Raw genomic sequence first — 288,358 nt, 5'->3', positions numbered from 1 at the left:
CTAATGATAAATAAAATAAATTAATATCAACGACAGATGGTGCTATGGATGAGATATTTGCGAACTAATCTCCAAACAGTTGTAGTGAGGTCAGTAGCACGCTAGTAGGGAATCTGTCAACAAAAACAAAGTGCGAAGCTAATCATGGGCCTGGAACTTGTAGGTGGAGCAAGTGGAGACACAGTTCTCAACCATTAGCTAATATTAAGTAACGGAAAGTGACTATAGATCAAAAGAAGTGTGGGCACAATCACACGGAAGATCAAAGAAACTGATACACCTGCCTAATATCGTGCAGGGCCCAGCGAGCACGCAGAAGCGCCGCAACTCGACGTTGCATGGACTCGAATTAATGTCTGAAGTACTATTGGAGGGAACTGATGCCAAGAATCCTGCGCGGCTGTCCGTAAATCCGTAAGAATACGGGGAGGGGGGGGGGGGGGAAAGGGGGGAGGGGGGGGGGAGATCTGAACAGCTCGTTACAGCTCGTTCATGTCTGGGGAGTTTGGTGGCCAGCGGAAGTGTTAAAACTCAGAAGAGTGTTCCCAGAGCCACTCTGTAGCAATTTTGGACGTGTGTGGGGTGTCGCACTGTGCTGTTGGAATAGCCCAAGTGCGCCGGAGTGCAGAATGGACATGAATGGATGCAAGTGATCAGACAGGGTGCTTATGTACGTGTCACCTGTCAGAGTTGTAGACGTATCAGGGTGTCCCGTATCACGCTAATTGCACATGCACCACACCATTATAGAGCTTCCTCCAGCTTGAACAGTCCCTTGCTGACATGCATGGTCCATGGATTCATGAAGTTGTCTCCATACCCGTACACTCGTTCGACAAGGCAACACGTTGACAGTGATCAACAGTCCAATGTCGTTCTTGAGAGGCCCAGGCGAAGCGTAAAGCTTTGTGTATCAAAGTTACACGAGTGGGCCTTCGGCTCCGAAAGCCCATATCGATGATGTTTCGTTAAATGGTTCGTACGCTGACACTTGTTGATGTCTCAGATTTGTAATCTGCAGCAATTTTCGCAAGGGCTGCACTACTGCTACGTTGAACGATTCTCTTCAGTCGTCGTTTGTCGCGTTCTTGCAGGATCTTTTTCCGGCAGCAACGATGCCGGAGATTTGATGTTTTGCCGGATTCCTAACATTCACGTACACTCGTGAAATGGTCGTACGGGAAAATCCCCACTTCATCGCCACCTCGGAGATGCTGTGTCCCATCGCTCGTGCGCCGGCTGTAACACCACGTTCAAACTCACTTAAATCTTAATAACTTACCACTGTAGCAGCAGTGGCCGATCTAACAATTGTACCAGACACTTGTGGTCTTATATTGGCGTTCCGACCGCAGCGCCGTATTCTGTCTGTTTACATACCTCTGTGTTTGAACACGCATGCCTATACCAGTTTCTTTGGCGGTTAAGAGTATGTTCTAATAGGACTGTACTGGAATATTTGCAGATCACAAGTACGTTTCGCGAGAGAATTGTTCTAGTGGCTTTTATACCAATTGTGTGATGCTGTAAGTTGTGGAACACGTCGCTGGTGTAGAGATGTCAATAGCGTGTCAGCAGGGAACACGGCCCCGCTATCTGCGCGCGAGATGAACCAAGGGGCGAGAATCAGTAACGAGAGTAAATGGAAAAACAGTTCCTAATCAGTAGCTAAAACGAAGACTCAACATTAACGATAGGAGAGAGGAAACGTGGGCATCGTAGCATACTTTTGTTGCAGTGGAAATGTATACAAAGTACTAAATATGCTTCGTGAAGTAAATGTAACTAGTGACATTTACATAACATTTATGAAATAAGGGCAACAGGTTTGACTACCTGACCGTGCATGACTAAAAGTGCTTGATAGCCGTAAACATTACTTTTAACTACTCGGTAAATTATCTGTAACTTAAAGAGTAGATTGTGTATAGGTCATTGTTTACATTGAGGTAACCACTTGTAACAAAATAAATCACCACCTGTAGCTTGTAGATGGTTTAGTACCTGCAATAATAAATGGTTAACTACCTGGGAATTCAAGTGGCTAATCACTTAGAACTGAAAATTCTTCACTACTTAGATCTGTAGATGCCTAACAACCTATAACTATAGATGATCAGCTCACTAAATGTGTGTGTAAAGATGTTACAAAACTAACTATATTTAACAGATGTACCAATAGTAAAAAGTTGACTAATTGTGTCTGGTTGATGGTTATTTCGATATATACTGCTACAGTTGCTGAGGATGGACAAAATACTAAAAGTAAATTACTCAACTATATTAAGCCAGGAGATGCTGGAACTGCCTCCCTTCGTTGTTCAAGCATTTCTGACACCTGCTGACAAAGTGCTGATTACACCCAGCAGTTCCATCTGACAAATGGAAGCGATTTCTTGACGAATGTTAGTTTTAAGTTTGTCCAAAGAGTATATATCTGAATTGTTCACGTTCTCTTTTAATGCCCTCCAGAGATAAAAAACGTAGAGGGTTAAATCGTGGGAACGAGGAGACCATATGTTGTTAATGATAACTCAGTCTTAAAACACGTCACAAATTTCCTGCAATGAGAAGCCGGCTGTATGTGCTGTCGCAGAGTCCTGCTAAAAGCTCGAGAAAGCACATTCTCTCCTAGTTAACTGGCCAAAAAAGTGCCGCAAAACGTTTTCCACAAATCTCTCACGGTTAACTGTTTCCTGGAATAAATTGGGCCTATTATTCTCCCACTACTAATAGCGACCCTACTACTATTTTTTGATCATGTAGGCTTTTCAGAACTCTAGTAACGATTATTTTGTGAATTAATGTGTCCATTTACGTGAAACCATGATTCGTCCAAAAGAAAGTTAGGTGAGGATGAATTTCTCCGTCATGCACCCTATTCAAAAACCATACACAAAACCGCAACCTTTTGGCAGTGTCACAAGGTTTAAGTTCTTGCAGTGCATTTATTTTATACGTCTATGATTTCAGTGCCATAACTTTGTTGATGTTTGAACAGAGCCATAGGAAATTCCCAGTTGCTTCGAAAGAGGTTGAAATGACTCTCTAGGCCACATTTCCGGAGCCTGTCCAATGCTATTCAGAGTATCTCCTGTGGTACGTGGTTGTCTCGGCTAACTGCTAAGAACACTTTCTGTTCCGCGAAATCCACGACAGGCCGTTGCAGTAATGACTGATGACCCTGCAGTATGAAAATGGATTAATATTATATTACATAATGGTTAATATATTTCATGTTTTTATGTGTCAAGGTACTCAAATAACTGTGTTTCATTTCTGGAGTAATGACGTTTTGTTAATGGATTTTGGAGTTCTTAATAATAAATGCACTTTTATATAATGCTTGTTGAAGTTAAAAACGAAACTTTTCGCAAAAATAGGTGAGAAGTAACCATGAAAGTCCTCATACTAATGCACAATATAGCTTAGCCCAAATTTCGTAACTTAGCAAGCGTTTCGATTGTTGTTAAAAGTACATCTTTCTGTTATAAGGAAAATCATATTTACAGAGTTTATCGACTTTGAAGAACACTTTACCGTTCGCCTTCAAAAACTGAAAGTGCTTGAAATTTGATGCTGTAGAAGAATGTTCAAAATTATCGGGACATATGGACTACGAAATGGAAGTCCAGTACCGGGCAGAGCATCGAGGTTGCAGGACAGGTCAGAAACTCGCAGCTGTTCGCATTGTGAGGGTAACGCAGAGGAAAAGTAGAAGAATGACCACACACAAACTCTTGATTTTCGGATGGGACAATGGACAACATCAACCCAGAAAAAATTAAAAACAACAAATGTTTCCGTTATATGTTGTGTAATTGGTAACTCAAAATTGTTAAGGCATTCGTGGCCACTTGTTGACAAACTACCTGTTGGCTTCTGCCTCGGGTTCTTCGGCCCACTTTCATCTGATGATGTTTCTGACGTTTCGCCAGCACGAGTGGCTGGCATTGTCAAAGCAAGTGTTTCAGCTCGGCAAAGGAGAAAAAGGGACCCACTTGCAATGTCGGGGATGTATCGCATTCCACGAACTTGCGGAAAAGTTTATGTTGGAATGACTTGACGATCGATGAACACCAGGATCACAGAACGTAAACGACATTGCAGGTTGGGGCAGGTGGAGAAACACGCTGTGTTTAGACCGACCACGTAGTAAAATTCGCCGACACGGAACTTCTGGCTGCAGAAAAGAACTATCAACCCGCTTGTTCAGAGAATCTTTAAAAATACACAAACACGAGAACAGCTTAACAAGAAAGAGGAAAGCCGCAAGGTAAACGCATCCTGGTTTCCCGTACTGCAGCGAACGACCGTCGCAGGTTGCAAGAGGAGAACCGCTCCGGAATGACCGCGGACGTTGGCGCGCCGGGTACATATAGTCTGCTGCCGCGAACTCGGCTTCAGTCTACCATGAGCAATGGAGAGTGAAATTTTGACAATGCCTGCCACTCGTGCTGGCGAAACGCCAGAGGCAGCCGCGTTGGCCCGGCGGTTCTAGGCGCTTCAGTCCGGAACCGCGCGACTGCTACGGTCGCAGGTTCGAATCCTGCTTCGGGCATGGATGTGTGTGATATCATTAGGTTGGTTAGGTTTAAGTAGTTCTAAGTTCTAGGGGACTGATGACCTCCGATGTTAAGTCCCATCGTGCTCAGAGCCATCTGAACCATTTGAAACGCCAGAAAAATCATCAAACTAACGTCGGCCGAATTATCCAAGACAGAATCCAACAGGCAGTTTGTTAAATTGTAACTGTTTCGAATGTGCAACAGTAATATAGGGGAACTGATTTTATATGGGACTCTTGTGGCCCGGCAAGCAGCGAATCAACCTCGAAATGGCCTACAAAATCCATCTAAGTTACAACACAGGGCTAAAATCGTCCTTGGTTATCAAAAAACGCTCTTGTTCTTGCACTTACAAAATGTAAACCTGACGTTTGTATATCTGTTATGTGAAAATATTGTGAATTTTAACAAAACAAAGTTAGCAAACTAATCGTTTTGTTGCCCTGACCTTCTTACTACGAAACTACTAAGCATGTAAGAGACAAGTGGACATTAAATTGTTAGCGTAATTATTTTTGCATAACGTTTATAAAGGTTTTTTTTTCTATCATTAATCTTAAAGAAAAATATAAATTACTAATGTCAACAATACAGCTAAGCAAGCTGGTGGCGGAAGAGGCCAAGAGAATAAATACTGAAAAATCTCGCGCAGCGCGATTGCGCTGTAACTTTGGTGGCTTTTGTAGCTTAATTTTGGGTTGTTTCGCGACTTGATAGACCAGAAGTGCCTCATATCAAATTGTTCTTCTCGACTTCCCTTGCGCCACGGAACTTTGTTAACATTTATCGTTTACACGCTGTGTATTTCTGTCTCACGATTACACGTATCGTGACGTTATCGGCCGGCCGGTGTGGCCAAGCGGTTAAAGGCGCTACAGTCTGGAACCGCGTGGCCGCTACGGTCGCAGGTTCGAATCCTGCCTCGGGCATGGATGTTTGTGATGTCCTTAGGTTAGTTAGGTTTAAGTAGTTTTAAGTTCTAGGGGACTGATGACCTTAGAAGTTAAGTCCCATAGTGCTCAGAGCCATTTGAACCATTTGACGTTATCGGATTCTACTTCTTAGCAAGACATAATCGGGTAATCTATTCAAAAAGAAAGAAATGCTAGGAAAATAGATCACAGAATCTAACTTCTATACACAACTGCGCCTACTAGAACACGTTAAGTAGTAACTTGTAAAAGTACATGCACAATTGGGCCAGAATTTCTCACAATATAAAACTATCTGCACTCCTGATTGTTGAAACTGAAGACTACAGTTAACTGCGTTATAGTAAAATTTGGTTACTTTTACACTGCAAATATAAGATACAAATATTCACAATATAAAAGTCTCTTTGCAAAGGGCGCCGGCCGTTGAGGCCGAGCGGTTCTAGGCGCTTCAGTCCGGAACCACGCTTTTGCTACGGTCGCAGGCTCGAATCCTGGCTCGGGCATGGATGTGTGATGTCTTTAGGTTAGTTAGGTTTAGGTAGTTCTAAGTCTACGGGACTGATGACCTCAGATGTTAAGTCCCATAGTGCTCAGGGCAATTTGAACCATTTGGAATGGAAAGCAGTAGATGTCATATACAACTACAGACACACAAACGATTACAACTTCAGAAAAGATGGATAATCTATTCAGGACAAACAGCTTCACAAACTGAGAAGTAAATAACGCGTTGGTTCAAAAATGGTTCAAATGGCTCTGAGCACTATGGGACTTAACATATGTGGTCATCAGTCCCCTAGAACTTAGAACTAATTAAACCTAACTAACCTAAGGACATCACACACATCCATGCCCAAGGCAGGATTCGAACCTGCGACCGTAACAGTCGCGCGGTTCCGGACTGAGCGCCTAGAACCGCTCGACCACCGGGGCCGGCGGCGTTGGTTCATCTCTGGCCCTTATGCGAGCACTTATTCGGCTTGGCGTTGATTCACAGAGTTGTTTGATGTCCTCCTGAGGGATATCGTGCCAAATTGTGACCAACTGGAGTGTCAGATGTCAAAATCCGGCGCTGTTTGGAGGGCCATGCCCATAACGCCCCAAACATTGTCAGCTGGGGAGGGATCCGGCGACCTGGAAGGCAAAGCAGGGTTTGTGCAAGCATGAAGACGAACAGTAGAGACTCTCCCACTGCGCGGGCGGGCATTATTTTGCTGAAAGGTTAGCCCAGGACTGCTTGCCATGAAAGGTAACAGAAGGGGGCGTGCAACGTCGTCGACGTACCACAGGGTGCCGCCGATGACACCGAAAGCGGTCCTCCAATGAAAAGGAATGGCACCCCAGACCAGCGCTCCTGGTTGTCGGGCCACATGACGGGCTAGTCGGGGTGGTATCCCACCACTTTCCAGGACGTCTCCAGAAACTTTTTCGGTCTGGAATCTCTTTGACTGGAGAAGAATTGTCTTCAGTGATGAGTCTCACTTCGATCTGATTCCTGACCATAAGCGAAGACGAATCTGCAGACGCCCCGGATACCCGTGGTATACCAACGTGACAGCCGCCTGCCATATGGCCCGGCAAACAGGAGGGCTGGTCTGAGGAACAACTGCTCGCATCAGGGTCAGTGACAGACCAATGTGTTACTGAATTGCTCGATTTGTTAAGCTCTTTCTTTTAAATAAATAATCCAATTTTTCTGAAACAGTTTGCTTGTACGTTTACATCACGTTTACCAATTCCCATCCCAGGTGGACAATTCCTTTTTGTCTTAGAATGTACTTCAAAAAGGCTATGTTAAGGAAATAACTTCGCTAAATTTAACAACTGATGCGGATATTTTTTCTGTTAGGAAGAATTTCAGCTTCTTCAAGTGTATGTAAAATACCTTATGACACATGCAAAATACATAATGACAGGTGGGAAAATGTTGATCTACATAGATCAACATTTTTCCATCTGTCATTATGTATTTTGCATGTGACTTAATGTCCTCATTTCTAAAAGAATGAGAACCGAAATCTGTTTCATTGCTACCTGCGTTAAAATGTTCTTTAAATTGAACATCAAAAGATTTGCCCAATTTACGTAGGTCAAATAGGCATATCTGTTGAACTCCTGCAATATGCAGACGATATCTGTCGTCACTCAACCAGCACATCTTTCCAGATTCCTTGCCACAGACTGGATCATGGTGTGGTGTAAGGGATAAATTAAGATCGAATGGTAGAAGTAACTAGTTTTTACATAATATTTACGAAAGTACTTTTTCTTTCATTACCCTCAAAGGAGAGTTTATAAACAATTTAAAAATAACAGTAAATAATAATAATAATAATAATAATAATAATAATAATAATAATAATAAGTCCTCAGTAGGACTACAAATATTGGAAATATACAAAGTAGATCCCAAATTGATACAGTTCCTAAACATAGTAATGAAAAATTGGAAAACCACACTTAATATCCAAACAAATTCAAATAATATCACATCACAGCCAATACAGATTAAGTGTGGAATATACCAAGGAGATTCATTAAGTCCTTTCTGGTTCTGCCTTGCTCTGAAACCACTATTCAACATGCTAAATAATACAAATTATGGATACAATATTACTGGAACATACCCACACAAAATCACAGATTTTCTATACATGGGTGATCTAAAACTACTGGCAGCAACAAATCAACAACTCAACCAATTGCTAAAGATAACAGAGGTATTCAGCAATGATATAAATATGGCTTTTGGAACATACAAATGTAAGAAAAATAGCATAGTCAAGAGAAAACACACTAAACAAGAAGATTACATATTGGATAACCACAGCGACTGCATAGAAACGATGGAAAAAACTGATGCCTATAAATATCTAGGATACAGACAAAAATAGGAATAGATAATACAAATATTAAAGAAGAATTAAAAGAAAAATATAGACAAAGACTAACAAAAATACTGAAAACAGAATTGACAGCAAGAAACAAGACAAAAGCTATAAATACTTATGCTATACCAATATTGACCTACTCATTTGGAGTAGTGAAATGGAGTAACGCAGACCTAGAAGCGCTCAATACACTTACACGATCACAATGCCACAAATATAGAATACATCACATACATTCAGCAACAGAAAGATTCACATTAAGCAGAAAGGAAGGAGGAAGGGTATTTATCGATATAAAAAACCTACATTATGGACAGGTAGACAATTTAAGAAAATTCTTTCTAGAACGAGCAGAAACTAGCAAAATACACAAATCAATCACTCATATAAATACATCGGCTATACCACTACAATTTCATAACCACCTCTACAACCCTTTAGATCACATAACATCAACAGATACGAAGAAAGTAAATTGGAAAAAGAAAACACTACATGCCAAGCACCCGTATCATCTAACACAGCCACACATCGATCAAGACGCATCCAAGACATGGCTAAGAAAAGGCAATATATACAGTGAGATGGAAGGATTTATGATTGCAATACAGGATCAAACAATAAACACCAGATATTACAGCAAGCATATTATTAAAGATCCCAATACCACAACAGATAAATGCAGACTTTGCAAACAACAAATAGAAACAGTAGATCACATCACAAGCGGATGTACAATACTAGCAAATACAGAATACCCCAGAAGACATGACAATGTAGCAAAAATGATACGTCAGCAACTTGCCATACAACATAAACTAATAAAACAACACGTTCCCACATACAAGTATGCACCACAAATTGTACTGGAGAATGATGAATACAAATTATACTGGAACAGAACCATTATAACAGATAAAACAACGCCACATAACAAACCTGACATCATACTCACCAATAAAAAGAAGAAATTAACACAACTAATCGAAATATCCATACCCAATACAACAAATATACAGAAGAAAACAGGAGAAAAAATTGAAAAATACATCCAACTGGCTGAGGAAGTCAAGGACATGTGGCATCAGGATAAAGTTGACATTATACCAATTATACTATCAACTACAGGAGTCATACCACACAATATCCACCAGTACATAAACGCAATACAGCTACATCCAAACTTATATATACAACTACAGAAATCTGTAATTATTGATACTTGTTCAATTTCCCGAAAGTTCCTAAATGCAATGTAACATATACCGTACAGTTAAAAGGAAGTCACGCTTGATCACGGTCCGCGTCACCTTCCATTTTTGACCAGACATAACGTCTGAGACAGGAAAGAGAAATAATAATAATATGACAATAATATGGTAATTATAATAATAATGTCCGCCCTCCGGTAGCTGAGTGGTCAGCGCGACAGGCTGTCAATCCTGAGGGACTGGGTGTTGTGTTGTCCTAATCATCATTATTTCATCCCCATCGACGCGCAAGTCGCCGAAGTGGCGTCAAATCGAATGATTTGCACCCGGCGAACGGTCTACCCGATGGGAGGCCCTAGTCACACGACATTTACATATTATAATAACAAAAATTATAATAGAAACAATAATTTTAAAATGTTGGGCTTCCAGTATTACTTCGCATATTCCAAGGAGTGGTGATGATTCACTAATGAGAACAGCACTTCGATCCACAGATGAAACTGAGGGACCATACGATAAAAGTAATTTTGACAGCACTTCTCCTCTAAGACTTTCAGCTGACGTGATACGACAACATCACATAGCATCTTCTTGCGATACCCATGGTCTAGAATCTTTGATTACCAATCAAAACGTCATCGGTCCAGCGTTCGAAACCCGGCACCCTTTAAACTTTGATTAACAATCAGCAATGGCGGTCGAGGACTTCCTGCGAAAGAAGTCGCCCTTATTCTGTCAACGGCGTTGTCAAAGAGGGGGGAGGAGAGGACAGTGCTTGAGGGCACACTCTTGTCCTTGGGGTGGGAAACTGCCTCTAAAGGTGGAAGAATCCGCAGTGATCAACAGCATGAGGATGCAGAAGGCAATGGATACCACTGCACTGAAGCTACATAACTTGTATCCACGGGACATGTGGCCTGTAATCGAAAAAGTGTCATGATAATCTCTCCATTGACAAAAGATTCTGGTTTAGTCCCCTATTTGAATCTCCGGAAGGGGACTGCGAAGAGGGAGGTGACCAAGACAAAAAGCATGAATAACCAAAAAAAAAAAAACTTTCTGCGAATCGAGGCGTGGAATGTCAGAAGCTTGAACGTGGTAGGGAAGCTAAAAAATCTGAAGAGGGCATTGCAAGGCTTAGTCTAGATATAGGAGGAGTGAGTGAAGTGAAATGGAAAGAAGACAATGATTTCTGGTCAGATGTATTCCGTCGTAAAGTCAAGCGGCGGCATACCAGGCGGGAACGTTAGAGCAGAGAGGCCGTGGAGAAGACGTCTGCCAATTGCCGCGGTCTGACCCTCTCTAGGACGACAAGGCGATGGCCGCGCCCTCTACACGAAGAGGACACAGCCGCCGCGCCGCCTGGCCCCAGCCCCAGTTGAACACCAGCAGTTCTACGGCTCCGGCAGTGGCACCAAGAGTAGACACTTGTACAGCAGTGACTTAGGAACTGTATTACTTCTCTTGTATTACGAGTTGTGTATACTGAAGAGACGTCTTATTTGTTTGTCGCCATTTGCTTGTGACACATCTTTGTAAATTCTCGAAGTTAAGTGCTGTCATTTAATTTCCTGTAATAAAACTCATTAATCCGATTTGCTTGAATTGTTGTCTAGCGATCCGAGACAGCTGGTTTCCTAGGCACCCCATATTCGACAACATTGGCGACGAGAAGGTCAAATGATCCCTTTGTGGCAACCCAGTGCCTGGGCGGCTCACAGTCTCTGTTTTCTTTTCGTGGGTTTTTGTGTTTTTCTGGCATCTTAATTCTACATTTGCTTCTCTTTGCAGGGGTGTATTTACTTGGTTTAACAGTGTCTCTTACAGTGTTTTTGCTAATCTGAGTTTTCAGGCGGTCGTGGCGGTAATTTTCTTTGATTTTGTCCTCATTTTTTCTTGCCTTGTCTATTTATTGCATTTATCTCTTCCAATATGAGCAAACCACCTTTCCCATCCCTTGCTCAGTTGCCTCTGCAGCAAGAGATAGATGCAATGCAGCTAATACAGATGTTTCAGTTTCAGAGCAAACAAATATCAACCGTCCTAACACGGTGCAGTAGCTACTGGCGAATGCTGCGCTCGACAGAACAACAAACGACACCTACAGTGCCTCCAAGTGCTATACCGCCTTTTCGCCACTTTCATGAACAAGAAGAGGAGTGGCTAGAGTGGTTGAAACAGTTGGAAGCTCATATAATTGCTCACAACGTACGAGATACTGTCAAAGTCCACTATTTTTTGTCCACGGTAGGAAGTGCAATGCTCTGCCTCATTCAAAAACTCTTTCCTGATGCCACTCCGAGTGAACTTTCCTTTGAGCAGATTGTAGACTCGCTAACTGTTATGACCAACAAGTGAATGCTGGTAGGTATCAATTCTTTAAATGCATGAAAGTGTCAGAACAAACTTACCGCGTGTGAGAAACATATTTGCAGGCTATGACGAGGAAATGCAAACTCAAGTGTGCTTGTGCTTTATATTCAGGTGTTATATTGCGTTATGCGATCGTGTACAATGTAACTGATGTCAGACTCAGGGAACAGATTTTGAAACAGTCCGAACCATCATTTCAGTATGTAGTGCAAATACTAGATCAGTACGATTCAGGTGTCGTGTCAGCCGATAAATTTGAGCAGCCACAACTTCGTCGGGTGCAGTCGCCTCTTGCTCGCAACCCGCCCATTAGGCAGAAACAGCAGGTGCGCGCCATCTTGCATAAACAATTCGCCATGCCGTGAAAACAGCTCTCTAAACAGGCGGCTACAGAAAATGTTCAAATGTGTGTGAAATCTTATGGGACTTAACTGCTAAGGTCATCAGTCCCTAAGCTTGCACACTACTTAACCTAAATTATCCTAAGGACAAACACACACACCCATGCCCGAGGGAGGACTCGAACCTCCGCCGGGACCAGCCGCACAGTCCATGACTGCAGCGCCTTAGACCGCTTTTGTTTTTTTTTTTTTTTTTTTTGTAATCTCATTTTGTTCGTTATAGTTCGTTGCAATTGTTCATGGTGGACGTCTCCTGACGCTCGTTAAAGTTCGTTATTAATCGATCAACTCAGTTGTTTTATTACAGAGGGCAGCTAACCCTCCGACCCAACACGCTGAGCTACCGTGCCGGCAAAAACCATCAAGCGTCTGCCAGTGCAGGTTTTTGAGCATCTCAGTGATGCTTCCCCGCTCGCTCGGCTAATCCCGCGCGACCAGGCGGCTACAGTGAGCAGAATTAAGTGATGCCCTCGGTACTATTCCCAGCACAAAAGACCAAGAACACCCGTCCAGACAGGCACAGTGTTACTCTTGTGGCAGGAAAGGACATGTACGATCCGTATGTTTGCAATGGAACAAACATAAGAATCGTGCCCACTTACAAAAATGTATTCACAAGGCCCATGTTATCAATTCCGTGTATTAACGACTGCGATAGGTGTTACGAAAACTAGCAAGTGGACAGTTTCTTCAGTGCTATGTCAGTTCAGCAAGCTTTTTGTTCATGTGCATATTAATGGCAAACGTGTGAAATTTCAGTTGGACACGGGTGCCTCTGTTACATTGCTCAATCGAACAAAAAAATGGCTCTGAGCACTATGGGACTTCACATCTGAGGTCATCAGTCCCCTAGACATAGAACTACTTAAACCTAACTAACCTAAGGACATCACACACATCCATGCCCGAGGCAGGATTCGAACCTGCGACCGCCGCAGTCGCGCGGTTCCGGACTGAACAGCCTAGAACAGCTCGGCCACCGCGGCCGGGCACCTGACGGCTTATAATGGACAAGACTTTTCCCGTTCTCAGAAAATGTACGTTGCCTGGCATGTATCACTCCCATCCACAAACTGTAACTCTCACTGTGTTAAAACCACGCGATGGTGAGAACATGTTTGGCCTTGATTCATTTTATTTGTTTGGCTTTAAAATACAGGACAATATGTTTCTCAGTGTCTGCATTCAATGCTTGCTGAAAGAATTCCCTGAACTTTTTTCTGAAGGTTTAGCCAAGGCTAGCAATTTTGTTGCACATATTACTATGAAATACAAAGTTCAACCGAAATTTTACCTGGCTGGAACTGTTCCCATTGCATTACGGGACAAAGTCGCTGCTCAGTTTAAAGAATAGCAAGATAGTGGAGCTATTGCAGCCATACAAGGTAGTCGATGGGCAAGTCCACTGGTTTTGCTCCCCAAACCTTCATGTCGCATTCGCCTCTGTGTTGACTGTAAGTCTACAGTCAGCCCACAAACAGTAATTGATAAATATCCATTGCCACGCCCAGAGGATCTGATGGACATATTAGGCGCTCATCGTTGTTTTTCAAAAATTGATTTGCGCGATGCATGTCTTCAGATTCCACTAGATGAAGACTCTCAAAAAGTGTGTGTTGTGAATGCTCATTTGGGCTTGTTTAAGTATTTGCGTTTGCATTTTGACAATGCTTCAGCACCCGCCGTTTTCTACGATATTTGGAGCAGTTGATTGCTCAAGTACCAAACTGTTCAAACTAGATGATACTGTCGTACCAGGTCGTACACCTGAAGAGCACACTGCAGATTTGCGCGCTTTGTTTCGTGTGTTATGTCATGCAGGACTAAAGTGTAGACTGTGTGATTTTTTTACACCTGCGTTATAGTACCTTGGTCACGTCTTAAACAGTCAAGGTGTACATCCTCTTTAGTCATATTTGGTAGCCATACGTGACCTGCAAGTTCCTAGTAATGTCACAGAATTGCGGTTAGTCTTAGGGAAAATGAACTATTATATTCGGTTCATACCGAATGCTGCGCAAATCGCAGCTCCATTAAATCGCTTTCTTCGCAAGAATGTCCCCTTTGTTTGGACGGATGAATGCCAAGAAGCTTTTCAAAAACTTAAAAATGAATTGCTCAGTGATAGATGTTTGGCGCACTTTGATCCTGACAAATCAGTTGTGTTGCAAGTTGATGCCTCCTCTTATGGAATCGCTGCAGTGCTTCCGCCCAGAATTGGTGATAAAGACAGGCCAATTGCTATCGCATCATACGTGTTGTCCAAAGCTCAGTGTAACTATGAAGAAATAGAGAAAGAGGCGTAGGCTATTGTGTATGGTGTCACCAAATTCCACCATTATTTGTATAGCAGAAAATTCTACTTAGTAATGGATCACAGGCCATTGCAGTCTTTGTTTCATCCGACGAAGCCAGTTCTTGTATGAACTGCCCAAAAATTGGAAAGATGGGCTTTGTTGCTGTCTCAATATCAGTACAAGATAGTGTATCGTCCGATAACTCAACATGGTAATGCGGACGCAATTTCACGTCTTCCGATTGGCCCTGATACCGACTTTGATGCCTCTGCTGCATCACAATTCTGAATTGCTTCAATACTTTTCTCTGGACTGTAGGAAAATAGCTCTGGCCACGGAAGTTTCAGAATTGAACATTTTGCTAAAATACGTTCGCACATGTTGGTCTCTCTCTTTGCATAGCATAGAGGACTTTGTCGTGAGCCGATACTTTGTACGTCGGCGAAGCCTCGCTGTACAGAAAGGAGTGATTCTTGTTCAAAACGACAGTGGACAGTCACCTGTGTTGATTCTCAAAGCTTTGCAAGAAGAAGTATCGCAGTTACTTCAACAAAGACACTGGGGGACTGTTCGTACGAAACAGTTAGCGCCTCGACCCTGTATTTGGCAGAGTATGGGCACCCAGATAGAACAGATGACGTCACAGTGTCACGCGTGTGCGGAAAATCTGTCACACAAATTCTCTGCTTGGCCTAAGTCGCAATCAGCATGACAACGTGTGCACATAGATTTTGCGGGATCTTTTTGAAACGCTGATTAGTTGATTGTGGTAGACTCTTATAGCAAGTTTCCTTTTGCTGTCCCAGTGAACTCGACATGTCACGTAGCATAATTCAAGTCTTGTCCTTTATTTTTTGCCTCGAAGGTTTACCTGAAGTCATAGTGTCGGACAACGGCCTTCGCACAATCAGCTTAAGAGCTCATGCATCCAGTTTGCTTCAAGGATAATGCACAGATGAATGGAAAAGAAAACTGAAGATGTGCTAGAAGATGATGAGTTTGGCTTTAGTAAAGGTATAGGCTTGAGAGAGGCAATCCTGACGTTGCGGTTGATAATGGAAGCAAGATTAAGGAAAAATTAAGACACTTTCATAGGATTTGTCGACCTGAGAAAAGCGTTCGACAATGTAAAATGGTGCAAGATGTTCGAAATTCTGAGAAAAATAGGGGTAAGCTATAAGGAGAGACGGGTAATATATAATATGTACAAGAACCAAGAGGGAATAATAAGAGTGGACGAGCAAGAATGAAGTGCTCGGATTGAAAAGCGTGTAAGACAGGGAAGTAGTCTTGCGCCCCTACTGTTGAATCTGTATATTGAAGGAGCAATGATGGAATTAAAAGAAAGAGTCAGGAGTGGAATTAAAAGTCAAGGTGAAAAGATGTCAATGATACTATTCACTGATCAAATTGCTATCCCAGTCTGCTGAGTACAGAATATGGATTGAGAGTAAGTCAACGAAAGACAAAAGTAATGAGAAGTAGTAGAAATGAGAACAGCGGGAAACTTAACATCAGGTCTGATGATCACGAAGTAGACGAAGTTAAGGAATTCTACTGTCTAAGCAGCAAAGTAACCAGTGACGGGAAGGACATCAAAAGCAGACTATCAATGGCATAAAGACATTCCTGGCCACGAGAAGTCTACTAGTATCAAACATACACCTTAATATGAGGAAGAAATTTCAGAATGTACGTTTAGAGCATATCGTAGTGAAAAACGTGGCGTATACAACTACTGATGATCCGGTGTTTGAAGAAGCTGAAATGTCTCTCAGACAGTTCTTCGTGGATAAATTTGTTAACGAATATCCAAGCTGGGGATATCCAATAGTTTATAAATTGTCAGACCTTCAGGGACTTCTTCTGAGAAATTATCGGTCCTCTGCAGAAACCAAACGTGGCTTGCTGGATAGCAGATGCTGATTGGCAGGAACACTTCCATCTTATTGACGTCACCAGACGAGCCAGCTCCTCGAAATTCCTTTTTATCATGTATCTCCAAAAAGTGTGCACATGCCGATTCTGGTGCAGTTTTCCCAACGGTATATTGACCTACTTTCACTTTCCAAGTCACGGTCCAGCCTATATCCTGGACTTGATAGGTCACTAGTTTTAAGTTAAAACAGTATTTGCTTTGTCCTCCCCAATTACATAATTATTTGCGCTTGAGATGTGTTAGAGTGCCAAAGTTGGTATTTTTTCATTGTTTGGTATTTCGGAAATTTTCCGCTATTTTAGCACTTATTTGTGTGTCTCTTTACCCTTAACTATTGTACGCAACACGTGCAACCTTCTACATACTAGTCACACACTTTGTTATTTCTTTAATTTCTCAACGTTTGTGACAACAGCAGACAGATTCCCTGCCCCCCCTCTCTCTCCCTCTATCTCTCTCGATCTTTTTCTCTCTCCCCCTCTCTTTCCCTCCTTCCCTCCCTCTCTCCCTCCCGCCCTCCCTCTCTCTCTCCCTCCCTCTCTGTCCCTCCATCCCTCTCCCTCCCTCCTTCCCTCCCTCCCTCCCTCTCTCTCTCTCTCTTTTCTCTCTCTCTCTCTCTCTCTCTCTCACTCACTCCCTCTTCGACGGGCCGTGATGTTATAAGATCGCGTCCTGACGCTGCTATTTTTTAAATTTGCATTGATTTTTGCATTGTTCGGGTTTTCCCACTATTTAGTCATTTTACAAAAGCGTCTCGTTATACTTACCTATCGGAATTGTATCCCTGTGTCAGTCGGTTATTCCACAAATTTTCCTGTGTTCATAACCTCATTGTTTCCACTTAGCGCCACTGTGTGTCAAGTTTGAAATTGTCACTCATGTGCCTACGCCTCAAGGTACTGTGTTCAAGATTGTGATAGGGTTTGTTTCACCATTTCGATACTTACACAAAGCAAACCATCATTACAACGTATCGAAAATGTGTACCATACTGCACGAGACTTAGTTCCATCCGCTTGAGAGAAGGTGCTTTTCAAGTAATCACTATACAAGCAAATTACGAAGAGAGGGAGCTATTGCTGAAACCCAGTGCTTTGAACTAGTTTCAAAATTCCATAGGTAAGCATCAGTAATATCATCTACAGTCCTCAGCAGTTACGTGTGGCATCAACACTAAATTAAAAGGTTAGGTAATCTAAATGAGCATTTAAAAATTTGTAAAGGTGAAGCTAATGGAAGGTTTCATATAAAAGAATATTTTTTTTTATTTTCTGTTTTAATTTAAAACAATAATGATAGAGTAAAACAAAAAGAATAAGAAATCATTTAAATAGTTAAAACTTGATTTAAAACATGGACCCGAAGAAGCAATCCACTGTCTTCAAAACTTCAAGGACCTGCACTAAGAAAGTTCATCTTTTGTTGAAGTGGAAGAAAAGTTGTGCGTTGAGTAGAAGGAGGGAGTATAAGGATGGAGTGATAGGTAATATCAATGGAGAAGGAATGGATCTTGGGAACCAGGATGGGGCGTCCTTAAGACCATAATCTGAAGGAGAAAAAGAGTTTAGGGAAAGAGGGAAAGTGGTAAGGAAAGATGAGAACGGAAAGGGAGCGCTGATGAAGTGCAAATAAGTGGGCTGTATTTATGGTTTGTAGGATGAGTCATGGCGGAGTTCACGGTCTGTGACAGGGAGACAGTTGAAATTTCGTTAGGAGAGGGTGTGCAGAATGTGCAGGTGTAGGTTTGGCGGAATGTGTTGTTAGAGGAATGGCAGCATACTACGACTGGAAAAAAGTGGGGGGGGGGGGGGGGGGAGGTGATAATAGAATTATGGGAGCTGAGTTTGAGGATGTTGTAGGTTGTCCAAAGGAGTCCAGTGTGAGTGGAGAGAGGTGTGGATTTGATGAGATAGTATACAGTTTCTAAACTCAGGCTTTTAATAGATATACACTGCCATACTTAGTCATGACTGTGGCAAAGTGATGATACTTGTTGGTGACTGTTGGTGATTCATTGATTCTGAACGTGGAACCGGCCGAGAGAAGTGGTGCAGCTAGTTGGGTTTGCGGTAGCCAGAAGAACGTTCAGTTGCAAAGTATTTGGCAGATGAAGGAAGAACCCTGCTATTAGAGCCCTCAGTGGCGTCAGACATAACTACTCGCGAGAGGATCAGACTATTCATGAGTCGTGCGGCGCAAACGTAACGCGGTCGGGTCACTGTATGTACGTCATATGTGGATAAGCACAAAGTCTAGAATATAGATATACAACAAATTTATATCTCTTATCTCAAGCCCTGGAGTGAACAAATATATCGGTAAACATCTTATTTATTCTATTAAGTGCCCATATATATGTCTATGAAAAACATATGTGTCTTTCATGACTACAGACACGGGATTAGTACATTGGAAGCTATAATTTATAAATGTAGCATGGAGTGTGTGTTTAACGCTGGGGAGCGCTAAGTGTATTAAATGCCAGCAAACAATATTTCTGATGTACTCCTTGCCAATCACTTCAGTGTAAACTATTGGATATCTTACAGAACAGTGGCTGTGTTGTGTTAAGCGTTCTGCAAGGCGTATACTGGTGCAATAAGGAAACATAAAAGTTGACTGGTGAACAAGGACACCTTACAGACAGCCAAACTGCAAAAAGGTTTCAAACTATGTTCTGACTACCTATAATTTTAATTATCGATCTGTAAACTACACTCCTGGAAATTGAAATAAGAACACCGTGAATTCATTGTCCCAGGAAGGGGAAACTTTATTGATACATTCCTGGGGTCAGATACATCACATGATCACACTGACAGAACCACAGGCACATAGACACAGGCAACAGAGCATGCACAATGTCGGCACTAGTACAGTGTATATCCACTTTTCGCAGCAATGCAGGCTGCTATTCTCCCATGGAGACGGTCGTAGAGATGCTGGATGTAGTCCTGTGGAACGGCTTGCCATGCCATTTCCACCTGGCGCCTCAGTTGGACCAGCGTTCGTGCTGGACGTGCAGACCGCGTGAGACGACGCTTCATCCAGTCCCAAACATGCTCAATGGGGGACAGATCCGGAGATCTTGCTGGCCAGGGTAGTTGACTTACACCTTCTAGAGCACGTTGGGTGGCACGGGATACATGCGGACGTGCATTGTCCTGTTGGAACAGCAAGTTCCCTTGCCGGTCTAGGAATGGTAGAACGATGGGTTCGATGACGGTTTGGATGTACCGTGCACTATTCAGTGTCCCCTCGACGATCACCAGTGGTGTACGGCCAGTGTAGGAGATCGCTCCCCACACCATGATGCCGGGTGTTGGCCCTGTGTGCCTCGGTCGTATGCAGTCCTGATTGTGGCGCTCACCTGCACGGCGCCAAACACGCATACGACCATCATTGGCACCAAGGCAGAAGCGACTCTCATCGCTGAAGACGACACGTCTCCATTCGTCCCTCCATTCACGCCTGTCGCGACACCACTGGAGGCGGGCTGCACGATGTTGGGGCGTGAGCGGAAGACGGCCCAATGGTGTGCGGGACCGTAGCCCAGCTTCATGGAGACGGTTGCGAATGGTCCTCGCCGATACCCCAGGAGCAACAGTGTCCCTAATTTGCTGGGAAGTGGCGGTGCGGTCCCCTACGGCACTGCGTAGGATCCTACGGTCTTGGCGTGCATCCGTGCGTCGCTGTGGTCCGGTCCCAGGTCGACGGGCACGTGCACCTTCCGCCAACCACTGGCGACAACATCGATGTACTGTGGAGACCTCACGCCCCACGTGTTGAGCAATTCGGCGGTACGTCCACCCGGCCTCCCGCATGCCCACTATACGCCCTCGCTCAAAGTCCGTCAACTGCACATACGGTTCACGTCCACGCTGTCGCGGCATGCTACCAGTGTTAAAGACTGCGATGGAGCTCCGTATGCCACGGCAAACTGGCTGACACTGACGGCGGCGGTGCACAAATGCTGCGCAGCTAGCGCCATTCGACGGCCAACACCGCGGTTCCTGGTGTGTCCGCTGTGCCGTGCGTGTGATCATTGCTTGTACAGCCCTGTCGCAGTGTCCGGAGCAAGTATGGTGGGTCTGACACACCGGTGTCAATGTGTTCTTTTTTCCATTTCCAGGAGTGTATATGGAAACTGTTAATATAGATGCCAACAAGACATCATAGTGTTAAATTGAAGCTGGAGAAGCATGTTTTTTCTCTCCAGAACGTTGTTTACCAAAATACTTACAAATATGTATCTTACCAAATTAGGATTGTTCCCCACAAATAATTCTATTCCTCAGGATACAGAAAAAGAAGCAACTTGTCTGAGAGACTTCTGTGGCCCATTATGTGCCTATGAGAAACTTTCACTTTACAAGACTGGAAGCTACACTTTGTAACAGAATGGGTGGTATATTCGACCCCGTGGGCCCACCCGCACGTTACCAAGGTTGTTTCGAATACGCCGCAGAAGTTTCGCTGGGAATCCCTTACACATCCTCCATACACTCGCAGTCTCCCACCAAGCGTTTTCCATGTTTTTTCAGACCCTGAAGAAAGACATCCGTGGCCATCGACTTGCTTCACATGAATAGGTGCACGCTTGGGTACAGTCGCGGTTCTTTAATGTAAGAAACAAATATTGTGGGGATCCTGTGCCAAATATAATTTGTGATACCTTTGTCAGCTTACATAAAACTGCAAACTTCTCCTTTTTTTCGACAGTGTTCATCTTAGTTACAGATATAAAGTACAGAATTCATGTGTATTGGACACATTTTAGTAATTTACTAAAATTCTATAGTTTTTCAAATTATTTCACAAAATATTGAAGCATTATTTGTGTCTTTGAATGTAAAAGTTTTTGGTCATAAAAGTTTGTTACCTATAGATTTCACTTTTCATCAGTTATAACAAATGCCACATCGTTCACATATTTTTCTAAATGTAATTTACGTAATATTTCATGGAAATTTATTGTTCAAGTTTCATCGATTTGACGTCGTTAACTCACTGAAAAATTGTTTACTTGTTGCTGTAATTTTGGCTGTTATGCAGCGGCGTTCGGTGTATAGTAGACGCTGACCCTATTCCTGAACTAAACTGTGCATTTCTCTGTTAATTAGGCTACCATTTGTGTTTCATTTGGTGGGACTTGGGTGAAATCTGCCTGGTCAGTAGAGCAGGCGCAGTGTCCGAAAGCAGAGCCAAGTCGGCGCCCCACCAAACGGCCAGCCGTATGCAGGTGCTCCGGAACCACTTAACCTTTCCGAGCCCACAATGCCTCGCCGAGATAGGGCTGTATAGCAGATCGATGTATTTATTTGTATCTTGATCATTACTCGCCTTCAGCAGCTCTCCTGTCAATTTTTTTATTTCTAGCTATGTAAATTGTTGAAGAGTAAACCAGTAATTTGCCAATTGACTAATTACTAGATTTATTTACTTATATGTTTATATGCAAATGTGGATAGGCCAACTGAATGGTTGTTATTCTTACTCCTTGTATGGACTGTCGGTTTTTGAACTGGATAAACCCTGGGGGATTTAAGATCTCTTATAGTCTGTTTCTTAGAGGTCAGGTCCAATCGACGTGTTTTCCAGTAGATGTTTAATAAATATAACTTAGTATTTTTCTGTTAAAATAAAGAGAAAGTTCACAACACGTATGATGTTCAATCTCCCGTTGACCCTGCCCTTCGTACCGCAGACAGCCTGAAGCGCGTATTGCGTACCACTCCCAATAAAACAATCGCAGAATTCCAGATTGACTACACTTCTATCTACAGGAGGATCACCAAGGAAGTTGTCAGTGTAAAAAAGGAAAGGATTCTTCGAGTCACACCACCACTTATACCAAAGGAAAGTAAAATTCCAGCTCAGCAGAAAACAGGACAAGAGTAACACAATTGTTCTGGACTGACTGCGAGCACCTAGAAATCAACATCAAGAAAATCATAGAATGAATCCGTAGTGTGGATACCACAACCTAACCTGAATTCTCAGAGAAACTGAAGGAAACAAAATTAGGTGATCCTCGGAAAAGAGAGTACATAGACGGTAGAAAACCACATACAATTAATGTGTAGAATATAGGATTAAAACGCGGAGTAATTTCAGTAGTCACAAAACGACAGAAAAGTGGCAACAAGCCGTAGAAGTACGGAAATATGTTTCTAAAATTAGTCGACGAGAAATATGCAACTACAAAAATGACAGAGAGAACGAGATAGAACAGGACTTTACCAAGAAGAACATTCGCATTTTTTACAAGTCCTTTACAAAAAATTTAATTGGCTACCACTCCCCTAGCCTGTGCTTCCGACGTTCTGATTAATCCTTGGAAATAAATACAAAACATAATTGCCAAATTCTAGTCAAATTTTGCTGTGCAGTCCTCAATTGTGAAGCGTCACCTTAACACCTTCGATTTGCGAAAGTCGACACCAAATGTTGATTTGGCTCTGAGCACTATGGGACTCAACTGCTGAGGTCATTAGTCCCCTAGAACTTAGAACTAGTTAAACCTAACTAACCTAAGGTCATCACAAACATCCATGCCCGAGGCAGGATTCGAACCTGCGACCGTAGCGGTCTTGCGGTTCCAGACTGCAGCGCCTTTAACCGCACGGCCACTTCGGCCGGCAAATGTTGATTTGCTTCCACTCTCACACGAAGAAACAGTGACCACAACATCATTAAAAAACAGAGCACCTCGGGAAAATCGAATATTACAGAATTGTGGAAACTGAGCCACAAAAACGTAACGCCAAACGTTCACAGAATAATGTTAGAAGCCTGGTAGAAAGAGAAAATCCGTCAAGAATGGAAGATCGCCTTGATATAGCCACTCCATAAAAAAAGGAGACAAATCAGATCCGAACAATTACAGAGGAATCTCACGTCTTCTAAAAACTTACAAAATTCTCTCTAAAGTACGCTAAACAGAACCGTGTCGCAATCGGGCCTACAGACTGGCGAGAATCAGGAAAGGTAGGTCCTTTGTTGAACAGATCTGGAACCACACAACCGTTCTACATACCGAACGACGTCAGCACACTACAGTCACATTTGCGATTTTTTTTAAAAAAATGCTTATAATTCTGTTGACAAACACTGTTTAACAGCCGAGAAGAATTAAGGGTCGATTGAAAAACCAGGGCCATTAGCTACGAAACTTTTCGGGGATCACTTCTAAAGTTAAATTTATGGAAGAATCCTCAAGCTTATTCGAAATTCACAATGGAGTCCGACAAGAAGGGAGAGAAAGGAGAAAGGATAAAGAGTCACTGAGAATGGCTTTTCAGATGGCCAGCCTATGTTAACGAACAACAGAGATATGAAGTCAAACACTTGATAAACTGCATGAAATCCATGCGCTGTTTCTGAATTAATTAGCACTGAAGTTAGGCTAACAGGCCGTTGTGCGCAAAAATCGAAGCGATCAGCCAGTACGGCAATTAGCGTCAGCTGTTCACATAACGTAGACGACTGCGCTGAAGACTGCTCAGCCCATGACTCGGGTTCGACCAGTACTGCCGTCCCGTGTCCAAACCAAGGACGCGTCTGCCGATATCGCGGGCGCAATGGCCTGGTTGGCTATCTTCAATGCCAATTAAGTCGGAAATGGCGAAGTGTATCGATTTTTTTTTCTTAACAATTGTTAAGACGACCCTGCAACACCCTTACAAGCTTTTCAGCCTGTCTCTAACCATCCTATATACGTATCTCCATTTTTATAATGTGTCTGGATTGCTGAGCACTCTGCATATGTAGGTATGTTCCACATCAGCTCCTAAACCACTGGAGCGATTTCAGCCAAACGTCGTACACATATCACTTACTGCCTGGAAAGTATCGTTGTGGGTATAAGAGCCACTTATCCATCAAAGGGGTGCGCGTGAGAAAGCAGTGTAGCCCACGAGGCGCATATTCCCATACTTTAGTCATACTGTATTTGAGAGTCAGAGCACTTTGTGCCTTGCCTCGAACTTTACACATAATTTCAAAACATTTACGAAAATTTCTGTCTCTGATAACCCCCACAAATCGCTTACCGCATTTTCGCTGCTCATGCTGTAAACTTTTGCATGAGGCATGACGTTTTAATTCATTGCTTCTTTACTACTAGCTCTATTTGTAACACATTTCGCAGACTGTCCAGATATCACGCTGAATTTGCCAAGAAAAATATATCATTGTACGACATATGCTTCAGGAAATGCTACGTCATAGACACTAAGATGCGTGAAAAACTGTATTTTAATTTGTTACTTCTTTACTACTACCTCTATTCACAATACATTCCACATACATTAGCCATATATACCACTGGATGTACCTCACACACTCACTTGTCATAACGGACTCGAGAGTCCATTACCGCCATCTGTCCCTGTCTTGGGCTATTTCCTTCCATTCACCTTCAATACCTAGCCTCCTCAAATCAGCCTTCACATTGTCCTCCCATCTACGCCTCGGTCTCCCCACAGGTCGTTTTCCCTCTAAGTGCCCTACCAGTACTCTGCGCGCTGCCTTGCCCTCATCCATTCAAGCTACGTGACCCGCCCATCGCAGCCTACGTGATTTAAAAATACTGATTATGTCAGGGCTTGAATAGAGTTCGTGAACCTCTTCGTTATGCAGTTTTCGCCACTCTGCGCTAATGTCATCCCTTTTTGCTCCGAAAATTTTCCTCAAAATTTTGTTTTCAAATACTCTAAACGGCTTTTCATTTTGCACAGTGAGAGACCAAGTCTCACACTCATACAGCATAACTGGTAGAATAATAGTTCTGTATATTATAATCTTTAAATTCCTAGACAATATCCGTGATGAAAGTAATCTATTCAGTGAGAAGTAGCACGCATTTCCCGCCCGTAATCTCTTCTTCAGTTCGGATTCAATCTCATTTCTCGAAGTGATGTCCACGCCTAGATACTTAAATGTGTTCACTTTTTCAAACTGCATACCTCCAACTCTTAACATTTCCTGATCTACTGCTGTCGGCATTCTAGTAGTAACCAGGTATTTAGTTTTGTCTTCACTTATCCTTAGACCTACATCTTCACTAGCCTTGATTAACGCATTCGCTGCTGTTACAGATTCTTTCCTATCGCTAATGATGTTTACATCATCTGCGTACCCTAATATCTTAATATTTCCATTTAACTCCACACCATCTGAATTATCTGCTGCCATTCGTACAATATATTCTAGGACTAAATTAAAAAGTAACGGAGACAGGGCGTCTCCCTGCTTAAGTACGTTCTTTATTACAAATTCTTCTGACTCCAATTTCCCCACGTGTACTCTACCTTTTGTGTTTTTCAAACTCGCTTCTATAAGTCTAACATAATTCTTTGGTATTCCAAGTTTCAAAAGAATTCTGTACAATTTTGATTGCAATACTGAATCATACGCTTTTGTAAAATCTATGAAAAGATTATGAACTGGTTTATTGTATTCTCATTTCTTTTCCAAAATTTGACGCAAGGTGAATATTTGGTCTATAGTTGATCTGTTCCTCCGAAAGCCGGCTTCGTAATCCCCCACAATTTCGTCTGCATATGGTGTAAGCCTGCTTAGCAGAATATTCGAGAAAATTTTGGAACATACTGGTAATAGCGATATCCCTCTATAATTTCTACAATCCATTTTGTCGCCCATCTTAAAAATTGGGATCGGAATCGACTCCTGCCACTCTTCAGGTATCATCTCTGAGTTCCATGGTTTAGTTATCACTTTGTGAACTACTTCCACCAATTTCTGTCCCCCATTTTAACTAATTCTGCAGTTATGCAATCTGATCCTGGTGCTTTATGGTTTTTCAATTTGTTGATTGAATCTCTTACTTCCTTTAACGTTGGCTCAGGTACCCGGGATTCTGCTGTATGTATTTCGTACGCCTGCTAATTTCCTGCTTCCTGGTGTACATTTAATAGATGCTCAAAATACTCCCTCCATTTACTTAATATAGCGCTGGGATCTGTCAGTATTCCCCCGGCATCCCCTCGAAGTGCATTTGTCCTAGCCTTGAACCCCTTCCTATACCCATTTATGCCTAGGTAAAGTTCCCTAATGTTTTTTGTTTTACTGTTTCCATTTCTTTAATTTGATTGTTCAAATAATCCCTCTTCTTTGCCCGTAGCCTACGACCAACTTCCTTTCTCATGTTCAACAACTCCTCTCGTTTTCTGTCTCCCATTCTATCCCAATCTAATCGCGCTTTTCCCCTTTCCTCTACCAATTTCTTGCATTCCTCATCAAACCACGGTTTCCTCCTGTTCTTCTTAATTGTACCTATTGTGACTTTCGCTGCCTCTTTGATATTATTCCTCACAGTGCTCCACTGTTTATTTACATCCTCGTCTTGATCTTCGTGTGTCATGAGAGCATCAAATCTATTTGAAATTTCTATCACATACCTTCTTCTAAAATTTTCATCATTTAGCTTGTCAGTGTCGAACCTAACAAGCTCTGCATTGTGACATCTTGATGTTGCTGTAGATAGCCGTTGGTGAACCTTGGCAACTACCAGAAAATGATCAGAAACGCAGTCTGCTCCCCCGAAAGTCCTAACATTTTCTATACCAGTGTGCCATCTCCGATCTACAAGAACATGATCAATTTGGTTTCGGGTGCGTCCATCCGGAGGGACCCAAGTTTCTTTATGAATGTCCTTTCTTTTGAAATATGTGCTCTCAACAATCATGTCTTTTGAAACAGCAAAATTAATCATCCTTGTGCCGTTATCATTCGAAATGTTATGCAAACTTTCTTTCCCAATTGTAGGCCGGAATGCTTCCCTATCTTTGCATTAAAATCACCTATGATTAATTTTGTGTCGTACGAGGAGAACTCATCCCACAGTTGGTCTAGTTCTCCATAAAAGCCGTCTTTAACAACCGCTTCTGTGTCCTCAGTTGGTGCGTGCACATTAATTACTACTAGTCTATTCCACCTGCCGGACAACACCATAACTGATAGTCGGTCACTAATGAACCTTATATCTCTGATTGCGTGAAACACTTTTTTCTGTACTGCGAAACCTGTTCCGAAACTGTGAGCTTCCGCACCTCCATAGAAAAATGTATAGTTACCCCTCTTTATGCTACCCTCCCCCTGCCACCGAGTTTCTTGAATAGCTGTAATGTCTACATCGTATCTATCTAATTCGTCTAATAATGTCTGGAACGATCCTGGCCTGTTCAAACTTTTAACGTTCCATGTTCGCAACCTGAAAGATCCTTTCGGCCTGAATCTCTTCGAAGTAGGTTCCGTCCGAAGATCCGAATGGGAACCTAGTTTACCTCCGAAATATTTTACTTCAAAGGGACCCATGCCCATTAATGTTGCTGATTCTTGATGAATAGATTTGATAGTATGAGAAGAAGAAACAGGGATGGTTCATCATGCCATCGCCTGCTCCCCACAGGCTGTCCGCGACTGCTTATATTTTGTATTCGCAGCTACCCTTCATATCTGAAGGCCGTATCCGCAACATGGGGACGCGCTGTGCGGTGGTGGTAGGGGCCCACGAGACTAGATGTACCTGCAATATTATATCCGTGTATGACACATAGTTCAAGAGATAGAGCGGTATAAACATTGAGCTGCGTGAAAACGAATCTGTAGGGCGAAATTAGCTAGCCATACAGATGAAATATGTGTAGAAATACGTGTGGAATATGTTAAATATACGTGAAATATGTTTTATATGTGCATATTATACATTCTCTTCTAGTTTACTGTCAACTATCCTAAGGAAAATGAATGAACACAGTATCTAATAAACAATAATGATTGAAGTTGCAGAAATGGATTAAAATTTGTGGAACAGCTGGGGTACGAACCTGGGTTTTCTTGCTTGCTGGGTAAATATGCTGACTGTAGCACAATTTTTTTTTTCATTTTTTGTTTAGGGCCTCCCATCTCACCTTATAGCCCTTCTATTCGCTCTCCTTCATGCGCCTTCTTCGGCGAGATTCAATGCCTCACTTTTTTTTAATGTGTTATGAAACTGAATTGCATCTTGAAGACAATGTTAGAAAATTGTAATCCGAATAGATTACCGTGAAAATAACTCTCTCTATTATATTGTTGACTGCACTGACGGAATGCAAAATATTCTTCCATTAGAATTTAAACAAAAGTGAGAGAGAAGCAAAGGTAAAAATTAAGAGAGGAAATTAAACTTCTTCAGTGATGCACGTCTTACGCATTAGAATAGTTTTTTCCTACTATTCTTGTGCTGTGGCATGACTCCTGTTACTTTTTGGGAAAACATGCTTTTTCGGGGTTCTGTTGAGGCCTTCACGGCTGTCGTATCGGCCCCGGGGCACACGGAGTCCCCACCGTACTTCACCCCCAACAGCAATCCCCTACTTTGGATCTTGTTCGGTCGATTTCATATTATTTAGGTATTAACCGATGCATTGTTTCTGAAAAAAAATTTGCATCATATTCCCGAACTTCTTTTTATGGTCTTTGTTCCGGTATATTTTGAAGTATTCATCTTTAATATATTCTCGATATTCTTGTGGATTGTCATTGCCTTTGTTGTTGACAACATAATTGACAAAATTTCCAAATAGCCACAAGATGACATTGTTTTTTTTTTGTGGTGGAAAGGAAACTTCTTCTGGGAAGAGTATATCGTGTAATGTGATCACTCTTCCATCGGTCCGTTTGAGAAAAGCGACTTGCAATACAATGTCATTCCAAATATTCTTGTATCCACTACAGATGAAGCGATGCTTTAAGGAGTCCAAATTGTGACATTTTTGGCACACATTGGTTGCATGTAGTCCTATTGAATACAATTTTTCATTAGTACTAATTATGTTGTTGACAACACTGTACCATGACTCTTGCACTTGCGTAGTCGGTGTTTTGTTATTGATATTAGTCCATATTTTTTCCCAGTTTTTGTTGGGATACTTCAGCTCCATTTTATGTAGGTTTTCGCGTGATTGTAACTTTTCTACTATATGTTTACTTGTCCTCTTATTTTTGTCTGTTAAAATGCATGACAAGTAGCTTAATTCCACATAAAAATCCTTAATATGCTTTAGGTTGTAATTTATGTTGTGAACATCTACTGGCGGCTGCTTGCTTCCGGGTTTGAGAAGGTCAAATAGAGCGGCAGTTATGCTGCTCGGCTGCGTCTCTATAAGTTTTAGCGTTCTTTTAATGAAGAGGGGAGTGTTTTACCTCCGAAGGTCTGTCAGCCCTAGGCCTCCGTTTTTGGGTCTCGATGTAGTCGTTCCTACTGCTACTCTAAAAATATGGCCTTTCCATACGCATCGACAGATTGTGCTCATTATAGATTTCGCAATGTCTGGAGGTGTTGGTAAAATCTGAGCGACATATGCAGCTTTCGAAAGAAATGCACAGTTTATTAGTTTAATTCTTTGCTTGATACTTAAGTCCCTCGTTTTATTCAGTATTAAGCTGCCTCTGATTTTTCTTAACACTTGTTTCCAATTTGCAGCCGTTGTTATTAATGGGCAACTGTAAAAAGTTATGCCCAAAGCAGTGTGACGGTCCACCCTGTTTACTCACGGTAGCTGCGCATTGTCAAGATCCTGTAAATTTAAAAACGAACTTTTCGTTTCATTTATCCTCGCACCACTTGTCCTGCTGTAAAACAATAACTTGTCTGTTAGCTGGGTACAGTCATCATCGCTCCTTACTAGAACTCCCACATCGTCAGCGTATGAATTTGTAACCGTCTTCAGCCCAGATAGTGTTATGCCTTCTAAGGTTGTGTTCAAAACCCGTAAAAGGGGTTGCAGAGAAACCACATAAAACAACATGGACAGGGGACTTCCCTGAGGAAATCCACTAGATATTGAAACACGTATGTATTCATTACCAGCGATGGTGAGGCATGACAGAATCTCTGACCAGAGAGTTATTTATCGTTGCTAGTCTGCGCTTGACCGCGCGAGTCGACAGTTGGATAGTAGTAGCAGTCTGGTGCAGTTGCGTGTAGCGAGTCGGCAGGAACAGCAGTTGCACTCTGTCTGCAGTAGTAGGAGTCAATCGGCAGTAGTTGTAGCGAGTGGACTGTTGTACTGAGCGGGCGTCGGCATGCGTCGACGGCGTGCTGTTCTTCCGAATCTGGTCAGGATTGTGGTGGACGATGCGTATTATTGTAGAAGGTAATGAAGCAGCATTGCGCTCAGCTAATAACGTATGTTAATTGTAATTAATTTGTTCAAAAAATGATGCCCCAATAATAACCTTTTATAAAGTAACTCATTTATAGAAAAAGATTCATTTCAATTTAAAGAATATTTCCTATGCATTTCCTCCAAGAATCAAAATTAAATATGGGCCAGCATTGCACGGAGCTGTGCCGAAAAATTAGAGCAGATATAGACGCAGTTTTACTGAGGTAAGAATTTATCAGGTTTAATTATTTGACAGGTCAGCGCTGCTGCCCTTATAAAATTTATCAGGTCTAATGATTTGTGTTGAGATGTTACATACGGTTCATGGTTCAGTATTTAATTAATATCATTGTGGGTTTATGGGCCATTATTATTCTTTAATTTTGCAAGGAGGTTACGCTTGGCACATTTTTATTATTCACTTTTGTGGGAAGACAACATTTGGCACATTTTTTTATAATCATTGACTTTCAAATTTCTTGTGGGGAGGTTACACTTGGCGACATCCGGACCAGGATCGTATTTCTTTGTGAATCTTCTGAGAAGTAGTCAGATATCTGCTCTTATTTACTTAAATGTAATTAGCACTTGGCGCAACGCATTTACTAATTTTGTCACTTTCTTTCACAGATCATCGGCAATTCGTTGCTCTTTGTTGTATTTGTGTTTGTTGCATTTTGTATTGTCTTTGTTTCATTATTGAATAATTGTGATTTGTGTAAAAATGCCCCGAAAAGCTGTTAATAGTACGTCGCGAGGTGTAATGAGTGAAATAACCGACTTAAACAACTTGACCGATAGTACTTGCGACACGCAGTCTAATGATGACAATCCTCCATTTACGGACAATCAGTGTGTACCGACCACTAATGTTGATTTTGATCCTAGTGATGAACAGACGAACTTAATTGTGTCTTCTGTTAATTTGACGACAATTGATGACGCGGGGCGTTCTGTTGCAATGAGCGCTGCCCAGCTTAACACACCCGGTTTGCAGGATTTACGTGACGAACAGATAAAGTTTTCTTATGAAAATGAACAGAGTAATCAGAGTACGACAGATTTATTTAATTCTGGTGTAGTGACTAACAGTGCTCATCCGATTGGCAAACCTTTTGGTGAATCACAGAGTGACCAAATGGTCACACAAAACGTGACAGTTGCAGGTACGCCATCACACAGCATGGAGAATAGAGCCGATAATTTTGGCTGGGATCAAGTTATGGCATTTTTACGACAAATGGATGTAAAACAGGACAACAAGTCCAAACAACTTAGTGAAGATCTCAAACAACAACTTAGTGAAAATTTCAAACTACAACTTAATGAAAATTCCAAACAACAGAATGAAAGACAAGACTACAATCACAAACAACTTATTCACGAAATTAATGAAAAATTAGACAACAATTCCAGACAGCTTAGTGAACAGATTACAGCCGTTGCCGCGCAGTGTCATGATACTAAAGAACAATTACGCGAGGAAATTGAGGACTGTGCTAGGAAAAGTAGCGAAGAAATTAGATCTGTTGCTCAAGAATTAAGGGATATGCAAACAACTACAACAGAAGTACTTAGAGGCGAAATTAGTGCAGTCGGTAAACAATTCTCTGAAAAAGCAACACAGTTACGGGACGAGTTTAACTTGATGACAGCAGAACTTTCGCGCACACTGGATACAAAAATAGACGCGAAGTTCGACCAACAGAACAGCTAAATTGACGAACGCTTTAATCACCACCTACAAAACAGTGAAACGCGTTTCCGTAAATTCATACAGGAACAAAATAAAGTAAAACGACAAGTCATGGAAACAATTACTGCACAGAGACAGGAAGACAAACGTAAATTGTTTGCGAAAGCAAAAACATACGTAGACAACAATATTGCTACAATATCGGAAAAAATTAATACCATCGAACAGTTGAACACCGAATTACGTGATGAAATTTCCGATCTTAAATCAAAAACATACACACACAGTAGATTTTCAAACAGTCACCGACAGACTCGAACAATTAGAACTAACACAGGATACCGATGTCATCAAAACCGACGTTAAAAAATTGAACGAAACCACACGTAAATTACAAAAACAGATTAATGCTTCTGACACTAAAATCGATGATCAGGTAAAAATACTGACTGAAAAATATGATGAATTGGCCAGTCGTATTGACGTTATTGAAAATAATAATGACAGCAAATCAGACGATACTTCACCAGTTTCGTTTAATCAAACACCTGAATTCCAAAATCTACAGCAGACAATCAGTGAGATAGATTCGTCTAATAATACATTACGTAGAAAATTGTCAAGTTTACAGCAAGAGGTAACAGAGATAAAAAATATTTCGGTTAATAACACGTCACAGCATACGGCGAATTCCGAACATTTCTCACACTCACACAGCCAGTATAATTTAGGTAATCTACAAAGAGTACGTGAGTTGGATTCCGAACAGTCCCAGTCAAATAGATTTTCATTCAATCCTGAACCGGTTCAGGCGTACAGAGACGATAATTTTGATTACAAACATTTTCTATCAGTGAGAAAATTTAAAGTATTTAAAAATGACAGAACACAGATTCACCCCTGGATTGGATACAACAATTTAGCTTTGCTTTTCCACCGACTTGACCCGTAACGCACAAACTTGAATTTATTTGCAGTTTTTTGGAAGGCGAACCGGCAACTCGTATGAGACCGATCGCGAGACAATGTTACTCAGTAGAAGAATTTCAGAATGCTTTTCTGTCAGCATATTGGTTGAAGACGACACAGCGTGGAATTAAGGATCAACTAATTAGTTTACCAAGTTATGAGAACTCAAATTTTCCCAGTGTCATGCAATTTTTTGAACATATGGTCCAACAAAACCAGTACTTAAGTGAACCATATAGTGAATCTGCACTCATTCAATTATGTATTTCTAAGTTGCTATGATCATTAAGAGTACCAATTTTAACGGGTCAGCAAAAAGAAAACATTTCTGCATTCAGAGATCTGTTACAGGTTTTGGAAGTGCAGCAATCAGATTATTCCTTTGTAAACAAAAATTTTTCATATAATAACCAAGGTCAACAAACGTACAGCAATTACGATCAGCCACGTAATTTCAATAGCAAAGGTAACAGACGCTTTAGGAACGACAACCACCAGAACTTTAATAACAGACAAAATTTTAATTATCAGTATAGTCAAAATTATCAGCAACAGGAACCACATTTTGGCAACAATAGACGTTCTTCACCGCAACAGCATGAAAGCCAGCCGCTTAGCATACCTAACCAACAATGCTGTCTACAAGGTCAACCAAACTTTAATGTTTCGCCGCGTGCATGTATAGTCCCAGCCCCAACAAATAGTAACGCACGGCAGCAAGGAAATCAGTACATACAGAAAACACACTATTTCAATTCGTATCGCAATGCACCGTATAGAAATGACTATCGCGACAGACGTAAAAATAATGAGCACAATTTTCAGCGTACGTATAATAACAGTCGGTCTTATCAGCAGCAAGAACATCAGCAACAACATATTATCATGAATGAACCAGACGGTAGGTATCATCCAGAGCGTAATACGTCAGGAAGAAATAACAGAATAGTGGAAATGCCACAGCATCCTCCCGAAAATAATAACACGTCAGATAGAATTTGACTAGACACAGTACAGGTCGCATCTTCCAGCAACGCAAGCACTACCTTCGACACGCAGAATGTTGTTCACGAAAATGTTATTACTTTTGACAACATCCGAGACACTCTTTTGCAGGAAAGACCAATTGTTCGGAAAACCATTTCACACCCTGTCATCGAAATTAAAATTGGTTCATCGAAATTTTCAGCAGTAATCGATTCTGGATCACCTATGTCAGTTATAAATGAAGAAACTTTCAACGAGTGTAACAAAGAGAATACCTATCCTACGTTACCATTAGGCAAAACTAAAGTAAAAGGAGCAGTATCTAGTAAAGGAGTAGATGTTAAATTACAGACGCATTTATCATTTTGTATTGCGGGTCATACTTTTCACTCAAATTTTTGGATTGTTCCTTTATTGACAACAGACGTTATTTTAGGTACGAATTTTCTGGTACAACACGACGCAATTATTGATTTTCAAAATTCCTATTTAATGTTGAAGGATGAAAATGTACAATTGGCTTTAGAATTTCAGCACTCTTTATCTGCGGAAGAACAAACAATTAATTGTACTGAGGTCATTTCCGTATCACGTAGAATAGACTGTAATTCCACATTGTTCACGGATACGTACGTACATAACTATAATACTCCAGACAAAGCGGACTATGACATTATGCAGATGATTTCTGATAAAGTTAAACAGAGCAGTGCAGATACAGACGACGACGCAAGCAACTACACAAAATTCATTTACAGCAAGCTCCAGTTTTCGACAACATTCCTGGTACTATGTCCGGTTTTATGTATGAATTTCAAGTTAAACAGCACGACACATTTAAAGCCAAACATTATCCTATTCCGTATATTCATAGAGAGCAAGTTAAGAAAGAATTGTAAGATATGCTCGAGCAAGGAATTATTGAACCGGCAGTTAGTCCGTACATAAACCCGCTCCATATTCTTAAGAAAAAAGATGGTTCACTTCGCCTTGTACTTGATTCGCGTCACATCAATAACATTATTATTAATGAAACAGATCGACCACAGACACTAGAGGAACTACTACAGAAATTTCACGGTACTGCTATTTATTCTACATTAGATCTAAAATCGGGATTTTGGCAAATTCAGCTCCATCCGAACTGCAGAAAGCACACAGCATTTCTCTGTTTTGGTGACTGTTATCAATTTTGTAAATTACCATTCGGTTTAACTATTTCTTCTGCAGCTTTTATTCGCGGTTTGAACACAATACTTTCGACAGAACTTAAAGACAGAATCACAACGTATATAGACGACATTCTTATTGCAGAAGCTAACTGGTCTGATCACAATCTGATTCTTGAACAACTGTTACAAACTTTTCGTGCACAAGGACTCACAGTTAATCTCAGTAAATCGCATTTTGGCAAAACTTCTATAAAATTTCTTGGACACGTAATTTCAGCAGAAGGCATTGCGCCTGATCCGGAAAAACTTCAAGCTTTACGTGACATTACTGTTCCTACGACGAAAAAGCAACTACGCAGCTTTTTGGGTCTAATTAACTTTTTTCGTAAATTTATTCATTACTCTGCTTTAGACACCCATAGATTATGTCAATTGACAGGTAAAAACACTATTTGGTCTTGGGATAGGCAAGCACATTCTGAATGTGTGAACCCGAAAGAAGCTTTGTTGATTGCACCACTTTTATCGCATCCAGATCTTACCAGAAATTTTTCCATTGCCACCGACAGTTCTAACACCGCTTTAGGCGTACATATTTTCCAGGAAATTGAAGAAGATGGTAATTAAAAACATCGCATTTGCAAGTCGCATTCTGTCACCTGCTGAACGAAATTATTCTGTTACAGAACTGGAAACATTATGTGTTGTTTGGGCTTTTACGAGATTTCGGCATTTTCTTTATGGAAGACATACCACCGTTTACACAGACCACAGAGCGATACAATTTTTACTTTCGGCTAAATTTACACACGACAGATTAAGCAGATGGAAACTTTATTTACAGGAATTTAATTTTACAATTGTTCACATTCCCGGCACACAAAATGTTGTAGCAGACGCACTATCTCGTTCTCTCGGCAACAATCAGCAAGACATCGCAACCAACTTCTGCAAAACAAATTTTAGCGTCATGTACATTCAACAAGTTGCATTTGAAAATTTCATTTCGTCGTCATTACAGGACATAGCACAAGAGCAAAGTAAAGACAACGTGTGGAAAGAGATTAAACACCTCTGGCAAGATAGGAATAATGTTACGATTAGAAACCATTACACTGTACGCAATGATATTCTGTTTCGCCGCTCTCATCCTGACAACAACAATTGGTTATTATGCATTACTGACGAGCTTGTTAACAAATTAATCTGGTATACTCATTTAAGTTACGCACATTACGGAGCTAGAAAATGTTTTCTTATACTGAGACAGAACTGTTATTTTGCCAACATGGAGAAACGTATACGACGAGTTTTAGCGTCATGTAAAATCTGCCAGAAAGCTAAGTCAGACACGACTTCACATATTCCTCCATTATATCCCATTGTACCTGTTAAATTGAGACATATGGCCGCTGTAGACATTTTTGGTCCGATTCCCAGAACTAATAGAGGTTTTTGCTATATCTTTGTCGCTGTTGAACTCACTTCAAAATTTGTTACCTTCACTCCGTTACGCAAAGCTACTGCTAAAACTGTTTCGAAAGCATTTGTAAAACATTTTCTATTTCATGTAGGGCATGTGTTGAAAGTAATTTCTGACAATGGATCACAGTTTCGATCTGCTATATGGACACGTACGTTACGAGCTAGAAACATTTCTCCGATCTATATATCCAGGTACCATGCTTCTTGGAACCCTTGTGAACGATTAATGAAAGAAATTGGTAAACTGTGTAGAATATACTGCCATAAAAGGCATAGTGATTGGAACATACACATACACTCATTCCAGGATGTAATTAATTCCATACCAAATGAATCCACTATGCTATCTCTGTCTGTTATACTGAAAAATGTTGAACCACATAACAAAATTAAAGAATTAGTAAACTTTCCTATCTCTCGTCGACTACGACACCATGAAATAATTGACATTGCGCTGAACAACATCAAACGTGCCGCAGAGCGCCGGAGAAGACAACAAAAACAGGTTTGTATACGCCGTGACTCTCACGTTGGACAGAAGATATTAGTACGTACACACTATTTATCCAACAAAATAAAAGGTAGGTGCAGTAAATTTGAACTTCTATATGCAGGTCCATATCGGATTCGCAGCATTCCTCACCCCAATGTTGTACACGTCGAAACTTTGAGAACCAGAAAATCCAAAGGAAACCACCACATATCGAATATTAAACCTTTTATTGAATGCAGATACTTTATGATTTAACATGCTGTAGTGCCATTTCCTAATTTTTGTGACCACTTATGCAATTGTATTCATGTGAATACTTACTGATGATTGTCGTATTTTTCTTGGCAAGTGCCCGGCAAGGTAAGGTTAGCAGGTCGCTCTTCTTGTCGTTACACATCCGACCGTGCATATTTTTCCAGATAAACTTACGTATCTTATGAATAATTATGCAATTTTGCCTAGTGGCATATTAATTTAATTAAATTCTCTCCCCATTAAAGTCTTTAATTCTCGCCTCTATTAACTACACAACATACAAGCTGAACACAAAGAAGGTCACATTTCCTGTCATCATTTTTTTTATGTATGTATGATTGTTTTCTTGTTTTGTTTGTATGCACTATGAAATAGTTAAGATATAACACACATCAGTTGACTTTGACATTTTTGCCCTATGATATCTCAACATCGTGACTATTTTACATTTTTTGCTGCTGCATTGTGATATTCTGTGTACATTTTTGCATCTGAACACTGTCTATGTTTGTTGACATATTACGTTTTCTGTCATGGTATGCTGTTTGCTCAATTATGTTACTATAAACCAGTTTTTATTTAATGAGTATATGATTTAAATGGAAGACATTAATCTTTGTTCATCATTTTCAGAAAGAAATAACGTGTAAAGGAAATAAATTAAACAGAAATGGGAATTTCACCTTCGGAATGAACGAAAGAAGATGCAAAAAAAAAAAAAAAACCCTTATGAGGAAGAGTAAATGGATCAGGATTAACAAGCATTAACAAGAATATACTATACACATCGTAGAGTAGCAGTCTTAACTAATTTTTTCTTTCAGAATACGAAGCGATTGATGCAGGCTGTCAGGCAGAACTTCACATCTTAGTTTTAGTGATGAAATATGATAGAAATAAGGAATAATTGTATAATGAATAATGAAGTGACTTTTTTGCAGATGATAATGAATGATGATGAATAATGATGAAGAATATGCTACTATGAATAATGAAGTTTTTCTTTACAGGTGATGATAATAATGGAGTTATGATAAAATGGATAATGAAGTGATGGATAATGAAGTTTTTTCTTTACAGATGAGGATGATGTTGAAGTTTATGTATTTATGCTATGTAGTTATTTAAGTATTTGTTGCAGTTCGTTTTGACAGTATGTGTTACATTGCATAGTAGGATGACTGAAGGTTTTGCAAAGGACAGCTAGGGAAGACACATATTTTTTTATACACATTTCACTACCTGTTAATTCGAAGTTAACTACTTTTCAGCATAAAATGCGTTTCTTCTTTCAGTTTAATAAAGCATTTTTGTCTATTTTGCAGGAGAAATTATTTATGAAATTAATGTGCTATAAGCAGTTGTTCATTAAATCCATATCATTTATGAATGTGATTACATATACTCTATTTGTTTCATAATCTTGCTACAGCTGACTAAAGACGAATGATGTTACACATCTTCATTTGCAGCAATAATTTAAAAGCAAATATTTTCATCCCCCAGTAATTACCTAACGCAATGCATTGCTAGCAAAAAAATGAATGGCAATGATTACTTTAATTAGATTAATTATGTGCATTATTCTGTAATACTATGACGACTTCTGATGGTTTGCAATTAGGCAATGAGTGCCAATGTTCTCTGTAAAAACAATTCATGCTGTAATACTATGATGACTTCTGATGGTTTGCAATTAGGCAATGAGTGCCAATGTTCTCTGTAAAAACAATTCATGAATATTATTATGTAAACATTAGTCTGTAATACTATGATGACTTCTGATGGTTTGCAATTAGACAATGAGTGCCAATGTTCTCTGTAAATGACTTCTGATGGTTTGCAATTAGGCAATGAGTGGCAATGTTCTCTGTAAAAACAATTCATGAATATTATTGTGCAAACATTATTCTGTAATACTATAATGACTTCTGATGGTTTGTAATTAGACAATGAGTGCCAATGTTCTCTGCAAATAATTTCTGATGGTTTACAATTAGGCAATGAGTGCTAATGTTCTCTGTAAATGACTTCTGGTGGTTTATAATTAGACAATGAGTGCCAATTTTCTCTGTAGATGACTTCTGATGGTTTGTAATTAGACAATGAGTGCCAATGTTCTCTGTAAATGACTTCTGATGGTTTGGAATTAGGCAATGAGTGCCTATGTTCTCTGTAAAAACAATTCATGAATATTATTATGTAAACATTATTCTGTAATACTATGATGACTTCTGATGGTTTGTAATTAGACAATGAGTGCCAATGTTCTCTGTAAATGACTTCTGATGGTTTGCAATTAGGCAATGAGTGCCAATGTTCTCTGTAAAAACAATTCATGAATATTATTATGTAAACATTATTCTGTAATACTATGATGACTTCTGATGGTTTGTAATTAGACAATGAGTGCCAATGTTCTCTGTAAGTGACTTCTGATGGTTTGCAATTAGGCAATGAGTGCCAATGTTCTCTGTAAAAACAATTCATGAATATTATTATGTAAACATTATTCTGTAATACTATGATGTCTTCTTATGGTTTGTAATTAGACAATGAGTACCTATGTTATCTGTAAAAACAATTCATGAATATTATTATGTAAACATTATTCTGTAATACTATGATGACTTCTGATGGTTTGTAATTAGACAATGAGTGCCAATTTTCTCTGTAGATGACTTCTGATGGTTTTTAATTAGGCAATGAGTGCCAATGTTCTCTGTAAAGTAACTCTTCAACATTATTCTGTAATACTACATACATGGTACAGAAATGATCAATAACTGGGCAATGAGTGCCACCTATTACTAGTGTAATTCTCAATGAAGACTAGTATGTGACTTAATGTCCTTCACCTTCTAACCGAATTACCTGGAATTACTGCAATATCCGTTTGTCCTGTATATCCTCATGATCATGGAGGACTATATTTGGTTTTTGCACTAATTCTACGTTGTTGTAACAGACAAGAACGTGGTGTTGACACGACATGCTTTCCACCACCATGAGCGATGAAGATGCTATTATGGTCCCACTGTTTGGTGTAGCTAATGTACTACCAAAAGGATAACATGGAATATTACTACGGCATTTCAGTGTCTTGGCTACGCTGATTAATACTTCTGGGAAAAGAACTTTAGATTGCCTCATTTGGTGTTGTGCTTCTGTAGAAAGATATGGACTTTCAGTGCAGCTGCGTGCAACCTAAAGTGCTACAACCATGACGCAATCCTTCCCTTTCCTATCCTAATTCTTGTGACATAGTAAAAAAAAAAAATCATTTTGTTATCATGATTTATATTTATGGCCTATACATTTTTGTGATTTGCAAATATTTTCTGAACTACAGTGCATGTGCACTTTTGTCATTTTCTTAACATGATTTCTACTCAGTGCATATACATTTTTTGTGATTTGCTGATATGTTCTGTACTCATTGTATATATATTTTGTCATTACCTGATATGTTCTGTACTCAGTGCATGTGCACTACATTTACTTCATGTTCTACACCTATATATCTGTAAAGTTTAGTTAGTTAAGAAAAAATGTGTTGCTCATGGCGAGTCCAAATGACTCCCTCAGTGGAGGGTTATAAAACGCGTATGTATTCATTACCAGCGATGGCGAGGCATGACAGAATCTCTGACCAGAGAGTTATTTATCGTTTCTTGTCTGCGCTTGACCGCGCGAGTCGACAGTTGGATAGTAGTAGCAGTCTGGTGCAGTTGCGTGTAGCGAGTCGGCAGGAACAGCAGTTACACTCTGTCTGCAGTAGTAGCAGTCAATCGGCAGTAGTTGTAGCGAGTGGACTGTTGTACTGAGCGGGCGTCGGCATGCGTCGACGGCGTGCTGTTCTTCCGAATCTGGTCAGGATTGTGGTGGACGATGTGTATTATTGTAGAAGGTAATGAAGCAGCATTGCGCTCAGCTAATAACGTATGTTAATTGTAATTAATTTGTTCAAAAAATGATGCCCCAATAATAACCTTTTATAAAGTAACTCATTTATAGAAAAAGATTCATTTCAATTTAAAGAATATTTCCTATGCATTTCCTCCAAGAATCAAAATTAAATATGGACCAGCATTGCACGGAGCTGTGCCGAAAAATAAGAGCAGATATAGATGCAGTTTTACCGAGGTAAGAATTTATCAGGTTTAATTATTTGACAGGGCCGAAGGTCAGCGCTGCTGCCCTTATAAAATTTATCAGGTCTGATGATTTGTGTTGAGATGTTACATACGGTTCATGGTTCAGTATTTAATTAATATCATTGTGGGTTTATGGGCCATTATTATTCTTTAATTTTGCAAGGAGGTTACGCTTGGCACATTTTTATTATTCACTTTTGTGGGAAGACGACATTTGGCACATTTTTTTATAATCATTGACTTTCAAATTTCTTGTGGGGAGGTTACAATATCAATACACTAGTATATTGTCCATCGATCGAGATTTTGGTTCGTATGCCTCTGACGATGTTCATTAAAACCGCTAAGTTGCCATCATTGAAACCTATGTGTTTCAAGGTTCTGAACAGATATCCGTAGTTGAATCTGTCAAACACTTTAGCAAAATCAGTGAAGGCAATGCCTCCATTCGCTGACGATTATGAGAAAATAGAAATAATGTCTCGATATTCACATACAGTCTTACAAATGGTACGTCGAGGGAGACACGTCTGGTGGTATCCAATGACTTTTCCTAAAATCGGACCCATTCGTTCTTTAATTACACGTGCAACTACCTTGTAATCTGAGTTCATTAGACTGATCGGCCTCATTTTAGTAATATCTTTCGTTTCCGTACTCCTTCCCTTTGGAAGTAGTACAGTTACACTTTCCTTGAAAGCAGCAGGAAATTTCTCTCCCCTCAAGACGTCATTAACTACTTCCGAGAATTGGGAACCTATTAGGAGCCAAAAGGTCCTATAAAACTCCACATGCAGGCCGTCTGGGCCGGGAGACTTACGTGAAGGTGAAGATTTGAGTATATCAAAAACCTCGTCATTCGTAATTTCTAACGTTAAACCTCTGTTCTCCTCCTCAGTAACAACTGACACTATTCCGGAGTTCTGTAAAAACTCTTGTACTGAGTTGTCGTCAGTAGCATTTCCAGAGTATAATTGCTGAAAAAATCGATGTGCTTCATTTAAGATATCCCTTTGTTCTGTCAGGACTCTGTTATTTTCCGTTCTGAGGCAGGCAATAAAATTTTTTCTTCTGTTTTTCGTGTGTTGTATCAAGTGGTAGATGGAGGTGTTTTCTGCCTCCACTGTCGTTCTACTGTGTGATTTGATTTGTAATCCCTCCAAATGTACCCTCTTGATACTTATCATTTTGGCTTTAACGTTTTTAATATTGATAAAGACGTCTTGAGACATTGGTTGGTCGTAAAGGTCTCTTAAGCAAGAGTAGTAAAACTCCATTGTGTGTCTTGACCACATTGCCCTTTCTTTGGCGCTGCTCTTATCTTTTTCTTAGCGGCCATAGTCCACCATTCAATAGTTGTTCTATATTTAGTACGCATCCTTAAAACAGAGCTAGAGCGTTTTCAGAGAGGGTATTGATATTTAATTTCCATAGTGGGCGACCCCAATATGTCCTTTGCCTGGTTAACTTGATGCTGCACCTCACTCTGAGGTGGTCAGAGAAGGCGGCTGGTATCACCTCGATACTACTGACTTTGGTGTTTAAAGTGGGGGTGACATATATTCTGTCGATTCCACTCTGTGTAGCACTAGTGATATACAGGGCTATTACAAATGATTGAAGCGATTTCATAAATTCACTGTAGCTCCATTCATTGACATATGGTCACGACACACTACAGATACGTAGAAAAACTCATAAAGTTTTGTTCGGATGAAGCCGCACTTCAGGTTTCTACCGCCAGAGCGCTCGAGAGCGCAGTGAGACAAAATGGCGACAGGAGCCGAGAAAGCGTATGTCGTGCTTGAAGTGCACTTACATCAGTCAGTCATAACAGTGCAACGACACTCCAGGACGAAGTTCCACAAAGATCCACCAACTGCTAACTCCATTCGGCGATGGTATGCGCAGTTTAAAGCTTCTGGATGCCTCTGTAAGGGGAAATCAACGGGTCGGCCTGCAGTGAGCGAAGAAACGGTTGAACGCGTGCGGGCAAGTTTCACGCGTAGCCCGCGGGTCGACGAATAAAGCAAGCAGGGAGCTAAACTTACTTACCGTTTACAATTGCTACAAGCCCTGACACCCGACGACAAAGTCAAACGCTTTGAATTTTCGGCGCGGTTTGCAACAGCTCATGGAAGAGGATGGGTTCAGTGCGAAACTTGTTTTCAGTGATGAAGCAACATTTTTTCTTGTGGGGTTATGTGAAAGATTCAGTGTTTAAACCTCCTCTACCAAGAAACGTGCCAGAACTGCGAGCTCGCATCAACGATGCTTTCGAACTCATTGATGGGGACATGCTGCGCTGAGTGTGGGAGGAACTTGATTATCGGCTTGATGTCTGCCGAATCACAAAAGGGGCACATATCGAACATTTGTGAATGCCTAAAAAGACTTTTTGAGTTTTTGTATGTGTGTTCAAAGCATTGTGAAAATATCTCAAATAATAAAGTTATTGTAGAGCTGTGAAATCGCTTCAATCGTTTGTAATAACCGTGTATGTGAAGCGAACCAGCGTCGGATATTTTATTTCTCACGCGTCAGACTACTTCATGTTGGTGACCAATGCCTGCAGTTTTTGGGAGAAGTTAAAATTTGGTCGCTGATCCTTTTTATTTAAAACGCAATTAAAATCTCTACCAATGACAATTTCTGCAGGGTTTTCTTGGAGTAGAAATAAAATGTCACTTTTAAAAAAGGCTGCCCTCTCTCGTTTCGCATTGTTGCCTGATGGTGCGTGTATGTTTACAAAAGTGGGGTTAAAAATTGTGCACTTAATTCCCCTCCCCGACTCTAAAAGGCACACGTTTGTCATCTCGATCCCTTCTTTAGCAAGGATGGCTGTTCCACACGCGTTTTCTGGAGCCACATTCAACACCTCTTTGTACCCTGAAACAGACAATTTTTTGACAGTAACTTCTTGCAGGAAGGCGATATCTGTATCTGACTGATACAGAAAGTCCTTCAGTGCAGCTACCTTTGCTTGACTCTGAATTTTGTTTATGTTTAAGATGGTCACGTTATATGTATGTTCCACTGTGAGACGCTACAAGACAGTAAATAGAGGACACGTTGTTGGAGCCGCGTACAATAACTTCTGTTTAGATATATATATATCGTTATTTTATTTTACTTTTATTCCATTGATGGTTTTACTTCTTTTTTTTTCTTTCTTCTTAGAGTTCAGTGTGACAATTTTTAATGAAAAAATTCTTCCTCAAAAGCCCCTTCCGCGCCCATTGCATTGGTCTGATCCTCGTTTTCGTCCGCCCAGTTAAATCGTGGCGCGGTGATGTCGTGTCCATGTCCTTGTACAAGTTGGGTTTCATTGTCCATATCTGATGTATTGTCATGCAAGAGTTCAAATGTTCCGTGTGGCGTGTCAGCCCGTTCTTGTTCCTTGTTCCGATCCGAAGACTCGCCGACAGCTTCCTTTATTGTATCTTCGTCCTTCTTTACGGTCTCCTGTATCTTGCCGCTCTCTTAAAGGAGGGGCCAAGTTCTCTGCAGCTTGATGTGCTTTTCGTCTCTTTTTATTTCTTGACGATTTCGGTGAAATCGTCAGTGAAACGTTTGGTGAACTTCCTGGCGACTCCACGGAAGGTCGAGGAGAAGTCACCTGTCCTGCCTTCGTGGCGGAAGATTTTTGAGCTCCGTTAATTTCGGAGTCGGCCGTTGCTACTGTTTCTACGACACGTGAGATGGGTGGTGTCATTGGTTCGTCTTCTTCCCCCCCCCCCCTTTTCCTCTGACGTTTCCTGAACCTGTCTGTGGCGTCCTGCCATCTGTGTGGTTGTCAGTTATTTGTTGCATCACTTCCTCTTTATGTCCATCCACTGTAGTTCCCTCTGGGATGTTGGCCCTTTCGTGTGTAACTACCGCTTCGTACTCTACCATGTTTACATCAGGTATTGTCGATGAAGCTTGTCGCTCGTTGGACGAGTTGTCAGACTCAGAGGGCAAGCGCGGTGCGCCCTCAGTGACGTCATTACTGGCCAGATTCTGATTGTCATCGTTAGTCAACTCCGCGGTGCTTCCCGTTTCCGTGCGCGCGTCGGAAGGTCCCGCCTGCTCGGCCGTATTCTGTTGACAGGGGGCCAGGCTAGCTGCCGCGGCAGCCTACGTCACTTGCATGCTAACAACTTGTCCTGGGCAGCCGCCTCGTTAGTCGGTAACTGAGGAACACGCCTTCTACTGCACTCACTTCTGACGTGCCCTGTGGCGTTACATAATGCACAAGTCCGTGGCTGCCCATCATAAATTATGAGAGCGCGATGGCCACAGATATTCAAGTAAGAAGGGATACGTCGTAAGAGCTCAATCTTAATCTGTCTAACTCCATTCAAAACCGGAAACATGTATTGCTCCGACCATTTTTCTGCAATATTAGATATAACCCTACCATAGGGCTGAAGAGCAGCATTGACTGCTCCGGCAGGGACCTCGAACGGCAGTTCGAAAACTCTCGCTGTTCGAATGCCTAGCCCAGCATGGGAAACAAGAACGTCACTAACGGTTCCGTCTGCATGATTAAATTTCATTTTGCCACCACACTTGCCAACTATCGAGGAGCACAAATCAGAGGAAATCAATTTCAAAAGACAGAATTGGAAACAAAAGAAAGATGAACGCCTGCCGGCCGCGGTGGCCGAGCGGTTCTAGGCGCTCAGTCCGGAACCGCGCGACTGCTACGGTCGCAAGTTCGAGTCCTGCCTCGGGCATGGATGTGTGTGATGTCCTTAGGTTAGTTAGGTGTAAGTAGTTCTAAGTTCTAGGGGACTGATGACCACAGCTGTTAAGTCCCATAGCGCTCAGAGCCATTTAAACCATTTTGATGAACGCCAATAATTTCGTCTCCTGTGATCTTAACTGTTTCTGAAAGCCACCTTTTGATTTCAAAAGCTTTTGGTCTTTTACAGGTCCAGTCAAAAGTGGATCTAATCGTATCTCTTCTTTCACAGTTAATTTCGTTCATTTTGTCATTTTAAGTCACTGAAAGATGCAAAGTAAACAAAGCGCTCTACTGACCTTCGTAACAGCCACACATCCGCTGTTTACGCCAGCCCTGCTAGCGCTGCCGCCACACGCCCGTCCGGCTCGGCGGCCGAGCAGCGAATGCACTATCGTCAAGAGAGCTGCATGAAATATCCCAGTCGAAAGCCCTCCACAACTCAAACTTCAATTCATATCTTTATCTTATTTTCTCCATACATTGTTACTATTGCCAGGGCTCTCCGGCATTGGAATAGCACCCCAGCGTTGGACATAATGGGGAAGTCCCGTACCACAGGTGATCTTATAGATCTTGTAATTAAATTTACCACAAGACGTTTAAGTCTTATCTGTATCTGTGGTACTCATGGATACGGAAAACGAGCTGAAGGTATGGTGTAATAGTCAGCCTCTCTGCCTAGAAAGTGTGAAGACCTGGGTTCGAGTCCCAGCCGTGACACAAATTTTTATTCATTTCATCAGCTTCCATCATTATCGTAAATAAAGATTAGACTTCAATGTCTCGGGGAAAATTTAATTATAAGTAGGTAATAAAATTATCCACATTTGTCTGCCAGTAGTTACTAAATCAGTCGGCGAGCTTCACTCAGTGCAATGCGGGCCAGGTATGGGAACTTCTAACTCGTTGCAGAGGCTTAGAATCTTACACAGACCGTGTGCTGCAGACTCTACTGCGGCGTCCAAGCTCCTCACACTGCGTCCTCATGTACCATAGTGTCTAACCGAAGATTAATGCACTGAGGTGACAGGAGCCATGGGATAGCGATTTCCACATACACTGATGGCGGTAGTATCGCTTACTCAAGATATAAAAGGGCAGTGCATCCACGGAGCTGCCACTTGCACTCAGGTTTCCGGCGTTGTTATGGCCGCACGACGGGAATTTAAAGATTTTAAACACGGAATGACAGTCCCATGATGATGCATGGGACATTCCATTTCGGAAGTCGTTAGGGAGTTCAATATTCCAAGATCAACACTGTCAAGACTGTGCCGACCATACCAAATTTCAGGCGTTACCTCTCATAACGGACAACACAGTGGCCGACGGCCCTCACTTAACGGCTTACAGCAACGGCGTTTGCGTTGTCAGTGCTAACAGACAAGCAACACTGTGTCAAATAACCGCAGAAATCAGTGTGGGACAAACGACAAACGTATCCGGAGTGCGGTAACATTTGGCGTTAACGGCAACGGTTTTCCAGTCGTCTAGGGTCTAGCCGATGTGGTCACGAGACCAGGAGAGGCGCTGCTGGCGACGCGGTGCTGTTAGCGATGCCACGTCGAGATGCTGCACTAGGCCGGCCAAAAGGAGGTCCGACACTGCCCTGGTGTCCCACGACTTTCGTCAGCTCAGTGTAAAGTAAAGAGTGGAAGAAGACCGGCCGCCTCACCATTAGTCTCGTGGATTCGGATTTTATCAGTAGCTTCCCGACATTCAAATGCATTATGACATCACTTCACACAAAGAAACTGTAGTTCTTCTCGATAATTCCACGTTCATTGTTCAATTAACGGAATAATCGGATTAGCTAGATAAACTCTTTTCTTTCAAAAATTTTCCAATCCAGATAACATCTTTCTGCGATAACACTTAACTAGCTCTTTATAAATGAGGAAATAAAACCTAGTGCACAGTGCGCATAACACAACTACACCAATTCACATAATGTGTTTGCTCTGTACAGAAGCGTACTTAGAGTGCCGTTTATTGGACGTATTCCGTTCCCATATTGAAGTCCAATATTCCATTAGTTCATAAATGTGATATTACAGTAGGCACGTAAAGTCACTAGTGAAAGCTCATCCTAAACCCCTGGAAAGATTTGAACGAAATTTGGTTCACATATTAGTTAGGATCTGGAAAGAAATACTGTGGGTGTAAGAATCACAAGCGTCGTATTAGGGTGAGCGTGGTAACGTGGAGAGAGAAGGGGGGAGGAGGATATGGACGGAGAGAAAGGAAAGAGGAGAAGATAGACTGAGACAGTAGAAGAGATACGCAGAAATAGGAGGAGATGAAGCGGAGAGGAGGGTGAGAGGAAATGGACAGAGAAAGGGAAGAGAAGGAGATGGACTGAGACAGGAGAAGAGATACGCAGAAATAGGAGGAGGAGGAGATGAACAGAGAGGAGGGAAAGAGGAAATGGACAGAGAAAGGGAAGAGGAGGAGATGGACTGAGACAGGAGAAGAGATACGCAGAAATAGGAGGACGAGGAGATGAACAGAGAGAAAGAGGAAATGGATAGAGTAAGGGAACAGAGGGGTATGGCCTGAGAGAAGGGAGAGGAGGTGGTAGTCAGAGAAAGGAAAGAGGAAGAGGTGAAAAGGGAGAGGGGGACTAGAAAAAGGACAGGAAAGATGGGGAAGAGATGGACAGAAGTGTAGGAGAAGGTGGAACAAGAGAGAGCAGGAGGAGATGGGCAGATATGGAAGGAGCAGATGGTATTGGGGGAAGGAGCACATCGATAGACAGAGGGAGAGGAGATAGATGGACAGAGGGGCAGGCGGAGATGGACAGGAGGAGACGGACTAATAGAAAATTGGAATAAATACATATACGGACAAAGCTGGGTACTCACTCTCCCATAAAACTGGATTCCAAATTTCCTATGGAAAAATTCAATATGTGGACAACAAATCAATAGGAAAGCTCCCACTGAAAACACAGTATGGAAATATCTCAATTGTCACTTGCTTGGTAGAAACTATCCAACACACAGGGTTGAACACAATCTCGAACACAGAAAGATTTCGAATTGCAAAGGCGTATAAAGTGACAAACAATGACTATAAGAAAAGAGCAGTATCTCGTAAAGCAAAACGCAATACAACACGGTTTTTTTACCAGAAGCATTGCATGCAGCAGAAGCCACATTAAATAGAGGGATGACGAAAACGCATAACATAGAGAGACAAGAATGGGCATTGCTTAGAAAAAATGCACGGCGTTGTTCTCCGCGACGGAACTTCGGTCAGAACACCTACAAAGAAATTGCGCGGGAACGCAGAAAAATGACAGATAATCTTAGGAGAAGGGATCCACAGTCGAACGGACATCTATGTAGAATGGATGGAAAGACTCATCAAGAAAATTTTTAACATCCTTAACGCAAGTAAATTGAAGTCAAGTTGGATGAAAGAAACACAAGACGACCTGGAAAGATGGAAAACCTCAGGAGAAGAAATTAAGGACAGAATACAGTTCAAAATGAAACGAGAAACAAGAAAACTAAAACGCCTCAAGAAAAGAAACAGGAAAAAACGAACAGAGGAAAGGAAGAAAAAACACATTGAATTAATGAAGGGGTTTTGGGACTCGTCACAGCGAGGTAGTGGTGTGGGATACCTCTCGTTAAGTGGCGCGGTGTGGAAATTATTTAAGCGAAACAGAGTCGAATGGGGACAATTCGAGCAGCAAATTCGGAAATACATCCACTGTCAAGACAGTGTGTGATAGCCCGGTGCCTGGTATCGAGTATCACCACAACAACAAAGCTGGCGGGGTGCTGCGAGATACTGTCATGAGAATCTGTGGGAAGTGGTTGAAGGGCTGTGAAACGACGGATAGGCGACAAGGTGTTGGACGTCCACATCTCGTCACAGAACTTGGAGATCGGATATTTGTGCGCTGTGTCAAGCTGAATAGATCGCCATCTGTGGCAGATCTGACGACGGAATACAATGGTGGTACACCCACAAGTCGTTCAGAACGCACCGTTCAGCGCAATTTGTTGAACACGGGGCTTCGCAGCAGGCGATCCCAACGTGTGTGGATGTTGACGTAAAGACATCGTCAAATGGCTCTGAGCACTATGGGACTTAACTTCTGAGGTCATCAGTCGCCTAGAACTTAGAACTAATTAAACCTAACTAACCTAAGGACATCACACACATCCATGCTCGAGGTAGGATTCGAACCTGCGACCGTAGAGTTCGCCCGGTTCCAGACTGTAGCGCCTAGAACCGCACGGCCACTCCGGCCGGCAACGACACCGTCAATTACGATGCACTGAGTGTGAGATCATCAAGACTGGACAGTGAATCAATGGAACAGTGTCGCTTTGTCGGGTGAATCACGTTTTTCGTATCAGCAGGTCGATGGCAGTGTCCGGACGCGCTACCACCAAGGCGAACGGCCTTTTGAAACATACACCGCTTCACGGGCGCAGGTCTGTGTGGGCAGTATTATGTTAAGGCGAACATTCACCTGGGCTTCAATAGGACGTGTGGTAGTAATCTAAAGTACCAGAACAGCAGCGGACTATGCGAACATTATTGCGGACCACAAGCAATTCTTCCTGCTTGATGCCTTTCCCGACGACTTCAACATCTTCTAGCCGGACAACTGTCTCTGCCTCCAGGGCAGTATTGTGCTACAGTGGTTCGAGGAGCATGTCGTGATCTCGCGTTGATGTTATAGCCATCAAATTCATCTGATATGAACCAGATGGAACGCATCTGCCACCCGGAGTGGTCGAGTGGTTCTAGGCGCTTCAGTCTGACACCGCGCGACCGCTATGATCGCATGTTCGAATCCTGCCTCGGGCATGGATGTGTGTGATGTCCTTAGGTTAGTTAGGTTTAAGTAGTTTTAAGTTCTAGGAGACTGATGACCTCAGATGCTAAGTCCCATAGTGCTCAGAGCCATTTTTTTTAACGCATCTGCGACGCTATCTGGTGCTAGTTTCGCGTCCACAAACCACAGGTCCGAAAATTTACGTACCATTTGGTAAACCGTTGGTGCCAAATACCCCCACAAACCTATCAAAGTGCTTATCGAATACACGTCCTGCAGAGCCGCTGTTGTATTGGGTTCGAAAGATGAAACAGTACTCTATTGGGCAAGTGGTCATAACGCTTCGGCTTATCAGTGTATGTGACATGGGTCCACAAGCACAGTGGTGGTCTGTGTAAATACAGTGGTCGCCGTCTTCCTCTCTGGATACGCCCGCTGGTGACGAGAGACGGAAGGCCGCTCGCTGAAAGGACACATTAGCAGCTGACAATCTGCGCCGCTGGAGTTCTGTTTGCAGTCGCCACGCATCAATTTTGCAGTGGAACTGGCCTGTCCCCGCGCATGCGCGCTACTCAGCTATGCACTAGTCTCTCCCCTCTGCCCCTCCCTAGTGTTTACCGGATGCGAAAAACAACAGCTGCATGCGAACGTAGCCGCTGAATACGCACATCAGGCGCCGTCTAGCTACCACACTATTGGCACACTGCAGGGTAACTACTGGACTAAGTATATCATTCAGCTCTATTTTTAATCTCTTCTGTGGCACCACATATTGGTAATTAATTAATGTTACAAGGCATATTTGTAGCTGACAGCACTCCTAAATATTATTCTCTGCTAGGGCAGTGCTATTATTCATTTTCGTCTTAGCTAATTTTCTTAGGTATTTTATTTTGGTAAGTAATGGCTCTAAATTGCTCGCAGCCCATTTCTCTAATGACTCATGTTTCTGTTGGCCCCTTCCTTTTCCTTTCCCATTTTCCTTTCCTGTTTCTCTCTTCCCCAGGCCCTGTCTCCTTTTTCCCACTTCTCCAATCCCATTTTCCCTTTCGTTGTTCTCCGTTTTTTCCCTTCCCTCTTCTGTTTCCTTTTTCCCTTCATCCCATTTCGTCACTTCCCTTTCTCCTCTTTCTCACTCTGTCCTTCCCTCTTCCCCTTGCTTTTTTCCCTGGCCCTCATTTTTCCTTTTTTTTGTTTTCCATTTTTCATTTTCATATTTCTTTATTGATTTTTTCTGTTATTTCCCTGTTTCTTTGTGTTTTATGAAGATGGTATAACATCTGTTGAATTACATTAGGTTACTTCCACAGTTCCGTAAACAAGAGCTTAAAATTATACTAACGCTCAGTCTTTCTGTACTCTAATTCTTACTTAGCAGCGCGAACATCATCCTGCTAGTTCACTGTTCTGCATTCATTTCATCGTTTTTCACCATAATTCAAAATCAATAGCGGCCTCGTGCTGTTTTTAATATCATGAGCTATTAGCATCGGTTTAAAGCAGTTAAGTCGTGCAAACCTACATCTACATCATACTTCTGAAGCCACCTAAAGGTGTGCGGCGGAGGATACTTTTGTTATACCACTAACTGATTGTCCCTTCCCTGTTCCATTCCCGAATGACGCGTGGGAGGAATGATTGTCGGTAGTAGCTCTAATTACTCGAATTTTCTCGCGTCCATCTCGCAGGATGTATATATAAGAAGTACATCTACATCTACATTTATACTCCGCAAGCCACCCAACGGTGTGTGGCGGAGGGCACTTTACGTGCCACTGTCATTACCTCCCTTTCCTGTACCAGTCGCGTATGGTTCGCGGGAAGAACGACTGTCTGAAAGCCTCCGTGCGCGCTCTAATCTCTCTAATTTTACATTCGTGATCTCCTCGGGAGGTATAAGTAGGGGGAAGCAATATATTCGATACCTCATCCAGAAACGCACCCTCTCGAAACCTGGCGAGCAAGCTACACCGCAATGCAGAGCACCTCTCTTGCAGAGTCTGCCACTTGAGTTTATTAAACATCTCCGTAACGCTTTCACGGTTACCAAATAACCCTGTGACGAAACGCGCCGCTCTTCTTTGGATCTTCTCTATCTCCTCCGTCAAGTAATGTGTTATCGGACTCTTCCCGGAAAGCGCTCTCTCGAATTTCAATAGGAAACCCCACCTTGATGGACAACGCCTGTCGTGTAGCGCGTGCCACTGGAGTTCGTTGACCACCTCTGTAACACTCTCGCACAGACCGAACGATCCCGTGACGAAACTCGTGCACAGTAGTGACTTTCTTTCCCTATGTACGAGCAGTATATTACATTCATTGACGTTCAAGGTTAACTACCAGAGCCTGCTCCGGTCATCAATCCTGTGTCGGTCATTCCGCAAATCGAAACCGTCACCTGGCATTGAAACTTTCTTACAGACAACCGCATCGTCTGCAGTCTTAAAGAGCTCCTGATGCTTTCTATTAGACCATTTACTTACAATACAAACAGCAACGGTCCTATCACACTTTCTTGGGGTACTCTGGAATCATCTTTACATTTGTCAATTTTGTTCCGTTAACCATGAACCCTGCCGTTGGTGGGGAGGTTTGCGTGTCTCAGCGATGCAGATAGCCGTACCGTAGGTGCAACCGCAACGGAGGGGTGTCAAATGGTTCAAATGGCTCTGAGCACTATGGGACTTAACATCTTAGGTCATCAGTCCCCTAGAACTTAGAACTACTTAAACCTAACTAACCTAAGGAGGCAGGATTCGAACCTGAGACCGTAGCAGTCCCGCGGTTCCGGACTGAGCGCCTAGAACCGCGAGACCACCGCGGCCGGTGAGGGATGTCTGTTGAGAGGCCAGATAAATGTGTGGTTCCTGAAGAGGGGCAGCAGCCTTTTCAGTAGTTGCAGGGGCAACAGTCTGGATGATTGACTGACCTGGCCTTGTAACAATTGAAACGTCCCCTTTGAACAATTATACAGGACTGTGCTTAACCTGACACACAATATTTTTAGCGCAACGCAATCCGACTTTCAAAATTTTCTACTAAAGAATGGCCCTGACAAACATTAAACTATACCTTTCACAAATCACTTACCTCACAAAAATCTTCGCTGCTCAAGCTACTGCAATACAGCGAGCGCCACTACTGCCAGCTAAATAAAAGATTCAAACTACTAAAGGCACTAACTACTGATAGGGATAGTTAGCAAATGAAAGATATTAATAGAGAACAAACAATGTATTTACCTTAATATCATCACATGTCATAATATATATATCAGTTCATGAAAAATTACAAAACTCCGCCATCTCTCTCCCCACATCCACCACTGCTGGCGGCTCACCTCCAACTGCGCAACGCTACGCGCTGTTCACATCCAGCTGCCGCTGCCCAACACTACAATGGCAGACAACAATGCAAACTAGCGACAGACTGCACACAGCACAGCCAGTGATTTTCATATTGAGCGCTACGTAACGTTGCCAATAAGAAAACATAAACAGCCTACTTACATAGAGAAAACATAAACAGCCTACTTACATAGAGAAAACATAAACAGCCTACTTACATAGCCCCCATGCTCCCCACAAAAATTTTTACAAATGGTGTTGGGCACTGGCCAATACAGATTTGACAAAAATTTTTCACAATTACAGTAACAAAGATATAAAATGCACACACTTATTAATATTATGTTGGTCAAAAGATCAAAATTTCTCACAGTCCATAAAGACAGTCCACATTGTTCATCACAGTAAAAATGCAGAGTTTTTCTCAAAGTCCGAGCAGTAAAAGAAAATGCACATAGAAGTAGTGGATTTCCATGCAGTCTTGAAGAAGTAGTGTTGACCTTCCAGCGGAAAGACAGTGCTGACTCTCGACATGCAGACAGGTAATGGGCCACAACAGAGCAAACCCACAGCAGAGTCATTCGAAGTTTGGAAGAATATTGGTAGGTAGTTCATCACAGAGCAGACCCACTGGAGTCCTGGTAGAGATTGTGGTATTGGTGGGCCACCAGAGGTGCAGACCCACTGCAGTCCTTGTAGAAATAATGGCGTTGGTGGGTCATCATAGATGCAGACCCACTGTAGTCCTTGCAGAGATAATGGTATTGGTGGGCCACCAGAGGTGCAGACCCACTGTAGTCCTGGTATAGACGGCCAGCAGCCATCCGTTGCGACTGTGCAGGTGCACAATCACCATCGAAGATTCTTGCAGAGAATATAGCAAGTCCATAAACCACCACTTGTGCACTCAGAAAGTTTTGAAATTGTCCTTAGAACCAGCAATGCTGTTATCCAGTCCCTTGCTGAGTTATTAACACACGTGAAAACACTAACAGTCCCTACTTCTCACATATTGTCCACATACTATGACCAACAGAAACGTGTGCAGTGAAATGTAACTAACAAGTTAATAATGTCATGAACTGGTGACAGTTACAATTTTATAACATAAGAATACAATTACAAAGGTACAAAATACATCATTAAAAACATAATAATACAGATAACATTTGTAGTACAGGCTTTACAAAAGAATAGAAATAAACATATACATCAGTGTTACAAAAATAGTGACATAAGTACATACATAAAATAATGAGAATAGTTTTCGAAACATTAATTTCACACATGAACATTGAAACAGAACAGAATTGTAAACAACTTTACAAAGAAAATAACATATTATTAATGCAACTTATATTTGAGGATAACAGTATTCCTCCTCATAGTGAATGTAGCTTAATATTAAAAGAAGAAAAAATTCTATGAAACTACACAGAGACAGGAAGAAAACAAATACACAAGGGTACACAAACACACAGTGGGATAACACCAATGGGAAAGGACAGGGTTCGTTTTCAGTGTAACATGTGGTACTGCAGTCCAACCCAAAACTTCATTCTATAGATCTTTCGTCTTATTTCAACCTTTGCTTCCACCAAAAAATCTTATCCAAGCATGCTTTCTGTATTCTGTTCATATTTCTTTCAAAATAATTATTTCTGATTGTACAATACTCATTTGGGCCCAAATCCTTTTTATATAACTTCGCAATGCATTCTTTACCTATTCTCCACAGTCAGTTTCTCATATAGTCTACCCCCTCTTAAGCTAACTTAAATCTACTGAGCTCAGATGCTAAACTAAGGGACGAGGCAATGCAGCAGCACAAAATATGTAACACAAACAGCAATGACCAAAAAAAAATGCAGAGTGCAAAGCAAGCAGCAGTAAATCTAATTTACAGATAAAATGCAAAATTACAACTAATATGAGCCAATGTGCAGCAACATGAAAAATCAATGAGTAGTAAAATTGGCTTAGCAGAGTAATGTAATGTGAAATTTAGTAGCACTATGCCTGGCAAACAGCAACAGCAAATGCAGTAACTTATATCTAAACATGACATAGCTCAAGCAGAAAAAATATTACACTAAAATGGCCATGTCTAAAACCTATGTCACATCTTAACACTAGAGTGATGCATCACGAGAACTTACACTAGCAGATAAGTTACCAAATCGTAAAGAAATTATTTATGCAATTCCTGTGAAGGGAAATGCCTATTTATGTGCCCTCTTTTCTTGTAAGTAGATCATAAATTTCTTATTGACTGGATCTGTAGGCATAAAATAACTATATTAGTACATATATTAAATTTTATTTTAACCAATGCTGCAGTGCAGCTAGAAACTTGATATTAAACACAATGTGTAAATAAATACATAAAGCAAGCCATATGGCATTTTTCTTAACTAGCAAGACAATAGCTGTGAAATGTTTCTCATCGTTTCATTAGGCATTTCAGTAAAATATCATAAATTACGAGCTCCACAGTATGCTTTCAACAAGGAGATGTCAGTAGCGCGGACAATGGCCTTCCCTTTCTGTTTTTTTTTTTTACCTGTGCTTCTGACGAGGCACTCACACTAATGGCTTGTTCTCCAGGTGTCTGACACACCTGGGTGCCCACGACGCATTATGTGCAGGTGGTCACCTAACCTTCGTACGGAAATATTTACGACAGCAGTTTCTGCTACCGTCTCACATAGAAATATTTCACAGGTCAAGAATTAGCGTTGCAAATCTGTAGAAACAAAATGCTATAGATATAACAGTGTCCAAAAAATGTTCAGTGGCATTGTGATACATTCACACATGATTCACACATGTCATAACTCTTAAAGTACGATTCTTGGTTTCCAACATCCTTTTTCACAAGTCAAGAGTCCCTACCCACTATTCATTACTCCTTACCTTATTACACATATACGTATCCATCGACACTCGTCAATATTTCGTCATTATAAATATGAAGCATATTCAAATAACTCATATAGCCTCAGCCTATTAATCATAAACATACCTCAGCAGCATAATACACATCGTCGTCGTAAAAATAACATCATAACACCTCAGTCAAATCTCAAAATCGTCGTAGCTTCCTCCAATAATTAAAAAAAAATTCTCTGCTCATGTCAAAAGTGTCATCTGCCTCAAAAGTACTTTAAAAATCATGAATCCATACCAAATACATCATTCAAAGCTCTCATAGTATCACAATGGTTCCGAAAAAATATGAACAGTTTACAATGCACAGACAAAATACAGTTTCATAAGTGTGAAGTTATCCAGCTGTGTAATTACGTAAACATCTGTCACTGACGTAGTAAAAAAAATGTTTATCTCTCAGTTAAATGATCAGATAGCTGTGTAATTTGTGTGTTAGAGAAATATGGTACCGATGTGTAAAGTTGTATAAGCAAATACCATATTAGCTAGGGTTCCTTGTGCTTGCCAAACACATGGTACACAAAGTAAGCATGTACCCCCCTGAGGATTAATGTAATTATACCCTCAGGTGTTACAGATTACAGCAATGAAATGAAATGTATCACTGAAAACTTTCTTTGTAATTCAAAAATCTTTAAAAATAAATGTTTTAAGTACAAAATTAATCACTGAAATGCGTGTCCTGTAGCGCTAAATGTGCATAATCTCTGTGAAAGTGTCGTAGTTATTTTCCTCCAAAAGCTAAGTTCTGCAGAAGCCAATGTACTTACCTCATAATAAACAAAAGTGAAATGCTTTGCGTAGAGATATCTTAGTTATTATGCTTATTGGCGTGATGAAGAAAGTACTGTACAGTAACGTAATGTTGTGCCACGAAAAAGGGTGTCTCATTGTTGCTATACCACAAAAGTTACTACTAAAACATGTTTTTCTTTCCAGAAGAATTCAGAAAACTGTGCAGATATAAAACAGATACACCGCAAAAGCAACATTGTAAATTGTCACTCATTAGTAGCGTCGTGATAAAATCGTGTAGCTGTCATATAAACTAACTATTGTCTCATCTGGTATCTCACAGAAAGTACTTTAAATCCGGAATGTATTTTCAAGTAAACCAAAATGTTGCATTAAAATCTCATTAGCAGTACTGGTAAATGTTCTAAGTATGTGAGCCTTATAGTCGTTACGTAATCGTGCAACAAACAAGCAAGAATGTACACACACAATAACACTGTGACGTCTGTTTACTATAACAATGCATTCGTCATTTCTCAGTTTACTTTGGAGCCTAGTATTACGTTTTTCACACGCCATTACTGTCACAGTATTTCACACAACAACACAGAAAAACACAATTTGAAGAGCAAAATAAAATAACGTAGCAATGGAAATAATGTCTAGTTAATTGCAGCTGCGAAATACTTGGTGCAAATCTACATGCATGCCACAACTGTTTTACCCTACAACAATGAAAACTACAACTACAAAGGAGATTCTCTCTACAATTACGCGCTAGCAATAAACAAAAGCTACACTAAATACACAAACTACAAGAAAAAATCAGAAGATTCCAGTGAGGTATCCTAGGCTAAGGGTCGACATATGAAACGTCCCCTTTGAACAATTATACAGGACTGTGCTTAACCTGACACACAATATTTTTAGCGCAACGCAATCCGACTTTCAAAATTTTCTACTAAAGAATGGCCCTGACAAACATTAAACTATACCTTTCACAAATCACTTACCTCACAAAAATCTTCGCTGCTCAAGCTACTGCAATACAGCGAGCGCCACTACTGCCAGCTAAATAAAAGATTCAAACTACTAAAGGCACTAACTACTGATAGGGATAGTTAGCAAATGAAAGATATTAATAGAGAACAAACAATGTATTTACCTTAATATCATCACATGTCATAATATATATATCAGTTCATGAAAAATTACAAAACTCCGCCATCTCTCTCCCCACATCCACCACTGCTGGCGGCTCACCTCCAACTGCGCAACGCTACGCGCTGTTCACATCCAGCTGCCGCTGCCCAACACTACAATGGCAGACAACAATGCAAACTAGCGACAGACTGCACACAGCACAGCCAGTGATTTTCATATTGAGCGCTACGTAACGTTGCCAATAAGAAAACATAAACAGCCTACTTACATAGAGAAAACATAAACAGCCTACTTACATAGAGAAAACATAAACAGCCTACTTACACAATAACCACAAAAGCCTTGATGTGCCGGTACTGCGGACGGCTCAAGGCAAGGGGAAATTACAACCGTAATTTTTCCCGATGGCATGCAACTTAACTGTATGGTTAACCAGTGTCTGGAGTGAAGACCACAACAACAAGAGCGTCGTGTTCAGTTGCGTCTCGAAGGTAGTCATAAAATGAGACGCACTGTGGCACATCTTACGATACAGATTAAGGGAAGGGCATTCTACCTGGCAGACAGACTCAGGATCAATTAGTGATGCTGAAAAGTTGTATTAAATGTGGTAGTAGAGAAAGGCACGCCTAACACAGCAGGCGTATGTCAGGGAGAAGGGTGTCATCAATACACAGCGATGTAATGATCTGCATTTCTTCTGTTCTAGGAGACAATGGCTGTCTTCAACCGTGTTTCCGCGGAACTCCTCTGTAAAAATGGTCAGTGCCAAAGACGTAAGTACACGTACAACTTCCTACTGACTTTGCTAGTGCCTGTTCGTGCTGTCATTAATCTTAGGTGCCAAGAATTCTTGAAGTGTCACGACCTCACATTTCTCTACATCTGCGTACATACTCTGCGAACCACCAAGTACACGGCGGAGAGAACTTAGCATACTACCAAGTCTTAGGGTTTCTTCCCGTGTGTGAAGCGCGGGGACAACGTCTGCTTAAATGTTCTGTGCGTATTGTAATTAAAATAATCTTCGCGGTCCCTACAGCAAAGGTACGTATAAGGCTGAAGTATACTTCTATAGTCTTAATTTAATAGTGGTTGTTTAAACTTTGTAAACAGGACATCGCGAGATGATTAGCGTCTACCTTCAACTGTCTTCAAATTTAGGTTTTCCATAATCTCCATGAGGCTCTTCCACTAGTGAAACAAACCTCATAATCGTACCGGGAAACCGCAAGACCACTACGGTCGCAGGTTCGAATCCTGCATCGGGCATGGATGTTTGTGATGTCCTTAGGTTAGTTAGGTTTAACTAGTTCTAAGTTCTAGGGGACTAATGACCTCAGCAGTTGAGTCCCATAGTGCTCAGAGCCATTTGAACCATTTTTTTCGTACCGGGAAAACAAAATCGTCCACACCACGTGTTTGCGAATGTTATTGGGAACTGAAGTGGAGAATTCTCGCCTCAGTTTGCATCAAATAATACAGTTAATGGCACCATTTATATGTGCATCGTTCGTAGTTTAGGTGCAAAATCACGCAAGAAACACATTTTCCTGGGAGGATTTTGAAGCGCGCAGATTGAACGAATCGGTTCAAACTTTGCGCGAAAGTAGATACACGGATAAAGTCAAGACGAAACTTCTTCATCCAATAATCTTTATCTGTTGTCGACGTATGGTGGTTTAAAGTCGACCTAAATGTAAAACACATTTTCCGAGGGGGTTTTGAAACGCGCCGCCACTTATATGCTTTAAATACGAATCGGTTCAAACTTTTCGCGAAGGACGAAGTCAAACCGGAATTTTTTTATACAGTAATATTTATTCACTGCCGAGATACGATGGTTTAAATTCGAGCTAAATTTAGCACATAAAATTCGTTCTGACGGGAATTCAATGCGTGGAAACTGTTTATAGTGAACCAAAGAAACGAGACAATAACAAAACGTGTACTGGATCAGACGCCTATATCTGTTGCCAAGCTATGGCGGTCTAATATCAAAATTAAATGGTTCAAATGGCTCTAAGCGCTATGGGAATTAACCTGTGATGTCATCAGTCCCCTAGACTTAGAACTACTTAAACCTAACTAACCTAAGGACATCACACACATCCTTGCCCGAGGCAGGATTCGAACCTGCGACGCGGTCTGAAGCGCGTAGAACCGCTCGGCCACAGGGGCCGGCTAATATCAAAATTATGGTCGAGTAAAACGTGGGGACCATGATGAAAAAGGCTCCTATCATAGCACAAAAAACGCGAATATGTCGTGGGTAGAGTTACGGATATTAAAGAAGGGAACTAGCTTTTCGACTTACATCGTCACTTGAAATACATTTAAGTCAAACTATCTTGACACAGTCGCGCTTTTTTACGAGTTGACCCTACTTCCCCAGGGCAAGGTGTTGCAACACCAGCATCTTGCAATTCAAAGGCTTAAGTTCCCGAACCTGAGCTCAAAATCCAGAACATTCGCCAGTAATAGCAAACAATACATAATATCATATGGCTGAAGAGCATACATATAATAGCTATAAAAGTTTTTCAGAGGGGATAAAATTTCTGGGGGTGAATTTGTTCCTGGGGGATGCTAAAACAATTTTTTAATTTCTGGGTAAAGGAGTTGATTTTTCCCAGAGAGGTCCTTTTCTCCCCCAAAAATAAATTTATGTGTTTCTTGAGAGGGGGAGGCATCTACAACACATAATATCCCAGAGTGTGGATGCGAGCATCCTAAGCTTCAGTGACACGTTGAGTCATATAAATGCCATTCTGGGTGGCATGACGGCATATGGCATTTGTCAGGCTATGGCACTACATCATGTATCATGTTACTTTACTCGACACGATGCACTATATACTAATAGTAACAAGCAAAAAGGTGCGAATTTGTCAAGATGTTTTGATTTAAATGTCTTTGAAGCTGCCAGTGAAGTCTTTTACATCCCTAACTCTGCCCACAACATATTCGCCTTTTTGTGCTATGATAGGAGCATCCTTCATTCTGCTCCTAATTGTGAACATTATGCCGGCCGAGGTGGCCGATCGGTTCTAGACGCTACAGTCTGGAACCGCGCGACCGCTACGGTCGCAGGTTCGAATCCTGCCTCGGGCATGGATGTGTGTGATGTCCTTAGGTTAGTTAGGTTTATGTAGTTCTAAGTTCTAGGGGACTGATGACCTCAGAAGTTAAGTCCCATAGTGCTCAGAGCCATTTGAACCATTTTTTGTAACCTTGTTACTAATATTTGATAATTTGCGAGGACGTTACTATAATTTTTTATCAAATAATCGCGTAGCTGGAGAACTTCTCAGAGTGCAAATAATGCCATCCGCTAATACATAACGTGTACAGTAATGATCCCGGACACATACGAAACTACTTCTGCGTTTCCGAATGACGCAGCATCCGAGATTACAAACTGTGCCCTGTCGATCAAGAAATTCTGCCAACAGCAAATTTATCTCGGTTTATCACGGTTAACCATAAGAATGCATTGCATTTAGCAAGTGCCAGCGCAGCGCTGATCTCGAAAGACTATTGTTAGTGTGTAAACACCGAATCCACCTTGTTATGTCACCCATCGCCGCGGATATCGCGTTTATTTGTTAGGTTGTCATGATCATTGTGCTCACAAAATTTGCTGGTTGCTATTTAGAAGGATATTTCATTACAGATAGTTTATTATGAGAGTCCACTGCTCTGCAAAACTTAAGGACGACATGGATAAAGTAACATAATTACACTACTGGCTATTAAAATTGCTACACCAAGAAGAAATGCAGATGATAAACGGTTATTCATTGGACAAATATATTATACTAGAACTGACATGTGATTACGTATTCATGTAATTTGGGTGCATAGATCCTGAGAAATCAGAACCCAGAACAACAACCTCTGGCCATAATAACGGCCTTGATACGCCTGGGCATTGAGTCAAACAGAGCTTGGATGGCGTGTACAGGTACAGCTGCCCATGCAGCTTCAGCACGATACCACAGTTCTTCAAGAGTAGTGGCTGGCGTATTGTGACGAGCCAGTTGCTCGGCCACCATTGACCAGACGTTTTCAATTGGTGTGAGGCCAGGGCAGCAGTCGAACACTTTCTGTATCCAGAAAGGCCGTACAGGACCTGCAACATGCGGTCGTGCATTATCCTGCTGAAATGTAGGGTTTCGCAAGGATCGAATGAAGGGTAGAGCCACTGGTGGTAACACTTCTGAAATGTAACGTCCACTGTTCAGAGTGCCGTCAATGCGAACAAGAGGTGACCGAGACGTGTAACCAATGGCACCATATACCATCACGCCGGGTGATACGCCAGTATGGCGATGACGAATACACGCTTCCAATGTTTGTTCACTTAGATGTTGCCAAACACTGATGCGACCATCGTAATGGTGTAAACAGAACCTGGATTCATCCGAAAAAATGACGTTTTCCCATTCGAGCACCCATGTTCGTCGTTGAGTACACCATCGCAGGCGCTCATGTCTGTGATGCAGCGTCAAGGGTAGCCGCAGCCATGGTCTCCTAGCTGATAGTCCATGCTGCTGCAAACGTCGTCGAACTGTTAGTGCAGATGGTTGTTGTCTTGCAAACGTCCCCATCTGTTGACTCAGGGATCGAGACGTGGCTGTACAATCCGTTACAGCCATGCGGATAAGATGCCTGTCATCTCGACTGCTAGTGATACGAGGTCGGTGGGATCCAGCACGGCGTTCCGTATTACCCTCCTGAACCCACCGATTCCATATTCTGCTAACAGTCATTGGATCTCGGCCAATGCGAGCAGCAATATCGCAATACGATAAACCGCGATCGCGTTAGGCTACAATCCGACCTTTATCAAAATCGGACACGTGATGGTACGCATTTCTCCTCCTTACACGAGGTATCACAACAACGTTTCACCGGCGCCAACCTTGTGTGAATGCTCTGAAAAGCTAATCATTTGCATATCACAGCATCTTCTTCCTGTCGGTTAAATTTCGCGTCTGTAGCACGTTATCTTCGTGGTGTAGCAATTTTTATGGCCAGTAGCGTTTTTACATCTCGGTGGAAATGACTGTAAGTGCTCGTTCAAGGCACGCAGTGGAATGCACCACAGTGACATGGCGACTGCGTGGGTGTGGCCTGTTTGCCCGCCGACCAGTACGTTGACACCTACACGTCGGCGGCACCTTTTGCCATGGTGCGGAGACAGCAACGACTGAACCAGCGAGGAGAGAGGTCACGGGCGCCTCGTGGTTGAGGGTAGATTCAGGTGGTCCAGGTGCTACGGCGTCGGGAGGTATAATGTTTCATGGGGGTCTTGACCTCCAAATCTTTGATGACGGCATACTCATCTGTCAGCGTTATTGTCACACTGCACTCCTCGCACATGTCGTCTTTTCAGGGATCCATTCGGCCCTTATTTCACTTTTATGGATGACACAGCGCGGCCTCATCCAACAGCACAGGTGAAGGAGCTCTTGGAACGAGAGGTCATTCGGCCAATGGACTGGCTTGCCCATTCCCCCGACTCAAATACCTTCGAGCCTGTGTGGGATTTCTTGCGGAGATGTACTGCAGAACGTCCACATGCACCAAAGACCATCTGGCTGTTGCCAACCGCACTGCTGGAGAAATGGGATACTCGACCACTAGAAGTCCCTACCCATCTTGTGGGCAGCATGGGAGCACGCTGTAGAGCTTGCACTGCCGTATGTGGCGACCAAACACCTTATTAACGACTCAGTTCTACCTTTTCTTAATACGCAGCGGGCCACGATAAATCACTGTGATTTAAGTGTAATTATGGTCTTTGGAAAAAGTGCCATTACTGTTCGTTTCACTGCATATTTCCTTCAATTACCGTCTGTACTATACTGTAGCAGTTCTTTCTACGTATGGTCCAAGTTTCATCTAGCTACTGTACTTGTTAGTAACACATCAGGTGAAAGTTAGTTTGGTCCTTAAGGTCTACACACCAGGGCATTTAAAACCAAAATATGTCCCGCGATGTCCGCCTGTGTCCTCACAAACACGATTGCAGCGTTGCCAACCCGTCACAGCCGTCTCGGCATTCTTTAATTAGACGACAGGAGTCACCTGTACACGCTTCACTGTATTCACAACCTGTGCCGTCAACTGACCACGCTCGTTGCTTTCATCCTAATTGACAGCCGTCGCACGAGTGTCTTTTTTCCCTTTGCATGAATGCAAAATAACGTTAGAGGTGAAGTGGGACTCGGAGAATCAGGAAGCTCGGTCGATACAATGGCGCATCGCGCGACAAACAATGTTTTGCCCTCTCGACAACGTACACAGCACGAGTATGTGAAGTGCGTTTTTGGAAGAGTTACGGTGTATTTTTCGACTGCTTGCTATGTGGTAAGCCCAGGATAATTTTCACTCTTGTCTTTCCTACATTTACACCCATACTACGTAAACAAGAATCCCTCATTAAATACTGGTTATTCAGACAATTTGTAAGTAAGCTTAGGCGATAAAGTGACGTGTATTTTTAACGTTCTGCTAGTTCAGCTATTTCGGCTCTTCCATAATGCTCTTCCGCGAGTGGAATAAACCAAGCTCATGTTTCTACAAAACAGATATAAATAAGGCCCAGTATAGTGAACATTTTCTCCTGTTTACTTAGGTCGGGCGAGTGCAAAGGGTGACCGATACAACGAAAGAGAACTAATTTGTTTTTCAACGTAGTTTACATTACTAATGGTTGTTAGGTACTTAATGCTTTTTTGGAGCATAGAAAACAGAAGAAGTTCGTCAAGACAGAAGAATGTTACGCAAACGACCGAAAGTATGACTGAATGTGAGACGTTAACGTGTGTGGCGGACCAAGATTCGAACCAAATTGCGCTCTCTGAGCGCGACTCACATCAGCCCAGCCTCTCATCTTGCCGCCGGCTTGTTCCCTTTGCTTGTTTCCCTTTGCGGTATGTCTAACCGGGAGTGTACTGGGTGTTTAAAGCTGATTTCCTGACAAACGTTCTGTTACCACTATTAGCGCCAGATTCACAGATATCTAATGATGGGCCACGAGGACAGGGTTCCCATTAGTTTCTGCTCCTTTTACAGTATTGGTCTGCTTCTCTGTGAATGGGAATTTTATTTAAAATCTTCTGTTTTGGGCTTATATTAATATGGAATATAAATTCTGGGATGTAGTGATTTGTTTCGTTATTGATTGACGCGACAACTACGTTTTCGTTACTTTGATGTTTTTGTAGAATTTGTTTTAGTCTAAATAAATAAATTTATAGCTATACTGTATCTAAGTATTACTAATACTATCCAAATGTTAAACACTATGTTTCCTCCATGCCTATGAAGTTAGTACATTTTTGCTAACATTCGTCAGTATTTACCTGTAGTAGTAATAAACACCGTCTAGTGTGCTGACTGTAACAAGTGGTGATGGTAGTGGCATGTACTATGGTTGTACCAAAAGTAAGGTTCCCAATGAGCTACAGCCTCGAGGGAAGGTGCTAGGCTAAATCCGACAACAGTGCCGTCTGGAGTGGTTCCCCACTCTAGAGCCTGTTCGTCCGCGATTCTCTACGTCGCTCAGTGTTGGCTTGGCAGCTGTCAGAGCTCTTGATCCCCGCCCCAGCCAAGTGCGACGTTCGAGCAGTAATCCAGTTTCTCCATGCAAGGAAGTTACTGCCCGTGGAGATTCATCGGCAACTGACTGAGTTTTATGGCGATGAGTGGATGTCCGTTCGGCAAGTCCACAAATGGTGCAGTGCTTTGGATCAGGGTCGCACAAAAGTTAACAATGAAGAATGGAATCGAAGACCGCCGGTTTCGGATGCGATTGTCCAGAAAATCAACAGTGAGCTGCTCAAATATTGGAGGGTCACTGTCCGTACCTGGCGTATTCCACCCAAATTTCCTTCTGGTGCTGTTTTCCTTAGTAAATATAAATGCATTGAATGCATTCTATTACAACTATGTACATTTTCCACAAGCCACAATACGCTGCAAGGAGAGGGTACCTTGTATCCCCCCCCCCCCTCCCCTAAATAGAGTTGGTGGTAAGTTACTATGGGACCAAAGTACTGAGGTCATCGGTCTCGAGACTTACACACTACTTAGTCTAACTTAAACTAATTTACGCTAGGACAACACACACACCCACGCTCCGACGGGGCAGCCGTACGACTGTGACAAGGCGCCCAAAACCGCGCTGCTACCCCACGCGGCGCTGATATAGAGCGAGGGTAAACAACTGATTACATGCCCCTGTTCCATCTCTAATTTCTCTTACCTTATCTTTGTGTCCCTACACGTCGTGTACAATGGCGGCCATAGAATCATTCTGCAGTCAGCTTAAAAAAGCCACTTTTCTAAATTTTCTCAAGATGTATGAGACAGGCGAAATACCCTCAGACTTCAAGAAGAATATAATAATTCCAATACCAAAGAAAGCAGGTGTTGACAGATGTGAAAATTACCGAACTATCAATTTAATAAGTCACAACTGCAAAATACTAACGCGAATTCTTTACAGACGAATGGAAAAACTGGTAGAAGACGACATCGGGGAAGATCAGTTTGGATTCCGTAGAAATGTTGGAACACGTGAGGCAATATTGACCTTACGCCTTATCTTAGAAGAAAGATTAAGGCAAGGCAAACCTACATTTCTAGCATTTGTAGACTTAGAGAAAGCTTTTGACAATGTTGACTGGAATACTCTCTTTCAAATTCTGAAGGTGGTAGGGGTAAAATACAGGGAGCGAAAGGCTATTTACAATTTGTACAGAAACCAGATGGCAGTTATAAGAGTCGAGGGGCATGAAAGGGAAGCAGTGGTTGGGAAGGGAATGAGACAGGATTGTAGCCTATCCCCGATGTTATTCAATCTGTATATTGAACAAGCAGTAAAGGAAACAAAAGAAACATCTGGAGTAGGTATTAAAATCCATGGAGAAGAAATAAAAACTTTGAGGTTCGCTGATGGCATTGTAATTCTGTCAGAGACAGCAAAGGACTTGGAAGAGCAGTTGAACGGAATGGACAGTGTCTTGAAAGGAGGATATAAGATGAACATCAACAAAAACAAAACGAGGATCATGGAATGTAGTCGAATTAAGTCGGGTGATGCTGAGGGAATTGGATTAGGAATTGAGACACTTAAAGTAGTAAATGAGTTTTGCTATTTGGGGAGCAAAATAACTGATGATGGTCGAAGTAGAGAGGATATAAAATGTAGACTGGCAATGACAAGAAAAGCGTTACTGAAGAAGAGGAATTTGTTAACATCGAGTATTGATATAAGTGTCAGGAAGTCGTTTCTGAAAGTATTTGTATGGAGTGTAGCCATGTATGGAAGTGAAACATGGACGGTAAATAGTTTGGACAAGAAGAGAATAGAAGCTTTTGAAATGTGGTGCTACAGAAGAATGCTGAATATTACATGGGTAGATCATATAACTAATGAGGAGGTATTGAATAGAATTGGGAAGAAGAGGAGTTTGTGGCACATCTTGACAAGAAGAAGGGACCGGTTGGTAGGGCATCTTCTGAGGCATCGAGGGATCACAAATTTAGCATTGTAGGGCAGCGTGGAGGGTAAAAATCGTAGAGGGAGACCAAGAGATGAATACGCTAAGCAGATTCAGAAGGATGTAGGTTGCAGTAAGTACTGGGAGATGAAGAAGCTTGCACAGGATGGAGTAGCATGGGGAGCTGCATCAAACCAGTCTCAGGACTGAAGACCACAACAACAACAACAACAGTGTTTCGTGGAAAGAACGTCGTCTTTCCACCAGGAATTGCCAGTTAAGTTCACGAAGCATCGCGTGGTCATCTAACCTTCCGGTAACAAGTCTGTCTGCACACCCCCGGACTGCTTCAATGTCTTCCTTTAATCCGGCCTGGTGAGAATCCTAAACACTCGACCAGTAGTCAAGAATGGGTAGCTCCAGTGTTCTATACGTGGCCTCCTAAAATTCTCCAAATAACCGAAGTCGACCATTCTCCTTCCCTACTGCCGTCCTTACGTGCTGGTTCCACTTTACACCGCCCTGCAGCGCTTGGCCTGCATATTTAATCGACTGTCAAGCAGCACACTGCTAACGCTGTATGCGATCGTTACAGGATTGTTTTTAACTCTCATCTGCATTAACTTACAATTTTCTGCTTTTACAGCAAGCTGCCATTTACCGCACCATCTAGAAGTTCTGCCCAGGTCTTCTTGTATCCTACTACAGTCACTCGAGGGCGCCAACTTCCCGTACACTATATCAGCAAACAGCTGAAAACAGCTGATCCCCCTGCCTGTCACATCATTGATGCATATAGAGAAAAAGACCGGTTCTATTACATTTCCCTGGCACAATTGTCACGATAACCTTTTCTCTGAGGACAACGTACTGGGTTCTATTACTTGAGAGCTCTTCGAGCCATATCTGGGAACATAATCCGTATGCTCGGACCTTTGTTAAAAGTCTGTACTGGGGCACCGTGTCAAACGCTTCCCTGAAATCAAGGAATATTGAAACGGCTTGTTTCAAAATGGTTCATATAGGACCTAACATCTGAGGTCATCAGTCCCCTAGAACTTAGAACTACTTAAACCTAACTCACCTAAGGACATCACACACATCCATGGCCGAGGCAGGATTCGAACCTGCGAGCGTAGCACCCGCGTGGTTCCGGACTGAAGAACCTAGAACCGGCCTGTTTCCCTTTTTTAATTGTTCTCCAGTAAGTTTTTTACGGAACTTTCGTTCTTGTTTATATTGCGATCCATGCGTCCGACCATCCAGATTTAAGTTTTTCGTGACTTCCCCAAATCGTTTAAGGCAAATACTGGGATGGTTCCTTTGAAATAAGGAAAGAGCATTAGCGTTTAAAGTCGCGTCGACATCGAGATCACTAGGGACAGAGCACAAAGTCGGATTGTTTCAAGGATGGGGAAGGAAATCGGCCGTACTATTCAAAGGAACCATCCTGGCATTTGTGTGGAGCAATTTACGCAAATTACGCAAATCCAGTATGCTAACTCTGGCGCCACTTCGTTCTGTTTGACAGAGTAAAAAGGCCGACTTTTCTCCTCCTCCTTGCCGGCCGAAGTGGCCGTGCGGTTAAAGGCGCTGCAGTCTGGAACCGCAAGACCGCTACGGTCGCAGGTTCGAATCCTGCCTCGGGCATGGATGTTTGTGATGTCCTTAGGTTAAGTTAGGTTTAACTAGTTCTAAGTTCTAGGGGACTAATGACCTCAGCAGTTGAGTCCCATAGTGCTTAGAGCCACTGTTCCTCCTCCTTCCCCAATCCAGGCTTCAGCCGTCATCGACGGGACGTTACACACTATTCTTCCTTCCTTTTGCTCGTAGCATAGAGTCCACAGAAACTGTGCCACAGGCAAGACACTTAACGCTCGCTTCGCACTGTTGAATGTGCCATGAAACACAGCTCCTTTTGAAGACAGAAATCGAATGCCGATAGAGCTTTTAACTAAATCACACAGAGCATATATCATAGTAATGCATAGCAGCTAACGGTCATCATAAACCCATTCTAACTGGTTTTTTCCCTGGCAAGAGATTTCCCGGTTTCGTTATCTTCTTAAAATATATATCAGTAGCATTATAACACTGCTAATTAAGAATTTTGGAAATGTTAGTATCCTAGGTGTCTTCTGATTAATCTTTATCTCGTTGTACAGCCCATCTGACATTCTAGGCGTTACATTAGTCTTCCGCCTAAGAATTCAAACAGTTAACCACATGTGTATTCTTTAGGCTATCTCTGGTAGTGATTCGTTAAATAATATTACAGTAGTTGAACGAAACGTTCATAAAGCAACAAGTGTGTAAGGAGTGTAACTCGAAGTACTTACCTTAGCAGTGGGTGCTATTTATGTAGCTACAATGCAGCTAATATCTGAGACACAATAACTTACTATCCTTTTCTCGTCCGACAGATGCGGAAGAATCACACAGTCCCTACGAAGACTGAAGTTTCTATCCATCCTACGTTCTTACAAGTGCTTGAGTACATTTTAGAAACACCATAATTAAATTCAATAATTTCTACCATTGTTCTGATCAGTCACCAAAGTTCACATTTTGTTCCATTTTTACCATAATGTGATGTCTCTGACCATGGTGAAACATCAGTAACTTTTCTCTTACTATAAATAATATCAAAATAAAACTGGGGAAATATACTACAACAAGAACAAAAAAAACTGGCAAAGTGGATGAATACAGCCCGCAACGTCAAACAATTCCGTGTAGTTTTATTCTTTTTACCGAATGTGGCTGCATTGTTTGGTAGTCTGGCTCTGTTGTTCGGTGTTCAGTTTACCTATACTTAAGAAAGGAAGGACGCTGTTAACTACGTCTGTTAAGATTACCTGTCACCTTGCAATACCCCGTAGCAGTTGCCGGATTAATGTGGTAAGGTGCTGGATTCTCCACTCGTTTATCGTTTAATGTTATTTGTGATTGCAGCTAATCCTTGTAATCTATCCATTAGCAGGCCTAAACGTGTTTGAAGTTTTGAAGCGGTTGTGTTTTCACTAACGGTAGTATTAGGACACCAGGTACCCTAATATTGTAATCTGTCCTCCCACATTCCCATTTTTACGGAGTTTTCTATAGTGATATGAAACTGTGCTTGTGTTCCAGTGATAACAAAATGTGTCGTACAGTGATATACACACATCAAAAAAAGTTTTGAATCACCTCGGTTCCGAGAGAAAATTGGAATAGAGGTCAGCATAAACATAATTTTCGCCCTTTTTATTGCTCATGAAAACCACACATTGCACATTCTACCACCATACAGCGAGACCTTCAGAGGTGGTGGTCCACATTGCTGTACACATCGGTACCTCTAATACCCAGTAGCACGTCCTCTTACATTGATGCATGGCTGTATTCGTCGTGGCATACTATGCACAAGTTCACCACGGCATTTTTGGTCCAGATTGTCCGACTCCTCTACGACGATTCGGCGTAGATCCCTCAGAGTGGTTGGTTGGTCACGTCGTCCATAAACAGTCCTTTTCAATCTATCCCAGGCATGTTCGATAGGGTTCATGTTTGGAGAATATGCTGGCCGCTCTGGTCGAGCGATGTCGTTATCCTGAAGGAAGTCATTCACAAGATGTGCACGATGGGGGCGCGAATTGTCGTCCATGAAGACGAATGCTTCGCCAATATGCTGCGGATGTGGCTGTACTATCGATCGGATGATGGCATTCACGTATCGTACAGCCGTTACGACGCCTTCCATGACCACCAGCGGCGTACGTCGGCCCCACATAATGCCACCCCACACCATCAGAGAATTTCCACCTTGATGCACTCTCTGGAGTGTGTGTAAGGCGTTCAGCTGAACGGGTTGCCTTGAAACACGTGTGCGACGATTGTGTGGTTGAAGGCATATGCGACACTCATCGGTGAAGAGAACGAGATGCCAATCCTGAGCGGTTGGGCCCATCTGTACCGCGCTGTATGGTGTCGTGGTTGCAAAGATGGACCTCGTCATGGACGTCGGGATTGAAGTTGCGCATCATGCAGCCTATTGCGTACAGTTTAAGTGGTAACACGACGTCCAGGGGCTGCACGAAAAGCATTATTCAACACGATGGTGTTGCTGTCAGGGTTCCCCCGAGGCATAATTCGTAGGTAGCGGTCATCCATTGTGATGTGTTGGCAGAAGAGCAAACACCGTGTTGCTAGAGGAGGCCGAAATGCACGCGTTTAAGCTCACGCAGACTGGCGTGAGGTCTGGAACAAGGTAACGTAATTATAGTAGCCAAAAATAGTACATAGCTTCTGGAATACTTAACTTTAATCCATAATTGGAGAAACTGGTAATGGCGCCTTGCTAGGTTGTAGCAAATGACGTAGCTGAAGGCTATGCTAACTATCGTCTCGGCAAATGAGAGCGTAATTTGTCAGTGACCCATCGCTAGCAAAGTCGGCTGTACAACTGGGGCGAGTGCTAGGACGTCTGTCTAGACCTGCCGTGTGGCGGCGCTCGGTCTGCAATCACTGACAGTGGCGACACGCGGGTCCGACGTATACTATCGGACCGCGGCCGATTTAAAGGCTACCACCTAGCAAGTGTGGTGTCTGGCGGTGACACCACACACTGCAGTAGTAGCCCTTGGGTGGCCTGAGCGAGGCATGTTATCGACAGTTCCTGTCTCTCTGTATCTCCCATGTCCGAACAACATCGCTTTGGTTCACACCGAGACGCCTGGACACTTCCCTTGTTGAGAGCTTTTCCTGGCACAAAGTAACAATGCGGACGCGATCGAACCGCGATATTGACCGCCTAGGCATGGTTGAACTACAGACAATACGAGCCGTGTACCTCCTTCCTGATGCAATGACTGGAACTGATCGGCTGTCGGCCCCCCCCCCCCCCCCCCGTCTAATAGGCGTTGCTTGTGCCTGGTTGTTTACATCATTGGGCGGGTTTAGTGACATCTGTGAACACTCAAAGGGAATGGTCTGTGATACAATATCTACACTCAACGTCTATTTTCAGGAGTTCTAGGAACCAGGGTGATACAAAACTTTTTTTGGTGTGTGTATTTTTCTACGTACATTCAACGGCATTTGTGGATGCTGTCTTCAAAAAGTTGCGCGAATACAGGTAGCGATAAAGAAATAATAAATTAATACGTCACGCCTCACGCGGCAGTTTTACTGCATGAACAACGAAAATGTAGAAGCAATAAACTTATTTCCTTTCATCATTTTGTGGAGATCGTCAGCGACAAGAACATTCGTAAAGGTTTGAAATGATATGTAACGTTTGTTCCAAACCTCTAAGTGTTCTCATTCTCAAATATTGGATGATTAAATTGTGGGAATTCGTGCGTTGTGGGCTGCACTGTGGTTTCACACTCTTTGACACCTTTCTTTACGGTACCAAGTTCGATTGAAATGGGTGCAGTGGTTTAGGAGAAGATGTGAAGCATACACACATGTACAGGGTGAGTCAGCTGCCCTACCGGTGTCGTTTCATGCAACCCGCAATGTTCTATTTGGCATTCTAAAAACCACACACGGGACTGTCGTATTGTCTTTCTCGCCACGAGCACGTTATTAGTCGTACACAAAAAATGAAGAGGACCTTCTTGTACGAAATTCAATGTAGTTAAATTTTGTGCTGGAAAACGTTTTCGCTAGTTATCGAATTATTCAAGAAAATAGTAAAAAGGGACCTACAAACACACCATTCCTCCCACTCTCAGCCCTCACTGGTCAGGATTACTAGTATGTTGTTCACTCCTGTCACTAGACAAAAGTTTGCGATTGCAGGAATCATTCTTTTTACAACCAACCTCTTCTGGTTTACATTGACTGGCCTTATTATGCAACTGGCTTAGTCAAGCAATTAAAAATTTTAAAATTGACGTTCGCTTAAATTTTTCCCGATAGTATTGTGGATTTTAATAGCACAAAATAAACATTTAAATCGTTGTAATTGTCAGTCTTTCTGATTACGAAACTACTGTGCTTGTAAGTGTTAAGTTTAAATCGAATTGTCAACGTAATTATTTTTAGCGTAACATTTACGAAACTTGTATTTCTCTCATTGCTCTCATGTGGAAGTTTAAATTAATAACGCTAACGAAATAGCTGACTGTGCTGGTGGCGCAGTGGCCCAGTGAACAGAGACCAAAAATGTCGAATGTCTGCGCTGCTTCCCCCGTCGGAGGTTCGAGTCCTCCCTCGGGCATGGGTGTATGTGCTGTACTTAGTGTTAAGTTACACTAAGTAGTGTGTTAGCTTAGGGACCGATTATCTCTGCAGTTTGCTCCAATAAGAACTTACCACAAACTTCCAAATTTTCCTGTCGGTTATCTGGAATAGTTTGTGTTGTTGGAAATGTTTGTACAATGGTAGGAGGGAGTGCCATCAACAAATGCTGGCTAGTGACGGTTGAGTGCGGGGGTGGAGGTGCATTTGAAGGTCATTTTTGTTGGCTTTTCTTGAATAAGTCGAAAACCGTGGCCTCCAGCGAAAACGTAACTTTAACTACACTACTTTTTCCATACAAAGGTCCTATTCAGTAATTCTATATGACTAATAGTTTTCGCGTAGCGAGCGAGAGAATATGAAAATCTCACACATGGATTTTGAAAGCCAAATATAATATTGTTTGTTGCATAAAACGACATCGGTAGGGGCAGCTGAATCACCATTTATACACACATACGTACGTACATACATGTATACGCACTTCTGTTTTTATAATATGTATGGATATGATAGCAGTGAACGGAGATAAGGCGGCTGCAAGAAGGGAACTGGTCAACAGCTAATAATTCCCTGGAAACTTTATTTAAATAAAACTTGTAAGTACTCTTCAGCGACATCTCGTAAAAGAAACTGAAGTTACATCCCTACAGACCATGCCAAAAGAGAATGCTACTACAGCCGCAGCATGTTGTGTTTGTCTCGGCAAAAAGGACAATAAGACTAGCTAAACGTCAAAAATGAAACAGATTTATTTGAAACACTCGTAAAGTGCATTTGTGCGGTAGTTGTATTGGAATAGTGATTTTAATTATTTTGATAGTTCAGGTAGTGTGCATAGGTACAGTATTGCTGGATTAACGCACTGTAAGTGTCACCTGTACACAACTGTTACTTCGATCGACAAGTCCGCAGTTCGTGCCCTAGTGGCACAGTCCCGCCTCGTGTATCAGGCGAGAGGGTTCCGCCTGTTTCCGCCTCTACTGTTGCGTGCGAGAGCTTCCTTGTTTGTCCTCAGTGTCGCGTGGGTAGTTGTGAGCTTCACATCGTTGTTTGTCTCGCGGTGTCTCGTGTTTTTGTGATTCCATACTGGCGCGGAACAGTCTTCCGCACTTATGTCGTCTATGGCTCCCAGGAAAATTCCACGCACAGGTACCGTCCAGTTTAGTTCTGACAAGTCCACAAGTCATGTGCATCCGAGTTCGTTAGAAATTCGTGATTGGCTTGTAGATGCGATCAAGGTCACTTCAGAACATATTCACTTCGATTCTGAATCGTATGTGTTTTACGACAAGTTTATAAACCAGTTTCAGGTTGACAGGCTCCTTTTGCGGCACAGACAATAAGCCCCTTTCACTTATCGCGATGGCTCTAATCGCGTGGTAATTCTGGCGAACGCAGGGGTAGAATATACGAATGTTAGGGTGTTTAAGTTTCCGTCCAAAGTTGATAGCAGTTTCCTCAAGATCGCCCTGCTTTCGTCTGCGGATATACGAAAAATATGGCGGGAACGCTGGTCCGCTCCACATCGTGTACAAGTTTATAGCGGAGTTCGATCAGCGGACATGATGGTCAAACGGAATATTCCCTCTTATTTGCAGGTGTGTGGATACCGGGTACATGTAATTTACACAGGACTAGGGGCATGTTTCATATGTAATGAGGTGGACACCTTCGTACAAATTGCCCGCGTTGTGTCATGGTTTTAAAATCCACGTAAAAGGCTAACTTTAACGGACCTATTTCCCCAAGTGACAGCCATTGTGCCTGACCACGTTTCTGAGGGGCAAGGTTAGCCATTGCGTGATGGTCCTACCGCACTTCCGCCGTTTATCTCGTGTAGGGATTTCGCCACTGTATTTCTGCGCCGCCTAAAGGGACGCAAGATAGGCGTCAGACGATTGGCCACGCGGAGTGGCCGCGCGGTTTGAGGCGTCATGTCACGGACTGCGCGGCCCCTCCCGCCGGAGGTTCGAGTCCTCCCTCGGGCATGATATGTGTGTTGTTCTTAGCATAAGTTAGTTTATGTAGTGTGTAGGACTAGGGACCGGTGACCTCAGCAGTTTGGTCCCTTAGGAATTAACACTCATTTGAACATTCGTCAGACGATTCCTCTTCGCTTGTCCGCCCTACTGAAAAGATTACGGTGGAGGAGGCCTCTCCCCTCCATGAGTTTAAAGCGGATGATAACATGTCGTTGCTGTTCAACATTCGAAAGCGTCCAGCATTCCCTTCGAACTGACTTCCGGACCGAGACCGCCTCTTCGGAATCACATGAGGATAGACCTGTTCCGGAGCTCCGTACTATAACTACGGACTTGCTACATATACCTTTTTCTGCACCCCGGATGAGGAATGCATGCTAGAAGCTGTAGTTGATCAGAACCAGAGTGGCCCAAGCGTGCCAGCGGCACAAGTGGTGACGGTAAAAGACGTACCGTCGGTTTCCGTTGATTCCCAGTAACCGCAACGCACACCTGTGTAAGAGCGGGGTGTATCCTCTGTACCTGAAACTGAATTTCCGCAAGACCACCCTACGTTGCCCCATGCGGCAGTCGCCTTCCTGCACAGCCGCAACCAACAACGTTTATAGCTTGAGAGCGCGTCATTGTGAGAAAAGAAAACTGAAAGAGGCTGCAAGAGAGGGATCCACTTCTGTTGATTCGGATTTGACTCTGCCATGGGCTGTTAACGGACATTTGCAAGAAATCAACTGCATAATTCTGGCTAATCAGTGGATGCAGGCTTATACCTTTCTTACCTTGAATGTGAACAGAATTAGTTCCGAGCTCAGACCTGCAGCACTGCGACAATTTATTTACGATTCAGGCGCAGACATGATATTTTTGCACTAGAAGTGTTATTTGACCACTTCTCTATACCCGGCTTTGCTACTTTCTTTAATGTGGCTCCTGAACTATCTACTGGTACTGCGTTAGTTTACAGAGAGGGCATACCAATGACTGACTTCTTGATAACGGCCTTACTTTAAATCTTCTTTATGCCCCCTCAGGATCCGGTCGTTCCACAGATCGTGCACGTTTTTATGGAGAGGACATAGTTTATTTCCTAAAACTCCACAGAAGCTTCTGTTAGGCGGAGAGTTTAATTGTGTTTTGCGTCCTGTGGATCAGACCCCCAATTTCAATTTCAGTACGAAACTAAACGATTTGGTGAGTTCTTCTGAAATACGAGATGCGTGGACCTGTCGAAATCCCACTCTCGTCAAGCGTACGCATGTTACAGTTACTTCTAACAACCGGCTCTATCGCTTTTATCCGAATTTTATTACTCCGCCTTGATGGTACCAGACAAGCTCCCTTACGGGTTATGGATGTCCGCCACGCTAAGGCGAAACTTGTTCAGTTAAAGAGGCAGCACCTGGAAGCACTGTGGGTGGGTGCGATCAAAGTCCCGCTCCTTCCTACAGGATGAACTGACCTCCTTATATCACCTTACCCGGCTGCGGACGCGTCCCAGACGAGTGTGCATAGCGTCCCTTACTCTCATCAATGGTCACGTACTGACATCCCAACGTGACATTTCCTCTGCGATCTCTAATTACTTTACCGACCTTTATGATGACTCTGCTAGTGATATCCTCGACTGCGTGGTTACTTCCGCATTAAATGATGACTTTCTACAAGATTTTACTTGCGATGATATATGTCCCCTTCTTGTTGTTTCACCATCGAAAAATTCGCCGGGACTCGACTGTATTCCTAAGGATTATGTGTACATTTTTGGCTTCTTACAGGTGATACCATTACGTCACTGGTAAATGAGATGATCCGGGGAGGTTTGATTCCTGACCCCTTCAAAGTCAGAAAATCGTTCTATTTTCGAAGACCAAAGGACGTCCAGACATTGATAAATTCCGACCGATAACACTACTTAACTTCGATTACAAAACGGTTACCCGGGCGGTTAACAGCCGATACTGCTAGAGAAAATTCTTGCTGTCCACCAAAGCCGTGCGCCTGGCCGCACGATTCTGACTTCTTCAATCGAATGCCCTGACGTCGTCCCGGTGGCTACTGCGACTTCTGTCTCTAGACCCTTGCTTTTTATTGATTTTGATAAGGCATTTGACCGGTCCAGTCACAGTTTCTTGAGGCAGCTGCTGGAAAATACCGGTGTCAATCAAACTGCGCGTCAGTGTTTTATCCAGTCTTTTTACTGGTATTCGCGCATCTATCGAAGTGAATGGACAACTTATTCCCCAGATCACCATCCGACGGGGCTTACTGCAGGGGAACCCCCCCCCCCCCTCCAAGTCGCTGTTTCCCTTGCCCTTAGAACCTCTCTATCTCCGTATTGCTAATCGGTTACGTGACTGGAAGACATTAGGAGTAACATTCTCGGTACGTGAGTGCCCGGATGATGTTATGGTAATGCTACATCATTTCGATGATATATCTTTGCTCAAGGTCATATTGGATTCCTTTCGTTCTCTCTCTGGGGCCTGCATTAATGAACGGAAATGTGTCCTATTGCTACTGCAGGGTTTTCAATACATTGTCATTCCATGTGGAACGGTTGTTGCTCGCCACAAATCGTTAGGAAACACCGTGGATCGCTGTCGGATGAAAATAACTGCACTCAGTTGCCGGCAGGTGAGGAATCGAATTTAACGAGCAATTCGTGAACACCGACGCCGTTCTCTTAGCCTTCTTCACAATGGATGGTCTTAGATTCCTACGTTTTCAGCAAAATGTGCTATGTTGCACAAATATTCCCGCTCTCCGCGATGATGGCGCGCACATTGATGCAAATGTCCGGTGGTTTCGTTTGGAAAAGTCATACTTTTCTATTTCGATATGAAGTGATTTCAAGGCCCCGCCCCCTTGAAGGGTTGGGACTTCCCAAAGAAGGCTTCAGTACTGTTTATGCGGCGTAGCGTTTTAACGTGTAGTCGAGCAACTCAGTTTGTTACTTGTCTCTTATTTGCGTGGCTTCGGCCGGCCAGTCTGACTCTGCTTACATCTGTTGGCCGGATCAACTCTAAATTGCGGCACGTAAGTGAATTTTATATTATAATTAGTTTTCTGCGAGCTGACATTTTATCAGTGACACACCTTACCGCCAGATCCTTGCTTTCTCGCTGGGGAGTGCAATCATCCCTCTCCTCAGTTGAAATGGCCGCTCAGTTGGTATCCTGGGCAACAGTATGGTTTCATGTTCGTCTTCCCATCCTGCCGATGGACGTCGCCTCGTCGTGGTATAGGGTCATTCACGCCTCCATCGCATCTGTCTTAGTCCCACTGGCCATTGCAACACACGTCATCAACCTGATAAATTACCACACAGGCTTGTCTCCTGTGCACGAGGACGCTGGCACTGGATCCATTGAAAACTGGCGTTCCTTACCCGATCAGCTGAAGCTGCTTTCGCCGTTGAACTTCTTCTGTGTCCGGACTTTTTCGTTTTCCCACGGACCAAGACTAATTCGATCGAATGACACCCCGGCTACTACGCCCACCATGTAGATGGGTGTGACAACGATCCCGAGCCCCTTGTTTTTCGCCAATGTATGGTGAACGCTCACTGGAAGTGGCAAAGGCGTTCGCGTTATCGTGCTTTATTTGCAAATATGTTGCACCATTGGGTTTAACCATCGAGGAATTGGGTCTTTTTTTCCTCTCACTCTGAAGCCTTCTCTCATTGTGTTCTTCCTAGAGAAAAAAATTGTTTCTTTTTGAATCCCGACATTGGGGAATTTCTGTTTAACAAGTGTTCTTTTCATAAAAAAATACCAACAAAAATAAAGAAAAAATTTAAGGAAATATAAAAAATAAAAAAGCGTGAAATAAAAGAACCCACCATACTACCATGTCCATGTGACGGACTAGCACAGTGACACAGACGGGAGGGGGGGGGGGGGGGGGCAGGCCTCAAGTTTCGACCTCTGCCCCCTTTGTCTTCAGCCTGCCGTAAACTGACTGTGTCCGACCATTCCTGTAAAAAAATATAATAAAATAAAAAAGTGGCTAGCGTTGCTGCCTCTGGATGGCGAGGTCGCGGTTCGATTCCCGACGGGGTCCGGGATTTTCTCCGACCGGGGACTGGATGTTTGTGTTGTCCTCATCATTTCATCACCATTCGGGAAAGTGGTGAGACTGGATTGCGTACAAACTGGGACTTTGTGCGGGCACCGTTAACAAAGCAGTTGAGCGCCGCGCAAACCAAATATCATTATTATCGATCGACTTTTTCACATAATAAACTTTTTGATCGTCAGTCAGCTATGACGGCAGTTAGCGAACACTCAAACTGATTATTAACTATATAAAAGACCAATATGGCATTTTGAACTGCCGAAAACCACCTGTTCCAGTTCGATAAGGACCGTGGGCCAGAAAGAGGAACAGCAATTACAGCTCCTGAGTTGAGAAGATATAAAATAGACGTTGCTGCTCTAAGTGAAACTGGGTGGGCTGACGGAGGCCAACTCAGGGAAAATAGCGGAAAGTAAGACTTTTTCTCGAAAGGAAGCAATAGATATGAACATCGTAAGCGCTGAGTTGGGTTTGCGATCAAAAATGAACTTTTTGACCTCCTTGACGAACTTTCTTCTGGAATAAGTGAAACACTTACGACTTGCCACCTTAAACTCATTAACAATTAGCGAACGAGCGTAGTTAGCGCTATCCTCCACCTCTTACATTCGATGACGATCAAATGGAAGAGTTTTACTTCCAAGTCCCAGCACATTGTTAACGAATAAAACCTAGTCGGATAAAATCATACTTTGAGGAGATTACAACTCCAGAATTGCATCGTACAGTTGGGAAAGAGGAATGCTATTCCTATTCAAATGCTCGGAGAATGACCCCGTCGTTATAAACACCCTTGTCCGCCAAAGAGACAGGTACAAAACATTCTGGAAACAACCCCATGTCGAAACATTGGCACCCAATGGATTAAGCGATTGTTCGTGCCCGTAACCAGCGCTATTAACTCCACACGGTAGCTTTCATTAATGCTGATGATTATTAGAGTATAGGCTCACACGGCCCGTAATGTTTCTGCACATCCGTTCAAAACAGAGTAGTAGACAGAGAAACCAAACAAGGAAAAAACTGAACACTGAACGATTCAAAGATAATCAATAACTAACACAGTTTCCTCTAGTCCACCAAAGGACAGTGAACGACATAGTTCCACGTAAAAATCAATAGTACCATCAGCTTTTAAGCCACAATTAGCCACTCTCGGAGAAGACAATAGGATAAGTTTGATGAAAACGACCACGGAATTCAGTGTCAAAGATCGAAAGAGATAAGCCCGCATTGCCATGTAGAATGGTCCCTATCCCATCCCTCAAGAAGCCACAATTCCTAGCGGCCAAAGAAAAAGTTCAAAGAATAAATGCGATTCTTAAGAATGAATGGTGGAAAACGAACTCACCTAAAATACAGAAACTAGCAAACACAGATAATACTCGGGTATTTCTCAGCACCACAAAAATGTTTCTGGCCTGACCATTCAAGATGTAAATACTTCACGATCCACAGACGGCAACAGATTTCTCAAAGACAGTTGCTCAATCAATTACCACTGGAAGGAACATTTTCCAAAACTTCTAAAAATGGTCACATACGTTGAGAAAAATGTATTCATCATAATTTCTCAAAGGCCCACACACCATCAACTTGGCGATGTTCCTCACCAAGAAGCAGCTGGTATAGACGGGATAGCTGCAGAGTTGTATAAGAAAGGACGCCCTAAGCTTGCTCAATACACGCATCTGCTCATAGTCGAGATATGGAATACTGAAACCACTCCAGGTGACTTACGGTATCGTAACTGTATCTAAAACCAGCTGAAAAACCAGGCGATGCGCGGGTATGCTTTATTTATAGCTGTGCACAAGATTTTGTATGCGTACAATTTATTTCGACTTATAAAGCTTCTTTGTACACAACGTTTTAAGTAGTGTGATTGGCGACGTGAAGGAAGAGCATCTTCGCTTCGCTAACTTGGGAGAGAGCCACGCAGAGTCGGCCAAGCGAACAGCAGCTGACACTAAGGTCCACGCTCGCAATAGGCATCATCAAGCTTTGTTCTTTGTTTGTTGTCAAGGCATCTCCCAAAGAGCGAGTTAAAGGCAGACTTCCTCGAACTGCAGCGACTACCACCTCAATATCTTCACTGGCTCACTGGCTTTAACTCGCTCTTTGGAAGCTTCCTCAAGTTAGGCGTGGCCTAGCTCTGATCGAGAACACTATCTGCACAATACTCAGTCTTTTAGCCATTTTGGCGCATTCAGAAAAACTCGACTGTTTCTCTAGGCTTTTATATTCGTAAACAAAATGAAATCAAAGTGTAATGAGTAGGCACACAAATCACAAAATAAATTTAATAAATTAATTTTCTTCTTTACTATTATTTCAACTCCTTTGCCCGATATGGGCAAAGAATTGACATGACAGGTCGGTGGAATACAGCCTCTGCGGTGGGAATACACAAGGTGGGAAAGAGAGACAGTGAGGAGCAGTGTGGTGTGTGGGTAGGGTAGTGGTTATAAGAGGAAAAGGATGGGGACGGAGAGAGGGAAAAGGAGAGAGGGGCCCTGATGTAGAGTGGGATGGGTAGGAAAGATTTAAAGTTGGTAAGAGGGATAAATACTGGGGCAGATCATTGTCTGGGAGAGGAAGTTGGTTGAAGTTGCATTGTGATAGCATATGGAGAGTGTGTTGGTATAGGGATGGAGGGATGTGTTTGTAAAGCTGCGGCTTCATACTAGGGTTGGTGATCAAAAGGGAGACAGTAACCTAATTGGAATTTAGTTTGAGGATATTTTAGGAGATGTGGGGGTGGTCGATGTGGGCGAGGAGGATTGGGAGTGTCGAGAGATGGTATAGTACCCATATGGGGTAAGGTAAACAGATGCAGAAAGTGATATGGAAAAAAATGGCTCTGAGCACTATGGGACTTAACTTGTGAGGTCATCAGTCCCCTAGAACTTAGAACTACTTAAACCTAGCTACCCTAAGGACATCACACACATCCATGCCCGAGGCAGGATTCGAACCTGCGGCCGTAGCGGTCGCGCGAAAAGTGATATGGAGTACATGGATTTGGAGGCACTGATAGAACATCAGCGAGGCGGAGATCAATGTAACATTTGCACAGCAGACGACGGGATGGATCAGGTTATTTTAGGTGTGGAGAATAGTGGAGGGATGTAATCCCCAAGTTGAAGCTGTTAGTAGTTTTAGTCTGTCATGGTCTTTCTGTTTGGTGGTTAGTAGGTGAGGTTTCCAGGTCATATGACAGCAGAGGGTTAGTCCAAGATATTTTAGTGTGTTAGCTAACTGCATACGACAGTCGTAAATGTTAAGGCAGAAGTCAAGGAGGCACAAGGTGTGGGTGACTCATCCTATAATTATTGCCTGAGTTTTGGAGGCGTTGATCTTGAGGCTCCATTTGTTAGACCAGGAGGTAAACTGATCTATGTGTTTGGGGGAATCATTGGGATTTCTGGAGTGTAGAATAGAGGGCCAGGAAAGTAGTGTTGTCAGAATACTGAAGGAGGTAGATTGGTGGGGCTTGTTTGGGCATATGAGCACAGTAGAGGAGATAAAGGGGAGGAGGATGGACAGAATCTTGGAGCACTCCTATTGTCGTGTGGAAGGTTAGTTCTGACAAAGGAGAGGTGATTAGGCAGGAAGGATTCAATAAATGGACATAGTTAATTGGAAGTGCATATGTCTGGAGTTTCAAAAGGAGGGCAGAATGGTTGTAGGCTTTCTATAAGTTGAGGAGATGTAGCAGACTTAAGGGAGTTTGTGGGATAGGAGGTGGGTGAGGTGCAAGAGCTGGTCATCAGAGAAGAAAGTTGAGTTGGAAGGCATGCTCGTTGATGGGGAGGAGGTGGTATTGGTTCAGGTGTTGACAGATGCATTGGCAAAGGATGGATTCAGAGACCTTGCTGAATACTGAGGTGAGGAGGAGGTATCGGTAAGGGGTTTGTGTGGTTTGAGGAAACATAGGATTTTGGAGGTTTTCCACAGCTCAGGATAATAACCTGTGGAGAGGGTAGTGGTATAAAGAGTGGGCATTATTTAAGATATCGATAGGTGATGCAATCATAACCATAGGATGTGTTACGTTTTCTGTGAAGCACTTATTTTATGTACTGTGATTACTTAATTTAATTCAGTTGTGGTACGTTTTCCACTGGGAGGTGAGAGGCAGGGATGGGACAGCTGTGTTAGTACATTCAGGGACAGCAGGGAACAGGAAGTAATAAAATAAGAGTCATCATGGATTGAGAAAATGTCAGAAAGTAAGAGGCAAAGTGTCAGCCTTGCTCTATTTGTCAGGTATGGGACGGTTGTTGTTGATAAGTGGGTAGTGTGATATGAGGTTATTCCCAGGTTATTCCCAATATTTGAAATAGTTTATGGGGAATGTAGTGATGAGTCTGGTGCATGTCTGATGTGCCTCTGTATTTTCTGGTGGAATGTGAATGTATCCTAGTCAGGAGTTCACAGGAAGCATTGACACATGTTACAGGATTCTCACAGGAGGAGTAGGGCTTGTGGGGAGAGGGTGTGACACTGAGGATATATATTCGTCGTAGGAACGTAGGACTGTGGGTGGATACAGTTTCTGACAAAGTCTGCTGTAGGAAGGATGTGGCATATGGGATATTGTCAGGTTGCTGGAAGGTCAGGGAGTAGCTCCCAATCTGGGTTTCTGTCCTTAGAAGAAGACAGCTTCCAATCCTTCTATGTTAAAAACGATAATCATAAAATGGCTCTGAGCACTATGGGACTTAACATCTATGGTCACCAGTCCCCTAGAACTTCGAACTACTTAAACCTAACTAACCTAAGGACATCACACAACACCCAGTCATCACGAGGCAGAGAAAATCTCTGATCCCGCCGGGAATCGAACCCGGGAACCCGGGCGCGGGAAGCGAGAACGCTAACCGCACGACCACGAGCTGCGGACGATAATCATAACCTCTGTCAAAGAATAAGAGCGATATCTCCTCCATGGATTTTAATACCTACTCCTAATTTTTCTTTTGTTACCTTCACTGCTTGCTCAATATACTGATTGAATAACATCGGGGAGAGACTACAACCCTGTCTCACTCCCCTCCCAACCACTGCTTCCCTTTCATGCCCCTCGACTCTTACAAATGCCACGTGGTTTCTGCACAAATAGTAAATAGCCTTTCGCTCCCTGTATTTAACCCCTGCCACCTTCAGAATTTGAAAGAAAGTATTCGAGTCAACATTGTCAATAGCTTTCTCTAAGTCTACGACTGCTAGAAACGTAGGTTTGCCTTTCCTTAATATATATTCTAAGATAAGTCGTAGGGTCAGTATTGCCTCACGTGTTCCAACGTTTCTACGGAATCGAAACTGATCTTCTCTGAGGTCAGCTGGCCGGCCGCGGTGGTCTAGCGGTTCTAGGCGCTCAGTCCGGAACCCCGCGACTGCTACGGTCGCCGGTTCGAATCCTGCCTCGGGCATGGATGTGTGTGATGTCCTTAGGTTAGTTAGGTTTAAGTAGTTCTAAGTTCTAGGGGACTGATGACCACAGATGTTAAGTCCCATAGTGCTCAGAGCCATTTGAACCATTTTTTTGAGGTCAACTTCTACCAGTTTTTCCATTCGTCCGTAAAGAATTCGAGTTAGTATTTTGCAGCTGTGACTTCTTAAACTCATACTTCGGTGATTTTCACATCTATCAACACCTGCTTTCTATGGGATTGGAATTATTATATTCTTCTTGAAGTCGGAGAGTATTTCACATGTCTCATACATCTTGCTCAACAGATGGTACAGTTTTGTCAGTTTCACCTTCATCTACTTCCATTTCCATAATATTGCCCTCACGTACATTTCCCTTGTATAGGCCCTCTATATACTCCTTCCACCCCTCTCCTCTCCCTTCTTTGCTTAGAACTGGGTTTCCATCTGAGCTCTTGATATTCATACAAGTGGTTCTCTTTTCTCCATAGGTCTCTTTAATTTTCCTGTAGGCAGTATCTATCTTACCCCTAGTGAGATAGATACCTAAGAGGTATGAAAACGGTAATCACAACCTCTGTCATCGGTTTTGACTGAAACTTCCCTGCAGGTTGAAACTGTGTGGTGGACCAACACTAGAACTCGGGACCTTTGCCTTTCGTGGGCAGTTTCTACCGACTGAGCTGTAGAAGCACGACTCGCGACCCCTCCTTACAAAAATGGTTCAAATGGCTCTGAGCACTATGGGACTCAACTGCTGAGGTCATTAGTCCCCTAGAACTTAGAACTAGTTAAACCTAACTAACCTAAGGACATCACAAACATCCATGCCCGAGGGAGGATTCGAACCTGCGACCGTAGCGGTCTTGCGGTTCCAGACTGCAGCGCCTTTAACCGCACGGCCACTTCGGCCGGCCCCTCCTTACATCTATACACACACCAGTACCTCATCTCCTACCTTCCAAACTTCACAAGAGCTCTCCTGCGAAACTTGCAAACTTCTGAAAAAAAGAATACTGCGGAGACATGGCTTTGGAAGGTAGGAGATGAGGTACTGGCTAAAGTAAAGCTGTGAGGAGGGTCGTGAGTCGTGCTTGGGTAACTCAGTCTGCTAGCACAGTAGCTCAGCGCTTTCGCTCAGAGGACTGCCTGCCCTCTGTAATAATAATTACAAAAGAAACTGAATGAAGTTTTCGATGATGAACTTGAAGAGGTGTCATTTGTAGTTCGTCCAGACCAGATACCGCAAACAATGCCGAACAAAATGACAGGAAAAGAATAAATAATCTGTAGAGCCTTGCCCGCGAAAGGGAAAGGTCCCGAGTTAGAGTCTTGATCTAGCACTAAGTTTTAATCTGTCAGGGAGTTTCACGTGAGCGCGCACTCCGCTGAAGAGTGAAAATTCGATTCCGGAATTTCGAATGTCTAAAAGAAGGCCTACATAAGGATCGACCTAGATGTTTACATCAGAAAACCTCAGATTTCACATGAATCTCCGCCTGTTACCAGTTACACAGATCCATCTACAACATTCAGTGGTGATGTCCTGCAGAATGTTGAGCGCTTCCCTTACCTCGACAACCATCTGTCAACTAACAAATATTGAGACTGAAATTCAGTAACCCATTAGACGTTCTAGCGCAGATTCTGCCGTTTGCGGGACAGGGTCTTCGACAACCATGATCTCAGCACTCTGAGTGTGCTCTTTTTCTATCAGACCATTATTATACCAACCTTCACGTGTGGCTGTGAGGCGTGCATCACCTGCAGAAGAGATCTGAAGTTCCTCAGTGCTGTCTCAAGAGAAACGCGAAAGTGGAATGGCAAGACCTGGAGGAAATGAACAATACCAACATAGAAGTTATTATCATCAAATACCAACTTCGATGGGCTGTACCTGAAAGTCCGACAGACGTCTATCAAAATAAACAACATATTTCCAACCCAAACACAGACAACGAAAACCAGGAGGACAAGTGAAACAACAAATAGTTGTCCGAACTTAACATTTTAAAAATGCCAAATCGACAGCGGTAATTGGGAGCCACTGCGTATGATCCTGCTACTTGCCTTCAGATTGTTTACAGTGCTCACGGAGATTAATATCGAACAGGCGGAACTGAAGAAAAGAGTAAGGAAACCTCGTGACAAACAGTCGGCATCAAACCGTAGTTAGCATGGACTAAACATCCCCTCAATGTAGTAAAAAATAATGTTCCAGTATCAGGCTCCCCAGTCACTCAAAAGCTCATATAGGAAAATGATTCCCATGGAAGATTAGCGAGTCAGTGCCCACGAAGACTCAGACGTGACTTACGAGGTAAGCTGCACGTTATTATGGCAGGTCAAGTAAGTTAAACTGAATGCTACACTATACGTCAAAGTGACGCAAATACATGAGTAGTTTTCAGCTTAGGCACCAAGTCTTTGTAAACAACGGTCGGAACGGTCGTTCGATTCATCGGCAACGGACATCCGCTGCTTGGTCAAGGGGACGCTCGAGAACTCCTGTGTGGACGTCCTCATAGTTGGAAAACCTCTTTCCCCGCAGATGTTCTTTCAGTTTACAGAAAAGATGGGAATCGTATGGTTCAATATCTTGACTTCCCGATTAGTATCACCCACGCTCGTGCTAGGGCTGTCGATAATATATAAATATATCGACACATGTACGCCTGACCAGGAAACATAGATATATGTCGCTAGTACTGTTTCATTGGTTTATCGATATCAAAATGGCAATATCGAGTGCCGATTGCCGATAATTAGAATGTATAATAAATTTTTTTCTCAGTCTTTGATAAATATTTGGAGTTGTTATTTTTGAAATAGTAGTAGAACATGATTTTACTTTCTCTGTGTGAAGGGGTATTACTACTTTTTGAACTTTCATCACGTCCTGTCTTTCGCTTTGACTGTGCTAAGCGAGTATAGACAGCACAAAGGAGCAGTCCGATTGCATTGGGAGGGAGGGACGCGGGGGGGGGGGGGGGGGGGGGGGGTGGCGGTGCGAATGGAATAACAAGACAATACAATTTTTAACGCAACTATTGTGCTATTTCTTGACATCGGCACTCTTCAATAACAGTTACAAAACTGATGAACAAAAATCTAAATGACGAGACAAGTCTTTGTTGTGGGAAGACATGTGTGAGAGGAAATACTGACGTAATCGCCGCTTACCACTACAAACAGAAACCGCAACGTTTAATTTCACCACTCATTTTTGATACTATGACTTCTAGATCGCTGGCATTTGCAGAGATCAAACAACAAGTAAGTCGACATGAAGTGTTCCAGACAAATGCGATATGTGACGATACCGAACGACGGATCCATCGGACAGGTTTCATTCTGCCCCTCACCTGCAGTTAGCATTGTTAGCAAAGTGGTTATCGTCAAGCTTGAACGTGCATCGTCACCCTTTCAGTTCTTGCTCTGAGGGGAATAAGCACGCTGTTAGCTTGTTGATGTACAGAGTATCTAATAATAAATTAATACTTAAGTACACAGCTCTAAAACTGGCAGAATATCTACAACGTGTAGCCAATACTTTCTTCCCTTTATCGATAATGTCTCCGTCGATATACCGGTAATGTTTTTCGATATATAGCGGCACATTATGTCATATTTTTAAATATCGATAATTCGGATTCCTGATATTTTGAAAAATAACAACAGTTCTAGTTTGTACGACATTTTTGGTGTCATTTCAATACAATGGACGCCACATTCCATTTGGTCCATATAACATGTGAATCTAGATGCAATTTAGACTTTTTTTTAGCCACAATAATCGTACTTGAAATTTGGAATACGTTACCAGTTGCCGCGTCATTTCACTGCCACACTGTGACGCATCCGTAATCCGTACCGCAGCAGGACTGCGTCCGCAGTAAACCCGGGACACGCACTCTCTTCTGACACTGGTCTTATTGTGGGATGACATGTGTAAGTTACCTTCTGAAATCCCTACGTGTCACTTCCGAGCCTACGATGCTTCTACAGCTTTCAAACAGTTTGCTGTCAGAAAGTGGAAAATATAGTGCAGTAATCAAAAGCTATTCATTTTGGAACCCTAAAGGAAAAAAGTGATGTTAATGATCTTGTGCAGATCGACAATAACCCTATACTCGTACATCATGCCAAGTGCTCTTAAGTCGATAGGAACAGTACGAAAATGGCTTTAATGTAGACATAATGTACTCAAAAGAAGAGTGCATATTGGAAGACCTGGGCGCGCTTTTAATCTTAGTGAACAAAATGTCGAATGTGTAATACCTGAGAACTCATTTGGGAAGATAGAGCTGCCATCAATAGAGAGCAACCTAAAGTATGGAAACTGTGCCCTAGCGCGCACTTCATTCATTGTTTTTCTCATCTATAGGGTCTTTCGTTAAGAGTGTTACTTTTTCAAATTGCCAATTGCCAGTTCCTAATATATTATTTCGTTTGAGCGTGATTTCATTCTAATCGTCCAGAGCCCGCCAAGAATACAACGGAAAGTGCGAAGTGAGGACAATATCGCAGCAGTAGCGGCCAATATTGGGGAATAGCTGAATGTGTCAGTTTCAAGACGATCTCAACGGTTGCGGCTGTATGAAGTATCGCGCTGACAAATCTTGCGAAAAGATTTGGGCCTGTATCCATACGAAGACTGACAAGAGTTAACGCTACTAATGTTGGTCAAAGCGATTAATAATTGGAGCCAAAATGTACGTCAGTGTGTTCAAAGCTGGACATTTGAACGACACTTTGTTCAGAACATAACTGCAATTCTAAGCTTCAAAATAAGGCACAGTTTACTTTGATACGTTGAGTTTGTTCCTTTTTTCTGAAGTTTTAGAAAGTGTCACTCTTAATAAAAAATGCTTTCCAAGGAAATACAAATCCTGAATATTCTTACTCGACGTGTCTGCAGTCGCAGCGTTTTTCTCGCTCCTTACACACAACATCAGTATTAGGTTCCTGTGTTTCTTCAGATTACGAGCGATTGATCAACTAGTCTCAACGTTTCCTATGAGAAACAAGAAGTTCCAAAGCAACAGTTTGAGATTTAGACATAATCTGAGACTTCAGCAATGCAATGAGAAGTTAGGCATATTCCTTGTTTGGGTATCATCAACATTAAACAACCTTATTTCCACAGCACATGAAAAACTAGAAACCTTAAAAATGTCCAGAATACTTTCTTGAACAAAAAGTGAACTTTAACCATCTTCCTCGTTGCGGTATCATCAAAATTAAACGACATCCTTACCACTGTATATGAAGAATTAGAAATCATTAAAATAACTTGAAAATGTGTAGAGTACTTCCTCGAACCATAGGTGAACCTGAATACTGTTTCTCTACACACAGAAGAATAAGAAACATTTGTGTAAGACACATTGGGTTAAAGTGTGGTTAACTGCACTTACTACGACAACAATAGGAAAACGCAATGATCCGCATATAATGAGATAATGGTCGTTACGTTTGCTACGAGTAACGATAACGCACGGAATTTGTGTAGAAGTAGACAATGTTCACATTTATCTTTATTTTATGAAATTATGAAATGAGAGCCAATACAGAGGCTTACCGGCGATCATTCTTCCCACACACTATTTGCGAGTGGAACAGGGTTAGAGGGATCAGATAGTGGTAGCGAAAGTACCCTCCGCCACACACCATTAGGTGGGTTGCGGAGTATGATGTAGATAGATATCGCTACGTAAAAATTGTACCAGACATCACTGGCAAAGATCCGAAGGTAGAGAGATGCGTGAAAAAGAAGAGAACTAAAGACGAACTGACATAGACGAAACACAGGCGCAATATGTTTCGGGTAAGTCCAGTCTTTGTATTAATGAGGGCCTTTGCCCGATTTTCCTCTCATACATTTTCTGGAAAATAATAAAATAAACAACATGAAGTAAAATGCTTTTCTTATGCGTTGCGCATATTTAATAAACAGAACTGATCTACAGTAAATAAATACACAGAACGAGCTAACACACTGGCGTCGTTTTAGGGAGGCTGAAATCACAAACCGGGCATCGAGATTTAGGTTTTCGGTGACTTCTGTAAATCGCTTAAGGCAAAGGCTGGGACGGTTCATTTGAAAAGGGGCACATCCGATATCGTTCGCCACCCTTCCCTAGTCCGGACTTGTGTTGCAGAACGTTAAACATTAAAATTCCTTCCTTCCTTAGTAAATAAATATTTAACCTGAATGATTCTGTTGAACAGCAAATACGGTAGTTCTTCGGTAGGTACTCTTGAAAAACAACTTAACGCTGGTGGAAATAGCTTCGACGTTAAGCAGCTACTCTGTTTACTGCAAGACGGTAAAACATGCGAGCAGCTTTGCAAACACCAAGTCGTTGAGTCGGCAGTATCGAGCGTTACGTATTGGCGATGCCAACCGGCCGCGTCCGAATTCTGGTTTTAAATCCGGTTATGTTCTCGGTTTCAGTAACGTGGCTGTGTGGTAACATGTTGGGCAATTATAAATCAACAGTAAAGCTTCGTTTGGACATTTGGACCCTGTTCGTGTTCTGAAATTAATGTATCTCTTTTCTGTTTTTTCAGAATTACGCATATGATTCAGTCATTCATTTATTCATTCGACCCGACCAGGTGGCATGGTATGTTAACGCACCGCTTCCGGGATTTATTCATTCATTCATCCAAACAACGTGTTCGGATGAATCTCGTGCTGGGGCGCTGAACGAGTCAGGTTCCATAGTTACGTCTGTGAAGCATACAAACAACAGGCCGTCATTAGCATTAATTTACTTAAAATGGTAATCATGGTACTGTCTCTTTCAAAATGAATATCGGAGTTTTAAGGCTTTATAGTATTTATTACATTCAACGTACAATTACAAATAATATACCCAATGAAAGATCGACTCAGATTTGTTTGTTTACCTGTGCCCATGCGCATGCACTGTGTCCTGGGTCTTCCGTTAGAAAGCGCGACTAGCAAAGATGGCGAATGGTAAAGAGGAACCTTTTTGTGTTTACTGTTTGCAAGGACTGAACCTGTTGTTACAGCGCTATTTATGGTCCGTATTATGTTCCAAGTGACAATAACATCCATAGATGATGTCACCAGTTTGAACACAGTGGCTGTCTTTGCGGGGAAGAGTGCAAGACGAACAAGGGTGTAGAACGAGTGAGAGCGTTTTTCGTGTGTAGCCCCAGAAATCGGTTTGGAGGGCTGGTCCTGAATTAACAGTTCTGGTGACGTCTGTGTGGAGACTTTTAAGGAGACACAACTACATCCTTATCGTTTGCAGTTGTTACAAGCTCTAATGTCTACAGACTGTGGTTTACATACCAACTTGGTAAAGCAAATGTTGCTGCATGAAGATTATCTGGGTCGTGTCGTCTACAGTGATGAATCGGCATTTCACATGAGTGGAAATGTGAACACACATAATGTATGCATCTGGAGGTCAGAAAATCCCCATAAGATGGCAGGCTTGGAATAGGACTGCCTAAATTGAAAGTGTTTTGTGCAGAATGACTGCAGAAAGTATATGGACCTTTCTTTTCCAGTGAGAAACTGCGCCTGGCGTTTCTTATCTTGATGCACTATAACTATGACTCTTTCCCCAAATGGACCTCAGAGTTTTATATGGCTTCAGAATGGTGCACCATCTCACTGGTATAACTCAGTAAGTGACTGGTTGGACAATGTTGTACCGTAGCAGTGGACTGTTCTCAGCTGGATGACAGCTTGTTTCACTTGGTCTCCATGTTCAACCGATCTAACACCACGCGATTTGTACCTTTGGCAGATCATAAAGGATCAAGGGAAAGTGTCTCCAGTATCAACGGATCGACACAATTTAAGAAACAGCACTGAAGCAGTTGTTGCCAAAATTGCTCCAGACACACCGATCAAGGTCTGGGATTAACTTGCCTACTGAATTAACTAGCCTACTGACCCGATGTGTGCCATGTGACAAATGATGCTCACACTGAACAGTTTTAAGAAAAAGTGTTTGAGTTGCTCTTTCATTTGATATATATTTTTAATGTTGAATGTAGTAAACATTACAAAGCCTTAGAACCTCGATATTCATTTTTAATGCCCAGCGCATGTGTGTTGTGATAAAAACCTTTCCTCCTACACTCCTCACTTGTTTTTTTCATCTGATACTTTAAGTAAAACATTTACCAATCTTTACACAGACAACTATTAGCTGTCTACATACTGGAAAAGTAAGGATTCGTCGACTGAAAATATTAGACTTACGCGGAATTTACATTTCTGGGTCCAAGTTCTCTGATAAATTGTAGAAGATGTGGTTAATGGGTGTATTCTTTTATTTTGTGATTAAATGTTTGAAGATTTTCAATTTCCTGTCTGATGTTCACTGGCAATGCCTTACAAAAGTTTGCACCAGAAAATGAAAATGTCTTTCCAGGACCATAGAGACGTATGCACAGTCCATATGGAAATTATTTGCACTTCTAGTATTATGGTTTGAATTGCTGAGTTCATCCTAAATTACTCTTGTTGATCACCAACAATTCTACTATGGAATTTCTGCATTGGCGTGTACGTGCAAGAATCCCTCAGCAGCAGAACAGGCCGCAGCATGATGTTAAGTTAATTACTTTACACAATATTCTTATTGCCCACGTCAGTGTAATAAACACTTTTTGACCTTAGCTGCGACGTGCCATCAGACTACGCCATGAAATAGATCTAAGTGAAAGTATGCAAAATATACCAGCAATCCTTTCCGCAAGCCAACTCAGCGAGAGAGATTTCTGAGTGCAAATCCGGAAGAACTGAGCTCTCTCGTTAATTTATCCACATTCTGGTGACACCCCAATTTATTATCCATCTGGATACCCAGAAGCATCACACATGAAGTCTCATCCAGTATTGCCCACTGATGTCTACTTCTGGTAAGCTGCTGACTGAGAACCGGTTGTATGCATGGTCCACTATTCTGTTGACTGTGTTGGTATGGACGTCTTAGGACCCTTCATCAATATACACTCACGTTCAGAAGAAAAAGAACATCTAGAACGACTAGAGAGAGGAAGTTCATATTCACAAGGTATGTACATTAGTATGTCGTGCAGAAATGAAAAGCTTTTGAACCATGTTGGCCAGCGGATTCAAAGTGAACGTGGGTATCAAAGCGCAACGCCAGCTCCTGGTAAAATGTGCCAATGGCCTTCGTTGTCGTTATAAAACGATGGGAATGGATCAGTATGACCTGAGCAGATGTGCAGGATGCCTCGCAGATGTATGCGCGAAACATACCGTCAAATCAATGAGTTTGAAAGAGAGTGTTTTATTGGCACGAGAGATTGTGACGCGTGTGCCCAGGAAACAGCTGCTCGCGTGGGACGATGTGTTTCGGCAGTGCGACGGGTGTGTGCAGAATGGTTCATGGAAGGCCGTAGAGCACGAGGAGAGGATCAGGTCGCACCGACAGACCACCCCTGAGAATATCAGTTCCTCGTCTGAATAGCATTGCAGGATAGATTTGCGTCCTCCTCAGCTCTGGCGCAGCAGTGGAACAGTGTAACACGACGTACACTATCAGGAGCGACAGCCAGTCGCCGTTTGTTACGGCGTGGGCCACTTACGCGTCTTCCACTTCTCTGCCTACCTTTGATGAATGTGCAGAAACATACTAGATGGCAGTGGTGTATGGAACGATGTCACTAGCGACAGGAATGGCATCAGACAGTGTTTTCGGACGAATCCAGGGTCTGTTTGAAAATGATGGCCGAATTTTGGTTCGCCACAGACAAGGGAAGCGGCTTCACAGTAGCTGCATTCGCACAAGACATACAGTGTCAAGTCAAGGCCTTATAGTGTGGGATGCTATTGGGTACAACCATAAAACACTGTGTGTGTCCTATGTGAGTGACTTACTGCGACCGGTAGCCATACCCTTTCTGCACAGCACCCCAGACGACATTTTCCATCTAGACAATGTACGGCCACTGCATGAACACGTGCCTTCTTGGTGTCACAGGATTGTAATATATTGATTATTCCTTGTTACTGCAGTCTTATCTTGGAGCTGTGAGAAAGGAGGACAGGCGTTCCAAGGCGCGGAAGCAGAGACGATGCTGAGGGCAGACCAAACTTGGAGAGATATTGTTACATGAAGTAAATCGCAAGGGGAGAGCCTTGCGAAAATGCAGACGCCCCCAGACGCGGTCCCAGGGCGTTAGTTACTCTTCAAGGAATTAACATGTAACTTGATATGTCGTCTAGTAGGCTGTCATTGTAGAACTTTGTAACCAACAGACACATACTAGCGTATAAAGCCAGCTTGATACCAGCCCTGAGAACAGCAACGTCAGTAGGCTCACAAGGGTTAGAAAGTGAGCGAAAACGCCAAAAACTGTTGACATAGCAGTCCCTACTCCGGGGAGCCCGAGAGGCGGGGCTAAATGACGTGTAACAACAATGTTGCAAGCCTTATTTGGCAGAGTAGTTACGTTTAGCTTTCAGCTGAACAATGTTGATACCAAATACGGACTTAGAGCAACTGCATTAACATCCCCGCCTTAGGAGCAGTAGAGGGGACCTAACTAAACCGTGGTTGGCAGGCACCTGCAAGAGACCTACGGGATTGGCTGGGTGGCTTTAAGTGGGAAAAACAGTGCCCCCACGCGACTCTTTAAAAGATTCCGCGTTTTGGCAGAGTTCTCAGTCAGACGATCTGGGCGTCGAATCCGCGTCCGTCGACTCCAACCTCGGTCCAGCTCCGCGTAAGTCTGCTGTCTCTCTCTCTCTCTCTATCCCTTGGAATGCCTCAGTGAACAGTGTCACATTCATTATGTTTTGTTTTGCAACTAAATTGTTGCCTTAAGACGCTGCCAGTCTTTGCTACTGTGGTTAGTATCCACTCCTGGGACTTCTGCACTGGCTTCTGTTGTAACAGTGTCATTCATGCTTTTTCTAACCCTAGAACTATTAGTTCGTCCTGTCTGGAATAAACAACTATTTCAAAACCCTGTTTGTCGAAGAGTCTCCACAACGAGTTATCTACTGAGTCTCGCCACCTGCATTTCTAGTAAATGCCTGTACCAGTGTTGGCTCAGATAGAAGAAAACAATCAAATGCCTTCACTGCGAATTGTCCTTCTGCCTTCAGCTCTGTACCGCTCGGGAGCGCAGACTGACCAGCAACCCCTTTTTCCCTCTCTCACCTATGTCAGGACACGACAGGATGTCAGCCTTTTGCCCTGGCCCGCCAGAACACCAGACTGCTCGCCAATCGACAATCTGCGGGATATGATGAAACGACGGCTGCAGCGCTGTGCCCAGTGCCAACCACCACAGATGGAAACAGGTGAATGCAGCATGGATGGCCATACGACAGGACGCCATTCTCATGTTATACGCGTCGATGCCATCATGCATGGAGCAAATTGTCAGGGCCCACGTCGGACCATGTGCCTGCCAGATAACAGGACACATGCTGAGCCGAGGTGACTGGAATGCTAATCACTTCTCGAGAACATACTACTGTACATGTCCTATGAATATTAACGTCCTATTTCTAGTCGTTCAAGGTGTTGTTCTTTTTCTGAACATGAATGTACTAGTATCGTCAAATATTATAGCTTTTTAAGAGGCCTCCAGAGTCCTTGGTAATGATGGAATGCGTCTGTCCTTATTTAAGGTTCTTTTTTATTGTTACTCCTCCTACACAAATAACTAAGATTTCTTTGTGCCGGCGGCGAAGTATTCCAGAGAGGATTTCATTCAGTCACGTTGTAACATAAGGTATAATTCACTGAGAAGGTGTTGTTATGGCCCATCCCCTTCTTTCATGCCATTTAAACCTTCCCCAGCTAAAATACTAGGGAAACGCTGGGACACCTTAAACCGCCCACAGCGCAGCTGGTCTCGTTGAATTAATTAACATTATCCATGGATGTCGTGCGTTTCCCGAGCAGTTTAGTTTATCTTTTATTGCAGAACAGATCAAAATAGAACACACTACACCTAATGGTTCCCTTACAGCACAGACTTTCTACTAAGAGGGACTCTCACTAAATTTCTAGACAACTTTTGTCTCCTGTAAAAAGAGGTTTGAGCCTAACAGCAATACTAACGATAATTTTCGATTAGGGTACCGTTCTTTGACTTTGATAAGGAATTGTAAGGACCTCCTACAACTTAAAAAAGCTGGAGAAGATACCGTCTAAGACGTCCAACTTTCAATTTTAGGGCTCCCAGGTATTAATGCCCTCTGAAAACCTGTTGTGGTATCTTATACATCCATGTACATAATGAATTGATTGTAAATAAGCATCGGTAATGAAACTAGTACAAGAAGAGTGGGAGGGAGGCACGCTATTAATACCCGCGAAAAATCTATTGCGGTATCTTATACATCCATGGATATAAGAAAATGGTTGTAAATCAGCATTCATAGTGAAACCTTACGAGAAAAATAATAGCTGTCGTAAGAAATTTTACTTTCTTACAAACGTATAGTGGTCTGTTGTATTCAGTATATGACAAATATCGACGGATATACAAGAAAATATGAGCGTATATTTCGAAAGTAGTATGTTATCTGTACCAGACCTATTGTAAAAGTATATGAAGACCGTTTGAACCTCTTATCTGTCATAGAGTCTCTCATCTTTCGTTTAAGTCATTTCAGGTCAGGTTATGAATGCGCTGACTGCAATTTCTCTTTATGATCCTTACACGACCACTTTGCATCCGCAGTTGCCCCTAAGTTTCTTCAAGGATCCTCCAAGACATCTCACAATCAAAATTAACCACAGGCCACCACTTAGATTTGGAACCAAATTTTTTGCAAAGCAGTAACATCTCTAATGCCTAGTTAAGCTCCCACTTGGTCCAGTACTCTTACTCACCGTCAGCTGGAAAACGTGGATATGAGCCTTGCTGTACCAAACCATTCCTTTGTTGGTTGGTTGGTTGGTTGGTTGACTGGTTGGGCTCTAGGGATTAAACAGCAAGGTCATTAGTCTCTCGTATTCCTTTGTCTTCACAAACAGACTGTTGCTCCGAAATTCTAGGAATGACCAGATCCTAATGCAATGTGTTTAAATTTGATGGCGGACCATTAACGTCAGTTAGTTATGATAAAACTAGGTATTCAGTTTATCTGGAAGTTATTGTGACAGCAAAAGTTGACATTTTAAGGAAACCATTGTCCCTCATAATCCTAAATATTCTGGAACAAATTATTCCTGAAAATGTGGCAATGCTGCAAGCAGGACCAGTGAAAAGATTGGAAGTTGCAAAAAATGATGGTAACAAAATTTTGGTTACTACCTTTTTATGTGGATTGTCTGTGACCTTTTACAGTGGGCCTGCTGTATGTATAGGTTCTCTCACTAGCAATACGATCTTTGTTCACTTGTGTGATTACATGGAAGGCACTTCCATCTATATAAGTTCCAGTTCTTCGTTACGAATGCTGATACAAGAGAATTTGCTCGATGTAGGAATACCGAGCTTAGCGGACGGTGGATGTCACTCATAGTAGGATGGAAGGAGATGAAGGTGGTATAAGAAGAGAAGGCAGGTACCGCCGAGTGAGGCTGTGCTGTTTTAAGCAGAGCAGGAGAGCTCCAGCAAAATTTTAGAAGCTAGAAGAAAGAGACTGGTGGAAACGAAGCTGTGAGATAACGTTTTCAGCAACTGACAGAATTTGAAAGGGGCCACATTGAAGGCCTCCATTTGGTCGGCTGGTCAAATCGCGCAGTATGCAGATTTGTTGGGCATTAGGGTGTGACAGTGGTGCAATGTTGGATTACATGGAGATAAGAGGCAGGCATACTTATTGTCGAGGTTGCCGTCGACCATGTCTGGCCGCTACAAGGAAGGATCGCCGTATTGCGCAACAAGCACGTCGTAACCGCTGCATCTTTCATCCGAGAACAACTAATGGACTCCCTATAGTTCAACATTGTTTGTCATCCCGCACTATTGGCCGACGACTAGTAGCAGCCGGACAAGGGAATTATCATTATCGTTGACACCATAACAGAAATGACAGCGTTTGGAGTGTTGCCGTTACCAGGAAGCGTGGACTGCAGAACAATGGCTTTACATTGTATTCAGAGATGAATCGCGGTTCTGCGCTACGTGTTCGGCGACTATGACTGAGACCTGTGAAGAGGTCCCGTTCCTCTAACGTTCTGGAGGGACACAGGAGCCTTGGTGTACTCCCGTGACCAGCGACGCCCTCATTTCTGTCCCCGATAGAACGTCTGGACCAGCTCAGAAGTCAACTCCATTCCATTGCTAGTATTCAGGGTGTCAAAGACCAGTGGATGAGCTTGGCTCAAGAGAGGATATAACGACTTGATGACACTCTTCCCAAACGAATGAGTACATGCGCCGAAGCTAGGACTGCAACCATTGGTTCTTACTGCGAAGTTCTTTGTAAACTTGACTCGAGCTCGCATCACGTACCCTCTCAACCCGTGAAGCTTCATTTCAGTGCCCCCTCTTCTTCTGACAGCTTTTTGTTTTTTGTTGGACAATGTATTTACTACCATTTAGAGAAATCTGGATGTCTATAATTAAGGCTAGGACAGAGTGAGAGGTACACTTATCTTTTTTAAATCAATATTGATTATTTAGACGAATTTTCTGACTTCCAACCCACAATTGTACTTTATGTTTAATCTCTACTTCCATTAATCTGTTCGCCGCGCGGAGTGACCGCGTAGTTTGAAGCGCCATGTCACGGACTGCGCGGTCTCCTCCCGCCGGACGTTCCAGTCCTCCCTTGGGCATGGGTGTGTGTGTTGTTCTTAGCATAAGTTAGTTGAAGTTAGTTTAGGTAGTGTTTAAGTCTAGGGACCGGTGACCTCTCCAGTTTGGTCTCTTAGGAATTCACACACTTTTGAAAATTAGTTTGTTTGTGATAGCTTGTAATTGAACCAAATCAGTGTACTTGCAGTCCACGGAACAGAGGGTACAGCCGGCACTGCTGGTTTACTGTCACTAACTTGTGGCCTACACGGTAGGCTTGCAGCACTTCCATTCCAAAACGGGTGCGAGAGACCGTAGCTATCATTCACTCTTTAAAAATACGTAGCGTAAATATCAGAATTCCGCCGAGGTTCGCACGGCGATTCGCTTATGCAGATGTAATGGCAGCATCTGGAGGGCCGGAGTGATGTACGCTGAAAGGAAGTTCGACAGCTCGTAGCAGCTCCTGCCCGTCGCAGGACCGAGTGACGTCACAATGACGCGAGGGCCCGGCGCCTCATTTGAAACTGCCGCTCCTGCGTCCCTAGGAGCGTCAAGCCTACCTCTTTGATTGCACTCAATTTTCGAAGTCCCCTCCTATGCCGCCCAAAGTGTGCACCTTTGGTCACCGTTAAAAATGTTGCTGTTTATTCTAATTTCAGCTGCTTTTTGAATAACAGAATACCAGTAAGATGGTGTTTGAGCCGAAACTCTCATCTGTCGAAGTTGTATTTCTAGGCATGTTCAACCACAGCCTACTTCTCGATCTTCCTTTTATTGATATGTCGTGAACGCTCAGCAGCAGTGCGAATAGTTTGACTCATGTAAATGCTACCACATTCACATAAACACCAGGAACTCGAAGACCTATGTTGTCTTTAACGGGGCGTGACATAGCTGCTATGTTTCAGGCGGGCCAGAACACTGGTCTCAGTCCATGTCTCTTCAGCACTCGTCCTATCTTGCTAGTACTTGATCCCCAGTACGGAAGGAATGCAGCCGGTTTAGTCTCTTCCATCGATTCACGAGGCATCTTTCGCCGGTGGCAGTTGAAAGCTTTTGTAATTTCTCCCTTGCTGTAGACATTTTCTCTGAACACGCACTTCATTTGCTGAAATTCATACCCTAGATGGCCATCGTCAGAAATAATCTTTTCCCTGTATTCTAACTTGTTCACGTCCGCTTTCTTGTGTACAGGGTGGTGAAAACTGTTGGCGTTCAAGTCATTCATTTCCGTGTCCGGTCAGCATTTCCGGAAGGTAGCAACTCCGATGACCTTATTGTTTTCCTCGGTCAGGTCCTGAGTTGTGCAGGATTGTTCAAGTTGAGGAAAAATTAGCAGATGGGCCGGGTCTTCTGTTGTTCGTCACTCGCAAGCTGTATATGCATCAGCTGGAAGAATGCCCCATTTTCGCATGTTGGTCTTACAAAGAGGAACGCCCACCCTAAGACGATTGAGCGATCTCCAAACATATTAGGGCAAGTCTTTACAGGGATATCAGGTGGTAGCTTTCTCTTCCACCTGGTGATGTGGTTAGACCCAAGTGTTCCCTCTAGTGGTTGAATCCTGGCGATGAAGCTCTTTCTCGACTTCAGTCGACGGACTACAGCCTGATGATCATGCGGTGGATGTCGCGGATAATAAGTTTGGTTAGCCCTCTCTACATCAGCAGCAACAGTCCTTCTAATAGTGGGGGGAGCTATTCCAACAATCGGGTAATTTTTATCGACTGTAGTTGGCTTCATACATCCCGACAAGATTCGGACGGTCTCATTGATTGCAATATCAACCTGTTTGGTGTGAGTAAATACACTCCACACAGGTGAAGCATACTCTGCAGCGGACACACACAAAACAAGAGCCGAAATTCTCAGGAGAGGAGGACTTGCTCCCCAGGCGGTGGATGTGAGCTTCCTCAAGATGTTATTCCGTGAGCTAACTTTCAGCTTGGTGTTATGACAATGTTTCTTGACGGGCAGAGTTCGGTCAAGGGTAACACCCAGATACACTGGTGCTGAACAACGCTCCAGTCTTTTGCCTTGCCACGTAACGTCCAGTTACCGCCGAGATTCTCTATTCTTCAGGTGAAATGCGCACACCTGAGTCTAGTTGGGATCTGGCTGTAGATGATTGGCTTTGTAGTAGGAGCCAAGCGTATATAGCGCAGAAGTAGACTTTTCCTCTACTTCTTCAAACGTCTTTCCTCGAGCAGCCACTGCAGTATCGTCAGCATAGATGAAAAGCCTGGAATTTTCCGATATGGGCTGGTCATTAGTGTAAACATTAAAGAGCACAGGGGCGAGCACACTACCTTGAGGTAAGCCATTCTTTTTCTTCTTACAATTGAGAGAGACTTGGAATCTTCTGCAGGAGAGTGCCAATAAGGGATGTTAGTTGGTAATCGTTGGTGAGTTGGTAAATTTTCCTCAGCTACTTCCTACATCTACATCTACATCCATACTCCGCTAGCCACCTGACGGTGTGTGGCGGAGGGTACTTTGAGTACCTAAATCGGTTCTCCCTTCTGTTCCAGTCTCGTATTGTTCGTGGAAAGAAAGATTGTCGGTATGCCTATGTGTGGGCTCTGATCTCTCTGATTTTATCCTCATGGTCTCTTCGCGAGATATACGTAGGAGGGAGCAATATACTGTTTGACTCCCCGGTGAAGGTATGTTCTCGAAACTTCAACAAAAGCCCGTACCGAGCTACTGAGCGTCTCTCTTGCACAGTCTTCCACTGGAGTTTATCATCTCCGTAACGCTTTCGCGGTTACTGAATGATCCTGTAACGAAGCGCGCTGCTCTCCGTTGGATCTTCTCTATCTCTTCTATCAACCCTATCTGGTACGGATCCCACACCCGTCAGCAATACTCAAGCAGTGGGCGAACAAGTGTCCTGTAACCTACTTCCTTTGTTTTCGGATTACATTTCCTTATGATTCTTCCATTGATTCTCAGACTGGCATCTACTTTCCCGACGATCAACTTTATATGATCATTCCATTTTAAATCACTCCTAATGCGTACTCCCAGATAATTTATGGAATTAACTGCTTCCAGTTGCTGACCTGCTATATTGTAGCTAAAGGATATGGGATCTTTCTTTCTATGTATTCGCAGCACATTACACTTATCCACATTGAGATTCAGTTGCCATTCCTGCGTCAATTCGCTGCAGTTCCTCCTGCATTTCAGTACAATTTTCCATTTTACAACCTCTCGATATACCACAGCATCATCCGCAAAAAGCCTCAGTGAACTTCCAATGTCATCCACAAGGTCACTTATGTATATTGTGAATAGCAACTGTCCTACGACACTCCCCTGCGGCACAGCTGAAATCACTCTTACTTCGGAAGACTTCTCTCCATTGAGAATGACATGCTGCGTTCTGTTATCTAGGAACTCTTCAATCCAATCACACAATTGGTCTGATAGTCCATATGCTCTTACTTTGTTCATTAAACGACTGTGGGGAACTGTATCAAACGCCTTGCGGAAGTCAAGAAACACGGCATCTACCTGGGAACCCGTGTCTATGGCCCTCTGAGTCTCGTGGACGTATAGCGCGAGCTGGGTTTCACACGATCGTCTTTTTCGAAGCCCATGCTGATTCCTACAGAGTAGATTTCTAGTTTCCAGAAAAGTCATTATACTCGAACATAATACGTGTTCCAAAATTCTACAAGTAATCGACGTTAGACATATAGGTCTATTGTTCTGCACATCTGTTCGACGTCCCTTCTTGAAAACGGGGATGACCTGTGCCCTTTTCCAATCCTTTGGATCGCTACGCTCTTCTAGAGACCTACGGTACACCGCTGCAGGAAGGGGGGCAAGTTTCTTCGCGTACTCTGTGTAAAATCGAACTGGTATCCCATCAGGTCCAGCGGCCTTTCCTCTTTTGAGCGATTTTAATTGTTTTTCTATCCCTTTGTCATCTATTTCGAAATCTGCCATTTTTTCATCTGTGCGACAATCTAGAGAAGGACTTGCAGTGCAGTCTTCCTCTGAGAAACAGCTTTTGAAAAAGACATTAAGCATTTCGGCCATTAGTCTGTCATCCTCTGTTTCAGTACCATTTTGGTCACAGAGTGTCTGGACATTTTGTTTTGATGCACCTATCGCTTTGACAGAAGACCAAAATTTCTTAGGATTTTCTGCCAAGTCAGTACACAGGACTTTACTTTCGAATTCATTGAACGCCTCTCGCGTAGCCCTCTCACACTATATTTCGCTTCGTGTAATTTTTGTTTGTCTGCAAGGCTTTGGTTATGTTTATGTTTGCTGTTAAGTTCCCTTTGCGTCCGTAGCAGTTTTCTAACTCGGTTGTTGAACCATGGTGGCTCTTTTCCATCCTGTGGTTGATAGTGTCGCATGCAGCTGTTAGGTCGACCAAGGTAACTCCTGTTTTCTTACCCTGTTCGAAACCATTTTCGATGTGTTGAGTGAGGTTCAGTATCTGACTGCAGGAGGACTTTCCAGGCCGAAAGCCAGCTTGTTGAGAGATGAACTTTTCTTCGAGGATGCCTCTAATCCGGTTAAGGATAAGACGCTCGAAGACCTGCAAACAATGGCATAACAGTGATACTGGGCGAAAGTTTTTAGGGTCGTTTGGTTCCTTACCAGGATTAAGTAATGCAACCACACGAGCTTTCCTCCAGAGCTTGGGAATATATAACCTTGATACACATTCATTAAACATTCTAAGCAGGCATTGCAGAGTGGTACGGCCGAACTTGTTGATCTGTTCTGCTTTGATGTCATCAATGCCAGCAACTTTGTTCAATTTCAAGGTAGAGATGGCAGAGTCTAGTTCATCCAAGGTAAATGGTTCTCGGAAGTTATGGTTCTCGCATCCTGGGGTTCGTTCCAGTCGCTCCCATGTGCTCCGATCCTTAGTCTTCCCGTTCATTAGTAACTGTTTTGCAGTCTGGTCTGCTGTCATTGCGGTGACGTTTTTCGATTTCGTTGGGTCACCGCTCAGGTTTTTCAGGAAATTCTAAGCCCGCCTACTATTTAATTTCATGTCAAGGTTCTCAACGAGGTCCACTTAGCTTTGCGATTTGCTGAGATAGTTTGCAGAAATTCCTTACCAACCTCGATAGTGTCATCAGCAAATGGGTGTACCTCGAAAATGCCTTTGTAGCGGTTCATTGGCTGTTTGCTGTCATCAGACAGTCCTGGTATGTAACTTGTTTTACAGCCTCTTGGAATAGTCCTTCTTGAAACTATCAGGACGCCCTTGAGAAATGCATCGTACATCTCAGGTTGCGGTGGAATCTTGGCAATTTCTGTGTCGAGCTCGTTGGTGAATCTTTCCCAGTCGGCCTTCTGAAAATTAAATCTTCGCATGAAAGGCACCTCCTCTAGCATTACCATGGCATTCACTTTGGAGATTACAGGTCTATTTTGCGTGGACGGGATGGGCTTACGTCTTGACACAGTTTCCATCAACTTTTGATGACACGAATATATTATCGGGTTTGTAGCCTCTCCTCCACCGACCACTGCTGAAGGATGCCGGCAGCTTTGGATAATAAATTAGCTGAAGATCATAACTCTCTGCCCAGGTCTGTAGTTTTTCACCATTGGTATCTGAATTTGGGTATCCCGATGATGTACTTCGGCAGTTGTAATCGCCAAGGATGAAGTTTACGTCCTGGTTGTTAGATGCTTGAAACCTTAAGTCGACACTGGGAGGCTTGTATGTAGAAGTAGCGCAGAAGTGTGGCGTACTTACTGAAAGAATCTCGATGTCATCCCTCTCGGTCAGCGAAGTTGATGTGATATTTAGATTTGGTCTTCTGAAAATGGCACTACCGTGTTTATCATGGGACCGTTCCAGAACAAGTTCGTTGCCTGCAATTTTGGGCCGATGGCTATTGTAGCCTCGGTGAGTCTCTTGCACTAAAAGGATGTCACATTTATATTCCGCACATAAATCAGCCAGCAAGGTCTCTTTGGCACCCAAGAACGGAAGCTTTCCATCCTTCTCAAACTCGACAGTAAATTTAATGTTGGGATGGACACAGTTCATGTGGTCAACATACTGCTGCAGTGCATTTTTACCGTGAGGCCATATCACGAACGTATCGTCAATGTACCGTAGCAAAGAAGGTGGACACAACCCCAGAGAGTTCAAGAGGCTTCGCCTCAAAATGCTCCAAGTCCGCGATCGTAAGAGACAACAAGAGACAATGGAGTCCCACGGCTGCGCTAACCGTAATCTCATAACATTCGTTGCGGTACAGAAAGTACGTTGCGTTAAGTGGTGGCGGAATAGCTTGACGATCCAGCGCATCTTGTACCGGCACCCTGTAAAAAGTGACGCAACGTCTAGACTAGCCATGGCGCCATTTTAGCCTCTCTTTATTTTCCTGAGGGTCTCAACGAGTGACTGCGATTTAACAATGTGATGTTCTCAGTGTCCCAGTTTGGAAGTTAATAACACTGCCAGATGTTTTGCCAGTCTGTAGGTGGCAGAACTGTTTGCACTAACTATAGGCCTCATAACGAACCCGTCGATTGCGAGGTCGCAAAAGGTCAATGATATTTACGGCATTCGACGCTCCACATATCGTCTACCACGCAACCACAATACTGGACGCTAATGACTGGAGGTATCCAAAGGCGAACACAGCATGAGGCTACGGAGCGTAGTTGAACTGTTCAATCGAGGGTAACTTAAAACATTGCTACAGTGTAGTGGCGTTGATACAAAGCAGAGCAGTGGCAACGATATATAAAGCAAACATTGCATTATATCCACGACAACAGCTGCCGAAGTTGATATTATGTCAGGAAGGAACACAAAAAATTTCGCAAAGAGTGAGAAAGACGAGGCAGATGAAATATGAGCGTTTTCGCAAGATGAGGCACTGGAAAATGTGGTGTCTTATTCGCTCGACTGTGCGGACAACGTACATGAGGAGTGCAACGATGCCGATACGAGCTTAACAAGTGAGAGTTACACTGGAACAGGTGTCGAGCCGTGCAGTTCATTATCCTCATCGGACGGGGAGCCACAGGTCCTGTCTCCAGTGGAAGCTAGTAACGGAGAATCGTGTCCAAGGAGCGGGTACTAAACGTAATTTCGTACATGGAAGTTCATTCGCAGCATAGTAAAAAAACAAACAAACTATGAACAGATTTAATTCCGCAACAATATGGTCATGTAGTGCATAAGAACAATTACGGATATTCAAAGGATGACTAGGCGCACCACTTGTTACAAAAACTGATGTTTGAGCGCTTTAAGGATGCTCGATACAATTGACAGTGACCTACTACTGTAAGCAAATTTCAGACATGGCTTCAACTTGACGATCCACAGCAGACTGCGGAATCGGCCAGAAAATTTGTAAATGAGATAAACAAAATTATCTGTTCGTGCAGTAAGGAATTTGTTTTCAACTCAGACCAATCGGTATTTGAAGAGAAAACGCATATGAAAGGAACCCTGAAAATTAGAGGTACCAAGCGAGTTATATCAAGATCAAATAATATCAATGCCTTAACGCATTCGTACACAATTATGCCGACTGTTAATCTGAATAGTAAACTGGCTGGATAGTTATTTATTCTGTTGCAAGAAGTTGGAGCTGCTCTGGCCCGTACGATTCTTACTCGTGTGCGTGATCTAGGCGGGCCAGTAGGGTATACTTACGTCACAGCAAGCAAGAGTTGGAAAATGGGCGTAAGAGAACTACAACCATGGTATGAGCACTGTTTTTGGTCATTAGCTGGTCAAAATAAATCGCTTTCGCTTGATTCCTGGTCTGCGTATAAAAAATTATACTCCTTTAGAGCAAACTATCCCCCCAGAAAAGTATGTGACATTGCAGTTCACACCAGTTGGAATCACTGAACAAATTCAGCCTCTGGATGTTAGTTACTTCGTGCCTATAAAACATATTGTCGAACTAAATGTAGCTACGCCTTAAAGGACAGCCAGTTTCACGATAAGCTCCACAACAGACTGTTCCACATTCGGTTGCATGCCATTACATGTCATCAGTTCTCATCATCCCGATACTCGAATATGATTCTGTATGCATTCTTTAAGAATGGCCTCTTAGCTGAACGCTCTGCACGGTTTGCGACTCCCGAGGAGTCCGCCTTCGATCCTGACGGTCCGAACCTTTGTGATCACTGTGGTGCACCATTTCTCATTCGGTGTTCATGGTGCAATTCAATTGTTAATTTTCAATATTTCTTGAATGTAGACGATCTCCATTTTGTGATGTGTGATTCATACATCCTATAGAAGGTTGATCTCCGCACTTCCCGGATACTCATTTTCTGTCGCCCTCCTGATGCACATGGTGAGTCATTAGCGGCTAATATTTTTCCTGTCGTAATTGTTAACGCAACACCTTCAAACTTCCTGGAAAATTAAAACTGTGTGCCGGACCGAGACTCGAACTCGGGATCTTTGCCTTTCGCGGCGAAGTGCTCTACCATCCGAGCCATCCAAGTACGACTCACGCTCCGTCCTCACACCTTTACTTCTGCCAGTACCTCGTCCACTTTCAAATGAGCCTTGCTAAAGACTGAACTTGCGACTTCCCACTCATGGAGTTCCTTGTCAGAGGAACATTTTGCTTGTGTGTTTTCGCCAGTCACTAAAGCCGGCGAGGTCTTGCGGTACATGACACCAATTTCTTTATCTCTTCTTCAAGCATACCGGAGTCCCTTATTAATTTCCTTGTCTTTCTGACGATGGTCTGTGCTGGATCGCAACTAAGCTTCCCAGCTTCCCTTATGTAACGCCTTTTAGTAAATGCAGCACCTTCAGATGGTAGTCTTTGGTGTTCAGGACCGGAGAGGCATTTCCTTTATGGCTGGAAAGACAACCAATGACAGTTTATAAGTTGTACATCTGTATGGCTCTCATATGACTGAAATGTATGGTTGATCCATTGATGATAACAATCGAAACCGGTAGAGCATAAACAGAATTTTACAGCTGGTGGCACAAATATGCTCACTCCAAAATATTTAACAGCTGTAGACACTCATCTGCGAAATCTCGTAGAAGGCACAGGAGTATCTTATGTTTCCAGGCTTCGTTTCTGTCTTACGTCTGAGGTTCCGGATATGCCGATTTTTAGAGTTACAACAGGAAAGATACAACTGGTTGCTAGTGTATTGTATCGCTGGAAGAGGAGTGGGAAAGCTAATCAACCCTAATGAAGTATGGCACGTAACGCTTGCCGTAAGGCTGTTTTCTGTAGCACTTGCAGCTTCTGTGTCTTATCTGTAGTGCAGACTCACTTGGGACACGCATACTCTCCGATGGGGAGATATCACTTAAAACAGTCATTCGCAGTTACTACACAACGTAACTGAAGAGCATAGTGTTAGGTGCTTTCAACGAAGTTTTCACAGCCGTAAAAGTACATTTGATCAACTTTACAGATTTCAATGTGATGACGGATTTGTTTTCCGAACTACTAATTTAAATCCAACTTGGTTCACATGATGGTAGCTGAATATTACAAGATAAACACTAAAATTTGTTTTCATATGCTCAAATAAACTTTCAAGGAATGCAAACATTTCAGCTGCACCAACCTGTCGAATGGCACTGTAGACCTGGCGGTACCCAAAACGCTAGTTGCTGTACCCCTTAGACCGGCTCCTGTGGCCGAGCGGTTCTAGGCGCTTCAGTCCGGAATAGCGCTGTTGTTACGGTCGCAGGTTCGAATCCTGCCTCGGGCATGGATGTGTGTGTTCTCCTTAGATTAGTTAGGTTTAAGTAGTTCTAACTCTAGGGGACTGATGACCTCAGATGTGAAGTCCCATAGAGCTCAGAGCCATTTGAACCATTTGTACCCCTTATCTGTTAACGTAACTCAGGCAAACGGTACTGGGTGAGATGTTATTTGGTTTGAAATAAAAATGTGTAATAATGGCAGAACAGGGTTTTCTTTGCGGTTTATGCTACTGGAAAATGTAAGTCAGAGAATGCGAGTCATAACCTGTTAAGTGACGGCACATGTGAAACAGAAATGAAAACACTGTTGTACCTCGTTAGAGCCGATTCCCTGAACATCGCTGCAGATAAGGAGCACAGCGGCAAACCTTTTTGGTAATGACGCCTATGATTTGTTTCAGAATAGTTGGCCGATGACTACCGAGTTATCTTCGTTACATTTTGACACAGATCGATATACGTGTGTCAACTGCGTTCTTTTCTCGACTGCTGTCAACGTCAACGATCTAACAGTTGTAGCTTTTTACTAACGTGACGAAGTCTCGTTATGCTATGTGTTAAATGTGAAATAAATACGGTAAAGTCTTGAGTGTGTTTTAATGTGAAATAAATACGGTTAAGTCTTGAGTGTGTTTTAACACGACTGTTACTACAACGTGTTTTCATGAGTCCTTTCGCGTGTAATTTACACCAGAGCTACAGATCGATACGAAACGCACGCACGCCTGCGGTATCAGCACTGTAAGACAAACAAGAAAATGATATGTTACTGCAGTGCCTGTGTTATTATTCCAAATTACTGTGTAATGATCCTTCGACCATGCGTAGGTGTGCGAAGGAACAGGCACTGTGGCGACTACATCGTTATGAAATGCATGAAATGTGTTCGCAGTTGCGAATATGAAACAACAGTGAGTTGTATGTTGGAATGACGACAAATGAAAATTTGTGCCGGACCGGACGCATGGGCATTTTCGAAGGAATGCTATTTTCACTGCCGGAAAGGTGTATTTGACGAACTTTACAGAGTTGAATGCGATGACAAATTTTACGAATTGCTAATGTAAATCCAACTTTACTCACATGGTGGTCACTGAATATTACAAAATAAACATTAAAATTTGTTGTCATAAGTTCAAATAAACTTTCAAGGAATGCAAACATTTCAGCTGCACCGACCTGTCGAAGGGCACTGTAGACCTGGCGTTACCAAAACGCTGCTTGCTGTACCCCTTGCCTGTTGCGTAACTCTGGCAAACGGTACTGGGTTGAGATGTTATCTGGTTTGAAATAAAAATGTATAACTATCGTAAAACATTGTTTTCTTTGCGTTGTACATCACTGGAAAGGGTAAATCAGAAAATGCAAGTCATAACCTGTTAAGTGATGACACATGTAAAACAGAAATGAAAACACTGTTTTACGTCGTTCTTACTCTTTTCTTTAAAACAAAAACACATCGCAACCTAGAACCGATTTCCTGAAGTTCTCTGCAGATAAGGGGTACATCGACAAACTTCTTTGGTAATGGCACCTACGGTTTGTTTCAGATTAGTTCGCCGATTGCTACCAAGTTCTCTTCGTTATATTTCGGCACAAATCGATGTACCGCGTGGTTATGATTAAACTTTCCCTATTTACCACGTTATAACACGGAAACTAATTACCGTACGAGTACAAAACTTGGCAGCACTAATGTCAAGGACATGGGGTGGAGAAATAATGCAGAATCAATTGAAACCCTTTTAATGTGCTGCTACCGTACATCATACCATTACATACCGCTACCATTAGTGCTGCAAAAAGGGGCCAATATGGCGCCCATCAGTGTCTAGTGGAGTCTGAAAGCGCAGGATTGCATTCTGCGCAGAAGAACGAAGCATGTCTGTAGCTATTCTGGCTACCTCTCTTGATATGCAGCGTTTCAGATCAGCACGTGTGTGAGTGTTCCCCTGGTAAACGCCGTCCTTTAGGCAGCCCCACAACCAGAAATCACAGGGAGAGAGATCAGGTGATCGTGCCGGCCAAACATTTGGAAATGATCGGCTGTGATTCGATCGTTTTCAAATGTGTTTCGAAGAAGCGGGTGAACTTCACGAGCGACGTGCGGTGGGGAAAGCGTCGAGATCAATGCGTCCCTCTCCTGTAGAGCGGGTGTGACATGCTGGCGAAGCATATCGCAGTAAAACTGGCCAGTCACACAGCACATCTTTGGTCCTTTGGGCAAAAAAGAGTGGGCCAATGATGAACGTAGCCGTGATTCCACACCATAGGGTGATACGGTCAGCACGCAGAGGAACTTCATGCACAATGACTGGAGGTGAAGATCGCCACACTCGGCAGTTCTGTGTGTTCACCTCACCCGTCAGAGAAAAGAGAGCTTCGCCTGTCCGTGGGATGGTCCAGAGCTAGTCCTCGTCAACTTCAGTTCTTCCGAGAAAATGGAGAGCGAAGTCAACATGTCGTTGTGCGTTCTGTGGTGCCACCTGCTGTCCGATATGGATGTTGCGAATGTTCCGATACACCTAACGTACAGTGGACCACAGGATGTTCAACTGCCGTGGCGATCGGGAATTGCGCGCAGCGTTGTCTGCCATAGCAACAGCGATTTCATCAACCACCTCTCTTGCTACCGTTCGTCGGCCTCTTACAAGAGCGACCCTCAGTTCTCCAGTTGATTCGAACTTCTTCTTCATGCTCCGCACAGCAGGTGGAGAAAGAGGGCCCTTCCGTAATCCTTTCAGCCGGCGACATTCTCGAAGTGCGACTGCAGCATTACTGGTTTTTCTTTTTTATAATAATGCCCTGCTCATTTTGTCCAAGCTCATGTTGACATGTCGTTCACTGCGACTGGTCAGGTGTGTGAGACTGTGAATCATGGTGACAGATCACGGCACCTGGCGGCCATAGTTGGAAATGGACGTTGGCGTTGTGACGCAAGGAAATCAAGCACTCTTGACATTGATGCCACCAAGTTTGGTACTCGCATGGTAATTAAATTCTGTGCTATAACGTGTTAGACAGGGAAAGTTTAATTATAACCACCCGGTAGTTGTGTCAGTTGCGTTCTTTTCTCGACTGCTGTCAACGTCTGCGATGTAACAGTTGTGGCGTTTTAGTAGCGTGACGAAGTCTCGTTATGTAATGTGTTAAATGAGAAATAAATAACTTAATGTCACGAGCGTGTTTTAGAACGACTGTTTCTACAACGTGCTGTCATGATACCTTGTGACTTCCGCTTGTAATTTATACCAAAGCTACTGATCAATACGAAACGCACGCACGCTTGCCTCATCAGCACTGTAAACAAACAAGGAAACGGGACGATATTGCAGTGCCTCTGTTATAATTCGAATTACTACGTTATGTTCCTTCAGACATGCGGCGACTACAGCCATTATGAAGTACGTTAAACGTATTCGCAGTTGCGAACATGAAAAATCGTAAGTTATGTAATGGAATGACGACAACGAAAATTTGAGCCGGACTGGATGCATGCATGTCCTAAGGTACACTCCATCGTAATTCGGAATAACACAGGTACTGCAGTATCGTATTTATCAGGCGACGCCAGACAATCGACTTCAACTAAAATGTCTACTCTGTATGTAATGACACATGTAAAACACAAATGAAAACACTCTTTTAGATGGTTCGTACTCTCTTCTTTGTTGTATTACTCGTGGTAATCAAAATGACTTTCAAAACTGCGGTTCTCAACTGTGTTTTGTCACTTGTCCACACTTCACTATTACAGAATAAACGCTGTCGAGAGCTGAGATACTTACAGGCAAACACATAATTGACAACGTTTGGGAATTTGAGTCTGGCCAGGAATGGTGCTCGGATAGCCAAATGCTGAGGCGACAGCTCGCGATGAACGGGAAATACGGGTTCCAGTCGCAGTCCAGCACAAATTTCCATTGTCATAATTCCATTATATGGCTGATGGTTGCCCATATTCGAAATTACGAATAAATTTCTTGCATTCTTACTGAAGTTTCCTGCAATTCGTAATCACTTCAACCGTTTCCATAATGGTTAAAACCTTCTCCACAAATGCAAAGGAAATTATAAGTGGGCAGTAGAGGCCTAAGCAGAAAGCATAAAACGTAGAACCTTTCACGTGTAACAATATCAAACGTAAGTTATTTGCTACTACAGAAGTAGGCCTAGTGTTAGAAATTTTTGCAATACGGAGCAGTTTTGATCTGCACACTATTTACAATTAAGGGAACTTATCCGTTTCTGTTACCCGCTATATCAGCCTCACTATTTAATTATATACTGAACGTTAGCTTGTTGCTTTTTTGACAATTTATGTACTTTTACGCTTTAATGAAATCCTTACAATTTTATAACGCAAGTTGTTCAAAATGGTTCAAATGGCTCTGAGCACTATGGGACTCAACTGCTGTGGTCATAAGTCCCCTAGAACTACTTAAACCTAACTAACCTAAGGACAGCACACAACACCCAGCCATCACGAGGCAGAGAAAGTCCCTGACCCCGCCGGGAATCGAACCCGGGAACCCGGGCGTGGGAAGCGAGAACGCTACCGCACGACCACGAGATGCGGGCAAACCCAAGTTGTAACTTAGAACTCTGATCATCAGCGTACCAGGGAACGCCTTTAAATCATCAGCTCTCGTTATGAAATAAATGAAATTTATTCTCAGTTGCGAATATAAACAACCATAAGTTGTATAATGGGATGACGACAATGAAAATTTGTGCCGGACGGGACTATGCATGTCCGAAGGAACATTGCAACTTGTAACATCATCCTACGTCATCAAAGTAACGCATTACACTGTATGAACTGTAATACTTTACCACATATGAGTCATTATCTAGTTTTGGCTGATGTCCTGAGAGACCCCAATGGCAACCTGATTGCATTGTTTCGTGTCGCTGTACACTCCGCCTTAACAAGTTGAACAATAGCTCAGCAACCTCGTATTACTGACTGGATTCTCTGGGACACTTACACTTGAATTGTGCAGTTCTATCATCAGGTAACACTAACGTGACGATTTTTTTTTTGTTGGAGCGGGGCGCTTGCAGAATTTAGGAGATACAACTTATTTTACTATTTACAATTTATTCAAAATGCATTCCTTCCAGGCAAACATAAAACGCATTCAAAAATTATGTGAAAATTTGTACAGTTTACATTGTTGTCACGGAAATGAACAACTCCACACAACGGTCTTCAGTAGCAACAGTTAGCGTGCCAGCTTGATATCTTTTCATCTGTGACGTTGTTGGAAATGAGCGAAAACTCACCGAATACATCCATATCTTGATCTCTGCTAAGAAACCCTTGTGTAATCAGCAGATCCGGCATATTCTATATGTCTTCCCACGTGGGGACTTTTGTCAAAGTTGCCCAATCAAACACATCTAAGTCTGCATTGAACTGACTCCATTGATCCAACTATTCTTTGCTAGTCTTATAAAATTCAGAACGGCTTTTACTACACGCTAACAATAGCGTCAGTTTCTTGTAATGTAGATATTAAATTACGGACGGTGTGGGGAAGAAAAAGCGAACTTTCTTTACGTGTCGAATTATGTCGGAGACGCTTAATTTTCATTGTAGATTCTACAAATGTTCAACTGTGTGTGAATTTGTAAGGGACCAAACTGCTTAGGTCACCGGTCTCTAGATATACACACTACTGAAACTAACTTAAACTAACCTATGCTAACAAGAACAACACACACACACCCATGCTCGAGGGAGGACTCGAACCTCCGGCTGGGGGGGCCGCGCAGTCCGTGTCATGGCGCCTTCAACCGCGTGGCCACTCCGCACGGCGTAGATTCTACAGCGGACACGCATTGTGCTTCATTTTTTAACACCGTTTGATGGAAAATCTCTGCCTGCGCATGCAAAAAGTATCCCCTTAATTCAAAAGTGGCATATTCGAAAAACTTTTAAAAACATTTGGGCATTTATCGATGCTCAGGAAAGAGCTTTTTAAGGGCTAAAATAATTTAAAAATTCTTTCGAACGCCACTGCTGACTCGAGCCACCTGATTTTGCTGTAGCCCAGCAGTTTCTGATATTCTTTGCATTAGCATCAGGGAACTCCTTGAGAGCTTCCACTCGAACGATGAGTAAATTTTCACAATGATACATTCGAAGTCCACAGGGAGACAATCTGAAGCTGTTTGGTTCGCGTTGTGAACTATATGGACTCCACATCCAATAACAATCAGTTGCCTTCCGAGTGATAGGTTCAATCTTGTGTGGAGATCCAAGTGGGGTGGGCATACTATAGGATGGGGCAGATGAGGGACTTATAGGTATGTAGGATAGTGGAAGGGTCTAATCCCCATGTTCGACCAGAGAGGAGTTTGAGGAGATGGAGACAGTTATGTGCCTTGGCTTGGACTGTGAGGAGATGGGGGGGGGGGGGGTCCAGGAAAAGCGTCGGTCGAGGGTGACGTCAAGGTACTTGAGGGTGGGAGTGAGGGTAATGGGGCGGCCATAGATGGTACGGTAGAAATCTAGGAGGCGGAAGGAGGGGGTGGTGCGGCCTATGACGATTGCCTGGGTTTTGGAGGGATTGATCTTAAGGAGCCAATGGTTGCACCACATGGTGAACAGGTCAAGGCGGGACTGGAGGAGGTGCTGGGAACGTTGGAGGGAGGGGGCAAGAGCACGGAAGGCGGTGTCATTGGCATATTGTAGGAGATGGACAGGTGGTGGGACCTGCAGCATGTCTGCAGTGTATAAGAGGTAGAGGAGAGGGGAAAGGAGGGAGCCTTGGGGCACGCCTGCAGAGGGGTAGGAGGTGTAAGAGTTGGAGTGGTAACATAGGAGGGGCAGTGAGAGAGGAAGGAGGCTATCAGGCGAACATAGTTGATGGGAAGGGCATAAGACTGGAGTCTGAAGAGGAGGCCGGGATGCCATACACGGTCATAGATATGTTCAAGATCAAGGCACAAAAAGATGGCAGAACGATCTACATCTACATCGACATCTACATCCATACTCCGCAAGCCACCTGACGGTGTGTGGCGGAGGGTACCCTGAGTACCTCTATTGGTTCTCCCTTCTATTCCAGTCTCGTATTGCACATGGAAAGAAGGATTGTCGGTATGCTTCTGTGTGGGCTCTAATCTCTCTTATTTTATCCTCATGGTCTCTTTCGCGATTACTGAATGATCCTGTAACGAAGTGCGCTGCTCTCTGTTGGATCTTCTCTATCTGTTCTATCTCGCAATGGGGGTGTTGAGATCAGACAGTGGTGTGGCCCCCAAGTACTGGAAGCTAGGAGCAAGTGGGGGGAGAGGAGTCAGTGTGGTCCTGGATGTTAGGGAATTGAGGTGAGTGGAAAGGAGATGTGCCAGATGGAGGAGGCTATCATCAACAGAGAAGGAAGGTCAGAAGCCACATTGGGTCAAGGGAAGGAGGCGGTGCTGGTGGAGGTGGTGGTGAATGCAGTGGGTAAGGATGGACTCCAGGACCTTGCTGAAGACCGACAAGAGACTGATAGGAGGAAGGGGGTTTGGCAAGTTTGGGAGACATAAGGATCTGGGAAGTCTTCCACAGGTTGGGGTAGAAGCTGATGGAAACATTATAGAGGGTGGCTAGGACTGTAAGGAAGGAGAGGGGGCTTCTCTGAGGTGGTGGTACACAATACAATCGTGATCAGGTGCCATGTTGTGCGACAATGGGGGTGTTGAGATCGGACAGTGGTGTGGCCCCCAAGTACTGGAAGCTAGGAGCAAGTGGGGGGAGAGGAGTCAGTGTGATCCTGGATGTCAGGGAAGACAGAGTAATCAAATCGAGGATTGTCAGGAATGGAAAGGACGACAGACAAGTGGGAGGCAAAATGATTGGCCTTACTGATATCATCTGGGAAAGGGTGGTCATCATGTAGGATTTCCCCAAGAAATCTATTGTGCCAGTAAGGCGGTGGAAGGCTGACCTGTACTTGGAGGAGTTAATAGGCAGTGAAGCATTAAGACGGGTGCATGTCTGTCGCCAGGCCTGGGGTTTTTTGGCTGTGACCAAGTTTCTAATATGGCGTTGGAGTTGCTGGAGGCGGAGGAGTTTGTCCCAGTCCCAGGTACAGGGGAAGGAGCGGTAAACACGACTGGATTCGTGGAGGAGGAGTATGGCCTGTGGTGGTAAGATGGGATGGTGAGGGTGGATGGCTTTGGTGGAGGAAGGAAGTGGCATGGGAGATGTCATCAGGGTGCTGGTAGGTGAGGGGGTGGCATCCAACCTGAGTATCTATGGTATCCCAGTAGGCATCCTAGTTGGCATGGGAGTAATCATGGATGAGTCTCGGGGGTGGGTCTGGGTAGTGTGCAAGGTGAGGGCGAGGTTTGACTGATATGGTGAGCAGGATGGGAAGGTGATCATTATCTATAGGGTCAAGGACATCTGCAGTAATGCGCCCAAGGAGGTTTGGGGAGGCAAGGACTATGTCATAAGTGGTATTGGATTCTGGGTGGGTATGTTGAGGGAGAGGGAGAAGGTCACCTTGGAGGGTGGCAATAAACTGATGCCACCACCGTAACTGGGTGAGTGTTGAGGTCAGCAGCAGTCATGCAGAAGGAGAAGGTGTGGTCTATGTGGGCGAGGAAATCATATGGGATCGGGGTATCAGGGCAGATATAACTGGTGGCACAGGTGACAGAAAGGCTGGGGAAGAAGATACTGAGGATCAGGTGTTCAGCAGGATAACTGAAGAGAGGTTGAGGTCAAACAGAGAAATGGCGGAGGTGGCCAATGGCAACTCCACCACGCTCAACAGAAAGGGGATTGTCGATGCGGTGAAGGGTATATGGAGAGGTGCTAATCGTGTGAGTAGACCAGAGAAAGGTTTATTGAGGATGAAAGCATCCACATGGTGGTGGGAGAGGGTGTGGAGCAGGAGATGTTTGTTGGTGGGAAGGGAGCAGATGTTGTTGAAAAGAATACAGTGGCTACTGTCACACCATAGTAGGGAGACTAGACTAGGGTGTCTAGACAGGAGAAGGTAAAGTGGGTGAGGTTGTGGGAGTAGGTGGCGTAGGTGTTGAGGTGAAAGATGCATCTGGCAGCAAGGGAGATCTGGTACAAGGTATGGGGGTGGTGGAAGGGATGGTTGTTTTGAAGGACGGTGGTTACAAAGTGAATAACAGTCTTGTTCGTGGGGAGTGGGCGAAGGGTGACGGTGTGTGGCGGAGGGTACCTTGAGTACCTCTATCGGTTCTCCTATTCCAGTCTCGTATTGTTCATGGAAAGAAGGGTCATCAACAAGGCAGATGGGAATAGTAAACTCAGGAGAGACAGGGGGAGGTTTGGACTTGCATTTCTGCGAGTATTTGGGATGGGGCAGGTTGCAGGTGTTACGGGAAGGGGGGGAGTGTAGGTTGGGGCACTGGAGGAGGAAGTGGGACCCTTTGCAGTGGGGGCAGGTGGGAGGATCACAGCAGTCGAGGGTGAGGTGGACATTGTATTTTACACAACGCTGACACCGGTAGGTAGATGAGGATTCCTTCTTCGAGGAGGTGGTCGATGGAGGGGGCGGATTCACTGAAGACCCCCATCAAGAAGGTAGGGCCAGCAGCATTGTTAATACGGCATGCTGAGCGGATCTCCAGATCAGGATGGGAGCTGAGCTCCGCAAACACCTCAGCCACTGTGATCACCAGGCTGATCTTGGTGATCATGGCAGTGAGGGTTAGTGGGTGGTGAGGAGGTTGGGGCTGGCAGGAGGAGGGAGCGGGCCAGGCAGGAGTGAGGGTGGCCTTGGGACCGAAGTGGGTAATTGGGATACAGGCAAGGATATCAGTGTGGAGGGTAGGGCTAGTGGATTTGATGAGGACAGAGGCACAGTGTGGGACAAGGAGGGAGATGAGGGCAGTAGATTAGTATTTATGGAGTAGCAGAGTGAGGTTGTGGGTTTCCAGGAGGTGGGTGTCGGGGTGGGAGAGGACGTACATATGGGTAGGTGGAGAAGATGTGGTGTCACCGCCAGACACTACACTTGCTAGGTGGTAGCCTTTAAATCGGCCGCGGTCCGCTAGTATACGTCGTACCTGCGTGTCGCCACTGTCAGTGATTGCAGACCGAGCGCCGCCACACGGCAGGTCTAGGGAGACTTGCTAGCACTCGCCCCAGTTGTACAGCCGACTTTGCTAGCGATGGGTCACTGACAAATTACGCGCTCATTTGCCGAGACGATAGTTAGCATAGCCTTCAGCTACGTCATTTGCTACGACCTAGCAAGGCGCCATTATCAACTGCTATTTATCTTGTGATGCATGTACCGTCAGACCGATGTTCACCAATTGTGGATTACAGTTAAGTATTCCAGCAGCTACGTACGTTATTGGCTATATTAATTACCTTGTCCTGTTCCAGACCTCACGCCAGCCTGCGTGAGCTTAAAAGCGTGCCTTTCGGCTACCCGTCATTGTGGATTGACTGTCTTGCCAGTCCACAACAGAAGAAGTGCTAGAAGAAGCTGGAGGGGTGAGATCCATTAGATGTTCAGGCGGTGGTGAGGGTGGGGGGGGGGGGGGGGAGAGTTTTCTTGGAGCTGGTGGATTGGGCGGGGGTGATGTTGGGGCGTTTCTTGGGAGCAGTGTGGGAGGCGGTTTAGAGGTCAGGAGTTGCAGGCAGGTGATGGAAGGTGGAAGGCCTCGTTGCTGTAGCTGGTGGTTGTGGTAGCGACGGTGTCACTGTCGGAGAAGCTACAGCATGTACTGTGGTCTGTGCTGGGGTTACGGACGCAGGAATGGCAGGGGAAGGAGGAAGGGAGAGAAGGGATCAGTCTGTGTAGAGGGAGTCGATATGGCTGTAGGGCTGGAGGAATGAGTGAACGGAGTAGGGTAGGGATGGACACGGGAGGTTTAGCCTGTGCACACCACGTAATGGTGGTAGCTGAAGCAGAGGGAGAAGTGTAGACCACAGAGGTGGTGGGGTTGATCATGGTAGAAGAGACTGAAACGACGAAAGACACGAAGACTAAGACTAACACGAAGACCCAGACGATGACAGTGTCCAAGAGGAGCCCACGGAGGAAGACTGCTTCTGGGCTGCGTCCTGCTGCTGCGTCGGCGGAGGACGGGCTTCGGCTGCGAGCTGGTGGAGGCGGCGACGAACGGTGAAGACTGCCCCAGCCAGCGACGAGGGCGGCTAGCAAGGTAGAGGAGCGGATGCTGGAAGGGCTCTACCAGCAACAGGCGTCGGGCTGCGAGGACGGCGACAGCTGCTGCTGCTGGACGGGTACCGGCGCTACAGGAAAACAGAGGGAGCTGACGATGCTGCTGCTGCTGCTGCTGGAACTGCCAGAACTGCTGGAGCTGGAGCTGCAGCGGCTGCGGCTGTGACTGCTGCCGCAATGCAATCTATTGTAGCAAATGTGAAATGATAGCCGCGGTACTGCAGCAGTAATTTCACTTTTTTGTTAGTAAATTTATACTTTTTTAGTTTCTTAAGAATATGTTTATATAAAGAGAATCAGTCAAGTGTATTCCATTCTCAAAATCTAACAGAAACTTATGGGAAGTATATTTTTTTGCTTACTTTGTAGTTACTCTTTGTATCAGCTTAGCATTTTCGAGAAAAATAAGATGTCTCAAACGTGTTTATGAAGCGATCGTACAGACATAAACTCAGAAAATCATTAATTTACATTTAAATTGTTATCTATAGTTTCTAATGCTTTTATATGTTGGTTTATTCATAGAACTAAGCTTTTTTAGTAAAAATGTTTTCATACAGCCTATCACCAACGTAGGTATGACTGATTTGCTTTTTAAGATGGAAACTATAAACAGTAATTGCCTAAGTACTTTATCAACGGAAGGAAATAAAATCTATCGTGTCTACAGGTCTAGAGCAATAGTAGAGGCAACAAGAATGCTTCAACAAAATCATATTTGCAATTACAAGCCTGCAAAAGAGTTCTTTAAAAGGTTCGTGACAGAAAATCAATATGCCAATAGGCCTATCGGCCTGAAGAAATTATGTAGCCCATTCGTTTTAGAGCCAGAATTAGAACAAATTATTGAAGTACGTAATTACAGTGCATGAGATTGGATTTGGATTTACTGCCAAACAAGTATGGTTGGTTGCATATGAACTGGCAGCTGCAACTTGTGATGAGATTTTTTTTTTGTTTATAGTGAAAAGAAAACTGCAAGGAAGAAATGGTGGGTCAGTTACAAACGTCGATATGGTGCGGCTTTAAGAGTGCTGGAAAATTTGTCCGTGTACCGGACTTCCACGTCTAATTCTACTGTGATAGACGATTATTTTGACAAGGTTTCAGATGTCACTAAGAAACTAGGTAGTACGTATGCAGATGTACCTACGCAGAATGGGGAGAAACTATGAATTTGGTGGGCTGTATTTGTGCTAACGGCAGCTGGATACCCTCATTCATAATTTTCAGTTCTCAGTGGAATGAAGATTACGTGAGGGACTGTCTACCGAACACACAGGTTCTTCTATCTGAAAAGGGGTAGGGTACTAAAGAACTGGTTTCAGAATGATTTCAGTTTTTTCTTGTATGTAACAGAATAAGAAATGTGCTTTTGCTGATGGATTCACATGGAGCACATATTTCTCCACAATTGCTTGAGCCTGCTAATCAAAATGAATCTATTTACTTACATTCTCTTCTCACACTACAGACGTACTCCAATCTCTGGACGTCGCCATTTATGTGGCACTTAAAGAGTGCTTGGAGAGATGACCTGCAAGATTATGTGGCAAAAACTCAGCAGAGAAACCAAATAAAAGAAACTCCCACCATCTTCTAGATGCCTTTTGAAAGAGAAGCTTGTTCCACCCAACCCCACTGACAAGGGAACCTCCCCATCGCACCCCCCTCAGATTTAGTATAAGTTGGCACAGTGGATAGGCCTTGATAAACTGAACACAGATCAATTGAGAAAACAGGAAGAAGTTGTGTGGAACTGTGAAAAAATAAGCAAAATATACAAACTGAGTAGTCAATGGGCCACATAAGCAACATAATGGACTATGTGAAATTAGGAGCGCCGTGGTCCCGTGGTAGTGTGAGCAGCTGGAGAACGAGAGGTCCTTGGTTCAAGTCTTCCCTCGAATGAAAATTTTACTTTCTTCATTTTTGCATGGTTATTATCTGTCCGTTCGTTGATTGACGTCTCTGTTCACTGTAATAAGTTTAGTGTCTGTGTTTTGCGACTGCATCGCAAAACCGTGCGATTAGTAGACGAAAGGACGTGCCTCTCCAATGGGAACAGAAAACATTTGTCGCAAGGTCATAGGTCAACCGATTCCTCCACAGGAAAACACATCTGATATATTCTATACGACACTGGTGACGGCATGTGCGTCACGTGACAGGAATATGTTGTCGACCCACCTAACTTGTACACTTAGCGAATGGGTAAAAAGATTCTTCTACCTTGCCCGATTTAGGTTTTCTTGTGGATGTGATAATCACTCCCAAAAAAGTGATGAAAACATAAGAGTTTGTCACATCAACTGAAAATAAAAAATTAAACTTTTCACTCGATGGAAGATTTGAACCTAGGACCTCTCGTTCCGCAACTGCTCACGTAACCACGAGACCACGGCGCTCCTGCGTTCCTATCCCCCTTAATGTTGCCTATCTTCCCTTGAACTACTCAGTTTGTATATTTTGCTTATTTTTTCACAGTTCCACACAACTTCTTCCTGTTTTCTCAATTGATCTGTGTTCAGTTTTTCAAGGCCTATCCACTGTGCCAACTTATAACTAAATCTGAGGGGGGTGCGATGGGGAGGTTCCCTTGTGAGAATCCCGATCCGCAGGTAGGCCTAGCAGTTCCTGATGCAGACAGATCATCAAATGGGAGTTAGCAGGCAGATGCTATTGACATGTCACAAACTCCAGCAACCTCATTATCTCCAGTTGACAGTATCCTAAGAACACCAGTGGGAAATGTACGAAGGAAGATCACAAGAGCAAGGACCATTGACCCAAAGGCTAGAATCTAAGTGGATATGAACCAAGAGCTCTGGCATTGAGGAGTCCGTGAACTAGCAAAGGAAAAGGAAGCACTGTTTCGGATTCACCTGGACCTTTTGGGAAGAGGTAAAAAAATTAAAAAAATATTCCGGTTATTGACGACTGGACTTTGGCACATGTGGAGGGCCAACACTCAACAGGCGAAAGAGAGAAAATGGATAGAAATAGGTGCAATTCTCATTCTGCCTCACTCTCTACCCTGAACTCGGCCAGAACGAATCTGCAATGGGACATATTTACATGTGTGATCTCTGCAGTTTTATCGATGAGTGAGGTGGTATTGTTTAGATAGGAATAAGTACTCTTTCAGTATGTGCTGTTGAATTAATGGCACTCAGTTCTTTTTATTTAATTAATGTTAACTTTGAACTTGAACAATTTACTCGGTATTGGAACTGAAATTATTTTTATAAAGGTAATTTTTAGTATAAATATGCAATTTTTGGTAACTTTTTGATTCAGTATGTCCCCTTTGACTGTGTAATAACAATGTTCAAAGATACACTCTTTTCACCTTATTTGTAACTTATGTTAATGTATCACTAAAATTAGAATTCATATCACAAAATTACCTACACTTATCACCAAATTTGGTACAATTGTAGTGTTTTCATTTCAATATCCTCAGTTCCATGAAACGAAACCTATGCTATGAAATTGCTATTATTATAAAATGGTTCAAATGGCTCTGAGCACTATGGGACTTAACATCTGTGGTCATCAGTCCCCTAGAACTTAGAACTACTTAAACCTAACTAGCCTAAGGACATCACACACATCCACGCCCGAGGCAGGATTCGAACCTGCGACCGTAGCGGTCACGCGGTTCCAGATCGAAGCGCCTAGAACCGCACGGCAACACCGGCCGGCGCTATTATTATATCGTATACATATAAACCTAATTCGCATAGTAGTTGTCTGCAGGAATATATGGTTAATTAGCTAATTTTTTAAATAGATTTACTGACTTTATCACTAAATAGGTTATTTATTCTATATGACAACGTCATTGTTGCTTCTTGATAGTGGTGTTGTGCATTAAAATCTGTCTTATTTGTTCGTTCCTCCTTGATTGCATGCGCTTTCAGAGAGATTTGATTTCCTGCATCGGTAACTTAACGTCTCTCGTTGAACTTATAACAACCCTTTCATTGTGTACGACTTCGTACACAGTGGTGGGCTTCAAAGTGTTGCGACAACTATCGTCGTAGGAAAACTGGATAGGAGCAGAAATGATTAGTGAACGAATAACAGGGCAAACAGGATATATACTTAACTTTTAGGAGAAGGAAGACTCAGTACAAATAATGCAACAAGAAACAGAGTCCAGGTCAAACAACAGCAACAACGATTATGTTGGATCCGTGACTAAGCAGCGCCTGCGTGACGTTCCGTAGAGAAGTGGCTCCAACTGCGAGCCGGGAGCAGCGAGGGCTGCTGCGTCCTGGCAGGCACGGAGTCTGAAGGCACAAAACCTGCAACAAGGTCACGCAGTTCACAAGAACAGATTTCATTCTGGTGGCGTCTCAGCAATCCTCTCTGTCCATGATGGAGAAACATAGAACGTCGAGCAAGTCGTACAACGGGGCCCCGCTCCTAGCGCCTCTATCCGCCGTACGATCTGTAAACGACCGAATCGTTAGTTTGACGGTTTGCCTGTCTCGGCGGAGTGGGCGCCGGCCGCTGCGACGGGTGGTGCTACTGAACAAAGTGCGGTGGCGCCGTCCGCTGGCGAAGGTCTGTCGCCTGTTTTGGAGTGGTGGGAAGACAAGAAGGGCAACGGTGCTTGATCCCCTGTGCAGGAGGCACCAAGTTTGCCCATATGCTGCTTAATGTTCGCGTAAAACGTTCAGTTTCTCTGTTGCATTGCAGGTGTTGCGGTGCACACTGGTGATTTGGTTGATGCTGAAGGTGGTGTAAAACTGTTCGAACTCGGCGGCAAGAAACTGAGGTCCGTTGTGACTCACACTCACTTCAGGCAATTCTTCAGGGGAGAAGATCGACGACAAGGCCTGGATTGTGGAATGAGTTTCAGTAGAGTGCATAGGAACCACGAAGGGAAATTCCTGAAAGCATCAACGATGATGAGGCAACGTGTATTCCAGCAAGGACCCACGAAATCGAAGTGCTAACCGTGCCGAGGTGGTAGCTGTTTGGAGCATGCGAAGACCTGCTGAGGCGAGGCAGACTGATGCTGAGCACAGGCTTAGTACTGACAAGTCTGCTATTCAGTTTGTGCATCCAGACCGTGCCAAGTGCAGTGACGTCGCACCAATTGTTTGGTGTGAACGGTGCCCCATTGACTGGAGTAGCAGACGAACCACGTCAGGCTGGAGAGCCTGGGGAATCACAACTCGTGGCTGATCATTATTGATGTGAACCAAAATGACACCTTGGTGAACTGCAAGGGCGTGCTGACACACAAAATATGGGCAAATCACAGAGCTACGAATCTGTCTGGCTGAATACGGCTAGCCATTGGAGATGTAGTGCAACAGATTGCAGATCAGAATCCACTGCTGTGGCCTTGGGAATTTTCAGGCGATTAAATGAAAAGCGATGCAAAAGACACTACTGACCACTAAAATTGCTACACCAAGAAGAAATACAGATGATTAACCGGTATTCATTGGACAAATATATTACACTAGAACTGACATGTGATTACATTTTCACGCAATTTGGGTGCATAGATCCTGAGAGATCAGTACCCAGAACAACCACCTCTGGCCGTAATAACGGCCTTGATACGCCTGGGCATTGAGTCAAACACTGCTTCCATGGCGTGTACAGGTACAGCTGCCCAAGCAGCTTCAACACGATACCACAGTTCATCAAGAGTAGTGACTGGCGTATCGTGACGAGCCAGTTGCTCGGCCACCATTGACCAGACGTTTTCAATTGGTGATAGATCTGGAGAATGTGCTGATCAGGCCAGCAGCCGAACATTTTCTGTATCCAGAAAGCCCTGCAACATGCGGTCGTGCATTATCCTGCTGAAATGTAGGGTTTCGCAGGGATTGAATGAAGGATAGAGTCACGGGTCGTAACACATCTGAAATGTAAGGTCTGCTGTTCAAAGTGCCGTCAGTGCGAACAAGAGATGACCGAGACGTGTAACCAATGGCACACCATACCATCACGCCGGGTGATATGCCAGTATGACGATGACGAATACACGCTTCCAATGTGCGTTCACCGCGATGTCGCCAAACACGGATGCGATCATCATGACGTTGTAAACAGAACCTGGATTCATCCGAGAAAATGACGTTTTGCCATTCGTGCACCCAGTTCGCCGTTGAGTACACCATCGCAGGCGCTCCTGTCTGTGATGCAGCGCCGGCCGGGGTGGCCGAGCGGTTCTAGGCGCTACAGTCTGGAACCGTGCGACCGCTACGGTCGCAGGTTCGAATCCTGCCTCGGGGATGGATGTGTGTGATGTCCTTAGGTTAGTTAGGTTTAAGTAGTTCTAAGTTCTAGGGGACTGATGACCTTAGAAGTTGAGTCTCATAGTGCTCAGAGCCATTTGAATCATTTCTTGTGATGCAGCGTCAGGGGTAACCGCAGCCATGGTCTCCGAGCCGATAGTCCATGCTGCTGTAAACGTCGTCGAACTGTTCGTGCAGATGGTTGTTGTCTTGCAAACGTCCCCATCTGCTGACTCAGCGATCGAGACGCGGCTGCACGATCCGTTACAGCCATGCGGCTAAGATGCCTGTCATCTCGACTGCTAGTGATACGAGGCTGTTGGGATACAGCACGGCGTTCCGTATTACCCTCCTGAATCCACCGATTCCATATTCTGCTAACATTCATTAGATCTCGACCAATGCGAGCAGCAATGTCGCGATACGATAAACCGCAATCGCGATTAGGCTTAAATCCGACCTTTATCAAAGTCGGAAACGTGATGGTACGCATTTCTCCTCCTTACACGAGGCATCAAAACAACGTTGCACCAGGCGACGCCGGTGAACTTCTGTTTCTGTATGAGAAATCGGTTGGAAACTTTCCTCATGTCAGCATGTTGTAGGTGTCGCCACCGGCGCCAGCCTTGTGTGAATGCTCTGAAAAGCTAATCGTTTGCATATCACAGCATCTTCTTCCTGTCGGTTAAATTTCGCGTCTGTAGCACGTCATCTTCGTGGTGTAGCAATTTTAATGGCCAGTGGTGTATATGTGTCTTGTGAATCAATGTAGCAACAAGGAGCAGAGGACTCATCAAATGCCGAATCTGACCAGAAGACGGTCATGCAGTGACAGAAATCGATTTACTGTAACAAATGATTTCAAACGTCTCACGGCGCATTCTGCCAATTTTCTCGTTTACAAGTTTAAAATACAGTAAGACATAAAGGTAATCCATGTTAGTGAGTTGACTGATAGCAGAAAGAAATGTAGTGTATTGAGAGTAAACAGAAGGTAAGATCCAATATTGTTTGATCATACAACTGCCGATTAGTCGCAGTCGAAAAGTATCTAAAAGTGTTTGTGCGGAGCGTTTTAGTATGGAAGGGGTAGATAAATATAGCCTAGGGAAAAGCATATGCCAGGTTGATCTCATGTAAGAGAACCACCCACGAAGAAGGTCTATATCTACATCTACACGGATACTCTGCATATCATATTTAAGTGCATGGCAGAGGGTTCATCGAACCACCTTCTGGCCGGCTGGTGTGGCCGTGCGGTTCTAGGCACTTCAGTCTGGATCCGCGTGACCGCTACGGTCGCAGGTTAGAATTCTGCCTCGAGCATGGATGTGTGTGATGCCCTTAGGTTAGTTACGTTTAAGTAGTTCTAAGTTCTAGGGGACTGATGACCACAGATATTAAGTCCCATAGTGCTCAGAGCCATTTGAACCATTTTTGAACCACCTTCGCTCTCTCACAAAACTCTTCTCCAACATTGTTCGTCGATTTGGGGCCCGAGACAAGTTGGATGGGTGGGATATTTATAGAACAGCTGCACGTTTTCTCCCTTGCTTGCAGTCAGCTCGGTAGCGTCACGGAAATTCTGAAGAAACTCCAACGGGAAACGCTACAAGAAAGACACTGTACTTCAGGGAAGAGCCTGAATCGCGAAATTCAGAGTGTCTACGTTCCAATTCGGATCAAGAAACATATTATTTCCTCTATTTTACTCCTCGCATAATGATCACGAGGGAGAATTAAAGTAGTTCCAGTGAAGGCGTACAGGCGGCCTGTCTTCAAGTGTACTCGTACTCACTCGTCAACGAAAGCTATTCACGGGCGCTAATAGCTTAGAACAGTGTTTTTCAACCTGGAGGTCGCGACTGCTGGCGGCTCTCAAAGCCTTGTTTAGGGGGTCCCGGTCGCAGGAGAAAGCAGTTGCAGCATGGCTGGTAACGTATGTTTCAAGACGATCATCTACTGTGGTATAAATATCACACGGAAGTGACAAGTTTTTGTGAAAGCACCTTCTAAATTCGCTCGCGTTCAGATCTGATACTTATTTATAACAATGAATACGAATTTAATTTAAGCCTGCTGAAGAGCTCAAATACGCAAACACTTGCAGCAGTGAGAAGCAACACAATGTCTATCGATCTCTTCTCACTTCTGCGGAGTCGAACTAGGACGGCGACAGTCACTATGTCTTGTACAGACAATATTTACCTCAGAGAGTTTTGCAGGGAGAGAGAAAGGACCACATCAACTTCCGGGCTGGAACGGCGGTGCAGTGGCGGCGTCTTGTGTATTACTGACAACTTAGTTTACGTGCCGATCATCTGCTGTGATAAAAATATCATACGGAACGAGGACAATTGATGAAGGCGCATTTAAAAGATGCTCACGTTCAAATGTGACACAAAAAGGCTGCAACAACACGCACGCAGCTCACGTGCAAGATTTGGCACCACGGTTAGTAGAATGCATTTCAGTAACAAACTTCAAACCATACCACAAGGCACGAAGTACAGTGCTCTTCCGAGCGGATCTAGGATGCCTGAGCTCAACTCATACTTTAATTCACCCACTGCAATTTGACGTTGTTTCTATTTTCCTAGTTTTGTGGCTTCACCGGGATTCCGAGAAAATCGTCGTTGCTTGTCACCTGGTTACTTTCTCATTTCTTTCGCGTTGTTAATTGTGGTGGTTGCCCTGAAGTAAATAATTGTTTTTTTGATACTGCTTTATAAAAGAGTTGAAAAATATCTTACAAAAACTAGGATCACATTGGTACAAATATAAACTACATATTCTCGTAATTAATTAAAAAGAAAAATTGTCTTCTTTTGAAACTGAATGAAAGTGAATGAAATAACCATCCTGCTACATGTCTCAAAACTAGGGGTTCTGTAATACAAAACATAGGCCTATGGAAAATGGTATTTATTTTTTATTAAAATTACGTAATTCCTTGTTTAACATTAATTCTGAAACTCGTCCATTTTATGCTCGCTCAGAGCGAAGCCCGAAGACAATAACCACATCTCGATCAGTATAGTATCAATAGAAAGAAAATTAAATACGTTGCCTTTGAAATCGCTGACATACTTTTATTATGCTTCTGGGGATCGCCAGAATATTTTTACTTGGAAGGGGGTCGTGTATTCAAAAAGGTTGAAAAACACTGTCCGCGCGGGATTAGCCGAGCGGTCCCGGCGCTGCAGTCGTGGACAGTGCGGCTGGTCCCGGCGGACGTTCGAGTCCTCCCTCGGGCATGGGTGTGTGTATTTGTCCTTAGGATAATTTAGGTTAAGTAGTGTGTAAGCTTAGGGACTGATGACCTCAGCAGTTAAGTCCCATAAGACTTCACACCTGTGGTTTAGAGGTAGCGTCTTTGATTCATAATCAAAACGTCTTCGGTCCTGGGTTCGATCCCCGCCACTGTCTAAATTTTGATAAATAATCAGCATTGGCGGCCGAAGACTTCCGGCATAAGAAGTCAGCCTCATTCTGCCAACGGCCTTGTCAAAGAGGGCGGAGGAGCGGATAGAGGTTCAGGGCACTCTCTTGTCCTAGGGGTGGGAAATTGCCCCTAAAGGCGGAAGAATCAGCAATGATCAACGACATGAGGATGCAGAAGGCAATGGAAACCACTGCATTAAAGACACGTAACGTGTATCCACAGGACATGTGGCCTGTAATTGAAGAAGTGTCATGATGATCTCTCCATTGGCAAAAGACTCCGGAATAGTCCCCCATTCGGATCTCCGGGAGGGGACTGCCAAGGGGGAGGTTACCATGAGAAAAAGATTGAATAATCAACGAAAGGATAACGTTCTACGAGTCGGGGCGTGGAATGTCAGAAGCTTGAACATGGTAGGAAAACTAGAAAATCTGGAAAGGGAAATGCAAAGGCTCAATCTAGATATAGTAGGGGTCAGTGAAGTGAAGTGGAAGGAAGACAAGGATTTCTGGTCAGATGAGTATCGGGTAACGTCAACAGCAGCAGAAAATGGTATGACAGGTGTAGGATTCGTTATGAATAGGAAGGTAGGGCAGAGGGTGTGTTACTGTGAACAGCTCAGTGACCGGGTTGTTCTGATCAGAATCGACAGCAGACCAACACCGACAACGATAGTTCAGGTATACATGCCGACGTCGCAAGCTGAAGATGAACAGATAGAGAAAGTGTATGAGGATATTGAAAGGGTAATGCAGTATGTAAAGGGGAACGAAAATCTAATAGTCATGGACGACTGGAATGCAGTTGTAGGGGAAGGAGTAGAAGAAAAGGTTACAGGAGAATATGGGCGGACAAGGAATGAAAGAGGAGAAAGACTAATTGAGTTCTGTAACAAGTTTCAGCTAGTAATAGCGAATACCCTGTTCAAGAATCACAAGAGGAGGAGGTATACTTGGAAAAGGCCGGGAGATACGGGAAGATTTCAATTAGATGGTCAAACAGAGATTCAGAAATCAGATACTGGACTGTAAGGCGTACCCAGGAGCAGATATAGACTCAGATCACAATATAGTAGTGGTGAAGAGCAGGCTGAAGTTCAAGACATTAGTCAGGAAGAATCAATACGCAAAGAAGTGGGATACGGAAGTTCTAAGGAATGACGAGATACGTTTGAAGTTCTCTAACGCTGTAGATACAGCAATAAGGAATAGCGCAGTAGGCAGTACAGTTGAAGAAGAATGGACATCTCTAAAAAGGGCCATCACAGAAGTTGGGAAGGAAAACATAGGTACAAAGAAGGTAGCTGCGAAGAAACCACGGGTAACAGAAGAAATACTTCAGTTGATTGACGAAAGGAGGAAGTACAAACAGGTTCCGGGAAAATCAGGAATACAGAAATACAGGTCGCTGAGGAATGAAATAAATAGGAAGTGCAGGGAAGCTAAGACGAAATGGCTGCAGGAAAAATGTGAAGACATTGAAAAAGATAGGATTGTCGGAAGGACAGACTCAGCATACAGGAAAGTCAAAACAACCTTTGGTGACATTAAAAGCAACGGTGGTAACATTAAGAGTGCAACGGGAATTCCACTGTTAAATGCAGAGGAGAGAGCAGATAGGTGGAAAGAATACATTGAAAGCCTCTATGAGGGTGAGGATTTGTCTGATGTGATAGAAGAAGAAACAGGATTCGATTTAGAAGAGATAGGGGATCCAGTATTAGAATCGGAATTTAAAAGAGCTTTGGAGGACTTACGGTCAAATAAGGCAGAAGGGATAGATAACATTCCATCACAATTTCTAAAATCATTGGGGGAAGTGGCAACAAAACGACTATTCACGTTGGTGTGTAGAATATATGAGTCTGGCGACATACCATCTGACTTTCGGAAAAGCGTCATCCACACAATTCCGAAAACGGCAAGAGCTGACAAGTGCGAGAGTTATCGCACAATCAGCTTAACAGCTCATGCATCGAAGCTGCTTACAAGAATAATATACAGAGGAATGGAAAAGAAAATTGAAAATGCGCTAAGTAACGATCAGTGTGGCTTTAGGAAAAGTAAAGGGACGAGAGAGGCAATTCTGACGTTACGGCTAGTAATGGAAGCAAGGCTAAAGAAAAATCAAGATACTTTCATAGGATTTGTCGACCTGGAAAAAGCGTTCGACAATATAAAATGGTGCAAGCTGTTCGAGATTCTGAAAAAAGTAGGGGTAAGCTATAGGGAGAGACGGGTCATAAACAATATGTACAACAACCAAGAGGGAATAATAAGAGTGGACGATCAAGAACGAAGTGCTCGTATTAAGAAGGGTGTAAGACCAGGGTGTAGCCTTTCGCCCCCACTCTTCAATCTGTACATCGAGGAAGCAATGACGGAAATATAAGAAAGGTTCAGGAGTGAAATTAAAATACAAGGTGAAAGGATATCAATGATACGATTCGCTGATGACATTGCTATCCTGAGTGAAATTGAAGAAGAGTTAAATGATCTGCTGAACGGAATGAACAGTCTAATGAGTACACAGTAGGGTTTGAAAGTACTTCGGTGAAAGACGAAGGTAATGAGAAGTAGTAGAAATGAGAACAGCGAGAAACTTAACATCAGGATTGATGGTCACGAAGTCAATGAAGTTAAGGAATTCTGCTACCTAGGCAGTAAAATAACCAATGACGGACGGAGCAAGGAGGACATCAAAGGCAGACTCGCTATGGCAAAAAAGGCATTTCTGGCCAAGAGAAGTCTACTAGTATCAAATACCGGCCTTAATTTGAGTAAGAAATATCTGAGGATGTACGTCTGGAGTACAGCATTGTATGGAAGTGAAACGTGGACTGTGGGAAAACCGGAACAGAAGAGAATCGAAGCATTTGAGATGTGGTGCTATAGACGAATGTTGAAAATTAGGTGGACTGATAAGGTAAGGAATGAGGAGGTTCTATGCATAATCGGAGAGGAAAGGAATATGTGGAAAACACTGACAAGGAGAAGGGACAGGATGATAGGACATCTGCTAAGACATGAGGGAATGACTTCCATGGTACTAGAGGGAGCTGTAGAGGGCAAAAACTGTAGAGGAAGACAGAGATTGGAATACGTCAAGCAAATAATTGAGGACGTAGGTTGCAAGTGCTACTCTGAGATGAAGAGGTTAGCACAGGAAAGGAATTCGTGGCGGGCCGCATCAAACCAGTCAGTAGACTGATGACCGAAAAAAAAAGGAACACATTAGAAGAACACTGGATTAGACAATGAGCGTCCCAGGCGCAAACGACATGCTCAGTTTCACAGTCCGCGAGTAGATCAGGAAGAAGGGGGTGGCGGATGGTTGTGATACATCACGTACCCCCGACCCCCAGCCATACGGTTGTAAGAGGTTCATGAATAACGAATTTATTGCTAGCGCACTCGAGCAGTTGTAATTTCGATGGATTGCTTGCGCGCTGCCTGCGATATGTAAGCTATAAGAGAATGGCAGACCAGAGAGCAGTGCTGGCAGCAGTAGTAGTTTTAACTCCGGCAATAGGAGTAAGTAGTAGCTAGCAGTCGGGTGAATGGAGCTGGCAGGACCGGTAGTGGGGAGCGACACTTGTAACCTCGCAACAGTTAAAATATATGTATATCATTCACATCCAGTGTAACCTCCCAATAGTTTGTTATTCCGTAACTTCGCAGTAATAACGTGACTAACCTCTCAATAAAATTGGTGACTCATATATAACATTTCAATAATTAACTGACAGTGAGTCTAAACTGGTAAATTTGGACGTCAGCAGTGCTGCGCCATGGCCCTGAAAGATCGTTCTGAATAAATTGAAAATTCTTACCTCAATGAAGTCGCCGGATAACGCGTATATGTCTGCTACTATAAGAATTTTTTCAGGCGCAGCCCAGTGCAATGCTGGTCGCTAGCTTTGTCATGTATGAAAGGAAACGACTGAGTTTTCTTTATGATAATCGGGATGACCATGGATTGCAGAAATTAATAAATTCTTTAAATTCAGACGAATGATTGTCAAAAAGTTAATTTTATAAAAAGGAATATTATTAAAAGATGTTTTGAAACATTTACATGGGACTTGATATAACAGTAGTACAAATTTTCCTGTAACAAACTACATATGCCGGCAGCTGCTCTTTACCTTATACTACATCGCTCAGGCTCCGCCATCGCTCCCCACGACCGGTCCCGCCAACTCCACACACCCGACTGCTAGCTACTACTTACTCCTACTGCCGGAGCTACAGCTACTACTGCTCTTTGGTCTGAGATACCTTACATATCGCAGGCAGCGCGCGAGCTATCCATCGAAATTACATCTGCTCGAGTGGGCTAGCATTAAATTCATCATTCATGGACCTCTTACACGGTGGCTTGCGGATTACAGACGTAATAGGTCGTGAGGTCGTGACAGTAGAGCTTAACACCGCTGTCCGACGAACGAATCGCTGCCAACAGTATCACAAATATGATTTGTCAACTGCTCTCAACTTAGTTCACGACGAAATACTTCACGCTTGAACAGCTGGAGGTCAGTGTGGAAGAGGCACAATGTTCCGCTAAAAGACCATGCTGTGATCATCAGGTGTGCTTATGAACGGATAGTATTGGAGCTGGTGTAGGGTTTTGTATTTTCTCCTCCGCACTCCCCCCCCCCCCCCCCCAACCCTCTGACGTCCAGCATCTCGTGCCCCCTCCTCCCACCGACACGTCTCTCTGTCCGAGGTTCGCGCCCAGGGATGCGTGCTGGCGACGTCTCTGCTATTGCTCCGACCGACCCCGGAGTCAATTCATTGTGGGACGTCTCCTCTCCCTTCTTAATCAGACTCAATTCGGGTTCCCAGGCGTTAGATAGAACTATCCACTGTCATGATCGATCGGTGGTTCCTTTCTTTGAAACTCGATATGCTGTTTAATGACACAGTCCCAAAAGTTAGACGTCTGTGTCAGGAAGTCACTATGGTCGTATTACATTCTGTGTAGTTCCGATAGGCAGTGTTCTACGATTGCCATGGAATCTGATAGACCCCTGGTCAGACCCTGTGTTCCCATCAGCGTCGTTGCCAAGAACACCAAAAACACAAGACTGCAGCAGCCTAACGAGACGGAACACAGGGCGACAGATCAGGGTGGGGATGAGAGAAGATGCAAGCCCTGTGCCTGATCATGGGAACGCGATCGTTCGTGGAAGTATTGTGTCCATTGGACACTGACATCTGGACGTTCGCCCGAGAACTATTTCATCATTATCACAAGTACTTACCCTGTTAGACTTATTGAAGAAGTCTGATTTTAATCTCAGGATACCGATGCGTAGTATAGGTAGTAGGAAATGTATGCCTCAATCAGCCGCCTTTTTGCAGAATAAATTGTGCTGATGAAAAGTCTTCCATCACTTTGATCTGAACCTATTGCCTCTGGTAAGAGCAATAGCATACAAGTACGGTATTGATCATGGCTGTAAAACCGAGTGGATATTACTCTTAAACAAGGTCAGTATACGTTAATGTACGGGTAGATGGCGAAACCATATGTTAAAGAAACATCACGGAAAACATTTTCAAGTATGTTTGCGGATTGATGTGTATTGTCGATTATTATCAGCCTTATATACATGGTTTCATAGCAAAAAAATGGATAAAAGAGAAATCTGAAGTAGAGACTTGCTTGTACGCGATATTCAAGTACAGTGCAGACAAAGACTGGTGAGTGGGAGTGATTCTGGCTTTTCACAATGTTTCAAAAATTGACATAACGACACAAAACATGCGCGTCATTGTCCGTCCAAAAAGTTCAGAGACTAATTTTGTAATCGACGTCAGCACAGTAACTGGCGTGGCAACTTGAAGTAACTATTGCAAACAATCAGGTGTGCATTCGACCACTCAGTTGCGAGCAGGTAATGTTAAACAGTGGACTTGTGACTCTAGTACATCTAAGATCTTATGCCACAAATCGCAATGGAGCAACATCTCTAAATAAGGTGTTCAAGACAGTGTCTAGAACGATTTGAGGAAGCGATAATTGTGTACAAAGTTTGTAATGCAGATCTTGACTATGGGACGAAAACAATGACGTATTGAGCACCTGCCGCGATTTGATTGAAATGCAAAACGCAAACAGTTATTTTCTGGGAAAATACACTACTGGCCATTAAAATTGTTACACCAAAAAGAAATGCAGATGATAAACGGGTATTCATTGGACAAATACATTATACTAGAACTGACATGTGATTACATTTTTACGCAATTTGGATGCATAGATCCTGAGAAATCAGTACCCAGAACAACCACTTCTGGCCGTAATAACGGCCTTGATACACCTGGGCATTGAGTCGAACAGAGCTTGGATGGCGTGTACAGGTACAGCTGCCCATGCAGCTTCAGCACGACACTACAGTTCATCAAGAGTAGTGACTGGCATATTGTGACGAGTCAGTTGCTCGGCCACCATTGACCAGACGTTTTCAGTTGGTGAGAGATCTGAAGAATGTGCTGGCCAGGGCAGCAGTCGAAAATTTTCTGTATCCAGAAAGGCCCGTGCAGGACCTACAACATGCGGTTGTGCATTATCCTGCTGAAATGTAGGGTTTCGCTGGGATCGAATGAAGGGTAGAGCCACGGATCGTATCTGAAATGTAACGTCCACTGTTCAAAGTGCCGTCAATGCAAACAAAAGGTGACCGAGACGTGTAACCAATGGCACCCAATACCATCACGACGGGTGATACGCCACTATGGCGATGACGAATACACGCTTCCAATGTGCGTTTACCGCGATGTCGCCAAACACGGATGCGACCATCATGATACTGTAAACAGGACCTGGGTTCATCCGAAAAAATGACGTTTTGCCATTCATGTACCCAGGTTCGTCGTTGAGTACACCATCGCAGGCGCTCCTGTCTGTGATGCAGCGTCAAGGGTAACCACAGCCATGGTCTCCGAGCTGATAGTCCATGCTGCTGCAAACGTCGTCGGACTGTTCGTGCAGATGGTTGTTGTCTTGCAGACATCCGCATCTGTTGACTCAGGGATCGAGACGTGGCTGCACGATCCGTTACAGCCATGCGGATAAGATGCCTGTCATCTCGACTACTAGTGATACGAGGCCGTTGGGATCCAGCACGGCGTTCCGTATTACCCTCCTGAACCCACCGATTCCATATTCTGCTAACAGTCATTGGATCTCGACCAATGCGAGCAGCAATGTCGCGATACGATAAACCGCAATCGCGATAGGCTAAAATCCGACCTTTATCAAAATCGGAAACGTGATGGTACGCATTTCTCCTCCTTACACGAGGCATCACAACAACATTTCACCAGGCAACGCCGGTCAACTGCTGTTTGTGTATGAGAAATCGGTTGGAAACTTTCCTCATATCATCACGTTGTAGGTGTCACCACCGGTACCAACCTTGTGTGAATGCTCTGAGAAGCTAATCATTTGCATATCGCAGCATCTTCTTCCTGTCGGTTAAATTTCGCGTCTTTACCACGTCATCTTCGTGGCGTAGCAATTTTAATGGCCATTAGTGTAGATTAGGAGTGACGAGACTTTACGTTACGAATACGAACACATGACATGACGTTGACATGAAGGGTGAACACTTTGTCGACCAACCGGTGTTCAAGCCAGTGTAACACACCAGTTGAACAACATCCCAGAGAAGAACATTTCCATCAGTTTCACACGGTTGAATGAACGTTCTGTGCGTTGTACTCAAATGGAGCCTGTGTAGAACACCAGAAGCATTAAAACCACCATCTTAACTGTTCTCTATTTTGTATTACTCCAGCCTCGAAACATTCTGGACTGATGGGGTGTATTTCACTGTATTGTTTAGTGTGTACTTAACCAGTTTCAGAGGCGGTGAGCAGTGCTTGTTGTCTGCCACCAGGCCACAAGACGTGGACCACGCCCATCAAGTCTGCCGGCGCGAGCGAGGCGGACTCATTCCACCGGGCGGTCAGCTGGGTGCTGGCCATGGCGCAGTGCTTCGCCATCATGCCCGTGCGCGGCGTGCGGGCTGCCTCCCCCCACTCACTGAGGTAACGCGCCAGCTGAGCACCCTAGTGCGTTTCGTTTTTCCAACTCTATGTTCACTGAAACTACTGACAGTGGCATCCTTGCTTCGTGAATGATTGCGCGGTACATGTTACTCATCCAGACTGCCTCACACGGTTGTAACTATAGCGCATATTTTCGACTCTTTACTTTCTTATCAGAGTACACAGCCACTTAAAAAGCCACATGTCCGAAAGAACAGATACCAATTTGATCTAGCAGTCACTGTGAATTAAGACAAAAAGGAATTACAGACACTGGATGCGAATGAGCGTTGATTGAGATCAATGGGAAAACTCGAAAATTTGTGCCGGACCGGTATCCGAATCCAGGTCTCCTGTTTATTTGGCAGATGCTCTCACCACTACGCCATCTGGCTAAAGTGGTCGTTACAACTGCACGGAACACATCATTGGTCGCATCGCGTGTCTGTTCTTTCGGACGTATCTCTTCATTGCAGATGCACACCTGGATCGAAGTCTTACGGGAACTGGCGAAATGTTGCGAGTAATGAGGGTAATGGGCAACGGGCACTACGTTAGTAGTGTATGGATAAGATGAGAATTTGGGCTGACGGGAGACGTGCTGGGGTAGTCTGTGCAGATGCACTCAACACTGTGTCCGGATGGCTCAGTGCTCAGGGCATCTGCCTCGTAAGCGGGAGACACGGGATCGAATCCCCGTCTGGCAAAAGTTTTCAACTTTCTCCATTGATTTCAAGTAATGCCAACTCGCAGCTAATGTCTGTAATTCCTTTGTGTCTTAAGGTGAAAATTTGTTGACCTCTTATGGAGACGACGTTGGTACCAATAGAGTTTTGTATTTAAGATGTTGGTACTCGTACAAATAGGGCAACAACGTAAGTCAAAGGCTAACCTTTTTTGCGAAATACGTTTGTTTGTATAGTTTTTTTTGCCTAAGTAGTAATGTTGTGTTCGTCTCGTTGAAACAGATGGACTAGCAAGTATGGGGCGTGTACAAGCACGCAGAAGGCCAAATTCTGGGGGACTACATGACTCATATTCTAAGCTCTCTGGAAAGAAGCGTAAAAGTTAGTCAATACTTCTCGCAGTACAGCGATCAACGATGAAATAGCGAAATAGCCGGAATCTTTGGTTTTTGACTAAACCAGGTATCAGTGTACATAGTATGTGTGACAGGTCTCTCATTTATAACATCGTGTTAAATTTTAGTGCTGTGTCTAACGGAAAAGCGGACTCTTCCCGACGTGTAACTGGTTTCGGTAGCGCTTCAAACGGCCATCCCATACCCTTTCCCACACTGGTCTTCCACTGTCATAGGTGTTGAAAAAGGTTCAAATGGCTCTGAACATTATGGGACTTAACTTCTGAGGTCATCAGTCCCCTAGAACTTAGAACTACTTAAACCTAACTAATCTAAGGACATTACACACATTCATGCCCGAGGCAGGATTCGAACCTGCGACCGTAGCGGTCGCGCGGTTCCGGACTGTAGCGCCTAGAACCGCTCGGCCACTTCGGCCGGCTCACAGGTGTTGAAATCCGTTTAAAAACCGACAGCCAACAATGAAGAACAGAAAGCAGTGCTGTGCCTATCAGTAACGAATTTCACTTGATACAAGTCTGTGTAGTGTGTTCGTGATGTTTACAGACCTATACATCGTATATCATACTGAGATGATTAAAATATGATTACTTTTGACAACTACATGGAAAAGCAACACCCTTACACGACATGAAGCAGTACTTCACCCTCATCGACGTAATCGCACCCATGATGATTGACAAACTAAAACGTATTTGTCAGATGGTGGGTCCTGGACTCTCACCACTTCATCTATTGTTTGTGGTCTACTCATCACAGCCGCTAAAGATTAAATCACGCCGTACAACTTGTAGCAAAATTATACATATAGATCGTGACGTACTGTGTGTTATGCAGAAACTCAACGTCAGCTCATAACTAGCAAGCCAACAATAAACGGTAAAAATTCATGAACTTAGTGTGCATCCTCTTAAACCCATGACCTTACAATACACGCACAAACTATCCGATTGACGGTGGTTCCATTCTGTGGTTGACTAATAAGTTCCGTCAAGTGATGGACGATAGAGATGCTGTTGGCAAACATCTCAAGACCATTCCGACGCCTCAATGCTACGAAGATTATAGCAAGTTGTCCAATGGAGATTAAGCAATGCGTACGCAATGCCCATATGAGTCACCCTCGTTTCATCGTGTGCAGCGATATGAGCCCAACGATTCTGTGGAGGAAACTGCATAGTACTGTATATCTTCAGAAGGAAAAAAAAAAGCATTAGAAACTGTTCTTCATATGTTAGCTGACGACCTCAGAAACGTTCTTCGGCGAGATTGAGCCCCTACGCTGCAATCACCATGTATAGTCCACAGAATGGACTCTTAATACATATTTCCAACATAAAACGTGTTGCTACAGTCTCGACAAGGAAGGCAGTAAGGGAATCCCTGCTGAAGTACAAGTACTCGTGCTCCCGCTAAACCCATGTTCAAGAACGTTACGGAGAACATTATACGTCTTGACAGATATATTTGATTTCTCTTTCTTGAAGAGGATGGGAACGAATGGTAGTAAATATCACGACGTGCGCGTAACAAGCAACACCTTCAATCACGTACATTATGTTATCAAAAGTATCCGGACACCCCCAAAAACATACGTTTTTCATACTAGGTGCATTCTGCTGCCACCTACTGCCAGGTACTCCATATCAGCGACCTCAGTAATCATTAGACATCGTGAGAGAGCAACCTGGGGCGCACCGTGGAACTGAAGGACTTCGAACGTGGTCAGGTGATTGGGTGTGACTTGTATCACACGTCTTTACACGAGATTTCCACACTGCTAGACATCCCTAGGTCCACTGTTTCCGATGTGATAGTGAAGTGGAAACGTGAAGGGAAACGTAAAACACAAAAGCGTACAGGTGGATCTCGTCTGTTGACTGACAGAGACTGCCGACAGTTGAAGAGGGTCGTAATGTGTAATAGGCAGACATCTATCCAGACCATCACACAGGAATTCCAGACTGCATCAGGATCCAGTGCAGTTACTATGACAGTTAGGCGGGAGGTGAGAAAACTTGGATTTCATGGTCGAGCGGCTGTTCATAAGCCACACATCACTCTGGTAAGTGCCGAACGACGCCTCGCTTGGTGTAAGGAGCGTAAACATTGGACGATAGAACAGTGGAAAAACGATATGTGGAGTGACGAATCATGGTACACAATGTGGCGATCCGATGGCAGGGTGTGGGTACAGGGAATGCCCGGTGAACGTAATCTGCCAGCGTGTGTAGTGCCAATAGTAAAACTCGGTGGTGTTGTGGTGTGGTCGTGTTTTTCATGGAGGGGGCTTGCATACCTTATTGTTTGGCGTGGCACTACCACAGCACAGGCCTACGTTGATGTTTTAAGCACCTTCTTGCTTCCCACTGTTGAAGAGTAATTCGGGGATGGCGATTGCATCTTTCAACACGATCGAGCACATTTTCATAATGCATGGCCTGTGGCGGAGTGGTTACACGGCAATGTTGTGCCCTTCAGTCCTGAGACTGGTTTGATGCAGCTCTCCATACTACTCTATCCTGTGCAAGCTTCTTCATCTCCAAGTAACTACACAACCTACATCCCTCTGAATCTGCTTAGCGTATTCATCTCTTGGTCTCCCTCTACGATTTTTACCCTCCACGCTGCCCTCCATTATTAAATTGGTGATCCCTTGATGCCTCAAAACATGTCCTACCAACCGGTCCCTTCTTCTAGTCAAGTTGTGCCACAAACTTCTCCCCAATTCCATTCACTACCTCCACATCAGTTATGTGATCTACCTTCCTAGTCTTCAGCATACTTCTGTAGCACCACATTTCGAAAGCTTCCCTTCTTGTCAAAAATATTTATCGTCCATATCTCACATCCATACAGGGCTACACTCCATACAAATACTTTCAGAAACGACTTCCTGACACTTAAATCTATACTCGATGTTAACAAATTTCTATTCTTCAGAAACGCTTTCCTTGCCATTACCAGTCTACATTTTATATCCTCTCTACTTCGACCATCATCAGTTATTTTGCTCCCCAAATAGCAAAACTCCTTTACTACTTTAAGTACCTCATTTCCTAATCTAATTCCCTCGGCATCACCCGACTTAATTCGACTAAATTCCATCATCCTCGTTTTGCTTTTGTTGATGTTCATCTTATACCCTCCTTTCGAGACACTGTTCATTCCGTTCATCTGCTCTTCCAAGTCCTTTGCTGTCTCTGACAGAGTTACAATGTCATCGGCGAACCTCAGAGTTTTTATTTCTTCTCCATGGATTTTAATACCTACTCCGAATTATTCTTTTGTTTCCTTTACTGCTTGCTCAATATACAGCTTGAATAACATCGGGGAAAGGCTACAACCTTGACTTACTCCTTTCCCAACCACTGCTTCCCTTTCATGCATCTCGACTCTTATAACTGCCACCTGGCTTCTGTACAAATTGTAAATAGCCTTTCGCTCCCTGTATTTTACCCCCGCCACCTTCAGAATTTGAAAGAGAGTATTCCAGCCAACATTGTCAAAAGCTAGAAATGTAGGTTTGCCTTTCCTTAATCTATTTTCTAAGGTAACTTGTAGGGCCAGTATTGCCTCATGTGTTCCAATATTTCTACGAAATCCAAACTGATCTTCCCCGAGGTCGGCTGCTACCAGTTCTTCCTTTCGTCTGTAAAGAACTGGTGATAGTTCGGTAATTTTCACATCTCCCAACACCTGCTTTCTTTAGGATTGGAATTATTATATTCTTCTTGAAGTCTGAGGGTATTTCGCCTGTCTCATACATCTTGCTCACCAGATGGTAGAGTTTTGTGAGGGTTGGCTCTTCCAAGGCTATCAGTAGTTCGGGGCTTTGTTTCGACTTAGGTCTTTCAGTACTCTGTCAAACTCTTCGCGCAGTATCATATCTCCCATTTCATCTTCATCTACATCCTCATCCGTTTCCATAATATTGACTTCAAGAATATTGCCCTTGTATAGACTATATACTCCTTCCACCTTTCTGCCTTCCCTTCTTTGCTTAGAACTGGGTTTCCATCTGAGCTCTTGATAGTCATGCAAGTGGTTCTCTTTTCTCCAAAGGTCGGTTTACTTTTCCTGTAGGCAGTATCTATATTACCGCTAGTGAGATAAGCCTCTACATCCTTACATATGTCCTCTAGCCATCCCTGCTTAGCCGTTTTGCACTTCCTGTCGATCTCATTATTGAGACGTTTGTATTCCTTTTTGCCTGCTTCATTTACTGCATTTTTATATATTCTCCTTTAATCAATTAAATCCAATATCTCTTCTGTTACCCAAGGATTTCTATTAGCCCTCATCTTTGTACCTACTTGATCCTCTGCTGCCTTCACTTCTTCATCCCTGAAATCTACCCATTCTTGTTCTACCGTATTCCTTTCCCCCGTTCCTGTCAATTGTTCCTTTATGCTCTCCCTGAAACTGTGTAAAACCTATGGTGTAGTCAGTTTATCCAGGTCCCATCTCCTTAAATTCCCAACTTTTTTCAGTTTCTTCAGTTTTAATCTGCAGTTCATAACCAATAGATTGTGGTCAGAATCCATATCTGCCCCTGAAAATGTCTTACAATTTAAAACCTGGTTCCTAAGTCTCTGTCTTACCATTATATAATCTATCTGATACCTTCTAGTATCTCCAGGCTTCTTCCATGTATGCAACCTTCCCTGTAATGGACTGGCCTGCACAGAGTCCTGACCTGAATCCTATGGAACACCTTTGGGATGTTTTGGAACGCCGACTTCGTGCCAGGCCTCACCGATCGACATCGGTACCTGAATGGTCTGCCATTCCCCAAGAAACCTTTCAGCATCTGACTGAACGTATGCCTGCGAGAGTGGAAGCTGTCATCAAGGCTAAGGGTGGGCGGACGCCATATTGAATTCCAACATTACCGATGGAGGGTGCCACGAACTTGTAAGTCATTTTGAGGCAGGTGTCCGGATGCTTTTGATCACATAGTGTATGTATATAGAAGGTGATCCATTGATGTTACTAACTTTCAAGAAGGTGAAGGATAAATGTATCAATTTGAGGTAACTGTCTGTGTACCAGAAACGAAGGAGTCGAAAATTATGAGCGAAAACATTCTGATACCTGTGACAGTGGAACACATATACCGGTACCGTTGTTGCTGATAATGTAGGGTAGGCAACTTTCAGAGGTGGTAGTATGGACCAAAGCAAGAAAAAAGTCCATTAAACATGGGCTCTAAAATGCATACCTGAGAAGGTACGAGCACTTGCTCATCTTCGCTAGCCTGAAACACATCTCCTGTATAGAACCAGAGCTCATAGCTCTTAAGGTATGCGTTTTAGAGCACGTTTAGCAGTCGTTTTTTCTTGTTTTGGTCCACACTACCACCTCTAAAAGTTGCGTATACTACATTCTTAGCCTTAACAGTAACGGTACATATGTTCCACTGTCAGAAGTACCCAAATGACTTTCACTTGTAGCTTTCGACTCGTTCCTTTCCAAACCAGGGACCCTTGTGACGTTTTTGATCCAACCACCGTGATTGATGGCGAGATCTTCGGAAAGGCAGCTGAGGTCTGGTTGTCCTCCAAGTGACAGAGTGTTTAAAGGTGCCGAGTGTCCTCCGCGTTTGCGCACGCCGTAAGAAATCCAGCAAAACGCTCTCATAATCCGTTTCCTGATTTCCAGAATGATTTTCTTGCTGTTGGATAAGTTCTTTCTAAAATGAAATGCGATAATGGCGTCTGCATTTTGCTCGAAATTTCTTTCCGTCTTCTACCATGCCTTGTGCTTTAGCTTCCGGAAAAAACATAAATTCTTGTTTCACTTCTAACACATTACTTCAAATTCTAATTATTAGAAGGAAAGAAGCAAGGAAGGAGAAAGACTGAAGTTTAACGTCCCGTCCACAACGAGATCATCAGAGACGGAGCACAACCTCGGGTTACGAAGGGTGGGCAAGGAAATCAGCCTATTTCAAAGGAACCGTCCTCATATTTGCCTGAAACGATTTAGGGAAATCACGGAAATCTTAAACTTGGACCGCCGGACAGGGATCCAAACCGTCGTCCACTCGCATGCGAGTGCAGTGTGCTGACCGCTGCGGAGGAGGAGGGGGAGGAGATTAGTGTTTAACGTCCCGTCGACAGCGAGGTCATTAGAGACGGAGCGCAAGCTCGGGCGAGGGAAGGATGGGGAAGGAAATCGGCCGTGCCCTTTCAAAGTAACCATCCCGGCATTTGCCTGAAGCGATTTAGGGAAATCACGGAAAACCTAAATCAGGATGGCCGGAGACGGGATTGAACCGTCGTCCTCCCGAATGCGAGTCCAGTGTGCTAACCACTTGACCGCTGCGCCAACTCGCCCGGTGTCGCCGTTGGAGATTCATTTTCTTCTTCAGTACTGCGTATGCTTACCGTCACTTTCGACTCTTTTGTTTATTCTTAAACTATAATTGTTCCACAAAGTTCTTTTCATCGTACTGAGGAGTTTCTCTAAATACTCTTCCGTCTCCATGAGCAAAGTAATACAATCTGCACATCGCAGTGTGTCTGTCTTCTGTCCAAAACGTACGGCGGTATTTATCAATATGGCAGTAGTGCACGAGAACATGTTTGAAGTTTTATCAAAAATCATTTTTGTTTTGTTTCATGAGATCACCAGAACGAGAAAAACGTTAAAGAGTAAATAGAAACCCATAAGAAATTATTGCATTCTTATTGCAGAGATCGCCTCATATCCTATCCCGTCATGTTCAGCCTATCTCAGTCCTCTGCTGGATATAGGCCTCTTCCATATGTTTCCACTGTCTTCCGTTTTGAGCCACCTGGTACCATCGTGATCCAGCTTCACGTCATTATTGGGATCTTCCAAGGCCCCTCGTGTGGACCCATAATAATCTGCAGTGAACAATTGTTGCAGTTTACCTGATCTCGTCGAGCTGCGTGTCCGACCCAGTGCCACGTCAGTCTTGCAGTTTTCTCCATGATTTCTGTTACCTTTCCTCTCCTTCTAATGTCTGACTGACTCCTAGTATCTGGCGCTCCAAGGCTCGTTGTGTGCGCTGTAGCTTACGACTACTTTAGAGTCATAATTTCCAGCTTCTGGAGTGCTGTCCAACTCAGTCATATTCTGCGAGCAATTCTTACATTTTGAGTATTTCTCCCCAGTTTAATTTTGTGGCTAAGGTAGATGTATTCGTCAACAGCTTCTGCTGTAAGTGGTTGGTTGACTGTGATTAGCATTTTTGTTCTATTACTGTTTATTTCCAAGTCAGTCTTCACAGAGACAACTTCTAGTTCTTAGATCATACTCTTTTGTTATTTCAAATCTTCACATATGAGCATAACACCATCGGCAAGGAGTATATAATTCAGACGTGACTCACTGACTTTTATTCTTCTGTTACTCCAGTCAAGTAATTTGAATACATCCTCCAATGCAAGTGTGAAGAGTTTCAGAGAAATGGTGTGATTTTGGCGAACTCCTTTGCCTGCTGGAATCGTACTGGTGATAAGGTTTTCATCCATTCTTTCATAGTCGCCCGTTCACAGGCGTATTTCAGGAGCTTTATATACTCTCAATTTATCCTAGCGTTTTCAAGGACCTTCATGATATTACAAACTTCCACGGAGTCGAAAGGTTTTCGTTATTCTTTAAAGGCCAGATGAATCCGGCTGTTATACTCAGTTATTTTCTCGAGAAGAAGGTGAGCCTCGATGTGATCCATAGGCGAAACAGCTTCCCGAATTCCAACGTTGCGCAACAGGTTGATATACATCCAGTTCTGTTGTGACGTGGTTTGTTACAATTTTAAACAGGAGTTTGTAACGTTGTGGTAACAAACTGACCGGACAATAGTCCTAGAAGTTTTCCTTATCACCCTTTTTTGTGGAGTAGTACCACTTCAACATTTTTTCCATTTTTCTGTTATTCTTGCGGAGTTGATGCATTTGTTGATAAGTATCCCCACAGCTCCCAACGAGTTACTTGATCCTAGTTTCAGATTTAATTTGTTATCATATCCTCCCCAGGGGATTTTGTTTTAGTTGTTTAAGCGAATTTTCAACTGCAGCAGTGATTACTTCTAGTGTTTCTTCCTGTGCATCATTCAGAGCTGCTTGTTCTTGCTCTGACGGTCTGTCTGTGGTTACAGTATACAACTCATGGTAGAAATCCCTAAAAAAATTCAGTAATATTATGTCTATCTGTGACTATCACTCTTTTCTTATTCTTGAGTTTCGTAATATTAGTTCTCCTTGTAGACATACTGTATTTAAAATTTTCATGTTTCGGCTGTTTTCAATCGTCTGCATGTCAGATTATTGTTAAATTCCCTCATATCTTTTCTTATATCTTTCCGGACAGTCTTATTAAGAGTGTATACTCTGCTGTAACCCCGATCATTGCCTTCCTTTCTTTGATGATCTGAGTGGTATTAACTGATAGTTGTGAGTTCTTGCTAGATTTCTGGAGTGCTGCAATTTTGATGTCTGTGGTCATTTTCTCAGCAAGTTCGTTGACTTCTAAAGACTTCATATCTTCTGTTGGACCACGTATCTCAGATAAAGTTCGCTGAAATGATGCTTTGTATTTTCCTAAGTCATTTTCTCTTGGAAAAGTATACTTCCGTATCATTTTTATCGTTCCATTATGAGATCAATGTGAAGGTCGATGTCGAATTTATCGAGTACAGACGTATCTTTGCAGTTCTATTTTTTGTTTTGTGCGCAAAGTCTACTTCTTTCTTGGTCTGACCATCAGGGCTGATAGATGTCCATTTACGCTGGACGGGCTTCTCAGCGAAAGCATTCATAAAAGAGAGATTTTCAGCTCTAAGATATTCTGGCATTCGTTCACCTCTTCCATTTCTGCAGCCTAACGCATAGATACCAAAGTTCCACGGGTTTTCATCTTTCTTTTGTCCTCCTTTTGCAGTGAAATTTCTCATGATGATACCCAGTTGTGTTTCTCAGAATCTTTGATTTTAGTGACACCTCTGTATAGTTATTCAACATCCCTTCATCAGAACTGCTGCTTGGAACATACACCTGAATGATTTGTATGTAAAATTTGCTGCTCAATTTGAGGACAATGTATGTCACTCTAGAAGAAACGCAGACCATTTTGTAAACGAATTCTTTGCTATTATCGTTGACTAGAATACCAACTCCATACACATTAGAATCCTCATTATTTTGTAAGAAGATGTGACCTCGTGGGGGAGTTCTCCTTGGAGAGGTGACTCACAGGTACACGTGGCATCCCATTTAATGTCTGGCAGTTCTTGTCCCTGTCTCTCAACGTCTTCGGCTAGTCTCATAGTTCTTATGTTGTATGTGGCTACTTTTATTTCTTTTTGTCTTTCTTCTGCCAGTTCTGCAATACCGATAGTCTTCGTCTACGTCTTCACTGCTGTTGAGGTCTCCTCCACATCTGGGCCAGGCCAGGTCAGCCAAAATTTTTGAAAGTGTTATTCCTTCCCCTCCACCTTATTCAATCGGGCTTGGGATCAGCTATGGCCCAATTACAAGGGTTGGAACTTAAGTAGTGTGCAACTATTTATTCACAACCGATACAAAAGAGTTACATGTTTGCACCTGCTACTGTCCCTCAAAGTAGTCACCAGCGTTATGTAGAACCAGTTATCAGCGATGTGGAAGGCGTAGTATACCGATAGCAGAGCCTGTTCTGTTGATGGTGCGAATGGAGTGGTCTAAAGTTATGGTGATGGTGTTATCCTAACGACTGTGATGGTGTTATCTTAACGCATTACGTTCCTCCACGGCAGACTGTCAGTGCACAGTATTACTGTTCGTGTTTGGAGCATCACCTGCGACCACCTTTGCGAAAGAAGCGGAGGCACTTTCTGCGCAACCCAACCATTATTTTGCACGACAATGCACGGGTGCATACAGCGCAAGCTGTGGCTGCTCTGTTCGGTCGATGGGACTGGGAAGTACTGTACCATCCACCATACACCCCGGACTTAGTCGTTGTGACTTTGATTTGATTCCGAGGATGAAGGAACCACTTCGTGGAATTCGCTTGAGAACTGTTCCAGACATTCAATAGGCAGCAGACCGCTCCATTCGTACCATCAACAGAACAGGCTCTGCTAACGGTATACTACGCCTTCCACATCGCTGGCAACGGGTTCTACACAACGTTGGTGACCATTTGAAGAACAGTAAAAGATGCAAACATGTAACTCTTTTGTATCGGTTGTGAGTAAATACACTCCTGGAAATGGAAAAAAGAACACATTGACACCGGTGTGTCAGACCCACCATACTTGCTCCGGACACTGCGAGAGGGCTGTACAAGCAATGATCACACGCACGGCACAGCGGACACACCAGGAACCGCGGTGTTGGCCGTCGAATGGCGCTAGCTGCGCAGCATTTGTGCACCGCCGCCGTCAGTGTCAGCCAGTTTGCCGTGGCATACGGAGCTCCATCGCAGTCTTTAACACTGGTAGCATGCCGCGACAGCGTGGACGTGAACCGTATGTGCAGTTGACGGACTTTGAGCGAGGGCGTATAGTGGGCATGCGGGAGGCCGGGTGGACGTACCGCCGAATTGCTCAACACGTGGGGCGTGAGGTCTCCACAGTACATCGATGTTGTCGCCAGTGGTCGGCGGAAGGTGCACGTGCCCGTCGACCTGGGACCGGACCGCAGCGACGCACGGATGCACGCCAAGACCGTAGGATCCTACGCAGTGCCGTAGGGGACCGCACCGCCACTTCCCAGCAAATTAGGGACACTGTTGCTCCTGGGGTATCGGCGAGGACCATTCGCAACCGTCTCCATGAAGCTGGGCTACGGTCCCGCACACCGTTAGGCCGTCTTCTGCTCACGCCCCAACATCGTGCAGCCCGCCTCCAGTGGTGTCGCGACAGGCGTGAATGGAGGGACGAATGGAGACGTGTCGTCTTTAGCGATGAGAGTCGCTTCTGCCTTGGTGCCAATGATGGTCGCATGTGTGTTTGGCGCCGTGCAGGTGAGCGCCACAATCAGGACTGCATACGACCGAGGCACACAGGGCCAACACCCGGCATCATGGTGTGGGGAGCGATCTCCTACACTGGCCGTACACCACTGGTGATCGTCGAGGGGACACTGAATAGTGCACGGTACATCCAAACCGTCATCGAACCCATCGTTCTACCATTCCTAGACCGGCAAGGGAACTTGCTGTTCCAACAGGACAATGCACGTCCGCATGTATCCCGTGCCACCCAACGTGCTCTAGAAGGTGTAAGTCAACTACCCTGGCCAGCAAGATCTCCGGATCTGTCCCCCATTGAGCATGTTTGGGACTGGATGAAGCGTCGTCTCACGCGGTCTGCATGTCCAGCACGAACGCTGGTCCAACTGAGGCGCCAGGTGGAAATGGCATGGCAAGTCGTTCCACAGGACTACATCCAGCATCTCTACGATCGTCTCCATGGGAGAATAGCAGCCTGCATTGCTGCGAAAGGTGGATATACACTGTACTAGTGCCGACATTGTGCATGCTCTGTTGCCTGTGTCTATGTGCCTGTGGTTCTGTCAGTGTGATCATGTGATGTATCTGACCCCAGGAATGTGTCAATAAAGTTTCCCCTTCCTGGGACAATGAATTCACGGTGTTCTTATTTCAATTTCCAGGAGTGTAGTTGCCACTTTTTAAATTCCAACTCTCGTATAATGATATTAATTTTTGATAATTACGTTTATTTAGAAAAATTTTCCGTTTCTGTGCCAGTGTGCGTTTATATCATTCTTGGTTCGTACATATTATGCATTACGACATCTTAGATAAGAAAAAGCTTTCACTACTTCTACGTAATTCGTAGAAATTGCAATAATTTTCGGCTCTATATCCTCCTCCTTTAATTATCACTCAACTATTTTTGTTAATATTTAATCCGTATTATGTCCAGAGTAGCATATCAGTTCCATGTCATATTTGGTCTAAGTTGTCTTACTTTCACACAGAAGTTCAACGATACTGGTGGAGCCACTAATCTTTCCTTTTACAGATTTTTCTTTCACATGATTATCTTGTTCTGCAGCTAACAAACTGAACGACAATTGTAGCAAACTACATTATCGAAACGCACGTATCCTGACTCAGGTTCGCTATTTTTGTCATAGGAAAAAACTTAAGAATGCACTTGCATTTTTCAACAGGGTCCGTGATCTGATGAACTCCGTTTTTATTCTTGAATAGTGATCTAGTAAAACATTTGTTAACGAATTTCAATACTGGTTATTGTGTAATGACCTGCTAGGAGAAAAAAATGTCATTACAATACAGCTGTCAATAAAAAAGTGATTATATCGTCACATTTTATAGAAATATGTTTACTTACATCAAAATGTGAAAGAAATTTAAGGAAGCGCCAGAGTGTGTCCTGAAACCCGTACGATGTTGCAGATTCCAGTGGACAAGTCTGCGAGTGATCTACGCCATGTTTAGCCTGGTGGGATCGACGGTCTTCGCTGTTCTCAGCTGCCTGCACATGTCTTCGCAAGGTCTCACCTTCAGCCGCACATGTAAGTAGCCCAGAGTCCGTACAAGTTGCCCCATGCCGAGGAGTGTTGCAAATTGGCCGGCTCAAAACTGCATAAGTTAGGAGGACCTAGCAGTCGGATTAGTGACAGCTGCTCACTGAGGAGATGTGCTCCTGCTCAGTCAATCAGGTCCTGGTAGGGGGTGATAGTCACGGCGTCAAAGCTTATACTGCCGTTTAGTGGTAATGACGCGCCGGCCGCGGTGGTCTAGCGGTTCTGGCGCTGCAGTCCGGAACCGCGGGACTGCTACGCTCGCAGGTTCGAATCCTGCCTCGGGCATGGGTGTGTGTGATGTCCTTAGGATGGTTAGGTTTACGTAGTTCTAAGTTCTAGGGGACTTATGATCTAAGATGTTGAGTCCCATAGTGCTCAGAGCCATTTGACCCATTTTTGGTAATGACGCAGAGGAAGGCAACACAAAAGACATTAACTCATCCTACCCAGGCCAGATCGCAAGGGAGGGTCGCGCACCTGACACACTACGTCTCCACTCCACCATTACATTAGCACTAGGCTGGAGGGACAACGAGGGATTCAGAATTTCGAATTATTACTCCCTGTTACAACAACAATTGAAGTTACGTTTTACGCTAACAGATCGAAAACGCCCCATTGTGGCTCCATGCACTGTCATTTCTCACTAGTGCTCTAGCAGTACTACATGTATTTCGTCTTAGCAGCTAGAAATCAAGGTCATTTGACATGAAAGAATTGTTAACAATATTTCAATTGTATCCGAATACACGGTTATCGCTTGACAAGAAAGAAGTAAGTTAACGTTACTAAGGATTGCCTGAAGCACCCAGAAGAGAGAGTACATCAGCGATCTACAGCTACATCTACATGGAAAATCTGTAGATCACACTTAGGTGCCTGGCAGAGTGTTCATCGAACCGTCTTCACAATAATTCTCTATTATGACACTCTCGAACAGCGCGCGGAAAAACCGAACACCTGTATCTTTTTGTTCGTCTTTAGTGTTGTTAACAGACGTGGTAGGGTATACAATGGGCGTGAACAACATTAGATTTTAAGTGATCTCTGTGAAGGACAAAGAGATGCTGCGTTCTCGTGTGAGACAGCATTATCAGGACCTGACAGAATTTGAGAGGGGCATCATTGTGGGCCTCCATGATTCCTGCAAGTGGAATCATGCAGTATCCAGATATATACAGGGTATCATGGTTTCGGTTTACCACGTCTGCCCAGTACGAGGAAGGATGAGTGAATTATGCACCAAGCACATCGTAACACCTCCACACCTTCTCTGTCATCAGAGTACAGGCAGTGGAGTCCCTGTAACATTATGTGTTGTCCCGCACCATTGGTCGGAGTCAAGCAACGGGTGGACTAGGGAATTACCGTCCCACGTGTGGGCCGCCGTTAACACACCACAACACAAACGGCTCCGTTTGTAGTGGTGCAGTGATTGGTAAGTACCGACGGCTGATGAATGGCCTGACATTGTTTTTTGTTTTTAGCGATGAGTCCCGGTTCTGCACTACGTCATCAGGGAGTATGGTGGCGGCGCGGGATGTATGGGGGTGGGGGGTGGGGGACCGGGGGGGGGGGGGGGGGCACAGCACTGTATGGTATGAGTTGGGGAGCTATTGGGTATGACTTCAGGTCACCGCTGCTAGCGACTGAGCGACTGTGAAAGTACAACGTGTTGCCTCTCATCCGACAGCATCGAGGTGCCATTTTTCATCTGGATGATCGTCCACACATGGTGCGTCTCTATGAAGTGCCAGCACGATGTTGAGATACTCCTGTTGCCAGCATGATCCCCCGATGGAATATGAGTCTCACCGGCTCGCACGTCAATTTACCCTAGTCACAATATTCAGCATATCAAGGAGCAATTACAATAGTTGTGGGCTTGCTTGCCTCAGGAAGGACATAACTTCTTCATGACGCCCTTCGCAATCGAATTAGAGCATGTATCCAGGCCACAGGGGGTCCAACGTCAAAATAGTAAGTAGGCTGATACTGCCAAGTTCTACGTAAATTTGATTCGATTTTGTAATCATGTACCGTTTCGACCCATTAAGTTTCATTTCATTTCCTCCTCTCCTTTCATTTGCTTCATTTCTTTGCCAGGCAGTGTATTTTTTAAAAAATTGTCTCTTGCTCGACTATGCTGGTATTTCGAAACATTCCCCTCATACGTGCCTCTGAGCTTCTGCGACGTCACGCAGTGCACCAGCCGAGCCGCCTCTGCTACCAATATACTACACACTCACTATGCGATGTGGAGCGCGAGAGACAAATTACTCGACGTACTGTACCGCAGCTTTTCTCATATACATTTATTAGTAGACCTGGGCTGCCTCTTTACACTATAGCGTCTGTGACATCACCCTAAATAAGGGTTGCCAGCCTAGCTTTGACCTGCGAGACATGGTTAAAACTTCTGATTAGCCCGAAGTCAATAATTAAAATGCCTGTAGAGCAGTCCAAACACTTTAGGAAATATTCCGAGATCCAACCAATGGACTCGATAAAGGACACCGCTAACAGTTCAGTACATCTGCTCCATCCGGTTCCTTGCGACTTCCGCTCATAATATCCACAACAACAGGGAAAGAGTGGCACAAAAGCATCACACTAAAGTTCCACGGAAATGAATAAAACTTACTGGCTCCAACGCAAACTTTGTCAAGTTCGTCACGTTCGCTAAACACCACCGTCCAGCCAGCTATTGGGCTCCACAACCTAATAGAGGCAGGCCACTGTCTACTGAGCGTCTTCCATACTGTCCTAGAAAAACCGGAATGACTCAAAATTCACGCCCGCGCACGGAAACGCACTTTCTGAGTCTGTCAAGTTTCCTTACTCGAAAAAACAGCTCGGTTGATCTCAAAGACTGCTCTTCTCCCGACATCACTACGAAAACACCACTTCCTCCCCGGACTTCTACATCCCCCGAGGGCTGCCAACGGAATCCACGATTTCGCTACCTCCTAAACAGTACACGAAATTATTTAACACCGAGGTCTTCCAGCCAACCAGAACCGAGAGCAGAATGTAAACATTTCCACTGGGCGTTTCCTACTCTTGGTTTTATCGCTTTGGCCTTTAGAAGTTTCTCTGGGACGGGTGTTGGAGAACGCCGGCCCTTAGTAGGAAATCACTGTACCGCCAGCGGGTCTCTCATGCTCAGACCACTAGCCATTTAGGAGGATTAGGGATAAAGTGTCCCGTCATCTCCGGGCAGAAGAGAGCTCCCTTCTTCCGTAAATCGAACCTGTCGTAGACAACAGTCACATTGAGGGCAAACTGGCGTGGGCAGACAATGATTTGTTACAATTTTTCACGAAAGAAGGACACACCTCAAAGTGTAAAAACAGTCACACACTAATACGGCATGATAGGTCCGTGACAATGCGAGTAATCTTGTAAACTGTACATTTGGTAACAAGTGGCACATTAGTTTTTCTTAAAACCAGCACATACCGAGATATGAAGCTAGAAGTTTTTTTGAGTTATTGTCTTTCACCTCTTATAAAAAAAAAAAAAATAAGGTGTTGAAGCATTCATGAAAATGGCAAAGACAGATGCCGCCCACAGAAAAATCAAAGAAACCTTAGGAGATAAAGATGCATGTCTGAATATGAAGAGTTTAGATGCAAGCCAGTACTAAGAAAATATGGGGAGACAAAGTGGAAGGAAAAAGTAGGACAGTACAAAGGAAAGCAACATGAATATTATGGAAAGGGATGATAATAGACATGAAATTGAGATTGGAGATAAAATGCTGGGAGAAGAATTGTAAAGTGAAAACAGAAAACTTTCTTAAGTGCCATTTTTTCAAAAGCCAGTTACCTGCTTTGGCGATTAGAACGTTCTTAATAAGGTATTTATTTTCTAATTTGTCTCATTACTTTTTTTGCAGTAATGCTGTAAGAAGCATTATTCTATGGTATCAGAATATCGTCTCAATTAGTTATGTACAAAGAGATACACATGTCTTTTTCATTCTCCTGACAAACGTAACATTTGGAAGTTAGAACGTGTTCCATTTCCACTCTTCAATTGGAGAGAGGACTGAAAGACTTAAGTGGAAGGAAGGAAGCTGAAGTGGTCAACATTCCCTCATAATTATGGAGATATTTCGGGGAAAATACCGTAACAGAAATATTCCACACGAAATGCAAGGTATTTGAGACCTAAGACATACTCTTGGACTTCAAGAAGACTGTAATAATTCCAGTTCCAGAGAAGGAAAGTGCAGACAGTTGTGAATATTACTGATGCAACAATTTAATAAACCATGGGAGGAAGGTAGTTGATCCGCCGTCTGTCGCACAGCATTGCAGGAGGGATGGGGCGGTGGTGTGCAAACGTGCAATGGACGGGGGACTCCCCGGACGTTGGACATGCCTGCGAGCACGGTGTAAAAAATCCTACGAAACATCCTGCATTGCTATCCATACAAAATGACCTATGTCCAGGAGTTGCTTCCTGCTATTATGCCAGCAAGACAAACGTTCGCTCTGGAATTTCTTGTCCCTTGAAAGTGGACAGTGAATGGCCATGTAACATTATGTGGATAGATGAAGCTCATGTCCATCACCCAGGACATTTCAGTGAGCAAAATTACAGAATATGGGAACACAAAATCCACATCCACGTCAACCGGTACCACTTGATTCCGCGTAAGTGACTGTGATGTGCAGGTTGACGGCATCGTCTATCGTAGCACCGAATTTTTCCGAAATGAGTCCTGCGGTTTCTGTTACCTGTCCCGTGACTGGTAAACGGTATGAGAGTCTTTTGCGCGCGAAAGTGATTCCAACCTTTCAACAATGTGGATGTGAGTGGTGTATCATTTTTATGCAAGATGGTACTCCTACGCATATATTGCACAACCAGTGAAGCCACTACTGCAGAGACATTTCGGAAATGCTAGAATTATCAGCCGCCATTTACCTATAGCCTAGCCCTGGCCGTCCAGACCACCTCATCTTAATCCGTGTGACTTCTAGCTGTGGGGTTAGTTGCAACATGTTGTGCCCAGTGCTCGACATACTACCGGAGCTCACTGAGGGCACCCACTGCACAATGAATTCTGAACGTGGCCCCCGAGACGCTCCGGTCTGTTGTGGAATATGGTGTTTCTCGAACTTGGGGCAGAAAACGGTGGACAGCATATTGAACATGTCCTGGCGCCAGTCTCAGACAGTATGAAAGCGAGGAAATTTTGCTTTTTGTGGTTGTTGGCCTCAGGACAATTAAAAACTGCGTCATTTTTCTTCGTGTATTGTTTATGGCCACAGGACAAAAACCGATGTCACTTTGCTTTTTATGCGGCTTTCGGTCTGAGGGCAACTAAAAACCCATTTTTCAAGCAATGGAAAATCCAGGATGGAATGCAACAATATTATGAGAAGGAAAGTTGCTACTCACCATATAGCGGAGATGCTGAGTCGAGATAGGCAATAGACACAAGAAGTCATTTGAAAAATTCTGTGAAAGAAAAAGTGAGGCAGGGAAATGCAGAGCTTGCTGTAATTCTGGGAGGACTTACATCACAAGTGCAACTACTTGATGTGTCGATGTTACAGTGAAACACCGAAATCTGGAGAGTGTCGACTTTCACCAGTGAATGTCAACATTCACATAGTCGCATAGTGTATGTCCGAAATATTTGCTAAATACCCTTATTTGTGACTTACACCGGTAAATGTTGACATTCACCATGCACTAATGATCAATGTTGAACATGCTGGAGATTTATATTTTCTTATCCGTTATTCAGTCGCTATAAAACGTCACAAGGGTGACGTAACTTTTTCGCCTCTCTTTCTGAAAGGAATGACCAAGCATTTAAAATACACAATACATTCTACATGAGAAAAGAAAATAATAGTTATAAAGAAATTACTTATGTGATTCAAATCTTATTTATTGCAACAACTTAAACTATTATGACACTTTGAATTGCACAAGAGTCCCTTGCTTTTACAACTGCATTTATTTGTGGAACACTTCCTTTTGCAATGACAGCGTGTGTAGCTTTGTCTCCCGCTTCTCGAATTACCTGCAGCTGCTTCTCTCAGCGACATTTCGTGAAAAGAAATCTCATCTATGGACAGTAACTTTTCTTTACAAATTACTAACTGATTACGTGTATAAAGCTGCTTGAGGGTACCATTTTTATTTGCCAGTTTATAGAAGTCGGAGTCTTCTCTTCCAACAACAACCGCTAACACATTGCGGCTATCTGTACGACCATGGTCGACATCAGGAACTTGTATTCTTACATTGTCACCAATTTGAGCAGGAGGTTCGTAACATCTTTGTTGCTTGCAGTAGAAGATTTTCTTTCGCGGCCACTCTTTTTGTAGAAATCAACTCGTGTTTTTCAGACAGAATTTGATGTGAAGACGTTGTAGGTTGTAGGTCCTCTTCAATATTTTTCTTTGAAATATGGTTTTCGGTATGACCACCGCTCAATTCTTTTTATAAGCATTAACAATTTCTTCAAGTTGTTCTTCGGTTTCAGAAGTATTGGCAATTTCTTCAAATTGTTCTTCAGTTTCAATATTTGCGATTTGTTCGCCAGGAAAAAAGGCGATGCTATGCTTCTTTTTGCTTTAACGCCAAGCATGGCTTCATAAGGACTTTGGCATCGTTCATCCATGCAGTTAGCATATTCTGTGTATCCTGATTGGCCCTTTCAACTGAGCCTTGTGTTTGACTGTGACGAGGCTGTCCATGAACTACTTTAACACATTTTCACATAGCGCATATTTCGGATATGACTTGATTACTAAATTATCTACCATTATCTGAGTGCAATATTGCTGTTGCACCAAGTGTTAAAAATATTGAAAGAATGTGATGCGCTACTTCTTCAGCTCTTTTAGTTTTCAAAGGTCGTAGCTGGACAAACATAGTTAAATGATCTTGATACACCATTATGAACTTATATTCGCCATCTATGTTTAACTGCAGATCTGTCACATCAACTTGACATCTTGAGTTTAATTCAGAACTAACCATTGGCTTCACAACAATAGCTTTCTTAGGTGCACTGTGTTTCATTTGACACTGTTTGCATAAATTTAAATACAACATTACAACTTCATATGTAATATTGTTGTATTTAACTTTCAACTCTTTAACCATACGTGTTTTTCCTCCGTGGCCTATTCTGTTGTGAGTTTCATATAGTATACTGTACAATTCTTCATTGGTAACATAATGCTGTACGTTCGTTTCCCCTGGTTTTAATGGTACAGTTAACTTCTCTTCATCATTAACTTTTAAAACATCAAAACTTTTTAATGGTCTGTAATCCAAAGGTGTGTTGCATTTAATTTTAGCAGAAACCACTTCAGAAAGTATTTTAGAATACTTTTCTTAAAAAAAATGAAAACAGTTGTCTTCTGGTTTACCCGCAATTAATGCATTTTAACTTTTCATGAAAAAGATCACGATTTACTGCAGTATCCATTTAGTATAAATTAGGGTATCGGAAAAAAATTAAGAAAACGTTGCTCGCGTTATCAAAGCTTGCATAAGACTGACAAAGCTGAATGACTCCGAGGACAAAGGATTTGGCGGGAGAGAGCCAGTCGCTTGTTTTTTGACTTTTCTGTTTTGGACCTCCACCGGAGCATATCTGTGATTGTCGATCGACACACAGCGGAGAGGGTCCGAATGTACAACAATGTAATGAAATATTCGATCTTTCACCGTCGTATTTGGTATCTGTTGACATTCACCGGTGAAAGTCGACATTCTTCAATTTCGGTCATTCACGGTAACGTCTATATATAAACCCCTTAAAGTGTTTGAGAGAGAGGAATGGAACAAATGGATGAAACCGAACACGAATTCACGCGGAAACGGAGCTTTAAAACGACCTACAATCAAAGGAGTCTGTCAGTGGATAATACAGTCGTGGTGTAGAGTGAGAGAAGACATTATTGTTAAATCTTTTAACAAGTGCGGCATAAGTAACGCTTCCGATGGCAGTGAAGACCATCGCATGTACGAAGAGGACAACGATAACGACGAAGAGGAAGAAGAAGAAAGTTCACATGACGATTTTCAGGGATTTTAAAGGTCAGTTCGATTTTATGAACTAAGAATTCTTTTTTTAGTCTGGCTTTGATATGTAATAATAAAAATGTTTTTTTTTTAATTGCTTAAAAATTAAGGTGGTAGCGTCTTATAGCCCGTAAAATGCAGTATGTAGCTTGTGATAGATATTTAGTCCAAGATACACCATTGTTGAGCGGTAATGGTTGGAGAGGGAGCCTTGGACTAAAGTGGTCCGCATTCTATCTCCGCTGCAGCAGACGTGCAGTAGTTATTTAGTCTAAACAGCAGGTGCGACAGTGCCGGTCTGCACGTAGCGCCTGTGGCTTGTACGGTGCCCGTTACGACGCGGCTCTCGCGCAGCTCTCTCCCTGTGCCCGGCAGCGCCCACGGTGTTCTTCGCGTGCAGCGCGCTGGCTTCGCTGCTGTTCGTGCAGCTGGCGCGCGACTGGCCGGCGCTGGCCGCCGCCTGGGACGCCGTCGAGAGGCGCCTGGCGCCGCGCTACGGCTACCCCAGGGGCGTCGCGCGCCGCTGCAGACTCGTCACCGCCACCGTGCTGCTCAGCGCCCTAGGTACCGCGCGCTGCCTGCCGCTCTACATTAGATTAGATTAGATTTATTTTCATTCCAGTTGATCCGTAGTGAGGAGGTCCTCCAGGATGTAGAACATGTCAGAAAAACAACAATAAGTGACAAATATTTACAACTAAAACAAATAAGCTAGTGTAGCATTCCACAGGTCCCAAGTGGGATGACTGTAATTTTTTTAATGAACACTATATGAAAGAGTCATTTTACAAATACTGACGCACTGAATTTAAAAAAAAAAGTTTATTTATTTATTTGTAAGGTAATAAACGTGTAATACAACTACTATAATACTTACTTACAGTGAACACATTACTGCACTGAAAGGGTGCAGAAGTTAGATTGTACTTACACACACAAACACACACACACACACACACACACACACACACACATACACACACACACACACACACACACACATATATATATATATATATATATATATATATATATATATATATATATATATATATATATATAACGGAAAATACTTAGGAAAACATTTGGCGCAACTAACAACAATGGAATATGGATCAAGAAACCTACAGAGGAACTATACAAACATACGGAGACAATCACAGAAAAGATTAGAAAACGCAAACTACAATTCTATGGACACCTATACAGAATGCCATCACACAGACTGACCAAACAGATCTTTGACTTGGTAACCACTAGAAACAACAAATGGGTCGCAGAGGTAAAAAACGACCTGAACCAACTCAACGTAACAGCAGACACAATAAACGACAGAATAAAATTCAGAAACATCATTAAGAAAAGTAAACTACATGAGATACAATGTGACAAACGAACAGGCGTAAAATGGACCGAAGAACGCAAGCAGGATCACAGCCGGAAGATGAAAGAAATATGGGCAACCAAAAAGGCAATCAAGATGAGGCCGAAGACACAAAGCCGACAAGAAGCATGGACAGAGGACCGGAAACAGAAACACAGCGAGCGAATGAGGGAAGTTTGGGCAGCAAGGAAGGCAGCCAAAGGAACTGGCCATGTAGTTTAGTCCAACTACGCTCTTTAAGGGCAAAACACCAATAATATATATATATATATATATATATATATATTGGTCAGAAGTTATATTGTACACACACACAAATCAGTTGGTTTTACTGAGAAATTCATCAATGGTGAAGAAGGAGTTGGCCACCAATAAATCCTTTAGGCTTCTCTTAAACTGAATTTCATTGGTTGTTAAGCTTTTTATGGCTGCTGGCAAGTTATTGAATATGTGTGTTTCTGAATAATGCACACCTTTTTGTACAAGACTAAGTGACTTTAAATGCCTGTGAAGATTATTCTTGTTTCTAGTATTGATTACATGAATTGAGCTGTTATTTTGAACAAGTGATATATTTTTAACGACAAATTTCATTAAGGAATAAATATTTTGGGAAGCAGTAGTTAGTATCCCTAGTTCCCTAAACAGGCTTCTGCAGGATGTTCTTGAGTTCACCACACATATAACTCTTACTGCACCTTTTTTGTGCCCGGAAAACTTTAGCCTGGCTTGGTGAATTACCCCAAAAAATAATCCCATATGACATTATTGAATGTAAGCATAGTATGCCAGCTTTTTCATTTTGCTATGTCTGACACAATTTGGATTGCAAATAGAGATTTGTTAAGACGCTTCAGCAGTTCTGTGGTGTGCTCCTCCCAGATGAATTTATTACCAAGCTGTAATCCCAAGAATTTAACACCACTTCTTCTATCTGCTTGTCATCGTATGTTAGGCGTATACTTGTGGGACATTCCTTACAAGTTCAGAACTGCATGTAGTGTGTTTTTTCAAAGTTTAGTGACAAAGAATTGGCTAGGAACCAGTGATTGATGTCCACAAATATTTTATTACCTGATCTTTCTAAGACTACACTTGATTTGCTATTTATTGCAATGTTTGTATGATTGGCAAACAAAACGAACTTGTCATCTGGTAATGTTACTGATTAAAGGTCATTGGTATACACAAGAAAAAGTAAGGGCCCCAAAATGGAACCTTGTGGGACCCCACATGTAATTAGATCCCAATTGGATGATGCCTGATAGCATGATACATGTCTCTTTCCTAATAACGCCCTTTGTTTCCCGCCAGAGATATAAGATTTGATCCATTTTTCAGCATTTCCTGTTACACTATAATATTCTAATTTATTTAAAAGGATATTGTGATTTACACAGTCAAATGCCTTTGACAGATCACAAAATATACCAGCTGCCTGCAATTTCTTGTCTAATGAATTAAGCACATTTTCACTGTAAGTGTAGATAGCCTTCTCCATATCAGAACCCTTTAGAAATCCAAACTGTGACTTTGAGTGTGTGTTATTTGAGATAAGATGGTTATAAAGGCGATTGTACATTACTTTTTCTAAAATTTTTGAGAATGCTGGCAACACTGAAATTGGACAGAAATTTGAAGCTATTTCTGTAGCTCCCTTCTTAAACAGTGGCTTAACTTCAGCATATTTCAACTGCTTAACTTCAGCATATTTCAACCACGTAGTCACCACCAGCACCACCACCTGCTATCTGTGTGTGTGTGCCTCTGTCCTGGCTTGTACAAGGTGTATCGCAATTAATGGGGAGTACTGGAGCACGTGACGGTGAACGATATTAGAAGTTAAACAGATGCAAATGTATGGTTACGAGTCACCTCCGTCTTCAGTACGAAGTATTGTCCCAGTTAATACAAATTTATCTGAAGTGTAAACCTTTTCAATGAAGTTTCCATCTTCCACGATTGCTCGAGGATGGTTTTTCGTGTTTTCTTTCGAAAATGTTTGACTGTGTCAATCCTAAAAGTTTTATTGTATTCGCGGCTTTACAAAAACAACAAGTTTCAATCATACTTAACAAACATAATGCAAAAAGTTGTGCCGATAATTCAAACGAAGTTGATGGGAGAGAAAAGTTTAGTGACTGGTGAGAAATTACGGAGAGCGTGTCACAGGGCTCAGTTTTGTGTCTATTTCTACTCCTTGTATACGGAGTCCGTCGAAGAAGTTGCGAGACTCATTCTATTCCTGGCATATAAGCAAAGTAGGTACAGTATTTGAGGACCATTTTTTCACAGCTCACTTTCTGCAACAAAGGCCAAAATGAAGTTTTTACAGCATATACTGTTTCAGATAGCTTCCTTTTGTATTCAGAAAACAGTTTTTTTTTTTCAAAATCCTCGCAATGTATCATGAAACTGATATAGCAAAACTCCTTTTCTGCAGCTAACTTTTTATAGGTGAATAATCTTCTGATTTTAATAATCCCATTTTCAACGTTAGTTTTGGTGTAAGAGCCAATACGGTCTCATGATATTTGAATTGTGCACATTTGCATCATTGTCAGATGATTGTGGGTTTCCTAACTACGTGTCTGGGATCACAAAGATGTTGTATGTATCCTTAGCCTGTGTTTGAAAGTTAATTTCTAAATAAAATGGCAGAAGACTACTCTTAAACTGTAACAGACGTTGAAAGGGAAGGGACGAGAGGAAGAACCGCTTTATCAAGATTGCTGGAAAAGTATAGAGTTTTCATGGGTGTTGGCCATTACTTTCCAATACGGGGACATCGCTATATGCCTCCTGATCGGATGCTCAGTAATGTGGAAAAGAAAAAACCAAGGTGACGTCAGAATATTTCAAGATGACTGGAATTTGTATAATTTCAAGCAGAAGTCTAGCAGTATTTAAACTTTGAATTGCTTTTCAGCATTACCAACGCGAGAGTCATTCAGTACAAAAAGAATTGCGGCTTCAAGCTTCAGATTTCTGTTACATATACATATTTTTGGGAGACAACTGTAGTTGAGACCCTCAGGAAAGGATATATATCCTTCAGAGCCATGGACATAGCCAAAAAGTTGAAAACGATGAAGCATCTCAGAAAAGAGTTGAGATATAACAACGTTCATGAAGTACATTGAAATATCCGATGATGCCAGGGGGTTCCATGAATATATATTGAAGAAGAATAGTTCTGCGGATAGCGCAAATATAAGTGATATGATGGGAAAGGTAGATGTTAAGGAAACAGGGTAAGACACCAGACTATAAGCACATTAATTGGATTAATTTAAAATATGTAAGTTTTTGTCTTAATGTAATGCATTCTGATCCGTAATACTGAAAAATTTTTGTGTAATTTATTTGTTTATTGTGTTTTCTTGGCAAATGGACTATAAGAAATAAAGTAGTGCAGCAATATGTTATGCAGAAAGCAAATTTGAAAATAATTTGGTATTTTCATGGTCTTTTTAAAATATATGCATGCAGACTGTTCATTTGATTTATAGATTTATCAACTAGAGTTTACAAATCAATAGATTACATGTGAAGTTTGCAAAATTTTCTTCCTTATACAAATCCCAAAACAGTCTTTAGCGTTTCCTCATTTACGTGGCAGTTTGAACTATGAACTGTACAAAAATTTGTGTATTAGACCGCTCAGTTGCGGGTATGCAGTGTTCGGCAGTGGGCGTGCGACAGCAGTGTGTCACAAATCGCAGTGGAGCGACATCTCTGAATAAAATATTCAAGACATTCTTCAGAATTTTTTAAAGAAGACAAGAGTGTTTGAAAAGTTTGTCTCACACACTGTGACTGCTGAACAAAAACGATGCGTGCACGCCTGCCGCGATTTGACTGAAATATAAAATGCGAACAGTTGTTTTTTGGGAAAAATCACCCCGCGTGACGAGACTTTGTGTTACCAGTACGAACCTCCCACAAAACGAAAAAACTGCCGAAACTCACATGAAGGGTCAATGCTCTGACAACATAACCGATATTCAAAACAATGCGACACGCGAGTTGATCAACATCCCAAAGAAACAATTTTTGACAATTCCGCCTGGTTGTATCAACGTTCTGTGCATTGTACTCATGTGGTGAGGGAGACTGGGTAGAACACCTGAAGCATTAAAATCACCACCTTGACGTTTCTCTACTTCTTACTAACAGAAACTCGAAATTTTTTAGACTGATGGGATATAGGAATGACCTTCCACTTAACATTCGTTGAGCAGAATTCGTACTTTTCGCAGACGACATTAGCTTCATAAAATATCGCATTAGAGAAAGAAACTGTAGAAATATTTAATGTTTCTTGAAGAATTATTAACAGGTTTGCTGGAAATGGACTCTCCCCACATTTCCCGACATCGCACTATATTAAGTTCTCTAGAACATCCTAATGTATTTTCCGTATTTTCAATCAATAATGTCTTATGGAATAATTTTCTTGGGGTAGCTCATCATTAGAATGAAAGGACTGATTTCACATAACCGAGCAGTGTGGTGTTCAGCCGCAGTGACCTTGTATGTACCTCTCGAAGAAGTTAGGGATTTCAGTTGTATCTTCACAACATACTAGTGCACATTCGCTAGTCATATCCATCACAAATAATACACTACTGGCCATTAAAATTGCTACACCACGAAGATGACGTGCTACAGACGCGGAATTTAACCTACTGGATAAGACGCTGTGATATGCAAATGATTAGCTTTTCAGAGCATTCACACAAGGTTGGCGCCGGTGGCGACACCTACAACGTGCTGACATGAGGAAAGTTTCCAACCGATTTCTCAAACACAAACAGCAGTTGACCGCCGTTGCTTGGTGAAACGTCGTTGTGATGCCTCGTGTAAGGAGGAGAAATGCATACCGTCACGTTTCCGACTTTGATAAAGGTCGGATTGTAGCCTATCGCGATTGCGGTTTATCGTATCGCGACATTGCTGCTCGCGTTGATCGAGATCCAATGACTTGTTAGCAGAATATGGAATCGGTGGGTTTCAGGAGAATAATATGGAACGCCGTGCTGGATCGCAATGGCCTCGTATCGCTAGCAGTCGAAATGACAGGCATCTTATCCCCATGGCTGCAACGGATCGTGCAGCCACGTCTCGATCCCTGAGTCAACAGATGGGGACGTTTTCTAGACAACAACCATCTGCACGAACAGTTCGACGACGTTTGCAGCAGCATGGACTATCAGCTCGGAGACCACGGCTGCGGTTGCCCTTGACGCTGCATCACAGACAGGAGTGCCTGCGATGGTGTACTCAAACCTGGGTGCACGAATGGCAAAACATCATTTTTCCGGATGAATCCAGGTTCTGTTTACAGCATCATGATGGTCGCATCCATGTTTGGCGACATCTCGGTGAACGCACATTGGAAGCGTGTATTTGCCATCGCCATAGTGGCGCATCACCCGGCGTGATGGTATGGGGTGCCATTGGTTTCACGTAAAATGTTCGACCGCTGCCCTGGCCAGCACATTCTCCAGATCTCTCACCAACTGAAAACGTCTGGTCAATGGCGGCCGAGCAAGTGGCTCGTCACAATATGCCAGTCACTACTCTTGATCAACTGTGGTATCGTGTTGAAGCTGCATGGGCAGCTGCTGTACCTGTACCCGCCATCCAAGCTCTGTTTGACTCAATGCCCGGGCGTATCAAGGCCGTTGTTGCGACCAGAGGTTGTTGTTCTGGGTACTGATTTCTGAGGGTCTATGCACCCAAATTGCGTGAAAGTGTAATCACATGTCAGTTCTAGTATAATATATTTGTCCGATGAATACCCGTTTATCATCTGTATTTCTTCTTGGTGTAGCAATTTTAATGGCCAGTGTGTATATCACAGTTTGAAAAGAATAGTGATGTCCGTGTCATTAACAATAAAACAGAAAGTGACCATTATTGCCAATCATTAAAGCTGTCGGTGGCTCATAAAGGAGTAGAATAAGTATTAACAAAAAATTTTGATCATTTGCTGAAAAACATAAAATGTCTGACAGGTAGCGAAGCAAGCTTTAAATCTAATCTACATCATTTCTTGTGGACAACGTCTTCTATTTCGTTAGCAGGACTGTAAAATGGTGTGTTGATTAATGTTAAAACTCATCAAGAATACATATTCTGTAAACTTACCCAATCCACATTATTTCGACAGTAAAATCGTTGAAATAATTTATGGAACTTGTAACAAACTCGCCTTGTGGAACGTTGGGGAATGTGGTACATTCTTTATAGGACACACTTTCCTTGCTGATGCAACACAGCTGACGCGCCAAGTTGGTTCAAAATGGGTAGGTCGAGCGGAGCCCCTACCTGTGTCTCCAACGTCTTTTGACCTCAGCCCTCTGGAATTTTGCTGCCTTGCTGTTATCTCAACAGCGCAGTGTAGAGCACCCCCATTGATAGGGTTGAAGAACTGGGGCAGCGAATTGCATATTCTTGTCAAGATTTTACAGATTATCCACGAGTGTTTGAAAGAATTCCTAACTCACTGCAGAGACCGCTGCGGTATCGCATCCAAGTGCGAGGACGACACGTGGAACACCTCTTGTAACAGGACCGAGTGTATAGCAATTTGTAACACGTAACGTGCAGAAGTAGTGTTGTATTCTTTGCGAAGGTTGGCTATAGGTGAAATTTGAAACGAATTACACCACACACATAATCGAAAAGGTTACATTTGAAGTTCATTTGTACTAACTAGGACAATATATGATACCGAAGTCAGTGGCGGGTCGTAACCATACATTCACAACTAAACTGCGCAACAGATGAAAAGGATCACTTTTCCGAAACCAAGTAATTGTCTCCCATTGCGAATCAGAAGTTTAAAATTTGCCTCAAAGGTGCGTAAAGCCTTTGCCTGTACTGGTGCAAAAGTGTGGCGCTCTGCGAAGTGGCCGTCGAGGTCTCCGACGCTTGAGAGAGCAATAAATCGACACGTACGAAGAAAAGGATACGGCTCAGACGTTCACGAGTCCTCTAAGGCGGGTTAGTTAAGTCACATTGGCACCAAATTTCACTACAATTCTACCCGATGCTACCGTGGAAGTGTCGCGTGATGGGAAGGTCGTCACACACCCTTATCCACATTCCACCCCTTCCTTTGACGCCTCTGCGATGGAGGTCAGAAATACACGTGCAGCGTTGAAACCACTTGGTTTTCTTATAAGTGACGGAGGAAACCGCTCAGAAAATGCACAAAAAGGCCTTAGGGGGCTGCACAAAAAGCGCCAGTAATACCAACCTCCCCTTAGGCCGATGATTCCTACACATTTCGCCGATGAAAACGGGAGTTTGCGTTGTGATGACTATCAGGCTGACGTTCTGGATAGCCTTTGATGCTGCTGACACCCACGAACATTTCGACCCTTCTCTAACAACACTGTGGGGCTGCATCTGCACCGGAGATGCTCGCAGTGCGGCCACAGTTTTTGCTCTGCTGTACAGGGTGTAACCAGTAGGGACTATTCAAATCATTCGTCGAAATTTTATTTTGATACGAAGCAGAAAACAGTGTTTCTGATTTTGCAGCCTCCTGTTTCGCGCCCTCCTGTAGCTCGAAGGTATGTGTCATTGACACATGCATGAATAAAACGGTGAAGAACCCTGTAAGACCCACCATTTCGGCAACAACTTCGGCGCCGCTCACCTGCCTTTGTTAAGCACTTTGAAAGTCTACCTGTACTGAGACGACCTGCGAAGTAGTCGTAGGTGCCTACAGGCAGCGCACCCTTTGACACTACCCCAATTCCAGATGTCTGCTGGCAGGGATCTGGGACTACACTACAGGTTGTCTCATACAGGTATATTTTTCAAATCCTCAATAAATGTGGTTAGGTGCAACGGAGGGTGTTGCCGAACTGGGTGAGAGGGGGAGGGAGGTGTTTGGAAGACTCTTTGCAGTTTTATGCATCAGTATCGCGCATTCCCACGATCATATGGCAAGAGGATGTGGTGAAACAGAAGGGCTACAAATGTATAAGCACACTTTCTGCTTCGCATTATGTAGAATTTTGTCGAATGATTTCGAACAGTCCCAAGTACTTCCAACCTGTAAACGAAAACAAAATTTCGGTCGCACTCCAAAGGGATGCAATCACGTTCAGTGGGGTACAGCCCCACAAAGTCTTTGTAGAAGGGTTGAATCGTTCGTGGGTGTTAGCAGTGCCAAGGGTTGTCAAGAATGTCATTCTGTTGCTCATCACATTGCGAACTGTCGTTTTCGACCGCGAATGTGTGGAGAGGCTATGTCTCTGAAACGTTTTGCTCGGCCACCCATAAGAAAACCGCGTGATTTCAGCGCTGAGTGTTGGGGTTCCGACGTCGATGGCAGAAGTGTCAAAAGAGTGGGTGGAATGCGAACGGCCTTCCCATCACGCGACACTTGAACGGTAGCGTTGGGCAGAATTGTGGTGCAATTTGGTGCCGATGCGACAACGTTAGCACACCTTACACGACACGTGACCTTCTGAGCTGTGCGCTCCTTTTCCGCTCTTGTCGACACCTCGCTGTATGAAGCGCCGCCGTGGATCCGAGGGTGATGCCGCGCGGCCCCACGCTTTTGCACCGCTACAGAGGAACGTTATAGGTACATTCGAGCCAAATTTCAAACTTCTACGTCGCAACAGGAGACAGTTACGTGGTTTCGAAAAAGTGGTCCTTTAGTTCTGTTGGGCAGTGTATCTCGCGAGCGGCTCGACTGCAGGTACATGTTTACCGGAACTTTTGTGGTTCTACTATTTTATATTTATACCCATCTCACTTTTCGTTATTAATTATGGTACCCCTGTACAATTGTCTGTGCACTGTCACAAGTACCTATTACGAGGTGAACTGTGATCCTGGCCAGAAAAACTGCGACGGAAAGATACAAGCCAAGTTCACTCTTGGGCAATTACGTGTGGGATGCTGCTACCAAGCTGGCCCAAGAATAATGAGCAGTACTTATTGTGACTGCAAGGGTTTTCTTGGTGCACGTGTTTTGCTAGCACTTACTTTGCTTTTCCCTTTTCATCTGACCCTGTTGTGAGTCACGATTTTCGTCACATCAGATCGTCCATTTGTCTTCTGTCCGTACCGACGTAGAAGGTAATGTGTAATATCAAATTACTGTATTTCCGTTTCATAAACCATCAATGTTAGGAGTCTTCGAGGAACTACGATAAGCACTTTAGTAACACGCCTAATTACTCAATCTGATAAAGGATGTCTGCATGAGCAGTCGAAACATCGGTAGTTATACCACGGTTGACGTTGTCTCACATCCGCAAATTTTTATTATTAAGATGCGCTCCCGTCGCTGGAGACTACGCTCCTATTTGGATTACTGCTTTTATCCATCCGTTCAAAAATGGTTCAAATGGCTCTGAGCACAATGGGACTTTCCCAACTTCTAAGGTCATCAGTTCCCTAGAACTTAGAACTACTTAAACCTAACTAACCTAAGGACGTCACACACATCCCTGCCCGAGGCAGGATTCGAACCTGCGACCGCAGCGGTCGCGTGGTTCCAGACTGTAGCGCCTAGAACCGCTCGGCCACCCCGGCCGGCTATATCCATCCGTCTAAAGTATCACTAGATATATTGCCATTAGACGTTTATCTGTGCAATAAAACAAAATTAGTGACTTCTTTTTGTTGCTTCTGGTAACAAGCTACGAGTGAATAACCTTGGTAAACAGATATTACGCGAATGAACTGATTCGAAGTGAGCTGGAAAAGTGAATGTATTGCACGTATCACGAATAATTAAATGCTGGTCTCCAGGCGTCGCACACTTTCTCACAACGATCAGCGATAATTTGACATTGCTATCAGAATACGATTATAACAACATGGAGAAAGATAATTCTGACACGTCTACCGTGGACTGACACGTACTGCCAGGTAGACAATGTTAGGCCGCTAAGGTTCATGTGAAGCAGTTCCAGACTCTCGGTTTGAGAGATATTGCTCCGTAGCAGTATTTTAGCACACGCTATTCACCTAAATCTGGGCTTGGTGCAGTCTATGAAGTAATATCTTTGACCCTGTCACATTCATTTCAAATGGTCTTGAGACATGGCACGACATCAGAGGGAGCCAGTAATAAAATGGGATAACTGGGCTGAATGAAAGAGGGCGGCAGGAGGAGACGTAGAGAAAGGGGCCGAGGAGAAGAGGGACAGAGGGTGGGGGAAGGAGATGACTGACAGAGACAGGTCGAAGAAGAAGGACATGACCAAAGAGAGGGAGACAGAGAGATGGGCAGAGATAGGGGGGAGAAGGAGATTTGGGCTTATATCCTATCCAAGTTAGAAACTTGTGATTTCTTTCTTTTCCATTCAACAGGTCTGAGCCACAGCAACGAAAATCTGAGTACAGCTAGTAATAATAATAGACCGAAAACTGTAAGACATAATTAGTAGTTACATGATCATCATAATGTAAGTAGCAACAGAGCTTGGTAATTACATTTGAAGCCGGTTAGTACTAGTAGCGCTACTGCTAACGTAATGTCGCAAAGTAAGGAACATATTAAGTTTGATAGTAGTAATCGACAAACCGATGGCAGGAGCATATACCGCAAGCACAGTTCGAATATAATTGACGAAGTAATGTGATACAATACACTTTGCCTTTGCAATCTGCATGGTTGCAGGCGGAGACCAAATGTCTTTGTGGTTTGCATGGTTGGACAGGAGTTTCGAGAGTAAAAGAAGGGATAAAAGAAACACGAATAGAACAAGAAGATGAAGAGTGGAGTCCGGTTTTTTCTTTCGAGAATTCTAACAATGGATCGGAGATCATGCAAGGGCGAAGTGTGTGAAAGAGAACAGAGTAAATGCATAAAGGAAAAATACGTTTGTAAAAGCTGAATAATGAAAACGGTTTTATTGTCATTTCTGAGCTAATGTTAAATAACTACACGTGCTTTCTTTAAAACCAGTTGTAATTATTGTATAACGGTAAAGAAGCCAGATACCGTACCAAGCATCTAAAATTAGAAAAGAAAAACAAGTTACACCCAGACACGGAATCTAACTCGACTCTCCTTCGCCATGCACCAACTGGGTAGCAGAGCTACCACACTATTGAATGAAGACACTTGTAAATACGGTTACTGCGTTGCCAAATTTCCTGCATTTTGATGTCTGTTTTCTACCGACAATATTCACGGGAGAAACTTTTCTTACATACATTTTCCTACTGCGCTGTAGCATCAGTGTTCGCAGATTATGTTCACCTGTATATCGCCAGTCCCAACGGTGATCAGAGGTCCTTATGACCAATCAGGTAAAGTACTTTGAGATGTGCTCGATAATGTTTTAATTCCCTCGTATTGTACTTATAGCGAATATGTTTGCTTTAATTAATATTCTTCCCTGTGAGCCACTGGTCTTGCGTACTACTTGTTTCGATTGATAACTGACAGTTTACCTTTAGCAGTCTGGCACCTAACAAAAACAAATAACGGGGCTGCTACGTTATGGTTTCCAGTGTTTGGTTTCGAAACGTCTATGCAATGTACTCCTAATACGGAGCTACCAAAGTGTATGCTACATTGGTTACTGACCTGTTTTAACAGCCTCGTCCACTACGAGCTCCTCGACTTTTAATGATCTCGACGTCGACACGGTGTTAAACTCCAATCTACCTTCCTTAATTTTCCCGAGTATCTGTTGAGGCACTGCATCGTCGCGTCCGCTGCTTCGTTCATTCACCACGGGCTCTTCAACAGTGGAGAGAAGAATGCCAGAAAACACGGCTCGAGATTCCCTTGGAAACTTATTAATACCTATATGAATCAGTTACAGCTCGTGTAGATGTTGAGTGTACTGCAAAGGTTGCTTACTAGAAATAGTACAAAATGGATTAATATAACGATATTCAACAGTGTAAAGCTAAATACATTTGAGACGCATTATTTATTTTGTATCCTGCCTGGAAGGCGGCGCGTGGGTCTGCTCCTGAAAACTGAAAGGTCGGCAGAATGACGAAAGCGAGTAGAAGCAGGAATAGGTGAAAATCTCTCGGTACTGCAGTGTGAATTAAAATCACCTTTACTTTAGCAAGAAGATGAATACATAACTTTGCACTGAGGTGCGAAACCTTAGACCCGTCGTAAGTAGTGCAAAGTCCATATATGAAGCGAAGTGTCCCAGCCGTCTGCTCTTGGTCAAATGGGCTGAATCCGGAGCGGGGCTCGGGGAGCTGCACAGCGAAGGTTAGAGGGCGCTCTCGTCGGTGTCTCGTAGTGCCAACCTATGAACTTGCACCTACGCCGTGGCATCGTTGCAGTTTACGTATCTGAAAACAATCCAGCTGTGAATGTGGCGCCAAACGAAGAGGAAATCTGTGAGATGGCACTTGATGACCTAATGCCACAATGAATTCAGAATTGGAGTGTTGTTCCCTCGTTGGTGCTATTTTGACTGATGGAAGGACATCTCTGTATATTTCGCTGTTGGTGGTATATGGTTCTAAAAAGGGGTCTATAGTATTGTGAACTGAAGCCACACTGCTGATGTGAGGTGCTCTCTGAACATGTGTGGCCTCACAGCTGAGGCATCTGAATTCTACGAAGCAAGTAGCCCGTTGCAACAAGCATGTGGCAGCAGGATTAGAACACAAAAGCGACGGTCTGCCACGGTTCCGTACAGTGGTTAAAATAACTTAAATTTTTCATGTGGACGCTCCAAGAAACTTTTTTCCATATCATTTTTGGCGTATTATCTGCTGTAGTGGTAATTCATCAATGATTTTTGTGGTTCCTATGCTAATAAATTGCGTACTTATTCTCTCTATTTTTTAATTTTAATCTTGAAATAACCACAAACTGGGCCAGAAATAATGCGTATCACTGAATGGCAGTTGCTAGAGCCGCCCGGATACCCGTGCGCATTAGCACGCCGCTTCTGGGATTCGATAAGAGTCGCAAACGCCGCGTGGAATGCCCCTGGCGGAATTCGACGAGGACCGGTGTGCCGGCCAGTGTGGAGGTGGGTTTTATGCGTTTTCCCTCGTCCTACTGGATGAATACGGGGCTGGTGCCCACGTACCATCTCAGTTATACTATTTCCAAACATTTTGAAAACGTTCGTTCTCACGCTTTCACGTGGGATATCTCTAGCGGGGAAAAGAAATTTCATTCCCGGGGGGGGGGGGGGGGGGAGGGGAGAGGGGGAGGGGGGTTGTGAAGGGGGAGTGAAGGGATTGCGACAGGAAGAAGGGAGGAGGATTGAGTTTAACGTCCCGTCGACATCGAGGTCATTAGAGACGGAGCACAAGCTCGGATTATGTCAAGGATCGGACAGGAAATCGGGGTTGTGACAGTAAGGGCATCAGGCCATCCTCTATCATTACCATCACCAAATCCAGATTAAATTCAGACGCCCTGAAGACACAGGATAAGGTCAGGAGACAGAAGATGGCATCAGCAGTTGTATGCACGCCGATTGGAAACTATGACCCTACATTGGATGGCAAATCCCAAAAACTGCTCAGACTTGAACATTTTTTGTCAACTACTTAGCTCGCACCTCCTGTTGCAGTGGAACACCTGTTGTCCAACGCGCCGACGGCCGTGGAGACGTACCACTGCTCGCCCAGCGGCTTCGCCTTCCTGCGCATCTACCTCACCAGCAAGTACTACTACGTGCTCGACTACTTGGGCTACAACTTCGCCGTCAACTTCTGCACGGCTTTTATAAGCATTATCGCCACGTTCGCGTGGAACTACGTGGACCTGTTCATCATCCTTCTGAGCATCGCCATTACGGAGCGATTCAAGCAGATCAACATAGCAGTCAAGTCGTGCACGGACAAGGTACAAGATTTTTCGGTATCGGTACCTCAGTTGTTAGCTACTGTGTGATGTATGCCACAACAATTTTTGAAATGTATCACAGAAATTAAATATGAAATATATGTGTTAGTAGCATATACAGGGTGTATCATAATTAATAGCGACTATTGACGCAAATTAAAAAACACTATCTAATGAAAAGTATTCGGTCACCGAAAGAGGACATTAAAATGCATTTATGATGGTTTGAACTCTCATGAAGACACTTTCACGTGCAGTGGAATTCCTCTAACTTTTCCTTGTAGTCACAACACAAGGAATAATTAGAGGAAATAACAAATCATCAACTGTCCGGAACTTAATAATGGGTATGTGGTGTGTCCAACCTTAGCCTTAGCCGGGGACAGTTTCAATGAAGTGTCTTAATGTCTGTGGAGAAATGGCAGCCCCTTCTTCCTCAGGAGCCGAAACCAGAGGAAGGACTGATATTAGACGACGGTGTCCGGAACGAAGTCAACACTCTAACTCATTTCACTGATGTTCCACTGGGTTCAGGCCCGGACAATGGGCACGACAGTCAATTCCAGGAATGCTACTGTCAACAAACCATTGCCTCACAGATGCTGAATTATGACAGTATGTAATGTCACGCTGGTGCAAACAGTCACGGTCTTTGAACTGTCCCTATAATGCACTGTTCCCCTGCTGTATGAGCTATTCTATTTCAAATAGGATTAAAAACGAGAAAATTAACCTCATATTTTTTTAAAACCACAAATAATTCCTACATGTGTCAACTGCTGTAAAGGATAGCAACTTTCATAAAATTAACACTCAGATGTTTACTAGTTTTCGAGTTAGAATTCGGTAAAGTATACGTTATTTTCCGAACGAGACAATGTGTCTGCCGCGTAACTCAAGAACCTTATATCCAATTTCAGTAAAGTACAATTCATTTTGAAGCGAATGTCTGTTGTAAATGGAGGTATATAACAACAACAGAACAATAATCAATATAATTCTTAAAAACCTTTATTTCCTGTATTAAGCGTAAATACAATTTTTGAAAAGATGAAACTTACATAGGCTTGTATACAGAGTGGTCCATTGATCGTGATTGGGCCAAATATCTCACGAAATAAGCGTCAAACGAAAAAACTACAAAGAACGATCTCGTCTAGCTTGAAGGGGGAAACCAGATTGTGCTATGGTTGGCCCGCTAGATGGCGCTGCCATAGATCAAACGGATATCAATTGCGTTTTTTAAAGAGGAACTGCCATTTTTTATTACATATTCGTGTAGTACGTAAAGAAATATGAATGTTTTAGTTGGACCACTTTTTTCGCTTTGTGGTAGATGGCGCTGTAATAGTCATAAACATATGGCTCACAATTTTAGACGAACAGTTGGTAACAGGTACGTTTTTTAAAATTCAAATACAGAACGTAGGTACGTTTGAACATTTTATTTCGGTTGTTCCAATGTGATACATGTACCTTTGTGAACTTATCATTTCTGAGAACGCATGCTGTTACAGCGTGATTACCCGTAAATAACACATTAATGCAATAAATGCTCAAAATGATGTCCTCCACCTGTCATGTAATATGCTATTCAGTGCCGCCTCAACCGCACGCGAGCTATGTGCCGGACATCCATTATGTTTTAAGTACATCACCATTCTGTCATGCAGTGAAACATCTTGTAGTAATATCGGTAGAACATTACGTAGGAAATCAGCATACATTGCACCATTTAAATTGCCATCGATAAAATGGGGGCCAATTATCCTTCCTCCCATAATGCCGCACCATACATTAAACCGCCAAGGTCGCTGACGTTCCTCTTGTCGCAGCCATCGTGGATTTTTCGTTGCCCAATAATGCGTATTATGCCGGTTTACGTTACCGCTGTTGGTGAATGACGCTTCGTCGCTAAATAGAACGCGTGCAAAAAATCTGTGATCGTCCCGTAATTTCTCTTGTGCCCAGTGGCAGAACTGTACACGACGTTCAAAGTCGTCGCCATGCAATTCCTGGTGCATAGAAATATGGTACGGGTGCAATCGATGTTGATGTAGCATTCTCAACACCGACGTTTTTGAGATTCCCGATTCTCGCGCAATTTGTATGCTACTGCTGTGCGGATTAGCCGCGACAGCAGCTGAAACACCTACTTGGGCATCCTCATTTGTTGCAGGTCGTGGTTGACGTTTCACATGTGGCTGAACACTTCCTGTTTCCTTAAATAACGTAACTATCCGGGGAACGGTCCGGACACTTCAATGATGTCGTCCAGAATACCGAGCAGCTTACATAGCACACGCCCGTTGGGCATTTTGATCACAATAGCCACACATCAACACGATATCGACTTTTTCCGCAATTGGTAAACGGTCCATTTTAACACGGGTAATGCATCACGAAGCAAATACCGTCCGCACTGGCGGAATGTTACGTGATACCACGTACTTAAACGTTTGTGACTACTACATCGCCATCTATCACAAAGCGAAAAAAGTGGTCCAACTAAAACACTCATATTTCTTTGCGTACTTCACGAATATGTAATAAAAATGGGGGTTCCTATTTAAAAAAGCGCAGTTGATATCCGTTTGACCTGTGGCAACGCCATCTAGCGGGCCAACCATAGCGCCATATGGTCTCCCCCTTCAAGCTAGACAAGTTTCGTTCTTTGTAGTTTTTTCTTTTGACGCTTATTTCGTGAGATGTTTGGCACGGTCACTATCAATGGACCACCCTGTATATGTGATGTCTGTTCTGTCGAAATGCCGCGAGTAATGAGGATAATGGGCAAGGGACTCTACATTAGTAGTGTGTGTGTGTGTGTGTGTGTGTGTGTGTGTGTGTGAATAAGTTGAGGAATTTGGGTCTGACGGGAGGCGCGATTACGTAGCACTCAGTTTGCGATGTCCACTGTGTCCAGATGACTTAGTGGTCAGGGCATCTTCCTAGTGAGCAGGAGAAGAGGGTTCGAATCTCGGTCTGGCACAAATTTTCAACTTTTCCCATCGATTTAAATCAGTGTCCACTCGCAGTGAAAGACTCTAATTTCTTTGCGTCTCTTACATACGCTTCAGGCTCTTTTTATTGCAGACTGACTTCGGTTTTAAGTTTTATGGAGCCCTTTCTGTGAAACGCGGAAAAAATAATAAAATTATAAATATTTACGCTCGCACTGTACTTCGGTAGCGACGTGCTGCCGTCTGCCACTCTAGCCGTGGAGAGGCCACGCAGCGTTGTTTTTACGTAACACGACGTAGTGCAGCTAGCGAGGTTTGATGCTATTCTCATTTACTACGACCGCGCGGGGTAGGCGTGCGGTCTAAGGCACCTTGCCACGGTTTGCGCGGCTCCCCCCGTCGGAGGTTCCAGTCCTCCCTCGAGCATGGGTGTGCGTGTTGTCCTTAGTGTAAATTACTTTAACTTAGAGACCGAGCGAGGTGGCGCAGTGGTTGGACACAGGACTCGCATTCGGGAGGACGACGGTTCAATCCCGCGTCCGGCCATCCTGATTTAGGTTTTCCGTGATTTCCCTAAATCGCTCCAGGCAAATGCCGGGATGGTTCCTTTGAAAGGGCACGGCCGATTACCTTTCCCATCCTTCCCTAATCCGATGAGACCGATGACCTTGCTGTCTGGTCTCCTTCCCCATACAACCCAACCCAACCCAAACCTTTAACTTAGATTAAGTAGGGTGTAAACCTAGGGACCGATGACCTCAGCAGTTTGGTCCCATAGGAACGTACCACAAATTTCCAATTTCATTCACTTCTTTTTTTTCTACACATCTCCATTGAATACAATATAAAAACATTTACTACAAGGTGTACTACTTTGCTTCCGCCGTTTGCCGATAGGTGGCGACAACGGTAAGTAACGGTCGAAAGAAACAGATCGCAGACGTCAGGCAGTTAGCTTGGACCTCTGTCAACACAACCTCATTAAAACATTAGTCGATTTGTGTCTGGCATCATAAAATTGTTCTTGATTGAAAATGTCAGTTTACGAGCCTAATCCTAGTCATTTGCGGTAGGAGTTACTGTTTTTTTTTCAATATGAAGGAAACACCGGCTGAGTCTCATCGAATGCTCTCAAGTACGTATGGTAAGGACGCTATTAGTGAAAGTACGTGTCGTGAGTGGTTTCAACGCTTCAAGAACGGTGATTTTAACGTCGTAGACAGGCATAATGGTGGAAGAGAGAATGTTTTCGCAGACGCAGAATTGGAGACATTGCTGAGTGAAGACTCCCGTCAAACTCAAGAAGAATTTGCACGATTAGTGGGAGTGGAACAGCAAACCATTTCAAAACGTCTCAAGGGTATGGGCATGATTCAGAAAGAAGTAACTTGGGTCCCGTGTGAGCTGAAACCAAGAGACGTTGAACGGCGTTTGTGTGTTTGTGAACAGTTGCTTTAGAGGCAAATACGGAAGGGATTTCTGCATCGGATTGTGACCGGCGAAGAAAAGTGGGTTCATTACGATAACCCTAAAATCATGGGGATATCCCGACCCTGCCTCCACATCGACGGCCAAACCGAACATTCACGGCTCCAAGATCATGCTCTGCATTTGGTGGGATCAGATCGACGTCGTGTACTATGAGGTGTTAAAACCAAGGGAAACAATCACAGGTGCTCGATATCGAACGCAGTTAATGCGTTTGAGCAGACCATTAAAAGACAAACGGCCACCAGGAGAGGCACGTTAAACTGATTTTGCCGTACGAGAACGCTCGGTGCCACGTTGCAAAAGAGGACAAACGTACTTGGAAACGTTAAAGTGGGAAGTCCTACCCCACCCGCCGTATTCTCCAGACATTGCTCCCTCTGACTATCACCTTTTTAGGTCAATGGCGCGTGGCCTGCCTGACCAACACTTCGGATCTAACGAAGAAGTCACAAATTAGATCGATTCGTGGATCGCTTCAAAAGATGAACAATTTTTTCGACGCGAGATTCGTACACTGCCCGAAAGATGGGCAAAAGTAGTGGCCAGTGATGGATAATACTTTGAATGACACATGTGTAACCAATTTGTTTCATTAGAGCCTCAAATGTTGGGGAAAAACAGTGGAAGCAAAGTTGTACGCGTTGTAATATTTTTTAAAATCAAATGCTGAACAATATAATTTTTATTCCATTTAAAACTGTGGTTTTGGGAAACAAATATGAAACACGGATGAAAATTACATTACATTTAAGTTCTAAAAGTCTTATAAGTACCAACTCAAACTATACTGTATGACCTGCAGTTTGAATTTAATTTGAGAATTTTACTTTGGATAGTTTTCGAGCTGCGAGTCTCAGAAACTCGTGATTTTATTACAACTTTGAAAAAAACATCACAACTACGATTTTGCAAAAGATGTTAAGGTAACTCCTACTTTCGATGATACAAAACTACCCCCCCCCCCCCCCCCCCCCCCGGTCCCAGAAAAAGTGAAAAGTGCAAGGTTTCTTGCTGTCCGAGCTGAAATGGAACAGCTCGTACACACTGCTGTAAAATGTGTTGATATGCTTCCGAATTCAGCATTTTCTTAAGCGCATTTAGATAACCACGCCGTAATCACTAAAGACAATGTAACTCCACCTGGAAGTAAAGCTGTGAGGACGGGGCGTGAGCCGTGCTTGGGTAGCTCAGTTGGTAGAGCACTTGCCCGCTAAAGCCAAAGGTCTCGAGTTCGAGTCTCGGTCCGGCACACAGTTTTAATCTGCCAGGAAGTTTCATATCAGCGCACACTCCGCTGCAGAGTGAAAATCTCATTCTGGTAACTCCACCTCCTCCGCACTTCACTGTTGGCACTACACATGATGGTAGGTAAAGTTCTCCAGGCATTCGCCAAAGCCAAAGCATTTCCATAGTGTTGCCACAGGGTACAGCTCGAGCCATCACTCCAGATCGCTCGTTTCCAGTCGTTCACTGTCCAGTACTGTCGCTCTTTATGACACCTGATCCATCACTTACAACTGACTACAGAAATGAGGAGCTGCTCGATCATTATACCCCATTCTTTTTCACTCTCTATACTCCGTTATAAGAATAAATCTCATGTGAACATTACGCTATGTATTCTTGCGCGTCTGCTGGAACCTCGTTGGATTTCGCTTCATGTGGAGCGGAAGCCAAGCTGTCTCGAGTACAGTCAAGTACGATAATGAGGATACGTTTTGTGCTCTGCGCTACGCGTGCATCGACTCAGCTACACAACAAGGCAACGGCTTTACCGGCGCATTAAACTTGGTCACCAACGGCCAAGCAAGTGATCCAACTAACCTGCAGTGGTATGAACAGTTGCAGTAAATGCTGTGTCCTGCCCACTGTGGAATATGGGGTGCGTAGGAAACCTGCTTTCTCGGATCGCTAGACAAAAATTCAAGCAAATTGTGTTAATGAATTTTTATTACAGAAAGATAAATGACAACACTTTGGGAATTTACAATGATGTGTCGCAAACAATTGGCGACAGTCAAGACAAGTGAAACAATACAGTTCATTAGTCGCAGCTGTAGCACTCGTAGAACAGCTTGTCTTCAACTCTGGCCGCGGCCAGGCGGAGCCGATCTTACGCCCTCTTCTCCTAGAGGCCGCTGCTGTCTCGGTGTCGCCCTAGAGAGGGGTCGGTCGGCATACTATAGGCTCACGTCTTCTTCACAGCCCCCTCTGCTCTGGTGTTCTTCACCGTCGTGCAAGCGCTTGACTTTGTGCCGGAGCAGTAAAGGAATAAAAAGAGACGAGCAGACAACAATACACCTTAGAATGTCATTTAATTTTTAAACAGAAGGAATAATGTATGGTAAAACTCAGGCGATACGCTTGGTTTCAGGTGAGCGTACGACAAACATAACATGCTCTCGATTTTTAGCTAACATAGTATTGTAATTAAACACAAGAGTGATGAAAATTCCTGACTTTAAGAAGGGTAATTTTTCTGCATGAGCTACGTCGGGCGTAAAAGCGCACTGCTGGGATTTCACCGTGCAGTTAAACATTGAAGTCACTGAAGGTATTACCGTTAGTCGTCTGGTAATCTCTGAACTCCTTCCATATTAGACTCGAGGAATACGTTTCAGTATTGGCAACAGGACCCCAAGCTACCAAAAAATCTACATTTTCTCCTCCTCTTTTGTGACGTGCTGTTCTACACTCCCCCATCGTTCGGCAGTAACTTGTCACAAAGTTTCGTGCATCTGTCAGCTTAAACGTATTGTTATTTCTCGCGACGAATGCCTTAACTTGGCTCCAGCTCAGTTGTATTGTGTTCAGATTGCAGTCTTAAGGTAACAACTGACCACTCCGGCTCGTGTGAGACCACATCTGTCCTGCAAAACAACGGGGATATTCAAACAAAGAGTATTTAATTGTGTAATGTTTTGTCAACTTCAGCAATCTTTAACAGTCTTTTATAAAATATCGATAAGTAAGAAAGTGTATTTGCAATGAAAACCAGAATTTTCCGCGAGATATGTAACTGGAAACTAGAAGACGCGCATTTTTCTTTTAAAAGGATCTTTAAGTATCAGTTAATTACCATACATCTGATGTGTTTCATGTTCAAATGATTTAGGTGTTAAAATCGAACAAAAACAAAAAACTGCAACGTATTTTGAACCGCCGCCCGCCAGCACACACGATTACGCCACGCACCTAATTCATATGCGCGCCTTCGTTTTTAGGACATACTGGCTCTCGAAAAACGTCAAAGCTGATTTTTCTCTGTTATCTTGTGAAAAACATTAACAACAACTTGTTTCTCGCCGTTAAGGGTGTTCCGCGCGCGTGTTTCACTACGAAGCAGGGAGCAGTGTCATCCATTTTCATGGAACGTTTGAACAGCGACTTACGGAGACTGTGGCTGTACACGAGTTCGGAATAAAAATTACGTAGCTACAGTATGATGAAGAGAAACGCTGATGGCTGTTCATTCACAGTGACGTAGGAATAAGACCTACTTCCAAGAACGGGACAGCACCAGTGTACGAGAGCTACGACTGTTGACCAAACAACGCATTTGTATTGGCTTACATGAGGTTTATTCTTATGATGAACGAAGTACAGACAAAGTCATTTTGATAGCTGGGCTGCTGGCAGCGCTTTGGAGGACTCAGGTGAGTCTTTCCCCTGGCCGCATGTCATTTTTTACAACCAACCTCAGCAACGCTACACGGTCCCTGTCTGCCTCTTTTTTTTCAGCTGTGATTGTTCTATCGTGTTTCCAAGTCACAGTCGCATCATCAAGAGTCAATTCCGGAAGTTTTAGAAGGATTTAAATGCCCCTGGTGGATTTGTTGCTCAGGTGATATCCAGTAATACCAAAGTCCTTCTGACGGATTGATTGCGCTGTCACGAGAGTGAAATCGAGTTGTCAGTTCCGCCTTACATAGCGATGTCCCAATACTTCTGATGAGATAGTGTACGATTATATGATATCAGAAGCAAAAACTTTCTAGTAAAAATGGATTGACTAGCCGTTAGTGAGATAACTGTATTTCAGGTTAAGTGTTGCATAGACTTCAGTATCAAATATTATTTTAGTTAATACGAATTTATTTGAGATGTTAGCTTTTCGATAAAGTATTTATCAAATTAGACTCAGCCCATATGCTTTTCACGAGTCTCTACATGCGTAACGGTACTTTATGACTGTGTGGTTAGAGGCACTAGGTGATCGTCTCATTTGCCCTGTGGTGACATCCGAAGAAGAAGGTCCCATGTGCAAGTTGGTACTTCCGGACGAAACCACAAGTGAGGACAGTCGCTGCGCCGGTCGGAGTGGCCGTGCGGTTCTAGGCGCTACGGTCTGGAGCCGAGCGACCGCTACGGTCGCAGGTTCGAATTCTGCCTCGGGCATGGATGTATGTGATGTCCTTAGGTTAGTTAGGTTTAATTAGTTCTAAGTTCTAGTCGACTGATGACCTCAGCAGTTAAGTCGCATAGTGCTCAGAGCCATTTGTACCATTTGAACAGTCGCTGCCTGACGCGGCAGCGAACAATAGACGTCGGCGTGGACACGCCCACAAGAGATTCCGTATGCCACCGCCGCTCGCTGGAAGAGTGCTTAGTCAGAGGGCAGTGCCGCTGACCCTCGTCTACAGTCACCGTCTGTACTTCAGAGCCAGCAGCACGAGTTGTATTAGAAGTCAGAGCTGTATCGGCGTTTAAATCATTTGAACACTGAGAGACGACTATCTTTTTGTAGCGTATCAAGTGACAGTTTATAGTTCGGCGACAGTAAGAAATACGTAAGTGACACCCATGTGGACATGGATTGTTTCCAAGGTAAGTATATCATCTTGTTCATGTTACAATAAAATGATCTAATATTTTGTGTGTTGCAGTATCTGTTAGGTTTCTTCCAGAAGTAAGTGCAATAGTGCCGTCGCGAATTTGTCAAGTAGTTTTTCCGTCTGGCACCACAGGGCCAAACATTCTTTCAAGAAAATTTGAATTCCGCAGCGATGATCTTCCGAGACTGCTTTGGAGAGTGTGGTGGGCAGCACTTGCACATTATGCAGCTGATGCAAGACGACAAACAATATCCAAAAATGCTCCAAGATGAATAGGCCTGTACCTTTACTTCCAAGATTACCTTACCAACATTCTCTGCATTTTTCGGTCTCAGGATCTCAAAAGTGAAGTGTACAGCATTATCATTGACACAGTTGCAGAAATGGATCAGCGAACTGTATAGTCTTGTCAAGATTTCCGAGATGATGCGGCATTGTTTGAGAGAATTCTTAACTCACTGCAGAGACGGCGCAGTACTGCAGCCAAATGTGAAGACGACACGTGGAACACCTCTTGTAACAGCTACGAGTCTACCATAAACTGTAACGTGTCACGTGCTGAAGCAGTGTCATATTTCTTGTTAATGTAGGGCATGGGTGAAATTTGAGCGCTGTTAGATGGCGATTTAACCGAAAAGTTACCATTACAAATAATTTTGTACTAACTAGGACAATATTTTATGTAGAAGTCAGTGGCGGCTTGTGACCACACATTCGCAATTATTTCGCAAACGGCTCATTTGCGGACCCGTATTTAGTGAGAATTTTTTCTTCTATGTTCATGTGCTTTCACCTGTGACTGTTTTCATAATTAATAATGGTACAACTTGGACAATGTACCCAAAGTTTATTTTCTACCAACTACTAATTTTCTCAATATAGTAAATTAATATTAAACGTACATCAATATTAAAGGAAACAACATTTAAAACCCAAACAATTTATCTGAAATATTTAAAGATCCTTACTGTGAGGCAATACTTCGTCTATATAATTAAGTCGCGTACTTTAATTTTATTGGTGACTAGCTGTACCCGGCCATGCTTTGCTGTGGCTCAGTCTACTTAAATGGAAAAGAAGGAAAGAAGAAAGCATACGCTTCTTACATGCAAAAGAATTGTATATCGTCCTAATATCCTTCTCTCCCCTGCCTCTGTTCATCTCCCCCTTTCTTTGTCCATATTCTACCCGTTCCCCCTCTCTCTCTGTCCATATTCTCCTCCTCTCTCCATCTTCTCTTCCCCCTCTTTCTGTCCAACTCCTCCTTCCCATTGTCAACGTCCATTTCGCCCCATCCCTCTGACCATCTCCTCTCCCCCCCCCCCCCCCCCCCCTCTGATCTTGAAGCTTGTTTATTATAGAAGGTTGTAGTATTGGTTTATGATTAGAATGCGGTTCGTGATATAAGTTTTATACTAAAGTGTTTATAGTCTGTATGTGCTTAAAGTTTATTACAGTAATGGGTAAAAATTTGAAGTAAATTGGAAAGGAACATTTTGAGATTTTTGGTAGCAATAGTTTTCCTATATAGTGTGAGTCACTAACTGTTACCACCTAGAATAACTCCGAAAGTATGATAGTAAATTGAAAGTTTGTGGAACAAATGTTGTATGGGACAACGGGGGCCATAATATGACGCTGGATCTTTGTTGGTACGTGGGGTCGCGTCAGAGATATGGAGGTCAACTTTGATTTTTTTTAATGGGTTGCTATAGTTTGGTACATATTTTCTGATAGCGGCTATCGAGACGAATCCAGTGATGTGTAACAGTAAGGTCTTTGAAGGTCAACGAAGGTCAAAAAGGTGGCATGAACGTCCATTTACAGGTGTTAGAAGTGGTGACCATTGTTATCAATGTAGTGCTGCAATCTTCTTATCATGGATTGAGTTGTGTTCCTTATCACATTGGCACTTATCGAAGCTCTGACAATTCTCTCTCGTATATCGTTCAAATAGTAAATGTTCGCCGAATACGGCGTATCCATCTAACGTGCCATTGAAATGTAAACACCATTCGACGGTTTCGCAATACAACACTAATAGGAACGGTAAGACTAGTGTCGTGGAATGAAGCGAATGTGAATGATGTATTCCTTCGAGAAACAAGTCGATATGCTTCTCATTTACGGAGGATGCCAATGAAATTCAGTGAGAACTAGAGACCTATACGCTGAAAGGTATCCTCAACGCACTCACCCTACACGTTGTACAATTAAATATATTTGTGATAAATTGAGAACAACTAAATCTTTAACGCATGGGAAACATACCGGCAAAGGAAAGTTACTAACGAGGAAACGGAAATAGGTGCTCTTGCCACTGTGTTTCGAGATCCTTGTGTTAGTTCACGTCAAATCGAAATGGAATCTTGCATGAACCAGAGTAGTGTTGTTTGTGTTCTGCATCGCCATAAAGATCATCCTTACCATACCACTCTCCACGAAGAATTAACTGGTACGGATTGTATGCGTCGCTTTGACTTCTGCGATGGGCTCAACTTCAGATTCAGAGGAATGAAACAGTTATTAACTTAATTTTGTTTACTGACGAGGCTACATTCACGAACCACGGAAATGTTAATTTGCATAACGTGCATTATTGGGCAACTGAAAGTCCATGTTGGCGGCGGCAAGTTGCACACCAAAAACCGTGGTCTGTGAATGTATGGTGTGGGATTCTAGAGAACAGACTTATAGGCCCCTATTTCATCGAAGGATATCTTCATGGTAGGAAGTACATCACATTCCTGAAAGAAACATTAGGTCTGTTATTGGAAGAAAACCTTTAGGAACAAGGAACAGAATGTGATATCAACACGATGGGAGTCCAGCAGGTTTTCACTGATGGCTAGAAATGAGCCGGCCGGAGTGGCCGTGCGGTTCTAGGCGTAGAACCGAGCGACCGCTACCGTCGCAGGTTCGAATCCTGCCTCGGGCATGGATGTGTGTGATGTCGTTAGGTTAGTTAGGTTTAATTAGTTCTAAGTTCTAGGCGACTGATGGCCTCAGATGTTAAAGTCCCATAGTGCTCAGAGCCATTTTGTCTAGAAATGAGTTGCACAGGCAATTCCCAAATCGTTGGAATCGACGCGGAGCAGATGTGTCGTGTCCGGCTCGTTCGTCAGACTTGACGCCTCTGGATTTTTTCTTGTGAGGATTTGTAAAAGACTTTGCTTAGAAAGACGTTCCAACTACATCTGAAGAAATGTGAGAGAGAATTGTCAGAGTATGTGCTTCGGTAAGTGCCCATGTGATAAGGAATACCATTCTATCCATGATAAGAAGATTGCAGCACTGCATTGATACCAATGGTAATCACTTCGAACACCTTCTGTGAATGGACGTACATGCCATCTTTGTGACCTTCGTTCACCTTCAAAGACCATAGTGTTACAGATCAATGGATTCGTCTCGATAGCCAATATCAGAAAATAAGTACCAAACTATAGCATCCCATTAAAAAAAAAAATCAAAGTTGACCTTCATATCTCTGACACGACCACACCTACCAACAAAAAACAATGTCATATTATGGCCCCCGCAACTTATGTCCCACAAAATTTTCAGCTCATATTCTAGAATGACAGGCACCTATAACACCCCCATATTAGAATTCAACGTTTTGTCAAAATTTCAAAGCATCGGTCAAGAACTTTAGGAGATTGACGATTTTGAACAAACCAACATTTACATTTTTATAACGTTTCCCCGTTTATTACATATATACAAGATAGAATTCTAGTAGGTACACTGGTAAGGTAAAGCATTATGACCACTGCCCACCGCGAAGTTCGATGTTGGGGGAAAGTGACACGGTAAGGAAAGGATGCAGGATGTAATAAAACTGTACAGCAGTGAGGACACATTCCTCACACGTAGACAAGACATTACGTCATATGAACATGGGTCTGGAAATGCTTTGTTTCAATGTTTCAATTCATTTTTCCAACTCGTTAATCATGGGAAACACACAAGATCAGAACGTTAGGGTCATGGGGAACACGCAATCTTGGTGGCGTCTGCTACATTGTGCACCGCTAGTGTTTTGTTTTACATGTCCCTGTTGCCAGGCGATGTACGACATTGTTTGTTTCCAGGTAACATCAACTGTTCCATCGATCAGTACTACCGCTGCAAGCGCACAGGTTACTACGCAGAGTTAATCGCAAACGTGGCTGGTGCAATGGCAATATGCACAAATACGGTCACGACAGACGCCCATTTGATGTGTAGATTGTCTGACAATAATAGCACCGGCGCTCAACGTTTGTAGCTGGAGAGATTTCCAGGACGAATGTGCCGCGACAGACAAACTTTTTAAGCTATTGATAGTCGACTTACGGAATATGAGGCATTCATGCATGATACTCGCGACCGAGGGAGGACTAGAAGGACGAGGAGACCGCAACGGGGGGTGGTAATTCTTCATGCAGTTGACGACGACCGTAGTGCCTGCGCAAGACATGTAGCTCCAAGACTGAATGCTGATCACGTGAATGACTGGCGAGTGTTAACACGAGGACCAGCTGTGTTCATACCATCTACAGCGTGTGCAGGCTTTATCAGCAGCTGACTTCCCTGCATGCGTACTCTTCTGCGAATGGTTAATTCAACAAAATACCAACCCTAATTTTAGTGCAACGGTGCTGTTCACAGATAAGGCGTCGTTTCAGCGAGATCAGACTGTAAATTTTCACAATCTGCACGAATGGGCAGACGTTAATCGTAACGCAGCTGTTGAAGCAAGTCATCAACAAAGATTTTCTGTCAATGTTTGGACCGGCATTGTTGGCGACTGTTTGGTAGGGCCTCACTTTCTTCCACCCAGGCTCAACGGAAAAAGTTGTTATTATTTCACAGAGATTGTTCTACCTGATCTGTTAGCAGATTTGCCTTCAACTGCGCGACGAAACATGTACTTCATGCACAATGGAGCACCTGTCCGTCAGCTTCTGAATAACAGATTCGGTGACTAAGGGATACGCAGAGATGGACTAATTGCCTGGCCTCCACGCTCCCCGTACTGAAACCCACTGGACATTTATTGGTGGGGCATGTGAAAGTCCTTGTGTGTGGAGCCTCAGTACAAGATGGTCAGAGTCTCTATTCCAGTATTACGGAAGGCTGCGAAAGCTTGCGCAATACTCCGTGGATGCATCATTGTATCGGAGATTCAGTACGACGGTGGGTTGATGCATGCACCAATGGTCACGGAGGGCATATTGAACATCTCCTGTGAAAAGAATTGCATGTGGTATGCTAGTGCATTCAGTTCGCGAGTGCTTCCCATGATTAATGAATTGGAGAAAAGGAGTTGTAACATGGAAACAAAGTGTTTCCAGACCCATGTTCATATAGCAAAATCTCTTCGTCTACCTGTGAGGAATGTGTCCTGCAATTTGTGCCATTCATTTTTGCTACACCCTGTATAAGTGGATCAAATATGGATGGGAAATCATCCTAGCGACGAGACTAACCGCAAATGGGGAAATATACTGACATAAGTGACCCTGGCAAAGGTGATATTATTATCACCCAGACCCTGTGAACGAGTATCTCGAAAACGGCATAGCTGGTCGAATGTTCACGAGCTACTGTACTGACCATCTGTGGAAAGTGGCAGAATGACAGTGAAACTACCACTGGCCGGTAGGTATTTGGACGTCCATGACGCTTCACAGAACGAGGGATTTGGATGCTTGTCTACCCTGTAAAGCAGGATAGGTGGCAATGTGTGGCATCTCTGCCGATAAAGCACAATACCAGTGCGCGTTTAAGATTCGGAGCACACCGTTCATCGTGCATTGTTGAACTTGGGGCTCTGCAGCAGACGACGTGTTCACATGTTGGCCCAACGACATCGTCAATTACGATTGTACTGGCCGCGGGATCGTTGAAATTGACTGCGGATCAATAGGAACGTGTCGCCTCCTGGGAAGAATCACGTTTTTGCTATATCAGGTCTATCGTCGTCTTCACAAACGCCGTCATCAACACGAACGGCGATTCGAAATTCACATCACACCAAAGACCAAGCTAGTAGGAGCAGGATTACGTTATGGGAGAGATTCTGTTGCGCTCGCATGGGGCCTGTGGTAGTAATCGAAGACACACTGACAGATAAGGGTCACAGGTTATTACGCCCGTGGTCATAATGCTTTGGCTCGTTATTATATATAAAAACACATGAGAATCCGAATGAAATGTTGTTAAAAATCCAAAGCGATCCGCGAAGGACTTTCAGATATTTAAGATTTTAAAGAGCTGAACGTTTACATTTGTACTTCTATAGAAACTGTATACATTCCTAATCTCAAACTTCCGAGAGTTTTTGACCGAATGTTTTGAAATTTTGACAGAACGTTGCAGTTGGTTGTGCATTTGTTTTTATATACCTATTTTTTAATATATGTAATATACGATATTTTAAAAGTTTATTAATAGAGAACGTTGTTACAAAATATCTCAAAAAACGTGTACACAGATATTAAAGAAATAGGCATCTAAAACCACGCCTGAGTAGGAATGCGACGTTGCGTCAAAATCTCAAAGCAATCGGAAAAGCTTTCGGAGATACACGATTATGAACAAACGAACATTTACATAATTTTTCATATAGATTATTGCTCGAGGGGACCACAAGTACAAAAACAAAACAAAAATCGAACAATAAGTATGAGCCCATTTATCTTGGCATTGCTCTCCCTAATTCTGAACTGGAGAGTAGTGCTTTATGCCTGTCTCTGTCATCCTTAACTATGAAGTTACACAGTGAAGAATAGGACTGTTGTAGTCAGTACGAACTTACTGTTGTTTTGTTTGCTTCCTTCCGAGTAGGTAATGAACGAATTACTGGTCCGCTGCGGCCACTACCTACGACCTCGGGGAACGCATTTTCATAAGAGTTCGTTGCTTTGGTGCCTCACTTTTGCTTTGGTGAATACTCGGTACTAAACACAAAGCAGCTTGGAACCTTGCACCGAGCCGAGAAAAAGCAAATCATCCACATACTCAGAGGTCCCCACTCGCTGGCGATAGTGAACTCTGGGGACAACAGTTTGTAAACAGGCGTCACTACCCCCACCACTACCACCGCGGTGGTTGCCCTGATAGGGATGGGAGCGCAGTGATGGAGGGGGTAACGGCCAACGTATACAGGAGGCAGATACAGGCACAGAAACAGTGATGAGGGACGACTAGAAAACGGCGACGAGTTTGTTTGGCGAAATGTCGGCCGAATGAGGAGGCGCAGTGGTTTGCACGCTGGACACACAGTGGCGAGGACGACATTTCAAATCCGCGACTATCCATCCAGATTTAAGTTTCCCATGGTTTCCCTAAATCACTTAATGCAAATGACGGGATGGTTCCTTTGAAAATAGCACAGCAAATTTCCTTCCCCATACTTTCCTAATCCGAGTTTGAGCTCCATCCCCAATCTTCCTTCCGAAATATTGTGGAGAACTTACGACGTGACCAAGGTGGACGGAGAAGAATTCTACAAGTCCGCCTAATGAATCTTTAGTTAAGTGTTCCGCACATAGTCCATTAACAGAAAATCACATAGATCTTTATACAACTGTGTCAAATAATTTCAGTACTAACAATAGTGCACAGACATTTAACAATAAGTCGACTGTTTCTATTAGAGGCCAATCAGTGGTGACAAAGGCGTCCTAAGTATTCTGGAAACAGCTTAAATCTGAAATAGTAATTCATATGACTGAAAAATAACAAGTTGCCATGAATGCACACATACTGATTACCAAACAAATTGTGAATGTAAATGAAGAGTTTCACACAAATTATTTGGGGATAGAAAATTTTTAAACGTAAAAAGACATACACACTATACAAATTAAAATAACTAAACAAAGCTGTTTTCAGCTGTAATGTAAATTCAAACTTCTCATCAGTTTTTCAAAATGAAAACCATGTTCTATTGAAATACGGTAAATTGCAAATTTAAGTTGGAAAATACATTAACTTCCAAAGAAAGTAAAGCTCCCTAAAGCTCTCCACAATGTAAGTTCATACAGGTAGATACCATCATCTGGTATGGAAATGATCAGAGCTGCAGTTCTTTCTGCCAAGTAGAACGGCCAACAGCGTGTATTGGCGCTGTTCGTGTGTGGCGCTCTCACCAGGCGTGGTAGGATGCATAAGGGACGCGATCACTATAGGCTGTCGACTGAAGGAGACAGAGATGCTACTTTTTTGTGTGTGACAGCGATACCAGAATCTGATTGAGTTTGAAAGTGGCCTCATTGTGGGTCTCCAGTTGGCCTGCTGATCGAATCCTGCAGTATCCATATCTGGGAGGCTTTCAGATGTGACAGTGGTCTAATGTTGGCCTGCATGGGAACATGACGGCAGGCACACTCGCCACCAAGGTTCTAGTTGACAACATCTGACCACCGCAAGGAAGAATCACCATATTTGTGCCACGAGTATAGTAGCTCTTTCATATCTGCGTCTGCCATTTGATAACGTAAAGGAGTCCTTACGATAACCTGTCTCATCCAGGGCCGCTGGTCAGAGACCAGCAGCAGCCAGACAGGGTAATTAGCATCCCATGTGTTGGTTGTTGTCAACACCACGACGTAAATGTCTGTGTTTGGAGTCTATTTGTGACTGGGAAGCGTGCACTGCTGATGAATGGCGTCGCATTGTATTCAGCGATGAACAGCGGCTCTACACCACCTCACATGACCATCAGCGAGTATGGCGGCGACTTTGGGAGACGTCCCTTTATTTCTGTGTTTTGGAGAGGCTCAGCAGTGTTACTCCTGGTATCGTGGTGTCAGGAGCCATCGAGTATGACTTCAGGTCACAGCTGTTAGTGACCGAGGGAACTCTGCAGCCCCATGTTTCTTCATGGGCGCCCTGTGTCCTCAAGTGTGATAGTATTATGGTACCATTTTTCAACAGGACCAATTTTGTCCATTAATGGCAACTGTCTCTGTGAACGGGTTGCGTGATATTAAGATACTCCAGTTGTCAGCAAGATCTGCAGGTCTGTCTCTGATAGAATAGGGCCTATTTTCAGGACTATCTGGGACATGAACTCCATTCCAGTGTGAGTATCCAGGACGTCAAGAACCAAAACAGTTGAGGCTTCCCCATTGCCTCAGGAGAGGATACGTTGGCTGTATGATACCCTCCTCAATCTAATTAGTGCATGCATCCAGACCAAAGGTAATGCAACGTCAAACAAGTGGGCTCCCGCTGCCAAGTTCTTTGCAAATTTGACACCATTTTGTTATCACTGAAATAACATCACATAACTTCTCAACCCGTAAACTTTCATTTCATTTCCTCCTCCTCTTCTGGGCGTTTCACTTTTTTTTAGGCAGTGTAGGAAGTAAAACAAGTTTAATAACATTCAGTGAGTGAATCAGTTTTCATTTCAACCTATGAATACTACATTGCTTCGAAACAGCAGCAACGCTTCCGCGCCATCTGATCCTGATCATAAATCGCTCCGTGTTAATATAATGGGGTGCAAGAAAGGAGACGGGTGCGAGATGCGTTCTGCGCAGAGAAGGACGAAGAATACTTTGCGGCGCCGCCATTGCGCCCCCTATCTCTGCCAGGTGCCTCAATGCTCCAGCCGTTGCCTTCTCTGCCAATTGGTAACGCTGTGGTCGCTCCACCTCGGACCTCTGTTTCTGCTACTCAGTCTCCCAGATTAATTCATGTGCTCGGAAAAGAAGCACTGTCGCTTCATAACGCAATATTTGTCGTGTTCGCTTCATGCCACCCATTATGAACGCTATAGAAGCTGAGTACCTACACTATACCTAAACTGATATGAAATTTAAATCTGAACGTCCCAGGCACGATCTGAAACGCACGCTGGAGACATACGCTGCAGAATGACGCTATTGGCCATAGCGTCACTTGGTACACTGCGCATCGCCCCGCCATCCTTTTCTTCGCTGCACGCAGCTACCGTGCAGTACAGCAGTAGAATGAGGTAGTTTTAGTGATTGGTCGATGTCTCACTGCCAGGTGGTGGGCGAGCGCGAGTGGCGGCAACTGCGGCTGGACTACAACAGCCTGTCGCAGCTCACCAAGACGGTTGACAGCCACGTCAACAAGATCGTGCTGCTCTCCTTCGCTACCAACCTCTACTTCGTCTGCCTCCAGTTCCTCCACAGCATGAAGTAAGTTTACAGCGATCGGCTGGCCGAACTGCTAGTACCAAATCCATATGTGTAAACTGTAACACAGCAATACGAATATTACTCAACAAAGCGAACCGTAAGCCCAGCCCTAGCGGGCCACGTGATCAGCTACAGCGCCTACAGTCTCGTTCCAGTTCAAAGTAGTGTATGTTGTCACCCCATATAGAAAGTATCAAAAATTAACATGGAAAATCCCTCTGTGGTGAACTTTACTAAATGTTCTGCTGACTAGCTTTTTGCCCGCGGCTTCGCCCACATAAGCATCTCACATACAGGCTGATTCAGCCGCCCCTACCGATGTTTTTTTTATGCAACCCACAATGTTTAGCTAGACTTCGTAAACCATGTGCGAGATTTTTATATTCTGTTCCTCGCTATGCGCGAACTATTAGTAGTGCAGAAAGAAAACGAACCGGACGTTCTTTCAGAAAATTTAATGTGGTTAAGTTTTGTACTAGGATACGTTTCCGCTGGAGACTACGATGTTCGAATTAGTCAAGGAAACATACAAAAGTGACCTTCAGAACCTCTTCCTTTCCTCAAGTGCCACGATTTGTAGGACGTTGTTCATGACACTCCTACCAATGTGCAAAAATTTCTGACTACATGAACTATTCGACCTTTCTTGGTCCCTGTTAGTTGGGCTATTACGTCACCAGTACAATGTGCTACTTCATTAACATTATTAACTTAAATGTGCCCCTGAAGGTAATGAAGGAAAAACAACTTTTATAAATTTTCCACTAAAACTAATTACGTTGATAATTCGATACAAACTTAACGCTTACTCGGACAGTAGAATCGTAATCGGATGGCCTGACGAATACACGATATAATTGTTTTTTTTTTTTTATGCTCTTAAAATTCACAAAATTGTTAGCTAAAATTTACACAGACGTCAAGTTTACAATTTGTAAGTGCTCGGCTAAGGTGGTGGCGTAATAGCAACAGTCAATGAAGACCAAAGCAGGTCGAATGTGGGAAATAATCCGCGCAGTGGTAAATATTCATACAGTGGTAGGAGGGAGTACCTTGAACAACTTTCTAGAAATCCTAACCGGTGAGGGCTGCGTTTGAAGATCACTTTTGTACGTTTTTCTCGAATACCTCGATAACGGTGACCCCCAGCGGAAACGCAGCCCAGTACAAAATATAACTACATTAAAGTTCCAACAATAAGGTCGTGTTTTTTTCTATAGGACTAATAGTTTGCGCCTAGCGAGCGGGAGACTATGAAAATCTCGCGTTTGGTGTATGAATGTCAGCTATAACTTACGAGTTGTATATATTTGTGCACATATTTTATATACATCCGCAGCGAATTACGCCTTGTACTTTCATGTGGATTCAGAGGAAACTCGTAGTTCTGTCTGAGTAAGAGACAAAATAAACAGTCATGAACAGAAGCTCAGCTTTCTAAGTATAAAATGGAACTTATATTTTTTATATTTGTATTAGGGTACGTATTACGCCATTTCGTCACGTCACTAACATTACTCATTTTTTCTTTGTTTATTGCTAGAGTCTAGGTTTAAATGAAGAGTCGACGATGTTTGAAAGCTACGTTTATAAAACAAATGATCTCGCTGTGTACGTTAAACTTTTTTGAAGGTACAGTACTACATTATGCATTGCTCCTGCTTCAGAGTCACATCTTTGATCTACCGTCAGTTATTTATCTCCCGTGAAGTACATTTGTAAAAACGTGGAATTTTCATACGGTAATAGGGCAAGAGAAGCCGCCAAGTGGTAAATTTGGCACTGAACCTTCGGTGTTGTTGCAGTCTGGCTGCGGGCGCCACTCGAAGTACTCGCAAACTGCAATTCAAACTAATATTCTGATATTTGTCACCTAGGCTGCTAGCAACGGAATATTAGGGAAGCCAAATTTGGCCGCCGTACATTTGTGCAGCAACAGTCTCAATAGAAAGACAGAAAAATAATGCAAATGAATATACCTCTTGTCTTGCACTCGAGTAATATGTGTCGCTTAACTGGACTCTTATTCCATTTACCAATGTAAGTAGATCTATGTCACGGATAACATTTGATAATATTCTGAGACCATATTCTGCGATTTCACACTTTTGGTTCAGCTCCAGGCCAGAAGATTTTATAGGTCACAATCGAGTTAAAAATCGAGCTTACATTAGCTGCTGTTTGTAAGACTGACATTATTCTCTTGTTTGCTGATTTATTGCGAATAATTCCGTAATGGAAAATAAAAGATAAAAGCCTCTGGAGATATAGAAATACAACTAGTTGACCCGTGCAAATAATTCGCACTCTATTCTGGTCAGTCACGATTGTTAGTGGGATGAAATGGGTTCTGGTGCACTTCTGAAATCAAATTGGTATACTAATTAATGAAATTGATCAATTAAACAACCCCTCCCCCTCACCTCCCCTTGACACTAGAACGGCGGAAGGGGTCAAAATGACCCCTGTCATACGTTTTTCGTTCATTGTCATATCCAATTTATTTACTTCGTTAATGCAATTATATGACTTTTCTAATTTTTTCTCCTCTTTCTGAAGATGTTTTAGTATTTACAAAATATTTTAATTTTGTTCGCCATTTCATTCAGTATACCTATAACGGAGGAAGATGTCAATTTTACCACACTGTAATTTCTCTTCTGAATAAAAATAAATTATCCAACAATACAGTGGCAACAGTGAGCAGTAACGCAGAGCAGTTGCTCCTCATTGTTGCTACATGGCACGTGTACATTCCAGTCCTGTTGTGTCACTCAGGCAGTCTTTGTTGTGAAACACGCTTTCGAACATGTATCGTCAGCGTGGACATTCTGATGAAGAACTGTTACATCTGTTAGAGAATTCCTCCATTGACTCGGAAATTGACTTCACTGATGAAGATGATGATTATGTGTAAGTAGGCTGTTTAGGTTCTGATATTGGTAACGCCACCGCCACGTAGCGCTCTGTATGAAAATCACTGGCTGTGCTGTGTGCAGTCTGTGGCTGGGTGGCATTGTTGGAATTTGCTATTGTAGTGTTGGGCAGTTGGCTGTTGACAGCGCGTAGCGTTGCACAGTTGGAGGTGAGCTGCCAGCAGTGGTGGATGTGGGGAGTGAGATGGCGGAGTTTTGAGAGCGGATGATCTGGACGTGTGTCCATCAGAGAGAGTACGTTTGTAAGACTGGATGTCATGAACTGATATATATATATATTATGACATTTGAACACTATTAAGCTAAATACATTGTTTATTCTTTATCAAAATCTTTCATTTGCTAACTACGCCTATCAGCAGTTAGTTCCTTCAGTAGTTAGAATCTTTTATTTAGCTGACAGTAGTGGCACTCGCTGTATTGCAGTAGTTCGAGCAACGAAGATTTTTGTGTGGTAAGTGATTTATGAAAGGTATAGGTTAATGTTAGTCAGGGCCAGTCTTTTGTACGGATTATTGAAAGTCAGATTGCGTTGCGCTAAAAAATATTGTGTGTCAGTTTAGTGTTGATCAGAATAGGTAAAGAGCGAAATGTCTGAGTACGTTCAGTTCTGCTCAGCTGTTTGAAAATCAAATAACGTAAGGGGTTTTCCAGCACAGTAATCCATTAATTTTTCTAAGGGGACGTTACATATGTACCTGACACAAGATGAAGACATTGTGAACGAGGGGCGATTAGTGAAAGAGGATTCAGATGCTGATATGCGTCAATCATCACCTCTTTCACCACAGCAGGTACAGTTGGAAGCGTCTACTAAGGTGATGGCAAGGGATGGAACAGTGTGGGAGATTGGAAATCATTCATCTTCTGGAAGGTGGTCAGCTGTGAATGTTCTGGAGGAGAGAGGTGGTCCCACAGCTTATGCTTGCCAACGACTAGACAGCTCTGTCTGCCTCCCGTCTTATTTTTCATGAAGCAATGCTATGTCTCATGAAGAAAGACACAAAATCATATGCTTGAAAAGTACTAAAAAACAATGACTGGACTGTGTCACTTGACGAACTGGAGAAACTGATAGCCATCATGTATATTTGGGGTGTCGTGTACACAAAAGATATGTCTGCAGATGATCTCTGGTCGCACTCATGGGCGCCTGCTTTTATAAAGGACATCGTGCCAAGGGGCAGATTTCAGAAGCTTCTCAGATTTCTCTGTTTTGATGAAAAATCAACCTGGATGAACACCTGGCAGCCAACAAATTCATTCTTGTACCCGAAATTTGAGGATGGTTAATTGAAAACTGTATTCGCACTTACCACCCTGGAGAAAATATAACCATTGACGAGCAACTGTTACCAAGCAAAGCAAGATGCAGGTTTACTCAATTCATGTCCAACAAACCAGACAAATATGGTCTCAAATTCTGGTTGGCTGTTGATGTAAAGACAAAGTATATATGTAATACTTTTCCATACTTCAGCACAGAGGACACGCATATAAAGAAACAACCACTTGGAGAGTACATCGTTCTGCATCTCAAGGAGCCATTTGTAAATCAAGGAAGAAATGTGACTACAGATTACCTCGTTACATCTCTTCAACTTGCTAAAAAACTCTAAGAAAAGAAAACTTCATTAGTTGGTACAATGAACAACATCCGGCATGAACTCTCCAATGAAGTATGGAAGCCGAATGCTGAAATACACTCCACCACAATACTACACAATAGTGGCAACACAGACAGCACCTTTACTATATACCAAGGAAAGAAGAATAAAAATGTCATTCCTCAGAGTACGTTGCATGCTGAAGTAGGAATAAGCAAGAAAAGAAAAAAAAAACTGAAACCGTAACGTTCTACAATGCAACAAAGTATGGGGTGGACGTGGTTGATCAAATGACCTGTAAATATACTACAAATATTGCATGTAGGAGATGGCCACTGCATGTCTTCTACAACATACTACACATGGAGGCAATAAGTGCATGGGTCATCTATAACATAGTAATGAACAAGAAAATGGAAAGGAAGAAGTTCATACTTCAACCAGCAAATGAACTCAAGCGATTGAAAGAGCAAGAACATCAGACAAAGGAAGGGGATATGGGACTGAAATCACCTAGAAAGAGGAGGAAGTGCCAAATCAACCTCTGCAAAGGCAACAAGACCAGCGAAAACTGTGTGAAGTGCCACAAAGCCGTGTGCAGATAATGTGTGCATAAAACAGAAATCACCTGTGCTAAGCATATCTCGCAGCTTCAAATCACTTGAATGAAAAGTGATACAGAGTTGTTTGTAAAACATATGTTAGAGTAAAATGGACCAAACTTACTAAGTGTGTCTAGAAGGTTGTATGAATATTCATAAAGTAAAATCTATAGTTAAGAAACTTGTTAGCAGTAGCAACAATAAACTTGTATGATTCATTGTTGTTCAAATAAATTAGTAATTATTATTTATAATTGTAAATATTTGTTGTGATTACTACAAATAAAGTATGGATTAACAAACACTAAAAAAAGTACATGTTTAAGTCAAACATTAAAATATTTTATGTGGAGTCAAAATTACCCCTTTCTGCCGTTGTAGGAATGTCAGAAACTCCACTGTTCTAGTGGTAAAATATTGTTCTGCTAAGAGGTTGATTTATGACTTTCTGGGGATAAACTATCGATCTGACAAACCCTCCATCCCTCCTCCTCCCTCTCCTCCTCATCCTCTTCACCACTTTGGGAAATGGGACACATTTTCTTATCACTCCTTCCCAGTTAACTTCTAAACTTCTTTTGCCCTCCCAGAAAATCCCCCAGTCCTCCCATCTCTTCCCCTTCCCGACTTCCTCCCCACCCCACCTGGAAATTGGTAGGAAAAAGACTCAGTCTGTGGTGAGATGCTGGTGATGAAGGATCTCGTGACACCAAATTGCTGTCAGTGTCAATGGACATAATAACCTCCAGTATCCCTCCCTCACCACCTTTCCCCCTCTCCTCCCAGAAACCCTGCACCAATTATTATATAAAAAAATTGGTTGGTTATAGCTCAATTACGGTACCTCCATTCTCATGATATCACCTCACATCCTACTGGTGGATACTGGTGCAGTTAGGTCAATACCCTCACCGCATCAATATCACAACCCACATCAGTCACGCAACCCATTGATTGTCTGGAAATACTGCACTTTTATTGACTGCTAGAGCTCATTTGGATATTTCGTGGGAATAATCATCAGATTGATTGACCATGCTGAATATTGCAAATTGAGGGAAAAAAGCTCACGTAAAACACTCACTGCTACCAATACCTGGGGAAGAAAAAAAACACCTTCCAATCATGCCACCCGCTGGCTAAAAGGGTGCTGGGAACTGCACTGGCTGGAACATCGGGTCTTCGCGCGTGCTCTGGTCGGCAGAGGCCCACACATGCATTGACCATGCTGGCAGTTGCATGTCCATCTCCCATAAGTTCTTTGCACCACAACCACTGGCTGTGTGAGGTCTGAATGTGGCATTCCTCCTGTACCGGTCTGTGGGTGTTACCCTACAGCATCTGACACACCCTACAAATTTCTCTTTGACACACTGACGATTATCCTACATCCATGGTGCTTCACACACACACACACACACACACACACACACAAACAGATCATTGTTCAATACACGCTACCACAACTGTCGGTAAAAGTCTCACTGCGAAATTGCTGTTAAAAACCACCATTCATAAACAGTGGGTCATAATGCGACACACACACACACAAACACACGGGAATTGCACACACGTTTTGCAAATCAAGTAATTAAATTTCGAAATAAAAACACTTACCAAAGTGCTAAATATATCAGGGGTTCTCTGCACTACATTTGAAAACACCAGCACTTTCCTCCACGCATTGTATGCAACACATGCGATCATAATGGCACCCCCACGCATACTGAATAGTAGTTCACAAAACAGACACCCAGAGGGCACCACCGCTCGGACAGTCGAATGACTGCGGAGAAGTCCGCGTGCTTTGATACTGATACCTGCAAAATTCCCATTGAAACCATGCCCACTCTCTCTCAAGTTCTTACATCCCGTTGTAAGACATGCACCTCACCCTCTGTGTTGGGCAGCTGGAGAGGAAGGTACTATATTTATTTTTGGCGGAAAATGTCTTAAGTTGGCGAGAGGTTGGTGTTGGACAGAGAGGAGTTTAATAAGTCAGCAGAGGATTGCATCACAAGGAATGGAAGGAGGTGGTAATGGATGAATATTTTTCAGCAAATAATTGTCGTGCACTGCACAATTCATAGAGACTACTGCCTATAGCTGATAGCACACAAAGAGATAGAGGTACTGGCAGTAATATACTGTTTCTGGTCTGCAGAAATAAATCACAATGAGCAAAAGACTCAAGTACAAGACGCTTCCTGCAAGCTGTTAAACGTATTTCTCAGAAACTTTGACCCTTTTGGAAAAAGAACGAAATACTTGACTATTCGTCACACATCAAAGAACTGAACAGTCAACAGTGGCGTGCTTTCAAACGTTCTGAATGTTCCAACACTGTACGAAAATGGTCCTTGGCTACGCAAAATCAGTCTCATGTAGGAAAAACATTGAAATAATGTGTCCTGCGTAAATGAGATTGACACATACCTTTATACCAGTCAACTCACAGTGCGCCAGTGGAGAGCAGTGTCTGAACTCGCTAGCCTTCTCCGCTGTGTGTGGTTGTAGCCCGACATCATCCGCGTTTATATTAATTCTTTAATTCTTCAGCTAAACTGTCCAAAGGCTGACTGGCACTCCACTCCACTGTACCGAATTAAAGGTGTGTGTGTGTGTGTGTGTGTGTGTGTGTGTGTGTGTGTGTGTATCCTGTGGAAGGATGAGGTGCTCCACTCGCCTCACAGAATGTCGTCTTTATCTCTGTTATTTAGGAACATCCGTCTAAGTAAAAATACTTTGTTGACAAATCTCTAACCAAATTGATGGACGTTGGAGGTGAAAGAGAGGCATTGCTCGTGTAAGGCGGTGGAGGAATTTTAAACAGGTCCTCGTGAAGTAATATACTGCGAGTATGCCTGAAGTGTTGTCGTTCTTAACAGATCAGCTGCTGTAATGTCAGCTCATTTATTTAAAAAAGTGACTGAATGTACACGAACACTCGTTTGCTGCATGAAGTATTACCGTCATGTATATAAGTAGTCAAATAGCACAAAGAAATACGTTACTCGATTTAAATAAGTGTAAACTTACTCGCCAGGTGTAAGTCTTGCCCTTGCTACAGGGGATATTGTACCGACCTCACCTTAGGTTGTGTAAAATGTGTAGTCTTTTGCTTTTAAAATGAATAGTGTGACTGCAACACTGCGTATTTCGGACTTAGTGCTGAAACTGATATAGTTTGAGACCGTTCTTCACAATAATAATTAATGTCTGTGGAAGTCAGGTAAATAAATAGTTATGCACGTAGGGAGTACAAGCATTTCAGACGCATGAAGTATCAATACAGAGAAGTGTCTTTCACGTTTGTGAGAAAAAAAGTCTCTATAAATTTGGAAGTCAGAAAGACCAACACCTCGGACACTGAAACAGTGATCATGTACCTGGGCGCAACAGTCCGAGGAATCAATGCCCTTGGTTCTCTTCGAAAGCGGAACTCCATGACATGCTACCCAGTCACTGTGGAAAATAAGATTAAATGTAGGGATCATCATCGTCAGAGAGCTGTTTGGAAACGCTTCACAATGCCGAAAACTCCTCCAGTATTTATATGTAGCGATGTCTTTCGCATTTCATCAATTACAATCACCGCCTCTATCTTTTATTTCCACCACCCTGTATGTGTTGTGGGAGCAGCACACCCTACACCACGAGATGTCCAGCTTTTTGCGAGAGCCAATGGATCGAAATGTGTTAGTGTCGGTTTTAGCGCCTTACAGATCTCAAAGTCGCAGTATGAAGAAGTTAGAGGTGGCACTGTTATGTTACTGAGCTTGTGAGACTCTTCGTCCTACGTTGAGGGGACATAATTATTAGAAAAACTGGTGCGTCTTACAGCCGGTTGGCCAACAGGAAGCGTGATACTGTTTGTCAGGTTTCTGTCTGGACTTACAGCTAGAACCGACCATGAGATCATGGGACGTATCAATAGCATGAAGCATCATATGCAAATTTCGAATCGTAATAATAATAATAATAATAATAATAATAATACGAGGTCTGAACGATTGTTTAAAATGTGATGTCCGAGGAGTTGAATGACAGTCAATGTGGAGTGATGGACGGTGATCGACACTTGCATTAACTGTGACGATGGAGAGAAACATGAGTCGATGTAGCGAGGTAAACAGGCCAGCTCGTCGGCCGCGACTTTTTGGCGTGGCACTGTGTAGGGCAGCCGGCGGTCTCGGGCGCAAGCTGAATGAATGGGCATTTCGAATCAAGGCGCAGACCTTCCCCATAACCCCTCCCCCCCTCCCGCATATCCCTCCCCCCACCCCCTCCCTCCCCGAACTGGTCCGGCAGGGTGCGTGGGTCCTGTTGACCTACCACTGCGTTTTCGCGATATTTCCGGTGTCCGACATGCAACCGTGACAAGTAAAGATTGGATCGATTTACAGAGTGCTCTGCCCGTAAATCGAGTCTTCAGTTTCATAACTGTACTGATTCTCATTGACAGCAGCTTCCGAGGTACTGCAATCCTGTGTACATATTTGCTTGACAGTTGTCGAGTGTGTAAAAGAAACTGTGTTTTGTTCATGGCGTTAGTGCATTTTGGTGTGTATTTTCGCATGTCAAACTCCGCTGCTGTGCATTTGTCTATTTCCTCATAAGACGTCGATGTTTCATGCGTTTTCCGTTACTGACGATCATTTTATCGGAATGATGCGAGTATAGTATAATTTACGAAGTGCAATCAGAGGTGAACAGTGGGCGCTGTACACTTCCAGAAAGCTATATAGTGCAGATATCACAAAGAATCTAGGTTTTTTCTTTGGTGTAGAAGGTGGCAGCATACCATATTAAAGTTTCTCGGTTTGATGAGTGGGATACAAAACTTGCGGGGTTAATGTATGTCGGATATTCTAAATACGAGGTATGTTCAAAAAATTCCGGAGCATTCGTAATTTTGCGCCAATGGCGTGCTGGAGAGAAATGCGGCTGGCATCCCTGCACACGTCTATGTTCAATGTGTAGCTGCCTGAAGTTTCATGGTTGTATGTCCGCTAGCTATTTTTCAGTGCTGTATTGAGTAGAACGTTCTATCGCACAGTTTGCGAATTGCGGTATGGCAGACTTAAGAGTTGCAACGAGTCTGCTTTAAATTTTGCGTGAAACTCACGAAAATCTTTACAGTCACATCAAATGATGCAGGAAGCCTAGGGTGATGCGTGCTTAAGCCGTACCCGGTTCACACGGTTTAAAAATGGTCGGATGGAAGTTAAAGACGACCCTCGTCCAGGACGCCCTTCGACGTCTACCGACGACGCTCATGCCAGGAACGTCAATGAAACTGTGCGTGCCAATCTAAGACAGACTGTCCGAGAGATTGCAGAAGAATGTAACATTTCAGTTGGATCATGTCATGAAATCCTGACACATCATCTTGGAATGCACTGTGTTGCCGCCTAGTTCATCTCATGGCTCATGAGTCAAGACCAGAAAGACCTTCATCTTGCAATCTGTGAAGAGCTTTTGGATCGCGCAAATGACAACGAGATGTTCCTTAAGAGAATCGTAGCTGGTGACGAGACGTGGGTCTACGGTTATGTTTTTGAGATCAATCTCCAGTTTTCACAGTGGGTCGAGAAAAGTTCTCCAAGACCAAAAAAAGGCTCGTCAGGTCAGGTCAAATGTTAAAGCCTTGCTGATAGTTTTCTTTGGCATTGAAGAATTAGTTCGTAATTGAAGGATCAGTTCATCGTGAATTTGTGCCACAGGGAAAAACTGTTAATCGACGGTACTCTCGGTACGTGTTGTGATGCCTGCGAGAAAATGTGAGAAGGAAACGGCCTGAAATGTGGCGAGACAGTTCATGGCTCTTGCTCCACGTAACGCACGTGCACAAAAGACGAAATAACTGTGTTCCGTGATCCTCCATACTCTCCAGGCCTGGCCCCTGCGAACTTTTTTTCCAGTGATGGACAATACAAAAGAAAATTCTCAGACGGCTTCGCGCGATGCAGCAAGAGGCATACCAAGACTGCTTCCGGAAGTGGCGACGGCGATACGAGCGGTGTATCAATTGTGGAGGAGAGTATTTCGAAAGAGACTGCATGGAAGTATTAACGACGTTGCATTCCACACGACTAACATATAAGAAAACCGTACGGCTTTAACATTGTAGAATGTGTAAGTTCAGAACCGTGTATTCTTAGGCCTGTGTGTTTATCTCCTATGGTCGGTTCTCTATTTCTAAAACCTTCTTGGTAATACTCCATATTGATAGCAGAAGTGATTTATGTAAAGTTTTTAAAACTCCTTCCGTCTGGAGCCACCATCATGCATGAAACCTACGTTTCTTTTCTTTTTAACCGACTGTTATATCACGACAACATACTAAAATGTTTCAGGCTTATATGTACTGTAACTAATGATGAAGTATTGAATAGGATTGGGGAGAAGAGAAGTTTGTGGCACAACTTGACCAGAAGAAGAGACCGGTTGGTAGGACATGTTCTGAGGCATCAAGGGATCACCAATTTAGTATTGGAGGGCAGCGTGGAGGGTAAAAATCGTAGGGGGAGACCAAGAGATGAATACACTAAGCAGATTTAGAAGGATGTAGATTGCAGTAGGTACTGGGAGATGAAGAAACTTGCACAGGATAGAGTAGCATGGAGAGCTGCATCAAACCAGTCTCAGGACTGAAGACCACAACAACAACAAACAATGTACTATACAGGGTGAAGCGAAATTCGCGGGCTCGGGTTTCGCCACGCGACTCCTCGCATGCCAGCGATAAAAAAATGTTTCTCACAAAAATTCGTTCGGCGAGTACATCCTGTATAAAAAGGACGTTAAAGAGCGGCAATCTGGCAACACTGCAACCACATGTATGGTAACTACCTCTGTCAGCACATCTTGTTCGTGCTGTACAGTTGCTGCAGTGGAGAGACTTTTGGGGTGGAATGTGGGAGGTGGACGATTCGATCCTCGGTTGGGGGTGCATATTTTTGATTTTGCTAATTTCATTCTGACATTTCATACTGAAATATACACAGTTTCTTTGGTCACATGTATCCTAAACTTACAACATTTTGTAACACTGAACATAACAAATACGTCGTTAGACAAATCAGACAGTTGAAAGAAATGACCTGTCATAGGACAGAATGACTACAAAAACAATATCAATTTCGGGATGCTACTGATGATAGCACAGTACAATAACACAACGTCTAATTGTCATTTATACTACACGTAATATGATCGCTCAGATGTCGCACATTAACAATCAGTGACAATAATAATATCCATATTAACGACCGCAGGACCGACGCAACAGAATACGTTGTCCACAGAACAACAGATGCTCAAAGCGACCTCCCTGCACGCCCAAACATTGAGCAACCAGTCGGATCATACAGCTCTGGAACCTTCGCAGCAAAGCTGCGTCCACAGTAACAAGAGCAGCATGAACATGCACTACTAATTTTTCCACATTCGTCGGCAGAGTAGAGTAAAGATGCTCCTTCAGGTGTTCCCACAGGAAGAAATCCAGGGGATTTAGGTCAGGTGAATGTGGTGGCCATAAAACTGGACCTCCACAACTGAGCCATTTACCTGGAAATTTACTGTCCACATGCGGTTGCACATTAATTTCAGAGTGTGGAGGTGCACCATCATGTTGGAACTATATCCTCTGCCCAAAATGTAGTGGAACATCTTCCATCTTCAGGCAGATAGTTTGAGCGGTTGAGAGGAATGCATTAAACCTTCATGTAGTCAACCAGTCAGACAACTTGTAGGGGTCCCAACACCTGTCGCTCATCATTCCAGCGCAGACGTTGATACCAAAGCGGACTTGATATCCACAGTCGTGGGTGATGTGCAAGTTAACCTCACACCAATGTGTGCATATTGGAGGCACGCTCACGAGTGAATGCTGCTTCATTCGGCCATGCCACGGTGTTCAGGAAGTCATTGTTGGCTTATTGTTGTTGTTCGAACCATTCACAGAACTGCATCCGCTGATGGCGATCTGCAGGGTGGAGGTGTTGTGTAAAAGCATAATGACAGGGGTGCAGCACATACTCGTGCAGCACGTTAACGATTGTGCATTCTGAGAGACGCAGCTCACTTGCTACACTACGTCTTCTTTGCTGAGGTTGTTCGTGTATGACCTACAGAATAGCCTCCTCAGTTGCTGGAGTACAGCAAGTCCGTGGACAACCACTGTCACACGATGGTGGAAGGAGACAACGTGACTCCCAAAGGTGCAGCTCCAGATGACAAAACACATTTTTATCTGGATGGCATCGACGAGGATATCTAGCAGCATATTCATGAGTGGCAACATCCAGAAGCGTATTCACATAGTCATCAGTTTTGTATGCCATACGGCTGCCACACTGGTTTAGAGGTTTACAATGAGAAAATTTGATACATGTACGCATGTACATTGGAGTCTGTCATGGACGCGTTTCTCCGTTTGCAACTAGTCCCTGGCCAAGTGGTTCTAGGCGCTTCAGTCTGGAACCGTGCTGCTGCTACAGTCACAGGATGTGTGTGATGTCCTTAGGTTAGTTAGGTTTAAGTAGTTCTAAGTCTAGGGGACTGATGACCTCAGATGTTAAGTCCCATAGTGATCAGAGCCATTTTTTGAACTATTCCCTGTCTGGTGGACAGTGCATACAGTATAAATACGCCATGAGTCTTGCATGCTGTTCCACCTAATGCCCATTATCCCTCTGAGTGATATTGTTCTGCATGATTCATCTTGACACCACTAATTGTGCAATGTTCAGTTACGAATTACACTGTTTTCCTAACGGTAATAGATGTGATGTTTCCACAATCCCATTGATAAAATAACGATAACAACAATAATAATAATAATAATAATGCATTGAGATACAGACTAAGCAGCATGTGGTTACCAGACTCATTGTTGAAAGGCATAATTAGCAGGACCATGATGATAACACATACAAATAGTAACTGAGTTTGGACATTATTTGCAAAGCATTGCAGTGGCACGATAGTTTGGGATAGTAAAAGTCAGTTTTGGTGTACTATTTCTGAGTGCGCAAGTTACAGCCAGGCACGAGCCTGATTACAGTGAGTTATGCTCACCAGCAGTTGCGAAGTAAAATAGAGGCCACAGGGGCATAGAACCACCGGAAAAAGTACATGCAGCAGTTACCATGGTGCAAGTCACAGGCAGAAGGGGCCCACTGGCCAACCTAAGTGTTACGAGTATGTGACGTGGAGCGAAGCGTTTAGCTAAACAGAGGTGAACAGCCACCTATAAATAGGTGTTGGTTCACTAACAAAGCATTGAAGTGTGGCAGCTCTCCTGGATAGCGTGGCGTGTCACACCATTAGCTACACATAGCAGCGGATGGGGCACCAGCATTCCCATCCACAGCGGGTCGCTGGTTCGACGCTCTGAGGCCAATGCAGGATTCAAGTGTGGCAGCTCTCCTGTATGGCGGGGCACGTCACACCACTGGCTACATGCAGCAGCAGATGGGGCGCCAGCTTTCCAGTCCACAGTGGGTCACTGTTTCGACCCTCTGAGGCCAACACGTTGTCTGCAGCCAGCCAGCAGTGGGCAATGCTACAACTTGCTACTGTGGGCAGACGTGTTGGCTCCCGACACACGCCGGAGGCATCCTGAGGCGAGAGCCACAGATTCGGACGTCGGATTGCAGGCTCCTGTTGTCACACGCAATCTGAACCACGACAACAAAGAAGCATGCAGCGGGCTGCCTGCTGCCCCTGACGGTCAGTTTTGAGGCAGCAGGGGCGAAGACCACTGAGTAGCTGTACAAGGCCAACACACAGCAGTGTGTGCACGGGTCACTGAGGTAGCCATTTCGTGCCGAGCCATTTCACGGGCAGTGAAGTGGTGTCCTCAGCATTGCGGGACCCAGTGTCACAGACCGAGGGGAATGTGGCACTATAGTTGGAAACAATAAATCACTTGGAAAACTATGATGAGTCTTAATGCAGTGCCTTCTACCTCTTCCTGCTATATTTGGTGCTGCTGTTATATTTGGTATCAGAAATTCCTACTACAGCATGTTGCTAGTCATACTGGTAGTGTAAGGCCCTAACAAAATGTGATGGACCTGAACGAGGCAAAAATAATATTTGGTAATAATCCATGGGACCATTGGAGGAGGGTACAAAGAAAACAGGTTTTGTATTTAGTAGATGAAGCGATGCAAATAAATTCATGCCCACAACATGGAAATGACTTCTTTCAAAGCTGACCAATCTTCCATTTCTACAATTGTAGTATGTAAGTGCAAACGTTTTCTACAGGACCTGTTCAATCGCTGTTGACGATAAAGATGCCAGTTACTGCACCACCTGGACTACATTTACCAAATATAAACATATACCTCAATCTAGGATCGAACCATGGATCTCCTGCATGCCATACCAAAACTCTATCCAATGCACCAACTGTACAACACGACTAATATGTGCTGACAGAGGTAGTAACCATACATTGGTTACAGTGTTGCCAGAGTGCCACGCTTTAATGTCCTTTTTCTGCTGGATGTACTCCCTGGACGAAATTTTGTGCGAGACAATTTTTTTATTGCTGGCATACGAGGAGTTGCAGTGCGAAGCCCGAGTGCGCGAATTTCACTTCACCCTGGATAGCAATAAGGAGTGCTAGCCCTCTGGAGGTACTGTGTGTACTTGGATGGGTGCCCGGTGTGATTCTGGTATGGAAGGGTCTTTGCAGAACAGTAGTCTGCATCACTACCGTCGGTTGGTTGTGCAAGTTCAGAATACTTATTATGCTCCTTCCGAAAGCAAAAATATTGAAGTGGACTGACTACTTGGAACTCAGCTCACTCACAAAATGTCGAATGTCGTAGGTATAGTGCCCTCCTACTTCTGGCCATTCCAAATTAACTCAGAGACGATGTTGCAGGCAAAGTTGGCGAAAGAGAGAGCAACAGTTAGAAAATGCGAGAGACTGTTTAGACCAGGGCATCCCAACCTTTTCAGCTGGCGGACCCCTTCTTCAGTCGAAAATCCATGATGGACCTCTAATCAGTCAAGAGCACAGTAACTTTAAATTTCAGAGCGAAACCCATGGGAACTGAAAGCTTCTTAATGCAAGTGCCATGTTCCCAATGATCCCCCCCCCCCCCCCCCCTGAAATATCAATAGTCTTTGGTTTAGAGATGAATAAAAACAACTTGAAATTAATGATACAATTTGAATTCCCACTGTATCCAGACACTTACTAGTGGATTTACTCCCTTTGTTCAACACACTATAGTCTGATTAAAATTACTTGGTAATTGACATTTCACACATTGGAGCTGCCTTCCTCCAAGAGCAATCAACGTCACGTCCAAACTGTTCGCAAGCTGCCGCTTGTGGTCTGTTCACTTCCACTGTTTGGCTATTGTTGTGTAAGGAGCATGCGTATTTCGTAACAGTCGAGTGTGTTTGTTTGTTTGTGTGTGTGTGTATGTGTGTGTGTGTGTGTGTGTGTGTGTGTGTGTGCAGTTTTTCGTGAAATCCGAAGAAAAATGTACAAATGTAGTTAAAGTCTATGGGATTTAACTGCTGAGGTCATCAGTCCCCAGTCTTACACACTATGAACCTAAGTTTAACATTCGCTAAGGACAACACACACACACACACACACACACACACACACACACACACACACAGGCCTGAGGGAGGACTCGAACCTCCGGCGGGTGCGGCAGCGCATTCAACGACGACATGGCGCCTAAGACTGCGCGGCCATTCCGCACGGCTGTGAAGAAAAGAGGCAGATCCATGGTTCGGGATACAAACACATCACGAAAGAAAAGAGGCCAAGGAACTGCCTTTAAAGGGCTATTGTGACATCTGTTGTGCAATATGTGGGAATACATTCACACAGTTTACATGCGTTTCCAAAACCGGATTTCGTAAGTCGATGTCTCAGTTCCGCTTTTGATTGGTCAGGTAAACACTTCAAAATCGATTCTGGAAACCTGCTTTTATAAAGGCGCTTTCCAGTTCCCCAATCGATTTTCGTGCCCATGTAAACAGCTCAGAAAGTCTAGTTATTTTTACATCTTTGCGTATCTACTGAACGACAGCTGTCAGTCCATGGCCGGCAGCTAGCAGGCGGCGTTGCAACAGTGTACTGTCAGCTGGTAGCTGGCAACTGGCAGGCGGCGTGGCAACAGTTTAGCCACAGCTGACATCTTCAACCACTACTTGGACACTGTATCGTGGCAGTCAGCCTCGATTGAAAACAAATTAGCAAAACAAACAAACAGACTCTCTTATTTCTATACAAGAAGACAAAGCATTTCACAGAACCCAAAACTTTTTTTTCTCAAAGGAAACAATTCTGCCAGAGGAGGTTTACTTTCTAAAAAGTGGCACGTGAAAGTTCCTCATTTGTTTACTCTCGCAGCCAGTTGCCACATTATAGTGTCAGAGTAATAGCAAGTAATTGTAATTGAAGTGTAGGCAGGCCACATTTTTAACTGAGAGGACGAAATATATTAAAAGAACAGAAATTAGTGTGGTGTCACCGCCAGACACCACACTTGCTAGGTGGTAGCCTTTAAATCGGCCTCGGTCCATTAGTATACGTCGGACCCGCGTGTCGCCACTGTCAGTGATAGCAGACCGAGCGCCACCACACGGCAGGTCTAGAGAGACGTCATGGCACTCGCGCGAGTTGTACAGCCGACTTTGCTAGGAAAGGTTCACTGACAATTACGCTCTCATTTGCCGAGACGATAGTTAGCATAGCCTTCAGCTACGTCATTTGCTACGACCTAGCAAGGCGCCATTACCAGTTTATATTCAGTGTAATAACGTCTAAACAAGAGCGATGTTCTCCAATTGTGGATTAAAGTTAAGTATTACAAGATTTTCGTACTTTATTGCAATTCTCAAGACATTGTCCTGTTCCAGACCTCACGCCAGTCTGCGTGTATTTAAGCGCGTGCATTTCGGCCTCCTCTAGCAACACTGTGTTGGCTCTTCTGCCAATACAGCAATTAGCTTTAGAGATCATTTTAATTTTCATAAAAAAATATCAATGCCAACAGAATTCAATTAATAATTATTTTGTAAATGATAGAAGACAGAAACAAAATTCCTACAGAGTTATAGTTCAGGTACGTTAACTGAGCATCTACGACGAAAAATGTTTTCTTCTTTACTATAGATGAGTCTGTAGGAATAATAATGGAATCCTAATGTGATGGTTGAGGGTGCTTCTGCTGACACAATTTTGAAAAGTTGGGTTCAATTCTTGATAACTGGAGATGGATATCTGGTTCCGCATCTAGACAGCTTCGGTACTTAGTTTTGTGGGCAGCATAGATCGAGAATCCAGATTCACACATGTATGTTGTGGAAAACGGAAGAAGTACACGTTTTGCCTTTTCAACAAGGGGGTAGTATTTCTTCTTATCCAAACGGATCCAAAAGTGTGAGTAACCGTCAATGTCAAAACTTGGTTTAAAGGTAGGGTCTGTGGCAATTTCTATCAACAACTCATATTCATTTCATTATACAATGTTCGGCTCTTTGGATGCAGTAAATGGGTTGACCACCCATTCGTATTTCTGCAGCTTCTCATCTTCAGCTGTTGGGAAATAATGCTCCAACAATGACACCAAGCTTCGGAGATGTTCCAGGATTTGATGAAACAAATTATTCCCAAGCGCAAATGTTTTGTTTTTCAAAAACTCCTTGAGAAGAAGAAAACACTCGACTTCCCCCTCCTCGACACTCTCTGCCCAAAAATTGATTTTCCCCTTGAATGCTCGAACTTTGTAGATAGCAGTGACCTTTGTTTCACTTTGCCCTTGGAGTGAAATATTCATTTCGTTCATTTTGGAGAAAATATCTGACAAATAGGCAAGTATACACTGCCAATTTTCGTCATTAATAAGGTCTTCTAATTTGGTGCTATGCTCCAAAAGGAAAGCTAAGACTCCCAGTCTTAATTCGTACAACCGAGAGAATGCATTCCCACGTGAGAGCCTCCTCACTTCTGTGTGGAGAAGCAGGGAACGAGGAAGGCTTCCCATATCTTCACACAGTATTGTGAAAAGTCTTGACTTCAATGGCCTTGATTTTATGTAGTTAATAATTTGAATGGATTCGTCTAAAACTTTCTTGAACAAAACAGTCATTTGTTTCGTAGCTAAAGCGTATCTGTGGCGAGCACAATGACTACTGCTGCAATTCTTGGCGTTTTCTTTTATTTTCGTTATTGCTCCGACTGTAGGACCCGTCATAGCTTTTGCATCATCTGTGCACACATCTATGCAATTAGACCATGAAACTTCGTTAATCCTTAAAAAATCATCCAATAGACGGAATATTTCAGCACCTGTTGTGTTGGCAGGTAGTGGTCTGCACAATAAGAGGTCCTCCTCAAAACATCCAGAATATTCAGAACGGACAAAAGCCAATAAAATCACTAATCCAGCAACATCAGTGGATTCATCTATCTACAAAGAAAATTAATTGTGGTGGATGCGAGAAACAAGAGTGCCTTTCACGTCATTTGACATGTCAACAATGCGTCTCTTGACAGTATTGTTTGATAATGGCACCAAAGATACAAGCTTTACTGCATTTTCATCTAGCATGCAAGAAACAATATCATTAACACACGGCTTTATGAGATTTTCTGCAATGGTATGAGCTCTGCCTGTTTATGCCATTCAATAACTAATCAGGAAAGAAGCTTTTAATGAATTTTCATTAATTGTTTTTGCATGAGTTTTCATGCAATGTTGAGAAGCAGCTAGTTCAGCACTCTTCCTTTTGAAAAAACCGATGCCTTTACATCTTCAGCTTTTATAGTCGTGTCTTCCTCAGTTGCGTGTAATATTACGGTATATTGATAATTTTTACTTATGGACCGTCTGACAGCAACTGAATAAAACACAATTTTAGTGCCATACGCGTTTCGCCTTTATTTTCTGCAAGGCATCATCAGTGGCAGGTTGCGCGGACAATTTCTTACATATTACGCTCCTGTTGCATTTTTGGTGTTGTTCTTCTTCTTATGAACGCCAATTTGCGGTTTTTTCCACATTCCACAGCACTGTGCACTGAACGCTTGTTCTATGTTCAAATGGTTCAAATGGCTCTGAGCACTATGGGACTTAACTTCTGTGGTCATCAGTCCCCTAGAACTTAGAACTACTTAAACCTAACTAACCTAAGGACATCACACACATCCATGTCAGAGGCAGGATTCGAACCTGCGACCGTAGCAGTCGCGCGGTTCCGGACTGAGCGCTTTAACAGCGAGACCACCGCGGCCGGCGCTTGTTCTATGTCTTTAGCCCTGAAATCCGGGTGAGTACCTTAAAAATGACGGCGCAATTTAACTGGAACCATTGAACTGTTTGGAAGGACTAGCGCACAAATTACACACTGAGCTTTACCTCCTTCGCCTCCATAAAGCCCATTTCTAATTAGCTTTCGTTGTATTTATGGTTCTTGGTTATTCCACTTCCACAGGATATTGCAACCAATGGAGTACTTGCAGCGTTTTCACATAATAAATCTGGCTGTGGAACTTCTTGTGATTGTCCCTCCTCATTCATTTCAACTGGAAACTTCCCTTGTTGTGAAGGCGATGGAGAAACTGCACCCTTCTTCAATGATCCTGACTTCAGCCACCGATCCATGTTAGAAGTAATAAACGGGTCAAAAATCGACTTTGAAATAGGTAGTGCACTGACAAAGCAAGTTTAACATTTAATGATGCCTGGGGCCGCATACGTGCCAGCGAACGCTGTGATTGGTGGTCAAAGCTCGCTCCGCGCATGCGTAAAAGGTTTCAGCGCATCTAGCGCCGTGAGCCGGCGCACAAAACGACCCACGTATTGACGCGAGACAGTCGATCAGAGAAGCCGCATTTTCCGGCACTAAACTGTGTCTGCGTTTTCACTTAGGAACCACAAAGGCTGCTAGGTAATACGACCTGAAGTGAAAGTACACTTGTTTTTCACACGAAAAGAAAAATAGTGATGAATTTGGTTTGCACATTTTATTCTATAAGTTTACTCATTATTTTACACAATTTGGTGAAAGGTGGCCGCGGACCGCCTAGAAGGAGCCGGCAGACCTCTAAAGGGTCCGCAGACCACATGTTGGGAAGCCCTGGTGTAGAAGATGGTTGCTTTATCACCTTAAAATTTGTCGTTATAGTGTGTCGGAGAGGAACTTGCAGGGCGTATGTCAGATGCTGTAGGATAACGCCCATAGACAGATACAGGAGGAACTGCTGTGTTCGAACTTCTCCTGGCCAGCGGTGGTGGCGTACCGAGCTTACTGGAGAAGGACGGACAACTGCCGGCATGGTCGACGCGTGTGTGGATCTCTCCTGACTGGCGCATGTCTGAAGGCGAGATGTTGTGGCCGGAACGGTTCCTGGCACACCTGTGATCGGTGGACAGGGTCATCGGAAGGTTTTTTTCTGCCAGATATGGGTTGTGGTGAGTGTTTTAACTGCGGTTTCTCCAAGAAATAGCAATATTCCCCACAGTCAGTCAATTTGATGAGATATTTCCCACCAAATATACAAATTGGCTATAGCCATCAATCAAAAGTGCCTCAATATTACCGGGGAACTGATGGATTGTGGGTTCAATGCAGTAAGAATTTGACCTAATTCCACCACCAGTAGCCAATCAAGTATGTGAGGTGACATCTTAAAGGTGGAGATACTGCAGTTGAACTATTTCCCACCAATTCCCTATTCAATCAAATTTGGCATAGGGTTTCCGTGAGGGGAGGGGGAGGGAGGAATGCTGGGGGTTATTACGTCAATTGACACTGATCGCTATTTCATGAGATCCTTCCCTTCCGGCAGCTTAGCAAAGACCAAGTATTTTTCCTGCCAGTTTCTAGATGAGGGATGGTGGGGTATGTGGGGTAGGGGAGGGGAGAGCTGGGGGATTTCCGCGGAGGGGGAAAAGAAGCTCAGAACTGAGTTTTGAGGGATGCAAAGAAATATGTTCCTTGTCTCATGGGGGGTGGGGGGGACAGGTTGGGTGTTTCTCGGAAGGAAGAATTATTCCCAGAGGTTGATAAATCAACCTCCAAAGGTCATACACCACTTAGCAGAACAATAGGTTCAGCGGATGGGTATGTGGAGGGGTGGTTTAACTGATCAGTTTCATTGCTTGGGACATAAATTTGGTATCAACTGTGCACTAGGCGATATAGTAATGGAGAAAGAAATAAATGCTAATATTTATTCATTACAGGTATTATATTCTGAATAGCAGTCACAATGGTAAAACATATAAAAAGCAGATATTTTCTTTGTCAGATTATTTTTTTTCTAAAACTTCATTACTTTACATATCTTCTTTGAAAACAAAGATAGTGGTTATAGTGTGACTATCGTTTACTTTTTACTGTGCATGTTTTCAGCACAAACACAAATATCACTGAATATGCGAACTTATGAAAAGGTCACATATAAAAGTCCGTCTGAAAACAGGCTCTGGTAAATACAATCCCATCCCTTGAAGCACCTGAACTTGTGTGGTTTATTAATCGTCACAGCGAATAATACATTGTTGAAATTATTTACTTGAAGCATCTCTAACTGCTAAACGATAACAGTGGTACTGTAGCTGCTTTGTAACTTTCCTCAAAGCAGTAGCGTGAGCCTGAACATCCAGCTTACTTACAGTCCATCCATAATCACCACATGGCGCCTCCTATTTCTTTAATCGACGTGTATGACGGAAATCACCTGAGAGTCTACGCTTGCGTGAAGAATCTAAGCAACTACAACAATTGTTGTGAATGTTAGTTAAACAGATTGTTAATAGATGGCACCTTCTACATTGTTTTTATAAAAATGTTTTCAGATTTAAGTTTCTTAATGAAAACAATAACTTTAAACTATTTGTGTACTTTTCGTCATTAGTTCAGAACGAAATCTTGAAAATGATGCCTCAATTATTAATTTTGATTAAGTAATCGAGAGATTCAGCGTACCGAAAAATGACCGTTGAGAAATTATATGATACTGCACACAGCTCTCACTGAAAGTGGTAAATTCAATTTGTGAATAGTCGTGCTACGGACAGAGTTTGAACAAAATAAAGAATACTAAAATCCTTTCTTGAACAACTTACTGGTTTATTAATCATCGAAGTTATGGCATGACAGCGTCGGAAAAGCAAAATTAATACAATGAATTGGAGTTCAGCGAGTCTTTACCGTCGTCCTGCATGTGGTTGGGTACGAGCTTCGAACAACTGCCCAACATACTGGATATGAGTGTGCGCTATACATCACTTTTCGTCTTGTTGGTTCAAGTAAGGTACCGAATCAGATAAATAACTATTGAGAATCGCAAGGCAGCCTACAACACGAACTACGGCTAATGTTGGACAGAGTGTGTCAGTTAGGATCATCAAGAGGCGTTTGTCAGAAGGTGCTAAAAGAGAAAGATTGCTGCCCTCTAGGTTTCTTCTTGCCTCCCACGACTGTGCAGTCCACCTCCATTGGTGCAGCAAAAGATGTAACTGGAGGGATGAATTGCGCAGAATTGTGGTTGGTGATATGAGTGGATTCAGCCCTACCGTCAATCGTATCGAGAGTGACAGCCAGAAGAGCGGTAATTAAAGGACATTTCCGGCAGCAAGGTACAGGACACTGTTCAAAGTGAGCCACAGACTATAGTAATAGGACATATACACTCCTGGAAATTGAAATAAGGACACCGTGAATTCATTGTCCCAGGAAGGGGAAACTTTATTGACACATTCCTGGGGTCAGATACATCACATGATCACACTGACAGAACCACAGGCACATAGACACAGGCAACAGAGCATGCACAATGTCGGATCTAGTACAGTGTATATCCACCTTTCGCAGCAATGCAGGCTGCTATTCTCCCATGGAGACGATCTTAGAGATGCTGGATGTAGTCCTGTGGAACGGCTTGCCATGCCATTTCCACCTGGCGCCTCAGTTGGACCAGCGTTCGTGCTGGACGTGCAGACCGCGTGAGACGACGCTTCATCCAGTCCCAAACATGCTCAATGGGGGACAGATCCGGAGATCTTGCTGGCCAGGGTAGTTGACTTACACCTTCTAGAGCACGTTGGGTGGCACGGGATACATGCGAACGTGCATTGTCCTGTTTGAACAGCAAGTTCCCTTGCCGGTCTAGGAATGGTAGAACGATGGGTTCGATGACGGTTTGGATGTACCGTGCACTATTCAGTGTCCCCTCGACGATCACCAGTGGTGTACGGCCAGTGTAGGAGATCGCTCCCCACACCATGATGCCGGGTGTTGGCCCTGTGTGCCTCGGCCATATGCAGTCCTGATTGTGGCGCTCACCTGCACGGCGCCAAACACGCATACGACCATCATTGGCACCAAGGCAGAAGCGACTCTCATCGCTGAAGACGACACGTCTCCATTCGTCCCTCCATTCACGCCTGTCGCGACACCACTGGAGGCGGGCTGCACGATGTTGGGGCGTGAGCGGAAGACGGCCTAACGGTGTGCGGGACCGCAGCCCAGCTTCATGGAGACGGTTGCGAATGGTCCTCGCCGATACCCCAGGAGCAACAGTGTCCCTAATTTGCTGGGAAGTGGCGGTGCGGTCCCCTACGGCACTGCGTAGGATCCTACGGTCTTGGCGTGCATCCATGCGTCGCTGCGGTCCGGTCCCAGGTCGACGGGCACGTGCACCTTCCGCCGACCACTGGCGACAACATCGATGTACTGTGGAGACCTCACGCCCCACGTGTTGAGCAATTGGGCGGTACGTCCACCCGGCCTCCCGCATGCCCACTATACGCCCTCGCTCAAAGTCCGTCAACTGCACATACGGTTCACGTCCACGCTGTCGCGGCATGCTACCAGTGTTAAAGACTGCGATGGAGCTCCGTATGCCACGGGAAACTGGCTGACACTGACGGCGGCGGTGCACAAATGCTGCGCAGCTAGCGCCATTCGACGGCCAACACCGCGGTTCCTGGTGTGTCCGCTGTGCCGTGCGTGTGATCATTGCTTGTACAGCCCTCTCGCAGTGTCCGGAGCAAGTATGGTGGGTCTGACACACCGGTGTCAATGTGTTCTTTTTTCCATTTCCAGGAGTGTATTATGCTTATTGAAGAAACTGCAGTACATGCTCGTAACATCGTCCCGCCCCCTGTGTATGATCAGACAGATGCGATCTTCCAGTGGAGGACCTAGCCCACATCCTTCTTGTGTTACACAAATCGTTCTTCAACATAATCGTCAGTCACCGTGGCCAGCACGATCGTCAGTCCTGTTACCTTGGCCGTTCGAGCAGTTTTATGAATTGAGAAGACGGTTTCTAGTCTGATCTGCGTTACCGATGACATACGCTGGTCAACTGTGACAATAGTGGAAACAGCTTGGAACTCTTTCTCCCAGTATGACTTCACACATCTCTACCGTCGATGTCCCAGTGCATGACTGCGGGGCGTATTCTAGCTACAAGTGCGGTATCGCCTATGATTACGACCAGACGACGGGCGTCAAAGTTGGCAGAGGAACTGCAAGTTTCCGTCAGACGCCGGGACCCGGCAGAGCCAGTGGTGCGCGCCCACTGCCCCACCACGCCTCCAGCTGCTCTGGATTACGAGCGCCCTCTGCTGCTGCAAACGAGGGCGGCCAGCGCCACTCTCTCAAGCAACCTCTTTGCCACGTGACATTACGCAGACGCCGCGTAGTCACAGCCCCGACACCATCGTTCGTGCTTAGTTCAGAGAGCCTCGTCGTTGTTGTCATTGTGATTGCCAGACTCTGTTTCTTGCTGCACTATTTGTAACCAATCTTAGTACGCTTAGAGAAATAAAAGTTAAGCACATTTTCTGTTCACTGTGATAACTTGTTCGCTAATCATTTCTTCTCCTGTCCACCTTTCCTATGATGACAGTTGGTGCACCATTCTGTAGCCTACCTTCCCTTGCCAGTGTGCACAAAGTCATACACAGCAAAATGATAATACGCAAATTACTAAGATTTTTAACGAAGACGATCGGCCCGTAAGTGATTATGATCATATGCAGAACGAAAGCCTTGTGTCATACGTTTACTACGTTTCCTGGGCTCCGGAAAGCCTTCGATATAGTTCCACACTGCCGTCTAGTAAAGAAAATACGCCCTTACAGAATAACGGAACAGGTATTTGACTGGACTGGAGTCTACCAAACTAACATAAAGGAGGTGTCATCAGAAGCTAAATGAACGTCTAGCATGAAAGTACCATTACGCTTCAAGGTGTATGTTGTTGTTGTTGTTGTCTTCAATTCCAAGACAAATTTGATGCAGCCCTCCTCGTTAGTCTATCCTGTACAAGCCTCTTCAGCTCCGTATAACTACCGCAAACTACATTCACTCGAAATTGCTTACTAAACTGTACTGTCAACCCTTGGCCTCCCTGTACAGTTTTGACACTCCGTACTTCCCTCCAGTACCAAATCATCTATTCCGTGATTCCTCACTACGTGTCTCACCTACGTATTTCATCTTTTAGGCAAGTTGTTTCGTAAATATCTTTTCTCCCCAAACCGATTAAACACCTCTGCATTGGGTATCCGATCTACCCATCTAATCTTCAGCATTCTTCTGTAAAACCACGTTTCAAAAGCTTCTCTTCTCATCTTGTCTGAACTATCATCAACATTTCATTGGCATACAACACTACACTCCAGACGAATACCTTCAGAAAAGATTTCATACAACTTAAATTTATATTTAATAGCAGATTCCTCATTTTCAGAAAAGCTTCCCACACTATGGCCATCTGCATTTTATAACCTCTTTACCTTACTCCGCAAGCAGCAACACTCGTCTCCTAGATGTGGTGTATAATTCATCAGTAACGCATCATTTAACTCTAGAGTCCATTGTCCTTGTCTTGCTCTTTTCAAAACAATACTGATTCTGTTCCAAGCCCGTTGCCATCTACGACAGGATTCGGTCATTGGCAAACCATAAAGTTTTTATTTCTTTATCGTCTGTTTTTATTCCCTTCCCAAATTTCTTCTTAGTTTCCTTTCGTGTTTTCTCAGTGTACAACGGAAGAATATGACTATACGCTACAATCCTGTCTCACTCTCATTTCAATTATTGCTTCCATTTCATGCTCTTTAGTTCGTAGAACCACAGTCTGTAATTAGAAAGTCAGAAGAAGACTAAAGAACAATTAACTGGCTACATTCTCACGTGCTAGTCAGCAGGATATGGAACGCTCAGCCTGTAAATTAATGTCACTATGTACCTCCTACGTGTATGTGCCTGGTGTATCTACACGCATGGCTGCAATACCCAAATCTGCTTCCTGTATGGTGATTTCATGTTCTGTCTAGAAAGTACTTATAGATCGGCAGAAATATGCAATGCTCTATTCACAGCATTTGAAACAGTTACATACAAAAGAATATTTTATTGCTGATTTAGGTACATAGTTATGAATATGAACTGAATTAGGAAAATCCCTAATGGGTAACAACGGGATTTTATCATTTGTTATTGTGTTACCAGTAGACGTACTTCCTGTATGTACCCGGCATTACATTTTCGTCTTCTTTACGCATATCATGTTATGTTAATATAAAAATTGTTTTATGTGGAATCTGTTCTTTGTTATTCCTGTGTAGCTTCGTATCAGGATACGACTTGAACTAATGTATACTCTGAATTGTCGAAACAAACTGTAATCTGTAATAAAACATTCCCAGTGTTGACATGGCTTTATGGATACGTTCCCAAAGCCAATGAATTAAAAACAAACTATGACCTAGTTTCTACACAACTTTCAAATAACATTAGCTCTCTGTATTTTATCCCTGTTAACTTCAGAACTCCAAACAGGGTATTTCAAGCAACACAGCAAAAATCTTTTTCTAAATCTATACATTTTATAATTGTGAGATTTACTTCGATCAATATACTTTTCTTAAACAGTCATACGGTCAGTATTATGTCGCTCACTATTATATTTATCCGCGACCCAAACTGATCCTCCCTCAGATTGGTTTGTACCAGTCGTTCTATTCTTTCGTGGATAACTCGCGTTGGTGTTTCGCATTCGTGGTGTATTGAAATGGCAGTACGATGATACACCTGTCAGCACCTTCCTTCTTTGGTACGTGGATAATAATATTTTTCTACGTTCTTGCAGGAAAGATGGAATAGTTTTGTTATAGCTGATTCTTACAAGAATCTCCACAATTCTGAGGGAATGTCGTCTACTCCACTTACTTTGTTTCGACATTCTAATGTCTTTCAGGGTTTTGTGAAATTCTGCTGACAAAATCGCATCTCTTACCCTTCTTCATCCATTTCCTAGATATGATTGTCAGGAAGACGAAAGAATGTACACAAAAAGTTTAACAAGTGCCGTCATAGTAATTGTAAAATATTTTTCGCCACGGATAAAAAAAAAGGCGAGTAACTGGGTGAAGAGATCTTGTTAATGTTCGCAACAAAGAAGTTTTCACGCAGTATAATTTGAAAAGACGGTTTTAGACTGCGTGGGAGAACATGGTTTTAGATCGTATGGGAGAAGGTTAATCAAGAAGTATCCCTCAACTTGCCCGTTGAAAGCGTACTTCTAAGATTATGATGTGGGCGGTACTGGAGGAGCAGCAGTTACCCCAACTGCAAACAACGTGTGTAAATAATAGGCTCAAATAATTATGAACCCAGCGTTCTGTTCTGTGACATGATTGTTGTATTCAGGGCTGGTTGGAGAACGTATTTTTGCAAAAGCGACATTTCATCTGGTTCTCCCCTCCAGCCGCCACCCGCTCCCCTCCCACTCCCCCTTTTCCCTCGTCAAGTTCCATTCTACACGGAATTCTCATTCGTGACTGCAAAGTACGAAGCTCAGGGTTCTCTACCATCTGTGTAATTTTGACGCTAAAGGTTGGGCATACATAACAAACGGTTAATCATAACTACCTCTTGGGTTCCAGACGACGACCGCATGAAAACTACAAGACCTACTGAAAATAGACGCTATTCATGGATGCAGCATCTCTACTGGTTCTTAACTCACTTTGCAGGTGTTCAAACGGGCACCACGCCACCACGCGGCAAACGTAAATACGATAGTCAAACGCTTGCTACATGAGTCCCCATAGGACATGGTCGAGATCAGCGACCGCATGGAGTTAAATTCAATGGCTCTGAGCACTATGGGACTTAACATCTGTGGTCATCAGTCCTGGAGTTAAGTCAGGTGACCTCAGGGGCCACTCAGGGAGAGAATGGTCATGATGTGAAGACGTACCATCCAACGCTGAGGGAGTTCAGCATTGGGGTCATCAGAAAAGCATGCAAGCAAGTGTGGTGAAACACTGTCTTATTTCAAGTTGAAGTCTCCATTCTCTTGCTTTAAAAGTGACGTAAGTCATTATTGCAGTATGTGCACTTACACGCCGTCAGTCACAGTTTTCTCCGGAAAGAAAAATGGTCTATAAAGGTTGGAGAGGACATGGCATAAAAATGCTAACCTTATGTGACTCACGAATGTGTTCCACAATTACGTGTGGACGTTTTGTGCTCCACACACACGCACGCGATGACGATTCATCTTTCAACATGCACATATCTGACAAGAGTAGGTGTCAGTAGTGTGACGTCGTGTTTGTGTTGTATGATGGTTAGAGAAGAAAGAGGGTGAAACCGTGTTCTAGAACACAGGTTACTCCTCTGGAACAGCACCAGAGGGCTTCCCAGTTTAAGGTCCCCATCTGACGGTCTGATCACTGTCAAAAGTGTCACATACTCTCACTTCATGAGACATGCATAGAGGTTTGCAGTGTAGTCCAGGACAGTGGCTCAAAGTTTGATGATGAACGACTTTACGCCATCGCCTCTCCTCCCTCTGCCGTAAAGGTAAAGAGGAAGCAGCCAACTGCCCGTGACGTACCCAGGCGGGTTACCGATACAAGTAAAGCCACGCCCCAAGTTGGTGAGCTTCGGTGGTCTGATGCGTACAGGTGTTGAGTAGGGACCCAGAAAGCAGTAGTTAGAGGCGCACAGGTAGAAGCCGGTTTCCTTGACTTCCGCAAGGCGTTCGACACAGGTCCACACTGCCGCTCAGTGAACAAAATACGGGCGCACGGAATATCAGACCAACTGTGTGACTGGACTGAAGAGTTGCTAGCTAACTGAACACAGCATGTCATTCTGATTGGAAAGAAGTCTTCAAACGTGAAAGTAACTTCGGGCGTGCCCCAAGCAACTGATACAGGACAATGATGACTCACGAAGATGTGCAAATATTTTGGTTCAAATGGCTCTGAGCACTATGGGACTCAACTGCTGAGGTCATTAGTCCCCTAGAACTTAGAACTAGTTAAACCTAACTAACCTAAGGACATCACAAACATCCATGCCCGAGGCAGAATTCGAACCTGCGACCGTAGCGGTCTTGCGGTTCCAGACTGCAGCGCCTTTAACCGCACGGCCACTTCGGCCGGCGCAAATATTTTAATACGTTATTCTATAAGTAAAGCTAAAGAAAAAAACTCACATAAACATAGGTCCGCAATTGTTTGGTTACGGAGTTACGGCTAATAAACGATTTTGCCTGAAATGTAGCAACTTCGCTAATATGAAGCCATCGCAAAACTGTACGAGTTTAGAGTAAAGCACGATTTTCATTTATTTTGTAGTTATTGATCTCGTGAATCTAATAAAACACGTCGCGGACGTGTATCTGCAGTAGTCTTCCAGACCATCCAGAGAAGGAAAGACGTAATTTCGTAAAAATTTTAGTTAACTACTTGTCCCAATCCGTTTTTTAAATTCCAGACAATTGCACAAAGTTTTCAACTGAAGTTGTAGAGAATTTAACTTTGGAAAAATGATGGTAATATCTTGAACTGAAACTGTATGACTGTATATTCCTTCTGTCGTAAATTTGAAAGGCATCCGTATTTCATAATCTACAAACTACAACAGTTACTATGTGGTTTCACTTAAACAGCACTGTTATTATTATATTATTTCACTGAACAATACAGAAAAGTAACTCGTTTCAAGGTTAGGGAACGACTGAAACAACTCACAAACGTTTGCCAACGATGACATAAACGTTTCTAGATTCTTAATGAAAAGTAAACAGATTTACTTGTATAATAATCTTTGCTTCTCTGTATTTTCTGTAAAACTACATCACATACAAGTCTGGGAAAAGTTTTACTAGATTCACCAGACCAATAACAACAAAATAAATGGAAATCGTGCTTTACTTTAACCTCTTACAGTTTGTCGATGGCTTCATATTAGCGAAATTGCTGAATTTCAGCCAAATGTTTTGTTAGCCATAACTCCGTAAATAAACATTTGCGGACCTGTGTTTATATAAACTTTTTCCTTTAGCTTTACTTGTAAAATAACATATTAATATATTTGCGTATCGTCGTGAATCACCCTCTGTACTGGGTGTCCCAGAAACGTTGCGCCAAATATCGAGGGGTTGTAGAGGATGTCTTGAGGAACAAATCGGGGATAGGAACCCGAGTCCGTAAACGTCATCCAACCATGCTACAGTGCGTCGAAGTTACGGGCGCCGGCGCTTTCCAACGCTTCGGCAGCAAACGTGAGTTTGTACGATGACGGACTGTAGGCGGAAAGTCTCGCAATATTGTTTATTATTTAGTGATCGCGACTGTGAAATGCAGAAAGACCTGCAGAGGGTCGACACTTGAAGTAAGGAGTGGCAAGCGACAGTCAACATAAACAAATGTAACATTTCGTATACATAAACGGAAAAACGCTTTATTGTACGATTACATGATTGCAAAAATATCGGTGGAAGCAATTACATCCATAAAAAATCTAGGAGTATGCGTACGGAACAATCTGGAGGGGAATGACCACATAAAAGTTAATCACGAGTGAGGCTGGATTCATTAGAAGAAAAGTTAGGAAATGTAGGCCATCAACAAAGCATGTAGCTTACAAATCACTCGTTCAACCAATATTTGAATATTGCACGTTAGTGTTGGATCCGTATTACATGGAATTGATAGAGGATATAGAGACCACCCAAAGAAAAACAACACGTTTCGTTACAGGTACATTTAGAAGGCACGAAAGTATCACAGAGGTGCCCAACTAAATCCAGTGGCGGGCGCTGCAGGAGAGGCGTTCTGCATCGCAGTATGGCCTACTGTTTAAGTTCAAGGAGCGTGCATTCCTGGAAGAGTCAACCAATATATTGGTTCCTCCTACGCATATCTCGAGAAAAGACGATGAAGATAAAATTAGAGAAATCGAGTCCACACGGGGGCTTATTAGCAACCCATCTACCCGTGTACCATACCCGACTGGAACAGCAAAAGCCGCGCGGGATTAGCCGAGCGGTCTCTGGCGTTGCAGTCATGGACCGTGCGGCTGATCATGGCGGAGGTTCGAGTCCTCCGACGGGCATGAGTATGTGTGTTTGTCCCTAGGATAATTTAGGTTAAGTAGTGTGTAAGCTTAGGGACTGATGACCTTAGCAGTTAAGTCCCATAAGATTTCACACACATTTGAACATTTTTTGAACAGCAAAAGACAGAAATCACAGTGGTATACAAACCGTAAAGTGACATGCGGAGTATAGACGTAGATGTGGGATAGAGTTATGCCACCACAAAATTGCACCTGCCGTTTCTCTCGTTAACACAAACACAACATCGCATTCTACATGTTTCCTTCATTACCACCTACACTACGAAACTCTTAGGCCAGACCAAAGTTTCACGTTCCACAGATGTTGAAGTCATTTTGATAAGAAGCACAACATACAACTGCAGGTCCATAGCGAAAGAAATCGGATCAGCATTAATGAGGTAAGAAAAAATGCGGAAGGACGGGGTTTTGAAACTTGTATCTCCAAAATGCAGCGCTACAAAGAATGTAGCAGGCAAGACCTCAAGGGGAATATGAAACGCATAAGTTTTGTTGATGTGACGTCAATGTTATATTTCATCGTGGAGTGGATTCACAAACTACCCGTATTCTGTCATCATTTTCATTGAATTAATCTGAATCTGAAATCGGTTTACTATTATCACTATTAGTAATAGCTTGAACACATTTTACACTTTTTGTTATCACTAGGGTCCAAATTTTAATTATGTAAAAAATCGAAATATGCACCCATTTATGACCTAAAACTTACATAAATGTGACATTAAAAATAGAATATGACTTTATATAAGTTTACTTAAAAACATTCTTGCTAATTTTTTTGTGCCATGAATTACAAAATTCACTTCTAAACAAACTTTTTCACAGTGTCTGAAACTAACTAGAATTTATTTTTGAAATGTCTGCATGTGTCTGGAAAAAGACACGAAGTACAGTGAAAACAGTCGCAACTGTAGAAAACAATAAAACAATGTTGTTAGCATTGCACAGCAGTTGCTCAAAGTATTCCACATTAGTTAACACGTTCTGTTAGTGCATAGTTTTTGCAGATTTGCACTGGATCACAAGGTATGTTTTTATATTTTCCATTTTCCGACTTTGCGGCTGTCGCTGACAATATATTTGTACCTAAAAAAGCTCCTGTCCACATCACAGGACGTCTCGGGAGCGCATCTGAAGGCAGCGAAGTCACTGCAGGGCAGCACTGGCTCACTGTCTTCAAATGTTACGGCGTTCCCTGAAAGGTTATCACCAATTTTGCGCATTGTAGAATATCCACGATTCCGCTGGGGAGCACTTTGCAATCTGTTGTTCACTCCGTCAGCCACATGGCTACGAGCTCGACCTAACCAACTTTCAACACGTTGCACAAATCCAGGTCGTCACACAGTTAACTACCACCAGCTTCTAGTCGTATGATGGCTCTTGATACGACTGCCAAGCTGGCACTGATGCTTGGCAAGTTTCCATATAAGCCCTCTTTCAAAGTTTCGATAGGACTTTATTCATCTCTACCAGACTCACAAAAGTTTATCTTTATTTAGGTGTAATTGGTGAAGTAATATGTAGCAGCATTAAGAACCCCATTGTGTAGGAAATGGAATGGCTGACGGAGGGAGGGGTGGCAGTGGAGGTGTTTGTTCCTTGAATTTCTGCACCCGTAGCGGAACTTTCACATAGATTTTCTTGCCACAGGAAATAAATGTATCCACACCAGGGTAATCTGACCGCACCACTTCTGCAACTCCGTGACGTATGTGCAGGGCAAGTGACGTGCGTCGTACTGGGGTGGAGAATCTGAAGCCCCTGGGCTGCTTTAGCCACGTATGGAGCACCATCTGTTACCAGCAGCAAAACGTTGTTTCTGTTCACACCATCCGATCACAGCGGCTTCAAAGAGTTGTCAAACGAAATGACAGTGTCGTGTTGTTTCCCCTCTCGAGAGCTTCACACACATTAGAAGGAACGTTTTTGGCCAAACTTGGCCGAAATATGACCTACCATGGCAAACGTTGGCCAAAATATGACCTATTACATCGTTAAAAAGGTGTTAATATGACTCTACATGCACAATAAAATATATGTTTCTACCGTACAATACCTGGATTCGTGCATAAACTGTTGTAAAATTGCCGGCCGAAGTGGCCGTGCGGTTAAAGGCGCTGCAGTCTGGAACCGCAAGACCGCTACGGTCGCAGGTTCGACTCCTGCCTCGGGCATGGATGTTTGTGATGTCCTTAGGTTAGTTAGGTTTAACTAGTTCTAAGTTCTAGGGGACTAATGACCTCAGCAGTTGAGTCCCATAGTGCTCAGAGCCATTTGAACCATTTTTGTTGTTGTAAAATTCATTGTAAAGTTCATTCCCCTGTCGTTAAACTGCAGGACCTAGTTACGATTCATCCTCAGTATAATATTTTAGTCTTGTATTGTTTATCAAAGTGTTTCATGTAATTAATGTTTCCATCTTGTACTTAGATGTTTCATTACGAAGTTCTAAAATCGAATATAATAATTTTAAAGTACGGAAATGTGTATGTGTTCTTGCATCCGTCAAGGAAAATATCAGTAAAACTCCGAATTTGTGTAAAACTAACGTTTCAAGGTTACATTTAAATCATTGATTGTACACAGATGCCGAGTCTTATAGATGAAGACGGTGATGAAGATTGCCACACGTATCTCGGTATTTTCTCTTGTTCGGCAACCTGTTTCGATTTGACGTGAGAAGTCAGAGATTGGCCACGTTCTTCCGGATGTAATTTTTATTTTTGTTTGACCTGGAAAAGTAACCGTCCACAGTATTTTTTTTTTTTGCTTTTTTCATTTATCGTTACGCTCGGTGTAGTAGTCAACGTAATTGCCAATGTGCCTGGACACTATTTTATTCAAAGAGACCACTAGATAAACGTTTACGTGACTACCTCACGGATCACAAAATTACGTATTTACTAGTTTCACAGGACTGGCATATTGTGTTGTCACGACACGGTGGATGTGCCGAGTCAAGATGGAAACTTTCTGCAGTCGTAGCACGCCATCTAGGTCGATAATTAATTCCTCTAATTACAGACTGCTGCAGCTGTTTACAGGCGCCGTGAACGCGTCCTGTACAAGTGAAGAAAAAAAAACAATGCCTAATAAAGTTACAAACCTTTCAAAAGCCGAAATCGCATAAAATATTTATTTATTTACGACAACCGGTTTCAACCGTCTTTGCTGTAATCTTCAGATCGTAAACATCTTTTTGTTGTAAAACATGTTCATTCTATGCTGAACCTCAGGCTCAAGTTGTCAAGTGGATAAACTCAGCACATTATATAAGTCTGTCATCGCTAAAACATTTAAAAACATAAAGCACCTCGGCCATTGTTGTTACATTATACAAACATGGTAGACAATAGCAAATCTGTTTACGTATGCTGGTCACACATTAAACAGTGCGAAAGTGGATTCACAATGTTTAGTATGTGTCCAGCAGTTCTAAACAGATGTGCTATTGTCTGCCCCGTTTGATGTAAAAAGGAACTGTGAGCAGTATGCATATGGACATAACCTTTAAAACAGAGTGCTTTTTTTACAATATTGTAGAGATTATAGACTTATATAATGTGCTGAGTTTTATCCACTTGACATATTGTACGTGAGGTTCAGTGTAAAATGTACAAGTTTTACGACAAAAAAGTGTTTAAGACCTAAAGATGACAGCGAAGACAGTTGAAACCGGTGGTCGAAGTAAAGAAATATTTTTTGCAGTCTTGACTTTTGAACGGTTTTTAACAATAAAACGGATCACCCTTCAATATTCTGAAAATGAGAAAATTCAGTTTGACAAAGTCTTTTGAACATCACCAGCACTTGTTCTGCCGAGTCTGCAGTATTGCAGAAGCATTGTAGGAACGCAGTACTGGAGGCAGTGGTCGGATGTTCATGGACTATTTGCCGTTGCCCAGGCTTTAGATCGAATTACACCGCCTGAAAAAAAAGTGTGAAGTACCCGTAATACACGGTCGGATGTCAGTATATCTTCACACACATACACCTAACGTCGGTGGGTGTGTATGTTATTAGAATTGCAATTCTCTGTGACAGGAAGACCAGACACTAGAATGCATTTAGCATCGTTACCAGACCTGGCGGGGTATACAAGGGGGGTGAACAGCGTCAGGCGTTGAGTGATCACTCTGAAAGGTTCAGGGATGCCGCGAACTCGTGGGAGACGACGTTACCAGCATCTGACTGAGTTTGAAGGGGCCTCAGTGTGGGTCTCCGTTTAGCTGGCAGATCGAATTTTCCGATATCCAGATTTGTGGGGCATTTGGATGTCATAGTGGTCCGATGTTTGACTGCATGGGAACGTAGGGGCCACCACAAGGGACCATCGCCATATTGTGCATGAAACACGTCTTCATCCCTTCACACGAGCACCTGTCACCCGAGAACAGGTAACGGATCCCAGCTACATTCTGTGCCATCCCGCACCATTGGTCGAGGACTCGCAGCAGCCGTACTAGGAAATTACCGTCCCACGTGTAGGCTGACGTCAACACCACAACACAAACGGCTGAGTTTGGAATGGTGCCACGACTGGAAGCATGTACCTCTGACGAATCGTACTGCATTGTGTTCTTTTACCATAGTGTCCGCCCGGTAGCTGAGAACTCAGCGCGACAGAATGTCAGTCCTAAAGGCCCGGGTTCGATTCCCGGCTGGATCGGAGATTTTCTCCGCTCAGGGACGGGGTGTTGTGTTGTCCTAGTCATCATCATTTCATCCTCATCGACGCGCAAGTCGCTGAAGAGGCGTCAAATCGAAAGACTTGCACCCGGCGAACGGTCTACCCGACGGGAGGCCCTAGTCACACGACATTTACATCTTTACCATAGTGGGTCAGATTTCGGCCAACATTTGCCAAAAATACATGTATTTTCCAAGTCGTGTATGTCCGTAAACCATAAAATCACCAAATAAGCAGCAACCAGTCGGAAGATCATGTTTGACGTCTGTTTAAGACAGTGTTATTACTGAGGGAACATACATGTTGAAAGCACCGATTATGGCTGTTACTCAGTTGAAATCGATTTGCAAAATTAAATAAAGAAAATATGATCTGGCGACTGAATACATGTATTTTTCATATCTTTAAGGACACAAGAATAAAAACATGAAATGCTGCTCACGTAAGAATGTTTCAGGTGATACTGTCACAAACAAACACATTTATTATGAAGCTTTATTTATCAGCACTATAGTATACAAGCAGCGTTACGCACGGTTCACTGCATACTTCCTAATATCGCGTGGTAACTCCTTTTGCCCGGCGTAGTGGACTCAACAAGTCGTTGGAAGTCCCCTACAGAAATCTTGACTCACGCTGACACTATAGGCGTCCATAACTGAGAAACTGTTGCATCTGCAGGCTGGTGAGCACGAACTGACTTTTCGATTATGCCCCATAAATGTTCGATAGAATTCATGTCGGGTCATATCGGTAGCCAAAATATTCGCTCGAATTGTCCAGAATGTTCTTCAAACCAGTCGCATAGAACAGTGGCCCGGTGACATTGAGTCTCATGAACGGTTGGAAATGCTCTCGAAGTAGCAGAGCATAACAGTTTCCAGTAAATGATCGGTTCAAGTGGGCCATTCCATGTAAACACAATCTACACCATTTCGGAGCCACCACCAGCCTGCACAGTGCGTTGTTGATAACTTGGGCCCATGACTTCGTGGGATCTGCGCCACACTCGAATCCCACCGCCAGCTCTAACCAACTGAAATCGGCCTGATCTGACCAGGCCACGGTTTTTCAGTAGTCTAGGGTCGGACTGATGTGGTCACGAGCCCAGGAGACGAGGGACTGCAGGCGATGCCGTGCTGTCAGCAAATGCACTCGCGTCAGGCGTCTGCTGCCATAGCTCAAATGGCTCTGAGCACTATGGGACTCAACTGCTATGGTCATAAGTCCCCTAGAACTTAGAACTACTTAAACCTAACTAACCTAAGGACATCACATACATCCATGCCCGAGGCAGGATTCGAACCTGCGACCGTAGCGGTCGTGCGGTTCCAGACTGCAGCGCCTTTAACCGCTCGGCCACTCCGGCCGGCGCTGCCATAGCTCATTAACGCCGTATTTTGCCGTAACGGATACGTTCGTCGTACGTCTCACATCGATTTCTGCGGGTATTTCACGCAATGCTGCTTCTCTGTTAGCACTGCCAACTCCACGCAAACGCCGCTTCTCTCGGTCGTTAAGTGAAGGCTGTTGACCATTGCTTTGTCCATGGTGGAAGGTAATGCCTGAAATTTGGTCTCTCGGCACAATCTTCAGACTGTGGATCTCGGAATATTGAATTCCCTAACGATTTCCAGCTCCAGCTAACATTCCGCTTTCACTGTCTGCTAACTCCCGTCATGCCGTCTTAATTACGTTAGAAACCTTTTCAGCTGAATTAGCTGAGTACAAATGACATCTCCACCAATGCACTGCCCTTTTATACCTCGTGCAGGCGATACGACCGCCATCTGTATGTGTGCATATCGCTATCCCATTACTTTTGTTGCCTCATTGTATGTGGGAGTCTTCGAGTATGACTTGGGTGTCACGGCTGCTACTGAGTGAGGGAAATCCGACGCCACACCGGTACGTCACGGACATTCTGCGTCATCATGTTTTACCTCTCACGCGAAGATATCGTGTTTGTTAGTTTTCAACAGCACAATGTTCGTCCACACACGGTACAGGCCTCTGTGAACTGCCTGCGCGGTGCTGAGGTACTCTCATGGCCATCAAGATCTCCATATCTCTCCCCCATAGAGCACTTTTGGGTCCGTCTAGGACGTCACGTGCATCCCTGAGGCGACATCCACTGTATGGAGGACCAATTACAGCAGCTATGTGCCAGTTTGCCTCAGGAGAGGATGCAACGCCTTGATGACATCCTTCGCAATGAAATCAGTGCTTGCATCCAGGCCAGAGAACGTGCTTCATACGGATAACTTGCCTCCTATTGCCAAGTTATTTGTAAATTTGTTTCGATACTGTAATCTTTGAAATACCATCACGTACCCTTTCAAATCGGGAACTTTCGTTTCGTTTCCTCCTCCTCTTCAGAGTGCGTCATTTTTTTTTCCAGACGTTGGAGACCTGCGTATGCCATTGTCCTGACGCATTTTGAAATACTGACGTCAGGTCGTTCTCTCAGCGTCGAAAGAGAAATATACACTACTCGACATTAAAATTGCTACACCAAGAAGAAATGCAGATGATAAACGGGTATTCATTGGATAAATATATTATACTAGAACTGACATCTGATTCCATTTTCACGTAATTTGGGTGCATAGATCCTGAGAAATCGGTACCCAGAACAACCACCTCTGGCCGTAATAACGGCCTTGATACGCCTCGGCATTGAGCCAAACAGAGCTTGGATGGCGTGTGCAGGTACAGCTGCCCATGCAGCTTCAATACGATACCACAGTTCATCAAGAGTAGTGACTGGCGTATTGTGACGAGCCACTTGCTCGGCCACCTTTGACGTTTTCAATTGGTGAGAGATCTGGAGAATGTGCTGGCCAGGGCAGCAGTCGAACAGTTTCTGTATCCAGAGAGGCCGTTCAGGACCTGCAACATTTGGTCGTACATTATCCTACTGAAATGTAGGGTTTCGCAGGGATCGAATGAAGGGTAGAGCCACGGGTCGTAACACATCTGAAATGTAACGTCCACTGTTCAAAATGCTGTCAATGCAAATAAGAGGTGACCGAGACGTGTAACCGAAGGCACCCCGTACCACCACGCCGTGTGATACGCCAGTATAGCGGTGACGAATACACGCTTCCAATGTGCGTTCACCGCGATGTCACCAAACAAGGAGGCGGCCATCATGATGCTGTAAACAGAACCTGGATTTATCCGAAAAAATGATGTTTTTCCATTCGTGCATCCAGGATCGTCGTTGAATACACCATCGCAGGCGCTCCTGTCTGTGATGCAGCGTCAAGGGTAACCGCAGCCATGGTCTCCGAGTTGATAGTCCATACTGCTGCAAACGTCGTCGAACTGTTCGTGCAGATGGTTGTTGTCTTGAAAACGTCCCCATTTGTTGACTCAGGGATAGAGACGTGGCTGCACGATCCGTTACAGCCATGGGGATAAGATGCTTGTCATCTCGACTGCTAGTTATACGAGGCCGTTGGAATCCAGCACGGCGTTCCGTATTACCCTCCTGAACCCATGTATTACATATTCCGCTAACAGTCATTGGATCTCGGCCAACGCGAGCAGCAATGTCGCGATACGATAAGCCGCAATCGCGATAGGCTACAATCCGACCTTTATCAAAGTCAGAAACGTGATGGTACGCATTTCTCCTCCTTACACGAGGCATCACAACAACGTTTCACCAGGCAATGCCGGTCAACTGCTGTTTGTGTATGAGAAATCGGTTGGAAACTTTCCTCATGCCAGCACGTTGTAGGTGTCGCCACCGGCGTCAACCTTGTGTGAATGCCCTGAAAAGCTAATCATGTGCATGTCACAGCATCTTCTTCCTGTCGATTAAATTTCGCGTCTGTAGCACGTCATCTTCGTGGTGTAGCAATTTTAATGGCCAGTAGTGTATATTCGTAACGTGTATGAGGCTGACGTAAATGACTGTGCAGTACAGCGTTGTGTTCACACGAAACGCAAAGGCATAATCGTCCCAAAGTAAACTGTCTGAAGAGCCAAGACCGAGAAACGTTGTACGAGTTCGTTCCCATGTGAAGCTCCTTCTCACTGTTTCCATTGTTTGCGGTGAGATATCTCAGAACACTACCTCGAAGCTACGCGCCGTTTGAGCGAAACAATCCGAAGAAAATTAACCGAAATGTTTCAAAATCACTAATGAAAATTGCATGACGGTAATGCTTGCGCTCACACCCCAACGCTCGTTCGTGAATTTTTGCCACGGCCACCGTATTCGCCGGAAATGAGTGACGGCAGCTTCTTTCTATTCCCGAGGCTAAAGAGAACCATGACAGGACGTCATTTTGTCACCGTTGATGAGATGAAAACAGAGTCGCTGAAGAAGCCTAACACCATAACGAAAATTGAGTTCCAGAAGTGTTTGCAAGATTAGAAAAAGCGCTGACAAATGTATTATATGAGAGGGGAATTACTTTGACCGAGCGTGGTGGCGCACTGGTTAGCACACTGGACTCGCATTCGGGAGGACGACGGTTCAAACCCGCGTCCGAGCATCTAGATTTTGGTTTTTCGTGATTTCCCTAAACCGCTTAAGGCGAATGCCGGCATGTTTCCTTAGAAAAGGCCGCCATCCTTCTCCATTCTTCCCTCATTCGAGCTTGTGATCCATCTCTAATGACCTCGATGTCGACGGGACGTGAAACACTAATTTCTGTCTCCTCCGAAATATTTTGAAGGGGACAAATTTGCTCTTGATGAATTAATAAAGATTCTTTAAGAAAAACAAAATATCCCGTTACTTTTTGATCACATCTCCTATAGACTGGACCCCGGATGGAATCATCCAAGCGAAAGAGGCGGAAACGGCGGAACGCAGTGGTGGAGAACAGCTTCCTTCACTCGGATGGTTCAAAATGGCTCTGAGCACTATGGGACTCAACTGCTGAGGTCATTAGTCCCCTAGAACTTAGAACTAGTTAAACCTAACTAACCTAAGGACATCACAAACATCCATGCCCGAGGCAGGATTCGAACCTGCGACCGTAGCGGTCTTGCGGTTCCAGACTGCAGCGCCTTTAACCGCACGGCCACTTCGGCCGGCTCACTCGGATGTTATGATGCAAGTCTGCAGGCTGCTGGTGCTGCTTCTCTCATTGCCATCCAAGTGCTAACACTTTTTCTAGCTCCAGGGTTACTGAAGCCTCTTCTTTACCTCCACTTAGTTTAACGTAGCCAGGCAGTACCAACTCTGCCATGAATGTTCTGTTCATACAGTTCTCGTTACTCCGTTTTTCTTTCATATTGGTTACTGTAAACGTAAACTGTATTCTGCTGTCACGCTCGTAGCCGTCGTCTTCCTCCTGCAGGTAATTTCCCTCTTAAATACCCTCACGTCTCTGTTTAGTTCACCCTCTTCTACTATGTTGTGGCATTTGATACATCCGTGTTACATTTTCTATGCTGTCGTGACATAAATGCAATACCTTTTTCATTCCACGCTCTGGCTCTAGACGGGGAACTGGGCCAGACTGACGGCCGTGTCACCCTCTGCCAGTGACGTCATCGGATGCGGTATGGAGTGGCGTGTGGTCAGCACACCGGTCTCCCAGTCGTTGTCGGGTCCCCTGACCTTGGAGCCCCTACTAATCGCTCGAATAGCCCTCAGTTGACTTCATGAGGCTGAGTGCATCCAGTACAGCTCTGCCACCAAGGACAAATTCCTGGCAGTACCAGCAATCCAAGCCGAGTATCCTGCATAGCATTCAGCCGCGGCGACCACTCAGCTACGCAGGCCGGCGTGATCTACAGTATAGGGGTTTTGTTCATAATACACTGTAACAAATACTCAGTGGAGAGCCGTCAATTCTCCAAGATATAATAAGTTTTCCGTGTCACCCATAAAATTAGTTCTTGTGGTACGACACGTCTCGAAACTGAACATCTCACTTATATAACGCGTGGTAATTTCAGTGTCTTACCCGCCCTCCCCCTTGGATAAATTTCAGTGGACGTCCGTATCAGCGAGCACAGGCAATTTGGTCACTTCGGAAGTAGGTAATGTCTGGCTACTGATTATTCCGTCTCTAATCAAATAAACTTCATTTGAGATGCATGAAGAGGTCGTACAGAAAGCATGCGACCACATTACGCATCTGGAACAATACTGCACAAACGCTGAGGCAGACTGCCTTCGACAGTTGTGTATGTAACGTATAACTTCATTTCATATGTACAACACGATGTGTCTGATATCTGATGATGTGTTAGCCGACAACAAGTAATACTGAAGTCATTCATTCACCAACTGATGGCGTTTTACTAAGTGACTTATCATCATTTGTGCAGTATTGTTTCAATAGAAATAGAAGTCATTTAAGGAACATAGATACGCAGGAAACTGACTGTCGATCGTATAGCACTGTTCCACACGTCCGTCCAACATGATACAAAATCAGAACTTAGTAGGAGTTAAAATTATATTAACTGTTGCAGATGAAATTTCGACTTTCAAGTTGAAAATGACTTACAGATCGGAATTGCAGTTGTGTAAATTATAGCAACTACTGCAGTCCATGGTGAAAATGTTGTCATATCAAAAATATAACGAGACTGAGACGGATGTCTCCGTCGTGGTTCGGCGCCTTATACGACCTCACACTTCTCACACAAAATTCACATTTATTAGTTCTGTAATTGGGCGCAACGCTGTTTCACTGGACTAATCCACTATGCACCTAATCTTGCAAACACAGACTGAAGTTTTACAGACCTGTACATCATGATTGCCCAATTAAGTGTATACGTCACGCTATCTGCAGTACTTTGGTGAAGATTACTGATGTCACTTCTAACAGCGTGAGCCTGAATATTGCTCGGACTTGTCTATATTACAATGTCTACAATTACTTTCATCGTGAATCGATTTATAACGTCGCCCAAACAACGATTCGTAGTTTCAGTAGGGCTTGCAACACAACACGTTCGGTTCCATCATTCTCAATGTTTCCATCGTCAGAGGAATCCTAGCTTTGGATCGAATTACACATCTAATACACAACCCTTAAAGTGCTCTGAGATAGTGCCTGCCAGAGACATCGTCAACGTAAAGTGCTCCACATAATCTACAGTACCGATGGGTATAAAAGCAAACTCTAACACAATGGAGCTAACTAGGAACACTTGTTATAAGTTTGAAACTCAACATCTGAAACTTAGCTCGGCGGGTGAGACTCAGCTCTTGCTCTCACTACGGGGGAGACAGGTGCACTCGTCTGTCGATAACTGCATAGGAAATTGAATCTCTGGCATCTAATCGTTATGTTTCCTGTTGTGGACTGGCAAGACAGCCATACACAGTGACGGGTAGCCAAAAGGCACGCGTTTAAGCTCACTCAGGCTGGCGTGAGGTCTGGAACAGGTAAGGGAATTTATAGTAGCAAAGAACGTAAGTAACTACTGGAATACTTAACTTTAATTCATAATTGGTGAACATCGGTCTGACGGTACTTGTATCACAAGATAAATAGCAAATGATAATGGCGCCTTGCTAGGTCGTAGCAAATGACGTAGCTGAAGGCTATGCTAACTATCGTCTCGGCAAATGAGAGCGTAATTTGTCAGTGAACCCTCGCTAGCAAAGTCGGCTGTACAACTGGGGCGAGTCCTAGGAAGTCTCTCTAGACCTGCCGTGTGGCGGCGCTCGGTCTGCAATCACTGACAGTGGCGACACGAGGGTCCGACGTATACTAACGGACCGCGGCCGATTTAAAGGCTACCACGTAGCAAGTGTGGTGTCTGGAGGTGACACCACATTCCTCCCACGCAAATCGGCGTACGGTTGTGTTATAAGGCTTCCGCCCGCCGTGGGGAGGACCTCATGTTGACGTATGCGACGAGGTGGGGAGCCTAACAACAGGCGAGGCTGTGCCACCCGCACCCTGCCATTCGGTCCTAGGGGAGCTAGGAAACGCCTGAAAACCTAGTCCAGGGTGCACGCCAACATGCGGTGTATGCGCCCGTAGAGAGACAGGAGGGGCCGAAGGGTCGACCTCCATCGGGTCGGGGCACCCGACGGGCGAAGACGCCATGTGGTCCGGAGCGGGCAAGAGTTCCATGTCGGAGGACAGCCGGTCACGGGAAGCGATCGTCGGCGCGTGACCCAGGGAGGCGCCTGGCGGCTGCAGCGAGGCGTCCACTGCGGGCGGCGCCGGCGGGAGAACAGGCGGCGGCGGCGGCGGCGGCGCGTCGCCATGGGGCAAAATGGAAGGCAGCGGCGGTAACACCTGGGGATGAGGCGAGCCAGTAGATGGGTCCCCAGGGCGCTGACCGGATGGCACCGTCGCTGAAAGCAGACGGGGAGCGGCAGAACCCGTGAGACGACAGAGGCGCAGCTGATTGAGATGCCGACGCACCTCACCAGAGGCCCCCAAAACCAAATACATAGCGCGGCTGAGGCAGCGAAGAATGCACCCTGCGAGCCAACGCCGTGAACCTCGATAGGTGCGATAGTGTACAACGTCCCCCGGAGCAAAAGCAGGGGTCTGCCGCTGCAGAGGAACCTGATGCGGCGGATGAAGCAAAGACATCAAGGTTTGATGAAGGCTACCGTGAAGCAACTCAGCCGGCGAGCGACCATCTCGAGGCTGAGAGCGATACGAGGACAAAAAGAGCAATAACGCGTCCTCCCGAGAATGCGGCTCTTTCAACTTCAACATCTGTGACTTGAAAGTCCTGACCAATCGTTCAGCGGCACCGTTTGACTGTGGCGAAAACGGCGCGGACGTCAGATGTTGAATACCATTGGCCTTGCAGAATGACTGAAATTCTGCAGACATGAATTGCGGGCCATTGTCGGAAACAATAGTCTGTGGAAGACCTTCAATGCAAAAGATAGCCGATAACGCTTGGATGGTGGCAGAAGACGTCGTGGAAGACATCCGGACAACAAAAGGGAAATTACTGAATGAATCGACCACAACCAACCATCGAGCATTCCAAAATGGACCAGCAAAATCGATGTGTAAGCGTTGCCAAGGGGAAGTGGCTGTTGGCCATGCAAAGAATTTCCGCGGTGGTGCGGATTGTTGTTCGGCACACGCCATGCAAGAAGAGCACATATTCGTAATCGCAGCATCGATTCCGAACCAAGTACAGTGCTGACGAGCAAGTTATTTCGTTCTCACTATACCCCAATGTCCTTGGTGGAGAAGCCGTAAGACAGAGGACTGTAACGAACGTGGGACCACGACCCTGGACTGATCATTATCAGAACACAACAGCAAAACACCACGTCGTACAAAAAGTCTCTCCTTGTGAGCAAAAAATCGGCGAACCAACGGATCCTCGATCCGTGACTTTGACAAGGGCCATTGCGTAGCAACAAAATGCAAAACGGTAGCAAGGACAGGGTCAGCAGCTGTGGCTGTAGCTACACGACGAAAATCAATCGGAAACGATTCGACCACGTCATCGGTTTCCGAATCAATGAACATGCAAGCAAGTTCGGAGGAATCGAATTCTCTATCCTCAGCAACAGGCAAACGGGACAACGCATCGGCGTTTCCGTGCTTAGCAGTGGACCGATACAAGATATCGTAGCGGTACTGCGAGAGAAAAATTGACCAGCGAATGAATTTCTGCGCTGTACGTGGAGGTACAGGCTTGGTCGGATGAAAAAGCGATGTCAAAGGTTTGTGGTCTGTGATGATGGTAAAGTGACGACCATACAAGAAATCATGAAACTTAGTAACACCAAATACGAGAGCCAATGCTTCTTTCTCGATCTGTGATAATGTCTTTGCGCAGACGGGAAAAATTTGGACGCAAAGGCAATAGGGCGATCGTGCGATCCATCTTTGTGCGCAAGCACAGCACCGATCCCGAAATCCGATGCATCCACCATCAACAAAAGGGGTGTCTGGGGATCGAATGGCGTAAGGCAAGTATTGGAAGGCAACGCCGATTTCAACTGGCGAAAGGCGCGTTCGCATTCCGTCGTCCAGACGAACGGACCACCTTTACGGCGTAAGCGATGAAGCGGAGCTGAAATGGAAGAGGCGTGGCGCACATTTTTATGGTAGTAATTGATTTTTCCCAGCACACTCTGTAGCTGCTTCAAATTCTGCGGCGAAGGCAAGTCCTGTATGGCACGGAGGTGCTCTGGACTCGGATGTATGCCTTGGGCATTCAGTACATGGCCCAGATAGGGTAAGTCACGAGCAAAAAACACACATTTGTCCTTCCGCAAGCGAAGACCATTTTGTCGCAAGACCTGAAATAATGTTCTGAGATTGGCTACATGTTCTTCTTCCGTCTTTCCGGAGATCACAATATCGTCCAGATAGTTTGCTGCAGTAGGGACCGACGCACAAACAGTTTGTAGATATTGCTGAAACAATGCAGGGGCGGATGCACACTCGAATGGGAGTCGTTTGAATCGGTACAAACCAAGATGCGTGTTAACCACCAAAACGCGCTTTGAGTCTTCGTCCACCGGTATTTGCAAGTACGCATCTGCTAGGTCCAACTCCGAAAAATATTTACCCGGGCACAGTTTGTCAAAAATATCTTCCGGGCGGGATAAAGGAAAAGTTGCAGTCACTAGTTGTGAATTCACTGTTGCCATGAAGTCCACACAAAGTCTCAATTTTCCAGAAGGTTTTGGCAAAATTACTAAGGGTGATGCCCAGAGAGAAGCCTGTACACGTTCAATTACACCTTGTGATTCCAAACCGTGTAATGTTCTTGCGACCTCATCACGCAATGCGTGGGGAACATTGCGCGCTCTGAAAAATTTCGGTTGCGCGTTTACTTTCAGTTCCAAATGTGCTTAATAGTTCTTAGCGCAACCGAGGCCCGGTGCAAAAATGTCTGCAAATTCTTCACATAGACGAGAAACACTGTCTGAAGGCACAGTCTGGTTCACTGATAGGACCTGATTTACTATAGACAAGTTAAACAACTGAAATAAATCTAAACCAAACAAGTTCCCTGCAGCAGAAGAACGAAGTACGTAAAATGACACAAGTTTTGTTTGACCTTTGTATGTTGCAAGAAGGCTGCACCGTCCTAACACAGGGATTGCTTGTCCTGAAAAACTACTGAGCTTAACATTTGCAGCACGCAACGGAGGTGTGCCCCTGCTGTTTGTACGTGTTGTGATTGATCAGTGAAACTGCAGCTCCGGTATCGAGCTGGAATGCTATCACGTTGCCAATAATGTCCAAATCTACAAAAAGTTTATTGTCCTGCTGACAGCAAGAGCGACTGTCTCGTGCAACGTGAACTGACAGTGGTACAGAATCACTTGCGACTTGACGTGATTTCCGGCGATGTCGACGCACACTATTTGTGGGACGAACACGGTCACTGTTAGAGAGAGTGGCACTGGGCAGAGTGGAATGAACTACATGAATTTCCATGGGCGAAGCTTCACGAGCCTGAGTATTCTGGGTTCGATTCCGATTCCGGCGCAAAGCAAAGGGCCTGGAATGGTTGTGAGTGTTCGTGCGGAGCTTTTTCTGGCAAACACTCTGAACATGTCCGCGTTTATTACAGAAAAAGCAAATAGTTTGGCGTGACGGGCAATTCTCACGCGAATGTCTAGTAGCACACCGCGGGCATGATTTTAGCATTGCATTTGCTTGCTGGCGCAGCACACGTGGCGGAGAGCTTGGCGGCAGCTGCGCGGACGGGCGCGAGGGCTGTTTACTGTTCCGTGCAGCGTGCCCGGCGGGCCGGTTAATGTGACACACGGCTGGTGAAGTTTCAAATGATTCCTGAGCAAAGTCAAGTGTGTCTTGTCGATCCAATATGTCCATCACTTGTTGAAGGTAGGGATTGACTAGTTTCAAAATCTGTTCCCTTATACGAACTTCAGAAACGTTCTGTGCAATAGCATCACGTACCATAGTATCTGAATAAGCGAGTCCACATTGACATACAAAAGCACAATCCCTAGTAAGGCCTTGCAAAGTTGCAACCCACTCCCTTTTAGTTTGACCGGCCGTATGTTTTGTACGAAAGAAGGTATACCTTTTTGCAACTACATTGACTGAATCTTTGAAATATGCATCTAATGCAGACAAAATTTCGTCGTAGGACAGAGTTGCTATGTTGCGTCGGGGAAATAATTTGACTATCACACGGTACGTATTCACGCCTATGGAGGAAAGGAGAAAAGGCTGCCGCTCATTATCTTGAATTGTGTAGGCGGCGAGACGGAATCCAAATTGGCGTGACCACTCCGTCCAGCTTTCCAGTGCCGCATCAAAAGAACGAAAAGGTGGTGCAACAGCGTGTTGTGGCTACGTGAGCGGTGAAGCGGTGGCTGCCGCATCGTTTTGCATTGCACGTTGACCCTGGACGAGCTGTCCAAGGGCATCCAATAAGGCCTGCGTCTGCTGGCTCTGCAAGCGATAAAATTCGGACAGTACATCTGGAGATTGTGACGAAGCCATGACACAAGTAAATCAATATGAACGCAAAATTCTCGTCACCAATCCTCGGCGCCAAACTGTGGTGGACTGGCAAGACAGCCAATCCACTGTGACGGGTAGCCAAAAGGCACGTGTTTAAGCTCACTCAGGCTGGCGTGAGGTCTGGAACAGGTAAGGGAATTTATAGTAGCAAAGAACGTAAGTAACTACTGGAATACTTAACTTTAATTCATAATTGGTGAACATCGGTCTGACGGTACATGTATCACAAGATAAATAGCAAATGATAATGGCGCCTTGCTAGGTCGTAGCAAATGACGTAGCTGAAGGCTATGCTAACTATCGTCTCGGCAAATGAGAGCGTAATTTGTCAGTGAACCCTCGCTAGCAAAGTCGGCTGTACAACTGGGGCGAGTGCTAGGAAGTCTCTCTATTCCTGCCGTGTGGCGGCGCTTGGTCTGCAATCAGTGGCGACACGCGGGTCCGACGTATACTAACGGCCCGCGGCCGATTTAAAGGCTACCACCTAGCAAGTGTGGTGTCTGGCGGTGACACCACATTTCCCAATAGATTTTACAGGGCCACGAACTCAATGAATCAGTAACTGTACACTAACTTCAACCAAAACGAAGATAAGAACTGAAAAGTAAATAGGCCTCAATTCAGGAAAACAATTATATATTCACAGAAATTGAGAACTTCTTAATTAATTCTGGAAGAGAATCTGTTTGAGAAATGCTTTTTAAAGATAAACTGATAGTCACACTTGTTATCTAGGTTGGCCGAGAAGAGGCTCGATTGGAAATGGATAAACAGTGGGTGAGTTATTAATATCAAGAACACCTCTTGCCCATGAACAAGCGTATTATTAAGAATTTCAACCTATCAGGGAGTGTGGATACTGATGGCTACTAGATTAACGTAGGGAGTGATTGCACGACTGATGCTGTCACTTGCGAATTGGGAATACAGTGGAATACATGGATTACTCACGCACACTTTTACACTAGCCGTTCATCACAGCGAACGAAGTTTGCCCATAAATTCGAGAAGGAACCAAAATGTAAAATAGGTGAGAGGAAACTAGGCTAGGTGACTGAGTATTTGGACACAAAATTACATCGAAATTCATAGTAAAAATTACACAGAGTTACAATTAGGGGAACAGTCTAAACAAAACTACGTTCTGTGTACTATTCTTCCTCAGGTCTGAGCCACCGTAAATCAATAGTAGCTACGTTCCTATCCACTGCAAATAATCATCGATTAACTATTAGAATTACAACAAAGAAAGATCTCGAAACCGAACTATAGGGCACGAGAATTTATTTAAAAACCAAAAGTGGATCATTAGTGAGTGCAGAGTACCGCAAATACAATGTCACGAACAAACACGTGGTAACGGCCATGCACGCCACGCACAATGAAACTCACCAAAATCTCCACAAAAAACAGCAGGATTTTACTGCGACCACCGCACCACCGGAATGTTACATACACATGCAGTGCTCATAACCAGTTACATGACTTGTTGAGGAAATTAATCACACTCATACATAGACGTGGTCTCATGCCCATCCATCACGAAATTATAGACCACAAAGAACACTCCAGTAAATTGTAAAAGTCGTGAATTACTTGTAATAAATTCCTACATACAAAGTAGCTAGTCTATAATACCCGAAACTTACTAAGAGATGAACTAGAGACTCAGTTAAGCTGAACTTAGACATTCACTAACAGTAAGGGCTAAAACAAGGTGTTACCCCGCCGACATTTCCCAGGGCAGCGAAGCTGCTCGCTCCCTCACCAGTCTTCTGCAACAGACCAGCAGCTGACGTTCTACCTGCACCAACTTCAACAAAGCAACGGACCATCGGTCAGCGATGTCTCTCTGCCCTAGAACAGTTTCCATTAGCTTTGTACAAAGGTTGGCTAAGCTGTCCGTACATTCAGAGAAACTCATTCCAAGGCCAAAGACACATATAGATACTCAAGCACACGACAAGCACGTTTCCAAGCAGACATCAAGAGGATGTTATATGGGAACAGTAGGGCAACGACGCAAATACATGGCGATTCCTTTAAAAAGTTAAAGTTTAATAAGTATGTAGTTAGTACCGAAAACAACTTAGATATGAAATGCAATTCAGATGTGGAAATATAGTGTTGAAATATCACTGCGGCCGCCAGATATAGCACCGAGCTGATCATCTTTCTCTCAATTTGAAGTTATAGGAGCACCAACACATAGGCGATGCTGCTATGTAATGTAAAAGTGGGAACAGATTCTGAAAGTCGATGAAGCGACATGTACAGCAACGTTTCAAGTTCCCTCTCTAGTCTTCCGGCGCAGTTTTTAAGACATTAGTTTCACTTTCAGTAGGAATGTGGTTCAATTCTCCGACTGGCATTGAAGTTTAGGCATTAAGTATTAGGATGGTGCATAAGTTCATAGCGGTTTCCCGTAAATTTAATAAACAGAAAAAATACACATAAAAGAGACTTAAATAACAATAATACTCGTATATATTGACTATTTACATCAACGCTGGGGTAACTTTTCGATTCCGCGACTGTAGAAACCACATGGTTTTGATGCGAATAACTCGTCGAGCCGTGTTAGAAGCGCATTTTCACCGGGAGAAGAATTTCCTTGAAGGTGGTTCGACAGAGAGAAGAAAAGGCGAAAATCTGAGGGTTCAAGATCGCGTGAATAAGATGGGCGCGGAATGACTTCCCAACCCAACTCCTATATAGCGTTTTTGTCAGTCTAGCAGAATGCGGGCGGAAGTTACCCTGGAGTAGCATCACTTCACTCAGTCTTCCCGGTCTCGTAGTTCTTTGATTGCGTCTGCAAGGCGTCTCAGTTGTTGACAATAAATGTCAGCAGTGATGATTGTGTCTCGGGGAAGAAACTCATATTACACCACACCGTAGATGTTCCATCAGATGCATAACATTATCTTTTGTGAGTGCGGGCAGGTCATTGTAGGGAAAGTTGGTCCTTCGTTTGGGCTCAACCATTTCTTCACTTTCCTTACGTTAGCGTAAACACACCATTTCTCATGAGCAGTAACGATACATGCTACGAATGGACGATGTTATTCATGAGCCAATTGATGACGAGCAAGGAGAGATGCACATATGGCCACCCGCAGATTTTTGTGATTTTGGCTTAGAGCATACACCCATACACTCGATTTTGGAACCTTCCCTATTGCATACAAATGTCGCACGATGGTGGAATAACCACAGTTCGTCATGTTAGACAGTTCTCAAGCACAATGATGCGGGTCATTGTGGATTAATTTGTTTACACAATCTTCGTTAAACCTCGAAGGTCTTCCTGAACGTGGAGAGCTATTAATGTCACAACGACTCTCCTCAAAACGAGAAAACTGTTTTCTTTCCATACTCTGTCCAATGGCGTTATTGCCATACACGGCGCAATTGATTCTCGCTGCCTACACTGCTGTTACTACTTTATCGCAGCAGTCCTCAAAGTGAGGGGCGCCACTCCCCTGCCGGCGAGGAGGAGGGGGGGGGGGGCAGAGAGTAATAGAGGGGGCACTGGCTTTTAGTGAAATATTTATATTTCATATCATGTAGGTGGTAGAGAAGGAGAAAGGTATGAGTCTGAAGTCGATACCTCCTCACATGCTATTGGGGCTCGTTGTATTGATGCAATAGTCACTGACGTGAGAAATAGATTGCCATCACGTCTTCAGTATCCTAAAATTCACTCGGCAACCTGATGACAGTACACATATGGAAATCTTTCCAGCATCTCGTTTTTGCTTGCTGCTATTATGAAAATGAAATACCCGAGACTTTCTAATTTTAAAATCAATTGAGGGGAGGACTACTGGCACGGATGTTTTCTTTCTAGTGAAATCCCTTTTTTGTTGACAACAATCGGTCATGGACAAACTGTGTAGGTGTATGTACCGGTCGGGTGGCAGAATTATTGGCACTAAAAAGCGGTTCATCACAACAGGGCGTGTTGTTTTCCCTTCTGTAAAATTCAGACATTGCATGATACAGAGACAGGATTGACTTCTAAAGTAGTACAGTCGGAAGTCAATGAAGCGCTGAAAGATGCAGTCAGTATTGTAAATTTGGTGAAGGCACGAGCTTTAAACATTAGGCTATTTCCCATTATTTGCAAGGAGGTGAGTTCCACTCACGTTTCGCTTATATTCACTTGGAGATACGTTGGATGTCTCGTGATGAAGTTCTTCGTCACCTAGTGGAGCTGAAGGATGAACTTCGTCTTTTTCAGCTGAACAGCATTTCACCCACACTTGCGGCTCAGTTTCTGGGTGAAATACCTTCTAATAATGTGCTGTTAGGCCGACGCTTTTGAAAAACTGAATTATCTCAACATGTCACTTCAAGGCCGAAGCAGTAATATCATCTTTCTGAGCAAGAAAGTGCTTGCGTTTAAAAGAAAACTTTGGCAGTTGGAGAAGATTAACTGCGATATATTTTATTCTTTGGATGACTTCGTGAAAGAAAGTGAGTTGGATGTAGGTAAAATTAATAGAATTGACTGAAGCTTTCTAGCAGACTAAAACTGTGTGCCGGACCGAGACTCGAACTCGGGACCTTTGTCTTTCGCGGGCAAGTGCTCTACCAGCTGCGCTACCCAGCCACTACTGACGACCCGTCCTCACGGCTTTACTTTCGCAAACACATCGTCTCCTACCTTCCAAACTTCGCAGAAGCTCTCCTGCGAATGTTGCAGAACTAGCACTCGTGGAAGAAAGGATATTGCGGAGACATGGCTTTACGATAGCCTGCGGGATGTTTCCAGAATGAAATTTTCACTCTGCAGAGAAGTGTGCGCTGATATGAAACTTCCTCGTAGATTAAAACTGTGTGCCGGACCGAGACTAGATGTCGGGACGGGTCCTGTGCCGTGCTTGGGTAGCTCACTAGGCAGAGAACTTGCCCGCGAAAGGTAAAGGACCAAATTTCGAGTCTCCGTCCGGCACGCAGTTTTAATCTTCCAGAAAGTTTCATATCAGCGCGCACTCCGCTACAGAGTAAAAATTAGAATTGGCTTATTACATATCGAAAACTTCGCTCAGAAATTCGATAATTATTTTCCTTTATCTGAGTATGACTGGATCCACATCAATTACGATCGTACCGGACCATGTGTCAACAGTAGAACAAGAGGAGCTAATACAGTTCTCAAGTGACAGAACACTTAAATCGAAGTCTCTCGAAAACTTCTGTGTGCACACTCGGAGTCAATAACCAAATTTAGCAAGAAGGACACTCTTCGCATCAACTTACTGGCGTTAATCAAGACAAAACATCGACCTCACCTACAGCTGGAATGTGTTCTGAAAGTTGTTGTTTATTTCCTTTTTTGGATCATCAGTTTGAATATAACAGTTTTTAAGGTGGCATTCAAATGTTGAATACTGTTCTATCGTTATTTATACGTCGTGATCTTCCAAGTATGAAAACTTTCTAACTGAATTAGAAGCATTGCAGAAGGAAACACTTAAATTTTAAATAACTAACTAATTTCTGAACTAATCTATAAAAATATTTAGTGAGGTACACATATTTTCTCAGTTCCAGCAACTGCACTCGCTCGTTATAAACTCGTTGTATTTGTCAGTTGCACCACCACTGAATAATACAAACGTCAGACAATTTTTTTTTAAAATTTCCTCTCGTGTGCTGAATCACATTCTCTAATTATTGTTGTTATTCTTCTTCTTCTTCTTCTTATTCTAATTGATAGTTTTAATACTTAGACAGAAGTAAACAGATATCATGGGCAGTTTTTGTGCCAAGTATGAAAAGCGCTGAGGACGGAAAACAAAATGGGGGAGAAGGTAAAATAATTTATGTTTAAGAAGGGGAAAAGCTTGAGAACTTCTGGTCTATTGAACTCAAGCAGAGTAACATGTCGGAAATGTTCCCATTCCTCCACTTGGCACACCGTTTTCTATAATCCATAGCTCTACTCACTATCTCCAAATGGCAAAGAAACAATATGTAGACTCAAACAACAATAGTGAACATCAAATAAAAAACGACAATCGATAGAGGAATCCATAGCAAACGGAATACCAACATGCAAAGCAAAGACGTTACGAACTTATGCACCAACCCAATAAATCCCCTGTAACGGTTACGATGATTGCCGGAATGGTTACTCCAACTAGGAGAATCCGAGCTTGTGATTTGTTTCTATGGTCTCGTCCTCGACGGCACGTTAAGCTATAAACTTCCTTCCTTTTATCTTTTATGGATCTGGCGCTGATTTGGAAGGACCAGGCCTCCTGACACTCGTCATTCGTTACACTGTTTTTCATTCCACAACTGTCTCCACTATCTTGGTTTTATGCTTTTACTCCTCACCGAATTTTATGCTTTTACTTCTCACCGAATCAACAGGTTTATTTGCAACTGTTAGTAGAGTATTCGACACTTTCTAATTTTTCTGTACTGTACAGTGCCTTGACGTACCAAGTGGAAATATGCTTATGCAGAGTGATCTCTTCCATTCACTGTCACTGTTCTCCTTGCATATCCAGACAAATGCGACGTTATAAAATTGTATAAAATATTAATTTATGATCTCTGTTTTCTTATAGTTTCGAAATGCTGCAGTAATATACAACATTTGAATTTAGTTGTGTGTGAGCGTTGACAGAGATCAACAGAATCAAAGCGCCGTCATATTTGAGATTCGAACAGTATTTGGAATATATAAAGTTTAATGAAGTAAATATTCCCTGTCAAGTAACATTATAAAGTTTACCATAAATCTTTGTTGTTGGGTTTCTACGAAGCGGGTTGAACGTACAGCAAACAAACACCATAGCCATTGCTATTTGTGTTATTTATTTTTATTCTATGCTTTACTATAAAGTCGCGCAGTAAAGTGTGCATTACAGCAGAAAACAATTTACTAATAATTAAGACACAATATTTTCAGTTTTAATCCCCACTTCCCACGAAATTCTCCTCAGTCCTTTTTGTTGCATATATCACAGCTTTCATCATCAATCATAACAGTTCCTCTTGTATAATGAAGTCCCTTCGATCTCCATACAGTGTGTAAAGTATGATCTGGAAATGGTGTTATTCAGAAGGCACCGGATCACTAAACGCTCTCCCAGCCGTTGCCAACTTCCCTGACCATTACAAAGCTACTTCGGTTATTTGTCACAATTAATTGGTCTTGTATATGTATGAATGTCTCAGTTTCTGAAAAAAAAACTGCCGGAAATCAACAAATACTACATTACTTTCGTGTCTGGTTGACTGCTGTACTATCCAGCAAAAAATTATTTGGTTGTCACTAAGTATATTATTATTGTTATTATTATTGCTATTGCTAATATTATTGAGCATACTTTTACCACGTATCGAGCTGTACCTTCCCGCTAATAACCCAGTTTTCATTTACTTCAGTTATCGTCGGTTTTGTTTTTCGACGACTTTCCTCACGAAAAATTTGGGTCAGTTTTCCTCGAGTGCCTGAGGTTTCACAACGTGGTATGCCTGTCAGCCTTACAAATATAAATGGCGACAATTGCATTTTCCTGTTCGCCTTTGTGTTGTTTCCGGTATTTTTGTGCTGTTTTTCATTGATTACGAGAGTTAATAATACAGTACGTGAAACTGATTAATGCGTCTACAATATTCGGTGTAATATAGTTATTCTAAGTTTTTAAATTTCAAGATATATATGCATACCGCATGTAAGGTGATACCACATGTTCTCCTATTGAGCATTTATCTTGCTAATAAGTTAATCCCTTCGTTTTAGCTCTATCATGGTGAAATCTTATATTAAAAACTATACATAGATAAAGGAGAGAAAGAGAGAGAGCGAATGAAAATAGAGATAATACTAACAATCCTCCATTAGTCTAATTTTTCGCCTGTCTTATCACGGATCAGCCAAGAACTGGGAGGGCCTTACTTTACTGTATAGACTTATGTGTGAAGGTGAAGGGATCCTAAAGACAACAGATACACCTCTATACAGAGAAGACATTACACAGAGATAGCGGCTAGCTGCATTGATCATCTATTCTTAGATTAAAGAGACGGCAGCTTATTATCCGAACATTAAAATGTTAAAATGGCGACTGTGACAGGACTCGAACCTGTGATACAGTGATAAAAGGAATCAGTCAAACAGAATCTTTGGTGGAGTCTACGTCTTGGTAATCAGCGGCTGGCTTGCTATAAGAGATCTTTACATTTATTATTACTGTTAAACACTGCAGTCAGTCGGGGGAATCAATCGTTTGGACAATTTGTTCCCTTTACAAAAGATTGCGAATTCCAGATGTGTACGAAGCCTTTTTGGACGATTTAACACAGACTCAGTGATTGCAGGCTCTCTTCGACACAGCTGAAACTTCCTCACTAATTACAGGGCCAACGTGATCAACAAATGATTCAGAAAAACCACATTCGTTCATTCACTCCAGAACAAAAAAGTCACAAACCTTATTTATGGAGGAAATCGTGTATTAAAGCCATCTCCATTACATGTCCAGATCTCCGGTGATTCCACGCCTTAATTATTTTCCTTTTACAATCTCTTCTTCTCTTCAAAACAAACCGCTATCGGCACAAATGTTAATTGGCTCGCTTTAGCGAGAAGAAAAGCAGAATATGTATCTCTCAGAAACACGTCAATCCCTCAACCGATACTCCAGAAGCTCTCCTAGTTATCACTCCAACAACCTTGGAGAATGCATATATGCATCTCTCTTATTTCAAAGAATAAATTCACTAGAACATTCTTTGGCGTAGACGAGCTGTCGCCGCAAATATTACGAGAAAATCAGATCAGAACATACTTTGGCGTAGACGAGCTGTCGCCGCATATATTACGAGAAAAATCAGATCAGATAACTTTTCCAAAGTGAATGAATGTGGATGGTTTGATTGAAAATGATTAATTGGATCGTGGTAGAGGGTATTTGCTGTGCGGACGTTACAATCGGACCATAAAATGTGTAGAAAGCCGGCAGCCTTCCAAAGAAGGTGATGAACACGATCGTGCTGAAGGAGAAGAAAAGTGAAAAATACTTTTTTAATTATTAAGCTTATTCTGTACAAATGTGTTTTTGATATATATTTTGGAATGTCCAGACGAATTAACTGAATTTACATTGATCCATGCATGGAGAGCTGCATCAAACCAGTCTCAGGACTGAAGACCACAACAACAACAACATTGATCCATATGGAAACCTCTGTTCGGTTTTGGATTTTGCGTTGGCACTCTGACGGATAGGTATGACGGCACATTCCGCTACGCATCGAACTTTCTTCAAATGTTTTGTACATGTGTTAAATTGTGCGCAATTGTTCTGAATGTTATAGCAGGAGAATGACCCAGACTCCATAGCACGTAACACTTGCTGTCTGGTTGCAGGCCACTGGCCAGTGCGGTGGAGACGGTGTACTACTACTGGTCGTTCATCTACCTGTTCGCCAAGACCTGCCTCGTCTCACTGTCGGCTTCAGACATCTACGTCCGGAGCAAGGAGCCCAGCACTCTGCTCTACTCCGTGCCACCGCTGGACTACAGTACTGAGGTCTTTACAGAAAACGTACACCATCCGTTTCACTCTTTTCGACGTACCCCAGCACCACAAGGTGGTCTGTGATATCATAATAGCTGAAACTGCCAAATAATCCTCACGCTTTCGTCCGCTTGCTGTAAAACTACGACCCGTTCCCCCGCATTCAGTACCTATCGGATTGGATGGTTACCGATTGTAACGTAACTGTACTACAGTGAAGTCTACACTAAGTTACCAATTACTCTACTATATGCTTAACGTAGCACATGTTTTGTTCTGTACTGAGAGGTATAAATACGAGTGTTTCTACAGTAACAATGCGTATTCCGGCTTAGAACTGAAGAACACTCAGTATTGTAGAACACTCAGTATAATGTGGTTTATTGACACTGAACTACACTTCTCGCACAATCACTATATATACACAAAGAAAACAAATAACATGTAGACGACTATTCATCAAGAGTGTCGGTGAGGTCCCTCGTAGCTGGTCCTAGCTCGGCGAGGAACTGGCTGTACTGCTGCTGCGCTGGCCTTATAAAGCCGGTGGAGGTCGGCGGAGTACTCCAACTTTCCCTGTGTCTGTGAGGCGACCTCTGCAGAAAAAGGTTCGCATTAGTCTCTAGCAAGTTCTGTTATTTTGAAGAATCGTTTTTCTCTTGGTTGCGCCTGCACGTACGTGTGTATGTTATATGGTGCACAGGGGTGTCTTGACTGTAGTCGGCCTGGCAGGGGCCGTCTGTGGCAGACGTAACAAGAACTGTGAGGTATTTATTTATATCATGCACAGTAATCCGGTCTCTAATCACGTCCGCACTCGTTAACATTTATAGTATCAGAGGTTCGAACTTGAAGAGGCTCTGCTTCACTTTTGTATCCGTTTCCACCTTTCGTTTTGTCAACTAATACTTCAGACTAGACTATTTTCTATTTCCCCGCTGCTTCACGAACACGAGCCAATTCAAAAAGTGCAGACACTTTTTTTTTCTGCATCGCACGTTGACAGCACAGACTCAACAGTGACATACCTTAACCTCAATGTTGTTCTGGGTCTTACGAACCTTTTTGCTGGGGGCTCTTGACTCCTATTCTGCGTTAACGCAATCGGACTTTGGGAGCAATTAATTTAGAGTAACTCTCGTGTCGTTCGTAACAGGAAACACCCGCTAAGACTGTGCACTCTGAAATGCTTTTAAGAGATTGACCATAGCAATGCACCCTGTTAATATACAGCCGAGCGCGAGAACGTTTAGTTGCCGGTGCGTCTGATCTCTACCATGGCATTAAGGCAAAAATAAAGCAATAGTTCAGCGCTGTTCATTTGTTCTTAAATAAGGTAACAAGGGACATCTTTGACCTCGAACGCTCGGAATCGCACGAAACCATGTTCAAAATAGCGCTCGATAATAAAAAAAACAGTGATCTTGTCATTTCCATGCAAAACGTTGCATCCTATCACAAGCGAAATTTTAATAGGGAGAAATGGAGGATAAAGGTATCAGTGCCGTAGGAGGAAAATTATACGTTCAGGATACATAGTAACTGAATATGGCGCCTTGCTAGGTCGTAGCAAATGACGTAGCTGAAGCCTATGCTAAACTGTCGTCTCTGCAAATGAGAGCGTATGTCGACAGTGAAGCATCGCTAGCAAAGTCGGCTGTACAACTGGGCGAGTGCTAGGGAGTCTCTCTAGACTATCACTGCTAGTGGCGACACACGGGTCCGACGTGTACTAACGGACCGCGCCCGATTTAAACGCTACCGCCTAGCAAGTGTGGTGTCTGGCGGTGACACCACATCCTGCACACCTGATAGTGCTTATATTATTCCTCACAGAGGACATGCGGGATTTCGATGAAGTGGTTAAAACAAAGTGGAAGAGAAGAATGTGCACGACTCACCAAAGCCACGTTTTTACATTCAAAATTAGTTTCGCATTCAAGCAGTCTAGTGTGAAAAGCCATACTAATTATATTTTCAGACGGTGATATGATTATGTCAGTGTGATAACCTGCTAAGCATATTGCTACATAGGCGTATACTTTGATGTAGAAAATTGACTGTAAAGCACAGAGTGAAGTTTGATGATGAAGGAACGACCATGTTCCTTCACCTGTGGTCTCGCACATTGCAGTCTTACGAAATCAGCAGTCCTGCTGATGTAGAGCTTATACTGCCGAAAGAAGTAAACATCAAGAGGTTCGCAATATTTATTGTTTTAGATGGCAATATCTCAAACGTAACATCCTTGTCCGGAACACTTGCGTCTAGAGGGGCACGGTCTGCATGACCTGACTAGAAATCACACAGCAGTAGTCTCTATTCAGTTGTTACACGTTTGCCAAGCGCTGAAGTTGGAAAACGTTTCATGTGCTTTTTAGTCATTTTTCCACTGTTACTTGCCTTCGCATGAATGTTTCGTCGGCAGGCTGCTTCACGTTTTTTTAAATATCTGTGCCGAGAATGCCTTGTGCCTCTCAAAAAGATATGTGCAACTTGTTTGCTAATCTGTTTGTCACTGATAAAGCAGCATCACTTGTGTAGCTGTAGGTAGAGTTATGTACAGACTGCAACGCACTATAGCTGTAATTCTCTCTCCTCTGTGAGACTGTGTTGATTATGATAACACATACTGGAATTGGCTCTGTTCACTGTTCCAGTCATTTCCTTTCTTCACACTGTGCTCTGGCAAAAGTATGTCCAATTCCTCCACACACTGTTGTGCTTTACGAACGCATGCTATACGTTACATGTCCTTACGTGTAACAAATGCAGTAATATGCCTGGATGAAATACCATATTCAGCCCTAAGACTGTCGATAAAAGAAATCAAAGCTTTGAATTTTAGAGGATTCTAGTACATACATTGGCTGATACCAATAGTGAACTGTAGATGCGTACAACCTTGCTCTATCAAGTTGCGATATTATATGCTCTTTTATAGTTTTTAATTGCGTCAGTCTGCTTGCTTTGAGACGAGCTCCTGTTCGCATTTTGCTTGACATATAATTTAGAATTAATCTGAAATTTGATGTATTTTTAATGTTCTTCTAGCGACTCATTAGTTAGGTATAGGTATTGAAGCCATTACAGTAATAGTATTCATAAATGTACTCCAGTACTCTCCTGGGTGGAGAGAGTTCGTACTCACATTGCCTGGGCTGTTCCCGTTGCTCTGGAGGTGGATGTCGTGTACTGCTTGAACAAGCCACATTCAGGTTCACCTTCTTCCTGTCCTTCAAAATCAGTGTATCTATCCAGCCTAACGTCATGTATTTCTGTGTCATTCTCATTATATTTCTGAATTATTTTGTCATATAACATATCCGTGAACTCTCTAACCTCGACCCCGATTTCATTTCGATATGCAGCACGTCGCAACTTTGTCCCTAATATTTGGAATACACTCGTAGTATTACCTCTCTCCGTAATATCACTGTACACAGTTTACACAGTAGCCCGCATGCGAACACTCCAAGAGGCACATTCGAGCTGCAGCTACACCGTTCTCGCAACTCGAGCACTGGTTAGTGCAGCTACAACACGTCACAGTCTGTTGGCTCTAGCAGACAAGTGCGGAGTTTTGTATGGAAATGATACAGACTACTGTGGTTTTTATGACTGAGTGTTACTCTAAGCAAAGTTTCATGGAGATCTGAGTGTTCAATATCAAAGGCTTCCCCTGTAAGTGAAATACTTGCAAATGCCCCTGGAACGCAACAGTATGCCAGCTGAAGGCCGCTCCACTTACGTCTTTGACCAACATATCTGGGCAGCAGTGACCTCAACACTACCTAGATGTAGATCTCTGATCTCAAAGCATGGAATTTCTGTGTGCCTGTAGATTCATGTCATTTGCGTAGTCCGCTATGTTGTAGCTAGGCAAAAAATTTCCACTGGTCTGTAAGCCATAAAAAATTCTTTACTTATATCTTACTTCGAACGTTATATCAATATACGATGTAACAGGCTGATGAGGGAGCAGAAGCGAAGAGAATTTTTATTTTCCTTTCTCGTTACATTTCGTGGCATCCATTTGTAACTAGGCAAAAAACCAAATGCGAGCATCTTTGGACGGCACGTTGAGACCACTGGAGTTCGACATCCAGATATTATATAGATCACTGTTGGGGAGGATAAACTAAGCGTTAGCTGCGTTTGTTTAGTGAATCCTCATTTTTGACTTTAAAACATTTTATTATGAGTACCCCGCCGGCTTTAGGCACCAAGGAAGGAGGGTCATTCCATACCAAGTGGTCCAGGAAAAAAAATAATTGGTAGTTTCGCCATCTCAGAAGAACTTCACATTTCCTTGGTGAATCCCCTAATGATAAGGGCGCTCAAAAATATTTTTAAGAAATTTTTATCGTTTATCACTTAGAAATGGGGGCCATTTTTGTTTCAGACCTCAAGCTTTTTTATGCATTTGCAAGCAACTGCAGGCTTTTAAATTATTCAATAATTGGTTGTCCTAGGCCACGGGTCGGCAACCTTTTGAGTCGGAGGAGTCAGAAATTACAATTTATAAAATTTCAAAGTTTTTAAACAGACACAAAAATTTTTCATGCCAACAATAAAAAGTACTTGCATAAATAAAGCTTTTGACGAAAAAGACTAATCTATTCATTCAAAAGAAAAATATATATTTATTCATATACTATAAGCAGTGTTTTTTCACAACAAATTAGATATATATATGAATATATATATATATATATATATATATATATATATATATATATATATATATGGTATTATTATATAATCAGTTATTATTCAAGTAAAATATTACAACAATGAAAAATTCATTTACAACACTAACTTGTACTTCAATAACAAACAATTGAGCAAACAAATTCAATGGGAGCGATGGCTTTGCATGGTTATTCAAGTACAAAATTTGAAGTTTACTAAACAATGTAACATGTACTTAAAAATGAAAAAAAAAACGTTAACATTCATTTGAGCGAACAAATTCAATGGGAGCGTTGGCTTTGCAAGATTTTAGAAAGTTTGGATAAATTTACCGCTCTCAATATCTTCTGCAAAAATAATTAATTTTCCTTCGAAACAAACCAATTCTTCTACCAAAACATAGTCTGAGTTTCCCTTCCTTGCAGTTTTGGATTCAGCTCATTTAATTGCGCCGTCGTATCCACCATAAAGTAAAATTTTTGCAGCCATTCGCTCTTCTCTAATTCAAGGTGATTAATGCCTTTTTCGTTGAGAAATGTACTTACTTCTATCAAGCACAAAGCAAAACGTTTCAGCACCTTAGCCTTGGAAAGCCATCGCACTTTATTGTGAAGGAGGAGGTCGGTATACTGAGTCTCCATTTCGTTTAAGGATTCTTTAAAGTGACAATGGTAGAGTTCTTTTGACAAGATGCTGTTAACAATCTTGATTACCAAATTCATGACCTCATCTATTTCTGCCGGAAATGTTTGCGCAAAAAGCGCTTCTTGGTTTATTATGCAGTGAAACGTAAGAATTTCGTGGTTTATTTTGCTACGAAGAATCGTTGTTGTCCCTTTATTTTTTATTGTCATACTTCTGGCTCCATCAGTTGCTGTTGAAACGATTTTATTTGAATCGATCTTATTATCGTCGGGGCATTTCTGCACGGCACTCGCTATGTCTTCCCGTCTAGTTTGTCCCAAGAGCGGTAGCAATCCTAGAAGTTCTTCTTTCGGACCTTGGGAAGACATATACCTCACAAAAAGGGGCAACTTGTGCCGTGTCTTTTATATCGCAAGACTCATCGATAGCAAGCGATAAGGCAGAAGCCAGTTGAATGTCTTCCACCTGCAAATGAGTTATATATTTGAAGACATTTTACTTATTCTATCTTGTACTGTTTTAGCGGATAGTGGCAGATCTCTATTTGTTTATTTTTCAAGATTTATAGTTTGTTTTTGAAATCACGAAATAGTTCTTCAGATGCACGTATAAAGCAATCTTTGACATACTCGCCATCTATGAATGGTTTGCCTTTTTTTGCAATTTCTAGTGATACTACGAAGCTTGTCGGATTAACATTACTTGTAGATTGCGTCCAGTTACTTAACATGGAACTTGATTGCTGTACTTGTTTCTGGAGCTCGTCAACAGCTTTTTCGTTCTTCGCCGGCTGGATATTCATTAACAAACTGTGTATGTTTTGTAGTGAAGTGTCTCTCTAAATTTGATTTCTTACTGTGTGCGACTTTTTCGTGGCAAATGAGACAAGTCGGAAGGCCATATGAGTTGCAAATGAAAGCGAAAGACTCCTTCCAATCCCGATTGAATTCTCGATGCTCTTCTTCAGTTTTTCTCTTTTTTTTTTGTCGATGCCATGCTTGCGGTGAAGCTGCGATAAAGAATTTTTAAAATCATTATTCAGGTATCCAAAACAGCAGATGACAAGTTTTGCAATTATTTATTATGTCAACGTATATCTACGTAAATGCATAAGAAAATCTGGGCTTTAAAATATAATCTACCAAAAAATTTTACATCGATATTTCCCAATTAAAAATACTTACCTTGATAGAATAAATAATTCTCGAATAATTGGATAATTAAAATGAATAATTCAGACACGAAACACTGTTTGTCTCACTCTGTGGTCGCCTGCCGCGTGCGGTGATCGCCGACTGGGACGAACGGACCTGTCAGAACTCAAAGTGTGCTTGCTGACGCTGACGCTGAAAAAGACGAGACTATCCTTGGCTCGGGATGGTGCAGTCTGGACAAAATTTGTCATTCCTGCGGTTCCTGTAAAAGAAAGAAAAATATATTACCACTCCTGTTGATTGGTACTTGCTGGTATAACCTAAAAAAGAGAAAGACACACTCTGGTGGGGGATTAGTAAAACTTAATCCCTCAGTAGTCAGGCCAACGCGTGGTTGGCCTGTGATGAGGTTGTTGGCCCAGTCCACAGATGAGCCAGTTGCGGGAGTGTCCCGTCTTCTCGTAGAACTTCCTGGCGATGGCGCGAACCCTGTCTCGGAGCGGTAGGATCCCGGTGTCCTCGTGGAGTTGGCGCGTCGAGAAGCGCCTCGGAAGATGCATAGCAACCTGCAGGGCGCGGTTCTGTATCCGCTGCAGAGTCACAATGTGAGCATCTGCGGCTTTCCCCCACACCACGGCCGCATACTCTAACAGTGGGCGAACCAATGTTAGGTATAGCGTGATGCCGTGTTGCGATGGCAGTGACGACTGCGGGCTTAGCAGCGGATACAGGGCGCGAAGGCGTCCTATTGCTCTCCTTTTCACATCACGAATGTGATGCTTCCAGGTGAGCCTGCGGTCTAGGGTGACCCCTATTATTTCGCCGTCCCACTCCATGGGATAGATTCTCCCAAGGTTTCGACTGGCGTGATCCCTGGTGGCAGATGTCTTCGGGTGAAGACGACTGACTGGCTCTTGGTGGCGTTGAATTTCAGCCGCCACTTTGTTGCCCATGAGCCCGAGGCGTCGTACCCTCGTTGGAGGCGGTTTCTCAGCACCTGGGCGTTCATGCTGCGAGTGAACAGGGCCGTATCATCCGCGTACAGCGCCAGTTCAACTCCTGGCACTTTCGGGGCGTCGGCAGCGTACAGGAAGCACATCGAGGAGCCGAGGACCGACCGCTGCGGCACTCCTGCACGTATCTGCCGGTCTGTGGACGTACCGTCGTCAGCCCTCACGTTGAAGGTTCGTTCAGACAGGTACGACTGCAGCAGCGTCGTGCCACACCGAGTCAAACGCTCGGGAGACGTCGAGGAACACTGCCCCAAGGTATTCCCTTGTTTCCAGTGCCCTCATCGCCGGTACTACCATCCGCAGGAGCTGGTGGGAAGTGGCATGTTCTTCTCGAAACCCGAACTGCTCGTCCGGGATGATGCCCTTCTGGGTGACGTGTCGCATCAGTCTTCTCGCTTACAGCCTCTCGAAAACCTTCGAGAGGGACGGGAGCAGGCTGATGGGTCGGTAGTTCAATGCCTGGCGTGGGTCCTTGCCGGATTTCAGAATGGCCACGACCTCAGCGTGTTTCCACGCAGAAGGGTAGACACCTGATCGGAGGATCTCGTTGAAAACATCGGCAAGTTGCCGGTGTAGTCCCGGCGGAAGGTTCTTCAGCAGGAAGTTTGTGACGCCATCGCTGCCTCCAGCCTTCTTGGGGTTCAGCGAGTGAAGTTGCACAGCGACTTCTTCCTCCTTTATCGGCTCGATAACGGCGCCTTCCTCCCTTGCGGCGCGGAAGGTTGGTAGTCGCTCGTGGACCCGCCGTATGTGGTCGTCGTCGATGACGTCGGCCACCGGTGTGAAGTTCGCTGCAAATGCGTCAGCCAGGACGCTGGCTTTCGCGTCTGGATCGCTGGCGAAGTCGTTCCCGACCTGTAAGGGCGGTATTTGCTGTCGCCGGCGAAAGAGGGTTTTACCACCCTCTATGCCCTGCCATCGTCAGGATTGAGGGTAGACACAAGGTATTCCCGTTCCTGGTTCCGGTGTTGCTCAACTGCTGCCTTAATTTCCCGTTTCATGCGGTTTAAGCGCCGCTTCGCGTCTGGTTGGGGAGTGAGCTGCAGTTCACGAAACAGTCGGTTCTTCTCGGTGGTCGCGTCCAGAGTAGGGCGCGATAGCTGTCGCGAGAAGTCTCGTGGTCCTTGGCGATGTCTCGGCGTGGCTTGCTCCGCTGCTAGGAGTATTCTTCGGGTGAAGAATGCTAGGGCGGCGTCTGTCCCTACCTCAGCGGAGTTTGACGCATCCTCGACCAGTTCGAGGGTTTTCGTCCGAAAGCGCTCGGCGTCGAGCCCGCGATAGCTCGTACGGCTCTCTGGAAGAGAAGCTCCGACCACGTCGAGGCCAAAAATGACCGGTACGTGGACAGAGGACAGGACGTTACACGTCTCGGCGGTCACGAATTGCCCGATGCCCTTAAGAAGAGAATGTCGCACACGTCCGGTTGTGCCCGTGCAGGGAAGATGGTTCAAATGGCTCTGAGCACTATGCGACTTAACATCCGCAGGGAAGATGGTGGGGTCAGACGGCCCCACGGTGATCGCGCCGTTGCGGTGAACAACGCGGGAGAGGCGGCGCCCGCTGCCGCTGACAGTTCGCGAGTTCCATTCCGTGTGTTTCGCACTGAAATCCCCGGCAATCAGCGGTCTGCCACGCTGCCGGTACACCGACACGAAAAGAATCTTTCCGGCGGTGGTGTTGACGGCCTCTCCTGTGGCATCCAGCGCCTTGAGAGCCGGCAGTTGAACCCGGCGGTGGCGCAGTGACTTCTTGACGTAGATGGCAGTGCCGCCTCCGTGGGTGGCTCTGTCATGTCTGTAGCAGCAAAAATTTGCTGCTCGCACGTCGACCCCGGGTTTGAGGAAGGTCTCCTTCGCAAGACAGATGTCGACCGCCTCATCCCGTAGGAACTGGCGAAACTCGCCCTGCTGGGGGTGGAGACCCCGAGCGTTGAACGTGCAAATGGTTAACCCACAAATATGGTCGATATCCATTTTAAGGCTGGCTTCTCCCGGTGGTGGCCTGGAGGGCCGCCGTCACCGCCACGAGCACCGGTAGCTGAGTCATCAACTGGTTGAGCGACCTCGGTGGTGTCTTCCTTCGCCGTTTCGGGACGGTTTGACTCCATCGCGACGTTTCCCGTAGTGGGCAGGGGAGCGGCCTGCTGGGAACGCCCTGCGAGGTCGGCAACCCTCCTCACAGCCGCGGGCGCCGGGAAGCCGGTTCCCTCGATTGCAGGCGGCGCCGCCGGCGAAGGCAGCTGCGACGGCTGCGGTGCCGGTGCGGCCTCCACTGCGAGCGGCCCTGGCCTCTCGGAGGGGGCGGCCGGCTTCTCCTTAGCAACGTGCGCGGAGCTGCGGCTCGGGTTTACGCGGCTGGCGCGCTTCCCGCGCTTGAATGCGGCGCATCCCCGGTAACAGGCGACGTGGTCCCCGTTGCAGTTGCAGCACGCCGTCCGGTCTTCCTTCTTCTTAGGGCAGTCCCGCGACTGGTGCTCCTCGGCGCACTTGCAGCAGCGCACAGGCATCCTGCAAAACTTTGCCACGTGGTCCGTGCGCTGGCAGTTGAAGCACTGGGTTCGTCTGCCTTTTGCGCGGAGTGGCTCGACTTCCAGTTGTCAACATTGTCGACCAATACCACAAGGAACAGGGGAATGTCCCTGTGGGCCCTGGGCGACCTCATCAGGCCGACGTGGCGGGTCTGGAAGCCGAGTTCCTCCAGCTGCCGCTGTAGGAACGCCGGTTCCATCTTCAGCGGCAGGTGACGAAAAACGACCTTCAGCTGCTTCAGCTGTTCCGTGCTCTGCGTGAAGCAGTTCCACTTCTCGGTCTCACAGAGTTGCACGAATTTTCCGTGGTCCTCTATGCACTCTGCTCTGACCTTGGAAGTGTCGGTCCCCGCGATCATCTTTTTCGGTTTTACGACTGAGTAGAGCTTCTCTCTCAGTTCACTATAGCCCTCACTCCACTGGATGGTAATCAGCGGCGGGCGGCGGGGCGGTTTCGTCGCCTTAGCCGGCGTGGTCCCGGGAGGGCGCGATGAAGCCTTCTTCGTCTGGCTACCTCGGCGATGCGGTCGTCCTGCGACGTACCCTCCTCTTCTTCCGCCTGGCGCGACCGGAACTTGCCTGGGAGGAGGGAGTGTCCTCTACGGCGCTTCCGTGAGGTTTGCTCGACCTGAGCAGGCTCGTCGGGTGTTGCCAGCCTGGACGTTGGAGCGGGCGTGGCGGCTTCTGTAGCCGGCACGGCTGGTGCCACAGCTGGCGCGGCAGCTGTCGTGGCGACTGCGACATGCCATTGTCTGTCGCGACCGGCAGGTACCAGGGACCGGAGTCTCGTAAGTACCTCCTCCCTGTCCGCTTCGGTGCCCACGGCCAAGCGTTGCATGCAGATGCAACCCTCCTCGGGAGTCAGCCTGGCGATGGCGGCAGCAATTTCCTCCTTTGTCAGGGGGATCGGCGGCTCGATGCGTCGTCGTTTTCCTGAGAGCGTCCATCCGGCGGCAGCGAGCAACACTCTCGCTCGTCGTCTTCGTCTGCGGGGCCAGACGCTGCCGTCGTCCGGGAAACCTCCCTTGGACCGCTCTCTGCCACACCCTGCGTCTCGCCGGAGCGATCGTCTCGTTTCGGCTCCTCCTCCATGTCGTAACCCCCAACACGACACTTCTTTAGAAAGCCACGACAGTTTTTGCTTTCTTAATTGGGGGGGGGGCGGGGGGGGGGGGGGGGGGGGGTCACGCCACGTGGATTTTGCCACACGATTCCCTAAAGGCCCTTGCAGGCTATTGTCGAATATGAAAAATAGAAACGCTGGTGAGCGAGAACACGTAAGGCGAGTAGCCAAACGCGTGACCCGCTCAACCGGTCGCTACAAGATCACGAGCGAGAGGTCGACCTCGGCAGCGTCAGCACAGAGCGTCCGCACACTTCGGCAGCCACAGCGCAAGTGGTGCAGATCGTGGTCATCGCTGTGCGACAGTGACGGGTGTCACGGGGGAGGGGTGCGGTAAAAAGCGAGAACAATGGACTGATTGTGAGGGATAGAAATGGTGCCTAATCTTCGTGAATCGATTCACAACGATTAAAAAAAATCATATAAAATAAATAATATCTGCTTATGGAACTAAGCCGCAGCTTCGATCCAAAGAGCAGCATGTGGCTCCCGAGCCGGAGGTTGCCGACCTCGGACCTAGGCCTTTCAAATAAAAGTATTTGGTTGAGCACACTCTGGCGCACAAACTGAAACCATTATCACCTAGCTAAACATATTACTTAATACATCGTTAATTGCTCGAAGTTATTGATCGCAAACTAAAAAAAACTCACTTTTTGAACAATAGTTTCCCACAAAAGGAGTAATTTCTCAGCCTTAATACTTTTTTGCTATTACACTACATAATATAGTTACTTGTTATAGAGTATGAATAGTAAGAATCGTATACTTTAAAAAGTACACTATTTTAAAATTATTTTTTGACTTCTTTCATTGTTTTGGCCTGAAGTGTCTTTGTTGGGGGACAAGATAAAATCTGAAAGTTATGCACTTAATATATCTTTATGATATCAAACGTCAGTATTAATTTCATCTTTGAGATTCAGTTGGAAGTTACAAAATAAAATTACAAATATGAGTCGGAAATACGTTTCTTAACGTCTGCGATATCTAGGCTAATGTAATAAAGTCTGTCAGTTATATAATTAAAACATATCTTTGATTACTTGTTATTTTTTATTGAAATTTAACCAACTAATTGCATTATCTTCTTATCATCTCATTTATTTTTACCACGTCGTTTATAAAACATCTCAGACATTTCTTCACTCATTTTAGGCGTTAGGTTAACGGGGGATGTAAAGGACTTTGGCCCAAAAAATCGATTTTTCAAAAATGTTATTTTCTTGATCTAGACAGTTTAATCTATGTTGTGTATGAATTTGATCGTGATAGCAGCTTTAGAAACGCCTTTAAATTGTTAAACTGATTAACTCTGCACTGGCGGCCACTCCCACCTTTTCCGACATTTGGAAAAACTGCTTGCTTCAGCGGAATTTTTGTCAGTGTGAAGGCTATTTTCTTTCGATATCTTTGGCTGACATCTATATTCTGGCTGACATCTATATCTTTGCCTGAAAACTTTCTTGCATGTGGTTTATTTACTTTTTGACAATACTATCACATATTAGTTGGGGATGGTTGAATTCGCAAACCTTTACGTGGAAGTCAAAATTTATGCATAATAGGTGGTGGAAAAACTGAATTTAGGAAACTGAGGTTTCATGGAAATCGGTTTACCAACAAAAAAATAGGAAGCAGCTCGAAATGAAGAACATAAGCTTCAGCATTGAAACTTGGGACAGAAGAATTGTACAGGTACGTGAATGATGTTGATATGGATTCCACTGGATTCAGACTTATTGATTTAGAGCTTCTCCGTCAAGCTATAAAGTTTTCATGTTCATGTGTTGGCTGTAAAAATACGGAATGCGTGATTGTTGTAGAAGAAAGAAGAGTGGGAATAGTTTGTGATTTTAAATTAATTTGTGATTCGTGTGGCTATGAATTTTAATTTTCCTCCTCAAAAAAACTGACACTGGTGCCTCTGAAAGCATTTTCAGATTAGCATATGCACTGAGATGCCTTGGACAGGGCAGGGAAGGAGGTAATTTATCGTGTTGTTTTCTGAACATGCCTCCACCTTGTGCAAGGTTTGAAAAACTACATAAAGACATGTCTGATACTGTAAGTGATACTGCCAAAGTCTCTATGAAGAAAGCAGTGGACGAATTGGGGGAAATAAACCAAAAAGAAATAGATCCTGAGGTAGGTATTCATGACAGTGAATCTCCTACACAGCTGTGTGTGTCTATAGATGGGACCTGGATGAAAAGCGGTCACATGTATGTGTATGGAATTGCATCTGTTATTGGTACTGACTCAAGTAAAGTTTTAGATGTAGAAATTATATCTAAATACTGCCACCAGAGCGCAATAAGGAAAATGTCCAACAATGAAGACAGTGAGAAACTGTGGCAAGAAAAGCATGACGTATCATGCTCTAAAAATTATAGTGGCTCAAGTGAGGGCATGGAAGCTGCTGCAGTTGTGAGAATGTTCTCCAGATCTGAGGACAAGTATGGTGTTAGATATACTAAATACCTTGTTGACGGAGACTCCTCTTCGTTCAAAGCTGTAACAGATAAAAATTCGTACAATACAACAATAGAAAAGTTGGAATGGATTGACCAAATCCAAAAGAGGCTTGGTGGTAGGCTTCGTCATTTGCTGAAAGAGAAGAAAGATAAGTACTTGAGGATGGAAAACCCCTAGGAGGAAAAGGCAGACTTCTCTGAAAGAAACTGATTCTCTTCAGTTATTTTATGGGAGAGCTATCAGGAAAAACACACATAATTTAGAGGCCATGAGGCGTACTGTGTGGGCAATTTTTTTTCTACAAATTATCCACTGACCAAACACCAATGCGCAATCTGTGTCCGAAAGACGATTGGTGTAAATTTAACGCCAGAAATGAGACTTATTCACATAAATACTCATTACCAGAACCTGTTATGAATCTGTTAAGCCCACATTCAGGTTTCTTGCAAACCCTGATTTATTGAGGAAGTGTCTTCACGGAAAGACACAAAATGCAAATGAAAGCCTCAATAACGTAATTTGGATTAGATGCTCAAAAAGGACATTCTTTGGACTTGAAGTACTCAAGATAGGTGTCTAAGATGCAATTTTATATTACATTTAACGGAAGTAATGGTAGACTTGAAGTGATGAAGAGAGTTGGTATAGATCCTGGTGTGTTTACGACAAAAGCATTTTACACCATCGACGACAGCAGGCTCAAGAAAGCTAACAGATCAGTGTCTTACCTGTAAATACAGGCCAGGCAGATTCTAAGAGCAGAGAAGAGAAACCCGGAAGATGAGTGGGGTCAGTATGGAGGGTTTTGAAATTGAGGTAAGCTATTACATATGGAAGTATGAGAAGACATTATTTGAACCTGATTTCTCTGTTTCACATTTTTTACGTTATTAAAAGCCTTTCCTCAAGAAGTATGTGCGCTAATGCTATGAAATTTTCAGGAACTCTTCGCAACGTGTTGCTGTCTCCCTGTAACTAAAAAATACGAGATCCTGCAATTACGCTTTGTTTTAGAAAAAGTTAAGTTTGGATGTGCAAAATTACAAACTCTGTTAATAATACAATTTCGACCATAAATTAATAACTGTAGTTCAGTGGTCTTATAACCTTCTCAGAACACTACAATAAAAATTTCAGATGAATTGCATGATTAGAATTTGAGTTATGGATTTTTATAAAAAAGGCAATAAAAAAATTAAAAATTCAAATTTCTGGCAAAATGTTAATCCCGCATATTTTATTATATTTTTCCGTTAAAACACAGCTCTTTTGCTTTACAAATTCAAATTCTTAGATTTGTACATTAATAAATACGGCTGTAATGATTTTTTAAATAAATGTTTACAATTTCCGTTACATCTCTCCTTAAAAGTTCGCCCAGTCGCGGTTGTACATTCTAGGGGAGACAGATTCTTCAGTACATTTTTAACTGTCATCCAACTTCATCCTCCTCAACGTTTTAAGCGAGGTCCGTGGCCCTGGTGGGTGATAAAATGTAACATGCACAGTTTGGTTTTGACAATCAACACTTTTCAACTTCGGCAATTTGCCATTGTTCGTGGTAAACACAAGCTGCTACGTCTTTATTGTGGAGTGTCAGTGGTACAAGTTTTCAACATTAATGAAGATCTTTATCAGGGTATGCTCATGTGGTCTTATACTTGAGCAAGTTGCGTGACTGGGGTATAAAACAGTGGAAAGATCTACGCCTTTAATCTTCTGAAAAGTGTTGAATCTTTCCTCCAAGATATTGACGTATTGCAATTCATCTGAAATTTTTATTGTAGTGTTCTGAGAAGGTTATAAGACCACTGAACTAGTTGTTAATTTATGGTCGAAATTGTATTATTAACAGAGTTTGTAATTTAGCACATCCAAACTTAACTTTCTCTAAAAATCAGAACATAATTGCAGGATGTCGTACTTTTTAGTTATTTCATCACATTGTACAAAAAATTAGGTAATTCCTTGAGCTGTCAAGATGCCGTTTTCGTAGGTCCGCTGCAGAATAGCTTTTGTGACAGCTCAATTTGTTGCCTCTTCGACGCCATCACACGCGGTTTTCCCATGGCGTGATGTGAAAAAGTGTCATCCACATCAGGTTCAAAATCTTCTTTGTGAAAGGAGACGTTAATAATATTTTTTGTTTTCAAACTGGCTTGCAGCACCAACAGAGAAGTAGATCAGTTTGTTTAGGGAAGGATTATCCTGTTTATGTGGTCCGTTAATTGCAGGTGGAAAGCTTGCACTTCCGTAGTGTATATTCAGGGTGGTCACTTATGACACAAAAATTGTGACACTAGTTTACCTTGATCTTTATAACAGGACACAAATGGATGAACTGTGACCTGCCTATTGGATTCTGTCTCGGGTTCTTCGGCCGAGGTTCATCTAATGATTTTACTGGCGTTACGCCAGCACGAGTGGCTGGCATTGTCAAAGCTTCACCCTCCATTGCCGGTGGTGAACTGGAGCCGAGCACGCGGCCGCAGACTATATGTACCTGGCGCGCCAACGTCCGAGGGCTTCTCCGCGGTCATTTCCGGTGCGGTTCTCCTTTTGCTACTTGCGACGGCCGTTCGCGGGATCCGTTAACCTTAGGGTTTTTCTCTTTCTTGTTGAAACTGTTCGCGTGTTTTTGCATTTCTACAGCTTCTCTGAACAAGCGCGTGTGACAGTGCTTCTCTACAGCCAGAACTTCCGTGTCGGCGAATTTTATTACGTGGTCGGTCTCACTCAGTGCGTGCTCTGCCACGGCCGATTTCTCCACCTGCCCCAACCTGCAATGTCGCTTATGTTTTTTGATCCTGGTGTTGATTGATCGTCCAGTCATTCCGATATAAACTTTTCCGCATGTACATGGTATACGGTATATTCCCGACATTGCAAGTGGGTCCCTTTTCTCCTTTGCCTGATCTAAGACACTCTTTGATCTTCCTTGTCGGTTTGAAAATCATCTTTACGCCGTGTTTGAGCAATATAAGGCCGATTCTGTCCGTCACTCTGGGACGAGCTTTGTGGTGTCTTGCGGGAAAATTGAACCGATGCGCTCCAGAGCGTCACTGAGTGGCACTTACGTAAGCAAAGCAACAACATCGAAACTGACCAGGATGTCGTTTGGTGCAAGTTTCAGTTTCTTCAGCTTCTCAATGAAATGTCCTGAGTCCTTCATGTATGTGTCGTTCTTCCCCACGTGTGGCTGGCGCAGAGAGGCCAAGTGGTTTGTCAGATTATACGTCGATGAGCCAGAAGCGCTAACAATCGGTCTTAGTGGAACGTTGCTCTTATGGATCTTGGGCAATCCATACAGCCGAGGTGGAAGGCCTTCTGTGTTGCATAGGTTTCTATGCCGACAGACATACAGAGAAACCTGAGCAACACAGAAGGCCTACTACCCCGGCTGTATGGATTACCCAAGATCCATTTCATTGAGAAGCTGAAGAAACAAACTTGCACCAAACGACATCCTGGTCAGCTTCGATGTTGTTGCTTTGCTTACGAAAGCGCCACTCAGTGACGCTCTGGAGCACATCGGTTCTAATTACCTGCAAGGCATCACAAAGATCTTCCATACATGTCTCACCACGAGCTATTTCACGTGGAATGGCGATTTCTACGAACAGCTGGAAGGCGTCGCCATGGGTAGTCCTCTCAGTCCAGTGGTGGCCAACTTCTTCATGGAACAATTCGAAGCACACGCACTGGACTCGGCGACTTGCAAACCCAAGGTGTGGTACAGGTACGTCGATGATACTTTCGTTGTGTGGAGCCGTGGCGAAGAACAGCTCGGTGACTTCCTAAGACATTTGAACAGCCTCCATGCCAACATGAAATTTACCATGGAAGTAGAAAAGGACAAAAATCTGCCATTTCTAGATGTGAAGATCACAAGGGATGGTGAAAACTTGGGACACAGCGTGTATCAAAAACAGACACACACGGACCGATACCTGCACAAACTATCAAACCACCACCCGAGCCAGAAAAGAGGCATGATTAATACGGTCGTAACGCGAGCAGAACGAATATGTGAGCCGCAACACCACAGACGCGAAATACTATTCCTGGAAAGTGTTCTGAGGAGCAATGTTATATTAGAAGTATAACAGAGCCAAACACTGGGCAAAGTAAGGAATCAGAAAAAGAAATGTCGGATAAGACCTTTCTGCCATACATTCCCAGAGTGACGGACAGAATCGGCCTTATATTGCTCAAACACGGCGTAAAGATGATTTTCAAACCGACATGGAAGGTCAAAGAGTGTCTTAGATCGGCAAAGGAGAAAAGGGACCCACTTGCAATGTCGGGAATATACAGCATATCATGTACATGCGGAAAAGTTTATGTCGGAATGACTGGACGATCAATCAACACCAGGATCAAAGAACATAAGCTACATTGCAGGTTGGGGCAGGTGGAGAAATCGGCCGTGGCAGAGCACGCACTGAGTGAGACCGACCACGTAATAAAGTTCGCCGACACGGAAGTTCTGGCTGTAGAGAAGCACTACCACACGCGCTTGTTCAGATAAGCTGTACAAAGAAGAATGCTTTAAAAAGGGGTGATTTTTAACTCAAGGTTGTGCTCGCCCTAATTCAGCTGAAAAATAATCGGGTGCAGTCAGATTCTTGCTTTTGAGTCGCTGGAGGGCCCACTCTGCAATCATGACAAGGTCGAAGTGTTTTCACCTTTTGGTCCGATGAAGATGAGCCTGCATGAGTCCCATTTTGCGCTTATTATATGGTTGTCGAGGCTGTGCAAGAACGGTTAATGGTTGTACACAATATCATAAAGCTTCCTCCAAGACGGAACTAGGAAGCTTGTCAAGAGATGTATCAGCTTCAGAGAGACTGAGTGAGATTATGCAGAGAAATTGCGTTACATGCAATATTTTCCCCAAAACAACATTTCTTTTAAAAAGTTGCCCTTAGTTTTAGACCTGCCATGATATCACAGAGGCAGATTGTTTCATTAATATGCTCCTGACAACGGATACTAATGTTCGAATTAAGCCGATATGTAGATTCTAAATACCGCAGAAATGTGCACAGGCTGTCAGACTGCCTTAAAGAGCTCACATACTTACTGTAAATGAAACGCAGTGAAGACCTGTTCCACAATATAAAATTTTGAGAAAGACAAAATTTATGTACCAAGGTGTTACTAGTTAATGAATTCTATGATCAGTACATGAAGGGAGTTCTTAACGTAGAATACACGATCGTAGAAAAACAAAATAAGAAATTGCTAATCAGAATGTTTGGTTTGATAAAATTACTTAGTAGCGATATCTTTCGAATAACGTGTGCTCATCACAAGGCCATAGTCAAAATGTTACAGACTCTATTATGCTGTATTAGTGGTTAACAAAATTAAATTTGTTTGAGATGACAGCTAGTGTATAGCCATCAAAATCTGCATTTCCACTACTTCTTTGCAATTAGACGAGACCTAACTTTGCTATACGTGTCATAAGCGTGACTGCTCTGAATGAAGTAATATAGCGTATCGTGCGTCGATCAACAATGTATAAGATCAACAATATCTCTCTGTAGGTGGAGCGTTTCCTGACCCAGGTGACCTCCGACCACGTGGCCCTGACGGGACTCAACTTCTTTCCCGTCACTCGCACGCTACTGCTCACGGTAAGATAAATCCCATTGCTCAACTACGTTACTTATGAGAATATTCGCATTTTGTTCAGGGCTTTAGAATGAAGATGAGGTCCGCAGATCATTCCTTTTTCCCTGTTACCATAAATCGTCCCGACTCCACACATTTTCCCCAGAGTTGAAGCTTACAATAATATTGTGTTTCCTACGGCCATAAGTCTTTTCACAGCTTCCACGCTACTAAACTATGGAAACCTGCCCGCTGATTGAATATTAATGGAATAACTTCAGTAATGAAGCTTTAGGAAAGGGAAATGCGCCAGGGAGTCAGTTCACATGTTACGCTTCATAATGTAAGACATAGGAATCACGATGCTATCGTAGTATTTGTCATCTTTGAAAAGCTTTTCGACAATTTAAAATGGCGTGAAGTATTCGAACTCCTCAGAAAACAGGTATAAGTCATAGGAAAAGACGGGTGATATACAGAGTAATACAGAGAAAGAGACGCACCAAGAAAGAATTATCCGAATGGGACGGAAATCGGTAGACCTGATGTTGTTGTTGTTGTTGTGGTCTTCAGTCCTGAGACTGGTTTGGTGCAGCTCTCCATGCTACTCAATCCTGTGCAAGCTGCTTCATCTCCCAGTACGTACTGCTTAGTGTATTCATCTCTTGGTCTCCCTCTACGATTTTTACCCTGCGCGCTCCCCTCCAATACTAAATTGGTGATCCCTTGATGCCTCAGAACATGTCCTACCAAACGATCCCTTCTTCTAGTCATGTTGTGCCACACACTCCTCTTCTCCCCAATTCCATTCAGTACCTCCTCATAGTAATGTGATCTACACATCTAATCTTCAGCATTCTTCTGTAGCACCACATTTCAAAAGATTCTATTCCCTTCTTGTCCAAACTATTTATCGTCCATGTTTCACTTCCACACATGGCTACACTCCATACAAATACTTTGAGAAACGACTTCCTGACACTTAAATCAGTACTCGATGTCAACAAATTTCTCTTCTTCAGAAACGCTTTGCTTGCCATTGCCAGTCTACATTTTATATCCTCTCTACTTCGACCATCATCAGTTATTTTGCGTCCCAAATAGCAAAACTCCTTTACTACTTTAAGTGTCTCATTTCCTAATCTAATTCCCTCAGCATCACCCGACTTAATTTGACTACATTCCATTATCATCGTATTGCTTTTGTTGACGTTCATCTTATATCCTCCTTTGCTGTCTGTGACAGAATTACAATGTCATCGGCGAACCTTAAAGTTTTTATTTCTTCTCCATGGATTTTAATACCTACTCCGAATTTTTCTTTTGTTTCCTTTACTGCTTGCTCAATATACAGATTGAATAACATCGGGGAGAGGCTACACCCCTCTCTCACTCCCTTCCCAACCACTGCTTCTTTTTCATGTCCCTCAACTCTTATAACTGCCATCTGGTTTCTGTACAAATTTTAAATAGCCTTTCGCTCCCTGTATTTTACCCCTGCCACCTTCAGAATTTGAAAGAGAGTATTCCAGTCAACAATGTCAAAAGCTTTCTCTAAGTCTACAAATGCTAGAAACCTACGTTTGCCTTTTCTTAATCTAGCTCCTGAGATAAGCCGTAGGGTCAGTATTGCCTCACGTGTTCCAACATTTCTACAGAATCCAAACTGATCTTCCCCGAGGTTGGCTTCTACCAGTTTTTCCATTCGTCTGTAAAGAATTCGCGTTAGTATTTTGCAGCCGTGGCTTATTAAACTGATAGTTCGCTAATTTTCACATCTGTTAACACCTGCTTTCTTTGGGATTGGAATTATTATATTCTTCTTGAAGTCTGAGGGTATTTCGCCTGTCTCATACATTTTGCTCACCAGATGGTAGAGATTTGTCAGGACTGGGTCTCCCAAGGCTGTCAGTGGTTCTAATGGAATGTTGTCTACTCCCGGGGCCTTGTTTCGACTCAGGTCTTTCAATGTTCTGTCAAACTCTTCACGCAGTTTCATATCTCCCATTTCATCTTCATCTACATCCTCTTCCATTTCCATAATATTGCCCTCAAGTACATCGCCCTTGTATAGACCCTCTATATGCTCCTTCCACCTTTCTGCTTCCCCTTCTTTGCTTAGGATTTGGTTCCCATCTGAGCTCTTGATATTCATACAAGTGGTTCTCTTTTCTCCAAAGGTCTCTTTAATTTTCCTGTAGGCAGTATCTATCTTACCCCTAGTGAGATAAGCCTCTACATCCTCACATGTGCCCTCTAGCCATCCCTGCTTAGCCATTTTGCACTTCCTATCGATCTCGTTTTTGAGACGTTTGTATTCCTTTTTGCCTGCTTCATTTACTGCATTTTTATGTTTTCTCCTTTCATCAGTTAAATCAATATTTCTTCTGTTACCCAAGGCTTTCTACTATCTCTCGTCTTTTTACCTAATTGATCCTCCGCTGCCTTCACTACTTCATCCCTCAAAGCTACCCATTCTTCATCTACTGTATTTCTTTCCCCCATTCTTATCAATTTTCCCTTATGCTCTCCATGAAACTCTGTACAATCTCTGGTTTAGTCAGTTTATCCAGGTCCCATCTCCTTAACATTGCCACCTTTTTGCAGTTTCTTCAGTTTTAATCTACAGTTCATAACCAATAAATTGTGGTCAGAGTCCACATCTGCCCCTGGATATGTCTTACAATTTAAAACCTGGTTCCTAAATCTCTGTCTTACCATTACATAATCTATCTGAAGCCTGTCAGTATCTCCAGGCTTCTTCCATGTATACAACCTTCTTTTATGATTCTTGAACCAAGTGTTAGCTATGATTAAGTTATGCTCTGTGCAAAATTCTACCAGGCGGCTTCCTCTTTCATTTCTTACCCCCAGTCCATATTCACCTACTACGTTTCCTTCTCGTCCTTTTCCTACTATCGAATTCCAGTCACCCATGACTATTAAATTTTCGTCCCCCTTCACTATCTGAATAATTTCTTTTATCTCATCATACATTTCCTCAATTTCTTCGTCATCTGCAGAGCTAGTTGGCATATAAACTTGTACCACTGTAGTAGGCGTGGGCTTCGTGTCTATCTTGGCCACAATAAGGCGTTCACTATGCTGTTTGTACTAGCTTACCCGCACTCCTATTTTTTATTCATTATTAAACCTACTCCTGCATTACCCCTATTTGATTTTGTATTAATAACCCTGTACTCGCCTGACCAAAAGTCTTGTTCCTCCTGCCACCGAACTTCACTAATTCCCACTATATCTAACTTTAACCTATCCATTTCCCTTTTCAAATTTTCTAATCTACCTGCCCGATTAAGAGATCTGACATTCCTCGCTCCGATCCGTAGAACGCCAGTTTTCTTTCTCCTGATAACGACGTCCTCTTGAGTAGTCCCCGCCCGGAGATCCGAATGGGGGACTATTTTACCTCCGGAATGTTTTAGGCAAGAGGACGCCATCATCTTTTAACCATACAGTAAAGCTGCATGTACATCTTGTACAGAAAACAAATGATTCAATTTCAGAAAAAATTCGACCATTTGTTCAAGAGAAACAACGGAACTAATTGAGCAATTCAATAACGCATTTGTCCACCTATGGTCCTTATGCAAGCAATTATTCGGCTTGGTATTGATTGAAAGAGTTGTTGGATATCGTCCTAAGAGATATCGTGCTAAATTCTGTCCAATTTGCACGTTAGATCGTCAAAATCCCGAGGTTGCGGCCCATAGTGCTCCAAACGTTCTCAAAGGGGGAGCGATTCGGCGACGTGGCTGGGCCATGTGGGGCTTGGCAAGCACGAATACATGCAGTAGAGCCTTTCGCCGGTGTGGGCGGGCATTATCTTGATGGAATGTAAGCCCATGATGGATTACCATAAAAAGCAACAAAACGGGGCAAAGAATATCGTCGACGTACCGCTGTGCTGTACGAGTGCAGCGGATGACAACCAAAGGGGTCCTGCTACGAACAGAAATCGCGTCCCAAACCATTGCCCCCGATTGTCGGGCCGTATGGACGGGCGACAGCCAGTTTGGTATCCCACCGTTGTCTGCGGCGTATCTAGACCCGTCTTCACTGGTAATCGACCAGTTCAAACCGGGGCTCATTACTCAAGGCAATTCTGCTCTAGTCGATGAGATACCAGGCCGAAGACGTGTTTGAGAACGCCCCGGACAGAAGTGGAATTCCAACCTGTCTGACACGCTCCATAGGTCCCGACAATCGGGAGCGGTGGTTTGGGGTGCGATTTCTTTTCATAGCAGGGCCCCTTTGGTTATCATCCGCTACACCGTTACAGCACAGCGGTGCCTTGACGATATTCTTCGTCCCGTTTTGTTGCCTTTTATGGCAAGCCATCCTAGGCATAGCGTGCTTGCCAAACCGTACCTTGACCAGCAAGGTCACCGGATTTCTCCCCAGCTGAGACCGCTTCGAGCATTATGGGCAGGGCCCGCCAACAAGCTCGGGATTTTCACGATCTAACGTGCCAATTGAACAGAATGTGGCACGACATCGTTCAGGGGGACATCCAACAACTCCGTCAATCAATGCGAAACCGAATAAATGCTTGTATTACGGCCAGAGGTGGACCAACGCGTTACCGAGATGCCCTGTTTGTGAAGCTCTTTCTTTTGGATAAATCATCCAATTTTTTCTGAAATTGTAATCATTTGTTTGTCTGAGCATATACATTACATCTATCAATGTACATCTATCCATTCAGACAATTCCTTCGTAGTGCGTCTTTTTTTATCTTAGAATGTATTTCCATGGCGGTGGGACATGTTTATTAAAATTTCATCCTTATGCAAGTCTATTTTCAGTGGCGGTAAGATTGACGGCAACTAGTCAGTGGGCATTCTGCTGAAAGGTCACGTGACACATCAGTTCTCGAGATGCATACTTTTCCAACGCCTGGAATCGTGTCGTAGGGAGGCATTGCATAAGACAGGAAAGATCTATTAACTGCTGAAGGGAGGCTGAATGCTCACCAATAGGTGGCAATAATCATAAACAGCCTGAGCAATGTCCGAATTCCTTACGGATGTACCTCGTCCCTATAATTTTCAAAAAAAAAAAAGGCTCTGAGCACTATGGGACTCAACTGCTGAGGTCATTAGTCCCCTAGAACTTAGAACTAGTTAAACCTAACTAACCTAAGGACATCACAGACATCCATGCCCGAGGCAGGATTCGAACCTGCGACCGTAGCGGTCTTGCGGTTCCAGACTGCAGCGCCGTTAACCACACGGCCACTTCGGCCGGCTATAATTTTCAGCCAAATAGCATGTCTGGGATGCAATGGGAAGATATGTACTTTCACACCGGCCTCCAGCAACAACTCTTCATTTTCTAACATGGTGTGTTTCAGGCACGGCAAGAAATTCCTCAAGATAACAGTCAGATGCTATTTGCTTTCTTACCGCAACGAATGCAAGAGTGTAATGGTGGCTGTGGTTGTCGCACCTCATATTGATGTAGATGATAGAAATCACTTCCGAATTAAATAAAAGTTTATCCATTTATTAGCTGTTACTTGATGGACATCGCCACAAAGTTTGATAAATATCAGATTAGTGCTTCACTGTGTGACACGTTCCACTTCTTTCAGCGCATATGGACTGAATTAAACTTGCTGAAATGATGTAAATACAGTCCGTAGCGAAATACTCCACATATCGACTGGATATCAAATTTTGACATCCATTCGTTTCGGAATCCAGTCACGTTTTCTTAGGTGTACTGGACGTCGCTCTCGCTTGCCTGTGGTGTAAACACTATGAGTGCGGGCCTTTAGTCTCATGTGAATGACGGCAAACCGACCGACGCCCATCTCCTAGTGCCTGAAAATCTGCGATTTGTTAAGCCACTGCCTCTTTTGTCAATAATACAAATAATGCTGCTTCTATGCTCCTTGCACTAGTTGAGCGTTTGTTGCTGATGAGTTCACGTAATTTTGTTGCCGCGTCTTCGGTTTTATGACTTTAGTGTATTTACTAGCCAAATGATTTGATAAAAAAAACTGACTCTGTTTCAGGTGGCAGGTACTATTGTGACCTACGAAATTGTTCTTGTGCAACTAAATGCGTCATCTGACGTAGCAGACGTTGCCGGCGAAGAATCTGGAAACAGGACTGCCCTTTGCGAAACGTTACGACTCTAAGCTGTCCGCTCATCCTTAATAAAAATCTTGATCAATGAAAATTAAAATAAATCGTGGAAAAGTGTCTGATGTCTAGGAAGTACAATCGTGTATCCGTCTAAACTACAATAAAATAATTGTTTGCACAAAAATATTTTTTATTAAAATTCCACAACATGTCCTGATCTTCGCATTGAAAATTCTTCATCCTTTTTCAGTTGAATCAGGGCCATCTCTTTCACAGATTTACTGTGGATTTCTGGATAACGCAACGCTAATTATCTACCACACTTACAATGTACTTTCCTAACGTTTCATAAACGGATCATTATTTATATATATCCTTTGTTAGATGGTCAATAGTCTCAAAGAGAATTCAGTCTTTGGGTATCATTATTTAGTGAAATCATCTTTTCATTATCTTGACAGGCTCGTGAAATATTGCGTGTATGCATTACTATACGTCACCTGTCCCTTACTATCATAGCGTAGTCTGCGATAATGTTTATTCCAATCATCGTCCAAAAATACACTAAAATTAATTTAACAAGCGTAAGCAGTTCATTAAAGTATTAAAATATCCTGGAATAAGAAGAAATGAAGTGTTTGAAAGCAGTATTCCTGAAAGGAATGATTCCACTCGTCTCTCGCATTCTTCCAGCAATCGTAATATTAACTTATATTTTAATCGCTATTAAGGTTTTGAATCAAAATTAGATGTGAAAAAAAGAGGATAATGCCTTCTTGCATAGACATTTTCTATTGTTACTACAATTTGTATCAAAAACTGGGCTGAATGTGTGGCGGTAATTGAAAATTAGTGCCGCAACTGGCTTCGAACCCGGATATCGTCCTTAATGATCAGGCTGCTTTTAGGACTTTTTTCCACTTTTACCCCGCCTTAGTGTAGTTATAATCGCCGCAACTGGCTTCGAACCCGGATATCGTCCTTAATGATCAGGCTGCTTTTAGGACTTTTTTCCACTTTTACCCCGCCTTAGTGTAGTTATAATCGCCTTTTTCGGCGACAGTCAAACACAAAAAAATATTATTTTTTCATGGTAGTGTAGTTATAGTGGCTATTCGTGGAAAACAGAGATAGCAAAATAAAGGGAAAATTGAAAAATACCATCTACTACGTTTGTAGCATTTTCGTTTGGTCATTGTACATTTCGAAGCAATATCTTTTTAACCACGGCTTTCTGTTGTTATGCAAAGACCTTCATTGCGATTTGATCTCTCCAGAAACCCCTATCTGTTAATTTAGTTGATTTCTTTTGGCTCTGACATCTCAGTGAGGCAATTCCCGCATGTTCAACGTAGACAACTTTCAATGATGAAAGTATTCTTATCTGGAAGTCGTTCTCACTTATATACAAAACCAGTGAAATATCCTTGGGCTAAGGGCTTTCTTGATAGCAATATTTCTTGTGGAACAGAAATTTTCCTTGGGAAACAGTCTTCTTAGAAGTTAGGGACAAAACATAGTGTCATCTACTATGGCGGGGGAAGGAATGTAGATATGAAATTCTTAATAGGGGATGGAAATAACAGAATGAGTGACATATATGAGGTTCATTCAAATGAAACGTGGTCGGTGCGTCTACCTTTGCCTTACACGTAAGGTGGCACCATGTAACTGCGGCTGTAGTGGCGCCATCTATTAGTAGAGAGACTGACGCATGCGCACCGCTTGATGTTGCACAGCGCCAGTGGGATTTCGCGCAGAAGAGAAGGTGGTCACACGAGGTATCGTCCACTACCGAACGTGCAGGCGAGTAAGCAGGAACGACGAGGAGTGACTCGATTTTTGGCGGCGGGGGGAGTTAGGGCGCCTGAAATGTATCGACAGATGAAGGCTGTGTACGGTGAGCACAGTCTGAGTCGTTCAAGTGTTGTGGAATGGCGCAGACGATTCCTGGAGGGGCGCGAGCCGCTGGAACGCGATGCTCGTGCTTTACGGGCTCATCGTGCCATCACACCGGAAATGGTTGCAGAAGTGAATGCTTTAGTCTTTGACAACCGCAGAATCGCCGAGGGCGAGATCCATCGGTTATTGGGCTCCGCCCACACCACAACTCATCAACACTTGAACTTTCGAAAAATCTTTGCGCACTGGGTTCCACACCAACTGACCGCCAAACAGCGCAGTACTCGAATGGCGTTGTCTTTGAGTCATATGCAACGTTATCATAAGGAGGAATGCGGATTTCTGTCGCGTGTTGTCACAGATGACGAAACATGGTGTCACCATTTTCAACCGGAAAGCAAGCGGACGACCAAGTGTGTGGCTGGGTCCAGGTCTGGATCCTACAGCAACCTACTAGCTTCTTCAAGGAAGGAATCGACCGGCTGGTGTCGCAATTGGATAAATGTGCCAACAGTTTTGGTGACTATTTTTATGTGTACTGTGTATAATTACATTTTTGAGTTAGTAAAATCGTTACCGTTACTTTAGAGATCGGGTTTCATTTCAATGCCCTTTATACAAGGTGTTACAAAAAGGTACGGCCAAACTCTCAGGAAACATTCCTCACACACAAATAAAGAAAGGATGTTATGCGGACATGTGTCCGGAAACGCTTAATTTCCATTTTAGAGCTCATTTTAGTTTCGTCAGTATGTACTGTACTTCCTCGATTCACCGCCAGTTGGCCCAATTGAAGGAAGGTAATGTTGACTTCGGTGCTTGTGTTGACATGCGACTCATTGCTCTACAGTACTAGCATCAAGAACATCAGTACGTAGCATCAACAGGTTAGTGTTCATCACGAACGTGGTTTTGCAGTCAGCGCAATGTTTACAAATGCGGAGTTGGCAGATGCCCATTTGATGTATGGATTAGCACGGGGCAATAGCCGTGGCGCGGTACGTTTGCATCGAGACTGATTTCCAGAACGAAGGTGTCCCGACAGGAAGACGTTCGAAGCAATTGATCGGCGTCTTAGGGAGCTCGGAACATTCCAGCCTATGACTCGCGACTGGGGAAGACCTAGAACGACGAAGACACCTGCAATGGACGAGGCAATTCTTCGTGCAGTTGACGATAACCCTAATGTCAGCGTCAGAGAAGTTGTACAAGGTAACGATGACCACGTCACTGTATGGAGAGTGCTACGGGAGAACCAGTTGTTTCCGTACCATGTACAGCGTGTGCAGGCACTATCAGCAGCTGATTGGCCTCCACGGGTACACTTCTGCGAATGGTTCATCCAACAATGTGTCAATCCTCATTTCAGTGCAAATGTTCTCTTTACGGATGGGGCTTCATTCCAACGAGATCAAATTGTAAATTTTCACAATCAACATGTGTGGGCTGACGAGAATCCCCGCGCAATTGTGCAATCACGTCATCAACACAAATTTTCTGTGAACGTTTGGGCAGGCATTGTTTGTGATGTCTTGATTGGGCCCCATGTTCTTCCACCTACGCTCAATGGAGCACGTTATCATGATTTCATACGGAATACTCTACCTGTGCTGCTAGAACATGTGCCTTTACAAGTACGACACAACATGTGGTTCATGCACAATGGAGCTCCTGCACATTTCAGTCGAAGTGTTCGTACGCTTCTCAACAACAGATTCGGTGACTGATGGATTGGTAGAGGCGGACCAATTCCATGGCCTCCACGCTCTCCTGACCTCAACCCTCTTGACTTTCATTTATGGGCGTATTTGAAAGCTCTTGTCTACGGAACCCCAGTACCAAATGTAGAGACTCTTCGTGCTCGTATTGTGGATGGCTGTGATACAATACGCCATTCTCCAGGGCTGCATCAATGCATCAGGGATTCCATGCGACGGAGGGTGGATGCATGTATCCTCGCTAACGGATGACATTTTGAACATTTCCTGTAACAAAGTGTTTCATGTCACGCTGGTACGTTCTGTTGCTGTGTTTTTCCATTCCATGATTAATGTGATTTGAAGAGAAATAATAAAATGAGCTCTAACATGGAAAGTAAGCGTTTCCGGACACATGTCCACATAACATATTTTCTTTCTTTGTGTGTGAGGAATGTATCCTGAATGTTTGGCCGTACCTTTTTGTAACACCCTGTATAACAAACGTTAGCAGGGAATGCTGGTTTACATATAAAATAAGCAGAAGAAATGAACTCCTAGCTTGCCTTTTATGTTGGCGTCAAGTCACGTCGTCATAGTCACAGTATTTTTATGGTGTGTGTCTTCATGTGGTTGTTATAACTAGAACTGCTGAAGTTCTGGCCCTTGCTCTGGATGCTGAGTTCATCAGAAATTACATTCAAATAATCATAATGTTATTTCTAGCTACTTCCGCTTTGCTTCCTGAGCTTTCAGTGCTTAACCCCAAATGCCCTTGGTACTCCTGTACAACCACTCTCGTGAGCATAGTTGCATAATGCGTCAGACTTTGTCGCCAGCCAAATGCTTAGCATGTGGGTGAAGTTCCCAGTGATGCTGATTGTGTGAGGTGTAGCCCTCGCGATGCAAATTTTCTTCTTTCTGGCTCAGTTCCAAACACTGGTGATTTCATAGTATAAAAGGTAACGGGATTTGGTTCCCACCAAATTGGATTTACCGTTAATCGGAGTTGGGATGAGATTTGTCCTGTTATTCTTTTCCACACACTGATAAGATTTCGTGACTAAATCTATCTAGACAGCCCTGGAGTGTATGAAGCTTTCTTTTCCAAGGTCCGATATGTCGCAGAATTAAAACCACAGTGAGAATCCAGTGACGTTCTGCGCAATGTGTGGACGTCGCACTTGTCAGGTCTGCGTGCATAGTGAGCACGTAAACATTTGCCTTAATTTTTAGACACACTGAATGAATTGTGCCTCAGATATTTAATGGTTAACCGGTTACGTCGACCTACTGCAGTCAGTTGCGGATTCATGGTGTGAGTTTTTTAATTTGTAATTCTTGACTGGGTGCTCTAGTCCATTATTCGTTTTTATCCCATTAGGCTGGGTAGATATTTCTTGTCCTTCCTTATCTTTTTTTAAAATTTAGTCACATTTGAGGAACCGCAGATTCGTGTTTTCCGCTTACCTGTCGATCCGCTAATTGCGTCATTTATACATTGGGAAAGGATGTTCGGTCCCGTCCATGTTGCAACCCTAATGTCAGGATTCATCATGCAAGTAATTTGCTCTGTTTATCACTATTGATTTATGAGTATAATTTGACCACAACTGTAGCGAACGTTTTTCTAAATTCGCCGATCTGACCAGATGACGCGGGCTCTAGGCTAAGAAACCTGTCGTTGAGTAAATTATTTACATGTGCAGCTAAGCCGTTACTATCCAAGATGGACAGAACAATAATGTCTCCGGCCATGTGTGAAGTGCGTGCTGTTGTTCGATTTCTTCATGCTGAGGGGTGCAATGCAGCAGAAAGTCATTGACTGATTTATAACGTGTACGGTGAGAATTTCGTGAGTGAAATAAAAGTGTGCCAGGTGCAGGAACTTCGAAGCAGACCGTACAGGCGTTCATGATGCTGGCGGTCAGTGAAGGAAGCGAGTGTCACTCGATGATCTTGTTCACCGAGAGGATCAGGGAATCCGAAAAAATCGTCACGTCACAATTTCTATGTTGAGTGATTCGTTCCCCGAAATTTAACTGTCAGTTCTCTATATGATGGTGAATGAGTCTTCAGTACCGCAAAATCTGTGCGAGATGGCTTCCTGAGATGCTGTCGACCATCCCAAAACGCAGCGAATTCGGAGCGCCTTAACGTTTCTCCGGCGCTGCCATGATGAAGGAGAAGATTTTTTGGACAAAACTGTTAGCTTCAAAAAGAGCAATCCAAATAATTGATTCATTCACAATCCCCGAGGAAACCAAAGAATAGCAAGCGAACTTTCTCCTTCAGAAAGTGTATGGCTACTGTGTTCAGGGACACAAAAGGAGTTTTGCTGATGCAATTCATGGAAAGTGGCATGATCATCACTGCAGCCTCATCCAGCGTATCCCTTGAACGTCTACGAAAGGTTGTTCAGAACAAGCGAAGAGAAAAGCTGTCATCAGCCATTGTCGTCCTTCACGACACTGCAGCACTCTTGCAGTCTTTTCGATGGGCTCACCGACAATACAGCAAGGACGTGGCTCCCTCTGATTTTCATCTCTTTGCTCACATGGAACTCTGGTTAGGAGGAGAGCATTTACGTGCAGGTAACAAGCTGCAGACCAGCGTAGGGAATTGGCTGAAAGTGTGTGTGCCTGCCATATATGATGAGGGTATTGAAAAGCTGGTACAACGCTACGAAAAATGCCTAGCAAGCCAGTTTGACCTCGGATTTTAAGGAGAAAAATGCACACGAGCAAGGTATCAGCCGCAGCCCCTCGGCCAAAAATTAGGACCATAACTCTGTTGGTACGCGATTATGATCTTCCGAATGCACAGTTTTTAACTTCGCGCACGCCCATTGTCACTTGTGCCGGAGAGCGAAGTGCTGTATAGCGAAGAACGTAAGACGTTTATGAACCAACAGGCGATAGTGCTTTGTTCATTGTGTGAAAGTGCACAATAAATAACCTGTAGCTAGTATCAGAGATCACATGGCTTTGAACACTTTTATGTTGCGATTCATAAATGCCGTATAAATTAATGAAATGAATGAGTGTGTTATTAGAGAAGTAGCGTAGCCCTGTTTAATTATTAACATCGCTGCTGTGTGTCATTTTCTTTGGGCTGAAAAGCTGCCACATTTAAGGTGAAGGGTTTGCGTTATTCTTCAACGTGACTGGCATGATTAAATCAAACTAAAATCATTGACGCCATTTCATAATAACTATTCATTTGCTTAGATTTATTCATTTTGATTTTGGGGCATAATATTGAACATATATTTGCGTGAGGTTGACATACTGCGCACTATTTTTCGCATAAAACAACGAAACAACGTGTT

General features: G+C 43.6%; 1 protein-coding gene across 1 annotated transcript; it reads left to right on the top strand.

Moving 5' to 3' along the window:
- The first annotated feature begins 122,445 nt into the window (after window positions 1-122,445).
- Window positions 122,446-281,481, top strand: LOC124594715 (gustatory receptor for sugar taste 64e-like). Its single transcript, XM_047133083.1, has 10 exons — window positions 122,446-122,558; window positions 123,583-123,749; window positions 140,245-140,395; window positions 153,900-154,018; window positions 162,473-162,661; window positions 177,041-177,315; window positions 196,619-196,773; window positions 255,905-256,067; window positions 275,249-275,338; window positions 281,356-281,481. The coding sequence occupies exons 1-10, from the start codon at window positions 122,446-122,448 to the stop codon at window positions 281,479-281,481; spliced, it is 1,548 nt and encodes a 515-aa protein (XP_046989039.1).
- Window positions 281,482-288,358: the final 6,877 nt, after the last annotated feature.

The sequence above is a fragment of the Schistocerca americana genome, chromosome 2, assembly GCF_021461395.2.
Source record: "Schistocerca americana isolate TAMUIC-IGC-003095 chromosome 2, iqSchAmer2.1, whole genome shotgun sequence".
NCBI classification, from domain to species: domain Eukaryota; kingdom Metazoa; phylum Arthropoda; class Insecta; order Orthoptera; family Acrididae; genus Schistocerca; species Schistocerca americana.
This window is presented reverse-complemented; position numbering and strand designations above follow the sequence as displayed.

Excerpts from the sequence above, each read along its gene's own strand:
- LOC124594715 (XM_047133083.1), top strand. The coding sequence starts at position 122,446 with ATGACAGTGTCCAAGAGGAGCCCACGGAGGAAGACTGCTTCTGGGCTG. Across the intron at positions 162,662-177,040 it reads CGTGCTGCTCAGCGCCCTAG|TGGAACACCTGTTGTCCAAC; the intron begins GTACCGCGCGCT and ends CTCCTGTTGCAG. Across the intron at positions 275,339-281,355 it reads CTCGCACGCTACTGCTCACG|GTGGCAGGTACTATTGTGAC; the intron begins GTAAGATAAATC and ends ACTCTGTTTCAG.